Genomic DNA, 245,133 nt, shown 5'->3' on the forward strand with positions numbered 1-245,133 from the left:
TGCCAAGAAGAGGGACCGAGCCAATTACGAAGAAGATGAAAATGGAAATATAAAACCCATTAAAGCAAAGAAGATGTTCTTAAAGCCCCAGGATTAAAATGGATGCCTCCGATACAGCAGATGCCTGTGAGAACAGTGTGGTTTGCAGTCACCCTTGTGGCATCTGTAGTGGTTAATACTCCAGTGTCTACCTGTAAAGAAATGCGTAATTTTGGAGACGTGCTGTTCTTGAGACAGATGTGTACTGGATGTTATACATCCTTTTGATGGCATTCTTCAGGGTCTTCACATGTATGGGCACATGCCACTCCCTAGGTTTTGACCTGATTTTGATTGTGTGTATGTACACACAGACAGGACACATATGAACAGCTCTCTGGCTATTGTCCTGGATTGACTGTTATGAACTAATATCGCATAGTTCCAACTGCCCTTATATTTATAGTTTACTTTTTGAATCATGTCAAGCCAATTCATACATTCACTTTGGACCCAAATATTTGGGAACTTTCCAGAAGTGATTGAGCAGGAGCAGATCTGCCTCTCCAGCTGAAATGTCTGCTGCCAGGTTTTCTCATCTATAGGGCTATAGGTTTTGTTTATTTAAAGCAGTCACTTGGGTCATTTTTCTAATATTCTGTAATAAACATCTGTTTTCTTATACTTTTCTCTTTTTTTTACTCTTTGAAACAATTTTATTCCTACTTAGTGATACAGCCTTAAACAAATAATAACATAAAGACTAGCCATGAATTGAGAATGTACTGATGTAAGATTGAATCACAAAAGGTTTCCTTGTGTCCGTCAAGAGTAATTACCAGTTTCTCAGGAGACAGCGTGGTAGAATTTAGCACTCACTAGAGCCTGTTCTAAGTACATCAGCACATGGAATTGTCTGACTGTCTGCCTGTCTGTCTGCGTGGAGATACATACTGAGGACTTGTCTTTCTCTGGATCTCTGTGGGCTACAGCTGTTGTGTGTCCTCGGCTCTGTGAGTTATGTGTTGACTTTGCTACCCAGTCAAGAATACTCAGGTAGGCCTGTGACCAAAGAGACAAAGTGAGCCTCCTAGGAAATGATCCTGCACCAGCTGGGACTCCGCTTACTTTTGAAGATACTTTTTGTACCACAGACATTTGCAGTTTATTAAGGAGAAATAAAGATGACTTTCTCCTGGCAGTGGTTGCGTTATATTTAGAAGCATTGTTTGTGTGTTGGCTGTGTGATCCAGCGGTGAGCTCCAGCAGATACTGAAGTGTGCCTTCTCAAATTTGAATTTGCCCTCTGTTTGTGGTGGTTCTTAGGAATGGGGGAAGGCTTTGTTTTTAGGAATTCTGGAGGACACCACATCTGAGAATTCATAAGCACCTAATCAGTGATAAAGTATGCACACCACACCCAGATTAGAAACCATGCTGATCCAATACAGATGTAGAATCATCTTTATGCTATGTTGTTTGGGGCATAATGAGAAAGTCAACATTCAACACAGGCCCAACTTTTCATCCCTGAATTGTTTGTTTTCAGACCCAGCCTACTATGTAGACTTGACTGGCCTGGAATGTGCTGTGGAACCCAGGTTGGCTTCAAACTCACATAGATCTGTCTGTCTCTTCCTCCCCAGTGCTGGGATTTAAAGTGGGGCCACCACACTCATCTTCCCTGAATTTTTTTTTTTTTGTTTTGTTTTTTGTTTTAACCTCTGTTGGGTCACAGTTACTGATCCCATGGTTCCCAGGGTTTAGTCATACCTGCCTTTGGCATTTGCTTGAGGCTGAGCAAATCCCATTTCTCCGACGCCAACCAGCTTCTTTCTGAAATACATCAGTAGAGATGAAAGGGAAGGCCGGAGGAGATCAGACAGTTCTTTCACGTGCTTCCTCTTTGTCCCTATTCCTTTGTCCTCCTTTGTCCTCGTGGTTGTTGACACCAGTCCAGAACAGCCCGTGGTCCCACCCCAGTGCACCTAAAAAGAGAAGAAAGGGCAAAAAACAAAAAAGATTGATTCAGTGTGTTCACACTGAGAAGGGAACAGATAAAGGAATCCAGTCCAGTGACTCCCAGTGCCTTTGGGGTACCGATAGGAACTGAACTTAAACAGCAAGAATCAGGACAGGGCAAGCGGTCTGCATAGTTCAGCACTCTGAGTCAAGGTGTTCACTTGGATCCGGTTCTCCAAGGTGGTCCAGAGTTCTTGCTGCTCTCTTGTAAGGGAGCTGCAGTCTGGTTCCTACAACGTGATCACTTCTGCTCCAGGGTGCAGCCTCACCCTCGTGGAGGACTGAACTCACTTTGGGTGGGAACCAGACTGACTGTCTTTGTCCTAAGGAAATCGAAGGTGACTTGCCAGTTTAAGATAATGACCTACCTGTGTGCCCCAAGTAGACAGGGACATAAAGAACAGGAAGGAGATAGATTTAGGGAGACAGACACTGAATCCTCCCAGTGCCTCTTCAGAGTCAAGCAGGAGCCTGAGCCTCAAAGAGACAGGCAGAAACACCACCTTTGTCTTGCTTTTAGTCCCCTTGTGGGCGCAAGTGATTTTTAGCAGCAGTTTCAGGTGCTTGTTACAGCAGCATTAGCAGCATCCAGTGCCCACTCTGATGTCTGCCTGGTACCATGGCCCACAGCCCCCGATTCAACACCAGGGCTCTGGTGTGACTGAACAGCAGCATCACATCCCATGTTCAGCTGCTAAGCATCCAGGCTTCTGCCCTCCTCCTGGGGGTGGCAGGACACCTTCTACTTCAGTGTCCAATTCTTTGTTTTGAATTCCCTATAAATAGTAAGGTGGTGGAGGAACTAGCGCGAAATATGCCAAACTGGTCTATTATTTCAAGCTGAGATTGCTTAAGGACCTGCAACTTGTTGAAAGGGTGTTTGGCCTGTCTTCCCCCACAACAAGCCATAATGTTTGGGCAAGAATATCCTTCACCTGCCAATGGAAATTAATCACCAGAGAATGGGAACCGGAGCTGCAGTGTCCCTTGTAGGGTAAAAGGGGCAGCCAAAGAAACCCACCCTGGCCCTGAAACCAGAACTAGTGAAAGAAACACTTTAGCCCTAAATCTAAGAAACACAGCTTGACTCTGAAACCTGAGCCAAAGAAACACACTTTGACCCTAGAACCAGAGCCAGTGAAAGAGCTATGCCTTAGCCTTGAAAGTAGTCAAAAGGCTAAAAAGGGCCAGTGAAAGAAACAATTTGATATCCTGAAACCAGAGCCAACTCTGCCCCTGACCAACTAAACCAACCAATCCCTGAGCAGGAGAACTAACCAACCAATCCCTGAGCAGAAAAATATCCCTGGAAAAAGTCTGCCCTTAAGAAGCCCTATATAAGCCTCTCTGCCTGTTCACCGGGATGTCTTTTCCCACCCTGGGAGAGGCAGTCACTCTCCTGGACTCCTTCCCAAATAAATCTCTTCCTCAAAAGAGTTGTGGGTGAAGGTCTTTCACTAGCGTGGAGCAGAAGAACCTTTACTGACGTGTTTCCTTTGCCGGGCTGAGCAGAAAAACCAGAAGAAACAGTTACATCTGCTGGGAAACTACCTTAGGGGGTGTAGCAGAAAAAGTCACTTTTTGTCTGAGCTGGAGGAGATCACTACATTTCTGCAGGGATTTCCCCTTTAGCAGAGAAGTAGAAGTAACATCTTGGGCAGGAGCTGAGCAGAGGAGAAATGGATAGCTCGGCTAGGACGTTCCCTTAGGGAAGCTGAGCAGAGCTCAGCTGTAAAGACTCTAGGAGAGGAGCAGGATGGTTGCATCCTGCAGGGAGACCATCCCCACCACACCCCAGCTTCAGGTATAGCCTGACTCCCTGACAAGTCAGGATACCTTTCCCTCCAGAACTGTCCCTTTGCAGCTCCAGCCTCCAGAGCTGTCCCTTTAGACTCCAGGTGTAGCTAACTTCCGAACAAGTCGGGGTACCTTTCCCTCCAGAGCTGTGACACTCGCGTCCCCGATGTAAAACTTTGTCATCCCAGGTCTTGGTGAGGAACACTGACTACCATGGACTCATGAACAGATACAAAATTCAGTTGGAAGCATAGCTCATTTCAATTATGTATACACTCAGTGGCATCCCACGGGCTTCTACCCTCCTCTTTAGGATATCGCTGGAATTTAATTGTCCTGTTGGTCATCCTTTCCCAAGTTCTTAGTCCCAATGGCATATAAACGCCATGCATTGGTCATTTCTCTGAACTCTTCCCTTGTGCAGGTTCCCAGGACAGGCCAACTTAAAGCCATTAAGGAGGGTGATGCTTGTCTTGTAATGTCAGCACTCGGGAAACAGAACCATGAATTCAGTGCCAGTCTTGGTCAAATATAAGTACCAGATCAACCTGGGCTACACAGGGAGGCTCTGTTTAAAAGGGGAAGAAGAAGATTGACTGGAAAAAACATGGGCCGGGGTAGACACTATGAAGATGGACAGATTGGCCATCCAGTCGAAGGGCATTAATATGTTAGGCCAGTATTTGCTGCTGTTACCTAGCAATCCTGCCTTGGCCTCTTAGGTGCTGGGATTACAGGCGTGTGCCACCATACCTGCCATAAATACTAAGTAATGAAGAAATCAATGAACAGCAGTCGGGATGATTTGGAAGCCTAACAACCTACAAAACCTGTGTAAGCCACAGTGCGGTGCAAAAATAAAGACCAACCAAGCAATGAAGCAAAAGCTTCTAAGCCCGAACTTTTATCATCCCCAAACCACCTGCATTTTTGGCAGCGCCTCAAACGCAGGCCAAGGAATGCAAATACATTAGCATGTAAAGGAAGACGAGGTACAGGTGTGCCCTATTTTAACACCGCCTGGCATGAAGAAGCAGAGCTCAATTAAAGCAGCAGTTACAAGAGGACACCCGGTGTGAATGATTCGAAGTGCCTGTTTGACTTTGGGGGCAAGGACAAAGATTAGCGAGCCTACCAAGTTCTGCCTGGCCCGAACGACTTACTGTCGTTCACGCTTCGCTGGTTCTCGTGAAAGTTCTTTTTTTAGTTTATGAGCGACTTCCACGTGGATGTCTATGATAGCTACACCACTTTACACTCCCGCTGGCAGTGAGGAAGGGGTCTCTTTTCCCCGTGCCCTCAGTAGTATTTGTTGCTATTTATTTTCTAGCTCGTCGGTAGGTAGCCATTACAACTGCCGCGAGATGGACCCTCAAGGTTTTAATTTGCATTTTTCTGATGGCTGAGTGTCTTAGTGTGGGTTTTTATTGCTTTGAAGAGACCATGTCCAGGCAACTCTTATAAAGAACACATTTAATAATTACTTCATTACTAAATCAGCTTAACTTCTCACTTACAGTTCAGAGGTTCAGTCCGTCACGGCAGGGAGCACGGCGGCGTGCAGGCAGATGTGGTGCTGGAGCTGAGTGGGCTACATTTTACAGGCAACAGGAAGTCGACTGACACACTGGGTGGCATGGCAAGTATATGAAAACTCAAAGCCCGCCCCCCACAGTGACACACTTCCTCCAACAAGGCCATACCCACTCCAACAAAGTCACACTTCCTAATAGTGCCACTCCCTGTAAGATTATGGGATTCTGGGGGCCTCTATATTCAAACTACCACACTAAGGAAGTGGAACACTTTTTCAAGTATTGGCTATGTGTGTGGATTTGACGATCAGAAGATTTATTCTTGGGGAAGTGTGCTTATGTTTATAGCTGCATATTCACAAAAGCGAAGAAATGGAATCGGCCCAGGTGTTCATCAGCTGAGAAATAAGTAAAGAGAATGTGGCATGCAGAAAGGGTGGGACCTTACTCAGCAGTAAAGAAATGAAGGCATTGTAGCATTTGCAGGAAAATGCATGGAACTGCAAGTAATCGTATGAAAATAAGATTCAGAAAGACATTGCCGCATGTTTTCTCGCATGTAGATTACAGTTCTTTTAGGTGTGTAGGTCATGAAACAGGAAGGGGTAAAAGATTGTGGGGTGAAGGAGTAACAAGAACAGAGGTGTCACTGAAACGTTGAATTATGAGGGAGACCAATAGGATTAGTCGAAATAGGAAGGGCTCGGAACATAGGAAGGGGTCAGAGCATAGGAGGGGGTCAGAGCATAGGAAGGGGTCAGAGCATAGGAGGGGGTCAGAGCATAGGAGGGGGTCAGAGCATAGGAAGGGGTCAGAACATAGGAGGGGGTCAGAACATAGGAGGGGGTCAGAACATAGGAGGGGGTCAGAACATAGGAGGGGGTCAGAGCATAGGAAGGGGTCAGAACATAGGAGGGGGTCAGAACATAGGAGGGGGTCAGAACATAGGAGGGGGTCAGAGCATAGGAAGGGGTCAGAACATAGGAGGGGGTCAGAACATAGGAGGGGGTCAGAGCATAGGAAGAGATCAGTGTGGAGAAGCCCATATAAAACCACCTGTATATGCAAGTATAATGAAACCTATTTGGTATTTTTTTTTTTTTTTTTTTTTTTGGTTTCTCTGTAGCTTTGGAGCCTATCCTGGAACTTGCTTTGTAGACCAAGCTGGCCTCAAACTCACAGAGATCTATCTGCCTGCCTCTGCCTTCTGAATTCTGGAATTAAAGGCATGCGCCGCCACTGCCCAGCTCCTAATGGGTAATTTTTTAAACTAATTTTTTAAAAAAGTGCTTATTGTTTCCCTTCCATGGCTGTCAGCAGAGATGGCAGAATGACTTTCCTGAAGCAAGAGCTGTATAACCAAACGGCTGCCTGATTTGCTTATTGTAAACTCGCTGGTGGTTTCTCGGGCAGGCGGCTGCTTGAATCAAAGGCTTGTGTTTCGTAGTCCATGCTGGCCTTGAGTTCTTCATTCTTCTCGCTCAGTCTTCCTAAGTGCTGGGATTTCAGGTATGTGTCGACACTCGTAGCTTTATACTGTGATCGGGACTTTGTTCTCAGATTCCTCTAGCTCACTCATGCTCACGCCTATTCCTAATTAAAATACAGTCATTTGGTCATGCCTAAGTGAAGGATTCGGGAGAGGGGAGGCCAGGGGATGATGTCAGTGTCTTCCTCAATCACATCCAACGTCATTGACTAAGCAGCTACAGGGTTGCAGCTTCCCAGTGTGCAGACCATCACAGTTGAACCGCCCAGCCCCAAATCATGTAAGCTCATCTAATAAACCCTCTTTTCATATATACTCATCCAATGGTTCTGATCCTCTAGAGAAGCCTGGCTCCAACAGGAGATGTTCTAACCATGGTCCAGATTCTGAAAACATCAAGAGAAAACTCCCCAACTTTTATGAAGGAATGGTATGTAAAGTCACACATGGCTACTGTCTTAGGGTTTCTATCTCTGTGACAAGACACCATGACCAAAAAGAAGTTACGGTGGAATGGGTTCAATTGACTATCAGTCCAGCATTGCTGTTCATCACAGAAGGAAGTCGGGACAGACACCCAAACAGGGTAGGATCTCAGAGGCAGGAGCTGATGCAGAGGCCATGGAGGGGTGCTGTTTACTAGTTCGCTTCCCATGGCTTGCTCAGCCTGTCTTCTTACAGAACCCATCTGGGGATGGCATCACCCATAAATTACTAAAAGAGAAAATGCCTTACAGCTGAACCTCAAAGAGGCATTTCCTCAGCTGAGGCCCCGTCGTTTCTGATGACTCTAGCTTGTGTCAAGTTGACACACAACACCACCCAGTACAGACACCCAAGCACCTTCACATATAACTACAAGGGAGCAGATGATACCCAGGCCTGGATGCTACCTGGAGGGAAATACATCAGGAGGGGAGCAGTCCATTGGAGAGTGTTCCCCAATACCAAGAGCTTAACCAATGCCTGGTCTGAAGCTGAGCCAGGCACTAACTGGAATGTGGGATGGGGAACAAGATATCTCCCTTTGGCCCAGGAGGAACCAGAGGCACAGAAATGGGGTTCACCTGCTCCCACACAACTTTTGAAACAGAGTGTTAGGATTTGAACTCTGACAAGAAAGCCATGCTATATTCATGGCAACACTTCTGGAGAAGAGAAAGAATATTTTGGGGAAACAGGTCAAAAACAGCCTAGCCTTATAAGTCCCTTATTTTTGTACGCATAGTGTATTTCTATAGCTGGTAATTTAAAACATTTCGTTTTTATTTATTTTCTTTTTTTCAGAGATGTATTTTATGTATATGTGCCTGAATGTATATGTACCACATGCATGCACGTACTCACAAGGGCCAGAAGAGGGCATCAGATCCCCTGGAACTGGGGTTATAGGTTATTTTGAGCCACCATGTGGGTGATGGGAACCAACCAGGTCCCCCACACATGCTCTTAGCTATTGAGCCATCTCTCCAGCCCCCATTATTTCCTTTTTATAAATTGACTTCCTGCAGATGACATGATTTCTAGTCACATGAACAACCAGTTTTAGACACACATGCTTATTTTGATGCATACTATGTTCTCAATACCAACAATTCCATAAACACTGCGTGCGTATCTATAGAACACATTCTTTTCCCCCGAAAAGAACTGGGAAAGCAATTATTTAATGAGCGCTCACTTGACATGTAACCGTTTGTCATCACATGTTTTCGTAGGCCATCTTATGTGAAAGATGACCCTGTTTCAAAGCAGGAGTTCTGCCTCATTCTTTATTCCATTCAAGCCCCGAGTTCTTCAAGCAGTCCTTGCAAAAAGTGGGTATTTAACAGATAATAGTGAACAGAATGAGAACTGCCGTCCATTACTCAAGCTATTGTAAGTGGTTTTCCTGACTCTCTTCTGTGAACTCGTTTAGTAAGCATTGGGCTCCAAAAAGCTTCTGCATCCTTCACTGTTTCTATGGTAATTCTGTCTGTGTCTGACGGTGTCTATTCACAGATGCAAAATCTTCACTCATTCAAGGTCCAAGAATAATGGAGAATTAGCAGCATTTACTCCAGGAAACCAGGACACCATTAATTGGGGACATACGGTTTCCTTCTAATTTTTTTTTTTGTGTGTGTGTGTGTGTTTGCACATGTGTTCATGTTGGGGGATAATCTACATGTGCATGGGGGTAGCGAGCAAAGGCGTCGTTCCTCAACGTGCCTTCCATCTTTTGTTTGAAACAGAGTCTCTCACTAGCCTGCAACATGACCAAGGGGGCTAGACTAGCTGGCCTTGAAACTTCCAGAGAGCTGCCCATATCTGCCTCCTAGCTCCCCACGAAGGGACTTACAAGTGCACCCCATCCAACCCAGCTTTTTACATGAGTTCTGGGAGCAAGCTCGGGTCCTCATACAAATGAGTCAATCTTTTTGGTGCCTGAGCCATCTCTTCAGCCTTATTGTTTCTGTCTGGTTGAATGCCCATACTGAATTCATCTCTAAGGCAGAGCAGGGGTGCAAGGCATCTGAGCCTGATTCCCCAAATTCCCAAAAAGCAAACCCAGAGCTCCCTCTGTCTGGTGAGACTGGAACAGAGGAATTTTAAGACAAAAGATTAGAAATAACAGATAGCTTCTTCCCGTTGCTTGAGGGGGAGCTGTTTAACTTCAGAAGGAACTGTTTAATTTTTTAAAAGAAAGATTTAAATAAAGCCCAAGGCCCCCAGGGTGTGGAAAATGCAAACTTGGAGCATCAATATTAATGCTGGTTCGTAGGGTAAATGTTGACATGCATCCTCAAGGCCAGCATGCAGCTGGACGACCTCTTAAACTCAAGTCAGAGAAATGGAAGAGCATGCCCCAAGACCTGCCTCACAGTGCAAGATGGGTTCTAAGCATTTTTAAGGAATCGTTATGAAGTACTGGGGAAGAATTCTGACAGGCAGAAATGATGGGACATTAACTTTAAAAGGTTTCCAGCTGGGTGTAGGGGTGCATGACTGTAACCCCAGCACTTAAGAGGAGGATCCATGGGACGTATGCTCTTGAGGGCAGCCTGGGCTACCCAGCACAGTGAGAGCCTCTCAGATGAGCAGCCGGTTTCGCCATCTTCTTCGATATCTTGTTGCTTTCCGTTGCATTTTTCTGACTTCCTGGGGCTCTTTATGTGTCGCTGGGGAATGTCACCCTCTGTGAGTTGGAAGAAAGAAAGGGCTCCTAGGGAAGGATGGGATGGCCTGTGTAGATTTAACTACTGAGGATTTGAAGGGAAGAAAAGGCTGACATGTCAAATTAGCACCCGGCAAACTCCTCCATATACAGAGCGGTAGGCCTGCAGCTAAGTTTAGCATTGGTCAACAGATAATGGCCTCCATCCCTGGATTCTGGGAAAACTGGCATCTGCATGTTCAGAAATTTCCCTCCCAAATGACCAAGTGGACACCACAAAGGTGATCCTTGTCATCTCTAGCAAAAGTAACAGAAGTGACGGAGGCTGCCCAGCAAGAATCAAAGGAGCAACCGGATCAAAAGTTTCTAAGGAAATTAGGCGTAATCCCAGCAATTGGGGGCAGAAACAGGATTCCGGAGGCTCTGTGGTAGCTAGGCTACCCTCATCAGCCAGTTCCAGGTTCAGTTGGAGACTGTCTCAAGAAGTAGGGAGGGGAAGCAATTAAGGAAAGCACCAACTTTATCTTCTGGCCTCCCCATGGCTGTCTATGTCTGTCTGTCTGTCTGTCTGTCTCTCTCTCTCTCTCTCTCTCTCTCTGTGTGTCTTGCTGTGTCTGTGTGTGTGTGTGTGTGTGTGTGTGTGTGAGAGAGAGAGAGAGAGAGAGAGAGAGACTGTGTGTGTCTCTGTGTGTGTGTCAGAGACAGAGTTTCTGTGTATGTATGTGTGTTAAGAAAGAGAGACCCTGTCTCAAACACAAACCAAAATGAAAAACTCAATGGAAAAAAAAAGTGAGGCTGGTCGTCCAGCCTCATCCTGGGTCGGAGACACCTGAGGGTTGAAACTCAGTGAATGGGACCTGGAAACATCCCAGAGCACCTGCAGATTATTTTGAAGCCAGAGACTGATAATTGCCACGTTTGTGCCCAAGAGAAGTAGAGAAGTGCCTGGTCTCCCTGGGCTGACCTTTCCTCATCAATAAAGATGCTGCATAAACTCAAAAAGCTACTAAATAGATTCAAGTGATCAGAAGGAGTAATTATGAGACTAGGAAAAGTTCACTCTGAAGTATGAATTATGCATGTTGGAAAATTATTGGTTTTAATATGTAACGTGTTGGAATCAGTACTATCTTATTCCAAAAATTCTAATTCATATTAAGTCAACTCAGTATAAAATTTGAATATAAGTTAATTCACTCTTCATTTCTTTGATGAGAATAAATACTTTTTGTAGCCCAGACTAGCCTTGTACTCGTGAGCAAAGACGGCCTTGAAATCCTTACCTCCTGTCTCAGTCTTTCAAGTTCAGGACTTTCATTCTTTGAAAGAAAAGAGAAAGCTCCAGGCCATCCTGGACTTAGAGAATCTGTGTCACAAAAACAACGAGAAAGAGAAAAAGAGGAAGGCTAAGGAAGAAGAGAAATGGGAAGGTTTTTCTTCACTGAGCTCTGAGAAAACAGGCCAAGGAAGAGACTGACTTCAGGTTGAGGGCTTTAGCAAAGTCAAGACCTTTGTAAAATGCCTGGGCCAAATCTTTACCACGTAGGGTCTCTCTTATCTTGTAGCTCTGTCAACTAACCAAAGAGAGTAATCGCTCTAGCTACTCAGCACTGGGTATAATTTGCATGCAATGTAGACATAAACTTTTAGAGACTGTTGTGCCTTATTTAAATATCTGATCAACTGCATTATAAGAAATAGCTTTTCCCAAAGTCATGGAGAAACATTTGGCCTAAACACAGCATACTGGAAGTACCAGGAACAGCTTCCCAGAACAGCATTCAAACAGTAACTGACCATAAGCTGGTATCAGAACAGCCATGACCACCACGTTGAGTTAGTTTTAAGGTGTGCATGTTTAACATGTTTTATTAAACTGCAGCTACCTTTGGTACTGACCTGCTAACTGAGGCCACTTCTCAACTGCCTTTCCTTCCTGCTCCCCCCATGTCTTTCCATCAACCTCAAATAAGCTGCTAATATTTGAATCCTCGTCTCCACACCATCTTTGGGAGTCATGCAAACTAACACAGCAAATCTGGGCCAAATATTGTAATGGCTTTTATTGTTAATTTATGGAGAGATAAGGCAGTCTAGATGAATAATTAGATAAAAGCATACATGGATGGGTAGGTTGAATGGAGAATGGATGATAATCAAATGGATCGGTTGGACAGATGATTAGTGGATGAGACAGATGGGTTATTGGATGAAGGATGGATGGATGGATGGATGGATGGATGGATGGATGGACGGTATATGAAGAACAGATGGGTGGGTGGGTGGTGGGTGTATACATGGATGGGTAGTATCTGCTGGACAGATGAAGACTGGCTGGCTAGTTAACTGGTTGCATGAAGATCAAATGGGTGAGTGAACAGATGAGCAGGTGGAGAGATGCAAATGAACAGGCAAGAGTAGATGGATGGAGGTCAGCTGGGCGAATGCTCGGGTGAATGAAGGGTGTCGCAGTAGATGGCGCATACATGAAATCAAGAAAAGAAAATGTCAAAATGAAACTCATTGCTTTGCATGCTAATGTTAAAAGTTAATTTTAAAAGATAAAAGAAACCTTGGAAAGAAGCAGTATTCTATATATTTTATCTGAATATTCACATTGATTAAATACATATCTTCTTTAAAGGTACCTTAAATTTCTCCCAAGGATTTGATGGTGCTTCATCTCAACTCTCTGAAGAACAGATGCCCTAACATAAGTGCTCACATCCCCGTTTTCTAGTTCGGAAATTACCCACTCACCAGCATCTCGTTACCTCAGTGACCTACTCCCCTCTCCCACTTGTACCGTTTTTGATCAAACCACAAATGTCATACATGTATTTTAGTGTCTCTGCCTGAAAGACGAGAGCTCTTAAAACAGTATTTACGGTAATCACACCTAAAGTCATTACTAATTTCCTCATCTCTTACAATATCCAATCAGTGTCGGATTATCTACTAAATGCCATCATTTCGCGGCATAAAGGCACTTCAGATCTGAAGATTAGGGCTCGGCATTGTGACTGGCTGGTGTTCCGCTTAAGGCTGTTCAACTAGGGGTCTCTACTCTTGTCTATCTTTCTTGCAAATGTGTGCCTTGAATAATCAGTGTGTTTTAACTTAACAAAAGCTAGCAAAAACCTAATGCACATTCTGTTTTTGTTTGCCATGAGTCCTGTAATTTATACCACAGGGTGAAAGCCAGTGCTCTGGGGTGCTTTCTTGTCGTCTGCAGGCTAATAGTGGAAGCTTTTATTTATATTGTGGAAAGCATTTTCTAAATGTCAATGGTTGGAGGTTTCAGGAACAGGCCTACGTATATGAAAGTAAAATAAGGAACTCTAGGAGGCTGGAGAAGCAGAGAACAAGGAAGAGCCAGCAGCAAATGCCAAATCACTTTGTAAGTCTGGGAATCTGTCGTGCCGCTTCTTTGCTGAAAAGCTTTCTATGGATTTCCATGATGTCGATGGTGAACTCCAGATTCCCTGGCCCTGCCCTTGCAATCTCATCTGCAGTCCTGTGAGCATCTCTCCAGAGCTCTCAGCGGTAGGGCCTGGCGCTTGCCAGGTGTTGGACCTGAATGGGGCTCCTCACTCTGGCCTTGCCTGCTCACAGTGGAGAGCTGAGCATGTGCGCAGTTATCCCCGAGTTAAATATGGGCAAATTGGAAAGTAACAGACAAAATGTGCCTGTGGCCAGCAAGAAGACTTGGCTACAGTTGAAAGCAAAAATCAAAGGTGTCTCTGATGAGGTCCAGACATGATAGGTCGCTTAGCAACTGAAGCTTGAGGTAACATTTGGAGAGGGAATCGGTGTTTCTGTTGGCCGGTTGTTTTGTTGATTGGTTGGTTTGTTGCTGTTGTGTTTGTTTCTGGGTGGTGGGGGTGGGTAGTATTTACACAGATTCTCACTGTGTCGACCAAACTGGCCTCAAGATCATCAGCCCCCTGCCTCAGCCTTCTGGGATTACAAACACAGACCAGCAAGTCCATCTTAGAAGTGGGGTCACTAATGAGGACAGGTCCCTCAGATGGAAAAGCTAAACTTAGGTTTCAATTACTTTACCTTAGAGATACACGGCACAAAAATGCTTCTGATCTGCCAGCTCCTTGCCCAAGGACAGACAGTTCCTGAAATGCTAGAGGCTGTTGTTTGTGGGAGACAATGAGACAGGTTTTCACTCCCCTAAACAAGTTTGTTTGACCCATCTGCACAGGATGTACTTGATCACATGTGGGCGGGAGGTTCACAGGCAGGAAATACATCAGGATGTGTATGCTTGCCTCTGATTGGATATAGCCTGGAGAACATCGGGATATATGCTTGCCCCTGATTGGATCTGATCAGAAATACTTACGCTGCTGTAAAACTTGATTGGGGCATTTCCCAGGAGCTTGGATATGGACCTGAGCAGAGCTCATCCACCTGGCCAGTGTTTAATTAAGGCTTGCTTCAAACCTGACTTTAAACTGTGGTAGTGATCTTATTCGCAGTCAGGGGATTCACGGCAGAACTCTGGGCTGAAATTTGTTTCCAGATCACAAAGCAGAGCTGCGCATGCCCTCTGTGTAAGAAATGTGGAAAAGTGAGCTCTGAAAAACAAGGAAGAGCTATGCCACACAGGAAGCACTAGTGAGCAGAGAATTAGCCGATAGCGGTTGGAAAGCTAAATACACATTGATTGGAAACTGGAAAAACCTAAAGATGCATTCATTATAAATAGTATATTGGTTTTAATTTTAAAAAATAATTTGAGTGGAAAAAAATCACATGGAAGGGGCATTGTGGAGAAGTTGAGTTGTTCTGAAGTTTCATCTTATTCCGGAGACTTGTTTTTATGATGGCTACTGTTGTTTTGATCAATATCTCTCTGTGTGTGGCCCAGGCTGGTCTTGAAATTATATTTCTCATGCTTCTGCCTTCAAAAGCAGAGGTTAGACACGTGCACCACCATTCCTGGCAACAAAGAAATACACACTTAAAGTGGTTCTTTTTCTTATTTTGCCATCTTGGGTTGCTTGTTATTTTTGTTGTTATCATTTGAGACATGGTCTCAGGTAGACAAGGCTGGCCTCAAACTCACTATGTAACCCAGAATGATCCAGAACCTTCTGATCTTCCTTCCTTCAGGTCCCAAGTGCTCAGATTAAAAACTGAATATATACATTTCATGTTAAAATTTAAAAAAAATCATGACTGGTGTGGTAGTACATTCCTATAATCCCAGCGCTTGGGAGAAAGAGAGACAGAAGGATCTGACGTTCAAGGCCATTCTTAGCTATGCAGTGAGCTTGAGACTAGTCCAGGGTATGTGAGAGGCTTAAGAAATAGTAAAAAGTAAAAAGAAAACAAAATAAAATAACTTTTGAGCTGTATACTTAAGATGTATATAGCTAATGTGTATAAAATAGTATTCCACTTTTAAGTCTCTGTGAGAAATGGTTGCATTTGACTCCCTCTCAACATCTCTTTAGGTACAAACGTTCTTTCTTCACAGGCCTGGGATCCACTGATAGGTGACAGACACTTCAGAGCTGTCCTTTAGCCTCCCTGCATCCACACCCTTGTCCTCGGAGGAGAATGCACTCTCGTCTCTAGATGTGGGCTCAGCCATGCAGCAGGGGTCACCGACCGACAGTGATGCGATTTGCTAGTTCTTGTCGCTCAGAAGCCTTTAGCAGGAATTATTTTTATTCTCCTCCTACTGTATGTTCTTGATTCAAGCACGGCTTCCTTCCTCTGGGTAACCACGATGCCTTTAGCCTGGCCTCATGAAATGAACTAGGACTGGTCCATTCTAGAGTTTGAAACAAAGGTCCTAGGCTGGACCAGCCTCCAACAGCCAGTCTCCAGATGTCCCAAGGAAGACCTCAGCCTAGCCAAGCAGGGTATAGTCACCCGGCAGAACCAGAATCCCCAGCAACCATGGTCTTACAAACCCATAGAAGCCTAGATCTAATGAAAGCTGAAAATGGGCAGCATGTGTGTCTTTCTTGGAGAATGTTATTTCTAGGTAAATTAAACAGGGATAGTCGAGAAAATGTTAGACAGTCTAGATGTCTAAAATGTTAGAACGAATCAAGATCAGAGACAAGACCAAAGGATCTCCCTCGGGTGAGATCTAAACCTCCTTGAGCCCCTGGATGGGACCTCTGGTAGGACCTTTGGGTATCATTCTCTTGTCTCTACCATTGGCCTTAAACAAATCTTCTAACTCTCTTAATCAGCAGCTGATAATCCCACCAGGTGAGAATGAGACCATTACCACAATGTTTGAGTCGAGTTTGAAGCAATCTTTGTTAAATACTGTCCGGGATGGTGGACACTGGCCAGGTCCATACCCACGATCCCCAGAGTACAGCACCAAATTACCTTAGCCAGAGGTTTATAAAGGCAGAGCCACCAAAGCTCCATACTTCCTGCCTTCGTCCACTCAGGGGCAAGTGTGCTGTACCTCCCACTTGACTGTGATCTGGCACATCCTGTGCAGTTGGGGCAACCGAGCTTGTTTATAGAAGTGAAAACAGGTGGCTCGTTATCTTCCATGAACAACAGCCCCAGCCCTTCAGGAAGTTATCTGTCCTCGGGCAAGTGGGGCTCACACAGTAGAGGCATTTTTGTTTGTAGATCACCTAAGCTCATTAATTTAAGCTTAACCCTGACCATCACAAAACAGGATAGAAGCGGTTAGACTCCAGGTCCTCCACCAGCATCAGTGAATTCCTCTAGCAGGGTCTTAAGAAATCAGGACAAAGAAGAGGAGAGAACATGGTAGATCAGCCCCAAACATGTTGAGCAATGGGAGTTTCCCAGTCCCGAGACAGTTCCATAGCAGCAACGACTGCACCCCGCTTGCAGGATCTCCAGAAACTGGAGGCACTGGGGAGCTGAGGTTTCTGAATTTTAACTTTGCCCAGACACTTGCACACTTTTGTTCTTGTTCTTTCTGCTTGCCTCTGCTCCCCCACCTAGTAAAAGGCCACCGCCATTAGGGAGTCATCCTGGATGCACCCAGCTGGCAGAATAAACTTTTCTCTCCCCACCTATGGCTTGGTGACTTGGTTTCCCAAAAATTCCCACAACAGTTTAAACTGTTAAACTAGGGATGGTGTTCACACAGTATTTTGTGGATGTTAGCTAATAAGACTTTGTTTTCCTTGGAAGTCCTGGGACCAAATCCTCATGGGTAGCGAGGGGTGGTTCTACACCCACAGCTGAAGCTGAGGCTAAATCTTCTGTTTCCTTTTGTGGGGGTCTCTGGAATCTGTCTCCTTCAGTACTTTCCATAGTTCAGACCCTAAGGACTGGTCTGAGGACACAGCTGGCACAGCTCAGTAGTAGAGCACAGACATGCCCTATGCAAAGCCCGAGATTCGAACCTTAAGAAAAACAACTATCTTGGATTGTCTAACTCCCAATTGACTTCCAAGCCTTTCCCCATTTCAGCCTTGCCTATCTCACGCAAGACTCTAATCTCTACTTTGCCTTCCACAGCCTATTCTGCGATTTCAGCCCCACAATGCATCACCAAGCTAAGTAGTCTGAGGCTTTGAATAAGTGATTCCTGCTCTCTTTCCCTTTTCTCTTCTGGTTGGTCTTCACATAGCTGCTGCCTGCCCATGTGCACAGCTCCCTCTAGAGCCTTGATCTGTAGGGATCTGGCTCCTTGCCTTCAAAGCTGCCTTTGCGTAATTCGTGTGTGTTCTGCACTGTAAGCCTGCCGTTGATTTCTCTGTTTTGCTGTAGAGTATTCCTCCGCTTGGATACTTCTCTGTTAACTTTGTCAGGCATTTGAGTAGTCAGAGTGAAGCCACGTCAGTGTCCCTGAAACCACTGTAGACTATCTTAGGCACCCATAGGTGTGCATTCTTCTCGAGCATACACCTAAAAGTGGAACTAGTGTTTGTCAGACATGGTTCTGTCTTTAGCTTGAGTAAACACTTCTTATGGTTTCTTAAGGTGGTGGCTTTGGGCTCATTTGTGCTCCCTATGTGGAATCCCAGCCAGCAGCACCTCCGAATGTGACTGTTTTGATGGCAATGTCTTTGGAGAGGCCGTTCAGGTTAATAGAGTGGGCACCGATCCAGCATGGATGGCGTGACTTTAAAAAGAGAGCATTTGAGCACAGAGGAAAAGCCACATGAGAACAGAAAATGGCCACATAAAAGCCTCAGCTACCAGCGAGATGGGCTGGGGAGGTGGCCCAGTGACAGAGCATCTGCCTATGCATGCAAAGACCTGGGTTCAGTTTCCAGAAGTGAGAAAAACAAACAGGCGGGTCAGCGGGATGGCTCAGTGGGGAAAGTGCTTGCTGCCAAGCCTGACCACCCGTGTTTGGTCCCTGGGACCCACATGGTGGAAAGAGAGACCAGACACCTGAAAGCTGTCCTCTGACCTCTGTACATGCTCCACGACGCACACGCTCCTGCTCATACACACACAATAAGTGCAGGTGAGAAGACTTTTTAAGTGAAGGAGAAAGGTCAAAGGAGAAACCAATCCTACTGACTCCTTCACCTTGGTCTTCCAGCCCCTGAACCCAAGCAAATATATTTCTGCTTACTCTTTCATCTGCTCAGGGTCCTCTGCAGACACTTGGACATCCTAGCAAGCCATCTCCACGGTCAGGCCATCCAGGTTGCCCTGTGCCCTCAATAACACTTGGATCATCCACCTCATTTATTGTACCCACACTGAGCATGGGGAATGACGGTGCCTGGAGGTTTGCATGTGCATTGCCCTGAAACAGCTAATGGGCTACAGCTGTTCCTTTTAGCATTCTGTACTATGCGGCCTTCACCTTTGAAGGGCACAATGCTGATGGGCCGAAGATGCGACTCAACAGTTGGGTGTTTGCTCCTATTGCCCAAGACCTGAGTTCAGTTCCCAGCACCCTCGTGGAGTGACTCACGTGACTCACAATTGCCTGCATCTGCAGCTCCAGGAGATCCAACACCCTCTTCTGGTGCACTCATGTGACATGCACACACACACACACACACACATACACATGTTCACTGTTAGGCAGCCAGGTCCCCTTATCTCCCCTGCCCTATAACCCAGCACCACCCCCACATTCAATCTCTCTTTGCTAGACAGAGAAGAGCCTGAAATCCAGTCTAAACTCTCTTTACCAAGCTAGGCATTCTTACAAATGTGCCCCCAAGTGGACCCCCTTTTATTCATTTCTAATAGGAGTTATGGGGGTCTGGAGCCACACTGGAATTTGGTCTGGAGGAGACAAGAAGGGACTCCAAATTTGACTGGATGTAGAAGCCCTGAGACAGAACCCCAGAGACCTCAATGGCCAGAGCAGAGTCACCCCATAGTAGAGGTGTCTCCTTGTAGGAAAGAAAGGATGAACTGGTGTTCAAGGGTGCCCATTATGTGATACTCGGTGAAATGATGGGAAATCACCCACAACCTCTGCTCCATAATCTCCAACCATCCCTCTGCCTTGGCCAGGCTCACCCTCACTTTCTCTCGGAGGGGGGGGGGGGCTACATGAAACCTGTACTCTGGTGTTTCAAAACCAAATTGCCTTGTAAACTTGATCCTGCTGCCTGTTACCTCAGCCAGGAACAAGGCTCCTCCTTGTGATCAAGAGCTTGCAGCCTGGTGCTGGACTCCTAGCCTGGGTCTGACTTCACAGTCAGGGCCACGTGGAGAAGCGCTTCCTCCACGCATGCCAGGCTGGGGCTGCTGTTACTTCTGAAATGTCTAAGCACAGAGGCTGTCTGAGTCAGAGCCTCCCAGGTAGCCTGAAAGGGCACAGTTATTTGGGAAGACCTGTTAGCTCGCTTGCACCCTCTGGCCCGTGCAAAGGGATTCCTGTATATTTTAGAAGCAACAGTGCTGGCAGGATTGGTGAGTAGCTATCAGAGGACTGGTCCCCACCCCCTTCTTCTTGCTGGTTTGAAATAGATAAAATGATTAACACTAGTTACTGGGCTCTCAGAGTTCCTATTCTCAGTTCACACAAAGGAAAAGCTCAAGAAGAACTTGGGAAATGAAGCGCTAGCTCAACCGTGAAGAGCAGACGCCGATCTCGCAGGAGACCTGATTGTGTCTGGCTGCTCAAGGTGCAACTCAAGGGCCAAGGATCCGCTGCCCTCTTCTGGCCAATGTGGGTATCTGGACTCACATACCTATATGTATACCTACACAATTTAAAATAAAACAACTCACAGGAAGGCAGAACAAAAGAAAGGAAGAGACAGACAGACAGACAGACCGACAGACAGACAGAAATTTGAAGACCTGAAATTACTGGCTGTAATTCCAGCACTCAGGAGAGGCAGGAGAATAAATTTCAAGGCCAGCCAGGGCTACAAAGCAAGACTCTGTCTCAAATCAAACACTTAAGCCAGGTGATGGTGGCACAAGCCTTTCATCCCAGCAGTCAGGAGGCAAGCACAGGTGGATCTGAGTTCAAGGCCAACCTGGTCTACAGAGCGTGTTCCAAGACATCCAGGGCTACACAGGAGGGACCATGTCTCACGGGGGAAAGAAAGAAAGAAAGCACACTTGCGGAAGGAACTGGGAGTGGGGCAAGGGAGAGATAGATGAAAACAGCTTCAGGGAACTGAAAGTGAATTCCTTCCTGTTTCAGGGCCAAATGGGCAAAGGATACAGCCAGGTCCTGGCTTGGCATATACGACTTGGTCAGATTGAAATGGCAGAGCAGCCAGGAGCTGCAGAGCAGACACGTGTCCATTCTGATCAGGTTGCATAGGATAGAAAATTTATGAGCTGGATAAAGAAGTTAGGAAATGTTTCCAGCCTCAGAGCTCCCTCTCTCTGCCTGGTGTTAGCAGAGTTATACCAACTAGATTAGCCATTTTTTCCAGGACTGTGACAAATACCCGAGACAATCAACTTGTAAAAAGGAAATTTTTGTTTGGGCTTATGGTTTGGGGGCTTCTGATCAATAATCAGTTGACTTTATTGCTTTGGACCTGTGATAAGCAACACATGGTGGGAGTGCCTGTCAGGGCAAAACCACCAGCCTCATGACTAAGAAGAGAAAGGGTTGGGATTGTGCCTCCTACAGTTCACACACACACACAGGAGGGCATATTCCTGTTGACCTGAGGCCTACCACTAGAGCAAACTTCTTTTTTAATATAATATTTGTTATATTATATTATAAGAAGTGCATACCTACATGCAATGTATTTTGTTCGTATTTACCCGCCACTCCTCCCACTAACTCCTCCCAGAACTCCCTCCCAATTTTCACGTCCTTTTGTTTTTTATAACCCACTGAGTCCAATTTGTGCTGCCCGTGTATGCAGGAGTGTGAGGCCACTCACTGGAGCACAGGCACAGACTTAAAGGAAACAGGCTGTAAGCTCTCTCTGCAGCCATGAACTATCAATAACTGTTCGGCTGGGGGTTGAGAGCTCATAAGCCCCTCACCCATCTGTGCTGGAATGCTGACTGGCTTGATCTTGTGCGGGTCTTGTGCACTCAACCACAGCGGCAAACGCAGTGTCCACAAATGCAGTGGTCCCGTCACGTCCAGGGGACATTGTTTCTCCCAGGTCCTCCCTGTCCTCTGACTTATTCCCCTGCCACCTCCCTTTCTGTTTTGTTCCCTGAGCTGTGGAGATGTGATTTGTATTCATGAAAGCGCACTTCACAGATTTCCCCCCAATTCTCAATAGCACCAATCTCACAAGCCTTTAGCCCATGAGCTTTTGGGGGATAGCAAAATCCAAACCATGCATCAGCTTCAGCTTTCTCTTGATTGTTGTTTATACAGTACATCTTTTTTTTTTTTTTTTTTTTTTTTTAAGAAAGAAAATCCCTTTACCATCCATCTTGGGCTGTTTTTCCTACTAGTTATTCTCCAGTTTTCACTGTCTTGGCGGTTATTCATTCTTAAGAGCCTACAGTTCCCCCTTCACGTATGGAGCGTGACCACTTCACTAGGGGTCCTTGTCTCCCATAGATAACAATTGTCAATCACCTCATTCAGAAGAGCAATTTTTTTCATGTTCCCTGTACACACTCTCCAATGCACTTCCTGTTGCATCTGGATGAGTTAGAATGCCCCCTGCAGTCAACGCACTACGGAGACAGAAGTTACGCTCTGCCGTTAGGCAGTAGTAACGAGGAAAAGGGTTTACATGTTCAATACAGAAGAAAAAGATTTTGGATACGTTTAGTCACAGGTAGCTGAGCCCACAGATAAAAGGGGCCAATTGTATTTTTTTGTGTCCTGCGTACTTAGCACTTGAGCATCAGGCTTCCTCTTTGGTTTTGGTTCCCTCTCCACCCCCGCAGCTTCTCACTCAGTGCTGTTGCTTCATGATATGGCGATGTGAGGTTGTCTCTCGTCTCTGAACAGCATGGATATTAGAGCCTCGGTTATGAAAAAGGGAACACTGGCCGCCAAGAGACAGAGATGGGTCAAGACGCCCCCACTCCCCTCCCTGAACACATCCCAACGTTATGCATTAGCGGCCCCCACTCCCAGCCCCGTCGCCTCACAATCTCCTTCAGCTCTCTATTCACAGCTGCCCCAAGAAAGGGGAATGTTATGTCCCTTTTCATCATTTCACCGAGGACAAGAATGAAAGGCCCATGATGGCACAGAATTACCGTTCTTTTTAGATTATTTGAAACACTAATGAGCCATCTTTCCCCCAATTTTCCAAAGAAATATAAGTGTCGAGTGTAATTTCCAAACAAGAGATTTTGACAATTTGAACACTGCGTAACTAGGGAGAAAGAACGTCTCAACGAGAGGACATGGGCACACTGGCGCAGTTCATCCCTTCCTGCAGATGACCTTGCTTTCATGGGAAGGGGCAACCTGGGGGAAGGTGTCACAGGGAGTGCCAGGAGGACTTCTTCCTGACAGCTGCCCGCACACTGTAATAAAACCCCGCACATAACGTGTGTCAGGCGGAGGGTGAAGGAAGAGATGCTCTCTTCTCCTCCTGGGTTTCTAGTTTTATTATTATAATTATCTCTTGACTGTGACAGACCACATGACCTCTAGAGGTCGCTAACAGCTGATGTAGCTAAGGTTGCGTCCCCACCCCCTCCCTAGCTCCTCACCCACTTAACACGGAACTGTCGATACCTGCTGAGCTTAACAGCCCATCCCTGTGAGGTAAAGAGCTCCGAGCCCGTGTAGCTTGTTCTCTGGAGCAAGTGGTGTCCATCCATGACGGAAAGGTGGCCCCTTCCTTTAACCTGTCACTTCCTTCACTGAAAGATCGTAACTCTTCAGAGTTTCCTCAGGTCACTTAGCACAAAAGCCATGAGCTACTTGCTGGTCTTCCGGAGATGGTAGCTCAAATTCCCCATTCAGTTACCTCTGCTCTTTGCAATATAATAAGACAGCTGCCTGATGATCCAGGGCAGAGTTCCTACGCACATTAGATAGAATGCAACTTACATTGTTACTCTGCTCGCTCTGATCCCAAAGTCTAGACCCTGAGTGACTGGATGAAATTAGGGGTCTACTGTGGGAATTAGCATTTCTTTCACAATGTTACTGCTTACTGGCTTGTGCCTGGTCGCCATAGAGGCCCATACCATTATGCAAAGAGATTAAATTGTGTTAATGCCAATACACTATCCATCCTGAGGTCCCTGGATCGAGGAGTGTTTCTGATGTTGGAGTCATCGTTTAATAAAAACATTTAGGGAGAAGGGTACCTTGGAGGCTGTGCATAGCCCCAGATACACAGGAGCCTAAGGTAAGGGCATCTCCTGAGCCTTGGAGTTGGAAACCAGCCTGGCTAACACAACAAAACTGCCTCAAAATAAGAATCCATTTCACGAGGCTACAGCTTCTATCAATGGTGGTTCTCTGGAGCTTTCTGGAAAGGATTCACCATTCTAGATCGCCTCAAGAACACTTGAGATCTGAGGGAAGAGGTCAAGGTAGCATTAAGAGGAGCTATGAGACATTAATTCCAAGTCTTGTTGATGATTAGGGAATTTGAGACTCCCTGGGGGAAGTTCCTGAAGTCATGGCAGAATAGTGAGAAGGCTTGATTAGAAGAAGAGCCTGAAGACCCCATGAACTCACCGCCCTTAGACGCTAAGCATTCACACCTGGTAAGAATTTGCTTTCTATGGATAAGCAAAGGAGACAACCTCTCAGCCAGCGTGTCCTCCTGACAAGGGGTCTGTGAACACACTGAAACGGCTGACAGAGACGGGCAGGACAGACTCCAGTTTGGAAAGAGTTTTCCAGTGAGTAAGACGCTGTTGAGAAGCAACGCGTGTTACAGAGAGCTCCGCCATGGAAAGCAGAAGTGAGCGCCGCACACACTCCCCTGTTGTTTTCCTCTTTTAGATGGTGGGCGCTAAAGGGATACCCCTGCGGGTAACAGTGCTTACTGCACAAGTATGAGGATGTGAGTTCAGGTTCTAGCATCCACATAAAAAACTGGCTGCGGCCTCAAGCTCCAGGCTCAGTGAGGGACCTTGTTTCAAGGGAATAAGACAGAAAGCCATGCAGTAAGACACTGGCTATCTTCTTCGGGCCCTCGTGCACCTGTACGCACACAAGCACGCACTCTGTGTCTCTCTCACATACATGCACATGCATAATCTCTCTGTGTGTCTCTCTCTCACACACACACACCCACACACATTTCAAGCAGGGCATCGTGACTGCCTGTGGGAGGCAGAGGCAGGAAGATCAGAAGTTTGAGGCCATCCTTCATTTCTTGACTACATCGTGACTTTTGAGGCCAGCATGGGATACATGAGACCCATCCCAAAGCAAAAATAAATAAAAATAAAACTGCCACAGCAACCTCAACCTTAAGGGGCCACCACCCTGATCTACGGCCATCAGTGTTACGACAAAATTAGCCAGTACCAGAAAGGTTACATATATTCGCTAAGGACTCAGGTAGTTGTTAGCATCTTTGAGGAAGAAGTAACGACCTGTTTGGGTAGGTCCCATTGATTTGTTGAGAAATAACACTAGTGCACACTTAATAGAATTCAGTACAGTATAAACACACTTCCTACATGTGCTGGGAAAGGGAGACCTGCTGTGGGTTTTGGTTTATCGTTATAGTCACTGTCCTGAAGTGGGCTAGAACTGAAGGTCCAGCATCTGGGAGGAAAGCATGCTCTGGGTGGTGCCTGGTGGCAGGAGATCTCAGCAGCACCCTCCACAGTGCTCCCTGTTGCTCTCTAGTCCCTCCTGCCACTACAGCGAAAGGAACCAACAGGTTTCAAACAACGAATTTGAGGTAGAAAATGAGTTTAATAAGAGGTTTCCTTTTTACCCTAAGAACGTGACATTTTCTACCCCACTGGGGCCTTGTTCTTCTAACTCAATGTCCTTAGAGCTCTTGGCTTGTATCTTGAACCAAAACATTTCTGCAAAACATAGTCCAATACGCTGGTTGGGAAGTAGGAGCTAAGGCAGATCCATTGGTAAGTCAGTTTCCCTGGGGTATAAAACGAAGAGGGGTTCTTGGCCGAAATGGCATGCTGGATGTCCCAAAGCACAGGGGTGATGTCTGGGCTGGACCTGGTTTTTATGGTCTGGAGAAAACTCCTCTGTGTATGGATATAGTCCTGGCCATAGTCATCCTGTGTCTCTTGTGAAATGTCATCCAGAATTTCCTTCTCCATCTTATCCCAAGTGTCAGGTGAGCCTGCAACGTCTGGAACACAAGAAGCAAAGGAGGCTCAGATTCTGGGGAGACTCGGATCCAGAATAAACTGGGGAGGCCAGGATGAATTGTGGAGGCAATTCAAGGCCTTATGGACTAGCTCTGCTGGGAAAGATAGGTGCTTGTTAATGCTTGTGTTAAGTTGTTAAATGGTGAGTGTCCCACCTTTGCCTATGTCTATGATATAGTCCTTCATGGAAACAGTAAGGTCAGTTACCCCAGCATGTATGAGAGAAAGCGATGTTGTGCCAGCTAAGAGCAGGTCCCCAGAAATGTCAGCAGCAAGACTTCTCTGAATCCCTTAAGGTATAACCTAATAGCAGCTTGCTCCCTTTTACAAAGGGAGCCTTATGTGGATATGCTAGAATTTTCTTTTGGCCCCTGGGCCTAACCTAACCCTCCGTCCTACTGCCTGGTGTCAAAGTCCAGTTCAGGGACAGCAAGATGGCTCAGTAGGTAATGACACTTGGCACCAAGTCTGACAGACTGAGTCGGATCTCCAGGAATCACATGGTGGGAGAAAAAGGACCAATTCCCAAACCTTGTCCTCTGATCTCCAAGCATATGCCATAGCATGTGGGTGCTTATGCATGCATACATACATACATGCACAAAATAATAAATGTAAAAAAATATAAGCGCAATGTAGCATTTCTTTGGTCCACCAGCTCCCGTTGGCATTCCTCTCTCTAGAACATTCTTCTTTCTCTTCCATTCTGGTCTAGCTTTGCTCCACTCTTCTCTATCGACTTCCCCTGCTGGGGACACTGGACTAGAAACCCTTCCACGGATCATCCTCTCTCCATTTCAAATATGGCTAATATTTCTTTTTATGTTCTTATTGGTTCCTGAGCTTCCTTCACATCCCAGTAAGGTTCTCATCTGTCAGATGCTTCCAGCCCAAGGTTCAGGTTTTCTTCATAGATTTTTATCTTGTGCCCTTGGCCTGACACAGACACTTTTAGGGTTTATTCTTCAGTGGTTAGCAACACCTTCAGTGTGTGATCTTGATTTGACCGTCTTCTCTCACCTTCACTGACATGACCAATTAAATGTTTTATGGTCCAGGAAACAAAAAAAAACAAAACAAAAAAAAAACAAAAAACAAAAACAAAAACAACAACAAAAAAAAAAAAAAAACAGGGATGGACCTTCTGTCTTGGCCCAGAGTTCAGAAATTAAAGAGGGAAGGGACAAGGGCAGCATCTCCCAGGATGGAAGGAGGTAGTTCTGTTCTCTGAAGGAGTGAGAAAGGAAACGCTGTTTTCAAAACACAGAGAAGGAAGCCATCTTGTACAGAGAATGGGGGTTCTGATGTTACCCAGTGCATCTGCTCAGTTTGTTTAGCAACAATCTCCAAGTCTAAATGAACGAGCCCAGCAAGAAGCTGATGGACACCATGTTGGAAATGGGGTGAAGGTGGTTCAGGAAAATCAGGGAGAGTCCATTGGGGTCATTTCTGAGCTGCTGTGCACTCACAGAGAAAATAAATCTTGGGCACGGAAGAAGGGGACTCGGGGAAATTCAAGAGTAGGCGTTCAAGGAGCTAGGTTTGTACTCAATGTGGCTTCTAGTTTGTTTACAGCTTCTGAGCCCTCTCGTTCACTTCCAGGAAAGAAGCCCAGAAAAGAATCATCCAGAGAAGGCTCCTGCTTCTTAAAGGTTAGATGAAGCTCACGGAACTGAGCATGGGGTAACTCTCTCCAAACTCCTACACTAAGAGACTGACTGTACTCTAACCCAGCATTAGCAGAATCAGGCCCTATTTTAGAAATACGTAAGTCCTCCCAAACACCTTCTTGAGAAGGCTCACTGCCAGAGAACTCACTGCTTTCCTAGCGAACACACCCCTGATGGCGGCCCTCGGCCGCTCTTAACTGGAGCATTTACTCCAAAGTTTGCTTAGTTGTATGTTTATGTATGCTCTGCAACTCAAGGCCCTGAGAGCTTGCTCCTTCAAGGAAGCCTCTGGAAGCATCAGGCCAGTCTCCCAGCTTCTGTGGAGGGGTGGAGTCCTAACATGACATCCTCCCCCTCCACACTGGCCAAGCCTTTGTACTTTTGTAATTTCCTGACTTGACTGAGCCTTGCTTTCCCCACACCCTCAGCTCCATTTAAATAGCCAAGTGTTGGCTGGAGAGATGACTCAGCAGTTAAGATTGTTTCCTGCTCTTGCCAAGGGTCAGAGTTCAGCTCCCAGCATTTACATGCGATGGTTCACAATGGCCTATAACTTTAGTTCCAAGGGATCCCACATCCTCTTCAGGCCTCTCCAGGGACCTGCACACATGTGTATGTCCACACAAACAGACAGACATGCACACACATAAATAAAATATTTAAAACACCCAAATGACATCTACACGGTCAGTTTAGAACTTAGTTCCTATTGAGTGAAATAAGTTGTCATGACTAATGCCTAGCTGTGTTCATCTCTGACAACCCTGGAGGGGCTGATGCATGTCATAATTGACCAAGAGGAATGTCAGGGTCCCCCTTATGGTGAACATCACAGAGCTCTTGGTCTCAGGTACCTACTTGTTTGGAAACCTCCAGGTTGGATGATAGCAACTTTGACTCCCCACTTGGAAAGCTCCAGTCTGGCGATTGATGAAAACATGGTCAAAGCTGCCTTCGTGGAGCAGTAAGCAGCCATCCATTTCATCGGAACCTCAGCTGTGGGAAGAATGGGAGCAAAAAAAAAAAAAAATTAGGTTTGATATTTTCAGTCATTCATCCAACAAATATTTAAAGTACCTAACTGTATACTAGGAACTGATATCAACAGTGACTAAGCCAGGCAAAGGTAAACGAGGTTCTCCTGAATCCAAGAGAGCTCATATCCTTGGTCACTCCCATTGCATGGGTGTATTTGTTTCTAAATGGACCGTGGTAGATGTGGGATCGACAGCATCTGCTACCTAGCTCATGGCCTCCAGCTTTAACAGTACCACTTTGGGGGAGTTGGATGGGATCCACCCTTCAGCCCACCTTGGCAATATCCAATAAATTAGACATAATACCAGTTGCAACGAGGAGCCACACAGGCCATAGTGAACGATGGACCACTTCTGTAAAGAGCATGAGGAATATCTTAGTCTGTGGTGGAACACATGTTCACTGCCATGCCTAGATCCCAGTTACCTTAGTACCTGAACCTGAAGCTGGGTTAGGTCACAGACGAGGAGGGGACTTTATTATTTTATTATTATTATTATTTTTTATTTTTGAGACAGGGTTTCTCCGCAGCTTTTGGTTCCTGTCCTGGAACTAGCTCTTGTAGACCAGGCTGGCCTCGAACTGAGGAGGGGACTTTAGAAGGGATACTAAGAGGAGACAAGAAAGTGGGAGTTCTCTGTTGGGAATAACGGGCTCTGCAGGTGTGACTACGTAAGTGTGCTCCAGACTAGCAGGATGAGCCTTCAGTAACTGGAGAGACAGCTCAATTGGTAAAGTGTTCACCGTGCAAACATAGGGACCTGAATTCAGATCCCCAGCACACATGTAAAATCCAAGTGGGGTGGTCCATGTCTGTCACCATAGCACTGGAGAAGTGAAGACAGGCAGGTCCCAAGAGGTCCCTGAGAAAATAGGACCCAAAACATAGCCTCTGGCATTGTGAAGGGTGTCCCTAGCCAAAGAAAATCTGCTTGGTGAATGGCTAAAATGATCCATCCTTCCAGAACAATAAAACTCAGCCACTAAGAGCCATGAACTTAGTATATATGCAGTGAGGTCTCGCGTAATTCCAGTGAGTGAAAGCCAAACAAGATTGAGTGTGTACTCTTTGTTATGACTGCAGTTATGTAAAATTCTAAAACACTCAAACTAATCTATAATGAGAAAAACATGTCCATGGTCACAAGATGAAAGAGCTACCGACTGAGTTGTAGTCCCTAAAATTTAGATATTGATCCTTGGCCTGGAGAGATAGCTCAGCAGTGAAGAGCACATAGTGCTCTTAGAGTCTGAGTTCATTCCCCAGCGCCTCTGCCACCTGTAACTACAGCTCCAGGGAATCCCATGTCCTCTTCCGGCCTCTGTGGGCATGATCCTCACATGCTCACATACTTACACACTGACACAAGCATGCTCACAATTAAAAACCAAAGTAAAATCGTTAACTGAAAGTCTAGACTGTAGGAGTGTCTTCTATCTACCTGTTGCTTTCATTGGTTAATTAATAAAGAAAACTGCTTGGCCTGATAGGTCAGAACATAGGTAGGCGGGGAAGACAAAACAGAATGCTGGGAGAAAAAAAGGCAGTGAGCCAGTCGCCATGCTTCTCCTACCCAAGACGGACAATGGTTAGAATCTTCCCAGTAAGCCACCACCTCATGGTGCTACAAAAATTATTAGAAATGGGTTAACCAAGATGTGAGAGTTAGCCAGTAAGAGGCTAGAGCTAACGGGCCAGGCAGTGTTTAAATGAATACAATTTCTGTGTAATTATTCTGGGGCTAAGCTAGCCATGCGGGATCTGGGTGGGATGAAAAGCAGGCCTGCCCACAGCTCCTTCAACACTAGACCCTAATAGGATTGTGTTGGGAGATAGGGATTTTGGAGCATGATTAAGTCATAACAATGGTGTAATCAGTGGCCCTTTAAAAGGAGACACTAATAGCTTCTTCTTTTATATTCTCTGTCTCTGTTTCTCTCTGTCTGTCTCATGTGTGTGTGTGTGTGTGTGTTTGTGTGTGTCCATAATACAAGAACACAGTGAGAAGGTAGTATCTGCAAATTGGAAGACAGTTCTCATCAGCCCCTGACCCTACCAGCATCTTGACTTCAGATGTCAACCCCCAGAACTGAAAGAAAGAAATTTTTGCTGTTCGAGCCACCGAGTCTGTAGATGAATTCAAGAGATGAGGAGGAGCAAGAGAAAGAGAATCTTCTAAGCAGGTTGGTGGTAGTGCCAGTGCCCTGGGGATGTAAGCATGTCTAAAGTTACCTGATTGCTCACTTTGACTGTAAGCTGTCCAGTGTACATCCATCTCAACTCTTAAAAACAGTTCTTAGAGAGAGGAAACCACAGCACTATGACAGCCTGTGGACGTTTCAGCAAAATCCAGGAAAGGCTTAATGCCTATTTTCTTCTTCCCAAAGCTTCAGGGCATGCCCACAACTTTCCACGAGGAACTCCTGTGTCCCCTGGCTTAGCTTCCTGTGTCCCATGGTTTACCTCTTGTGTCCCCTGGTTTATCTTTCTATGTACCCTGGTTCTAACGAATTTTCCATGCTTCTGCAACCCTCACCAAGCAAACATGACTTTTGCAAGCGTTGTTGGTATTTTGCAACTGACTCCTTTTCCTGGCCAAAGTCTCTCTTCTCCTTCTAGACAGACAGGCTTTACCGTGGGAGGACAGCATTTTAGCTCTGAGCCCCTTTATGAAAATCCTACCTTTCCTCATACTTGAAGCTTTTAGTAAGAGCACTTGAGACCATAATGCATGCCTGAACCTAAGTATATCACAAGACCACTCATTTTTTTAGGTATATACAATGTTTACTACCATTTCTATGAAGCATTACAAGAGAAAATTCAGCTAGTTGGCTTTTTAAAAATGCCTTGATTTTTATCGCTTTATGTTTCCTTCTTTAATTTTTTTAATTTAAATTTTTTTTTCATTTTACATTCTAACCCCAGTTCCCCCTCCCTCCCCTTCTCCTACCCCCCTCATCCTACTCCCATCCACTTCTCAGAGGAGATAAGGGGAGTGGGATAGCAAGTTGAGGCAGAATGAAGCCCCTCCCCCACTGAATCAGGCTGGGCAAGGTATCCCATCATAGGGAATGGGAAAAAAAAAAAAAAAAGGCCAGATCATGCACCGATGCACCGGGACAAGTCCTGGTCCCACTCAGCCACCACCCACCCCTGGCAAACAGATCAAGCCACATAACTGTCACCCATGTGGTCTAGTTCAGTCCCATGCAGGCTCTCCAGGTATCAGTCTGGAGTCTATGAGCTCCCACTAGCTAGGGTCAGCTATCCCTGTGGTTTTCCCCCATCATAATCTTGACCTCCCCTTGTTCATCTGATCTCTCCTCCCTCTCTTCAACTGAGCTCCAGGAGCTCAGCCCAGTGCTTGGCTGTGGGTCTCTGCATCTTCTTCCATCAGTTACAGGATGTAGATTCTATGATGGCAGTTAGGGTGGTCACTAATCTGATTACAGGGGAAGGCCAGTGCAGACATCCTCTCCACTATTGCTAGGGCCTTAGCTAGGGTCATCCTTATGAATGCCTATGTTCATAGCAGCGTTATTTGTAATAGCCAGAACTGGAAACAACCTAGATGCCCCTTAACCAAAGAATGGATAAGGAGAATGTACATTTACACTATGGAGTACTACTCAGTGGTAAAACAAACAAACAAACAAACAAACAACAAACAGTGGCATCTTGAAACTTCCATGCAAATGGATGGCACTAGGAAAAACCATCCCGAGTGAGGTAACTCAGACCCAGAGTAGGCGGAGTCAGAGAGACACCAAGTAGCTGCTGAAGGAGAAAGATGCCGGAACGCCACCCAGAAAGACAAACACAGTATGTACTCACTCACTCATACTGGATATTAGACATAAAGTTAAGGATAACCAGGCTACAATCTGCAGCCTCAGAAAAGCTAGGTAAAAAGGAGGACCCTAAGAGAGACATTCATGGAGGACCCCAGGAAGGAGTAATAGTTGAGATCTCCTGGGTAAACTGGGAGGGGGTAGAAGGGAGTGGGTGGAGGATGGGAACATGAGTAGCCCAGATGGCCAAGTTGGGGGAGGGACAGAGAAAAGGAGCAATAAAAGTGATATCATGATAGAGGGAGCCATTATGGGGTTAGGGAGAAGCCTGGTGCTACGACCACTCTTTAAGGCACTCATAAGTCACTAACTCATCACTACCTTGTGGTCGCTGTGGTAGGCTAGACCATTGTTGCTAGTGGGCTTCCTGGACCTCCACATGAACTGACTTCACCTACGCAAGGAGGCAATGTGGATTCTAAGTAAGGACTAAGGCACATTGCTTGGGACTGGCTTTTTGTTTTTCAGTCTTAAGTAGAGCTAGGATTTGAACACAGGAAGTATTCATTCCAGACTGCATATTGTAGCTTCTATCTGCTAACATGCCTCCTGGCTGGCCAACCTCCATCACCTGGAAGCTTCTCTTGTCTGCTATCCTGGGTAAGTAGGTAATGTGACCTAAGGTCCTACTGGTCAGTTTTAGTGTCCTTTGAGAATACATAAAGCCTCGAACACACCGCCATCATCAATCCCTATATAAAGAGACTGCTTGCCAAAGATTTCATTTTTCTATTTTTAATTACATATGTGAGTCTGTGTGCAAGCATGTGCACATACATGAGTAGGTACGCCATGGAAGCCAGAGGATCACTGATGCTGGGGTTACAGGCAGTTGTGAGCTGCCTGATGTGGGTACTGGGGACCTAACTTGGGTCCTCCACATGAGCAAAAGGAGCTTTTTACTACTGAGCCATCTCCCCAGACCCAGGAGCCCTCTTTTTATGGCCTGAAGCTAAGGTGTGATTACATGGAAATTGAAGAAATGAAACTTTTCAAATAAATTCCCTGGCAAGACAGCAGGGGGCAGAATACAGCAGGCTTTCCCAGAGGCTCCAAGGAAAAGGTTCCAAGGTCACAAAAGCTGGTACCTCTCCTAGCCAGGGTTACCCAGACCTAATTTCAGGAGGACACCACAAGGCCTCTCCCCCAGCTTCTGATGCTTCTGAGACAGACTGAAGCTGACACTGATAACAAGGTCCTCTCCTCTGGCCTGCTTTCTCAAGCTGAACTCCAAACCCCACCCATGAGCTCAGGAGAAACAGGCTTGCTCATTCCTCCAAGGAAGCTCACAGAAACTTCAAGCAGCATTTGATGGTCTCCTTGTCATTTGGAGGTCTCTGGGACTGTGACAAGCCTCTAGGTACCCCACCAAAATCAAGGCCTGGAACATTGTTCCGAAAAGAATGAATAGCAGTGAAAAGCAGCATCGGGGAAACGCAGAGCTGCAAATTCTCAGCTCCCGCTCTAGAATTAGTAAGTCAAAAATAGGAGAGTGAGACCCCCCCAAAAACTGTTATTGGGGCAAAATAAAACATAAACTAACATTGCATCACACAAAATTGACTAGAGTGGTTATTTTAAGGTATATGATTCTGTAGCCTTATACTCCACTTCTTAGTTGAGTGACACCCCTGGAATCCCCAAAGCCAGATCTAATTTTCTCCTACAGAGCACATTTGTCTTCGTGCTGAAGGAGAAGGGTCTGCATTCACACATACTGCTGTGCTTGCTTTGGGTGATGTTTCAACCAAGAGGTCTTCCCGATTCCTGGCTCAGAAGAAATACAGGGCACAAATCCTCCCCACCCCACAGAGAGAAGACAATACGAAGAAAAGCAGTTTTTCCCTCGAGCCACATGGCCACCACATGGACAAGCGGCAGAACCTGAGGCTTTGATTTGTCACCAAGAGGAGGCAGTGCTGCTACTTTCTAGGGAGTCAAGGACGTGGGTGTTTCCAGTCTCTCCGCAATGTACAGGACAGCCTCCTGCTCCAAATGTCAAGGAGTCAGAGGTAGAGAATAACTTCCCCACATGTCCTAACATCCCCGAGACTGTCCAGGTTCTTCATCATCTCCATGTGACAGCTGACACCAGAGGCGGACAAATGAGTGTCCTGCCCCATGTCACCAGCCGATAACAGAAGATCAAGATTCAGATTCCGCCTGACTCGAAACCCTTGCGGGCCCAGTCACGTTCAAGAAGAGCTTGCTTCCAGCTGTTCTTACTCAGGGACACGGTGAGGCCGCATACAAATATTTACTTTGATTTCTTAAGAAGGAAACTGTCCAGGAACAGCTTTTAGATCGCTCTTTCCCAACTCTTTAAATACTTGGTTAAATATTTATCCAACTGCCTTGCTGGGATTGGAGTCGGAGCGCTAAACTTGCGCTATGCTACTACAGGGAAGCGTTCCCAGAATGGCTATGCACTCCATCCTCCCACTCCCTTTATTCTATCGGGAGAAAACTAGGCCTGGCTTCGGGGATTCCAGGAGTGTCACTCATCTAAGAAGTAGAGTGTACCCCCCCCCCAACTTTCTAACTTCCAGCTATTGACAGAGAGAAAATGATTGATTATTTGCTAGAAAGCCATCCATGGATCAAGGTCCTAGGGCAGAACGGGGCACCCAAGGAGAGGGAAGGAATTAGAGAAGAAAATGATGAAGAAAAGGGTGAGTGGAGAAAGGAAAGACGGGAAGTTAGAGAAGCTGACTGCTTCTTCCATCTGTAAGAGCTCCAGACAGGAAATAAATACCGCCAATAATATGTACCGTTAGTTTTTCCTCTTCTGCCTCTGCTTACTCGTGACTCAAGAAAGGCAGACCCTACCAAGGTCCTCAGACCACTGAACAGCTAAAAATCCAGAGGATGTGAAAGGAATGTGCTGGACAGGAGAGCATAGGAAGCAGAGGAGGGAAGAGTCACGACTGGGAAGGCAGAGAAGACAGAAGGAAGTGGACCAAAGATGAAGGGACAGCAACTGAGGATGCTTGGAAAATAGTGGGGTATCGGAAGGGGATTTGAACTAAGGGGTGTTTGTATGAGAGTTACCCTCACCTCCATCTTCCAACTAAAAGTTCAGTAAAACATGTTTTCAGAAGTTGACTTAGACTTTGTGGGATGATTAAAGAGCTAGTCGTTCATTCAGCAATGGGAAAAGATTGGGTAGTGGGGTTGGAAAGATCATGTCACTTGCCCCCAAGCCTGGGGACCTTAGTTCAATCCCTGGGACCCACATGGTAGAAGGACAGAATTGATTTCCAAAGTTGTCTTTTGACTGAAAGTTTACCATTACACATGTTCTACACACAGACCACACACACACACAAAATAAATGTGATTGAAAATAAAAATGAGGAGATTCAATAATGTTTAAAGAATAAACTGATATTTTCATGCATACCCAGGTTACATAAAAGAGGGAGGACTGAACTTCAGATGTGGAGGGAAGGAAAATATTTGGAATTGGCAGGGCATTAATATAAATCACAGGTAATAAAGATTTCCCCACAAAGAAAGGGCTAAATCAAGACCTCAAAACCCACATTTGTTACTGCAGAAAGAACGTCTTGTTAGCTATCTAGCTGAGAGGTAAAACTAACAGAAGATGCCATCCATGACACCTGCTCAGACAGCTTGAGGAACAGGGAGCTTTGACTAGCAACCTGAATGGAGTACTGGAGAGGGAAGTCGGCCCAGCATTTTGATAGGAAATGTAGAAGTTCCTTTCTTATAATAAAACTGTGACAAGCCTAGAGGCATTTGATCTGCTATCTACGTCAAACCAGTTATATTAGCTTCCTGTTGCTGCTGTAACGAATTACCTCAATGTCTGTTCATCAGACCAGCCGCTCCCCGGCAGCAGCTCTGGTGTTGCTGGGGTTATTAGCCCTGTAGCCACAAACGATTTGAGAAGACTTTTACATTCCAGCTCAACTCTTCCTGGCTTTAGAGATTTCAGACTCCAGTCTGATAGGTCAGATAGCCAGGATTCCTGTCCAGAGCAGACACTATTAACTAGTTCCCTGTTTCTACCTGCTTCTAAACAAGAAGCCAGTAGCAATGACTTTAGAGATTTCAGACTCCAGTCTGATAGGTCCAGATAGCCAGGATTCCTGTCCAGAGCAGACACTATTAACTAGTTCCCTGTTTCTACCTGCTTCTAAACAAGAAGCCAGTAGCAAAGCCACTTTTGTCTCAGTTTTGCCAGAGCTGCATCGTCAAGAAGCTAACCACACTAAATGGTGACTCCTGTGTGTGTGTAGATTATGAGTTACCTTTTTATGTATCTTTTATTTATTTGCCCATGTGTTTGTGCCTGGGCAAATTTCTCTGCACCCTGTATACACAGAAGCCTGCAAAGGTAGGCAAAGGGTGTCTTAGATCACCTGGAGCTGGAGTCACAGAGGGCTGTGACTCACTGTGTGGGATCTGGAAAACAAACTCTGGTCTTGTACAAGAGCAGAAAGTGCTCTAACCACTGAACCATCTCCCTAGCCCCGTGGGTTATCCCTTTATACCTTCCATAGGTTCTTTAGCTTCCCTGATTCTTGTGTAAACCTAATTGTGTTCTCTCTCTCTCTCTCTCTCTCTCTCTCTCTCTCTCTCTCTCTCTGTGTGTGTGTGTGTGTTGTGTATGTATGTATTATGTGGTAATTAAACACATGAATGGAAATACGGCCACACTACACACAAGTGTGTATGTGTGTGTGTATGTGTGTATGCATGTAGAAGCCAAAGGTCGACACTGGGGGGTCTCCCTCAGTTTCTCTCCACCTTATTTTTTGAGACAAGGTCTTCTTGAATCTGGAGCTCACCCATTCATCTAGTCTGGCCAGCAGATGAGCTTCAGGTATCTGCCCATTCTGTCTGCCTGGTGGTAGGATTATGGGAAATTGCTGCCACAGCTAGCTTCTCACACTGGTTTCAGGAATCCAAACTGATCCCTAAACTTACACAGCACAGATTCTACAGACAAGGCTATTTCCTTTGCCCTAATCTAGCTCTTTTCTTTTTCCTCAAAGTAATTCTTATTACATCACAAAATTCTCCATGATGTTCTAAGACACTCATCTTTGGGTTTCTGCTGAATTCCATCAATGCATTAAAGCTGGAATGTTGAACCCTTTTCCAGAAAACTTCATGGGTTGAACCCCTCGCTCTCAGTGTCATGGGCATTTTCAGTGACCCTCTAGGTTGAAATAGGCCCCTAACTCCTATGGCATCCTCATAGGAGGAGACCCTGGGACTGCAGGCACTCAGATAGGAACAAATAAAATGAGCACATGACGACAGAAGGTCCTTGAAGGCCCACACGACAGACCCAATGAGAAAGCAACATTACGGACCTCTTTATCTCGACTTCCAGTCTCCAGAATGGTAAGAAAAAAACACCGATGTCTAAGCTACCACCCTTGGTCTTCAGCCATGCTTTTGTTCCACATCCTTAGCAAATTAATACAGAAGGAGAGAAGGGTAATATCACTGCACCTGGCTTTTTATATAGACTCTAGGGCTCTAACTCAGGACTTCATGACTATGAGACAAACATTTTCTAGACTGAGCCCACCTCCCGAAGACCTTATTTTGATTTTGAACCATCATGGTACCAAGCTGACTACAGAGGTGAGTAAGTTCAATGAGAACTCACCATCCTCCTGCCTCTGCCTCCCTGGTACTGGGGTTACAGGCAGGCACTGCAAGGCCCAACTGCATGGGTTCACCTCTTCATTGATGCTATTTCCTGCTAGATACCAGGTGTGCAGCCCACACTCTGTGTTAGAGACCACTGAAGTAAACCGTCACCAATGAAGGGATGGCCCAAAGTAAGAACAAAGACAACAAAGAGAATGGCAGCCTGGTCAAGGAGCCAGGAAAAGGCAACCATCAATCACTTCAGTAAACATTTACAGAATGGATGAGTCGAGGACCGTGAGAGGCCCTGCCAAAGGCACCAGAGGCTACCATGTCAGTAGGAGAGGGGAGGTTTCCAAAGAGTGTGAAGGCATAAAGGCCAAGTTCAGAACAAAGACAAAGGTAAAGCAGTGCGTGTTGGTTGGGGCCCGGGGAAATGGCTTAGCTGATAAAATGCTTACTGTGCAGGCATGAGGACCCAGGTTCAAACCCAGTCCCTTCCATTTAAAAAAAAAAAAAAGAGAGGAGGGATGATGATAATGATGTCAAATCCCTCCGTGCTAGGAAGGCAGAGACGAAAAGATCCTTAAAGTTTGCTGACCGGCCAGTCCAGCTAAGTCAGTTAGCTCCAGGGTCAGTGAAAGATACTGTTAAAAGCTAAGGTAGAAACCGCCTCCAGCCTCCATCACACATGTGCAAGTATATGCACATAGGCATGAATGCGCACACACACCATACAAAGATGTTACAAGCGGGATTCCTTTAGATTCATTAGTGTGTGAGAAGTAGCAAACATCTGGAAATAAATCCGGTTTTCTCACAGAAGGTAAACAATAATTGCTCCTAATCATGAATCGGGTTTTTTTCTTCCCCCATAATCCTTTCAGCCTTCTCTCTTTCCCTTGCTTATACCTCGAGCCAATCAAAGACTCCAATCAAAGGCACACAGCAGTTAATTTTAAGGAAGTGACTGAATTAAAGCCAGGAAAGGAATGTGATAAACAGCAACAAGGGTCTAGGAAATAAAAATAAATAAATACCTTTCCCCCACCAAAAAGAAATTCTAGAATTGTTCACATTGCAACACATGTGCGCACGCAAATACCAGAAACCTAGTTGGACCGTCCATTTTTACAAACTTTACCTAGAACCAACTAATCTAATAGGGAGATTAGAAGGCAGGAGCTGAGTGTCCAGAGCCCAGACCCGTTTGACGTCCATGAGGAAACCTGAGAAAGACTCCAGACAGTCTCCCATAGCTGAGGAAGGCCTACGGAACTCCTGTGTGCAAATATCTATGGGAGAAGGCGAGGAGTGGCAACCCAGGCAGAGGCCGTTGTTGAGGGAATAGGAGACCACCAGGTTGTTGAAACACCCTGCACCCAACCCACAAAGGTGAGGACAGCATCAGGGCCAACCCCAGGGGATGGACCCAGGGAGCCCCAGGTGCACACAAAGCAGACCTCCTCTCTTTTTCAGCTTACAGGAAATAGCAGTGAGCTGTGTTCAGAGAAGGCCGAAGACAAGCTTCCCGAGGCAGCAGTCACCTGGACCCCATGAGCTGTGCTGTCCCGCAATGCTTACGTGTCAGCAGTCACAGTATGAAGACACCTAAGAGTCTCCAAATCCCCAGCAACGAACATAGTAATTAGCAGAAAGTCGAAAAGTGCTTTCGCATGAGAGAATTTGAAAGGAAAGAAAGGTCAACCGTGAAGACACAGACTGACTCATTGTGACCCAGCCGGCTTTTGTGAGCCCTTGCTCTCTTGTGTAGCTTACAAAGAGTGAAAAGCTCCACATCGGGTGACAGGCACCACGTGACCACATGCCACCAGGCTGACTCACCTCCCATGCTACATATGTTCACCAGCCTCCCCTTGGATCTCCTGAGGAGAGGCAGGAACACCTTGGTGACCTCCACGGCTCCAAAGAAGTTCACGGCCATGCACTTTCTGTACTGGGCCATGGGGATGATCTCCGCATCTATTGGATACTGGAAGATCCCAGCGTTGTTGACCACAGCCCACAGGCCTGGGAACAAAAGCAAACAGCTGTGAGGACAGGAGAGGCTGGAGCAAGTGGGAAGTTCCACACAACAAGTTCTGGAACCACCAAACCCCTTTGAAATGGAGGCTCCAGTCAGATGACACACTTCCTAACCTTGGTCTCTTCCCATATTCCCAAACCTCCCCGTGATGGGGCACTGTGAGGGGCGGAATGTGTATGCTCTTAAACAATGCTTTTGGAGATCCTCTCCTCTTAAAGTTTCTTGGGGGCGGTTCCACGCTCGCTAGGATGTGGATGTAGAGGTCAGAAGACAACTTGTAGGGGTTGGTTCTCGCCTATCACCACGTGGATCATAAGGACTGAACTCAGATCTTTAGGCTGGGCTGCAGGCACACCGGGATGTCCTGCCAGCTCTGTTCCTCTTTTGCCTGGTAGCCCTTTCCTACATCCAGGAAGTTGGATATTCACCATTTATGGAAACAACTGGCACAACAAGAGGTGAATTCCCAGTATTGAAGTATACCTGGTCTTAAAGCAATGGTTCTCAACCTGTGGGTCGCGCCCCCCCATGGGCATTTTCTCTTAGATACCCTGCATATCAACTATTTACATTATTCATAACAGGATTTGTAACAGAGTCATAACAGTAGCAAAGTTACTGTTATGGCTGGGGTTGCCACAGCATGAGGAACTGCATCAAAGAGTCACAGTATCAGGAACATTAAGAACCCCTGGCCTAAAGTTTCAAAGTCTGCTTCCTCCTCCCAGGAGTACGGAAAGACTCTGTTAACACATTGCAGAATGAGACACTTGGCAGTCCTCCCCCTCTCTAAACTAAAAACCTAGGAACAAGAAGGGAAGTACCAGCAGTAGGGGTGACTGCGATGTCCCTAACATCATGTGCCCTACTTCCTGGTCCAGATAATGTGTCTCCTTGAGGAGCATCAGATTCTCAGCACAGCCGGTTCAGACATACTCCTGGTCCCACCACCAGAAATCCTGAGTGCACATGAGGTAGGGTCTGAGCATCTTTTTCTGCTCAGTCTCACGGGATTCTGATGCTGGAGTTCTGGACCATCCTCGGAAAACCTCTGCCTCCAGCAGTGCTGTTGAACCCTCCTGGTACGTTAGGATACTGTCTCTTCAGATAACCCCAAGGCTCAAGCTACGCTCTCTCGCCCCCAGCCTACTAGATCAGCCTGTGGGGATGGGAAAGAGAGTGGGGATGAGTAGCATTTAAACCTTGCTGAGGTTCTTGGGATCCACCCCTGAGAGAAAGGGAAAGAATGATTACAATAACTGTAAGCTAAGTTGAGGCATAGTCGAAGTCAGCACTGTGGTACGGGCGGCGCAGCCCCATCAGCTTCTATCTGGTGGCAGAGGCAAAGGGGAAGCCGCCAAGCTATACATGAGGACCTGATCCAGCCCTGTGCACTTTAGCAAGGACCGACATGAAACACTGACCACCAAGACCATCAGATGCTCCGTCCCCAGCAATATCGATACTGCCCAGAGAGAAATGAGAGCAGGCTCAAAATCCTGGCATCTCTTTACCTCATCGCTGAAAGACGGTTCTAAGCCCAAACCAAGTTGTATCCCAGAAAGTAAAACTACATTTCTTGTGAGCCAGAGTTTGTGATCTGAATTCACAGGCACTGGGTGAGCATTTAACCGGGAGGAAGTTTACCACGCAGAGAGGGCAGCAGCTGCTAAGTTGGGGATGAGTGCAGAGGATGTCTCTTGCGTAACCACTCTGCCTGATGTGCACCGTGGACTAGTCAACATAAGGCCTGAACATGTTCTAGAACAGGTATCATCCACCTCCTTCTGTAAAAAGCTCTATGGTTTAGATATGGATGACCCTCCACCCCCAGTGGACTCGTGGTTCCCCGGTACAGTGTCTGGATCATGAGAAGGGTCTGGCTTAATCAACTAAAATCAACCAAAGGGTTCATAGCCATATGGACTTGGTAGAAACTGTGGAAGGTAGGGCCTTGTTGGAAGAAGTGGATTCTCTCTCTCTCTCTCTCTCTCTCTCTCTCTCTCTCTCTCTCTCTCTCTCTCTCTCTCTCTCTCTTTCCCTCTCTCTCTCTCTTTCCCTCTCTCTCTCTCTCTCTCTCTCTCTCTCTCTCTCTCTCTCTCTCTCTCTCTCTCTTTCCCTTTCTCCCTGTCCACCATAATGATAATGTGAGCAGCTTTGGCCCACTTCAGGCTCCCCACCGGGATGCCCAGCCTCACCATGGTCCAGAAGCAGTGAAACCATAAACCCTAGAAATCTTTCTTATTTAAACTGATCCTCCCTGGTGTTTGCTGCAATGACAACATGCAGATTACAAAGGCCAAATACTTACTCCTGCAGGCCTGCTAACTTCACCTCTTCCACTAGGGCACAAAGGAATACAGAGATGCATGCAAATGGGGGAGGCTGTGTTCATATAAACTCCTATTTATGAACCTTGACATCTGAATGACATGTAAGTTTCATGTAAAAAAAAATTGTTCCGATTTAAGCACTTCAAAGTATAAAGACCATTTTCTCGGTTCGTGGGCCAATGGGCCAACCAGAGCACGTGGCAGAGGATGATGTAACCTCTTCGTGTCTGGAGGATCTGTCTTCTAGATCTTCATAAAATGTGTAATAAATGACTGTGGGCTATGTGGACTATTGTGCCATCAACAGAACTTACTGCTAACACCTAACCATATTCTGGTACTGGTTAACTACCATAGAACCCTAACTGGCCAATAAACCCATCACGCTTGTGAGACCCAGTAACGGCTTGGTAATAATTAACATCAGCTAGCAATGATCGATATGCTAACACTAAATCAACAATCTGCTTTTCAGGAGTATGATGTAATCACGAGTCCTCCGGGAGACCTGCTGCTTTAGCCTCAGATTCTAAATGATTTTTTCTTGGTAATCCTGTGGCTCCAGATTCTCTTTAAGAAGACTGAAGTTAGAGAGACCTGGAGTGAGCAGGCTGGTGGGCCACCCATTCTGGCCCAGGGGATAGCTGTCTTTCTCGATGCTAACTGCAGAATGACAGGAGTTCATGCCATAAAAATCGAGTTCCCACATCCCTTCATGCCTGGGTACCACCATGGCATTTCTGTGTCTAGAACTCATCACTGCTTCACTACAGATACTCAGTGGTGCCCTCCTGAACCTCACAAAAGGATTCTGCATCCAGTGTCATAAGACATTATTAAGTCAAACTCTTGAGTGATGAGTACAGTCCTATTGGATGGTCAAAGATAAGGCTAGGAAATCTCTAGAAAAGGCTAACTTGGGGGCTGGAGGGATAACACAGGGGTTAAGAGAGCTTACACTTGCATAGGACTAGAATTGGGTTCTGAGAACCCAGATCAGGATTCACAGTTGCTCTCTCTGCCTCTGTCTCTCTCTCTCTCTTTCTCTCTCTCTGCCTCTGTCTCTGTCTCTCTGTTTCTCTCTCTGTGTCTGTGTGTGTGTCTCTCATACACACAGTCTTTTTTGATTTATTTATTATGTGTACAGCATTCCTTCCATGTGTGCCCACATGCCAGAAGGGGGCACCAGGTCTCATTATAGATGGCTATGAGCCACTATGAGGTTGCTGGGAATTGAACTCAGGACCTCTAGAAGAGCAGTCAGTGCTCTTAACCACTGAGCCATCTCTCCATCCCCCCTCACAGTCTTTTTTAAAAATAAAAGAAAATGATGGTGCCATGCTAATCTTGCTGAGAAATAATTCCCAATAACTAACAATCTTCCTTTCTCTCTTCGTATCCCATTTATGAGTAAGTACTTAATGTTCTAAATGTTGAGCTGGGAGACACGGGGGCCTTTACTGAGTCTGGCTTGCCTTGTTCCAGACTCTTCTATTTTCTTTTCTATAATCGTCCTTCAGCTACAAAACAAGACGGGTCCTTTGTTCTGTGAAAGTCAGCTGTGAGCAAGAAGAAAGCTGGAGTGTCCAAGGCTTCCACATACATTCTCCAACCGGTGAAGGCTAACCCTGGTGAAACAGAACTCGAAAGCAGAAACCAAACCCCGGTGGCCTTACGGAGTGCCTGGATCCAGTTATGTCTGGAACCGCTAGGCCTATAAGCAAACAGGCTCTTTCTTCATGGTCAGCACATTTGCACTAGGTTGAATTGAGTCACTTCCTCTGAGTGAGTCTGAGATGCCCATGGGTCTTATTCTCACAGAAACTGATAAGGAGTGGGAGAGGAGCAGGCCTTACAGTAGTGAGCAAGGCATCATGGAGAGCCTGGGAAAGGAAGTAGCACAGCTCAGCTCACCAGGAAGTTAGGAAGGAATGGCATGGGCGAGCGGTCCCTATGGGAGTAGGGAGTGGAGAGACTTTGCTGGCAGAGACAATAGTCATAGGAAGAGGAAGAAGAGATGGAAAAGCCAAGGAGGTAGAAGCTGTACTGCAGCAGTGGAGAACGCCACTCTGTTCTAGAACGTCCCAGAGGGTACCAAGTGGACTGTCCCGCAAAGAAATGGTTTGCAAGGCCATTGAAGTCTCCCATGAGACTTCAACCTGTGTTAAGATGTTTGGATTGTGCGTGGGCAGAAGGGGAAGCATGGGGCCAGACAATGAGCTGCGTGCAAAGCAAATCACAACCGGAGTTCCTTGCCCCAGAGAGTCCACATTCCAACGGCTCTAGAGAACAGGTGGCACTGGAAGAGATGTGCGTCATGAAGATTAAGCTCCGTCGGAGAGTGATGGAGAAGTACAGGTGGAAGGAGACCACCGGGGTACCCAACAAGGAGGCCATGCAGGTACCTGGACAAGCAGCAGGGAGGCCAATGGGATACCTAGAGCGGGGTCACTAGGGTACCTACACAGGAAGTAGGGAGGCCATTAGGGTACCACAGAGGAAGTAGGGAGGCCATTGGAGTACCTAGAGAGGGGTCACTAGGGTACCCACACAGGAAATAGGAAGGCCATTGGGGTACCCACACAGGAAACAGCAAAACCATTGGGGTACCCACACAGAACCTGGTGAAGGCCTACAATGAACCACTACTTTTTGGAGGTGTTGAGAAGAGGCTGGATGACAAATATCTAGGGGGCGGAACTGGCAGAACTCCAGGTCAATAGGGCAGAGAGATCAGTGGCCCACCAGGCCACTGACTCCAATCATTGATTGGGTGTGCAGGCAAGCAAGTCGATTTTCAAGCTGGCATTAGGGAAAAGATAACAAGGTCAACTCTGAAGACAGTGAGGTTGTGGAAATACTAGGGAGATCATTCTGTGTGCTTGGGGCTAGATGTGAGGAGGCACAGCCAGGTGGGCTGCATAGCTTTGGAAGGCATTAGTGGAAATTACTTTTCCAACCCTGACCAAACATTAACATCACCTAGGGAGCTTTCAAAAGTAAAAACTGCTGAAGGGGCTGGGAGATGGCGTGTTGGGTAAGATGCACAGCGCAGAAGCAAATGGACCTCCAGCCCCCACACAAAGCTGTGTGTAACGCCAGCACCAGGGAGTAGGGTGGGGAGAGAGGTGGATCCCAGGGACTTGCCAAAATAGCAAACTCCATGTCTAAAACACAAGATGAAGAGAAGACACCTGACATGGACCTCTAGCGTGTGCATGCTCACACAAACATGCACAAATTCTCTCTCTCTTCCTCCCTTTCTTCCTCCCTCCCTCTCTCTCATTGTTGGTTTCTGAGTCTCTCCTTGAGCAAGCTGCAGCAATTGAACTTTGGGCCGGAGGCACTCAGACAGCCCCAAGCCATGGGATTGGGAGTTCAGAAGGGACTCATATATGTTTAATGCCCCGACGCCACCATCTTACATTTCTGAATCAGTTCATCAGTGAGGGGGCTCTCACGTTCACCTCACATTGGGTTCCACAGGGTATGTACCCCACCCTGGGGACAAACATGGGTATTTTTTAGTCCCCCCCCCCAATATACAGAGGACAGAGAGCCCTGGACATAAGAATGGAGTGGTTGAACCCAGGAGTGGGGAGTGGAAAGCCACAGGTGGATCCAAATAGGAAGATTCGTATTTAATAGAGGGATAGAGGAAGAGATATATCAAGAAAGCAGAGAAAACAACCAGCAAACAACAGGAGAGCAAAGGGAAGGCTGGGAAACCCAAATCTGAGCAGAGAATGTCCCCTTAGAACAGAGAAGATAAGGCCTTTGGTCTTCAAAAAGATAGTGGTAACTCTGGCCAGAGCAGGTAAGGAGGTGTAGTGAGAGCCACCATTCATGTGATCAGGCATGAAGCCATGAAACCAAACGGAGACTTGGCCGCAAATGAAAGAGAGAAAAGGCAGAGCCTCCAGGAGGCACACGGTCCTGCGGCTGTTTGTCAAGCTGGGGAAGACCAATTCATGCTGATTTTTCTGGAAAAAAGCAAAGAGCCCAGGGTAGGAGAGCAACCAGAGGGACCAAGAAGACACGGGAGGGAGATGATATTGAACACTGAAGGAGGGAGTGGGGCATAGCTCAGTTGGTAAAGTGCTTGCTTAGCAAGCAAAGAGGGCAGAAGTTCAATGCCCCAAAATTCACATCTTAAAAACCTGTCACAGTAACAGGCACTTGTAATCCCAGCAGTGGGGAGGCAGAGACAGGTGGATCCTTCGGGTCCACTGGTGAGCCAGCCAACTTTGCCTAACTGCTGAGCTCCAGACTACCGAGAAACTCTGCCTCAAAAGACAAGATGGGTGGTACATCCGAAACAATAGCCAAGGTTGTCTTCTGCCCCCACCCCCCGCCATGCACACACGCATGCACGCATGCACATGCGTGCGTACACACTCCCACACATGAATTCTGCACATTCTATGAAGAGAGAATCTGTATCGGAGTCACTCCTGACATCTTTGTGTCTAAGAGGCTCTGGCACATGGCACGGGTCCACCACAAGGGTCCTGGATCAGCAGCCACGGTCATCAGAGGTGGTGACAAGAGATGGGCATTGGTGAGTAGGGTGAGGAGGAATCGAGGAAGTCAGTACCTTTGTCTTTGGTCTTCTCTGTGACTTTGCTGTGAGCATCTTTTATCTGCTCGAGCTTGGTGACATCCATCTGGAGCACCAAGAGGCGCTCAGAGCAAGTTTTTCTCAATTCCTCCGCTCCCGAGCCTTTCGCGTCTAGCACTCCGGCAAACACTCTGAAGCCCAGCTTGTCCAGGTGCTTGGCCAAGGCATGACCGAAACCAGAATCAGCACCTGCAAGAGTCAAGACAACACAATCTGAGCTCAAAGCAACACAATAGGAGAACATCACAAATTGGAGTTCATTCACGAATTGAACATCACATCCCATGATGTTTGTGATGGTCTCTGCTTCCTGGAGAGAGAGAGAGAGCTGAGGAAATTTCTTTGGTAGCTAAGTTAGAAAACAGCTGGGGAAGTCAAGACAGACAACTTACTCTACGTAAAGAAAGGGATGCTGGCAAGCTTTCAGTGAGCATGTGCGGCAAGGGAAGGTTGAAGTTCAGGGATTACTGACAAAAAAAAAAAAATGAGGCCAGGCGGTGGTGGCACACGCCTTTAATCCCAGCACTTGGGAGGCAGAGGCAGGCGAATCTCTGGAAGTTCGAGACCAGCCTGGTCTACAAGAGCTAGTTCCAGGACAGGCTCCAAAACCACAGAGAAACCCTGTCTCGAAAAACAAAAACAAAAACAAACAAAAAAAAAATGTAACACAGGACAAACAATACCAGCATATGATAAGTCTGTGTATGTGTCTGTCTGTCTGTCTCTGTGTGTATTTGTCTTCTCTCTATCTCCCTCTCTGTGTGTGTGTGTCTCTGTCTCTGTCTCTCTCTCTCATTGTTTCATACAAAGTCTCAACATGTAACCCAAGCTGGCCTTGAATTCCTTCTGGAGCCCAGACTAGTCTTGAGCTCATGGCAATCCTCCTGCCTCAGCCCCCCACATGCTGAGGTTAAGAGAATGAATCACTGCACCTGTCTTGTACAGTTTTCCATCTTTGTATGATTTCTTTATCTAATGGCTTTGCAGGTTTGCATGGAGATCAGCTGGTTTGAGAGTAAGGAAGGATGCAAAGAGAAAGGGCAGCATGCCCAATGTCTGTGAACACTGCCCAGAGACAACAGGAAACCGCGCAGGAAGCTGAGCACATTCTCTCCGGTTCTCATGTCTAGGCATAAAACGTCACTCCTCTCAGGATTTCACGCGAGAGTTCACACAACTCAGTTTCGGAGAATGTTAATGGACTCTCAGAAAAATGGCCCTGTACCCACAAGTGTAAGACAAAAATATCTAGAATTTTAAAGTTGAAGACTACACGATCATAACATCAGTCTCAGGGCCACGGTCATAGGACATGTCAAGCAGTTGATGTGTTTATCCGTTGAGGACGTAAGACTCATTTGCCTCTAGCTGTGTCATGTGACCTTCCTGCAAGCCTTGAGGGTGCCTCTTGGCAGTGGCTCAGGGCTCTCTGGTCAGACAACCACTCAGACAGATTCTACACTTGTGCCCCACAAAGAAGGATATGAATTACCCTGAGAATAACTACGTTAGAAGCTGGCCGCAGGGAAAGCCAAGTGTTTGATTGGGCGGAAGTGGGTGTGTGGGGGGGAGTACATCATCTCATTTTATGCTGTTGCTGCCATTAGCACAGCGGGATACTTGGGGGCTTCGGAACTTAAAGGCCTGGATTTCTCTCAAAGGCTTGCATTCATATTGGGCCACCAGCATGGTCCCCCTTCCGAAACCTTACCATTCCGCTCTCAGAGCTTCAGGCACGGCTGGTTGTGAGTGGTACCAGCCCTCACCAAGCCAAGGTGCCTGGTGTTGCCTGTACCGCAGAGACAAGTGAAAAAGACATTTTTTGATCCTTTTTTTATCTTTAATTTACTTTTTTAGACAGATTCAGTCTCACACTGTAGCTCGGGTGAGTCAGAATGACTGGCCTCAAATTCATGACAATCCTCCTGCCTCAGCCTCCTTAGTGCTGAGATCACAGGTATGATGGTCAGTTTCACTCCCAGATATAGACCCAAGAAAAATGAACGCCTAGAGTACACATGGACGTCCATGGCTGCATTGTTCACAGTAGCCAAAAAAAGGGAAATGGACCAAATGCCCATCACCTAAGGAATGGATAAACAGAGGTAACCTCTACATACAAAAGAATATTGTTGATCAGTAAAAAAATGGAATGTAGTAATGAAACAAATTCACAACATGGCTGAACCTTGACCACAGTTGCTGGGTGACAGGAGCCAGGTAAAGGCATGTGAACAAGGAGTGTGAGGTGCTGGCTTTGACCACACTTTCTCAGGGTAGAGAATGTCCTTGAAGGCATCTTCATAGGCAGGACTTTGGAACATAGACTTAGGATCTACCTAGTTCAGAAAAGGTCCCAGGGAGAGCCTAGCACTGAGTAGGAGTGAGTTACAAAATGAGAAGAGGCCATGATGAACTCTGCTTAAGGGCTGGGACTCTGGAAACTAGCCAGGGTGAAGAAATCCCCCTGCCCCGTTCTGTTCTGGGAATCGGCTCACTATGGTGATCCCCTCTTCTAGCCAGCATAGTGGCACAAACCTGTTATTCTTGTTCCTTGGAAGGCTGAGACAGAAGGATTGCAAATTCAAGGCCTGCCTTGGTAACTCAGTGAGACCCTACCTCAAAATAAAATATTGAAAAGCAGGCTGGGGAGAAGGCTTAATGGGAGAGTGCCTGTCTGGAAAGTGGAGACTAGGAAGAGTGAATCTCAACTCGGAAATGGCTTCCATCAGACTGGCCCATGGGCATATCTGTGGGAGAGTCCAAACCACCATAGGGCGTGTCACTCCTGAGCAGCTCATCCTGGGTTGGATAGGAAAGCTGGCTGCAAGCAAGCAGGGGAGCGAGTCAACAATCAGCACCCTCCATGGCCTCTGCATCAGCTCCCACTTCCAGGCTTGTGCCTTGGGTTCTTGCCCTGACTTCCCTTCGTGGTGGCTGTGACCTGGAAGGATAAGCCAATTAAACCCTTTCCTCTCCATGTTGCTTTTGTCAGTGTTTCATCAAGGCGACAAAAAGCAAGCAATGACACCCCAGTAGCCCCCTCCAAACATAAGGAACCCCCTTCCTCATCGGAATCAAAGGAGACTCATAAATACTTCCTTTGCTGGACTAGGATAAAGTCAGACCAGAATTTCTAGATCCCTTTTTCTGCTTCAGGATTGATTAGCCCACCTGCTTGTACCACTGATACACTGTGGTAAAAATATACCCAATTTTGGTAAAGGTTCTGTCCTTTCCCTGGATCCTGGTGCACCCTCTTTCTGAGCCACCAGATCACCTCTTCTTCACAGCCCCTTCTCAGGCTGGGCTGTCCCATCAGCCTGATCCAGATGTTCCTGGTCTTCCCACACCCAAATACCCAGGTCTTTCTGGCCTTCTTGGTTTCCCCCTAGAGTAGCAGAATCCTCATGGCCCATCCTTGAGACACACATAGGCCATTAGAACAGAGCATAGTCCCTTCTCCTGTTGCCCCGGACTAATCTGGGAATCCCTGCAATGATCCTGCAGAACGGTCTTCCCCAGTTAAAAAGGCTCCTTTGGATTGATTATTGACTGATTTTTTTTGTTTTATTATTTCTGTGTATGTGTGTTTGCATACATGTGTGGTCATGTGTGCCACGGCAGGCATGTGAAGGTCAGGGGACCACTTTGTAGAGTCAGTTCTCCCTTCTCCCTTTACACGGGTTGTTGGGATTAAATTCAGGTTACCAGGCTTGCACGGCAAGCCATCCTGCTGGCCCAATTGGCCAAAACATTATAAAGCCACAGTATGTAAAAGAGGCCATCCACTATGTGCAATTGTAACATTGAGAGCAGGTACTAACCTGCCTTTCCCTCCTGCCTCTGTGTGTTTTTGTGTGTATGGGGGGGAGGGTGGCTTCTCTGTGGAAACTTCCAGACCCACAGAATGGGCTTAAGAAAGGGGTTGAATAGGCTAATGTCTGTGAAGTGTTTGCACAGTGCTGAGTCTAGGCAACAGTTCTGGAAGTCTGTTTTAAAAACTAGTTGGACATGGTGGCATAAGCTATGACCTGAGCTGAGGCAGGAGGATTGCTATGAGTTCCAAGCCACATAATGAGTCCCAGACTGGCTTGAGCTTCAAAGAAAGACACTGTTTCAAAAACAAAATCCAACTATTATGAAGAACTATAGACAGCTATGGGATGCTCAGAGCAGGAGAAATATCCTTTCCTGGAGAAGAACATAGGAAGTGGTGATCCAGTACCGAAGCTTAGCCCTGAGAACAGATACACACACATGACATTCACAGACTGAGAAGGTTGCATGTATGTATTTAAGAATATACATACATATGTTTAATGGCAAAAAAAAGCAAAATAGGTCAAAAACTTGAAAGAGAACAAAGAAGGACGTGAAAGGGGTTGGAGGGAGGAAAAGGAAGGGGGAATGTAATTATATTAAAATCTCAGAAAACTAGGAAAAGATTTTAAAACACAAATGTTATGAACCAGCTGAAGAACAAATAAATATGCAAAAGGCATTTTTAATCCAAAAATAAAATAAAAGTGACACCCACCATGCTCTCTTTTGGATTTTCAAGTCTTTGCGGGAAGTCTTAGCCAGTGGAAACGTCATCACTAGTGCCAAGCCGCTGAGCATTGTGGGTAAGAATCATTGCCTGACTATCCTCCGCCATGCCCCTCAGGGAAAGCGTTCTGAACCATTTGGAGCCTCCACCTCCTCATGGGAAAAGTAAGGTTCTAGTCAGTCCATCTCCTAGGCTGACCTGATCAGTAAAAACCAAGGGCTGCTCAGAGAACCTAACATGTCATAAGTGACTACAGTCAGCAGGTTCTGGCCTTCATGTTGGAGATCTGGCTGGCTATGCCGGCCCTCACAGGGGTGGAAACATGACTGTGCTGTCCCTCACAAGGATGGAGACCTGACTGTCTCTGCTGGCCCTCACAGTGGAGGAGACCTGGCTTTCTCTGCTGGCCCTCACAGTGGAGGAGACCTGGCTGTCTCTGCTGGCCCTCACAGTGGAGGAGACCTGACTCAGCTGGCCCTCACAGTGGAGGAGACCTGGCTGTCTCTGCTGGCCCTCACAGTGGAGGAGACCTGACTCTGCTGGCCCTCACAGTGGAGGAGACCTGACTCTGCTGGCCCTCACAGTAGAGGAGTGCTGCTAGTCATTTGTGTGATGGTCCAGAGGCCATGCCGAGGTCAGTGGACCTTAGGAGAACCAGAGGCCAGGGAGCTGAGATAAGATAACCTCTGAGTGCTCCTGAAGCCTGGAGCCTAGAGTCAAGCCAGGCCAGGATGAGTAAAGGTTTCCTCAGAGTTCTTCCGTGAGGCAGCTGCTCAGAACACTCTTCCCTAAGCTAGATTAGAGCATGATGACCCACCGCAAGTGGGCATCACTGACAGCCATGCTGGACATGGAGAGCAGGCAACCTTACGATTACCAGGTGACAGAGGAGGAAACAGGAATGGCAGGTTCATTCACTCTGTCAGCTAGGGCTGGCAAAGATAGCCTAGATGCAAACAGGGCTTTGGGCATAAGCCCTGCAGAATGACATTCTCGTACCCTTCACTGCAAAGACCTGAGCACAGACCATGAGTATTGCATGGGCATTTAGGAGGCTTTGAAATACAGGTGCCTGGAGAGTAAGGATAGGGCCTTTTTTATTTTAATTTTTTGTTTGTTACACTGAATATGAGGGCCTTTGAGCAGAACCCTCCGATTCTCCATTCCCGGCTCTCCTCTTCCCTTCTAGAGTCTCATTGGTCCCCTTGATTCCCTGGATAATTCCACTTTCAGGTCATCTGTACATACATTATCTTTCAAAACCTAGGATGCACAAATGAGAAAAAGCATGTGATCTCTCTCTCCGTGTGTGTGTGTATTGTGTGTGCACGTGCACGCGTGGGTGAACATGTGTGTGTATATGTGCACAGAGGTCTGAGTTCAGTGTCTGGTGTTTTTCTCAATCACTCTCCTCCTTGTTCATCTTCTGAGACAGTCTCTCACTGAACCTAAAGCTCCCCAAGTTGAACAGACTGGCTGGCCAGCAAGTCCCAGGATCCTTCTATCTTGGTCTCCCCAGTGCTGACAGCGATATCCAGCTTCTGTATAGGAGTGCTGGGAATCGAACTTGGGTCCTCACACTTGTGCAATAAGCACTTTACTGACTCGGTCACCACTGCAGTCCCAATATTTGTCTTTCTGGGTCTGACTTAATTTATTCCATACGAGCATCTCTAGTCGGATCCATTTTCCAGCTAATGAAATTATGTCATTGTTCTTTGAGGCTGAAAAAGCTTCCATTGTTTGTATACACCGCATCTTCCTTGTCCACTCCTCTGCTGTTGGACACCTAGATTGTTTCCGTAACTTAGCTCCTGTAAATAGTGGAATCTTTGTTGTCAGCATTGAGCATGCCTGACACATCATGACTGAAGACCGGCAGACCATGTGGAATGAGGACCTCAGCAGTGGGCCAGGAGATACTTAGGTCTGGTGATATCCTTTGCAACCCTTCTGTCACTAGTAAACATAGACACCCATCACCTGGGAACAAGCACTAAGTGCTAGAGTCCCACTGGGCAAGAGTTGAGTAAATTCTACACAGCACTTAAATGTAAAACTTACCATGAATAACCATAGCTAGGTGTGGTGGTACACAGCTATAATCCTAGCACTCAGAAGGCAAGTTACAGACTATTCAGTGTGATTTCTTTCTTAAGAAAGAAAGAGAAAGGAAGAAAGGAGAAAGGAAGGAGGGGAGAGAGAGAATGAACAGAAAGAAAGAAAGAAAGAAAGAAAGAAAGAAAGAAAGGAAGGAAGGAAGGAAGGAAGGAAGGAAGGAAGGAAGGAAGGAAGAAAGGAAGAAAGAAAGGAAGGAAGAAGAAAGAAAGTTAGTTTACAAGCATAAAGTGTTAATCAAACCTAAGATGAATGTGACTTCTCAACCTTCGGGTGTTTTCCTTTTTAGACTTTTCAGTTCTCTGCTGTTTTTACCATAATTGCTTCATTTAAATTTCATACATGACCAAAATCTACTCTGAGCATGTATGATATCACCTATGAATTAATGAAAATATTATAGTAATAAAGTTATCCTACAGTCTAGTTCCATTAGTGCCATTGAAATAAAATTGCTGTATGTGTTTCTTGTTTATGACATCAAAGGACCTATTAACTATAAACTAAGTTGCAGTGGGTACAAAATAAACGCCTCAGAAAGCCACTATGTGCCGTTCTCTCAATATCACTGCTCTTCAAAAAGCTTGTAAGAATCAGAAGCATACACGCATACACACAGTGTATAATCTATTCCTTTCATCTTGATATGACTGTCCTGTGTTCCTTATTTGTCATACATTCTCTCCACGTGCCTTAACATGGAGCCATTGTAGTCAAGATGGTGAAAAGAGATGGAGCCCAATTTTGTTCTGCAACCTACATACTTAGCTCATTCACGCAGCCCAAGGTTTCCTTTATATGGCTTGCAAATCAAAGAATGTTGCCAAGTAACATTTTTATTAGATCTTTGAGAACTTTATATGATTTGGATCATCTTCATTCCCACCCACTCCTCCCAGATCCACTCTCCCTTCCCTACCCTACCCATCCCATTTCATGTCCTCTTTTTTCTTTTTTTTTCTTTCAAAGCACCAAGTCCTATTTGTACCACCCATGCACTCCTGGGTGTGGGGCCACCCGCTGGCGTAGTTGACCTACTCTGGGCCACACCCTCAAAGAAATCTGACTCTCCCTCTCTTCGAGTCTATAATTGGTAATAACTCCTCATCCAGGTGTGGAACTTCGTCTCCACCTGCCCCCCTGCACGCTGGAATTGTGCCCTTTCTAGCATATACATTTATTCTACAGGTTAAACTGTAACTTGTAAAACGACAAAATGGCCAAACAGAACAGTTCAATCCCACAGCTTCCTACTGCTTGCTCAGGGTCACATTGTTCTTCATCTTTAATTCAATCTCTCAGCTGTCTGGGGTACCCTAATTTTTTTTCCTAAAAAGTTACGTAAGAGGGAACTGTATGAAGCTCCATTCTGTGTCAGGCTGCACCCTTCTCTAACGGACCCCTTCATCTGTGACTTTTCTTTCAGCATCTGACTTGCTACTTTCTCCCGATTGTGCCCCCTCGAACCTTATTTGTGTTTTTGAATTTAATTTATGATAATTTACATATATATACATATATATATCAAACAATAAGAATTGAAGAAGAGGTCATGAGTTTGAGAGAGGGTGTGTCAGGGACACAGGAGGAGTTGGGTAGGGCTGGAAATTACATGAATATAGTATAGACCTAGGAATTCTCAAGTAGTATTTTTTTAAGACCAAAAAAAAATGTATCTAGCTTCAAAGTGTGTTCGTACTACGGACACATGGGAGTGCTGTAGCAGACATAAACGCCAGCCTGGGTTGAACCAAGTAGTCAAGGGGTACGGGCCTGGATTGGGAGTTCTTGGGACCGCCAGGTTGCCCGAATGAAATGCACACACCTTATGGATGTGGGGCTGTGGGTAAGATGTATGCTTGTAGGGTCCCTTGGGAATCCGCTCCAAAGTGAAGAATTTGGACGCTTCACTTTCTAAATGGCCTCTCATCATGAAAACACATAAATAATAAAACCTCCTGAGTAATAGTGAGAGCAATTAGAAGCATCAGCACCTTGCTGATTCAGCATAATTTGTCCCTCTCCTGGCTCACCCTTGCCTGTGTGTCCTTGTATAACACTGTGAGCTGGCAACTACTTTCCACACTACCATCATATAAAGCAGCTCTACAAAGTTCCATGTCATCCTCAGTGATTGCTAGACAAAATTCTCACAGCTAACATGTGGCTGCAGGGCTGGGCGTGGAGTTCAGTGGTAGAGCACGCTGCCTAGCTTGTGTGAAATCCAGAGTTCCATCACCAGTGCTAGAGTCAGGGAAACTACGCACAATGGTAAAAGTTTGGTTTCTGGAACCAGAATGCTAATGCTTAGATTTCAATCTCAACTATGCCACATACCTGCAGTGTTACCTATACAAGCCAATTAATCGCTCTGTGTCTTTGTTTCTTCATCTATAAATCAGAGCAATACTAGGGCTTGCATAAGAGGACAGTAAAAAAAAATTAAATGGTTTAATATATTAAATCTGCTAGAATGGGGCCCAACATATAACAATTGCTGACTATATTGTGTGGAGAATTATTAAATAAAAAGGGATATTTTTCCCAGGCTGAGCTTTCGTTGGCTATTTCTAGCTTCTGGAACAACATTGGTTTATGTTTTGATTGTCAGATTGTCACAGTGAGCTGGGGTGATAATTCAGTTGGTAGATGGGTACTGTGCTTGTAAGAGGACCTGAGTTCAATCCCCAGAACCCACAGGAAAGTGCTTAGATTTACAGACAAGCATGGTGACTCCCATCAGTGCTTGGAAAGACTGTGGTCAATTTGGACTAAATAGTGACTTCTAGGCCAGCTTTCAATTCAGGATGAGATCCTTCCTCAAAAAAAAAAAAAGAACAAACAGGTGTGGTTGTGCACACTTACAATCTTAACACTAGGAAGGATGAGCTAGGCAAGTCCCTGGGGCTTGATGGCCAGTTGGCCTACCCTAGCTCAGGCCAGTGAGAAACCCTAACAAAAACAACATAACAAAAAACAGAGTCAGACAGATAGATGGCTCCTCTGGTCTTTAGACACACACACAGGCACAAGATTGTCACAAAAGTTCTAACCATAGTGATGAAGCATCCAGGGACATGGCTCTGTCCCTGAAGTCCCTCTGATCCTTTTTGTAACCAGAGTCATCTGCACCCAGCAACAATGTCAAGCAGAGCCTACGGGCAGCAGCTTCAGGGACACCAAGACCCTTTTTGTTATGGATTTCTGTCTACGGGAGGCATGGAAGTTTAGAAACTGAAGATCCCCTGTGTGTCCGCAAGAGGCTGTGCTCTGAATACAGTTCATTCAATTCACAAGATAGTTTGTAAAAGTTTCAAAGACTCTGAGTCAGAAAATATCATACACACACACACACACACACACACACACACACAATGTATATCAAAGATTTGCCTTAATTCATCACAAAAGGGCCAATCTTTAGCTGACCTGAAAAGTCCCTGTGGCTGCCCCTCAGCTGGGAGCAAAGCTCATAACTCAGAAGTGAGCACTCGTGTTTCTAAACACCAGCATTTCTCTGTAGTGTGACCTGCCCTATGCATGAGTACTTTTGAATTGAGGGCCCTGAAAAGCATTGTCTCCTTTACTAAAGACATCCATTGGGAGTTGTTTATCTGGTTGCAAGTCTATGGGAAATGGATGGAGAAAGAACTTTCCCCTCCCTTTAGCTTAAGACTTAGGCAACCTGCGTGATTGCCACCCTCATGTTGACACTGCCTGTTTCCCATAATGTAGGTTAAGCCATTCTAAGATGATAGATAAAATAAGACTAAAACACTAGTGAGACTCCCCTAAGGCCAGACTGGACTCAGCTTGTGGTAAAGGAGGAGCAGATTCCAACCACCCACCTCCCTTGTTTGTAACAGTGTGGAGAGATGTTAACTGCTGGGTTGACCAGATGGCTCCATGCTTGTGCCTTTATTACCAAACTTGATAACCTGAACTCTATTCCTGGGACCCACAAGTTGGAAGGAGAGAACCAACCCCTACCAGCTGTCCTCTGATCTCCACACAGCACAGTGACACAACCACCCCCTGCCCACCACAAACACACCACCAACTGTAGCTTAGCGAGCACCCCTTGAAAACAGCTACGGCTTCATGTTGACTTCGTAATGAAAATAGATGATCCTTTTCCTGTGGTACAATCTTTCAGAATAACTCTCCCATAACCTTTTTGTTCCTACATGAACATGAACAACTGAGACACTGAGAGAAGGTGTAGCAATTTACTGTGCGCACAGTGGGGATGGGCTAGAGTCAACGCTCAAGCCCGACTGTCTCTTTCTGAGCACCCAGGCAGGGCAGGAGGAACATGTGTGCAAAGTGGCATCAACAACGCCAGCTCCCTTCACAAAGGGCTGACTCTGGATTGTATGCCCTGACACCCGTCATGTCTGCAATGTCGTCTTGAACCAACTCCCCATGGCTGCTTTTCGGAAGGAATGCGGTAGCTTTGTGCTCGTTTGTGTGTGAGGAAGCAGCCTCCAGCCCTACCACAAAAACAAGCAGCAGAAAGGACCCGGCTAGATCCTGGTTTTTAGGCAAGGTCTCCTATATCCCAGGCAAGTCTCAAACTATCTATGTAGTTGAGGATGACCTTGAACTTCTGATCGTTCTGCCTCCATCTGTTGGGATTGCAGACAGACACCAGTAGGCTTTGTTTTGTGCAGTGTTAGAGATGGAACCTAGCTAGGTAAACCCTCTACTGACTGAACCACATCCCTTGCCTGGCTGGATTTGAACAAAGGAATGGTCCTGTATTTTGTATCTGGAATGTTCCGCAATGGCTGTATTAAAGACAATCTACCTTCATAGCACTCCCATCCAGAGGTAGATGAACCTAGGGGAAGGTCTTCAGGTCATCGGGGGTCATGCCCTAGGAGGGATGTATATGACACCTTCCCCTTCCTTTCTCCCTTTCATGCATGCCGCGAGGCTGAAAATTTGCTCTACCGTGCACTTCCTTCTCAGTGGGATACCTCACACCCAAAGCAGTGAGACTAATCTGCTATGATCGAAACTTACAAAACATTTCTAGGTGTTCAAAAGCAAGGGGCACCAGGTTGCTTATGGACCTTAAAGTCCCAGAGTATCCGTGTCTGTCACAGACGTTATACTTACATACATCCCAGGCACAACCCCCTTGTATTCTAACCCATCTCTGTAGAGAGCTGCGTGGAGTCACACCTGATGGCTATGTGTAGAGAGATGCGTGGAGCCGCACCTGATGGTGCTGGCTTCTGCCCTCCGCGATCCCAAAAGCGAGTGCTCTCTGAGATAATCAACTCCTTATGGCTAAGGCCTGACTCATGCTATTATCACGCAATGATTGTCAGCTGCTTGCGTATGCATGGACCTATGGGCAGTGCCCACCTGGAAATCTGGGGTTGGCAGCCTGTGCCTTTTTAAGGGCTGGGAGAGGTTTTCCCTGGGGAGAGAAAGAGAAGAAGGAGAAAGATTGCTGTGAATAAAGTCCTGAATAAAACTGCTGCAAGAAGAGCTCCGGTGTTGCGTCTTCCTTGCTGGATGAGGTGGGCGCGACACATCTCTTTATTTATAGCCTCCAGGGAATGCAAACGCTTTGTAAATGGTTGCTCCGCCATATTGTCTAAAGAACAGCAGCAAGAGGAAAGGCCTGAAGGAGATACAACCAATCTCTTTCCAGCATTTTCCATCTGGAGCCAGTCCATGATAGAGGTAATCAGCTGCCCTGTGTCACTGTGAAACTCTGCAGTGTCCCTAGAGGACCTGTGAAGCAACACATAGCTAACGAGTGTGGGAATGGTCAAGTCGCCAGGAACTGAGGCTACTCAGTCGGCCACAGCCAACAAGCCAAACGAGCTCTTTCACACCTGAGATGCCAGGGTGAGACAGGTCTTTGTTTCAAAACATAGGTTTCCAGGCAGGAAATAAAATAAAGATGCTTGCAGCCAAACCTGACTACCTGAATTCTCTCCCTGGGATTCATATGGCAGAAGGAGAAAACTGACTCTCCCAAGTTGTCCTCTGACCTCCACATGCATTCTATGGCATGCATGTGCATTATAACATACACACACACACACACACAATTTAAAACTTTCAAAAATAGATTTCATTACTTAGAAGAATTTTAGATTGGGAAGGCCATGCAGGGCCCCATAAATGCCACATACAATTTCCCATCGCTAACATCTTGCTGAAAACAAGCACAAAGCAATTCATCTAGGTCATGACAAATTTTAAAAACAAGGACTACGCATGAATGCTCAGGACACAAATTTGGTTGGAAAGGAAAAGGCTTTCTGGAAAGGAAATCTTCAGGGATTGTGGGAAATTCAGGTCACCCTCTGTCAGAGAAAAGAGGCAGGCTGTTAGCATCTGACAGGTGTCTGGGGTATGTTGTTCGTGAGGATGGCAGCCTTCCCCTCCACACACACTAATCTTGTCCACATGGTTAAAGGGGATTTTTCCATGTACGATGTATATCAGTGTCCAGTCTGTCCGTGGACATCTCCGGACACCCTTAGGGAATTTGTCTTGCCATAAAGGAATACAAGACAGGCACATTTACTGTGCTACTTGCACGGAGGGAGACTAATAGGATTTAAGGGTTTTTCTATTGCTATCTTATCACATCCAAATAGCACACAGTCTGCAGGTAAGAGGAAAATATTGTAACTAAATCCCTTGCTTCCCTCAGCCCCCACACCCAATGTGTGTGTTCCTGTGTGCGCATATGTTGAGGGCGGGGGCAGGGGCGTGTGAAAGTAGAGACCAGAGGCCAGTGTCGTATCTTCCTCAATCTTTCTAATCACTCTCCACCTTAATGTTTGTGACAGGGTCTCTCCCTGAACCTGGAGTCCACCGACTTGGCTAGACTGGCTGTCCAGCATCCCCGGGACCCTCCTGTCTCTACCTCCCCAGCACTGGGGTTCTAGGTATGCACCACAACATCCGGCTTTCTCATATGTGTTCTGGGAATCCAAAAGTGGGTTTCCATGCTGTTACAGCAGGCACTTGGTCAATTATGCCGGCTCTCCAGCCTCAGGCTTTCTTACTTCTTGCCTGGAGTCCTTTCTCTGCTCCAGGATCCCAGGACATGCCACGCTCAGACGCAGTGACTCCTTGGGTGCCTCCTGGCTATGGCAGTTTCTCAGACTTTTTGTTTTTCATACACTGGATGCTTTGAAGGATGGCTATCCAGGTGTTCTGGGGAATGTTCATTTATCAAAACCATTTGATGTTTTTTTTTTCCTTATGATTAGAATGGGGCTCTGGGTTGGGAGGAAAAGGAAGGGGGAAAGCTCACTAACGTCAGATAGTCATCTCATCAAACTGTATTATAAAGCAGCCAGGGAGATGAGTTCTATATCAAAGAGTTGGGTGTGGCGGTACATGCGGATAATCCCAACATGGGGGGCGGGCAGGCTCCCTGGCCAGCCTGTCTAGCCTTCCTAAGCTGTTGAGAGGCCCTATCTCAAAAGTCAAGGCAAACAGTCCCTGAGGAATAACAGCAGAGGACCTCTGGTGTTCACACGCATGCATGCTTAGGCATGTGCACTTGCGCACTTGCAACCTGCCCACACAAACTGTAGCATTAATGTGATTGTGGCCACTGATTAACTTTTTGTATGTAGTATGTTCATGTCCATGCACATGCATATACACATGAGTTAGCCCGTGTGTGCCTGTGTGGAAGGCTGAGGTAGATCCCAGGCCTCCTCCTCTGCGTTCTCTACCTTACCTTTTGAGACAGGGTCTCTCACTGAACTGGAAGCTTTCTATTTTGGTTACAGTGGCTGGCTACTGATCTCCCATGATCCCCCTGTGTCCATCCTGACTCCTAACTCTGGGCCATAGCTGTTCAGCACCATGCCCAAGTGTGTGCTGGGGATTTAAACTCAGTTCTTTGTGTTTATGAAGCATGTACTTTACCCACTAGGCTGTCTTCTCAGCCCCTATTGGTTGGATCTTGGTGGCCAGAATGAAGCAATATGCACCCAGGCTCCCCTGCGCAGTTGAGACAGGGACCTCTTGGTGCACCAGAGTGCCAGGGCACCTTCTTCACAGTGTCCCCAAAAATGAACTAGCAGTGGGAAAGAGGCCGGGGGTGGGGGTTCTACAAAAGAACAGAAGATAAACATCAGGGCTCTCAGAGGTGTTGTACATTGAAAGCTTGCTGTGAGCTTTCTCCACTGCCCCCCCCCCCACCTCACCTGTGTTCTCTTAGCAGTTCTGAGGCAAGGCTGTATGTTTCTGGATAATGGGATTACCAGAGGGATGCAACAACCCCTGGATAAACCGGTTCTGCAAGGCCAGGATGTGGACACAGAAGGAAAAGATACTTCGAAGCTGTTTGGTCCTTGAGTCTGCCTTCCATTGTAACTCAAGCTGCCCTATTCAAATTTGCATAACCTGGCTCCTCTGATCCAAGGTCAATGAGAGTGAGGACCTGGCTGTAGAATCCAGCTTTCCGGGACCCTGCTCAATATACCCCGGGGAACCCTGTATTCTGTTGAATGATTACCTGGCTCCCAGAGCCAATCCCCACTTCAGACAGGAGAACTCAGTCTTGCTTCTAAAGCCCAGGAGTGAGCAAACCCTTGTTTGATGGCTCGTCCCCAGGAAGTTCTCAATGGATAAGATCAAGAGGCGGTGTCAGAGCAATCATTGCTACACCTACATCTGAGCTTCCCTTGACCTCTGCTCATAGACATTTATTCACCCATGTCTGTTGAGCCCTGGATGCCAGATATCATGCTAGATACCGGGATTGTACACATCAGGGAGGTGTAACCTCTACAAGTTTTCATTGTCTCCACCTGCAATAAAAATAATACCATTCATCGGGTGCTTGAACAGCAGACACCCATTCTTGCATAGTTCCAGAGAACAGAAGTCTGTGTCAAGGGTGCCATAGGGTTAAGTTTTAGAGTGAGATCTCTTCCTAGCCTGGAGAGGACAATTTCAAATGGAAGGAGGAAACAGACAAAGAGAGAGAAAGAGACAGAGACAATGCCTGTCTTCTTAAAAGGGGCACTCATATGCCTTCCTTTTGAGAGTGGCAGCAAGCAAAGATAGATCACCATGAAGGCCTCAGGCACACTTTATGAGTAAAAGGTGGGGGCACTTCTTGCCTTCCCCGAAGAGCCAAACGCCACCTGTGTACCAAATGTGCATCTTTGTACCCAACCATGTGGTGGCCAAGTCCCACTTCCGGTGTTTGGTGTCGAATCTGAAGAAGACGTCATCAGGGGAGATAGTGCACCGTGGACAGGTGTTTGAGAAGCCACCCCTGGGTGAAGAACTTAGGCGTCTGACTACACCCTGACTTCCGCAGTGACACACACATGTACCGAGAGAATTGGGACCTGACCACCTCTGATGCCATCACAGTGCTACTGAGACATGGGTGCCCAGCACCATGCCCGTGCACATTCCTGAAGATCATGAGGGTGGAAGAGACTGAAGAGGGTAAGTGCTGCTGGCCAGCTGTCAAACAGCTCCGTGACTCCAAGTTCAAGTTCCTGTTATGCGGCACCAACTTTGCCACCAAGAGACCCAACTGAGTAAAACTTCAGAGGGTCAGAAAAGGAGGGGGCACTAATACCATCATGGGGCCTCACCACGATCTCATCTAAAGTTAATCCCCTCCCAGAACTCTGTCTTCGTGGGTCATCTAACTGGTTCTCTGGCTTCAGCAGGGAATTTCCAAGCGCTGGGATCACAGGGGTGTTCCCCCACTCCTGCCTGCTGTTGTGGCTTGAACACAAAGCGTCTCCCATTTGCTGATGAGGCTGAACACTTGGTTGCCAACTAGTGGCACTGTTTTAGGATGCAGAGACTTGCTGGGGAGAAGGGGTCAGCAGGGGTGGGTTCTGAGATGTTAGAGTCTGGCTCTCCTTCCTGTCTTCCTGATGAAGGATACAGGGTGACCGGCTGACTGTAGCTTCTCCTGTTGTGCCGTCTTCTCTTGCTGATCCATTCTTCTTCATTGTCGATCTCTGTTCAGCTTCACTCACGATGATAAAAAATGATTAATATCTTCTGTCATTAGTATCTCCTGTCATTAATATCATCTGTCATTAATATCTTCTGCAAATTACACAAGAGGTGATCAGCTTTCACCTGTTTGGATCCCAGCATCCTCCAGTTCCTTCCCAGCCTTGAGTATTTAAGGTTCTGGCTCTTTCCCATGAAGTGCAAGTCCCTCTTATCTTGACCTCGTTATGGCCCAGACTTTGCAAGTTTCCTGCATTGACTTCAGTGCCTTTCACAGAGCCAAAGCCTGTGTGTCTAAGAGAAGAATTTCTTAGAAAGCAGGTTAGATTAATGAGTGAAACCTGATTCAGCACAGTGAGAATTGGAAGCCGAGGCCGTGGTCCACTGCCCTGGCAACAGCAAGACACATATGCAGTTAAGGAATACCAAGAGAACCAACCTTCCCTGAAGTACACGGGGTGATGGTTGTTCGGGCTGCTCTGCTGGTGAGAGTCTTTGTAGTAAATAGAATCAAGATGGATGAATTGAGGGAAGTGTAATGAAGAACACAGGAGGATAGAGACAGGAGAAGAAGGAAGAGATGAAAGAGAAGAAAGGAGAGGAAGAAGAGGGAGGAAGAAGAGGAGGAGAAGGAGGGGCAGTGAGACGCAGGAGTCAGGGTGTGGCACCCTTGGCAGAGTGCTTGCCTCCCATGAGATGAAGCCCTAGGTTTGACCTCAAGCATGGTGTAATCCAGGTGTGTTAATACACAGTTATAATCCAAACGCTTGAGAGGCTGAGGTTAAGGAATCAGCAGTTTGATTATCTTCAACTCCATAGCAAGTTTGAGGCCAGTCTGGGCTGCATGAGACCTGCCTCAGTAGCAACAGCAAAGGCAGGAGAGGTCAAAGGACAGCAGACCCTTGCAGGGAAGTAAGTGCAGTCAGGCAGGTTCTCTTCTAAACCCTGCAGCTGCCACAGGAGGAATCCAGAGAAGTTACAGTATGACTCCAGGGAAGAGACCTTTTAAGATGGTGGAGCAGAGGAGTAAATACTCTTAGTTTCTTGGTCCTCCTTGTTTATGGTCTCCAGCCAAATGTTCCCCATGTGCCCAGTTGGCAGAGGCCAACCTCAAATATAGAGAGAATGAGAGAGATGGCAGGGATGCAGAATGCAGAATGGTTTATGCCCATAGCCAACACATCTCCCAGAATCTGCCCCTTAATCCAAGAACACACACACTTTCTGGTAACAGAACCCTATTATTTCCTGGAGGGAGGTACTACAAGCTTAACCACATCTTTCAATATCTCAGAATATGACCTTACGTGGAAACAGGTCACTGCTGACATGATGAGAGGAGAGGAGGGTTTATTTGGTTTACACTTCTAGATCACAGTTCTTCACTGAGGAAAATCTTAGTCTAATATGCCTGGTGTCTCTATAAAGGAAAAAAATACAGGGTCTGAAGATGTGTCTCAGTTGGTAGGTCCCTTGTCTGGCAGTCACAAAGCCCTGGTTTCATTCTGAATACCAAATAAATCATGTGGTAGCAGGCTCCTGCAATACTAGTACTCAGAGGGGTAGACAAGAGGACGGAAAAATTCAAGGTCATTCTTGGCCACAGAGCACATTCAAGGCCTAGCCCTAGCCTAGTCAACATGAAACCTTGTCTCCATAAAAGGAAAAGGGAAATAGAAAGCTGGACTTAGAGCTGTGGGGAAGATGGCGGGGGTTGGGGGTCGGGGAGCAGAGGTAGAGACTGAGCAGCGGCAGATGTAAGGGAGAGGTCATGAGGACTAGCCGAAACTGGCACCGCCAAGGGAAGACGCTTTCAGCCTGCAGCCTTCGGAGGGCATGCGGCCCTGCCAATAACTTAGCTTCTGGTCTCCTGCCTCCGGGACTCTGAGACTTCCTGTTGTCTTAAGCCAGCTCTTTGGGGTACAGGTTGAGCAGTTCCCATCTCAAAGGAAGAGAATCCAAATTACTCTAACCTCCAAAACGACATGAACATCAACATAAAGTCACAAGTAGAAAACACCAGAGATGACTCCGTGGGACAGGTGGCAGCCTGGACCCGGGCATACAATGCCTCGTTGTATAAAACTGCCTTCAGGCTATGTGTGTGTGTGTCTAGCAAATATAAAAAATAGATGAATTTCTTATTTTGACTTTGGTCCCACCCCAATGATATCTCATTGTGTATATATAAATATTCTGAAATCGCCTTTTGGTCAGGGAAACCCATTGTACATCGTATTACAGAATCAGCCCTAGGGGATGAGTAGACCTTAACCTCCTTACCACATGGAATCCTGGTGGACTACAAAGTCCATGAAAGCTAAGGGGGTGGGGTGATTTTTGAGGCATTATGAACTTGAAGCGTAAACATGAGAGAGAAAATGAGGGCCTCAATTCAGTCCCCAGCTCTGCCACTTACTGGCCAAGAGGGAGTTGGATGAACCCATCTAGGGGGGAAGCATGTCTGAGGCATGGGGCTCCTTGGCTGGGTTTCTGAACACGCAGAAGAACTCAAAGGAGATGAAGGACACCCGGGAGAGTTATACCCTGAGCAAGTTGGAAACCCCTCGTAGCTCTTCTTACTTTCGTCCCTCATCAGAAATTTAGATTCCTGAATTTCTCTTTATCCTGTCCCAAGGAGGAAGGTTACTCTCCATACGCAATTCCCTGCATCTAAGAGGTGGGAAGATGGGAAATTCGCTAAAGTTACCATTTGCACAAAGCTGATGTAGAAGAAGACAACAGCCAGCCAGAAAGATGCTGCCCTGACTTCCCAGTGTTCCGCAAGAATCCCAAGTGTCCACGTGGGAGAACCTAAATCTACGTGACCTCTCCAGACTCAGGCTCCTCACAGGGGGACTTGACGCTGGTCTCTTTTCCCAGGACCAGTCTTGTGAGAATTGCCTCACCAGATAGCTGCATGATGCCATTAACTTACAAATATGACTGGATCCCTGCTCATGGTGCACCAAGGGCATTTCCTGAGATCTGTTCTAAGCGTGGCCCTGTGTGTACCCAGCACTGAGGGGACAGTGTGATCCTGCCCCTGGCACTGGCAAGCCAAGGCGAAGAGCTGAAGGAGGCTCAGCCAAACCACCTGAGGTCCGGGAGCCAGCAGAGAAGATTAAGCAGCTAGGCATACTCTCAAGGGCACCATCTCCACACTGCAGATGAATGGAGACTCCACACTGTTATTTAAGTGGTGCCAGGCCACGCCCCTGGTGTAGGTGGCAGAACTATGAAACTGGAACTCCTTGACTCCAAAGTACTTGCTCTTCGTGCTGTAGTAGGACACCATTATCACCTGGTAGATGTACCTGACCACTCCAATGCCTCTGTGTGCCAGGTCAGTCATTTATGTGTGTCCGTGTTAACTCAGTGCCCAGTTCTGAGTACCCACTGTGTGTCAGGAAGTGTCTTAATTAGCATTACCAGCCAGCTTGACACAGTCTCAAAGCATTTCCCTGAACAGGCTCTGTTGAGCAATTGTCCTCATCGGGTGGGTCGGTGAGCATGTCTGTTGGGGATTGTCTTGCCGGTTAAATGACGTAAGGGCACCCAGCCCACTGTGAGCAGCGTCAGTCCCTGAGCAGGGAGTTCTGAGTTCTCTAAGGAAGCCAGCTGAATGGAAGCCTGAGTGAACCAGAAGGTCAACAAGGAATGCTCCTCCATGGTTTCTGCTTCAAGTTGCTGTTTTGAATTCCTGCCTTGACTCTCCTCCGGGACGGACAGTGGTGACCTCAGCGACTGTGACCTGAAGTTTAATGCAAATAAAGCCTTTTCCTCCCCCACGTTTCTTTTGTTTTACCATAGCAACAGAAATGTTTTACCACAGCAACCGAAATGAAACTAGAACAGGAGGTGTGTTCAATGTTGTCCTTAGAGGACAGAAGGAGTCACGGTAGTCACGTGGCGTGGGCCACTGGCACTTCCTAGCCGTCCATTATGTTATTTCAAAGTCGAGCAAAGTCCTGCAGCCATAATCAACAGGGTGTGGATGGAAAGAGAGAAAACAAGAGGCTTGACACCTGGAGATCAAAGGATGCTTGTTCAAGGAGGTGACCCGTAAGCCATTAGGTCTCCACCGGCACTAATCTAAAACCACTGCGCATCGTCTGGAGACTCTTTGACAGTCTCCACCAGGGAGGAGGGTACTGCTGTGCCCCCAGAGAACCCAAGGGAAGGATGCTGTGAGCAACGCCCAGAACGAAGCATTTTCCAGCTCAAGAGGTCCACACTGCCAAGGTTGAGAAACCCTGATTCTGAAGACGATAGACAGGTAGGGAAGTCAGTGCTTTAAGGGATGAGGAAACACTGGAGGTGAAAGGGGCAGCACACACTGGCTTTAGTGCCAGAGCCTCAAGACAGCAAAGGCAAACCCCAATGGAAGACACGAAGGAAAGGCAAGGTAAGGGGGGGCTTCTGATCGTAGACACTTCTTGACAGAAGACATTGTTGGTGCTCTACACCCAACCTGTGAAAGAGGCCACTACAGGATTCTAAGGACCAGCAGGGAGCATGGGGGAAGGGCAGAGTAAACCAAAAGCCATGAAGGTAGAAAGCAAAAGTGACCCCAGATGCATTCTGGGGAGTGATGGTTACAACTCAGGCATGAACACTCTGTAGGGAGCCCTAATCAAAAGCCGATTGAGGGAATGTCTTAGTTTCTTTCCCTGTTGCTCTTTGTGGCCATTTGAATTCAAAACGTCCCTCATAGGCTCTGGTCTTTGAATACTTGGTCCCCAATTGCTGGTGCTGTCTGGAGAGGTTTGGGAAGTTATGGCCTTGCTGGGGGAAGTATGTCATGGACAGCAAGCTTCGTGAGTTCAAAGTCTCCCCCTCCTGCCTGTCTGCACTCGGCTTCCTGCTTGCCGTTGAGGTATGAGCGCTCAGCTTCTTGCTCCAGCCCTCACGCCTGCCACCCACTGCTACACCTCCCCACCGGGATGGACTCTAACCTTCTGGAACTGTAAGTCCAAATAAACGCTTCTAGAAGTTGCTTTCAGTCAGGATGTTTTATTATAGCAACAGAAAAGCCACCAATATGCTGTGACAAAAGACCTCAGCCAAAGCAAGTTAGAGGAGGAAGGGTTGACCTTGGCTCTAGATTCCAGTGCAGGTCTACGGTGAGGATGTTAAAGCAGCGGGAGCTTGAAGCCTTTGGCCACATTACATCCGCAGACAAGAAACGGGAAGTAATGAATGTGCCCAAGCACTCAGTCTGAGTTCTCCTTTTAATACAGTCCAAGATGACCTGCCGGAGGCCCATCTGCCAGGTAATTCTAGATTTATCAAGGTGACAGTTAACACCAGCCATGAGAGGGAGGACTTCAATCAAGACCTCAGCCTCACAGATAAATAGCTGGACCTATCCAGTAAAATTGGGGGTGCGTGGTGTTATGAAGAAGCGTGGCTCATACAGGACTTTAAGCACCTCTGAGTTCTCAGTGCAAATCTAATGTTCTCTTTAATTCCTACCAGGGTTTTGAAGAAAAAAAAAAACAGCAATGTTCAGACACACACCTGACCAGGTAAGTTGGATTTCTAAGAGTGGGTACCCAAGCACAAGAAAACTTAAACACCAACCTTCACGCAGTGAGTCTAACACAGTGGTCCTCAGTCTTCCTAACGCTTTGACCCTTTAAAACCCTACCATAAAGTTATTCCGTTGCTACTTCAGACTGCAATATTGCTACTGTTACGAGTCATAATGTAAATATCTGATATGCAGGGTATCTGACACGCCACCCGCAGAGAGGTTGTGACCCATAGGTTGAGAACTGCTGGACTAACACTGGGTGAGGTTCCACATCCAACCCGCTTGAGCCGTTCATGACCACAATATGCTCAGGGGCCCCCCTCCTGGGCTGAGATGCTTGTCTTTGTGATTCCAGAGGAGGCATTCCTGTTTCCTGGCTGTTTAATTCTGTGTTCTGCTTCAGCTCTTGGCTGAATTCTGTCACCTGAGGTCCAGACCATCCATTCTCAGATTCTCAGACGGTCTTGTTTGCAGCAATGCTCATCTCCAGCGAAGCCTCACGGCTTCAACCTGCCTTCCATCTTCTGATTATCTTTCTTTCTTTTCTTCTTTCTTTCTTCCTTTCTTTTCATTTCTTTCCCTTTCTCCCTCCCTCTCAGTCTCCTTTTCTCTTTCTTTTTCCTTCTTTCTACAGAATCTCACTCAGCATCCCAGACTGCCTTGAACTACCCTAATTCAGGTTGACCTCAGACCACAAGCAATTCTCCTGCCTCATCCTCTGGGATGATGGGCGTGGGCCACCACACTCAACTTGTGAACTTCCTTTCCAAACATCCCAGGACCCTGCGCCATAGAGCACTCAAAGCCGAAGCTGCTCAGAGTCTGTTCTTTGAGGTCAGTTGGGTACCATTTTCCTTGTTACGTTTGGGTGCCCATCACAGCATTGCTTTATTCTTGGCTCCTCAGGATCCCACGATCCATGTTCATACCGTGGCTCCTGGGACAAGGCTCATAGACTGTAGGTCAAAATGTCTCAACCTCAGAGCTGTTGATAACAGTGTCACATTGTTCCTTATCATGAGTACCACTCCTTGCCTCTGTCAGAGGTTCCGGCAGTGGTCCAGCCTTATCACTAGATGTGGCAGGTCCCCGAGTTTCTCAGTTCTAATCGCACATTACCAAATATTCCCTTGGGAAGCAAATGTCCCCCAAGTTCATAGCAGGTGTTCGATAGGAAAGATAAGGACAAGCAAGTACTCTGAGAATGTTGAAACAGGTGGAGAGCGAGCAAACCAGGAATGCCCTAACTGCCCTTGGCAGAAAGAGCATGATAAGAGCAAGAGGCTACCTCTCTTAGCCCAGAAAATAGCTGGTTCTCTCTGTTCTCTCTGTCTCTCTGTTTCTACGGCTCTTCTCTCTGTGTCTCTGTCTCTCAGCACCTTACCATCCTTTGTCTAGTCTGATTTCCTATGATAGCGTTCTCTGAGCACATGTGGTGGGACCAGGCTCTGTCCCATTCAGGTGGGACACGCTACTTCACTTCGTGATGTGGGAGTGATTTTTTTTAATCTGTTGCTTTTATTGGTTAATTAATAAAGAAACTGCCTAGGCCCATTTAATAGGCCAACCCTTAGGTGGGTGGAGTAAACAGAACAGAATGCTGGGAGAAAAAAGCTGAATCAGTGAGTCGCCATGATTCTCCCACTCCAGACAGATGCAGGTTAAGATCTTTCCTGGTAAGCCAGCTCGTGGTGCTACACAAAATATTAAAAATGGGTTAGATCAATATGTAAAAGCTAGCCAATAAGAGGCTAAAACTAATGGGCCAGACAGGTTTAAAAGAATACAGTTTCTGTGTAATTATTTCAGGTATAAAGCTAGCTGGGTGGTGGAACATAGCAGAACAGCAGTGTCCTGGTGTGGAGACTGATTGATGGAAACTACACATTGATCCTGGGTAGTTTCATCTCATTTTGTTTTTATGGTTCATAACAAGAGGGCACATACTTAGAATTCTGAATTGACATTTCAAAGGAATGGGCTGGAGGAGACAAAGGAACAGAATGGAGGAGATTCTGGAAACTGTAGAGAGTTGATATAAAGGAAAAGAAAGACTTCCTGCAAAGAAATGTTGCTGCTAGGACCTTGGGTTTAGAGGGTGGTCACAGAGGCGTAATTAGGTCATGCAACTTCCAAAGACACAACATCGTATTCACGGAGCTGTAGCTTGACCAGGCCACGCATTGAGGACACAGCCTGCCTGATAAGGCTTCGCTCTGTGATAGAGAACCAGGAAAATTAAAGGACAAAGGACAGAGCCAACAAGATGACCTCAGAGGAAGTTGGAAGAACCTCAAAGAGTCAAGGGGGCAGAGGAGTAGGAAACACATAAAAATGCAGGGTCCAGGTGGGCAGAGGCCACCACTCCTGGAAGGGAAATATGACTGGCAGAGCTAGAGCAGAAATGGAACTCGGGTAATTAGGAAAGCCCCATCAACCATGCAGGGCATCTTCAGAGCCCGGTGGGGGACAAAGGAGCTTCTACCCCTGTCACAACCCGGCTAAGTGAGAGTACGCTTATGACCAAGCCCACACAAAGTCTTGTCTGGAACAGACCAACAGTGAAGTCACCACAGAACAATGGGCCTCCAAGAGCTAGGCTGTGTCACACTGCCCTTTCTGTGCAGGTGACCCCAGCAGAAAGAGTCAGCGTATAAGTACCTAAGCAAGTGGTCAAACTGGGCAATACTTTCACAAAATGGAGGGGGACATTTCTCCAGTGTGGGGCCATTCATTCACACTCTTCCCTCATTGTCGAGTCGGGTCTAATGGGCTCAACCGTAGAAGGGATCTTCATCCTGCCTTCAGCAAGTAAAGGTGCTTGTCAATGAGCCTAAAAACCTGAGTTCGAGCCCCTGAACCTACATGGTGGGAAGAGATAGATGACTCCCAAAGCTGCTTGCTGATCTCAACATGTGCACTGTGGTACACACACACACACACACACACACAAACACACACATGTAATTTTAAAAATTAGGGCTGCAGAGATGGTTCAAAATTTAAAGTACTTGATGCTCTGCCAGAGGACTGGAGATCAGTTCCCACAACCCACATCAGGTCACAACCACGCACAACTCCAGACTCGGGGGATCTGACAAGCCCTCTGGTGTTCTAGGGCAACTACACTCAAGCACACGGACCCCCAACATGCACATATAGTTTGCTGACTCAAACTCGTTTTAACTTTGTCCATTTTATTTTGAAGCTTCTGGGTAATTTTTTTTTGGTGGGGGGTTGTTTTTTGGTTGGGTGGTTGGTTGTTTTTTGTTGTTGCTGTAGTTTTGGTTTGGTTCGCTTTTTTTGATCGCTTGGTTTCATTTGTGGTGCTGAGGATTGAACTCTGACCTTAGCACAAGCAAGGCAAGTTAGTTCCTCTAACCCTGAACTCCAACCCCGGGGCCCAAATGTTTCCGTTTAGTAAAGATCTTGAAACTATCCAGGAACAGCACCAAACATGTGCATCCACTGTGCAAATGACAGAAAATGACATTTTCATGCCTCTCAAATGTCCTTAGCACTGTTCTAACAATCCCAAAGAACTTCTTAGGAGTTCGTCACAGGGCTGTGCTCCTCACTTAATTTACTGTTGAGAGGACAAACGGGAGTAGATTTCTGTTTTCTTCTCTACCTTGGGTTTTGTGGTAGGTCCCCTCTCCCAGGTCAACCCCAGAAGGATTAAACACTGAATTGATCTCCTGGAGTGTCTGTACTTCCAGGAGATCCTTTGACTGGCAGGATGCTGTAACTATTTTTGCTGAGGCTGGGGATAACTCAGTAGGTAAAGGACTTGTTTAAGCATGAGAACCTGAGTTCAGATCTCTAGCACCCCTGTGAAAAGCTAGTCATAGTAGGAAATGCTGTCATCCACTCACGGAGGGAGCCAAAGGCGAGAGGATCTCTGGGGCTTGCTCGCAAGTCAGTCTAGCTAACCGGTAAAACAGAGAGAAACTGACGAAGACACCCAAGATCAACCTCTGATCGTCCCAGAGAGACAGAGTCAGGCAGGCAGAGACAGAAATATTTCCAGTGTACTTAAAGGTTCTTGTATTCTTTCATGCAACTGGGAAATACAACAGTTAAGTTTGACCTAGAATGATTCCGGAAGCACTGGGCGGTTGCTGCTATACAAACTCAAACCATGATTCCCTGCGCTGCTTCTCCCCAGCCATCAGCCACCTGAAATTCAAGTGAGCCCCAGGACCTCAGCTGCATGCTTCCAGGTGACACTAGTTATCCATCAGATGAATATCTCACTGATTGGCAGCATTGTTTGCTTTTAAATTCTCGGGCGGGAGCACATCTCTTGCACCCCCACATCCCAGCAAGAACCGAACTGTGCTAAAGTGAAGACAGAATTTTGCTACTGGGTTTAAGGTAAAAGGTAAAAACAGAAGAAGAGATGGAAACGTTAGAGCCTGTGTCTCAGTGAATCGCCAGACCTGTGGTTTTCTCCGAACCACACCCAGAGGCCACAGCTGGAGGTGATGATCAACGTCACACAGGGCTGACCACCTCCTCACAAGATTCCTTTACTAATAACCTTTCCTCTTCTTTTCAGGCCTTTCTGGGTTAGGATGGACTTTGGGGAAATCTAATTACAGTCCTTTCCGAGCTCCAACTTCACCACCCAACAAACCCGTTTTACAACTCAAAGGAATCTAATTTGGCCTCACGCTTACGTTGGAATAACACACCAAAGAAGCAAAAAGCTGGCAGCTCAACTAATGAGCCTAGATTTGGGCACACACTGCCAACTCGGTCTAATTAAGCACCAGCAAGCTAATGACACTTGGAGGGGAAAGGTTCGTGCAGGACACGGGGTTCGCGATTCATGAGAGCAGTGGTGCAGAGCGCAGCCATGTCCCGAGAGACATTCAGCCCAGCCACCTTCCTTCCACACGTAGGGAGGTGAGCCATCCTGGAGCCGGGATGAATTGAAGGTTCCGAATATTTAGAACCCAATCCCAGCTAAGCCTGAAGAAGTCTGCCGTGTCCCGGTACAGCAACACACATGAAATGATGCCATTTTTAATTATTAGTATTTATTTCTAGAAGACTAACAGACTCATTGTATAGATAGATGCCCCTGACCAACTGTCGACTTCTGTTTTACTACCAGTTTCTTCCAAGACATTTCCAAATAAAAGGACACTAAAATAAAAAATAAAAAAAGCGCAGTGAAAACCACTTGGGTGTGAGCTGTCTGTCACTCACTCTAAGTGTTTTACATTCTGCCAAATCTAACAACATCCCACCGAGGCAGAGTGTTGGGTCCTGCTCCAAGTGACAATCACAGCAATGCCAACCACTCACCTGTCACCAGCACGGCCTTTTGATCCACAGGTAACAATTCTTGATCGGTTGACCACATACCCAGGAAGAAGCAGGACAGCAACAAGAGGAACAGGCTGCAGAGGAGGGACAGGTGGAGCAGACAAGCACCTCCCCAGAGGGCAGCAAGGCACAGTACCTTGCTGCGCCGCTGCCCCGGGCTCTTGGCTCTGCAGAGAAGCATGCCCCCCAGCACTGCAATAGCAGCCAAGGAGAGCCATGCTGACTCAGAGAAAAACAGGCTCATTCTCCACCGGCCTTCGTTTGCTCTGGGCCACTGAGGAGTGTGTGTGTGCAAAAGCTAGCTGGAGGCAGTCCGGCTTATAAGGAGGGAGAAACGCGAGGGGAGGGGGGGCAACAGCCCCCGCACCTTTTGCGTGGAACGTGTTAAATGTGGTGATAGGAAAAGCTACTCCCAGGAGGTCATCTAAACTGTCAGCTGTGATATAAATACCAGACACACCCCACCCGCTCATTCCCCTAACACACTCAACACTCACACAATCGCTCAGAAGCAAACACACACATTTAAGGCTTTTAGGACCTTCCCACCTGAGAGATGATTATTCGGGTAATGATTGACAGAATTGGAATTACAAGCAGGTAATCTCCTTTGGATGTGCCTGTGTTTATTGAGTCCTTCTGCGAACACGGTCTGTGTGTGTGTTTATCCAGGTAATCAATGAAGCTTAGAAGGTGTAGTCTAATAAGATAGCATGTCTGATTTGGTCCATGTCTAGAGAATTACTGCCAACTGAGACAGGCTAAGGGCTCAATGGACCAAAAGGAAGAGACTCCTTAGTGGGAGATGAAAAGTGCCTATATCTTGCCAGAGGGAAGTTGTACGAGGGAGACATCATAACAATGGCGACAGAACTGGGAACAGTTGCTGTCAGCGCTTTCTGGACACTCATGCTCAATACTGATTCATTCCACTGTGTGAGGTTCTGTTCTGAATAGCAGGACTCAGTGTCAAATTACGTTATCCTGTGATGTTTCTACTTATGTAGCAATAGCAAGAGAGGCAATCCAACCAAGAAAAGAGAGCTTCGGGAGCGAGTCCAGCAGGCTGATCCCTGAGCACCATTTGAGCCACAGTCATTGTCTGCTACAGGAAAACAAAGACAAAGCAGACCCTCCTTTTGCTCAGCTTGCCTCTTACACAATCCTTTGTTAGACTCAGCCAGTAAACAAGAACATTCGGGCTGGGAGAGGCTGCACGTATTCAGAGCAGGGAATCTGGATCCGTATGCCAGTGACTCACCAGCTCAAGCGTCATCCTGGGAAGACTGGGAAGCGATCTCAGTCCCTATGCGTATGCATCCACGTATAATATACCATGTGCACACGCACCTGCACACCTGTGGGCTCTCTCTCTCTTGCACACGCAGACGAACCACCAGTCCCGATACTAATACCCAAGGGGAGCTCCCACTGGGTTTGATGGGCCTGGCGCTTGCTGGCATCTCCTAGAAGTGATGAGGGATCCCGATAAAGGACAGACGTTGGGGACATTGAGGAAAGAAGAGATCTCACTTTAGGTTCAGATGCTCATAGTTAAAACCCATTCCAGGGCCCACGGTTGCTAAGGATGAGGTCATCTTGGCTGGACAACTTCCATTCCCGTCACTCTCTCTCTCCAGATACCAAATAACAGCGCCCTCTCCTGGAACCTAGACAGGGTCTCAGAAAGGATACGGAATTGCATGATTAGATAGAAAGAGAAAAGGAGAAAGGTGTAGTAGAACACAGTGCCCTGCTGGATACGGAATTGCATGATTAGATAGAAAGAGAAAAGGAGAAAGGTGTAGTAGAACACAGTGCCCTGCTGGATACGGACTTCTCCTAGAATTGGTTCTCGAGCAAAGGGTGCACAGAAGAGCAGGGCTGATGGGAAGAGCCTAGCAATATGGGTAGAGAGGGAGGCAGGATTTGCTCAGGACTGACAGGCAGCAAGGGCTGTAAGAAGATGCATGGGGCCTTAGGCGGGGAGTCAGAGAAACCAGCTTCTGGCTCAGATGCACCTCAGGAGAGTTTCCCTAGGGCCAGTGTAGCTATAAAAGGAGGATGAGGTATAGGACACAGGCTAGTTCAAGACCCAAGGGAGGCAGGCTAGGAAGCAGGAATGTGTGAGCTACACTGCGCGGTGGGACCATGGTGGAAGTCAAAAGAGCCTATCTGATGTTGATGGAGCGGCGGCGGGCTGCATCCCGCCCCACGGCTAGCTTTACCCAAAATAATTACATGGAAACTGTATTTTTTTAAACACTGTTTGGTCCATTAGTTTTAACCTCTTATTGGCTAGCTTTTACATTTTGATCTAACCCATTTTTAGTATTCGGTGTAGCACCACAAGCTGGCTTACCAGAAAAGATCTTAACCTGTGTCTGTTTGAAGTGAAAAAATCATGGCGACTGACTGACTCGGCTTTTTTTTTTTTCAACATTTTGTTCTGTCTACTCCATCTACCTAATTTTTTGTCCTATCAGGGCCAGTTTTTTTTTTATTAATTAACCAATAAAAACAACAGATAAATATAAAACCCACCTCCATCAATCTGAGAGACCAGTGTGGTGTGGTAGGAAGTTATCGCCACCGACCAGCCTCACAGACAGCTGCGGTAGAGAGCTACCGCAGACTCCAGGCCAGGAAGGTTAGGGTGGTGAGGCCGTGGGATTGTTGACTGACCCCAACAACGTTTCATCTGTCCTTCCACAGACCCCATTCCATCCTGGTGCTGATTGTACAGTCATCTAGTGGACTGAGAACCTCTCACAGGAACAGGAAGTTTCTGCTACCAACCAGTAGATAAACAGTTTCCCGGGGCTGGAGAGATGGCTTAGCGGTTAAGAGCATTGCCTGCTCTTCCAAAGGTCCTGAGTTCAATTCCCAGCAACCACAAGGTGGCTCATAACCATCTGTAATGGGGTCTGGTGCTCTCTTCTGTTCTTCAGGCATACACGCAGAAAGAATATTGTATACATAATAAATAAATATTTAATAAATAAATAAACAAACAGTTTCCCATGTGGGCATATAGGACTAGCTTTGACTCTTTCCTGGGGACCTTGGCACTATCATTTCTGGATTGGGGCTGAACCAAATATGTTTGTGTGGTTCTCCCGACAAAGTCTCGCTCGTCTGAGACCAGACAGTTCTTCTACAGGCAGCCCACACGGTTGCAGGGGAAGCTGCCTCTGTGAAACACAGGAAAACTGAAGTGTAGGTACTCCCCATCCTAAGATGGAAAGGGCACTACGCAACGGCCCCCCACCTACTGTCTGAGACTTTAGGCAAAATGCCTTTTGTTCTAGACCCTGTTTCCTACTCAGTAAAATCGGGGTTGGGGCTTGTCCTCCTCCATGGGGCTGTTTTGAAAAGTGAAGGACCGGGTCCCTGCACCATGCCAGATGCTGGTGTCCAGTCGTGAAGAGAAGCCTCTTGGCTCACTGCTCCAGGCTGGCCCTCGCCTCCTCTCAACACTTTCCACAGCAGCAGGGACGCCCTGATCAGCTTTTTTCTCAACCCTTTGTTTTCCTAGTCAATTTGTCACCTGGCTCTTCCCTTGTCACCCTTCCCGTGATATGGCATCAGCTCGGGGGTCATCTGCTCACGCTCCACCCAGATCCATTTCCTCTGTCACACATATCTCAGTTCACAGTTCCGAATCTGTTTGTGTATTCTCACAAATGTTTTCCTGCTTCTTCCGCTAGATGTGATTCCCGAGGTCAAGGACAAGCCCTGCCTGTCGGCTGGGATCCTTTGCGGTTCACATACCGCCTAGCCCTAATTGTGGGGGGGGGGGGTAGAAAGGAAGGCCTTTAGTCAACCCAGCAACTGGTGCAATTGCGGTTTCCAGACGAACACCTACCTCAGGCCACTCTGATCCCGGAATTCCTTCGGTTAGGAACTTTAGGGTCTTTGCCTAAATCACTCAACCTCTCAGCAACGACTTCTAGTCTCAGCTGTGACATTGCGTCTTCTAGTTTGCCAACGACATTTTGAACTAGAACTGTCCTTAAGGCCATCCTTGGGAGGTTAGTAGTATCCTGTATCTGGCAGACTCTTGTAGACTCTTGTCCAGATTCCGAAGACGGGACAGTTGCATCAAGTCATTCTTGTTGATGACGTCCCTGGGTCAGCGTGCTGTGGCCTTCGGCGGTTGGAGAAGCCTTTTAGAAGATACTTTCTACAGATGACAGCTTACTGTATTAGCTGCTTTTATTATTGTTTGTCAAAAGAACTGACAAGAAACAGCTGAATGAAGGAAAAGATTTTTTTTTTTTTTTTTTTTTTTTTTGGTTTTTTCGAGACAGGGTTTCTTCTGTGGTTTTGGAGCCTGTCCTGGAACTAGCTCTTGGAGACCAGCCTGGTCTCGAACTCACAGTGATCCGCCTGTCTCTGCCTCCCAAGTGCTGGGATTAAAGGCGTGCGCCACCACCGCCCGGCTGGGAAAAGATTATTTTGGCACAGAGTCCGAGGGTGCAGTCCACCATGGCATGGTGTGCAGCATGGAGCTTGAGGCTGTAGCGCATCACGCCCATCTGCGCTCTATGTGAGGCCATACAGTTTGTGAACCAGGCAAGGGGATGGAGATTGAAACACACAAAGACTCACAGACAGAGACATGGGTCATCCTTGAAACAGGAATGCCCCCTTTATTGTGTCCAGGGGCAGCTTATATAGGGATCCTTAACTGATAGCCACGCCCCATCCAAACCCACCAGAAACCACTCCCCTGCCATCAGGAACTCCCGAGGGTCTCGTGCTCAGAGCAGCTGCAGGCTGTCTCAGAGCAGAGGAAAACAAGTTGTTTACAAGAAATTCAGGATCTGGGGGTTCACAGCTCCCAACATGAGGCAGCTGGTCGCATGGCATACACAGTCAGGAGGCAGAGAGATGAATATCGGTTCTCAGCTGGCCTTCTTTTTATTCAGTCCAGGACCCCAGCCCAGGGACAATACCACTCCCGTTCAGGTTGGGCCTTCCCACCTCAATTTAACCTTTCTGAAAACACCTTCATAGACACAGCTAGAGGTGTGCTCCCACCGGAAGGTGTGTATCCACGGTTGTCAGGGTTGACATCACATTTACCAAAGGAGAGGATTTCCCAAACTGGGCAATAGTCATCATCCCCCAGGTACTCAAAAAGCACGCCCCCATCTCTGAGATTATGTTATGTCCTGTGCCAGTCTGTCTGTATGTTGACCTTGAGTCAAGGTCACACTAATACATGATCACTCTGTGCTCAGTACATCACCAGGTACCATTTACTATATTAAAAGGCTAAGAAGCTGCGAATGTACACTCTGTTAATATCCTTGACTCTTGAGTGTAGATGGTTGTATGGTTGTGTAGAGGCGACTTCCCTTCTAGAGCGGGGATTCCCTTTGAAACATCGCCACCCAGTGGGCATTTTCATTACTGCCAGGACACCTCCAAGAACACGCTTTTGGACAAGACAAGGATTCTCTCTGGTTCGGGTGCACCAGATCTTGGCACTTGTCTTCCTTTCCCAGTGGGAGCCACATGAAGACATCTTCCAGATGCCTGAACAAGGCAGCTCTTCCAAGTAGGTGACCCCTTTGTCCTCTCAGATGATCCTGAGACACGGTGGAATATGTTTGATCTGGTGTTGCCATCCTCAACGAGCCACATGCCCAAGAGTTCCAACAGCACTGAAATGAGGGTCTTGCAGGTGCTAGGTAACATTTTAATATAGTAAATGGTACCTGGTGATGTACTGAGCACAGAGTGATCATGTATTAGTGTGACCTTGACTCAAGGTCAACATACAGACAGACTGGCACAGGACATAACATAATCTCAGAGATGGGGGCGTGCTTTTTGAGTACCTGGGGGATGATGACTATTTTGTGTATTCAGCTGTAATTGCACAAACCTTGTATCTTATGCAATTCTTCATTTCACACAGTGAGAACTAGAACACCTGGAGCTGGATGCTCCAATATAGTACCTGCCTCACAAACATGCATTCACATCCCAGAACCCACCTAAAAACCTAGGCATCGTGGTGTGTGTTTCCAGCACTGGGGAGGTAGACACAGGTGTATCCCTGCCGCTCACTGGCCAGTCAGTCCAGACAAATTAATGAGCTCCGCGTTCGGTGAGAGACATTGTCATAAAAAGTAGCGTGAAGAGCCATCAAAGAAGATCCTAAACATCAATCTCTTGCATCCGCATTTGTGCATACATACATGCACATAACACACAGCACACACATACACACACACAAACATACATACATACACACACAATGCCAATAAAATAAATCTTTTTGCAAATAATAACGGTCTTCACACTAAATTGATTCATTTACACTTAATATAAATACCCGTGTATTTAACTTAAATCCATTATCTGACTGTTTGAACATTCTACATGACCTTTCAACTTTCCTGTCTTCTCTTGAATGCCCCTCCCTCCGTGCTCCACTCTCACCTCTCACTATGTTGACATTTCTGAGTTATTTGCATTTCTTTCAGCGACTGTGGAGAAACTTGTCAAAGTTCATCATGACCTGGTGTGTTTGCTACATTCCCAGATAAGTCAGGACATTTGACCTCTTAGAAGCCATGGCAGTGTTAGCCAGCAGCACAGTGATACTGGCCCAGTGGGTGCCAAGCATTAACGCTCTCTCACACACACACACCACACACACACACACACACACCACACCCCCGGCACCACCAAAAGTTCTTTCTTCTTGCATATTGATGATGAGGGATATTTAACAAAGACATACAACAGCGGAGAAAATAGATTCATTCTGAGTTGTTGTTCTGGAGTAGGAATGGAGTCCAGAACCTTGCTCACTCTGGACATGCCCTTCCACTGACCCCTGGTTCCTCATTGGGGGATTCTAGACAGGCACACTACAGCCGAGCCACTCCAACACGCCTCTGTGTCATATATTCTAATTATCCAGATATGTCAGAGCTGTTTGGCTCTGTTGTATTTCTTTCCCGTGGAATAAGCCTCTTGTACGCTGTAAAGATTTATCACACAAATTGGTTTAATAAAATGCTGATTGACTAGTAGCCAGGAAAGAAGTGTAGGTGGGGTGACCAAACAAGAGATGATGAGAAGAAGGGCAGAGTGGCAGGTAAACACAGAGAAGCAAGATGAAAATGCTGTACTGTGAAAAGGAAGAAAGCCACGTGGCAAAGTATAGATAGAAATAATTAAGTGTAAGAGTTAGCTAGTAACAAGCCTGAGCTATTGGCTGAGCAGTTATCATTTATATTAAGCATCTGAGTCAATCAATTATTTGGGAAGCAGCTGCTAAGAATTTGGAAACAGGAAGGCAGGAAATAAACATCCAATTAAGTTTCTTCATATATAGTCAACAATCATTAGATTTTTCTAGCAAATTATTACCTACCTCTTGTTGCTTTTCGTTCTCTTGCTTGTCTCAAAGTTCACTGCTGAAATCACTTTCCCTTTGTATTTCCTTAAAGTTGGGAGTTGGGGATGACATTGCTCAGGCTTTGTTTTGCTGAAAACGTCAATTCATCTTTTCCTTTGAGGGATATTTTCAGTGGGTATAAAATTCCCAGTTAGCAACTGTCTCTTTCAGTGTTTTGGTGCTTTTGAGGGAAATTTTAAAATCTTTAAGCTGATTTATTTATAAAACTCTTTTGAAAAAAACTGTGTGTGTATAGTGCATGTGTTTGTGTGTGTGCACCTGTGCATGTATGCATTACATGCTTGTATGTATATATGCATGCACATGTATATATTTATGTATGTGTGTATGTGTGGGAATGAAGGCACGTGTGTACGTGTGTATATGTGCATGGTGCATTGTGTTCATGTATGTAAGTGTTGGCAGGTATAAGCTACAGCATAAAAATAAGAGTCAGAGGACAACTTCTAGTGTCGGTTCCTGCCTTCACCTTGTCTGAAACACCATCTATTTGTCATTCATCTGATGTGTACTGCAGGCAAATTGGCTCATGAACTTCCAGGAATCTCCACTTCCTGTCTCTTAGCAGAAGAACTGGGCTTCTGGTTGTGAGACACCACATCTGGCTTCATGTGGCTCCTGGGGACCCAAATTCAGGCTCTCAGGATTGAACTGTGTTGTGATTATTTCTGGTCAGCCTGACACAAACCTAGGGAATGCTTGGGAAGAGAGACGCTCAGTGAGGAACTCCCTCTATCAGATTGGCCTGTGGGCTCCTCAGTGGGGACATTTTCTCCACCGGCGATTTGTGTGGGAGGACCCAGACCACTATGGGCAGTGCTGCCCCTGGGCAGGTGAGCTTGGGCTGCACAGTAAAGAAAGCTACCTGAGTAAGCCACAGGAAGCAAGACAGTAAGTGGCGTTCCTCCACGGTCTCTGCTTCAGTTTCTGCCTCCAGGTGACCGCCTTGAATTCCTGGCATGGCTTCCCTCAGATTGCGGCCTGTAACCTGTAAATCAGATAAATCCTTTCCCCCTAACGTTTCTTTTGGTCAGAATGTTCGTCACAGCAACCAAAAAGCAAACTAGAACCTTCCCGCCAACACTTTACCTACTGAGCTACCTCCCTGTCCTTGTTTAACAAACTACAAGAGGCTCAATCCTAATGACTTTGTCTTTTTCAGAATGAACATCTTTAAGTGTTTTTAAAGCCCCTTGTGATAAAATTCACTTCATGTCCTTGTAAGGTATTTTGTTTGTGTTAAAATGAAAGCTTTGAAATCATAGTATAATAGGATTAGTCCCGGCTCTCCCTTTCAGCACCAGGTCTTGGAAGAACACGAAGATACGTATCTTCCAAAGATTTTGTTTGCTTTGATTTCTTATGGCACCTGAAGTGGACCAGGGGCCCTGAGCCGACCACCAAGTTAGACCCTCAGCCCCTTCCACGGGCTTTTCTAAGTGTTTAAGTAGAACATGCATGAAGCCAGCATTCGCTGACAGTGTGCATGCCCCATGCCATCTCTCAGCCCCAAGGACTGAATTAAGAATGTAAGGGAAGTAAAAGAAATATGCTCTCTGCTCCCAGGGAACCTACAGTCCATCCAGGAGGGAAGGCCAATAAATAAGCTCTTACCAAACAAGCATGGCCGATATGGGAAGTGTTCGCAAGCTGGTGTTAGTCATATAATATGACTTTGCTTTGCCAGGTGAGGGTCTCAAGTCCCTGACTGGAGCACAGAGTCATGGCATTTACAGTTTCTGGTTACCAGGGTAGTCAGTGCATCAGAATATCTATTCATTGGATTATTGTATTAATTCCTGGTGAATTCTCTCTCTCTCTCTCTCTCTCTCTCTCTCTCTCTCTCTCTCTCCCTCTCTCTCTCTTTCTCTCTCTCTTTCTCTCTCTCTCCTCTGTTTCTGCTTCTCTAAGGGCTAGGGGGCCAGTCTGTGGGTCACAGCATGGGGTATTCTTGCCTGTGTCTCCAAAAGGTAGATGAAACCTGGCATGAGATGATTCGAGATAAGACATTTCAAAATCTGGGAGCACCACTAAATATCAAAACTGTATCAGACCATAAGCCAGATGTTCCCAGAACTTTTCATTCCTATTTTCCCCTCTGCTTGAAGGAGAAGTTTTCATTCCTAAAGAAAACAGTGAGTGGAAATTGCTATGACAAAACGTCGATTCATGGTTCATGATTATTTAAAATGAGCTCATTTGAAAATAGCCAAAGACATGCATGATGATTTATAACAAATGTCATTCATTTCAGTGGTATTTATCATGTGTATAATGTAGAAGCAGTCCCAGTGGATTACCATAAAGGTTTTCTACATAAACAACGGTGCTTTTATTTGATGGACTGCTATGTGGCCATTAAAAATCCCATTCTTGAAAAATACTTAATGACTTGAGAAATGTTCACCATATTTTTAAAGCAAAAAAAACATATTCCAAGATAGAATGTGTGGTGCGATTCTATTTTACCTCTTCATAATTCATATTATCAGATGAAGCCTCCTCTGCTTTGGGATCCAAGATTGGCTCAAATTCCCAATGCCAGGACTCTCTGGTTCAAGTCCCAAGATGTCTGGTGCCTTTTTACATTTCCACCTGCCACTGTCTCCTCTACACCCTGGGTTCAGTATGAAATTCAACCTCCCTCATCTGTCTGAAAAACAGAATTTGTAGGCGCTAAGTCAAGGATGCCGCTGTTTCTCCTACCTTTGTTTCTTAGGCATTGGAATGGAGCTCGTGAGGGAGATGAACGTGGCATTGACAGATTGGTGTAACGTAAATGAAAAAGTTACACCCGTCCCCTTGGCCAGGAGCCATGACTACAGCCTTCCTAGATAAAGAGGACCATGCAGATATAATTAGGGGTCTGGAGGGTTTCTTTTTGGATTAGTGTGGCTCCAACCCAATGACATGTCTCTTCATAAGAGTCTAAAGAGCATCAGAAGAGATGGTTCAGATATTAAGAACATGCATTGCTCTTGCAGAGGACCGAGGTTCGGTTCCCAAAACCTGCATGGTGACTTACAAGCATCTCTAACTCTAGTTCCAGGGAATCTGATTTCTAATTCCTTCTTCTGGCCTCTATGGGTACTGCCTGTGTATAGCACACATGCATGCAAGTAGGCAAAACACTCATGCACATAAAATAAAAATAGTAATAAAGAATCTAAAGAAAAGACCTAGATAGACACAGAGCCAAGGCCACTTAGAGGTAGAGGCAGAGATGAGACATGCTGCCACAGTCTGAATCCTGGAGCCACCAGAAGCTCGGAAACGCTGGCTAGTAGCTCCTTCTAGAGCACTTCCCCACACGCTCTACCTTCCTCGCCCTGAATCCATGACCTGAGCTTACTTCGCCCACACCTTCCCCATCTCAGCCCCAGCTTCCTCCTTCCAGCAGCCCAGCACGGGGGCAGAGTCATGAATGCCAAGACAGTGGAACAAGAGAATTAAGCTTATTGGCTTCTACCCTCTTTCCCACATTGATTTTAGCACCTTTGATGTACTTCCGTGGGTGGGCGTGGTCAAGGTGATAGGCCATCCCGACTCTCTTCCACTCAATCAGCCTTGAAATTAGAATGAGATCAGCGTAATATTTTTATGACAGTGTTATTGATGTATAATTCGCGTATTACACAATCTATTCACTCCGTGTGTTCAATCCAATGACTCATAGTCACAAAATTATGTAACCACAATTACAGCTCATCACTCCAGAAAGAAACACTATACTCACCAGCAGTTACTCCCTCATCACTCCAGAAAGAAACGCTGTACTCACCAGCAGTCACTCCCCCTCCAAAAAAAAAAAAAAAACCAGCTTCTAGACACCACCCATGTGCCTTCTATCTCAATGGATTTGTCTATTCTGGCAAATTCTACAAGTGAAATCATGCAGAAGGTAAGTAGTTTTTGTGTCTGGCCTCTTAAACTAACTAACAAGTGTTGTGTTTTTATGGCCCATCCATGCTGTAGCATGCATTGCTATTTCATTGCCTCTTGTGGCGGGAATGTATCCCATTAACTGAACATGACATGTTCGGGTATTCACTTGTCAATCACTAAACATGCTGGTTAGTTCCAGTTTGGAGCTGCTAAGAACCATGCTGCTATAAACATTCCTGTGAACGGTTTAAGCATTTAATCTTTTGTTTTGTAACAGAATCAAGTCTCAGACTCTCTCTTCCTGCCTCAGCCTCCCAAGTTCTGGGTTTGCAGGCCTAGGCCACTATACCCAGCTTTACACATCTAAGTTCTGTGGGGAGGCAGGCACTGCCTCGTCTCAGCCAGGATCCAGGTCTCCTCAGCCCTGGCTACAAAGCCCATGCTTCTAATCTGGATTTATTTCCTTTCTGCCAAGAAGTTTAAAAATGTAAGCATGAAGGCCTGAGCCCAGATCCTGAGCAGCCTCGTAAAGAGATCAGGAGGGCTGTACACACTGCAAGAGGAGGTGGGAGGCGATGGAGTCCAGAGATCCCTGGGACTTACTGGCTGCCGGCATGATTCCCAGTCCAATGCAAGACCCTGCCTAAAAGAAATAAGGTGGAAGTATATAGAGCGGAAACCTCAGTGTCCACCTATGGCCCCTGTGCTCATGTGCATGCGCCTGTGTGTGTGGGTGTGCAAACACCACAACATGCATACATGCATGCATGCTCATTACTTCAAGTGGCCTCTTCTGTGTAAGTAAGACTGACTGTGACAACTCTCAGCTAGTCACAGAAGTCTATTTGAAAACTGCCGTCTCCAAACAGACGCATGGCCCCTGGGAGAGAATATCTGTAAAGGGCTGATTCTGTCAGGAAAATGTTGGTAGGTGTTGCCCTGAAGAACATCTGGAAGCAATCAGGCTTATTCTGAGAAAGAGGCAGTGATCTGAATACTTGGGATCCACCCCCAAAATCATACACCAGAACCCCCACCCAAAGCAATGGTATTAAAGTCAGAGTCTCTGGGGCGATTCAGTCATCAACCAATATAATGTCCCTTAATGAGCCTATAGTCCATGACCCTAGAGAAGCTAAGTAACAAGGCGAACCCGAAGAAAAACATACGTGGATCCACCTGGAAAGGGGAACTAGACTGGATCTCCTTACAAAATTGGGAGCATGGGGTGGGGGGAGAAGGAAGGGTGGAAGGGGAAGATGAGGGGAGAAGGAAAGGGGGAAGGAGAACGTGAGGGAATGAGATAGTCAAGACGGAGGAAGGACAGAGATGAGAGCAAGGAAAGAGATATTTTGATTGAGGGAGCTACTATGTACACACTACGGTGACGCCTGAGAAGTACAGTTTTTTATTAACAATGACCACATAGGTCAGTAAAACACTGTCACCATGGAAGAAAGAAAAGACATACTGTGGGTAACAACCAACAATGTTCCATGGTTGCCTTAGTTGATACAGCATTTTTGATGTGTTCCCAAACCATCTTCTTTTGGGTAGAATATCTAACATGTCCTATAAATATTTTCTGTCCTGACATTGAATGGGACCAAATTCCCCCTGTGTTCAACCAAATAATGTCCTCAAGGACATATTGTCCCCCGTCCCATTTTCCTTCTAGTGAACTGAAATTCAGTGGTCACTGGATAGTCTCATGTGTTAACTTGTCCCAACCTAGAGTCACCCAGGAAGAGAAAGCCTCAACTGAGGCCTTGCCCCAATCAGAATAGCCTATGTCCATGTCTGTGAGAGACTGCTTTAGTCACGACTAAAGTGGGAGAGTCCAGCCAACTGTGGGTGGCACACCCTCGTGTTCCACACCCTAGTGTCTGGAACCCAGGAATGTAATTTAACATGGCAAAGACAGCTTCGAAGGCAAGGTTACAGATATGGAACAAGTGACTATTGAGGGTTAGCAACATGGTCCCTAAATGTACTCCCAAATATAAATAAAAGAGCAAACAAAGGAGATTAAACTTAGAAGAGAGAAAGGGCCATGCCATGGGATAATAGAAAAATCCCAGCTTCTTTGTTGATTTGAGGTGAAAGGGCTGTGAGTCAAGAGATAAGAATAAGTTCTAGGGTTGACAAGACAGCAGCTGGTAAGCATGCTTCCCACTAAACCTGACGGCCTGAGTTATATCCCCAAGACCTATATGATGAGAGAATAAACCCTAAAGGTTATATTCTTATCTATACACACATGCTAAATATAATTTTAAAAAGTTAAAGAGCCCAGCTCTCAAAATTGGAACAGATAAGAAAGCCAACTCTCCTTCAGCTCCTCCACTCAGGCATAGCAACACCTTGACTTTAGTTGATGGCTTCCAACCGCTCTCTCTGGACCTTTAAGAGAGTAGAGTTAGGGCTTAAAGCTGCAAATGCCTGTTAATTTGTAACAGCAGACATAGATAGGACTAATAATCCACTTCCTACTAATCAGAAGATATCTTCCCGCTATACTGATTAAGAGGCTGTCACAAGATCCATGGCTAGCCAACCAGAGTCTTCTCCAAGACTTTCAGTAGAACAGAAAACTTCCCGACTAGGGAGGAGTCTAGGAAAGAGAGAAGTTATTGGCTTTGGTTGTCAACAAGTTCTATCTTTTAGCCAGAGTAAAGAGGCCAGCCCAACATTAGCAAAGTGAGCCAAGAGATCGCTGAATTCACCTCTGAGTTTCTAGCTACAGGAATTCAAAATGTTTGCTGTTGATTTGCCGGTAATAAGATGAATTTGTAAGATTCAAAAACGACTAATATAGCTTGTACCTGTGCCTCTCAGTTCCTGAAAGAACTCAAGAGTGAAGTGACAGGCATAATCATAGGTCATGTGACCATCTCAGCCACTCACTGAAGGTAGGACAATGAGGCATCTGTCTCTTGGGCAGGAAACTCAGGATAACATGAACTTTCCTGTTTTCCTTTTGATTTTCATGCACGAATATAATGAAATTTAGTCCTCACCCCATTATCCTGTCTCAATCCTCACCCTTCTCCCAGTAAAACCCTTCTTCTCAACAACTCGTTCCCTCCCTTTCTTCTCTCTCTCTCTCTCTCTCTCTCTCTCTCTCTCTCTCTCTCTCTCTCTCTCTCTCTCCACTTGGTTTAAATAAGCTGTTTGCATGAACATTGGTGGGCGGTTATTTACTGGAACATAGGCAACTTGTCGGTGGTCCACTGGCAAAAGAGACATCTCTTCCCCCAGCCACCAGTAACTATCCGTAGTCCATCAAGGAGGGGTGGGTCTTCAAAAGTCCCTCCCCTTTCTACACTGCCGTGTTGATGGTCCTGGTCATGGGTAGGTCTTCTGCAGGTAACCATGGCTGCAGTGAGTTCGTGAGTCACATCCAGAAGACACTGTTTTCCTACAGTCCTTCCCAACCCCTGGCTTTTACCATATTTCTGGCCCCGCCCCTTATGTGATGTTCCCTGTCTCTCGGGTAGGGGCATGATATAGCTGTCCTCATTTAGGGCCAAGCACTCCACAGCTACTGATTCTCTGTGCTTTGATCATTTGTGAGTCTCTGTATTAACTGTCATCCGCTGCAAAAAGAAACTTCTCTGGTGGGGTATTGAGAACTGAGCTAATCTTACAACATGAAGTTTTAATCAGCACTATTTAAACACGTCATTTAATTTGTACTGAGAAAGGCAACCATTCCAATAAGATATTGCAAAGTTTTTTAAAGGAAAAAGAAAAACCATTGACCCAGATAGGATGCTTGATAATTCTTAATAAGTGCTATAAATGCTCATAAAAGAATGTGAAGATGCTTAATTGCTGAATAAATGAAATATAAACACTCATTAAGTCACTTGGGGAGCTCTTTAATATGTACTGGGGAAATCATTTTATCAAATGCACTGTAAGTAATAAATGCTTATTCCTTTTCCTAAAACAAATTAATTCTCGAAATTGTTAACCACCATTTAAATGTTGCTTGACTTTTGTCTATTTGTTTCCCTTCTTTTAATTTTTTCTTTTTGGTGTGAGCAAACACATTCATCCAAGAGAGAAAGAGAGAAGCAGAGAGCACAGGATGCTGAGCCCAGAGAGTCGGAGCCTGAGACTGTGACTTTTGATTCCAGCCCTGCCCTTCATGATTTCTATGTCTGGCCAAGTTACTTGATTGATTTCCAAGGGGTGGGGGGTGTGTGACTATTTTTAAGGTTTATTTTTTATTTGTGTGTGAGTGCACATGGACGTGCATGCATGTGTTCCTACAAGCTTGTGTGTATAGTGCATGCACATGAGTGTGTGGATACACGCTTGCTGACTTGAGACAGGGTCTCTCACTGAACCAGAAGCTCCACCTTTTGGCTCAGCAGTCTGTCCAGCTAGCTCTTGGGATCCCCATGTCTCTGTCCCCCCAATGCTGGGGTTACAACAAGCACAGTGATGTTCAACCTTTTAACAGGTCTTCTGGGGACTCACACTTAGATTTGCATAGTAAATGATCTTACCCGCCAAACCATCTTCACAACCCCTGTGTGACTATTGCATAGACCTCGCTCCCCAGCTCCAAGAGTCCTTGTGGTACAAGGTCACAGCACTTCCAGGCAGAGCTTCCCAACCTGAATTGTGTCTAGGAGTTTTTTGGGGGGGAATTTTGCTAAGGTCTAGAGTCGGTCACAGCTCAGGCCCAACATTTCTAACAAGGTTCTGCATGATGCTGATAATATTGCTCCAAACTTTGAGAAGTGAGATCTTGGGGTGTTGATTAAGCCTACAATGATCAAAAAAACATTTCACCCACTTGGGGATTTGAACACTGACAACTAAAAGCATGACATTTGTTGTTCATTTCACAAATTTTAATGAGCTAAAAGCAGGGAAGGGATTGAAGAATTCTGAGATTTTTTAAAGTAGGATTACTGGGGAAAGTCACGCTTGTACTTCCCCTTCTACGATGACTTTGGAGGCTACGTGCTGAGAAGGATAGCATAGCAGGTGAAGAAAGCTTGGCTCCGTGAATATGGGTCACAAGAGCACTCTCTCCTTCCACACAGGCTGAATTTGATGGTGATGAGAGGAAGAAATACATTTTTATTGCACAAAGCCACTAAGGTTTGGGGGATATTACGGAAGCTGGCGAGGCCTACTGGACACCTACAGTTGTTCAGCCCTCTCTGGAAAATTGCCCTAGTTAGACTTAAGATGTTCCCTTGGAATTACCTTCTTCTATTCCCCACCCCAGAGCTTGACTATGAGAGGTTGTGAGAATCTGATGAGCTAATAAGTGTGAACATGATTCTCAGCATATTAAATAATATAAAGCTCTAAGGAAGCCTGCCAAAAACGGGGTCTTTCTGAAAGGCGCCATGATCTAGATGTATTAACAGGGCAAGCAAAACAAAATGAAGATTGGCATGGAAGCTCAAATGAGGTCGGTTTCTTTCTCTGGTTATTTCTGGCTCAGATTTCCTGTTCAGGCTAAAAATCTACTAACGAGCGGTGAGAACTCAGGGAGTAATTATAAAAGTTCATAATTTTCCTTTCAGATGTAAATGTTTATATTTTTAAGAGTCCTCGGGGACAGAAGAATATTAACATTTAATATAACATTTTTTTCATGTTTATCCACACAGGAAATGTGGGCATCCCCTGGAGCATCCTGGGATTTCACATAGGAAAACAATCTTCTATGCTACACTCCCAGGGGGGCCTCTCTTCCATGGCTGCTGGTCTCGAGAGTACATAGCTGGGCTCCCAGCCCTTAGCATCTTTCATCTTCTATTTTGTACATCCCAAGGAGTCACAGAAAAGTTGTTCCTCTGGACCACCGAGTACAACCCTGTCTCCATCTCGTGAGGCCCATAGTCAGATCGCAGCTGAGACCAGCCATCCAGGAAGGCCAGGGTCACATCAGCATCTTGGCTTTCTTCACCAGGCCTCCATGCATTTTTGCATCCTGGGGCTCGAGTTTACCTCGTGTCTTCATGCATTACTCTTAAGGAAAACTAAGAAGTGATGGCGTAATTCATGCGAGCCCCTTTGAGCCGAAATGTGGGACCAGTTCTGTTGATGAGAAAAGCACTTGAGCTTTTCCCGTCTCTTTCCCGAAGAGGCGGCTTCTGCCTCTGTCCCTTCTCCCCACTTCTCCCCCGCCCCCGTTTCTCTCTCTCTCTGCCCCTCTCTCTCTCTCTCTGCTCTTCTCTTCCCCCTTTCCCTTTCCACAACTCACTATATAAAAATCCAACCCCAAGAAAGAAAAAAAGAAAGAAAGAAAGAAAGAAAGAAAGAAAGAAAGAAAGAAAGAAAGACACTTGAAGTCAAAATTTCCATCCTTCCAGTTACCAAAATGAAACCCTGTGGCCCAGGGTCCCATAGAAGGCACAAGTCTCTGTGGGATAAGTGCACAGACTTGCTGCTTTCCATAAGCCCACAGCCCTAATGAGAAGGCATAAGGTGTTCCTAACAGGGAGAAAACTTTCTCTCCATGCGGCCTCTAAGTCCTTCAGGAGCGAAGATTTGTCCTGCCTCGTTAAACCATCAAAGGCCATAGTATGTGGCGCTGGAAAACTAGAAGATCAGGGACACAGCCAAACATATGCACATATAGATACCAAAGCCCATAAAAAAACAGATTTTAAAAGGGTGTGAGAAGGGGCTGGAGAGATGGCTTGGTGGTGAAAAATACTTCTTGCTCTTGCAGAGGACCCAGGGTCTGTTTCCAGCACTGACATAGTGGCCCACAACTGCCTGTAACTTCAGTTCTAGGAGATCTGAGGTCTTCTTTTGACTTCCTGGGGCACCAGGCAGGCATGTGGTGCACAAACAGAAAGGGCAAAACAGTTGTGCACATAAAATATTTTTAAAGATACTTGCAGAGTGAATGATCGGTTGCTTACAGACCTTCATCCATCGCCCATTCATTTCCTACACAGGTGTCCATCAACCCATCCACCCACACATCCATCCACGCGTTTACTCACCCATCTATCCATACACGCACCTTTCCGCCAACCCGCCCACTCAGCCATGCACCTGTTTACCTCCCCATTCATCCGCCCACCTATCTTTCTGTCCACCCACGTACCCGAACACCCATTCATATATCCACCCATCTACACACCCAATTATCCACCGACCCACCCCCCTGTCCATTCCCACATTTATCCATGCATTCACATCTATCTAGTCACCTTTCCACCCATCTTTTCATTCCCCCCCCCCAAGGAAACAGACTGACTGAGCCGAACCCCATCTTTCATCAGTCTACACTCGTTAGTGGGGGTACACAAAGAGGTGAAAGCCTGGAAGCACAAGCTGAAAGTAGGGAGAGGAGTTTAGATGACCCTCTTGAAGGACTCTGGAGCACACTGGCTAGGAAATCAGGAAGATTTGCAGAGCGAGCTGCTGCTGCTGCTGCTGCTGCTGCTGCTGCTGCTGCTGCTGCTGCTGCTGCTGCTGCTGCTGCTGCTGCTGCTGCTGCTGCACAGATAAGGATCAGCAGGCTCATCATAGAGAAGCCTGGACCTCCGGGTTGCCTAGATAAACCCGGAAGTGTCTTCAGGAGCCAGTTTGACAGCTTTTGCCCCGGAGCCAGGGACAAAAAGGCACCAGAGGCTGAGTTGGCTCTCTCGTCCGTCCTGCATCTACAGCTCACACTGTCGTCTGTCTCTGTGAGTGAACCGGGGGTCGCAAGGGCTGTGGTCACCCTTTTCTGGTGTGGCAGGGCAGTCCTAAATGGACTTTGACTGGGCTCGTGACAGGAGACTTCTGGGTAACAGGTGGCAGCCAGCCGAGGGTGACTGAAGCTGAAAGTGACAGTTGAGGGTGACAGGTGGCATTTGAGAGTTACAAGCAGTACTTGCAGGTGATAGCTGGTGGCTGAGGGTGACAAGTGGCAGCTGAGGATGACCGGTGCCTGCTGAAGGTGACAAGTGGCTGTTGAGGGTGACAAGTGACATCTCTGGGATATGGTTGTGAGTAGCACCAACCTAGATGGCAGGGACATGATCTTCTGTTTCTCAGGTGCTCGTGCAGCTGAGCCATGTAGAATGTCAAGTTCTTAGACACCAAGTCCCCTCCTCGGCTTTTTGATCTAACTTTACAGACGGCAGGCCCCATGCAGAGAGCCTCCCGTGGGTACCGAGCCAGAATCAAGTCAAGGCTTTCTTTCACATCACTTGGATGGGGGAGACACTAGCTCTTTGTGACAAGTGATTTGGATTTCCCAGTTACAGTGGCAAACTGAGGTTCCAATTACAAAGATTTATTGTTATAAGAAGAGACGTATTAGGTGTATGCTAAGCCAGGCGTGTGAGTCATATGCAGAAGGGACCACTGGAATGATGAAGTGGGCAGGGCTTGTCCCAGCACCAACGCTGGGCCCTATGCATTAAGGTCAGAGTCGGCAGAACTGATTCAAGCTCTGGATTTGTGAGTATGGTATCAGAACTGGTTTCCTCATCTCTGGGAATCAGATGAGTCTAATTGCGGCCTCAGGACTGCGCCGGAGCATCAGTGGTATGCCTTTTAAAGCCCTGGCCTATACTAAACAACGCGTGTAGCCATAGTTGCTGTGATTTGCATTGTAGGGAGGAGGAGGCTAGGATTCAGGGTCCCACAAGCAGCTGATGGTAGATCTAAATCCAGGACCTATGATTCCCAGAATCAGAACTTTAATGCTGTGTGTCGCGCATCCCACTGCCTGGGAGGAGATGAGACAGCTTCTCCTTTGGCCTCCTGAACCATTGCAGAAGGTGCTGGTTGTGAAATCACACACTGTTCAGATTAACATGAACTCTGTACCTATTGCTCCAGGTCATGGACTCTGCCCAGCCCCCTGGGGCTGCTGTGGTTGAGTCATGAGTGATGGAGTCAGACGGTCCTTGGGCCCAGTGGATACACCTGTATCCACGCACCACCTATGGAACTTGGAGTTGATCCTTCTGTCTCAGGGCCTCAGTTTACTCATCTGCAAAATGGTGCCTGCTAATTAGTACTGTCTCTTTAGGGCAGTGATGGGCGCTCAGTAACAAAATTTATAAGCAAGTTGTAATACAGTGCCTGGCATGATAAGGGCTCATGAAATGGCAGGAAACACCACTGTGGAGGAAGAGTAGCAGCCATGCTGACTTCGGGATGGAAAGAGGCACGAGAGTAGCAGAGAAGGCTATTTGAAAAGCTGTGGTGTGCTCACTCCATCTAGATTACTGATCTCCAGTCTTCCAGATTCTCCTCATCCCTGAAGATGGTTCTAGAGAAGGAGTCTACATTCACATAGGGTTTCCACGGTAATTTGAAAAGCAGATCGGTAATAGCAATTATAAAATGGTTTGGGGGGATGGGAAGATGGATCAATCAGTAAGGCACTTGCCAAAAAATGCTTGTCATACAAGCATAAAGACCTGAATTTGATCCTTCAGACAGATGCTAGCCATGGTGGCGTGTGTGTGAATTCCTAGTCCTGGAAGATGGAGACAGATGGATTCTTGGGGCTCGTTGGGTACCCAGCCAAGCAAAATCACTAAGTCCAGCCCATGAGAGATCCTGTCTAAAAAACAGTAGCGGGAGGACTGGGGCTGGAGATGGCTCAGAAGTTAAGGGCACATAGTCCTCTTCCAGAGGACCTGGGTTCAGTGTCCAGAACCTACATCTGGTGGTTCGCAACCCCTGTAACTCCAGATGCAGGAGGTCCATGGGCACCTACACATAGGTGGCAGAAACCCACAGGCATGCACCATCGTGTCCCTTTTTTAAAAAATAATAAAAAGTAAAGAAGCAGAGGAGGAGGGTAGAGGGATGGCTCCTGAGAAACAACAGGTAAGGGTGCGCTCAGACCTCCACACGCAGAAACACGTCCAAAGAAAAGACACTCCATTTCATTCCTTTAGGTCAGCAATGGAAAGAATTGTGAGGGCCTTTTGTGTAACAGATAGCTAGGTAAGGGGAGTGTGGGTGGGCGGCTGGACGAGAAGACCTGACCCACATCAGGTGATGCCCACCTGCCCGCCAGCCCAACAGCCTCCACTACATGCGGTGCCATCTGTCCTGACCTTTAGAGTCTACCCCTCGCCTCTCTTTCACTGACAGCTACATCTTCATCCGTATTACATTAGAGTAACCACAAATACATCTTTTCGCACCTCATGGGACACAAACAGCACCAGCTCATAAGCCCTGTCATCTCACATGTTTCCCAGGACCCAGGACCATAAGGACATTTGCTTCTGATGAGTACTTTTTCAATAATCAAAGACACCTAATTATAAGGTCGCACCCCCTGGAAGTGTTTTAATTTCCCTTATAATGAATTGCGGCGGTGTTACATTTTTTGAGGCACAGTCTCTTGAGCCCAGGAATTTTTTGAGACACAGTCTCTATAGCCAGGGACGAACCTGAAGTGGTGATCCCCCTGCCTCTGGCTCTCCAGTGCTGGGATAACAGGTGGGTGCTTTAGCTCTATGAAAACAGTTTTGGGGGTTTGTTTGTTTGTTTGTTTGTTTTTAACAGACTGGCTTTAAACTCTTTTGCCTGAGTCTCCTGGCTCTACCGCCAGAGAACTGGGATTACAGGTTTGCACTACCGTGCCCTCTTTATACAGTACCGTAGTGGGAGTGGGGGGGAGGGAACCCAGATAACCTTGCTAGGTAAGCCTCCACCTACTTACTGAGTCATGGCTCCAAAACAGCTGCTGTTAACTAAGTTCCTTAGGGAATTTGGTTTAGTGGTTGAGTATTTGCCTGGCATACAAGGCCCTGTGTCTCCTCCCCAGCACCACAAAAACAAAAGGCCACCTCTAGCATGAGGGCATCTTAAACTCTTGCCGCTTTAGAGCCCTTGGCCAAATGCTAATTGCGCCTGCATTGAGTCGTGATGCCAGGGGTTGAGCGGCATGCCGGCTTTGAACCACAGGGCTGGAGGAGCGGTGTGCATAATCTTAGGTTTTTATTACTGATCCTTAGACTTAATTAGGTCTTTGTGAATCTAAAGCACTCCCGGTCATATTTCATTACTCTCTGCCTCGAACTCCCTTGTGAGATGTCCAACTGTTACCCCGGCTTCACCTTAGCATTATCAAGAGGTCAGGCAGATTTGAAACTTCTTTCTTTCTCCTCCTTGCAATTAAGATTCCTTTTTCTCCCCTTAATCATGTGCTTAACTTTAACCTGTTTCTGAGAAAATGACAGCTCGGGTCAGATGCTGCCTCCCCCATCCCAACAGAAAAGCAATTACTGAGCAAAGCTCCGTTTTGGAAGAGCCTCCAAGCAGGTGCAATCATCCAGTGTGACCCCAAGAGGAGTCAGAGGGAAACTAAATAATAAAACAGAAGCTCTAGTATCTGAAAATTGGCAAACGGATGGAGAGATACTGCATAGGCTTCCTCCTCCTGCCGTAGCCCTCAGGAGAATTTCCTGGGGCTTCTATAGACTGATTTGGCTGATTTTTTTCCTCTCCCTTTCCCCCTCCCTCTTCCCCCTCCCCCCTCTCTCTGTAATGTGAGGTAAATGTGTATTGTGGCAGATGCATGCATGTTTTGGTGTATTGCACGTGTGTGTGTGTGTGTGTGTGTTCACTCCTGTGCATGTGGACACCTAGAGTCCACTACTCTCCACGCTGCTATTTTGGGGCAGAGTCTCCTACTGAATGTGGGGTTCCATTTCCAGCTAGACAAATTGGCCACTGTCTAGATCCGCCTGTCTCTTGCCTTCCATCACGGGGCTTGCAGACGCGCTCAACTGTGCCTGGCTTTTGTGTGGGTGTTGGGGTTCTCATGATCCCCACACTTAGGTAGCAAAGCTCACATTTCCAACCTCTTTTTTTTTAATGGTCTTATTGTTGTTATGTGTGAGGTCGCTCACTAAGGTGCCCCTTGTGGCTCCTGGCGTCAGAAGATTTTCTCGACCTGGAGGGCAAGCTTTATTTCTGTGGTTGTTTGTCTTGCTAAATTAGGAATTTCATTAACCTTTCTCTTTCGGTCCTCCCATAGGTCAGTTCAGCAGATTCTTGCTTCAGAGCTCTCTGAAACTCGCTGAAAGATAATGAGGGGTAGCCATCAATAGGCCTGGCAAGTTTCCGAGGCACTCATGACTGGACATTCCTGACCCCTGGGCTTCTGACTGAACTGGAATATGTGGTTATAAAAGCAAAGAACAATTCCAGATATTTCTGTCACAAGTTTTTAATTGGACTCTTAGAGGCCTTATCCGTGTTTGGGATTCCTCACAATGGTATTCTGTGGGGATATTTAAAACAGTTCAAACTCTGTGATCAGGTGTCTTGTTAGTAGTCATTGTGTGTGTGTGTGAGAGAGAGAGTGAGAGAGAGAGAGAGAGAGAGAGAGAGAGAGAGAGAGAGATGCCCACTTGCCTGCCTACTTGCCTGCCTGCCATCTGTCTGTCTGTCTGGAGACCCTTGGCTGTCATCCTTCAGGTACCATTCACACTGACGTTTAAGGCAGACTCTCTTGCCAGGATCTAGAGCTCTTCGGTTAGGCTAGGCAGGCTGACTGGAGAGCCCCAAGATCGGCTTCAGTCCACCTCCCAGCCCTGGCATCTCAATGCTATGATGCTGAGCCAACTGGCCACAGCGTTACACTCCTACGGCAGCTATGAGGCAGAATACAGCTTTCCTGAAAAGTCTCCTGAGCACGTTCTTTGGATGTTAGCAGGTCTATGTTCCCATTGTAAGTGCCACAATGTCAGGGCCCGATGTCCGTGAGCCTGGCATCTGTCTCCTTCTGAACTCAGCATGTTTTAGGAAGTTAAAAGAAGCATTTAACAGCATGGACAACAATAGCTACTCGACACCTCGGAGCCCTGCTCATTTGAGTCTGTCACAGTTTTGCTAAACTGGTTGTTTTGTGTTGTTAAGAATCATTCAGAAGTTGAATGAATATTTATCGAGAATCTGCCCATTTCTGGGTTAAGTGAAGGAATGCCCCAGTGGAAAGGAAGGACCTGATTCTCGTAGAATTTTCATCCTAGGAGAAGTGGGACAGTTTAAAGGCACACAGTTATCTGTGAGACATGCCATGAAAAAGGCACTGTACAGAGCAACTCTAGAGCAAGGTGAGCCGAGACGAGTGAGCAGAAGTCTCTCTGAGGAAGGTCTTACTGCTGATGAAGCTACACCTGCCCGGGACCTGCAAGAGCCATGCATCACACTGTGCTGAGAACAGGGCGCACCTGAGAGCCTGTCATGTTGCCGGGAAGAGATGATCCATGTGACTCAAGCGCAAGGTCTATGGGAGAAGAGTGGGCCGTTGACACAGGTGATGGAGGTGAAGGTCGAAAGTCTGGACACACCAGTCAGTCGTCCCCAGCAGGAGGGCTAAAGTCATGGAATGGTGTTCCACAGCAGAATTGGTGACACTTGCTGTCGTGGGCACTGCCAAGCGTGAGCATTCTGTTCTCAGAAAACAAGACGGGGCTGTGGCTTGGTGGTAGAGCACGCGCCTTGCCTGTGTGAGAGCTGGGCTCCGACCCAAGCGTTGCAAAAGATAAAATGGCTTTGTGGTTAAGGGCGCTGACTGCTCTTCCAAAGGACTACCCAGATTTCAATGCTAGCACCCACATGGCTGCTTACAACGGTCTTCACTCCTGTTCAAGGGCGTTTGATACCTTCTTCTAGCCCCCACAGTTACTTCGTGCACATGATACACATGAATACATACAGGCAAAACTCTCATACACAAAATATAGAAATAAACAAATACATATATGTGTGTGTGCACACACATACAGACACATATTTTTTAAAAATAAACTTTTTGTTTTATTTTTATCTTTTTTATTTTTTTAAAAAAATTGTTTTTATTGAGCTATTATTCTTAGCTCCCCTCCTTTCTCTCCCCTCCACTTCTACCCTCTCCCATGATCCCCATGCTCCCAATTTACTCAGGAGATCTTGTCTTTCTCTACTTCCCATGTCGATTAGATCCATGTATGTCTCTCTTAGGGTCCTCTTTGTTGTTTAGGTTCTCTAGGATTGTGAATTGTAGGCTTTTTTTGGCTTTATGTCTAAAAGTCACTTATAAGTGGGTACATATTGTAATTGTCTTTCTGGATTTTTCTGGATTCGGGTTATCTCACTCAGTATGATGTTTTCTAGATCCATCCATTTGCCCGCAAACTTCAAGATGTCATTCTTTTTCCACTGTATAATACTCCATTGTGTAAATGTACCACATTTTCCTTATCCATTCTTTGGTTGAGGGGCATTTAGGTTGTTTCCAGGTTCTGGCTATGACAAACAAAGCTGCTATGAACATAGTTGAGCACATGTCCTTGTGGTATGATTGAGCATCCTTTGTGTATATACCCAAAAGTGGTATTACTGGGTCTTGAGGTAGGTTGTTTCCCAATTTTTCTGAGAAATCGCCATACTGACATCCAAAGGGGCTGTACCAGTTTGCATTCCCACCAACAATGCAGGAGTGTTCCCTTTCCCCCACATTCTCTCCAGCACAAGTTGTTATCAGTGCTTTTGATCTTGGCCAATCTTACAGGTGTAAGATGGAATCTCAGAGTTGTTTTGATTTGCATTTCTCTGTTGGCTAAGGATGTTGAGCATTTCCTTAAGTGTCTTTCAGTCATTTTAGATTCCTCTGTTGAGAGTTTTCTACCCCATTTTTTATTGGATTATCTGGTCTTTTGGTGACCAATTTCTTGAGTTCTTTGTGTATTTTTTTGGAGATCAGTCCTTTGTCCGATGTGGGGTTAGTGAAGATCTTTTGCCATTCTGTAGAATGTTGTTTTGTCTCGTTGGCCATGTCCTTTGCTTTACAGAAGTATCTCAGTTTCAGGAGATCCCATTTATTAATTGTTTCTCTTGGTATCTGTACTACTGGGGTTATATTTAGGAAGTGGTCTCCTGTACCAATGTATTCAAGTGTACTTCCCACTTTCTCTTCTATGAGGTTCAGTGTGGTCAGCTTTCTGTTAAGGTCTTTGATCCAAATGGACTTGAGTTTTGTGCATGGCAATAGATGTGGATCTGTTTTTGTTCTTCTACATGTTGATATCCAGTTATGCCAGCACCATTTGTTGAATATGCTTTCTTTTTTCCATTTTATATTTTTTGCTTCTTTGTCAAAATTCAGGTGTTCAAAGATGTGTGGATTGATATCCCTGTCTTTGATTTGGTTCCATTGGTCCTCCTGTCTCTTTTTACGCTAATACCAGGCTGTTTTCAGTACTGTAGCTTTGTAGTAGAGTTTGAAGTCAGGAATTGTGATGCCTCCAGAAGTTCATTTATTGTACAGGATTGTTTTGGCTATCCTAAGTTTTTTGCTTTTCCATATGAAGTTGAATATTGTTCTTTTGAGGTCTGTGAAGAATTTTGCAGGAATTTTGATGGGCATTGCATTGAATCTGTAAATTGTTTTTGGGTAATATTGCCATTTTTTTACTATGTTAATTCTACCTACCCAAGAGCATAAGAGATCTTTCCATTTTCTGGCATCTTCTTCAATTTTTTTCTTCAAAGATTTAAAGTTCTTAGGCACATACTGTTATAAGGTCACCTTTGATATATTAAAGAGGTGCTCACTCATGTATGGTCTTCACGAATTTTCTTGTAGCATAATGGTAGCACTTGCTTCTTGGAACCCAGCAGCCGTCCTCCATAATGTTTTACCCAGATCTCTGGATGGTTCTTGCCTCACACCTCTGACACGGTTGGGGAGCCTTATCTATAATTGTGATCGCTTTCCATGAATGATCCTGTTAGCCTCACTGGCTAGAGACACGAGCACAGATTTCTAGGACATGTTGCCCTCTATAACCCCGTGTCTTGAGAGCTCTAATCATGACTGGACAGAAATACTGCATGGACACACATCAGAGCTAAGAAGAAAGGAAACAAGAAACAACATCTATGGGGTGACCATGCCTCATGTGGTATATTTGGGGTATTCTGTCTGCATTATCCCATCTTGTCTTTATAAACTTGTGAGCTTGTCCTCAGTTCAACTTTTTAGATGAAGGCACAGGCTCAGAGCAATTTACTGATCTAAAGTCATATAACTAAAGATAACCTAGACACCATTCTCTTCCTTCAAAGTTCGTGTTTCAGGGGTTAAGATTAAGAGTATGGGCTCACGGTGTCAACTATCCATTGGGTGTGCATGGGAGAGTTATTTACTCTCGACTGGCACACAGGGTGATAATGTTGGTTTTTTTTAGTAGCTCATGTCCTCAGAAAGTGCCCAGTGAACTGTATGACACTAGTGGTGAGTGCCACAGCCTGTCTCTCTTTGTCCTCATTCTCTCTGCTATATGCTGTTGCTCTTCTAGAACCATGAAGACATCCTGAAATACAACAGCACACAGCTTACAGGAAAGTAAGGTTTAGAGAAAGCAAAGCATCTCAGCCAAGCTCACAAAACCATCTCAAGGCCAAGGCGCCTGCCCGGTATCCCCAGCTGCTACCTACAACCTTGTGTCGTTAGTATTATTATTTTGACCTGTGTGCGCATGCTGATGTCACACAGCTCTTTGCGCATGTGCCCTTCTTCCTGTGTCAGCCCAGTCCACACTGTTCTACTAACATCTGGATCATGTTCTTTGTTGTTCAAAACCATCTGCATTTACAGTGGTCAACGTCACGAATGGGCACCTGGCTGGGAAGGGGCGGTGGTTGAACTCTTGGTTACTTGTAGACCACCTGTCTAACCATACCCAAATATCTCCCCACTGAGAGAGGGAGGGAAGGAGGGGAAGAAAATGGGGAAAGAAGACTGTGTTGTTCCCATGCCTTAGGAGACATGTGCACCCCTGGGTCCATTTCTCGCCTATGTGGAATGAGACGTCTAGCCCATTTCTGTTGTTACGTTCTAGAAAAGAAGTAGTCCTGGGCCTTGAGATAAATCTGCGGGAGAGTAAACAGATAAGGAGGGAGACAGAAGCAAGTTTCCCACCCTGTCAAATGCACTGAGTGCTCGCCCTTGAAGCGTCTGAAAGACGGCCAGGGTGGAGGGGTGATTAGATACAGGAAGGAATTTTTCTCTCTGTTTTTAAGTACGGAGTTAATAAACCAACCTCAAGCAGAGCATACTGAAGATGCCGGAGATTTCTGCAGAGCTCTATCTTGGGTTTTCTGGTGCCAGGAAGAAATCCTTTTCTTAACCAGTTTTAAGTGAATTCTTTCCAAAGGCCCTGATCAGTTCCAGAAATCAAGAGCAATGCCTTTTGTTCGAAAGGGGTTCGTGGTTTTGAAAGCACCCACACTCTGTTTAACACTCACTTTGTCAAGTAGGCAAGGAAGACATCTATGTTTATATTACATAGGGAGGAATTGGAAGCCAGGAAGCAAAGGGGCGGGGGGTAGCTAAAGTAGCGCAGGTGTGACTGGAGCCACGCGTCTCAAAGTGTACCCTGCATGGGCGTATTCTGTCATTTGGCTTGGGTTTCTCGGTGCTGGCCATGTCACCAGAGATTACCACACGCTGGGTACATGTGATACCACTGAGGTTAGTCACCTTTCTCTTCTGTTAGCTCAGAACAAAGGAGAAACGTGTTTAAACAGGGTCAGAACGTTGTGGCATCTTCCTGCAGGTCCCGTTGTCCCTTTGCCGTCTGGTATGGACTCCCTAAGGTACCCAAAGGAAACCGTACTCATAACGGGAGGAGGCGGATATTTTGGCTTCCGGTAAGTTCATCTACAAAATATCATCGTGGAACTATTTGACTGGATAGTTTTCCATTCTCGTGGCCTTTGACATGTTGGTATAGTGCTAAACCAAAGGTTAACTCCGGTGCTCCCTGCTCAGACTTGAAACTTGAAAAGCACAGGTTTATTCCACCTCAAGAAAAATCATTTTTAAAACCTGTAAACTGGGACCTGATGATTATTCATTTCTCCAAAGATAATTTTTTTATAAAGCCATCTACACTCCTTTCCTTATCACTGTGACCAGATACCTAACAAGAAGCAGTTTAAGGGAGGAAAGTTTAGCGCAACTTTTGTTGTTTAATGGGGTACAGCCCCATGTGGGGAAGACACGACAGAGGAATGTGAGACAGTGCCCCTGAAACCCAAAAGCAGAAAGTCAACAGGGAGCTGGCTCTGTCTGGAGGGCTGGACCTGCCCTCTGGGGGCCCCCTTCCTCCAGCAAGGCTCCAACTTCCAAAACAGCATCACTGCCACTAGCTGGGGACTAAAGACTCCGTGGGAGATGGTTCACTTCTACACCACAGCAGGCATTCTGTCACCTGTACATTGTCATTGTCAATGCCATCATTGTCATTTAGGTCATTGAGAGGATCCTGCTTTGTTTTGTTTTGTTTTCAAAATTTAAATGAGGCCTATAGCAATGAATACACAAGGTAAGTGACTCTGGATAAGTTAACAAGACTCAGGTGAGCCCTACCTTACTGGCAAGTTATTTTGTACCCTTTCCCTAGACACAGCTGGAGGGTGGCCTGACCTAACCCTGATCTTTCTCGCCTCAGCCTCGGCTGTGCTCTGAACCAGAGTGGACTCCGTGTGGTTCTGTTTGACATCAGCCAACCTGCCCAGAACCTTCCAGAGGGGATCACATTCGTCCGTGGAGACATCCGCTGCCTCTTGGATGTGGAGGCAGCCTTCCAGGACAATGACATTGCGTGTGTGTTTCACATCGCCTCTTATGGGATGTCTGGGAGGGAGCAACTGAACAGAACCCTAATTGAAGAGGTCAATGTGGGTGGTACCAACAACATCCTCCAGACCTGCCTGGAGAGAGGAGTGCCCAGGTTAGTTTACACAAGCACGTTCAATGTCATCTTCGGAGGTCAAGTCATCAGAAACGGGGATGAATCTCTGCCCTACCTGCCTCTTCACCTGCACCCAGATCACTACTCTCGAACAAAATCCATTGCAGAGAAGAAGGTGCTGGAAGCCAATGGCTCGGCCTTCAAGCAAGGCAATGGTGTCCTCAGAACCTGTGCACTAAGGCCAGCCGGCATCTATGGAATGGGAGAGCAAAGGCACCTTCCCAGGGTAGTGAGTTACATTGAGAGGGGCCTGTTCAGATTTGTGTACGGGGATCCAGATAGCCTGGTTGAGTTTGTTCACGTGGATAACCTGGTGCAAGCTCACATCCTGGCCTCTGAGGCTCTGAGAGCTGATAAGGGCCATGTTGCCTCTGGGCAGCCCTACTTCATCTCAGATGGTAGACCTGTGAACAGCTTTGAATTTTTCCGTCCCCTGGTTGAGGGCCTAGGCTACACATTCCCGTCCACCCGCCTGCCCCTCACCCTCATCTACGGCCTTGCTTTCCTAATAGAGATAGTCCACTTCGTTCTGGGCAGGTTCTACAACTTTCAGCCTTTCCTCACCCGCACAGAGGTTTATAAAACGGGTGTCACACATTACTTCAGCTTAGAGAAAGCCAAGAAAGAGCTAGGCTATGAGCCTCAGGCATTTGACCTGCAGGAGGTGGTAGAGTGGTTTAAAGACCGCGGTCACGGTAAAAGGTCTGGAGGTCAAGACTCGGAGTTTATTCTGTGGGATGGAATTCTGGTCCTACTATTGGCACTATCTCTTCTTACCTGGCTCCCTCCTTCCACGGCTCTGTCAGTGTGAAGAGAAAACTACACGCAGGAGGTGAGCCTACTCTCTGAGGTGGTTTTCAAGGATGCAGGCTTGTAAAGATGTTTCGCATTATTTGGTACCACTCCTGGGTCTTCAAATTACTCCTTAACAATGAATCTTTAAACCCCGTGGCCAGGGATGGGATACCTCCTTATGAACTGTTGGTCAGGGATGCCCCTAATGTTTCCAAAACAATGTTGGCTGTTGCCAATGCTCCCAGTTGACCACCAGGACTAGACGGTAAGGCCCTATTGCAGAAGGCATCATACACTTTAACTGCAGCACAAGCTGGAACTGCTTGCTAAATCTCATAGTGCCAGAAGGTTCTGTGCAGACTGCTGGAGGAGAACAGTAGCTCGGCTATAGACCGTGCCTACTGCAATACCAATGACAGGCAGCGTGTAACCTTTGGTACAATAGTGGCATTTCATTAGGGGATTAACCAACTACTTCCTAATTGGATTGGAGACCTGCTCCATGGAAGGGGGGTTGCTCCTGGTGCTGTAAACCTGTCCAGAAACTCATAAAAAGGTCATAGCTAAGTGGGGCCTACTACTGTTATTCTGCTAGGTAGAGAAGTTGTGCCCATAAAACTGATTTCTATATGTTCATGCTTATACCCATAGGTTAGGGCTGCTCTTAGCTGGGATCAGAGAAGTTTCTCTCTGTAGTGATCAGCAGTTCATACCCGGTCAAAGTGCCTAGGAGAAGTGAGTGTTGAATGCTCATCCATAGACAGGACATCTGTATCACCCCCTCCAAGTCTCAGGGGACTCAGTCACAAGAGCAGTGGAAAGAATACAAAATCTGGAAGAAGGGGAGGAGCGTTGGAGTCTGTCTTCCGAGAGTGATACGACCTCTGTCCTCAAAACTAACGGTAGCTATGACTGCCTTTTCTAGACTGCACAAAATAGGGCCTGTCACCATTTTTCCATGGGAGGGAGAAGAGCTGAGTGCCACTGGCAGTTTCTGGGGAGGGGGGGAGAGAGAGAGAGAGAGAGAGAGAGAGAGAGAGAGAGAGAGAGAGAGAGAGAGACTTTCTCTAGTGGTATAGTCGTGGCTAAGTTGCCCTGTGCTCCTGTGAGCAGTCCTAATAAAACTCTTTGGACCACACACACACACACACACACACACAGAGACAGAGAGAAACAGACACAGAGAGAGACAGAGACACAGACATACAGAGACAGACAGAGACAGAGAGATGTGGTTTATAATGGAATCTAGGAGGGAAGAGGGAAGAAATCAATGGGAGTGGGACCACAGAGGGTATGGGGAGGGGTGAAGATGATCAAGCTACACTTTATACATGTGTGAGACTGTCATAATGAAACTGTCATATATAATACATGCTAATAAAAAAGGGAACAGGTGGATTCTTGGATTAACTATTCATTACTTTCCTCTGCCCCAACTGACCCTGTTGGGAGACAAGAAGACACAAAGTTTGAAGTTTGGTCTCTGTGCCCTTGAACCCTAGCTGCGTGCAGCAGGAAGTCACTCTGGAGCCAGGGAAGGGCGTTAGTTGGATTAGAAATTCTAACTTGGATATCTCAAAGAGGAACCCGTGTTCACCTCATACATTGCATGTGCATAAAACAGTAAAATCAGACTGATATGGAATGACCCAAACTGACGTTTGGCTTGGATCCCTAACAGACCAACCTCAGGGGGCAGTGGCTACTTCCAGGGAAGATCTGACTGTGCACAACATAGGTTTTAGGGTCCTCTAAAATCCCTGCCCTTTATAGTACAAGACCATCCCTCGCTGTGTGACCATGGGTCATATTTGTGTTGAAGCAGAGAGATCGACAGACAGCCTGCTGCATAGGACCCCTCTGAAGGTTAAATTAGACATTTGCAGCACACGCAGGCCACCACTTCCCAGCACTGTCAATGTACGGTCCTTCCGAAGGAGTTTTTCCTAGGAGTGTCCTCTTTCGAGGGCCTATTGTTACTGAACTCTCTGAAATGTCTGGAGTGTTCTCTAGGAGCCGGCAGCCGTGTGTGTTCAGTGTCTGTAACATTCTGGCGTGAGGGAACGGACTGATGTTGAGGGCAAAGCTCAGATCTGACGGGTAAGGGCAGCGCTCAAGCTCTCTGCGCTTTGAAATCTGAAATCACTCCACTGCAGTGCTGCCTAATGGGGAGGGTGTGGGCTCTGAAGGCAGCTTCCAATGGGGAACAATGGCAGCATTGTCTGGCCGCCCCACGAACTGCTGAGGAAGATGTTTGTATCGCACAGTTGCCCAGGATCAGAGCGGGAAGAAGAAAGTCTTTACTATGCCAAGGTTTCGTCTCCAGGAAGGCAGTAGTGAAGTGGGTTGCTGCAGCGGATAGCACACACAGTTATTCTGGGAGGATTTGAGAAGATTCAAGGGGGCTGCACGGGTCCCCTTGAATAGAGCCTGGATTCTTCAGGGAATGCCCTGAACTTGATGCTATGAGACCCACATCATCAATGTTAATTTGTCCTTAGCATGCATCTGTAGCCTCTGGAGAACTTGGTTGTCTATGTCCGAAAAATAGGACTGACCACCCTGGCCTGTAGTAGGACGCCACTTGTTTGTTCCCAGCTGCTCAGCCCCGAAATAATCACACAGAAACCATATTATTTGCAATACTGTTTGGCCAATAGCTTACGCGTATTTCTGGTTAACTTATATCTTAAATTAACCCATCTCCATTAATCTGTGTATTGCCATGAAGCTGTAGCTTTACTGGGTAAAGTTCCAGCATCTGTCTCCCGCAAGGCTACTTGGCTTCTACCTGACTCTACCTTCTTTCTCCCAGCAGTCAGTTTAGATTTCCCCACCTACCTCTATTCCACCCTGCACAGACCTAAGACAGTTTCTTTATTAACCAATGGTATTCACAGCATACAGAGGGGAATCCCACATCACTGGCCCTTTCTTCAAAGTAGTCCATCTCACAGTGTTGGCTGAGAACCCAAAGGAGGAAATGTTGGAAGTGCCTTTATCATAGGAATTTCCCCATAAATGGTAGGAGGATGCCTTTGCTTTTAGGACAGTGCTTTGTATTCTGTCTCTGGGCTCTCTGGGAAAAGTGGCTCTGCTATCCATAGACTTTCAGACTGGAAGTGCCACAGGATGTCCATGGGAGAGGCTCCTGATACACAAGGCAAGTACTCCGTCATTGAGAGCTACCATGGGCCCTTCAGAATGTGTTCTAAATGACATCACGTCTGGAGCTTCCTGAATGGCTCATTACATGACATTGCAGGTCTCACTTCCATGTCACAGGTGCATCTCTATATGACTGCTGAACATTGTCTTGATGTAGTTATTGGTGTCCTCTAAAACAGGTAATTCAGAAGGCTAAGGTGGGTCTTGGGTGTCACATGCTATCTCCCCACAGTACTGTTAGCAAAGATGAGTCCTATTCCACGTGGGAGGGAAGTTGACTGGAGGCCTTGGGGACCATCCCAGAGCCTGGGCTCTGGTCTCACCGCATCACTGATGTCCCGGGATTGGTAGCCTGTATGTGAAGCACCATTTCTAAGCCTGCTTCCTGCCTGCTCCAGATGCCTCCTCCTGTTTCATGTTCCTTCAATAGGACCTAACGGCGATTATAACTAGAGCAATTATTTTGAACACTCTGTGTTTCTCATTAGTCTTATTGCCCTTCATCCCATCAACAAAAGTGTCTCCCACAGACCTCTTTGAGATGAATCCTCTACTGGAGCATCTGCCCAAACCACTGAGGGACAGTGTCCTGAATTTCCTACAAAGCCTCTTGTCCGAAAGACCCCCTAGGATTCACCAGAGGCCCGAGTTCTTAAGAGACTTTGCGACCATAAACAAAATCACACACTACCATTTCCGCAACTGTGTGTTTCTAAACTAGTTAGTGCTATCCAGTGGAAGAGGTCACACGAGGTCACAGAGGTCATCAGAAGCCAGGGGTAGCCTAGCACACACCTGGTGAGTACCCTTGGAGAGGTAAATATAGCTTCTGGTGCATAATTTACTGCCTGCAGCCTTCATCAACGGCCCACCATGATAGGACAGTATGTCAGCTAAATGGAGAGCAGGAGGGACCTGGAAGGCAACCTGGAAGGTGGAGAGTGAAGGTCCTGTGGAATGTTCAGGAAAGTGGAAGGGACATGGGCAGTGTAGACAGTGATAGATACTCTCCCCACATATAGGCTGAAGGCTCACCTTCTTTTTTGAATGTGTGTATATGTGTGTGAGTGTGTGTGTGTATATGTGTGTGAGTGTGTATGTATATATGTGTGCTTTGTTTTTTATTTTGATTTTTGTTTTTCTGACTTTTGTTTTGAGAGAGAAAGAGAGCGTGAAGTTGAGTGGGTAAGGAAGTGGGGAAGATCAGGGAAGAGCTAGGAAGATGAAACATTTGATTAAAATATATTCTATGAAAATAATTAGGGGCTAAAGAGATGGTTCAGCTGTTGAGGGTGCTGGCTGCTCTTCCAGAGGACCCGGGTTCAATTCCCAGCATCCACATGGCAGCTCACAGCTGTCTGTAGCTCCACTTCCAGGGGACTTGACACTCTCACACAGGCATGTGTGCAAGCAAAACACCAATGCACATGAAGCACAAATGAATGAATTTTTTTAAAAATTAAGGCGAAAGATTTATACACTCTAAAGAGAAACCAGAGGATCCAGCCTGAAAGGTGCTTGCCAAGTGATGCACGCCTTTAATCACAGGACTCGGGAGGCAGAGGCAGGGAGACTGTGAGTTCAAAGCCAGCCTGATCTACAGAACAAGCTTCAGGAGAGTCAGGGCTATTATACAGAGAAACCCTGTCTTGAAATGGAAAGAAAGGAAGGAAAGAAGGAGGAAGGGAGGAAGGAAAAAGGAAGAAAGGGAGGAAGGGAAGGAAATCTTAAATAAAAGAAATTTTAAAAATTAAAAATGGGCTCAACCAGTTCACAGCATCTCCAGACTTTGCAGCTCTGTCACCGTCCAGTGTTTCAGCAACCCTGGGTGGCTGCTGCATCTGAATTGGACAAAGACCACAGCAGTTGATTCTTCAGGAGCGGGTTTTTAAGGAGAACGGGGAAGTCTATGCTAGGGTGATTTGGTAAATCCTTCTTGTAGTTAATGTAGCCAAAAGATGGATTTTGATTGCTGGACCTTGGAATTTTGATAGCTGGACCCTGGCGTTTTAGTCAGGCATAAGGAAGTAGCCAAATAAGGGAATAGACCTTAGGGACCAGCTTTAGGAATATAACCTAACACTTTAGCAAGGGAGAAGGAAGGAAAATGGTGTCATGTTTGCTGTGCTTCGGCCTGTTAGAGAGTCCATCACCGGAAACCAGGAAATATACTTTGTCATTAAAACACAAAATTGTGACTGAAGCCAAACCCAACTCATTACAAAATTACAACAGCAAAGTGATCTAACAAGAGATCTATCTGTAGATATTTACAACATTTATTGTTCAGAAGCATGCAAGTAATTAAAATGTTCATTTCTAACATCTAGAATTTTAATCATGGCAAATAGTTTCAATATCTTCCTCTCCTGCCTTCCAATGGAACCTCCCAATAAAAACTTCTATTCTACATCCATGTGTTGTTGTTGTTGTAAGTATGTGTCGTTTGTGTTCCTTGCAGCTCCGAGGAATTCACATCTGAGATAGATAACACGGCTTTTTTTGGGGGGGGGGGGCAAATACTGCCCAGCTTTTACAAGGAATTACTTGCTGTGTTTCAGGGGTGATCACAGTCTGTCCCCCCACACTTGCACTGTACTTTGCTCAACGTGTTCGATGTGAAGATAGTGACAGATGTCAAGCCATCATCTTTGTTCACTTAACTGCTCGGCTTTACATTCTCAATGGGCAATTGCCCCCATTTGGTGGAAGCTAATAGTGTACAACATTCTCTGTGTTTTGGGGGCTCACTGGGTTTTCTCCGTACCGTAACAACCAGTACATTATTGCCACCTGTTTCCAGGGGAGGAGACTCAGGCTTGGGGAGACAGTGTGCTTTGCCTAATGTCACCCAGCTAAGAGGCCAAAGCTTACATTTGGGTCAGGCATGCTTGAATTTCAGAAACCTAACACCACCATCCCACCCCACCATTCTTTCTTCGTGTGGTCTTATGTAGTCCAGACTAGCCTTTAACTCACTATGTGGCTAAAGATGACCTCGAACTTCTGATCCTTTGGCTTCCATCTCCTGAGTGCTAGGAGGACATGGCCCACCAAGATGGTTTATGCAGCTAAGGATGGAGCTCAGGGCTTCTTCATACGTGCTAAGGGATGGAGTTCAGGGCTTCTGCATACGTGCTAAATGAGTACTCTACTAACTGAACTATACCCACTCCATCCCCAAAACTCTTAACCGCCATCTTCAAAGTGGCTTGATTATTCCAGCAGGGCACAATTCAAAGCCAAATGTCACACAAACTGCACTGGCAGCAAAGATAAACAAACTTACTTCAAATGATGGGCGTCTGTATCAAGAACTCCTACTCCCACAAATTCCTAAGATACGTGACAATCAAGCTATAGTACTAGGGCAGAGACAGGGAAGATGTACATGAACCTGAAGAAGTGTTTATTCTGGAGGGAGTGTGGCATGCTGGAGTCTAGTCTGACCATCTTTGGGCATGCTCTGAGACTTCCGTTGGCACCCAACCATGTGGTGGCACAGGTCATGCTGCCTGTGCCCTAACCTCCCCTTTGAATTGCTGTTTGGGGGAGCAGAGCCCGGGTATTGCTCACTGCTGGTCGACATTGCCTTCCCTGCAGTCTTGCACCTTGCTGAAGGTGGGACACAGACACGAGAGAACCTTGCAAGGATTGGTGACATGGCATCCAGCTAGCATCGCTTCCCCTAGACACTGATGCTGTGCAGAAATGTGACGTTCTTTCGTGTAACATGGAGGGCCGGCTTGTTGGGGTTTCTGTCCCACCTGGTACCCCACAGCCGGAAAGTCCCAGAGAAAATCACACAGAGATCTCCATAAGTTATAAAACTGATTGGCCCATTAGCTCAGGCTTCTTGCTAACTCTTATAACTTATATCAACCCATTATTCTTATCTATGTTAGCCACATGGCTCAGTACCTTTCTTAGCTGGACAGGTTACATCTTGCTTCCCGGTGGTCTGGGCAGGAATGGAAGGAATGGGCTTCCTCCTTCCTAGCACTCTCCTGTTCACATCACCCAACCTCTACTTCCTGTATGGTTGACCCGCCTATACTTCCTGCCTGGCCAATCAGCGTTTATTCAAACTATGATTGACAGAATACAGACAATTCTCCCGCACCACTTTTGGAGCTCCAGGAATTCCGGAGACTTTCTTTGTTGTGGCTTTCCTTGTGTGTGGAAAAGAATTCTGTGGCAGTGAGGGTTGGTCATTTGCTAGCACTTACGGACCTCTTCTGTGTGTGTGCATGTGTGTACATGTGAAAACCAGGGGACGATCTCAAATGTCATTCCCCAGGAATCTTGCTTTTCGTGAAAGGACCTCTCAGTGACCTAGAGGTCAACCAGCAGGCTAGGCTGGTCAGCCAGTAGACCCCAGGATCCTCTGTCTTCAGCGCCCCGGCACTGGGATCAATAGCACATGTGGCTCCTCCTGTTGTTTTCAGTTTGGTTTGTGTAGGCGCTGAGCACTGACCTCGTGGCCTCATCTTTGCACAGCAAGAACTTTCCTGACTGAGCAGTCGTCACAGTCCCTAGGATCCACCTCCTGCGTTCGGTGTGACTTACCATAGTTATCTGTAAAGTGGAGATAATGCATTCCTGCTCTGTCCCCGGGGGACGTATACGGATTAAATGACAAGCAAGCCTTCTATATCCTGCACATGGGTCCTTAATTAAGAACGGCTCCTCCGAGAGCAGTAGAAGGGTTTGGATAAGAGAGCTGGTGGAATGTGGGAAAGCTTCAAGGCAGGCACAGATGCTCAGCACACAATTAGGGATGCTGGGTTGGAGCCTGGATGGGAAGAGCTGAGCACACAGGTATGACGGAAGCATCCCATCGATTCTCTGCAGCAAGACATTGCTAATTCATTTGTTCTGGCTCTGACTGCCTCCATCCAACGTTGCTTTGAGCTACACTGAGAGTGGAAACTTATCTTGAAGTTGGAGAGACCAATCCAGAGGTAATTGAGAGTTTTCTGTTCCAAGTTCTGAAAACTAGAGATGCCCCTATTGTTTCTTCCCTGACTTGAACTCACACAGGGCTCAGAAATCAATCCGAAATGATGCATTGGCCCAGGTCTTGTTTCTGTGTATTAAGAATACTTTGCTTTAAAATATGTTTATTGGCACACTAATTACTTATATTCTGGGTTGTGGGATATTTTGTTACATGCTTACTATATTTAAGGCGTAGATGACAGTTGTTGGCATAGTGACTATTTCTTTGTATTGGGAACAAAATCCTTTGAAGTGTGCAGGGGAGTGTTGCTGACTGCGGACCCCCTGCTGTGCTGCAGAACAGTAATTCTGTTCTTCTCCATTGTGCTCCTAAACACATTAACCATCCTCTCTGTACCACCACCACCAGCACACCCACCCCCGTGCCTTCCCCATCCTCTAGTTACCACTACTCAAACGTTTCCCTCTCCCGTCCACATCCTTAGCTTCTGCATGAGACAGGAGACTCGGATGCATTTCTGGGTCTGACTTACTTCACTGCACACAGTGTCATTAAGTTCCACTCACAGGGCCATAAATAATGAGTTTCACTATTTGGGGGGAGGGGCAGAGTCTCACTATGTAACTTGCTCTGTAGACCAAGCTGGCCTTGAACGCACAGAGGTCCACCTGTCTCTGCCTCTGGAGTGCTGGAATTATTAAAGGTGTGTACCACCACGTTTAGTAGGGTTTCACTTTTTTCTATCTAAGTAATATTCCCCTGGTTTCTATACCACATCCTGCTCATCTATTAGCCCATTAAAGAACATATAGAGGATATTTTTTTTGATTTTTAAAAGGTTTTTATTATATTTTGTTTTTATTTTATTTTAGTTATTTCCTTTATGTGTTTGTATTTATTGTAGCTAGAATTTATTATGATTATTAACACATAATAATAACACAGATTATATTACTGTATGTCCATACATAAATACACAATTCATTGAACATATCATCCATCCTGCCTGTCTCCCAATCCTGTTTCCTCCTTTCCTGAGGGCACAGCCCCTAATGACCTCTTGACCTTGAGAGTCAGCTTTGCTTTCCCCCCAAGACAGGACACCGAAACTTGGTCTTTTGCCTAGCTTACTTCATTTAACACACTTATCTCCAACTCCATCCATCTTCCTTCAAATGACCAGATCTCATCCTCGCTTATGGCTGAACAAGGATTCACAGTGTATATGCCACATCTCTTTAGTCATTTGTCCCTTGACAGGCAACCAGGCTGAGTCCGCTCCTGGCTCTTGTCCACAACAAGAACAACACGAACATGTTCAGTGTGTTGTTATCTACCTATGCATGTGTACCTGGTGTGGCGTTTGAAGAAGAATGGCCCCCAGAGGCTCATATATCTGAATGCTTAGTCACCAGGGATTGGAACTCTTTGCTAGGATTAAAAGGGTTAGGAGGCATGGCCTTGTTGGAGGAAGAGTGTCACTGGAGCCCATGTCACTGGAGACTCAGTGACTAGGACAATAAGGGGCAGGGCCTCTGGGTCCTGACGGTTCTGTTCTGGGCTAACTTCATGCCGACTGGTGGTGCTTAAGGACCGGTATTTGGAGGTGGTTTTGTTTTGTTTGTTTGTTTTATAATTCTGTTGTGAGATATACACATTATAATTCTTTAACCAGTCCATGCATGTGTATAATGAACTTTCGTCATTTTCATTCTCCATACCCTCATATTCCTCTCCCACTGAAACCCCTATTCTTCCCAACAAACCCCTCCTGCTTTCCTGTCTTGGGGGGGGGGAGGGAAAGAAGGAGGGAGGGAAAGAAAGAAACTGAGTTTCGTTAGTACTGGTTGCATGAGCATGGGTGAAAGGTTATTTCCTGGAGCAAGAACAACTTAACAGTGGCCTCACCAGTGAAGAAACCAACTCCCCCTTCCCCAGCAACCATCAGCTCCAACAGTCCCTCAAGGAGAGCTGCAGCCCCGTGAGCCACGCCCTCTGCACGGTTGGAGGGTTATCCAGGGCTCCCGTGGGTCCCCAGATGCCCCTAAAGGAAGAGATAAGAAGACAAAGGAATCCAAAATTGCCTTCTGTGAGAGAACATGGGGATCCAATGATCTGTCTCCTGGTGTCCTCAGTCCTGGAATGCTCATAGAAACACACAGAACTTTCCATCCCTGGTCTCCAAAGGCTGATTCTGGAGAGCGACACTCCCACTGCCTCCCATGTCACAGCCTGCACCTCTCGGGTATTTCAGAGTCACCCCAAGATTGCCTCATGAGGCACACATGCTGAGGCAATACTGTAAAATATTCATGAGCCTTAGCCTGGGAAGATGTGGGCTGCTGTGACCCAGGAGCCATCCGAGCTCAGTTCATAACACCCACCTCCAGATGGCCCCTATGGGAGTCTATGGGAGGCGCAGACAGATACCCTGGGTCTTTTACCTGTTTTGCATGTATGTCTGTAAGACACTGTCTTCACCAGGACAACTTTCTGACACTCTCTTCCTCCTTGACCCCATGCCTGGAGCTCTAGGGCAAAAGACCAAGCTCCTGGAGTCCCGTGGACTGGGCTCAGCCAGCCATCCCCATCCGTCAATAGAAGTCAACTAACTAGAGAGCGGAAGGAGGAGACTTAACCCATGTGGCTATGAGAACGGGGCCCTGGGACTCCCAAGTCCATCTTCGGGGACCTGACCTGAACTTTAGATGTGAATAGTTGACAAACTGAGGCAGGGATCAAGAGCTTAGCGTTACTAATCATTGCTGGTAGAGGAGGGACCTGACCTGCTCTGTCACCCAATTCCGCTTCTGCGAGGTCACTGAAGGAGTGATAACTGTCCTCACTTGAGGGGAGCAATTCAGCTACCACAAAGCGGCAGCCCCGCTCCAGGGCACAGCCTCCTCATCGCAGATAGTCGCCCTCATTGGGGGGGGGGTGACCTATCCTTTAAGGCCCTGCTGTTGCTGTGAGCCAGGGTGACTGCTGGCTCAAGACCTTTAGGTCAGAGTGGGATGATCCAGACTCAATAGGAGTCTTGGTACCTCCGGCCTGGCAGAGGGATAAGATGAGCTAGCTCCTACCAGTTGTGGCGCAGGTGCGGCCGCCACTCCAAGTGATAAAGCTGTCTGTACACAGAGTTCGTCACGCGACTAGCCCCACACAATGGTGGGATATGAAATGAAGGTGGTGGTGCCAGGCTTTCAACCTGCTGTGAGCTACACTGCCGGCCCAAGTGAGGAGTGGATGCTTTGTAGCAATCATAGCGTCAGGGCCTGGAGAGATTGCTCAGTGGTTAAGAGCAAGGAGAGCTTTTGCAAAGGTCCCAGGTTCAGTTCTCAGCACCTACATAGCAGCTCACAGCTATCTGTAACTGTAGTTCTGGGGATCTGGTGCCCTCTTTGGGCTTCTACGACATATGGCGCTCAGACAGACATGCACACAAAACTCTCTCACACATATAAGAATTAAAATTTAAAAATTAATAATTATAAACCAGATTGGAGGGGGGAAGCATATCTTGTACATGTATAGTGGAATGTACAAATAAACCCTAAATTTTTCATGCAGAAGTATTCAACCAACACTGAAATGTCAGTGTAGAATTCCCTAGTTAAAGAAAATGTTAATGATTCTCTGATGTAGCCAACAACTACAGATTGGCCAGTAGGAGAGTCCTCTGATGTGTGATAATCTAAACAGATGCACGAGGCCATAGTTCATCAAATGCAGATAAATACAAGGAAAGACACAAGGTGAAACCCTGCCCAGTTCCTGGCAGTATAGGCCATAGTTCATCAAACACAAATAAATACAAGGCAAGACACAAGGTGAAACCCAGCTCTGCCCAGTTCCTGTAAGTATCTACAACAAACAGCTAACCATAGACATATATCAGACTGTAACCGTTTGGAGAAAGTCCTCCCACAAGCAGCCATTCTGCAGAAAAATAAATACTCATACAAATTGTGTCGCACAATGATACATTGATAAAACTCCCAGTACCAACCTTGAGGTCACAGCAAAAATGGCTCTCGGATGCTGTAGTGTGCTGCCAGCAACCTGGAGACCATTTCCATGGTTTTCAGTCATTTTCAATGAATAAAGTGGAAGTTGGTATTTCAGTACAGTAGGCACACCTAAGCCCCAAAGCATTTGGGGGTTTTGGTTTTTAATGGTAAATATTTTGCACGTTTTCTTGAAGTTGGATCTGAATGCTCCTCTGGGTAGTTTTCTCTTAACAGTGGCTGTCCCTGGGTTTGTAGCATCAATACGGCAGCTCCAGGCAACACACTGGGCTTCACATCATGCCTATTGCTCTTGTTATTCAGCTTGTTCGGGAAGCACAGTGCCACCCAAGGCCAGCTCTACTGAGAAAGAGGACATGCTTCTTAGAAGTCCTGTCCCCAGCAGGTCTCCCTCCACAGGCTCCAGGATGATGATGTGTGACCTAATATATGGTCTATTTTAGAGAAAGTTCCATGTACTACTTGAAAGAATGTGCATTCTGCAGCTGCTGGACAGAATGTCCTGCCAATGTATGTTGAGTGTATTTGATCTGTAGTATAGTTTAACTCTGATGCATCATTTACGGGAGCTTACATCTCTCTTTATGTTTACTGGTGATATATGAATAATATATAAATAAGCTTATATATGAATTACCTGGGGCTGGAGTGATGGCTCAGCAGCTAAGAGCACATAATCCTCTTGCAGATGATTGTTCAGTTCCCAGCACCCACACTGGGCAATTCACAACCACTGTAACTCCAGATCCAGGGATCCAATGCCCTCTTCTGGCCTCTGGGGGGCACTGCATACATACACATACACACACACACACACACACACACACACTTCAAAATAAAATCTTTTGACATTGACATTACTGGCTCTCATAATGTTTCTCTTTTTTCACCTCTGCATGGAGGAATCCCCCAGGCACAGTTTTTAATGTATGTCTGGAGTCTTGAGTCTCCTCAGTTCTTGGAAGGTCTCCATTTCTTTATCAGTTCTGAAGAGCATCTTTCCAAAGGTTGGTCTTCAATTCCTTCAGTATCTCCCTTCCTTGAACAGACTGCATTTCCCCTCCAGTTCTTGGGATAAATTTCCTGATTATATTAACCTTGATTGGCATTTGCTTTTAATTTTTCTTAAAATGTAAAAATAGCATCCCATGGTTTTTTTTTTTTTTTCCCATCAGGTTCCTGTTGAGAAATCTGCTGGTAGTCTAACAAGGGTGCTGGGATTAAAGGCGTGTGCCATCACCGCCTGGCCCTCTGTAAGTTTCTTTGGGACTGAAAGGGCTATAGGACTGGGAGGGACAGAAACCTCTGTCAACAAGACTGGACCCACGCACCATGGTAAGCAGAGGATCCTGGTATCACCTTGGGAAATGCAAGGCTCTATAGCCTGTTTAATTACCAAACACCCAAACCTCACAGCACACAAATGTACAACTTTATCTACTGAAGTCTCCCATACCCAGTGACCTTGCCACCCCAGCTTTGTATTTTCTCAATGTCCCAAATCATACACCAAGGACAGTGAGCAAACCAGTGTCACCTAACAGTGTGCATGGTTGGTGTCACCAGCACTGATGTCACTCAAGATGCCTGTGGTCTGCTGTCTAGACAGTTAGGACACATGGCATCAGGACAGACTCACCTCACCTGACCCTTCCCTAAGAAAGCCCACTCGGACTCTGACACCAACGACCAAGAGTCAAACCAATACTTGACCCAATCCAGCTCAGGATAGATGAGCCCCACCAAACAGTCTCTATCAATGGACAAAGAGGAGGATGTTCTTACCAGTTCCCTGGTACTGCTGTCCCTGCCTGCCCCTGCCCTGCAGGGTGTGGCTCTCCATGGACGTCATGCCTCCACGGTCAAAGAGATCCTTCTTGTTGCCTTCTCCCTGCCCTCTCTCACTTTCTTTGATACAGCAGCAAAAATATCCATTTTAAGCAAATAAAGACTCCAGCCTTAGCAATTCGATTTTAAAACAGTAAGGTGGCAAGGGGAGCAGAGGGAGGGTGGCAGCAGCCCAGGCTCTGCTGTGTAGAGGTGGCAATGTGACAGAAAGGAGTCAGGATGTTGCCACATGGGAGAAATAAGTTCTAGCCACTACCTGGTCCCAGCCAGCGGGAAACTGCTACCGAGCGTGGCATGTCCTTCCCCGCAGCCTTCTCCCAACCTTTCATCAAAGTTACTTTCTACTCCGCTATAATGAGGACTCCTTTCCTTCCTTGTCAATTATCAAATGAAATACAAAGTCAGGTTCAGAGGAGTCACAAGGGAACACTCCTCCTCAGGCTGCCATTAACTCGGTCCTGGCTTTGCGGGAGGTCTTTCTCTTCAGGAGCTCAAGGCTGGATGTAGTCCCTGAACCCAGTAACAGCTGCTTTCCTCCGAGGGCTCCTGACCTTGGCTTGGAAGTCGGTAATGAAGGAGTCCTGCTCAGGAAATTTTTGGAAAATGAAGAGACAGGGTCCTTTGGTAAGAAAGAACTAACTTTTCATCTTTTTCCCCCAGCAACACGCACGCACACGCGCGCACGCACGCACGTGTGCGCATTAAGCCCGGCATCCTGGATATCACCCAGGGGAGGAGAGAGCCCCGTGGGTTTCTGACCCCAGGTTCCACTCTGCCAGGAAGCAGCTTGCGGTTGGCTCCCTCCTCCAGCCCCCGGCTTCCAGCTGTTAACGGCTACACCTGTTCTCCCAAGTGGATTCTCCACTCACTGAGAAGCTGTTTACTGCCTGCCTAGGTTCTCATTTGAGGGTTTTATAAAGCTGGGGACTTACAGGATAGCACATGAGCCTGAGTTCTACCCCAGCAAAACGCACACATGCACAGACACACATACACAAACACATACACACGCATGCACACATACACAGCCTTGTTAATTCCTGAAAGTACCGAAATGATGTCATCCAGGTGACCATGCACGGGGTGTGCCTGCCTCTCTGGAGTGACCATCGGCTTCCTGTACTATCCTGACTTCACTGCCATCAAAACTTAGCTTGATGCACCAGCAAGTTCATTAACTCAGAGAAATGTTCCTATAAACCAGCCTGTCAGCTTCCTCTTTTGACTAGCGGTGATGCTGTTGGCTGTGGCCCCAGGACCTTTGTAGCAGCCTCCCACCAGACTCAGGGGGTCCTGGGTATGATGATGGGGGCAGGCTACAGCAGGATGTGCAAGAAGCTGGCATTCCAACACTCTAGTACCACCAGCCATGAGACAGAAACTGTCCTAAGAGCAGATTCCATGCTGATCTCTCCAGCCAACCTCCAAGCTGATGATAGTTAACACACATTGAGCTGAGCCCCTGATCAGGCACCTTTGGGGTCCTATGGAATCCAATGGCCTTAATTATCGTCATTTGCCTCTTAGCTAAAATCCTTTTCAGATCTAATGAATCAGTTCCCCGTGTCTCAGCTCATCCTCTGAGGAAGTCAATTACCTGGGTCATCGGCAGAATCCTGTTCACCACAGAGAAATTCCTGCTCACTGTACAGATGTAGAGGAAGCTTAACGGCTTGAAACGGTTGTCTTTATTCAATGAGGCCGGGGACAGGGGAGGGCAAACATGAGGAACACAGTTTTGGGATCCTCTATCAGGAGTATAAGTTAAGAAAGTTGTCCAAGGTGGAAAAAAAAAAAAAAAACAGCAGGAAATGTGCCAACTCCTTCTGCCCATAGGGGTGTCTTCAGCAATGTCATCTCAAAAGTGGCTCGGAGAGAGGACCATGGCTGTCACAGATGAGACTCTTCCTGGGGGCTGATTATAAAGCTCCCCCAAACCCAGACATACTTGTGCGTGTGCGCACTCGCACACACATACATGCTCACACACACCCATACATACACACCCATACACACACACACACAGACTCTACACACGGCTTCTAGGAGTAGAACCTGCTGTTGCTGACTCTCTTCTCTCTCAACCTGAAAAGAAACAGATTGAATCCCATCAGTGGGTATGATCCACCCTACCTAACAGGTCACTTGTGGCTGAGTGGAGGAGGCTCTGAGCTCCTCGCACACCCTGAGACTCGGGAAATCTCCACTTCCTCCTTGGTAAACAAGGTGACAACAGCTTTTCCAAGGATCCAGTGGGAACAGACCTTGGGTGGGTAGCTCGTGACGTGTTCTCTGAAGATGAGTTTATCTGATGCTTGGTCTAAGAACACGCAGCGCCACTGGCTGCCTCTCCCACCCACCCCATGTCCGGGACACAACCAGAAGCCTCCCCTGGGGAGAATTCTGCTCCGATCTGAACCACCTGGCCTACAGCTGACCACTCAGTAAGGACAACTCAGAAGTTAGTAGTCGCTGTGGCTTAATAGAAGAGTGCTTGCCTGGCTGTTTATGAGGCTCCGGGTTTCCCCAGAACAGCCAAAGGAAACAACCCGGGCTTACCATAGACTGTGATTATTAGACTGAAATTAGATTGCCATTATTAGACTGAAATATCTGTGGGGAAAACAGGTTCTACAGAAGGGAGGCATTATAAAAAAGAAGCCCCTGGTGCTGAGGTCATTGCTAGAAACTCCAAGACCACACACATGGGGGCACGGGGGTGACGATACCCACTGACACCTACCTCCGGTTACACTTCTCCTGGTACAGCTGCAGCTGGTTCTCGTTAACATTGAACTCCTTCACCAGGGCATCGCGGCTGGCTGCGCGCAGGTTCTGGTGCGTGTCATACAGGAAGAGCTGGTTATTGAGCTCTTCTTGCCGCCGCCTCAGTTGACGACAGGAGGAGTAGAGTTCCTCTTCGCTCTCCTGGTGGGGGGAGGAGGAGAACAACCCCGTGAGGGGCATCGTCCAAGCCAGCATGGGAAACACACCTGGGCTCTCACAGAGTGTGGGGGAGGGGGGGTTGAACGGGACCGCTCCTGGAGTCCAGGGCCTAATTTAACCAAACGTGACTGTGGCGATGCCAAAACTGGAGTCTCTCCTGTCGGCTCCAGACTCTGCACCACCATCAGGTCCTCCAGCAGAAGCAAGCAGTGGCTAAAGCCCTTGGTCTTCCGAACGCCACTTTTCTATGAAACCCTGAAACACAAGGGTACTGTACCCCTTTCTGAGTTGAACCACTTGTCACTTGGTCAGATCACCTTCTGGCTTCTTACCTAACTCCGTGGCTGTCAGTTCAGGAATACGTTCCCAGGGAAGAAAAGGTGCCACAAGTGAGGGCAGAGGTGGCAGAAAGCAGACGATTTCATACTATGCAAGGGACTTAAAAAGGCAAAGTAGACCCCGGGAGATGCTTGCTCAATAAAGTGTTTGGGTTGTAAGCGTGAAGATGACCCCCAGAACCCACGTGAAAACCCTGAGCAGATCAGGGCAAACTTATTATCAGTTCTGGGGAGGCAGAGACAGGTAGATTCAAGGGGCTCACTGGTCAGCCAGCGTCCCCTAATTAGCAAGCTTGGTGGCATTGAGAGACTACCTCAAAACCAAGGTGGAAGCTGGAGAGAAGACCCAGTCATTAAGAGTTCTTGCTGATCCTGTAGTGACCAGAGTTCAGTTCTAAACACCCACATTGGACAATTTACAGTCACCCCTAACTCAGGCCCTGGGGAATCCAACACCCTCTTCTAGCCCCACAAGCACACAGACACACACTCATGACGCTGGCTGTCTTGTGTTGCACTTCTATAAACAGCTAGAAGTGGGGAGCAGCTGAGGAGCAGGCGCTTTGATACACAGCGGCACTTCCTGTGAACCCCGCCTCTGGGTCACTGATGCATCTCCAGCCATTTGCTGCCCTCTCTGTGGTGGCGTGAATGAATGCAGACAGATTATATAGATATATACAGCTTTAATAAGGAAATAGACTTACAGGACCACAGGTTCCCGCGGCGGAGCAAAAGAAAAAAGGGCTGCTGGGCTCACGCCCGGCAGATTTATCCGTAAACATTAGCCCGAGGCAAACACGCCCCCAATGGGTGGGGCTATGTCCCTACACCTCTCACTGACTGGACACAGCATCTCCGCCAGAGCTGCTCTTTCTTGGCTCATTCACACACAACTCCTCCATCCCAATGTTATCACATGACTGTAGCGTGGCGGTTCCATGGGTCCGCGACCCCTTTGGGAGTTAACGACCCTCTCACGGGGGTCACCTAAGACCCTCAGGAAGCACAGATATTTACAGTATGCTTCATAACAGTGCAAAATCAGTTTATGAAGCAGCAATGAGAGTAATTTTATGGTTGGGGGTCACCCCCACGTAAGGAACTGGATTAAAGGGTCGCACACTAGGAAGGCTGAGGACCACTGCTGTAGTGGTTTGTTGAGGACGGGTCTTCTGGCTGTACTTCCCACAAAGGCTCACCTACAGTTGCTTCTACCAGTTATCCATGGGAATAGCCATCTAATTGTTGCACACTGCCTTTCTGACCTGCCAAGAACTACCAGCATTCTAAGTGGCTTCTAGAAAGGCAAATCCTTTCTAGAAAGTTCTCCATGTGAAGCATACCTTGAGCCGCCACAGCTTAGGAAATGAATTACCTAAATAATAAGCCTCAGAAGTCAAAATCACTCCTTGATATGTGGGCTGCGAAAGCGTGTTGCATCCGCAGGCATGAGAACATTAATCTTGTCCTCCATCTCCGCTGGGCCCTTGGGTGACCAGCACACCGTCAACGCACAGCAATACTTGGAAAGGGAATTTCTCTTTGGAGGTCTCAATGGCAGGCTTAAATGCTTCAGTAAATCATGTCATAAATGGATGTGCTGTCACCCAGGCTTCGGAGCGCAGAGTAGATTTAGGATAATCCTCAGGGCTTTTAGAACGGTAAACTACCGCTTCACATATAGCCGCCAGCTACGTTAGCCCCTAGCCAAAGGCAGACTGTCTTTTGAAGCTTGGCATTGACATCTCTCTGTAGCTACAGAAGCCATCATCGCTTCCAAAGGAAGATTATTTCATCTACACGGAGACTACACCACACAGCCTCCTTCATCCGTCGTCGGGGACTCTGATTGGCTCTCCTGAATAAATTGCTGCAAGCCCTGCATCAGCACCCTCTGCTTCGTCTCCCACTGTGATGCCATGGAGCTGGCTTCTTCCCTTAAAGGCTATGAACCTCCCTGCTGACTCTGTCATTTTTTTTCCTGCAGCTTTCTCACCTCCCTCTTCCTTCACAGAACTGCAGAGAGTCGGAGAGTCGGGGCTTTGGTTAAGTGAATGCTATGACTGCCTTGATCTTCTAACCAGACCACTGGAGCTTCCTCCATACTGAAATAAGGTGTCTCATCTGCACTTACGGGAGTAGCTTTTTCCCCCAAGAGCCTTTCCCTTGCGTTCACAGCTTAACTGATATGCTAGCCCTAGCTTCTGCCCTGTCTCCGCTCTCAACACGTCTTCCTCACTAAGCAGAGCCATTCCTAGCTTTTGATTTTAAGTGACAGATGTGTGGCTCTTCCTGCCACTGGGATATTTTATTAACTGATGCTCTTAATTGTGTCTCGGGGGATGAGGAGACCAGAGGAGAAGCAGGGAAGGACATTGGCCAGTCCAAGAACAGACAGAACACAGACAATTATCAGTCCAGAGTCTCACCGGGGAGCAGCCTGTGGCACCCCCCAAAACACCACAACAGCAAGATCAAAGATCACAGATCTTCACCGTGACCTTAATAACCCACCACATGCTGGAACACTGAAATATATTCAGATGGGACAGGGACGCACAAAGCAATCATGAGCTGAGACTGCATAAAGGGCATATGCAGGATCGCCTCAAGCCTTCACTTCCCCAAATCCTCAACATATACAATATTTGAGAAAATAAGGTTTGCCTGCATAGGGTGTGACATATATTTCATTCGCAATTTTCAAGTAATTTTTGCTTCTTATTTAGGATATTCTTTTTATTGATTTTACTGAGCTCTACATTTTTCTCTGCTCCCCTCCCTGCCTCTCCCCCCCCTTCAGCCCTCCCCCAAAGTCCCCATGCTCCCAATTTACTCAGGAGATCTTGTCTTTTTCTACTTTCTACTTCCCATGTAGATTAGATCTATGTAAGTCTCTCTTAGTGTCCGCATTGTTGTCTAGGTTCTCTGGGATTGTGGTTTGTAGGCTGGCTTTCTTTACTTTACGTTAAAAAACCACCTATGAGTGAGTTTATGTGATAATTGTCTTTCTGTGGGATTTATTTTTATCGTATGTGTGTGAATATTTTGCCTGCATGTATGCATGTACACCATGTGCATGTCTGGTGCCTGTGAAGAGGATCTTGGATTCCCTAGATCTGGAGTTTCAGGCAGTTGGGATCTGTCCTGTGAGTGCTGGGGACCAAACCCAGGTCCCCTGCAAGTGCAGTCAGTAACCTCCGAGCCATCTCTCCAGCCCTGGGAGTTCTTGTTTTCAAATACCAAGTATTATCAACGTCAATCTAACTTGATGTTGTCACCGGCAATTTAAATAAAGTCATCGTATTTAAAGGTACAGGAAGGTTTGCTTTGACCCAGGACACAGTCAAGTTCACAAAATTCCCAAGTAAAGAGATTTTTATCCATTTGCAGAATGCAGAGGTTTGTATCTGAAGTCAAATGACAGTGGGCTTACTGTTGTGGGCACAGGATCACCCAGACTATGAAAACATATTCTTATGTTTTTACATTAATTTTCTTAGGGGCAGATGTGCCAGAGGGCAAGCAAGAAAGTCGAGTCAGGTCTCTTCTTCCAGCCTGTATGTCCGGGGGCTTGAATTCAGTCCTCAGCTTCGAAACAAGCAGTTTTACCCACTGAGGACCTCAGCAGGCTCAAAGACGTATCCTGAATCTGAATTAGCTTGACTTCACAAACGTCTTCCTGCCATGTCTTTTGGAAACTCATTCCTGATCATTCCAAATTGTTCTTCTTGATGCTTTATAGGATTTTGTACTTTGTAGAGTCTCAGCGGGTGATTGAGGCTGGGTGACAAGCTCGCGCAATCCTGCCCGCAGCCCACATCCTAGCTGGGACTACAGGCACGTGCCATTGTGCCTGGAAGCCTTTAGTACTTAATTTTACAGTACTGCTTTTCTCTGTATTCTTCCATCCATTTCCAATGCTCCAATTTCTGCCATTCGTTATTTGTGATTAGGCTTCTTGAAAACTCCGCATTACTGGTTTCCTGCCCTAATAAGAATCCAGCCCAGTTGCCCAGTTAAACGGAAGTCCTTACCCATGTCACTGCGGTTACTATACATTCTGATTCCTGTTCTGACGCAACCCTTTGTTTGTTTACTCTCCTGGTTAAGTTTCTGTATGTTCTTTCCTCTTTGCAGCCCCCAGGGGCCTCATGTATTTCCATAGATCTGGGTTTTCAACCCATCTCATTTAAAATGTCATTTCTCTTTTACATCAAAATATCAGAATGATACTTCCCTCTTCAGGGCACCGTCAGCTCAGTCCCCAGCCATCAGGGGTGAGGCCTTTTGACCTGGTTTTTGTGCTGGTCATTTCTAGTTTCCGATTAGAGATTCTTTTCATTATAGCATACTTGTTTCGTGTACACTTACTTGATAGCCTCACAAGGCCTTCACCAGCGTTCTCACGCCCATAAGACGCAACCACACACAGATTTCCCTCTTTTCTCCACCGCCGCACTTTACGGTCTAGAAGTATCTTTTTGTATGGGGGCCACCTAGGGGTGGTCTTCAGGTGAAAGTATTGTAAACTCAGACACGCGTTTGTGGAGGGTGGGGTGTGCACAGAAGCCAACGGTCAACGTCAGGTGTCTCTCTCCATCCTTCTCCACCTTAGTCCAATCTCGAATTCACACAGCTCTATCCAGCCAATGAGCTCCAAGGACCTGCCTGTCCTACTTTTCCCAGAATGCATTGGGGTTACAGATGTATTCCACATAGCCTGGCTTTTATATGGGTACTGGAGTCCAAATGCAGACACCTTATCAACGGAGCCATCCCCCCAGCCCCACACAAGCATTTTCACTGTCCTGACAGGTAGGCAGCTGGGCACTGCGTTAACTCCTCCTGCAAGCCTGCAGGGGGCATGTTCCTGTCCTTCAATTTTCAGTGCTAATGAGGACAAGTTGGATACTAGACTCTACCTTATACATACTCCAGTGTGTTTGGGTGCCTGGTTCTTCATCCTCAAAGTTCAATATACTTTGGCTCTGCCTGCCATTTTCTATTCATCCCATTGAATCAAGTGACCCTAGAGAGACTTGCCCTCTGCCAACTGCCTGATGAATGCCCAGCCTGTCATTCCCCATACAGTTTCCATATCTAGCGGTGATGTTCTGGATTCTGAAGGATTTCAGTCACCCTTGTCTTAAACATAGACCTCTTTCTTGACACTGATATTTTCATTAGATAAGTACTCAGAGCTCCTTTTTTATTTCCAGTTCCAGAATCCTTCTCCAGGGCTCCACTAAGAGCTCCCTACAGTGTGCCTGTGCCCTCTGTCTCGGAGCTCACTGCCCACTGCTCACTCCAACTGCACAGTGGGTCTTCCTTCCTCTTGGTGTGGGTGCCAGTTTTGTCCAATGCAGCTTAAGACTTTGTCCCATCAGTATCTGTGTTATGTTATCAGATCTGTGGAGGCAGGCACAGCAGTATCTCTCTCTCTGGAGCTGCCATGATCAGTCTCTAGCTGGTACAGCACATGGAGGGTCTTAATCTATGTCTTCAGATCCCTCCCCAGTGTGGGCGGGGGGAATAATTCTCAACTTCAAAAACTCCCAGACCAGCTCGGCTCTTAGTTCTCCAGAATTCTGGATTTATAAGCATGCCCTTTCCCAGCCCCACTGGAGGCTTTTAGCATTTTTATTCCTCTGTTGTTTTACATGATTTTCAAAGCCACCAATGCATCATAGTTTTGCTCCAAAGAATCCACACTTCGGCTGGACTATATCATCAGCTGTGATAAGCTGGCCTTCCTGGGGATCTCACTACCTCTGTCCCTCGCTCCCACCAGCCCAGAGCAACCCAAACCAGGCTCCTGGGGAAACTGGTTTTCTCAAAGATCCCTGCCAGGTACCAGCAGCTTGCTTGCTCCCTGGTGGTCAGGTGTGTGTTCAGCATCTCTCAAACGCAGGGCACCTGGGCAGAGAGCCCTTCCACTAAGTGTCAAGGCTGGCTCTAACATGCTGACCTAAAGATACTGCTGACTTTCAGAAGATACTCCCCCCTAAAGCAACGGTTCTCAACCTTCCTAAAGCTGGGGCCCTTCGGGCAGTTCCTCATGTTGTGGTGGCCCCCCAACCATAAAATTATTTTCACTGCTACTGTGTAACTATAATTTGGCTACTCTCATGAATCGTTACATAAATATCTGATACGCGGTATACCTGCTACACAGCTCCTAGTTCAATTCCCAAAGGGGTCACGACCCACAGGTTGAGAACCACTGCCACAAAGAAAAAGGTGTGAGCCTTTCTTGTTCTTTGCTCCACCGTCCCACTGCCAAATATCTAGCCATCGGGAATATTTTTAATCAAAAAGAAGTTATGTGATGACCTTCATTACTTACAGAGTCAACAAAGACTAAAACCCTACCAACAACTAAAGCACCCGGCAGCAAGAGAGGGCCCGAGTAACTCGGGGACTACGGCTGACAAAACAAAGCATTGAGAGCTTTGAAAACCACACACCAGATAAGAGCTGCTTCAAGCCATCTGAGGAGGGGAAAAGGGCACGTGTGTGAAATCAACTTCACAAATATCACGTGCAGGGGAAAAAAAAGAAAAAGACAGGGCAAAGGGAACAGCGAGCTACTAACAGGCTGTTTGTGGGGATGTTCTCCCTCCCTCTTTTTTTTTTTTACCCTGCTCCCCAAATTAAATATAGCAAGGAATAAAACAGTACCAAAATACCCCTTGAAAACGTATCTGGCAAACACGGTATGGGACTGAGGACTGTTAAAGCGATTGTGGCGTGTAAAGGGCCTCTATGGAAGAGAGTTGAAGTATTTATTGACAGATTTCTGACGCTTTAAGCTCTCTTTCAACAAATACTTCATGGGAAAATTACACCGGGGCTCTCAATGGATCCATCCCTTGCTCAGAAAAGGCTTGCTGGCTCTTGCACCCAGAGTTAGAGCGACACACCCAGCAAGGTTGGACCCTAAACGTCAAGGAGGAAGCCTAGCCGGCTGCGCGTGTGGCCTGTACCGCCTCTGAGAGAGGCCTTCATCCTGGCATGGATGAAAATGCCAACTGGCAGCTGGGGGTTGTACAGAACCAGGTGACAGACGCGCAATTAAACAAAGGCTCAGGAGGCAGCAGCTGAGATGAAAAGTGCACGCGCTCAGGCACATCTCTGAAGGAGCAGACCTGGAAGAGAGGACCTTTCCATTCAGAATCTCCTACCCAACCCTAATCCCCCGCACTCAACAGTGGGGTCCCCCACACACCAGGCATCCCTCATCAAGGAAACCAAGGCTAGCTAAGCACAATTTTCTTTCAAATCTACTCATTCTCTCTGTTGTCGGTGATCCCTAATAATTTATTTATAACAGTTCCGGGGTGTTTACAACAGCTTTGCAAAGTGCTAGCCTCCTGCCTTCTGCAGCCGTGTTTACTGCCTGGTTTCTCGATGAAACTGCCTGCAGATGGGCTTTATGTACACAGAGGGGCCCTGCACAGCTTCTGCTCCCCCAGGCAAAGGAGGGAAGAAGCCCCCACACCTGGCAGTGGGCGGTGGGGCAGGGCGCCTGACAGCAAAGCCTCCTCTGGCTTCCTTGTTTTCAAGGCTTCGGTTTGCAGCTCTACCACCCTGCGAAATTATCCAGTCCCACTCATTCCATATCTGGGAATGGAGCCTAAGCGAATAATTCAGACTTAAGTGACGGGAAACCTAGAAGGAGACGGGCCTGAGAGCCTGAGGGGTAAATGGGTTCCATCTAAACGTCTGACTCAGTATTGGAGGAATACTGAGTTTATGGCCAATCTACTTAATGGCAAAATCTAATATAGAAAGGTGCTTAGAATCTCATTTTCAAGCGGCAGTTTCTCAGAGAAGGACATGGTCACCTGAGAAACGGGGACAATGCCTGGAAGGAGTTTGTGCTATTGTATGAGGTAGGTGCTGCTGGCATCTAGTGGACAAAAAGCGCGGATACTACCTAACATCCTACAAAGATTTATCCTGGTGCCAAATCTGAAGAATGCCAAAGTCTGGTGTGTGCATGTGCGTATGTGTGTGTTTATACTGGTTTGAACAAACACACACACACCTAGGAAATAAAGAAAGCAAATGAACTCTATACTGATTTTTTCTTTTCCCTTCAAATATAATCTGTATGGAGGGTTTTGTGTGTGTGTGTGTGTGTGTGTGTGTGTGTATTATGTGTGCGTGTGTATGCACGTGTGTGTGTATGTATGTGTGCACATATGCACATGGCTGTGTAAGTATGCACATACGTGTGGAGGCCAGAGGTCAATGTTACGTGTCTTCTTCAGTTTCCCTCCATTTTACTGTTTGAGACAGGGTCTCTCACAGACCTGGGTTTCACTGATTGGCTAGCCTGGCCACCAAGCCCCAGGAGTCCTCTCCTCTCCAGTCCCTGCCCTGGCATTACAGATTAGCCCTGCTATGTCTGGTGTTTGGGTGAGTGTCAAGGATCAGAACTCAGGTCTCTGCACCTGTGGCCACTTTACCAGATCCTCCATCTCCCCAGCCCCTTGGGGGTTTTGGTAATCATGTGAAAAAAGTTGTATCTTAATAGATTTATTAAGCATCTTGGTCCTATTTATAATAAACTGGCTTGTGCCTAATTCATTCTGAAGAGGAGAGCTTTAAAACCCTGGGGGTCTTTTTCTAGTTCCATCCATGTGCATGCAAGTTTCAAGGTGTGATTGTTTTTTACTTCTGAGTAGTACTCCAGAGTTGTGAGGCTTAGGCAGTCTGGGACCACGGGCAGTGGGACCAGGATTTATCCCTAGTGCTTGAAATGACATCTTGGAGCACATTCTCTTTGGAGGGATACCTTGCTCAGCCTAGATGGGGGGGGGGCTTGGTCTTGCCTTGAAGTGAAGTGTCAGACTTTGTTGACTCCCCATGGGAAGCCTCACCCTTTCTGAGGAGTGGATGGGCAGGAGGAGGGGAGTGGGAACGGGGATAGCTATCTAAAATGAGAAAAGATGTATTTTTAAAAAATCTTAATTAAAAAAAAAAAAGACCCATGAAGTCTGAAGCATTTTGCTCACTCAGCCACAGTAAGGAAGGAACTTACACACAAATGCTCTAGCTTGGGCCTTTCTACCACAGCATGAACACAGAACTGGCTGGAAAGGGGTCGTACAGCTGGACACTGTGCAGAGGGTGGGAAATCTTGGAAGACTCAGTCCGAAATGGGAGGCCTTCACCAAATCTCTCCCTTCGGGGATCAGGAAACCCCATGAAAGGGGAGACAGATTGTTAGAGTCAGTAAGGATGGTGGACACCAAGGAAAACAAGACCTTCTAAATGCAATAGGACCCAGGCACAAATGAACTCAGGGATACTGTGGCAACATGCACAGGGCCTGCACGGGTCTGCACCAGATAGGGTCCCAGAGCTGAGAGAAGTGGACGCAAGTCCCCAGCACCTATCTCCAACTGATAACTACTCACAAATGAAAAATGGCTTCTCTCCAATAGAGTCTCACTGGGGAGACCCAAAGCCCTGCAGTAGATGGCTGTCACGAAACGGATTCAGTGGCATCTTGGGAGTTTCTTTGTCTCGTTAAGTTTTGACAGGATATTTTTTTAACCTTACAGGTCCTTTTCATTCACAGAAGGCCCCTCTGTGTTTTCAATCACAGTTTTGTGTTTTAGGGGATTCTTCTGCCTATGTTCACGTGTGTCTCTGAGTCTATATGTGTGTATGTCATGCTCTTTCTTTGACATTTTTTCTTGTTTCTTTGTTTTGTCCTATTCTGGTTTGGTCCTGTTTTATCCTATTTTATAATTATTCTTAAATGCTTGTTTGTTTTTTAACGAAGGAAAGGGTGTGAATTCCAATGGGAGAGAAGGTAGGGGAAAATCTTCAGAGGAGTTGGGAGAAGGGAAACCATGATCAGAATATATTGTATAAAAAAATCTATTTTCAATAAAAGAAAGAAAAAAGAAACAAAAATCCTTGCTACATGGGTTAGCATCTATCAGAGCCTGGTACAAACTCATTGTGTTCTTCAGTAATATTCAGTGAGGTCACGATCTTTCTGCCACATCTACATATTATGATTTGAATGCAAAATGACCCACACAGACTCACATGTTTAAACATGTGGTCCCCAGCTGGTGCTGGGAAGCCGTGGAGGAAGTGGGTCATTGATGTCGGGCCTGGACATTTTTAACTCAGTCCCACTCCCTATCTGGTCTCTGTTCCCCGATTCCTGAGCAAGTAGCTGTACAAACTCTCCCCACCACACAGTCACTGTGCCTTCCCCACCACAGAGGACTGGATCACTTCCAACTATGAGCCAAACAAACTCTCCTCCCTCAGGATGTTCTTTGTCAGGACTTGGTCATTGTGCTAAAAAGTGACCACAACATACAAACCAAGCTGGTTAGTCAGAGGAGAAGCTAAGACTCTTCAAGACTCTGGCAAACAAAAGAACCAGAATGAAGGCCCCTCTAGTGCAGAGTTATGGAGTCACCACACCCATGGAAGTCAGAGATCCATTCCCTCCCTACACACAGACCAGGATGACTTCATGGAATGTTCTTTTGGGTCCATTGAAGCCGTGGCCCAAGGCCAACAGGTGGGCAACACACCCAAGAAAGCATGAACTCTTCTGGAAGAGCATCATCTGCCCAGGTTGTTGGTGACAAGTAACCAGGAGGAACTTCTTCCAAGGACCTCCCCCTGTAGAATCCTACAGCACTCCTCAAGAAAGGATGCTGAGGGGGAAGCTCAGGACCTTGACTGGTCCAGGAAGGGTTTCATCTCATCAGTTCACAGCACTTCTATTCTCTTCCCACCCATGCCCAACTTGTCAGCGTCCCCCACTCACCAGGACTGGCCGCATCTCACAGAAAACCAGAAGGGAAGCCAACTCGATGTCTTCACTGTATCCATTCTTCAGAGGGACTGATCTAAACCCTGCAGTGGAAACACAAAGAGAAGAGCCAACGGCAGGTCATTAACATCAGCTCTTGGCTTTCTTGTGATAGCCTGAAGACGGCATATCCATCCAGAGGGTAGAGAGGTCAGTGCGCCATGCTGGGATCTGCGATCCAGATGCATAAGTTCCCATTCTAAGGTCAAAGAGAGGGACTAGCATTCTTAACAAATCCACACAGGGCTATTAGTAAAGTTTAAAAAACACCTGCCAACTAGAAATGATTAGTTCAGAAGAAATCAAAACCGGGCCGACAAGATGGCTCAGTAGGTAGGTAAAGGTACCCACTGCACGCCTGACAAACAGAGAGTAAAACAACCCCCACTCGTGCTTTATTATTTAAATTTTATAATTTAAGTTTAAATCTAAATACAGACACACAATCAATGTAATTTTAGAAAGAAGTAAGAATCTACATACTGTCACTAAAATTAGGGTGGTTGATACTACTGTGAATTAATTCCTTAAATACTCATGAAGTCGAAAGACTCAGGACTATAATGAATCCTCAACCCACTGCCTCCACTCGGGTCTTTACAAAGCACAGGAGGGGGTGGGCTTATCTTCAGTGATCTCCTATTTTACTATCACTTGGCAGCCGTAGCTACATTGATCACCCGCTCTGGAACGCACTTCCTATTTACAACCAGGACCCACGTGTGGCAGACCTTGACATGTGTCTTCTAATTGAGGATTGACCAGGGCGAACTGGAGCCGACTTCCCTTACCCCCACTAAATACATTTATGGCCATTCATCTCGACAACAGCTGGTTGACTGTCTTGTGTGAAAGTCCACAAAAAACACAGACCGCTCGCTCCCTAGCCTACAGCACACTGCCGAGAATGGCCTTTCCTCTCTAAGCAGGTGCTTGTGTGCCTTTTAAAAAGCACAGATCCAGTGAACAGCCCCTCGCAGCTTAAATTTAACCTTTTGTCTCAGTCACCCATTCTACTTACTCCTTGCTCCCCCAAAGCTTTTTATTTACATAGTATCGGCTGAGCCTCCAGGACAAGCAAAACACACATTAGAGACACCTCCGTTTCCTTCCTCCATCCTGTGTCGGCCTCCTTCTCTCAGGGAAGATCCACACCACCCAGTATTTTATCACGCGCATGTGCAAAGGCGAGGACAGTGTGCGGGAGCCAGTTCTCTCCTCCACCGTATACTTCCTGAGGGCTGATCCTACGTCGTCAGGCTCGGCACTGAGCACCCTTTCCCTGGGGAGCCACCTCACCAGTCCATCCTAACACCTTGAAACAGCATCTATTGACTCTCCTCTTCTGCTGCTAGGAGGAGGCAGGGGCATGACCACCCAACCTTGTGCTTTCCCTTTTTTCCTCCTGGTTTTATATTTTTCTAAAGATGTTATTGCTTCTACACCAACGTGGTAGGGAACCTTTGCATCCTGTTGACTTCTTTTAGAGCAAGCAAGCGAAGTAAGAACTCCCTGCGGCAGGGAGGAAGTCTTGAAAACAAGCTGCCCTATGCCCTGTTTAACAACCATGATTATCCTACAAAGAAAGGCTTGGGGATGCTTTTCTGACATTTTATAATTTAAATTTTTTTTTTTTTTTTTTTTTTTTTGGTTTTTCGAGACAGGGTTTCTCTGTAGCTTTGGTGCCTCTCCCGGAACTAGCTCTTGTAGACCAGGCTGGCCTCAAACTCCCAGAGATCCGCCTGCCTCTGCCTCCTGAGTGCTGGGATTAAAGGTGTGCGCCACCACCGCCCGGCTTAAATTTTTTTACAAAACCAGAAGACCATGGTGAGGGACGATTATAGGCCAATACCTCTATCCTATTGTTAATCCTTTACTGTATACTTTTATTTTTATTGACTTATTTGGGGAGCGAGCATTGCAGCCGTAGTGTACGGGTGGATGTCAGAAGACAATCTGTAGGAATGATTCCTCCCCTTCCACCATGTGGGTCCCAGGGGTTGAACTCAGGTCATCAGACTTGGTGGCACACATCTTTAGCCACTGAGCCAGCTTTTTAGCCCCTTTTATTATATTTTATCACATCCATCTTCTTTGTAGCTCCAAGCAAGACAAAGATGCCTGTATAGCAACATGCATCTCACTAACCAGAACGCAGTATTACTTTGGTCCTTTTTTTTTTTTTCAAGACAGGGTTTCTTTATGTAACAGCATTCACCATCTGGAGCTTACTCTGTAGACCAGGCTGGCCTCAAACTCACAGACATCCACCTGCCTCTGCCTCACGAGCACTGGGATTAAAGGTACGTGCCACCACCACCCGGCTGGTCTTGGATTAAAAAAATCCATATGCAGTAAGTGTTCAAACATGGTGTTAAGTTGCGCAATTCCCCTTGTCGTTCTGACTGAACTTCTTTGTGAATGTTTTAGTTTACTTTGTTCTCTTGTGTTCATGTGACAAAGAATCACTAATTGTGCATTTTAAATGGAGCTGTCCTTTGAGTTTCTAGATGTCTGCTAGTTGGGGGTGGGTATAAAAACTCCTGGGCTACATGTTCCCCACTGTAGCATTTGGGGGACATTCTGAGTTCATTAAATACTGTTGCACTGAAATTGTCTGCCCCATTTCCACCTGACGAGGGATGAGATTTTAGGCGGTGGTTAGTTCATTGGTTGCTCTGGTTTCTGTCTGGGTTGATAATCACAGAATGCCTGCAGTTTGGCCAAGCTTAATGGAGTTTATGACTCCTGTTAAGATGTGGGTGCGGGAGCAGATTCTGTAGCTCTCATCCCTTACGAGCCCTGCTAAGGCACAGCTCCTGCGCATCTCATGGGTTGACCTGGAGACAGGTTAGTGTCAATAGATTGTGAGAATAAAAAGGACCTCAGGCTCCTCTGGGGTGGCCCAGGACATTGCCAGGTAGCTGTGGACTCCAGCCATAGGGCAGGACTGGCTGACAGTGGAGGCATGGGCTCTGCCCTTGGCTCCCCACACCTCGTCCTCCTTCCCAACTCTAAGAAGCTCTCATGTGACCTAGAGTCAAGGTGTTTCTCAGTTTCACCAACAATACAAAAACTGTATCGTTTTTAGTTGTGTTTATTTCTCATGGAGAAGGGAAATGAAGAAAAGTCCATGTTGGAGGTGCTTTAAGTACCCACTTGAAATAAGAGGCCCCTCAAGGACAGCCTACAGAGAAGGAAAAACAACAGGGCAAGTACCAGCTTGTGACCTTGAATGAGTTAGTTCAAGTCTCTAGGCTTTGAAGTGCTCAGATTTTAAAAGCAAAAATGATTTAATAAAAAAGAAAGAGAGAAAGAAAAAGATAAGCAAGCCCTCACGGGCTTCCTGTGAGGATTAAATAAAAAGAAATGAAGGTAGCTGAGTGTTGTCTCCCTCCTGGGCAGGGCCCAGCCAATTTGAAAGCTTAAATGCAGCCATCCTAACAATGGGCAAAGTTTATTTTCGCGTTTAGAAGGCCCTGGAAGCCATGTGCACAAAAGGACTATTCATTTTATTTCCTGTCTCTCATGAATATAGATATGCTAGGAGCTGGCGAAGAAAGGGAGACTGTCCCGGCTGTGGTTCTCTGGTTAGAATGGGGCAGAAGCTCCCAGTATTAATCTTCCTTGATGCTTTCTTGTTGGTTTTCTCAATCTCTGGGCTAAATCATCTTAAGGGAACTGATTCCCTAGCAAGAAGGAAAGACCATGTGCCGTGAACTCTGACTTAATCCCAAGGGTGACCTCCCCCATCTTTCAAAGGATGGTAAGGTTAGGGGGAAGAGCAAGATGGTCAGGACCCAGCTGGTCTAGCTCCTTAATGCCATGAGGGCATTGAGACCAGAACTGCAAAGATTCTCCCAACGCTACTCTTCTTGTCAAGAAGAGGAGGGAGCATCATTTTTGAACCCTGTTTACTGGGCTAGTCTGAAAAAGCACATAGCCAATAGAGTCCACTAGCTCTGATGCCGGCTGTAACATCATCTGTACTGCATGCTAACCACCAAGGGGTGTTGGCTATTATTATTGTCGTAATGTATTCAAATGCTCTTTCTAAGCTGCCAAGTAGGAATGAGTGGTGTAGGAGGTCCTTCTGTTGATACGTTGCTTTCACTGGTTAATGAATAAAGAAAACTGCCTTGGCCTTTTGATAGGGCAGAGCTTAGGTAGGTGGAGAAAACTACTGAATGCTGGGAGGAAGAAAGCAGAGTCGAGAGAGACACCGTGGAGCCACCAGAATCAGACATGCTGAATCTTTCCTGGTAAGCCACTGCCATGTAGCGATACAAAGATTAATAGAAATGGGCTTAAATCAAGATGTAAGAGTTAGCCAATAAGATGTTAGAACTAATAGGCCAAGCAGTGATTTAATGAACACAGTTTCTGCGTGGTTATTTCAGGAATAAGCTAGCCGGGCGGCCAGGACGAATAAGCAGCCCCTCCCTACAACAAATGAGGTTTTACATATCTATCTCCCCAGACTCACTCGGGTGCTGGGGTCCTCTGCAGGCAGATGGGCAGCTGGGGCCCAGCCCCCTTTGTTCAGCACTGCCCAGGTCTTCCCGGGTTCGGGTTGATGCCAGAGCTCCACACTGGGCGGAATGGGAGCATCCCCTGGTGTACCCAGCAATCAGCATCCTCTAGCAGGAGGGGCTCACAAGGAGTGAGGGAAATGACCGGAGAAGCTGAGAGAATTTATGAGAGAAGAGGCGGCATGGTCCAAGTTTTCAAAAGGCCCAGTTCAGCACGGAATAGAGCCCAGGCTTCCAAACATCAAAAGACAGTAATTTGATAGAAATGACAAAAATGATAGTAATTTCTTTCTCTTGAAAAATGACTGCTCTGGGAACCCAGGAAACAGTGGCTTCCTGGGGAATCCGGAAGGATCTGTGAGGTCTGTCTCGTGAATCAGCAATGCTGGGGATAAAGAAGGAAGACATTCACCATGTAGCTGGCCGGTGTGTTAGATCATATGTGAAATCCAGGGAGGAAGGAACAGAGAGAAACCATATCACTCAAGGATGGCTACCTTCCGAGAACTGCCAGGTCTGGGAAGACACTGTCTTAGCCGCACTTGCAAAAATTCAATATAGCAAGTTTTGGTTGTTTTTCTTTCTTTTTTTTTTTTCATACTTTCGAATTGTTTGAGAATGTCATATATGTATATAGCGTGCTTTGATCAAATCCTCCCTAGTTCCTCCCGACCACCCCCCCTCAACTTCATGAGCTCTTTTTTAAAACCTGTGGGTGCACTCAGGCACAGTATGGGACCATCTACTGGAGCTGGGCTGGGTAACCTCTCAGGGGCCAAGTCCTTGAAGAAGATGGGGCTCTTCCTCTCCCAGCAGCCACCAGTTGCTAACAACTCCTCAGCGAGGAGAGGGATTTCATGAGCCCTGACCTCATCTGTGCTGTGATTTCTGTTGGCTTGATCTTGTACCCATCTTTTCTGGAACTGTGATAATCTCTCTCCTCTTCCTCAATGATCCCTGAGCTTTTGAGGAGGGGTGACATATAGAACCAAGCACCCCACAGTCTCTTATTCTCTGCATTTATAACCATCTACCTCAAAAGGAAGCTTCTCTGATGAGGGCTGAGAGATGCCCAGATATATGTTTTTTTGTTGTTTTTTTTTTAATGTGATTTGCTTTGACTGGGCCTTCGTAGGGCAGGAGGGGGTTTTGTATTGTGTTCGGCATGAAAATAAATCCAAGAACTAGGTCAACCTCCAAGTCTAGTAGAAGATGGTAAATTCAGAATGCTTAAGAGAGCCGGAGCCTGTGTTTGCTCGGGGCCTCATCCTTAGGATGCTGGCCAGCGTCACGCATGGCTTGTGGAAGAACATATTTCTTCACCTGCTAATGAAGACAAACTGCCTGAGGCATCTCACAATGAAATCAAACAGTGTCCGGTTGAAGACGGAGTAATTGATGCTTTGCTCACTGATAACTGAAGGACTCAGCCTTTCTCCACGTTCTCCCCACCCTTGTGCTTACTGCCCACCTTACTGGCCTTGCTTTGGTTTAACCTGAGCCGGGAAAGATGCTGGCGTGTTCTTTTTACAGCCTGCAGCACAGACCAAAGAACTTGGCTCCCCACATGGAACATCTTTGCTAATGGTCCTTACCTGACTTGATCCCTTTAATGGGGTACGTAGCATGAGCCAGGAAGTTGGGGTCACTGAACATGTCCTCCTCGTATACCACAAAGCGGAGGAACGCAAGGTTTGGATCATAAATTTCAAATGTCACCTTCTCCTGTGTCGGAGCCCAGACAGGGCTGAGGCCATTGTCGTCTGGAAAAAGACCAAAACTTGTTACTGATTCACGTGCCCTGCCTCCTCAGGGTAAGCCAGCCTCTGCAGCCTCAGCTTCAAATCCCTCCACAGTCTGGTAAATCAATTCGCATCCACACCCTAGTCCAAGAAGCCCTGAAGGGTTATATTTGTTATTTCCTTCTCAACAAGCAATCCTGCTGCAGGCCAGCCTTCCGTGAGTGGAGGAACACAATGCCGCTTCACCCAACTCACCTTGTGGGATAGGAGAAAGGAAGGGAAGTGGGGCAGGCATAGAACAGAATTCAGTGTGGGAGTACCAAGAAAGGAAGTGAGCAGAGCCCCTGTGAGCCGCAACCCCTTGGCCCGAAGAAGAAAGTGAGTTGGGGGTCTCAGAAGTGTGCTGGGCATTCTCATGGATGACCAGCCTTATAAGGCAAGACCCACAGCAAACCTGCCACCCTATCAAAAGGCCAGTTTAATTGCTGTGCACCAGAGTTGTTCCCAGAGGGAGTCTAGCAGGCAGGTGGCTCTGACTCCTCAATGTGAGGTTGGGGAGGTTGGGGAGCTGGATAACAGCAAAAGTACATCATCAAATCCCCAAGGAACAGTAACCCACTTAGGAGTCTCCTCTCTTAACCTTCAAGCGGAAGGACTAGCGGGGCTGGAGAGATGCTTCAGCCCGGTGCCAGCTGTAAGCAGGATGACCCAGGTTCAGAGCCCAGCATTCATGTCCGAGCCAAGCACAAGTCTATAAAGCAGTGCTGGGGGAGACACAGGCAGACCCCTGGAGCCTAGCGGCCAGCCAATGTGCCTAGCGACCAGCCAATGTGCTACCGACCAGCCAATGTGGCTGAATTCATGAGCTCCAGGTTCACAGAGAGATCCTGGCTCGAAAACTAGGGTGGAAAATGATCTAGGAAGTCATGTGATTGCTGACCTCTGACCTCCGCAAGTACCTGGGCACACCCACACAAACAGAAAGGGCCAGCTACTTACTCACAACCGTGGTCTTGAACTTGTTGCTGTCGTACTCAGCCCCGCAGATTTCCACCTCCACAAAGGGACAGGCGATACTCCGCCCTAGTTTGGGGAGGTGGCGTGCACCAAGGACCTAGGACACGGAAGGCAAGGACTGGAACTCTCCTGGATCCACACAGCAGTACATCATGAATTCTTTTAGGATTCTGAAGTCAGACTGCACAAGTTCACAGCCAGCCTCATCCCGTGGAGAAGTCACCACGGCACCCAGAAGCGTGGATGCTGGTCCACCCAGAAGCATGGATGCTGATCCGCCCAGAAGCGTGGATGCTGATCCGCCCAGAAGCTTAGATACTGATCCACCCACCATCACTGTCTGATGACAGGGAGTGGCAGTAGCTTCCCAGACCTTGACCAGAGCCGAGGCCATGTGACTCAGCTGGAAAGACTCGCCTGAGCACAGGTACATGGCTACCTTGACAGTACATTTCCCAGACAAGGAAAAGTGGGGTGATCTGTTTATAACGAACCCTTATTTAAGGGTCCTAAGAAAGCCTTTGCTTTTTGCATTTCTAAAATGAGGTCTCATTTATCCCAAGCTAGCTTCAAGCCTGTTATGTAGACAAGGTTGGCCACACCTCACCTTCATGACAATCCTCCTGCCTCTGTTTCCCTGGTGCTCCCAGAGCTTCATGCATGTTGGACAAACACTCCTAAAAACAAAGCTACATCCCCAGCCCATCTCACCTAAACTTCCTGGGTCTTCCAAACTCTCTCTCATATCTTCCCCAAGGACTGGATTATAAGAGACCTCTGGCCTCTCCAAGCAAAGGGGAGATGAACACCCCTCTTGGCCAGAGGCTGACCTCACAGGCACTTCAAATGCACATCTCACACCCAGACAAGGAAAAGTGACTGGAAGGGTTTACAGAGAGTCAGCCCAGAATGATCCTGGTGAACCACATGAGCCTGAAGTACTGTCGAGACGGCAATGGCTTAACAGAGCCAAGAGTGTCACCAGTGTCCAAGGAGACCCGCCCAGCTGCCCACTCTACCTTGACAGTGAGCGTCATCAGGATCTTCCTCTGGGACTCGGGTGGCATCGGGTCGTACTTCTCCGACCGCATGCTCTCAGGCTGCAGGACGTAACCCGTCCGCCCATTGAGTGAAAACAGTGCATGGTTCATCTGCATGTACCTGTCTGAGAAGAGAGAGCAGGGATGCTACGGGGCAGCCATGGAACACCAGCTTCCAGGCACTCATGGGCATGGGTTACACGGCCTCCCTATGATGATTTCAACTGTTCGAAAAGAACATCTGACTCCAAGGAAACATGGAGAGCATTTAAAAAAACAACCCTGCATCAGAAAAAAAAAAATCTTGTAAACTTTACTAAATCAGAATCTACTATAAAGGGGTGTCTATCGGGGTAGAACACCTGCTTGGCACGTGCAAGCCCCAAGCTCCAACCCCAGCACTTAGGAACACTGCCAGGTAAACCGTTAGAATCCAAGGTGGCTCAGAAAGCAGCCATGCAAGCCTGATGACCTGGGTGAGGTCCCCAGAACCCACAAAGAGATGGAAGGAGAGATTCTACAAAGATGTCCTCCAACTATCACATTGTGCCATGGCATACACGCCCACACATACACACACAATAGTAGATTTGTTTTAACGGTCAGTGGTCTCAGTTCAAATAACAGGCAGATATTTAAACACATATAAGAAGCTAGCTTGGTGGGCAAGAAGACCCATCACTTTGCAGGAAAACCAAGGCAGACATCCCTTGAGTTGGTGAAGGGGAAAAGGCTAATGTTACTCAGCACCTTGACTCAGAGTACAATTTAACGTCCATTTTCAGCAGATGGGCAAAGATCGGAAGAGCCTCATAAAACTACAGGCGTGAAATCACACCAGAGGGCAGTGCCTATGCTTCCACTCAGTCTAGAGGAGGGCCTGGGACAAGCACCAGGAGACGGGTGCTCAGTGGACCTCCCCAGGGCAGCTCATCAAAGTGAGAGCTTCTTGGGAGTCTCCCCATGAGTAAAGGATGTCTGTCCCACAGCTGGGCACTAAGACCTGGAACAAGGTTCACAGAAGCCCCAGGAGGCAGTGGCATCTATGGTAGACAGGGATGGGACCTGACCTTCAGATGCCTAGAGCTGGGTTGGGGCAGCTGTTAAATGAACTTCAGCTCCCTTCTGTGGAATCCAAGTAGCTATAAGAGAATCCACAGGATGCAAAGAGCAGAGTCCAAGAATTTGTGTGCATGGGTTTTCCCTACTATGGAAATTGAGAGAGAGAGAGAGAGAGAGAGAGAGAGAGAGAGAGAGAGAGAGAGAGAGAGAGAGGGAGAGAGAGAAGAGAGAACCTGAAGCCCTCAGAAAGGAAACACCACACAAAGAGGAGGGATAAGGCAGTCATAGAACTCCTGGGTTCAGCCAAGCCTCAGGCTGCAAGCTTACTAGTTAAAGAAGTTATTGTGTTTCCTTCCTAAGCCACAATGATAACACTTCTGTCACTCATGAGCTCAGAGCCGGCTTCAGTCAGGTTTCCACTCAGCTCAGGCGCTTTGCACTAACCCACCTTCAAGTTCAGTTTTGCTGGGCCAGCCCAATCACTTATTCAGAAACACCACACCCACCAGCCACCCAGCTGACTTGACCAGCTGTGACAGGGCCACTGCCTGGCCTGGACAGGCTGGCCACCTTAGTCCCTTACCTGCCGTCTGGAAATTGAGCGCCACCATCTGGGAGCCACACAGCCAAAGGCGGAAGGGGTCGTAGTTTGAAGAGTCAACTCTCTGTCCCTTCGGGTAGACACGCGTCAGGCCCTTCTGATTGTACCGCAATAGATCAATGGGCTTCTGCCGGACAATGCTGTCCGCCTTTGTCTCCACGAAGGAGCGGATTTCTCGGAAGTCCGGGTTTTCTGCAGAGAGGAGGTGGTGGTTTAAGTAAGTATGGCCTCCACAGGCTCATAGATCTGAATGCTTGGTCACCAGAAGGGAGGCACTATTTGGAGGTGTGGCCTCATTGGAGTAGGTGTGGCCTTGTTGGAGGAAGTGTGTCATCCGGAGTGGGCTCAAGACTGGCCCAGTGGCTCTCTCTCTTCTAGCTGCCTAAGGATCCAGATGCAGAATCCTCAGCTACCTCTCCAGCACCATGTCCGCCTGCATGCCACCATGCTTCCCTCCATGATCACAATGGACTAAACCTCTGAATCTGGAAGTCAGCCCTAGTTAAATGTTTTCCATTATAAGAGTTGTCACGGCCATGGCATCTCTTCGCAGCAGTAGAACATTGACCAAGACAGAGAAGGTCAACCTTGCTTCTGGGCACAATGGCAAAGGCCCAGATACTCTCTTGAAAAGACACTGAAGGGATAGGAAGATTACCCCTCAGCAAAGTGCCAAGTATGCAACCAGGTCTTGAGTTTGAGCCCACATGTTATGGGGAAAGGCTAGGCATGGCAGTGTATACTTGCAACCCCAGTATGTAGGACTGGCAGAAGGCAGATCCGCAGAGCTCGCTGGCCAGCCAGTCTACCAGCTTGCTGATTCCAAGCCCAGTGACAGAGCCCATCTCAAAAAAGAAAGAAAGAGAGAGAGAGGGAGGGAGGGAGGGAAGGAAAGGGGGGAAAGGAGGGAGGAAGGAAGGAAGAGAAAACAAGATGGATAGATGAGGGACAACAGCCAAGACTGACCTCTGGCCTCCACAGATACACACACAAACACCCACCATGATGGGTTGTTTTAATTGTCAGTCTGACACAAACTGGAATGACCTGGGCAGAGAATCTCAGTGAGGGACTGTCTAGATCAGGTTAGCCTGTTGGCACATCTGTAGGGATGGTCTTGACTGCCGTATCTGATGTGGGTAGCCCCAAGCTGAAAGTGGGCAGCACCGTTCCCTACTTGGGGCTCTGGACTGTGTGAGCACTGAGAAAGCTAGATACATACTAGGTATGGATTAGCTTATTCTCTCTCTATGCTCATCGCGAGTGTGACGAGTGTGACTGTGATGTGACCAGGTATTTTATCACAGCAACGGGAATGAGACTAGGGGACATAAGTGAGAACGGCCCCCGTGTATTTGAACACTTAGTCCCCAGTCGGTGGCACTGTTAGGGGAAGTTTAGGAAGTGTGGAGTGTGGTCTTGCTGGAGGACAAGTTTGAGGTTTCAAAGCCTCATGCCTTTCCTGGTTCTCTCTCTCTCTCTCATTCCTCTAGAACCTAGAACCCTAAGCCCAAATAATTCTTTGTTCTATGATAAGTTGGCTCAGTTGTCATGTTTTTCCAGAAAAGTTATGAACACACACACAGAGATACTTAAAGGCAGTGACAATCACATCTTAGCTGGTACCACTTGCCCTTAGCAACGTCTGGCACAACAAAGAGAGTCTCAGGCAATCAAAAGAGACCTGAATGTCCGGCAGCCTTTCCTTCCAAGCAGATTATAATTTGTTTCGAACTGCCAATGCCCTAGCTGTGGGGATAACCAGAAGGGGTTTCGTTAGGAAACAAAGCAAATGCTTGCCGTGCTGTACCAGCCACACCAGCCTCACAGCAAACGCCAGCTCACCTCACCCCCGCTGGGTCTCGAGAGACTTACCCAAATGGTCCTTGGTTTTGCTGGTTGGCTTGCAGTAGACAACCAAGTCAGAGAGTTCGATGGCGATGGACTGGTTCCTCTCCCAGTACTTCATGTTATTCTCCTGTGGAAACGGACACCAGGACAGCGCTGAGCCAGCACCTGCACCATGCCGTGCTCCTGGCTCACCCAGGCAGCGCTCCCACCCACCCCTTAAACACCCAGAGTTGGGTGCTTTCCTGTCCTGAAGACAAATCCCCCTCCATCTATCCTCTGAAGATTCTCCACCATGTTGTTCCCATTCAGGGCACATTGCAGTCTAGAACAGCCCTGCCAGTGCTCTCAAAAGTGCATAGGCATTGGCTAGAGAGATTACCCAGTGGTTAGCACAGCTCAATCTGCAACCACATCAACCTAAGAAGCCAGGTGTGGCCTTTCACAACTGCAACCTCAACACTGTGGTGGGGAAGAGGCAGGAGGATTGCTAGGGCTTTCTGTTGCCAGTCTGACCGCCCCCCCAACACAAAAAAACCTAAGTTCCAGGTTAAGCACGAAAGCCTGTCTCAAAGGACTACGTGAAGGAGAAACAGAGGATGGTACCCAACACCCTTCTCTAGCTTCCACGCCCATACATGGGCTCGCCTAGCCCAACTCAGTGCAGAAGGCAGTCTCCTCAGGCCCAGAGCCCAGCACACGGACTAGCAGAGGGGGGAGCCCCTTCCACACACCCACTGTACCCCTATACAATGCCATCAGGCTCCTACACAGAGCTACCTTCTCACACAGCTCCGGACTCCAGCAGCCTCCTGAGAGAATGCTTTTCAGAAGTGCATCAGCATCTGGGAGGTTGCTGGCTTCCAGCCTTATACACTGAGTGCTTTAGGGACATTTGTCTAGGTTGGTCCATACATCCCAAGAGACAGAATTACCTCCAACTCTGAACTACACAGCCAATGTCAAGACCAGATTTGTAAGCTGCTGGCCTAACTCTAAGTTCCCGCTTTTACCCTGACGAACTCTGTCATCACTGGCCCCTCAACTAGAGATGGTGCCACTAAGTGCCTCCTATAGCCAACACCAGAGTTTAGAATCCAGGGTCCCTCTGAAATATAACGATGGCCTCTGAACCTGTGCCTGGCCTCAGCAGAGCAGCATAGACTGGGACAGGCAGGCACCCTGCTGCCCAGCGTGCTTAGACTCACCTTGGTGTCAATCTTCCACGTGATCTCCCGGATGCTCTGAAACCACTCAAACAGCTCCTCCACGCGATCAGTCGCAAACTCCACAGGAGGGTCCCCCTGCTTCTTAGGTTCCAGGACGAAGACGAATGCTTTCTGGTTCTTACCCTGGGGGATTTTCACTGTAGACAGAGTGTAAGGAAAGTCCTGATGGGCCCAACAGCTGACCACAGAGACCGTATCTCACACTGTCCTCTTCTCTAGGGACCTCACCAGAATTGCCACGACTACCATCACAGTCCACACTGATGGGGATCCCTGCCTTCCAGCAGGCAGTATCTGAACCTTTTGTACGCGTTAGTGCTAAAGGTGAGCATTGGGCTGAGTTGTGGCCTCCAAAAAGATATGTCAGACCTCCGTCCCTACGAATGTAAACTTATTCAGAAATGGAATTTCCGCCGATGTACCAACTATCTCAAGGTAAGATTGCTGCACCTAGGATAAATCTTAAATCCAAGGAAAAACGTCCCTAGAAGAGAAAGGAGGGGGGAAGAGTGGAGACCCAGACAGAGAGACAGCCATGGGAGGATGGAGAAAGGTTGGGAACCATGTCCACTAGGTGGTGCATACCAAGGTGGCCGGCAGGTGACAAGAAGGTGACTTTAGGGAGGAGCACTATGGTTACCCTGATCTGCCCAGCATTGGTGGCTGCACTTTCTGAGGTGACATCCCCAGCAGATGACTACACTGTGTGTTTTCTTTAGCAAACCTCCGGGGGACCCGGGGACACTAGACCTGTTACACTCATCTTACAGTGAGCTTGAGAAACTGAGGTGCAAGAGACAGCAACATTTGGGAAGTCACACTGGCAGAGCTGAAAGGCAGATCCAGGCTGATGACAAGCCCCCCACTTCTGAGTGATAGTGTCATGTTTCCTAACAGGACAATACAGGGAAGGGGGCAACACAGGGCATCAGCTACAAAGGTGAGAACAGAGTCCCGGCGCATCTGGGAAGTTGCCAGGGACTTACCCATTTTCTCATCTGGAGTAAAACCCCTCCACCTTCCTTACCAGAGTCCCAGGATGGGAAAAGGGGGAAGAAAATAAAGGCAGAAATAAAGTGTTGGCCACACTGGGAAGGAGATCTCAGGATTGCTATCATGGAAATCTGAGGGGACCATGCTCGGGCCTCCTCAAGAAAGGGGCGACAGAGTTCAAGAATCAGTGTGCTGTGAGAACTCGGAGCTCAGCCGAGAAAGGAGCTTGGCCTTTATGCCTGAACCTATCTTCCTTGCATACTTGCAGCTGCAGCCTTGGAAGCTGCAATGCACCCATTTAAATGTGTGCAGGCCCTGAACACGGGGAGCTGCAGCGAGCAAATCATGGCTTCTCTCCCCACAGACCACAGTATCACTTCCCTGGCGGCACACACACTGAGGGCGGGACCAGAGAAGAGACGGGCACTCAGCCTTAGGAGCTTAGAGGCCAAGACTTCCAACCCCACAGCCTGACCAACAAACAGCTGAGCTCTCTGAAAAGCATGCAGACACAGGCAGATGTTGACAGGATGACAAGAGCTGAGTCACCGGTACTCTTAGGGGCCAGACAGGCCTGTGTGAGCAGATGGGAGTAGCGGGCTCAGGGCCCCATCGGTTCCCATGCATTTGACTTTAGGCATCACGCCCCCTCAGTTTGGAGGCACAGGACTAGTGCCAGCCACCTCCCTGCATGGGCTATCCTGAAGTCAGGCTTGGCAGAGTGGAGTGGGTGGATCTGGAATGGCATCAGGCTAAAAAAACGTGTACATACCAACATTGTAGGTATTAAGGTCCAATATGCCTCTGCAGAGAGACCCAAGGGGATTGTCTTCAATAATCTGTGAAGAAACAAAACCCAATTCTCAGTAGTCATAAACAGAATAATAAAACGACAACCGGTTTCCGGAGCAGGCCATTTAGCGCCACCACGACCCGTGGCGTTGCTGAAAATGCATATTCATTACAGCGTCCGCAGGGAGGACACTAATACCAAAGCAGAGAGGACGGGGACCCAGCAGCGCAGAGGTGCCCACGGTCCCTGTGTCGCATTTTCCAATCCACAGAAACACACCTTGTGAATTCTTGGACAAATTTCAAACCCCAGCACAGAGCCCTTATCTGATACGCATTTGAAACGAGACCATTTGGCCCACTGTTCCTCCAGTTCAAGAGCCTTCTGTGGCTCCCCGTGTCCTCTGGAAAACAGCAGCTGGGGTCCGCCATCTGGTTTCCGAGGCTCTCCAAGCCTTGGCCAACTCCCTGTTGCACCCTGGAAACATCCTGAGGTCCAGCTGAGATGGAGAAGCTGTTGCCACTGTTGTACTATCCCAGCCTCCTCCGCCAGCCTTGTGATGACACAGAGCTGCAGGGAGGGGTCCTGGCCCTGGCCCTGGCCCAGTCCTGGCATCCTGGATACAACTGGCTTCCCATCACCACATTCTGGTTTAGGTTGTGCCTCCCTATGCCCACCGCTTGTGAATGAACCCCAGCTTCACTTTTAAAGCTCCAATGTTCCTTCCTCCAGGAAGTCCTTCCCGATTGCCTTGCCACCCTTAGGGAATAAACACCATGGGCTCCAAAGGATTGTATGTCCACGTCACATACAGATGTGGCAGGCTGGTGGAGTCAAGGGGTCACCTCCTTCTACTAAGAGCATCCTGATCACAGGTGGCTAGGTACCGAAGCCTGGCTTATAAATTCACCAGAAGGCCCATCTCACCTTCCAGCAAGGCACAGTTTCTTCCTCATGCCAAGCACGTTCTGCATGTCTGGCTTCCTAAACCGAACGTGTTTCATTTGCACATTGCTTTGAGCAGAGGACAAATTCCCCGTCTGGCTACTTCCACTCCCGTGGGAATTCTCCTGTGCTTTTCAGCCCAGGACCGCCTGATTAAAACACAACCGGCTCGTCATGGAGACTTTCACCCACTGCACCTTGGGGCCAGTCCCAATTTCTGCATCACTCTGCCTGTTCCACTGCCAAACTCTGCAGAGACACCCCTCGAGAGAGCTCAAGGGACTCCTCCAGAGGCCTCGGCAACAGATGATGGAGACATACCTGCTTCTCCATCTCCTCAGCATCACCTGCTGAGATATCCTCAACGTAGTTGGATGGGAAGTACTGCTGGATCCGGGTCCCGTAGTCCCCTTTCCACCTGTGGAGAAGCACCGACACCGAGGGCTTAGCCGGCTCACCTCTGGAGTGGCCAAGTGACCAGAGAGGGCTGTCATGATCTGTGTACGACAACAGCATGTCCAAGGGAGTCTGTGCCTTTTAAAAACACTTATGGTCTGATGACTGAAAACTCCTGACTGGACTCTGGTATTGGCAACACTACGTGAAGTCGAAGCTTTCAGAGATTTAACAGGGGCCAAGGCCCTCCCAGAGATCAGCTGCCCCATCTGTGGGAAGGTTCTGAGGAAGTTCTGGGGCCAAATGGCCTGCAATGAAACCCTTGTTGCTTGGGGCTGGAGAGATGGTTCAGCACCCATAACAGGTAGCTATAACTCCATCTCCATGGGATCTTCTGCCCTCTTCTGGCCTCCATGGGCACTGCACTCTCAGGCACATACCTCACAGAGACACATATATTTACTCATATGTAAAAAGTAATAAAAATAAATACTTTTGTAAAAGAAATCCCAGTTTCTTTGGTTACTACACAGTGTTCTGTATTGCAGGCTCCTCATCTGTAAAACGGGACAATGCTGGAGCTGCTTAGATTTTATTAGAACTGTCTTTGGTCTCTGTATGCCAAATGCTTTGAACAGTGTCCAGCACACAGCAGCACTATGACAGTGTTCATTCTTAGGCTCAGCTCACATTTCAATATTAAACAGACACTTAGCCAGAATCTGCCAATGAGAAGCTGGGGGTGGCACTAAGCGTTAGGCTGGCACTGGGTCCCATGCCCAGCAAGATAAACCGTGTTCTTATTATCACTCAGCTAAGATGGCACACTCACACCCGGTGCCAGCAGCATGAGATGTGATCCATCTGTGAAAGTGCTGTGACCTTACCACACTGGGTACCCCCACGCTCCCCCACCAAGTCCATTCCTGAGAGCAAGGCCTCCTATCAAACAGGCCACCCACTGGGCTGCTTTCTGCAGCCAGAGGCTCTTATCAAAAGTACTTCTAGCCACACCACATAACAGCTCTCCATCCAAAGTCCAGCCTCCATAGCCTGGCACCACATCCTAGCTGGGTCTGAGACCAGGGACTATCTGTGACTCAAACTTGACATGTACTCCAGAAGGCTCAGCTCCCGGGCCCGATAAGAGGCTACTAACCTGACAACCAAGCCTACTAACTTCCTAGGACTCGTCAGTATCTCCTCTACGGACCCTCTGCGACTGCCCCTGTCTTCTCTGGCCCCTATGCCGGCCACTGTTTGAGCAGACACACCTTAACCTAACGTGGAACCATACATCTCTGCCCTCTTCCTCACGGAAACCAGATCTATACACTGCAGCAGTGGGAAGTACTTAATTGACCTCTCCAGCCTGAACAAGCCAGGCAAGGCCACGTGGCACCATCCACACAGTGGCTGCCAAGTGCTAGCCATTTCTGCGCCCCCATTACCCCCTTCCTTTCTGCAGACCATCTTCGGCTTGGGCTGCCTGGATTCTAGGACCAAGAACTTAATAACTGTTATCCACAGATAATTTTTAATATTCACACTGCTTTTACTCTCAAAAATATCTTTGCCTAAACAAAAATTATTTGTTCCCCCCAGTTGGTTTGGTTGATCGATCCCCAACTGATCTGATACAAACAGACAACTAGGTGGCCCTCTTTACATCCAAGAAAGAATTAAGTGGCAGCTGGCATTTACCCACAGCCCCTTGCCAGATGAATTTGTGCTGTCTTTTAATATATCCCAGACAAAAGCCTTGGCGTTTTAGGAAAATTCACATCGGAGCTGAGGGAAGGCACGGGACATGACAAAGCCTCCCACATGCTGAAGGACAGTGCAATTTGGGAGTTCTCACCAAGGTTTACCCATACTCCCTCCCCTGGGCACCAACTGTGCCTGGGGACTCCCCAGATCCAGGGACAAAAGAATGGTGGAGGAGCACCTAGAGTTGAGAGTCTGATTTCTGGCTGTTCCACCCAGAGGGGAGAGTCTTGGGTGCTGCCAAGCTCCTGCATGGGGACAGGAGGTCAGAGGGCACCACTGTGGACAAGCTGGTTCTGTGGGGGACAGAGGCATCAGCAGAGAGACCTAGGGAGGCAGCTCCTTGCCCGCTGGTCTGTCTTTGATGTCGGGAGCCAGGTAAGAACTGGTTGGGAATTAAGAGGGTCTTGCTGCAGGGAATTTGCCTACACTGCCTGAAGATGTGTCTATGTTTTGTTCCACCTGCCTAAGGCACCTGTGTTTAATAACGATCTGAAAGGCAACTAGCTAGGCAGGAGGGAAGAGGTGGGGCTCCGAGCAGAGAGAGGAACTCAGGGGGATGAATCTAGGCACTCACATAGAGGACCCAGGCTCAATTCCTAGCACCCACACGGTGGTTCTGAACCATCTGTAATTCCATTTGCAGGGGTTTCGACGCCCTGGGCTGGACTGAGTATCTGCATAGTGCACATACGGACAAATAGACACACACAGAGACATAAGCATTTTAGGTTTCTTTTCTTTTTCAATCACATACAGGCTGTGTAATCACTGGAGCCTGCACAGTGACTACACTGCCTTGGGAAGCCTCGATGCCTGTGTCGGCCAAGTGGGACCCAAAGCAGTCTTCACTTCACAGGACTGTCAGGAAGATTGGATTAGGCAACATAGCAATTAGCAGAGTGCTTGGCATACAAAATACCTCAACAAAGAGCAGGTGCCATTGCAACAATACAGTGAGTTTATGGTGATATGGACTGTATTATATGATGCGCTGGCCACTGTATTATATGCAGCTGGCTGCTGCAACAGTGTTCTTTATCTATTTTTCCAAAGGGCCCATGCACAAAAACACCATCTCAGGGACTTAGCACAACAGGTCAAAGCCATTTGGAATGTGAGAAAAGAGAGCTCATAGCTCCGCCCAGCTCCTTAGAGTCACCACAAGAGACCAGCCAAGTTAGCCTCCAAGATTCCCATCCCCACCCAGACTTACCATCCCCCTGGTTCCTTGGAGACATTGTGGATAAGGGCACCACGGCAGAAGGTCAACTCATCGCTGCGCTTGGCTTTGTAGTCATAGAGCGCTTTCACAGTCCTCTGAGGCTTTGGGGGGAAAACAGGAAGAAAAAGGGCAGTTGGGAGACAGGAGTAGACACGGGGAAGCAGAACCTGTGCCATTATATCCTCATTAGGAAGCGAAAGATGTTGGCGGCCAAGGTTACAGAGCCATCTGCTGGCAAGAGTTGGTATTGCACAGGAGCCAAAGTCACGCAAAGTTACCAGGAAGTGGGAGAGAGACTGGTAACCTAACAAGGAGAAAGTGTCCGTGGACAAGGTGCAACACTGCTAATTTCTCAACACAACCTCTTAGATTCAGCCACAACCACCACCTCAGAAGTCGCCAAAGAGCTACTGTACTCAATGACCCTCACAGAGGATCATACACTGTTTCTTAGACATGCTAGGAACCCGATCACTATTTCTCTTTCGGCGAATGGTTCCCCAGTTAACCATCTACATGGCATGGACAGTTGTCAGGAGTAGCTGAGATGCCAGGTGTAGTGGTGCTACCCATAGCTCCAGTATCTGAAAGGCTGAGGCAGGAGGATCACAAGTTCAAGACCTGCCTGAACTAAATAATGAGACTCTGTCTCAACATACTCCACCCTTCCCCCCAACAAAACAACAAAAGCTGGGATCAGTACGGGCAGCAAGAAAGACAGGATTTATGTGGGGCAACGTTTTCAAGGACTTTTCTGGATGCCTGCTGCTTGACACTAGTAAACACATGAAAAGAATGAACGCCCACACAGCATGGATATACTAATGGGGAACGCTCTAAAATTGTCAAGTACGTTTAGATCCTCAGCTTCCCTCTCCTCCCTGCTAAAGGAAACAGGACTCAGGAAAACTACTTCCGGGAGACTAGATGCTGATCAGACCCGGAAGCTGGCACCGTTGCTCTGCCCATTCCAGTCTGTGCAAGCTGGAACCCGCTAAGCCGCCATTTCCCCATTTGAAACGGCAATCAAAGTTTTATATATTCCACAGGGTCCCTGAGAAAATTCAATGAAATAGTTCATGTGATGGTTAAAAAAAAAAAAAAAAGGCTACACCCTGCATTTCCTAGGCATCCGCCATTATGGAGTGTCGTCGTGAACCGTTTACCCTCCACTGGCTCCGATAATTATCACAGCCACCTCAACCGGGAGCTGCTGCTACGGTGCCCTTTTTACAGATGAGAAAGCTGGGGCTCAGAGAGATGCAGAGCCTGTCGAAGGCCAAGCAACTAACGAATAGCTGAGCCTAGGTCAAGGACTTTGGGCTATTGCCATCCTCTACCAAATTCCATAAACGGCCATGCAGCTTCTAGAAGCTCTGTCACGGAGAACTCCAACCAGACGCTGGCCAGACTAGTCTTGCTCTCCTGCCCCAGGGCATTCTGGGTGTGAGGGCCAGAGCCGGGCTCATGGTGACAGGGTGGCACAGTCGTGGCAGAGAGAGGTGCTACTGAATGGCATTAGAGAGAGGGCTGCTTTTCTGAGACAGCAAGAAAGGACCTCGGACTATAGAGAAATGAGTTAGCCACTACGTGGCCATTTAGGAACATAGCCAAGAGAGCTGGCTTCCAATCCAGCCGCCTGCAATGAACTCAGCAATAACTGAATAACCTCAATGCCCTCACCTATAAAACAGGTACCAAAGAAGCACCTGCTTTGTGGAGTTGGCATGAGGACCTAACCAAGGCTAAGTGCTTAGAACCACGCTGGACACTCGTCTTCAACACACCTTACATGTTACCACATGCTATCTTGCATGTTATCCTTCTAGTTCTGAGAACGTACCCAGGTCAGCCAGGACAACTCATCTAGACCTTCTTGTCAGGAGGAGGGGGTGCCACTGGAAACGTATCTGGGTGATAAGTCACCTGCCTCGCTAGCATACAGGAGGCCTCGGGTTCCATCTCCAGCTCAGGGTTGGGAAGTGGGGACTGCGACATCATTCTTACGGCCCCTGCTCTCCCCTATCATCTGCCTGAAGTTCCTTTGAGCCAGTAGCCCCTGATTTGTGAAGCAATGTTTAAAAGGAAAGAAACGCAAGCACTTCAGCATAAACGGAGTCCATCACCCTGTAAGGAAGATGGAGGTCAGATCAACGTTCCTCTGCGTGCGCTGGATAAATGTCCAAAGCCTACACAGATAGGCAAGCATGTCTCGCCATAGTGCAGCCTTCCCTCAGAGAAGCTGTTGCTAACCTCTGCACATCCCTGCTGATGCCTTCAGTTCCACGAGGGACTGGGAATTTCTTTTATAAAAAGAAAAGGAACTGCAGTCTTGGATCTCAACAGAACCCACCAGCGAGAGCTGCACCCTAATCGTGTACCAGACAAAAAAATCCACTATAGTTTTCTCCTCCGCCCCAGCCCGCCCCACTAAATTTGAGACAGAACCAAAACGAGGAGGAGCTGGGGGCAAAAAGCAAAATCTGCCTTTACCTACATGAATCTATGAGACAGAGGCAGGGTGGGAATCCGAGATAGCATTTGCCTTGCAAGGAGGTCAGCGAAGCAGACATAATTCATAAACACCTCAGGCTCAGTCAGTAAGCAGGAAAAAAAATTATGGAAGATTTTTAATTAGAAGCTGTTTGGCCCAAAGGTGGTTCACGGAAACTCGGGATTCTAGCAAGGCACGGCTGCATGTGGATGAGATTCTATTAACCTCAACGGAACCACATGGCAGGCTGCCCATCATCATGTGTCAAGAGAAATTTTAGTTACGGTCAGATGTTCCAGAAGCTCCCTGCTATAGCTGCTATGGAGACCAGTGGTGGGGCAGGGACTCTCTCTCAGTCTAACGGGTGGGACTGGTGCTCTACCATGGAAGGGTTGATTTCACTTGGGTCCACATACATCCTGCTGACGTCATAGAGAGAGTTGATGTCTCTTTCCTGAAAGACAAAAAAAGAGCAAAGAAAAGTCAATGGATATGGCTCAGGGAATGTAGCTCAGCGGAAGAAGCCCTTGCCTGGCATATGCAAGGCCCTGGGTTCAGTTCCCAGGACCACCCAAACAGGAAATGTGGCATCCTAGGTTCCTGAAACGGCCCATGTCCATAGCCAGGCTACAGGCTTCCTCGGGACATCCTGTTCTTTGGAAAGAAGAGTTGAAACCTCATAGAATTTTCTTTGGCTCAGAGGTAGAAAAAGCAAGAAGCTTCAAAGAAGTTCCCCCAAATTTGGAAACAAGCTTGAAGTTGTAGACACCCTTCCATGTCCCACAGGGTGCTAGGAACTCCTCATGACACCCTGCCCAAGGACAGCACATCTGAGGCTTGAGAGACTTACACCAGGGGAGTTGACAAACAGACCAGTGAGGCCTTTTTCCTGGAGTGGTATGCTAATGCTTGCAGCAGCAGCCGCCAAGGCCCCTTTCCTGCCCCGGCCCCTCCCCCCGCCTTCCGGTCCCCTACCCAGGGCCACAGCTGCCACCCTTTGACAGTTTTGTCCTGTTAGAGCGCCTCCCCTGACCGCTCTGCTGTCCACCATCGTGTTTTCTCCTCTTGCTATCAAGGTCTGGACTCTCCAGGGGAGCCCATGCTAACCAAAACGCCTCACTCTGGCACAATGTGTTCTCTCCTCTAGAACCCACTTTTTCTCAAAGCAGACTTTATACACACACCCTGGCCCATGGCAGGGACACAGGGTCTTAGGGCCTATGTCCTAGACTGATTTCTGCTGCTGTGATAAAAATATCCTGACCAAAACCACCTTAGAGAAGAAAGGATTTCCTTGTAACTCTAGGTGGACAGTCCATCATCATGGGGACGTCAGGGACTCAAATCATCTCATCCACAGTCAAGAGCGTAGAGAAAATAAACACCTACATCCTTGCTTTTTCAGCCAGTTTTCTCCTCTCTTATACCTGTTCTGGATTCACTACCTAGGGAATGGTGCCGCCCACAACGGGCTGGACCCTCCTACATCAATTAACATTCAAGACAGTCCCCCACATACATGTCCTCAGGCCAACCCGACCTAGAAAGTTTCTCACTTAAGACTTTCCTCCCGCTGATTGTAGGCTGCGTCAAGTTGACAGTTGGTACTAATCAACCCTCAGAGTCAATCTCTTCTCAAGAAATCAAGAGAACCTTCTGACAAGAAGAGAGATGATACAGCAACCGTATGGGGTCTCTCCTGCACTCAGAATGCTACAACAAGCAGGAGAAGGGACATACAATGGCCTGTCAGACTCATTTCATGCCCACATCCCTACCCCTCAAGGCTTTTGCCCCTGCAGTCCTTCCTCCTCCAGATGTCCGCATAGCTCACTCCTCATTAAGATCTTCTCCTCAGAACCTCTGAAAACGGCAGCCATTGCCCATCTCTTTATACACTCCTGTGCCCTCCCAGCCTTTCCTCTTTAGCATGTAATCCCATCTGACATTGGCCGTGTGACTGTGGGTAGCATGAGGGCAGGGTCTTGGTATGCTGTGGCCGATTCGGCATCCCCAGGACATCTCGTACCAGACACAAGGTACATATATGAAAGTGTGCATAATGCATATATACTATTTAGTCTGTGCAATAACTAACTCAGTTCCCAAGGGAGTCAACCTACCATATTATATCGCTCCAGGAGCTCAGGGGTCACGGGATAGCGCAGCCTCATCTTGCGATAGAGCGCATGCTTCTCATAGTAGCCGACAAGCTCCACCAGGCTCTCAAAGTAGGCGGAGGTCCCCAGCACAAAGTGCCGGCCATCCCGGTTGATGCGACAGTGTTTCACCTTGCCCTTGGCCCTTAAGAGGGAGGACCACAAAGGATTAGCAACCAAGGATGCTAGCAGCTACACAATCACCACGTAAGAAGCACCTATTGGCCACAACCTTGTTATTCACCCTTACGGGACTGAAATAGACAGAATTCAGTCCTCCTATGGAACACAAAACAGGGATGTTTTCAGTTCAGATCTGGAAGAATCCATATGTGATGATCAGCACCCAGCTCTTCTTCAATCTTGATTGAGGTGCCCTACAAGCTAAACATGGCTTCCCTTGTCTTTTTTTAATAAAGTTTTATTGAACCATGTTCACTGCTCATTTCAGTCTATGCTGTGGTCATCTTGTCTTATATAGCTGCAGCAGGGTCCATGCAGCCTGTGAACCCTAAACTGTTTGCTTCATGGTCCTTCCACAAACTGCTTTCTGAACCTGGCTCTAAAACCTCCATCAGTTCCCAAGTCCTTGAATCTTGCCCCCAGTAGCCCAGAGTTACAAAGACTCTATTTCCGAAAGGAGTTAAGGGTTTTTTTTCCCATCTGTTTGAAACATGAGGCAGAAAAGATTCAAAATAGAACAGGCAAACAGATTCCTCAGTCTTAGAAGAGTAAGAAAAACTGAGCTCAATCCTAATTTCACAGCAAAGAATGTGCAGACTGGGGAGGTCCTGCTCTTCCAGAGGACCTGGGTTCGATTCCCAGCTCCTACATGGCAGCTCACAACTGTCTATTAACACCAGTTCCAGGGGATCTGACTCCCTCTTTCTGACCTCCATGGGCACCAGGTACACATGTGATACACAGATATACATGCAGGCAAAATACACTCAGAAATAAAGAAACAAGCAAACAAACAGAAATAGATTTAAAGAATAAGAACCTTCCCCATGTATATACCATAAAGAAATGACAGAACTCTAAGGCAATGGACACACTAATTACCCCAAGGTTGTCATGACTCGTGCATACAAATATGGACAGATGTGGCGCACACACCTTTGATCCCCACATTCACAGGGAGAGAGAGACAGGCAGGCCTCTGTGAGTTCCAGGTTAGAAAGAGCTACATAGTGAGACCCTATCTCAACAGGCAGACAGACAGACAGACAGACAGACAGACTGTGCCTAGTACTTGGGATATACATCCTTCTTGTTGCTGTCCTCACCATTAGCAATTGGGTCAAGGACACGGAGCGGCATCTCTGCCTCCACCCGAAACTCTCTTCCTTGGGTCCCATACCTATCCTTCTCACACGTCCTCTGGGGAGCACTAACCCCCACATGCACAACAGTGTCGGCCTACCTAAAAAGATGACACCTACCTGAAGGTGATAGCATAGGAATCGGTCCCCTCCCGCTTCCGGATGAGGAAGGCTCCATCTCGGGGAATCCGCATCAGCATGTCCTCTGCTTCACCCCTGCTCAGCCTGTCGTAGTACCACCTGTGCCCAGAACAGGACAACAAGCTGGTGAGAACCCTCCTAGCTGAGAGCCAGCAGGAGACAAAATACCAACAGGCAGGGACACCTAGGGCCTGACCAAGGAAACATACATAGAAATTATGCTGGGACTTCCCCAACCATATGCACCTCCAAAGACAGCGATTCCTATTCGATTTTCCTGTTTTATTTTATTGCAGCACTGGGGAATAATCTAAGGTCACATGCATGCCAGGCAAGCATTCTCCCACTGACTACACCCTCAGCTTTATGCCCTTTCATTTCATTTGAGGCAGGATCTTGTTAAGCTCTCTTCAGACACTGCTATATAACCCTAGCTGGCCTTGAACTTGCGATCTGCCTACAGCTCAGCCTCCCAACAAGCTGAGATTACGGGACTGACCCAACATGACTGGAGGGAAGTCAGACTGCCCCCCCCCAAGAATATGAGGAGGTCTATGCAAAACTTAGGAGAGTAAGTCTTCTCATCTGTGCCCACCTGCCCAGCCCCAAAGGCTGGCAGAGCTACAACAGTGTGTCTCGGGTCATCCGGGGCACGGAACACAGGGAAGGTTCAGAAAGACTTTGGTTACGAAAGCTACTAAATGACAGGTTTTGAAAGGCAACTGGTATGAATAGGAAATAACAATAATATAAATTATCCAGCTTCATCCAAAACAAAACACCTGCCTAAAGATTTTCCTCGCATTTCTGGACTGTGTTGACCTCTTTGCCAGGCATGGCCTGCAAGGCTCCTTAGTGGATAAAGAAACAAGCACAGGCCCTCGTGATTGCTCTTCGGTTCCCTTTGACCACAAGAAGGAGCCCTGACAAGCACAGACACAGAAGGCTCAATCCAGCCTCTGAAATCAGAGCTCCAGACCTAGGGGTGCTGAAAGAGAGGGAAGGGAGAGGAAGCCATGGGGAGGAGAACAAAAATGAGAAAGTGGGGGCTGGAGAAAAAAAAAAAAAAACAGGCACTGGTGGCGTACACCTTTAATCCCAGCACTCAGGAGACAGAGGAAGTGGATCTCCTTGAGTTCAAGACCAGCCTGATCTACAGAGTGAGTTCTGGGAGTCGGGGCTACACAGAGAAGCACTATCTTGAAAAACAACAGCGACAAAAGGGGGCCTGGGGAGATGGCTCAGCAATTAAGAGCACTAATGGCTCTTGCAGAGGACCCAGGTATATTCCCACCACCCACACAGTGGCTGGTAACTGTGATTCTAGGTCTACAGGATCTGACACCTTCTCCTGGCCTCTGTGGGCATCGTACACACAACACACATAAATACACGCAGGCAAAACTAGTCATAACTTTTTAACTTAAAAAAAAAAGTCATACTACTCTTGCAAGAGGACCTGAGTTCAATACCCAGGATCCATGTCAGAATGTCAGACAGCTCACAACCTCGTATAACTCTAGCTCCAGGGGCTCCAGCTCCCTCTGCTGGCCTCCATGAGCACTGCACATGCAAATACCCACACATAGACCCCCACACACATACATATAAATAAAATAAATATTTTAAAGAGCGAGCAAGTGAGAGAAGAAAGAGAATGGGACAAAAGTCTGACTGGCAGGAAGAGGACTCATGGTGGTCCTCAGGAATCCTAATGTCCCCAAAGGGCCAAACTGAATGGGCTCCTGGGAATGAAAACCCCATACAGGCACCTGGTGGGTGTGACCCATGTGGGTGGGGTACCTCCCACCCAATCCCAGAACCTACGGCTTGGACTCGTGTGGGTTGGGGTTGGGCACTGGGTCGGTAAGCCGCAGCTCGAACTCTGCACAGCGTAGGTGTGCCTCACGGTAGTGCTGGATGAGGGCGTAGATGCTGTTGAACGTGAGGTTGTCTGTCAGGTAGTACTTCATGACGCCACCCTCCATGGTGGACCGGATTCGACAGTGCTGCACCCGACCAGACCGCCTGTCGCGAACAGGACAGGGACCTCATCAGAGTCAGGCAGGAGAGCAAGCCTGACCACACCACCTCTTGCCCACCAGTCTTGGAGGAAGGGGGCATTACCAGAAGGAGAGGGTGTAGTCATTGGGGAAGGTCTCACTCTCCCGCACCAGGAAGGTGCCGTCCTTGGCCCCTGTCTCGGCACAATATTCTTGCAGCAGCTTCTCTGCGCTGGTCCTCCTCTCCACTTTCTTGTGGAACCATTTCTCCCCAAAATGCAGCTCCGTGGGAGGAGTGTCCTGAACCACAAGGAGTCATTATAGCTTGTGACAGCACCCACTGCCCTCTCCTGACAACCAGAAGCCTGAGCTCACACTGGGCTGGACTCGAGAAAACCCCAAAGATGGGCGGGCCCATCACCTTCCCCAGGGAACGCTGGTCCTAGATCTTTGGCCAGTCAGGCCCTTTAGGGAGCAGGAAAGAACCTTGAATCCTATTGGTTAAGCCCTAGGGCCAGCTAGCCAATCAGGAAGAGCTAGTTAAGTATGGCTACTCAAAGCAGTCACTCCTTCAGGATGAGGATGCTTGGCCAACCGAGATATGATAAGACATACACTAAGTCTCCAGGTGGGGATTCTCCACCTACCTGGACCAGCTCCTCCTCCACAGTCTGTTCAATGTCGTCACTGAAGGACAGCTTGGCGTCAGCAATGGCACAGTAGTGGCGAGTCCATTTCTAGAGAGCCAGGCTGCCATTAGTCTCCCCCAAGGTTTCAGCCCTATTGACTCTAGGGACCTGCGGGACAGCACCCCAGCATTCACTGGGGACTGCCCTGCCCCAGTTTTCACACTGATGATGATTTTACGAGATCTGCTCTTTAAAACACCTACTTCTGGATTCTAGGGATTTCTCAGGACTTTTTAAAAAAGCATCTAGGAGCAGGAGTCTCTGCTGCACTGCCAGTTTGCAGGGAAGAGGAGACTATGCCACCTTGTGAATAGCTTTCCCCAATTCACCTAACTTTCCCCAGTCCTGGGGATCGAACCCAGGACCTTGTACATGTTAGGCAAGGGCTCTGCCACTGAGCTGTGTCCACAGCCTGCTCTGTAAGCCTTTCTGGATCATTTCAGCCAACTGACCTAACAACATGTTTACATTTCACCAATTGTTTTAAATTATTGTATAGAATAATGGGTTTTGCTGGACACAGTGGTGTACATCTTTAATCCCAGCACACAGGGGCAGGTGAATCTCTGTGAGTTAGAGACCAGCCTGGTCTACATAGCAAGTTTCAAATAGGATCTCGTCTACTTCTACATCACTCCCGCACAGGAAACACTTATGAAATCTGGATATATTTATATTTACATGAAGTTATATGTAATAAATACATAATAAATAAATATATTTCGAAAGGGTTTTTTGTTGGTTGGTTGGTTGGGGTGTGTGTGTGCCACATGAATGCAGTGCCCATGGAGGCCAGAAGAGGGCAGCAGATCCCCTGGAGCTGGAACTACAGATGGTTGTGAGCCACCCAACATGGATGTTGGGCACCAAACTCATGTACTCTGGAAGAGCAGCAAATGCTATTAACCACCCAAGTCATCTCTCCAGCTGCCAGATATATAAGTATTTTTAAAACTCTCGAGTTTAAAAATAAATGAGATAAAGCATCGATATTCTTATTTATCTCTTAAAATCCCAATCTCCAGATGTAAATGCTACAATTTCATTCTTAGAGGCTGAATTAGACTCCACTGTGTGTGTGTATGTGACATTTAATTCTGATTTACTTAAATTTTATCTATTTCATATTTATTTTCTATTTCGTTTCATTTATAGGATACTAGAATGGACATGGGATAAATTCAAGTTAATCTGGGTGCCAGGCGGTGTGGGAGAAGCATTAAAGCTTGAAAATTTTACTCCACCACAAATAATAATAACAATAATAATAATAATAAAGATGATGATGATCTACAGTGAGACAATTTCAGATCAGAAGGCAACTGCAAGTTAAGATTGCTATATATATATGCAGGGAAAAGGACATTATTAGTGAATGTTATAGTTCAAACCAAAGCCTGTTCCTACAAGGACTTTGTAATAAAGGGTTGCTTATAAGTGAGAGGGTTTGGGGAGGACTGGGCCTTTGGGCACCCACTTCATGAAAGGGTTAATCAAGTCATTGATAAGCTCATAACTGAATAGACAGTTGGAAGCTTGGGCTGGCTGAAGGAGGAGCCACTGAGGCCGTGCCTCTAAAGGGCTGACCTCTTATCCCTTACAGCTCCCATCCACCACGAGGCGAGCCACTTGGCTCCTCCACACATTCCCCATCGGAATGCTCTGCCTCACAATGAACCAACACGGAAGTGACACAGAAGCAAGTGGCCCGGACTAAAGTGCCCAAGATCAAGAGCCAAAAGAACCCCTCTTTTCCCCAAGCGGCTTTCTCAGAGGGGCACTTGGTCACTGTGACGAACACAGTGGGCAAGGGGTGAAGCAGAAATACGGTCCACAGCAAGCTGACAGCGCCACAGCACTGCGGATGTTCTGGTTGCTGTGGTTACAGCAGATGCTCCTGTTTGGGAAAGGTCCCTACAAGACCAAGGCAGAACAAGGGGTAAAGGACACTCAGTAGTGATGAGTCCTGAGAGTCATGAGTCTAGGATGTATGGCAGTCTTCTTTGTTGGTCTGTGTTTAAGCACATATTAAATTGAATAAGAAGTTATTTGAAGGCATTATAATGCAGGAAAAAGACAAGGCACACAGCTCCACACAGGGAAAAGGCAGGGATAGTGCCAGACTTTATGACGAGAGCCTAGGACACCTGAGACTTAGCACCCACAGCTCTGTGTGAGGGGGACCCAGCAGCTGAAAATCAGCACCCACCGCTCTGGGGAGGACCCCCCAGGCAGCTGAGAGTCGGCACCCACAGCTCTGGGGGATACCCCCAGACAGCTGAGAGTCAGCACCCACAGCTCTGGGGGACGGGGAGGACCCAGGCCCACCTGGTCGATGGAGTCCCACATGTACAGCTCTCCCTGGGTCTTGTGCTCATCTTTTTTGTCCTCCACATTGACATCGACATCACCTCGGGGGCCCAGCTTCTTATGCTGAAAGGGAGAAAGTTCACAGAGCCCTCCTTGCTAAAGACCCAAGTTCAGAGTCTTTGAGCCGCAAGAATTCACCCACCCTCAGCCACCCAGCATGCACCTTCTCTCCGCTACCTCAGATCCGTTGATGGCTCAGCATTCCCTGTAATCTCAGCTCCATTATTGGAGACCTCTCCTCCCTCAGGGGTACCCTGCTTGCCACTCAGTCTAAAATTAGCCCATCCTTCTCCCTTCCCATCCCTGCCTCTTTTCCAGCAGGAGTCACGCTTCTGTTTTCTTATGCTTTAGAGTGGGCTTGAAGGGAGGGTGGGGACTGAGTGAAAGGGGAAAAAAATGTTACTGACACTTGTAGGTCAATTGTAGTAGGAGCTGCGGGCTGTGTTCCTGCCGCCCCAGCTCCTGGTCGCCTGGCTAGCTTATGCCCCGAAATAACAACACACAAACTGTATTCTTTTAAACACTGCTTGTCCCATTATATCTAGCCTCTTCTTGGCTAATTCTCACGTATTAATTTAGCCCATTTCTAATCATCTGTGTAGCACCCCAAGGTGCTCTTACGGGAAAGATTCTAGCCTACGTCCATCCTGGGTTGGAGCTTCATCGCGTCTGCCCTGGGGAAGAGCGGCATCGCGTCTAAGTTCACTTCCTCTTCCTCCCCGCATTCTGTTCTGTTTACTTCACCCACCTATGTTCTAACCTATAAGGGCCAAGCAGTTTATTTTTTAACCAATGACCTTCCTCCATCAGTCAATAAGATGCAGTATTTCCCCATCCAGACTCCCATGTCTCTTCCCCCTCGCTAAATTCTAACTCTCACTTCTTAGGGGGGTCTATGGAAGCCCCACTGAAAACCTCTGCCCTGTAGAGACAGGAGGATGTTAGTTAGCATCCTTGGTACCCAAAGCCTTTTGGGAACCAAGCCCCAAGCTCCTAGAATATTCTACTTCTTAATGAGGAATATAACGCTTTATTGCACTATTTATCTGGTCTCTTTACACGAACACACATATGCAAAGGCTGAAATTCCCGAGGGCAGATAAAATCACGCATCCCCTCCACAGAACAGAAACGCCAGCCTCAGCATCCCACTGCCACTCACACGCTTTTTAAGCAGCTATCCATACCCCACATAGTCTGAGAGTTCCCAAGGGCAGGAATGGGACCTGGGCCACTGGAACCCCTCCAACACTCACACAAGACTGGCTCACATCAGGCCTGGTGAGGTTTACCCAAGAACGGATGAGTTCCATTTGTTTTGTTCTAAGGTTGGGTCTCACTAGGTAGCCCAGGCTGGCTGGAACCCACCCCCGCCCCCCCCCCCCCGGGTTAGAATTGAGAGGATGAACGTGGTGCCAAGCGTGCTGCACATACCCGCTCACAGCTGTTCCTTGTTACCGAGGTAACAAGGTAATTAGGTTCAATATCACACACACACACACACACACACACACACACACATCATTACCAGAAGGGCACAGGAGCACCGAGAGGTTACATGATCAAGGTTTGGCCCAAGATCAGAGACAAGGTAAAGAAGGCGAGACCTGAGTCTGGCACTGGGTCCTTGTGGATACCCCCCCCCCAGTAGACAGCAGCCCCCACACGCATACCTACCTTGATGATGATCTTCTCGCGAAGCTGGCTGGGGGAGGGCAGCTGGTCAGCACTGGCCTCTGTGGGCTTCGTCAGCAGCAGGTCTCCTAACACTTCCTTGAACACCTTGGCCATGTAACGCTGCTGTTCCACACTGCAGTGCTCCTCAATGGACAAGATCACGGGGAAGCTGCAAGGGGCAGAGGACAGAGTCGGCCAGGAGACAGGAAGCAGGAACCTTGTAATTGCCCACACCGGTGAGCAAATGCCCATGTCTCAGGCACTGGGGCAGGATGGGTAATAGGTCAGTAATTAGGACCTCCAAAACATGGTTCCCAAATGAGCCCCCCTCTTTATAAATCCATGACAGTGGCATCTTTTCATCATGACAGGAAGCTGACAGAGTTGGAGTAGATGCTATACCATCTCTGTGAACACAGGGTCCCTCGGGGCTTCAGTGGCTGATGGAGGGAGGGACGCCCAAGAAAGTGCTGTGTGGAGAAGGGAACATGAGAGCCCTGCAGACTAACTAAAAGGCATCCTGGTGCAGGAAAAGATGTTCACAGAAGCCCTGCCCCAGTCCAGGCCCACCCCTACCCAACTCAAGGAACGCCGGCAGGAATTGCCTCAAAAACATCCGAGCCTGTTTACTGAATGCTGACCACGCGCAACACTAAACACGTAGCATGCCTCACGCCATTTTAGTCTTACGGCCCTGTGAGGTCCATGTAGTCATCACCATGACTGGTACGATGTGGTAATCATGGCAAAGAACCACAAAGGCGAGCCATTCACAGACTCAAACTGGGAAAAAAGCATCTAGAACTCAGTCTCATGGGGTCTAAAGAGACGGCTCAGGGGTGGAGAGTTCATAATACTCTCCCAGAGAACCCCAGTTCAGCTCCCAGAACCCACATCTGGCCACTCACAGCCACCTGTGACTCCAGCTGTGAGGATCCAGGGCCTTTGGCCTACTCTAGCATCTGAGCTCACACACACATACCCATACAAACACACATACACACACTCACGCACACATATAATTAAAATAATAAGCATAATTTTTAAGACCACTATCATTTCATAAAGTTACAAAGGCCACCTGCCAATAACTAGTCAAATGGAACCCAGGCTCCCCAGGGTTTAGGAGAACTGGGCAGTGTGTATATGCATGTGAGTATGTGTGTATCTGTGTCTGTCTGTCTGTCCAGTGTCCAGCCCTATCAGCTTTCCCCTTACAGACACGCCTCTGGAAAATCAGCCACTGACCTGGAGGTAACAAAGGCATGGTCTCGGATGGCCTGAACAACATCATCGAACTTGATCTTGGTGGTCCGTGTCCAGCCGTGGTAGATGATGGGCTTCCCGTCAGGCCCGTCCCAGCAATCCACTGGGGAGAAAACACAGGTGGCTCAGCACCAGCCAGCACAGCCACCAAGAGGGAGCAGGCAGACAGGACATGTGGCTGGGCTGAGAACATGAGGCTAGACCCAGGTGCCCACACCAGCTCCATTCCCAGGGCTGACCCAGGCTTATCCGCACACACGTGGTCATATCTACCAGCTCACAGAACACAACATGCTTCCCTACAACACTCCTTCCCATGCATCTTTCTTTGTAAGATGTTCCCAACAGGTTCTAGTTTCTCTTATCAGCTGTTCGAGGCTCCCCTCTCACCAGTAGAAACAGCATAGAGCAATGAGCCAGTTTCTTAAAGGTTTGTAGTAAATTATACAAATGGAATAAGACTGTGGGGGCTTGAACATCCCCCAGGACAGAGGAGCTGGGGGCTTGTGACTTCATTTTCTCACAGTTTTTTTCCCAGAGATAAAAACTGAAACCCAGGAGGCCCATATGTAACTGCCACGCCACTTTGGCACAAGATAAGTAGGTTTGGAAACACTGGAGGCATGGTCTGTGGTCTGGATCGTTTTCTCAGCCACATACATGGTTATGACTGAGGAAAATGTTACCAGGGTTGGTTCCTGAAGGAGCACTCAATACGGCCGAGGAGGAGGTCCTTGGGTCACTGAGGGGGATACCCTTGACAGGGGTGGTGAGAGCCCAGCTTATTCTTCTTCCTCTCCTAGTTTGGTGGAAGCATTGGCCCTACCACATTTTCCTGTCATGGCCTGTCGTCAGAAGCCCCAAACAATGCTCTGAACCCAAGATACAAAACCAGAAGAAAACAATAAACCTTCCACCATCACTAAGTTCATATTGCAGGGGTTTTTGTTGCAGTGATAGGATACTAACCAAGCTGGGAAAGAAAGCCCCAAAGATGGGCTGAACAGATAGTTCAAGGATAAAAGCATTTGCTGTACAGCATGAGGACCAGAGTTCAATTCCCCAGAACCCATGTAGATGCTCGACAAGTGGAGGCAAGGGAACCATGGGGCAAGCTGGTTAGCTAGACTAGAGCTACAGGTTCACTGAGAGACCCTTTCTTCTGAACAGCGATTGTCAGCTTCTGATGTTTAAGCACTTGGTGATACACACACATGCTTGTGTATACACACACACACACACATACAAAAGAGCCATAGAGGTAATAAGAAAGGCAGACAGAAACAAGGGTCTGCTACCTGCCTGGCTCTCTCTCTCTCTCTCTCTCTCTGATTTTTTTGAGACAAGGTTTCTCTGTAGCTTTGGAGCCTGTCCTGAACTAGCTCTTGTAGACCAGGCTGGCCTCGAACTCACAGAGAGCTACCTGCCTCTGCCTCCCGAGTGCTGGGATTAAAGGCGTGCGCCACCACAGCCTGGCGACAGCCCCTTTCATGGTGGTTCTCAAGGCCTCACCTGTAGACATGTGGCTGCTGGGTGTGTCATGCTAACAGGGATGTATATCTGTGTTCCTCTTAGCAGAGAGTGACCCCCGCTGCTGGCCCCCAGCTGCCCAGTGTATCAGGACACTTTCTAGATGTCCCAACCTCCTTCCCAGATAGACGTCACTTCTTGCTTCGGGACAACTATCATCTAGGGGAAAAACCTCATCATCTTCTTCCCTAGAACTGCTCTGCACGAGGACCCCTCAGCCTGTCTCCCTCCCCCACTCTCCCACCAATATTAAAGTCTTTAACACTGAAAAACAAATGCTGGGCTTTGTGGTTCTGTTCATCACGCCATCTTGGCCAGGACAGAATACTCACACTCTATGCAGCGACAGCCAGCACGCAGGCAGCGGATATATGCTTCTGTGGAGGACTCACTACGCAGCTGGTCCCCGGTGAGGTACCTGAAGGACGGAATGAGCCATGTCAGGGAGGCAGTACTGAACACAGTTCACGCTTGGAAACTGTGGTCGTTTAAACAAAAATCCCCCCCCCCAAGCAATTAGGGAGTGGTGCTATTAGGCTATGTGGCCTTGTTGGAGTGGGTGTGGGTTTGTTGGAGGAAGTGTGTCATAGGGGGCGGGCTTTGAAGTCTTAGATGCTCAAGCCAGGCCCAGTGTCTCATTCTTCCTTCCTGCTGCCTGAGGGTGCAGATGTGGAACTCTCAGCTCCTCTCCAGCACCAAGTCTGCCTGCATTCTACCATACTTCCCGCCATGATGATGATGGACTAAACCTCTGAACTGTAAGCCAGCCCCAAATAAATGTTTTCCTTTATAAGAGTTGCTGTAGCCATGATGTCTCTTTGCAGCAATAGAAACTCTTAAGACACAGACCATCTGAACCCAAGCCCCATGGGCCTGAGATCTTCTGATCTGGAAACACACAGGGTAAGGTCTGAACCACGTACATGCCATCCTGAGGCCTTGGGTTTGGGAACACCAATAAGATGTGCACAATGACTTCCTAAGCGATCCATACACAATGAAGACGCTGTGTTCCTTCTTGGAGACCTGGGCTGAGCATGACATGAGCAATGGGGAAGCAGAGAGTAAACTGTGGCCCCGTTGCTGCCCACTGGGCTCTGGGTGCCAAAGAAATGAACCCTAGCTCCATCTATCTCTGAGGCTCAAGGCCAGTACGGGCAGGAGGCTCAACAACTCCTGGTAGAATGTATGGTGCCATGAACCTAGTCAACAAAAACTGCCATAAAATAGGGTTGTTGTTGTTATTGTTAAACAAACAGTAGTCAATGTTTCTGAGTCTGATTTCATTCAACATAATGATTTATAGTTCCATCCATTTTTTCACAAACGTAATAAATGATTCCATTTCCTTTACAGCTTCATAAAATTCTATTGGATATACATGGTACACACACACACACACACAACATACATTTTCTTATCCAGTCTTTTGTTAGCCCATTTATTGCTTAGGTTATTTAGGATTGTTTTTGAGGTTTTGACAGATACAAATTGTTGTATCCTTGCCTTCTCTCCATGCCGCCCTCCCTCTCAGGATGTTCCTTAGCTCTCTCTAGGCTTGGAGAATTCGCTGTCCTAAGATAAACTCAAGACGTACCACTACCCATTCCCCTGGAAAAGAGTTCCCCTTCCCAAATACCTAGGGGATGGCACACTACGGGTCTGGCTCATGCCCGTCTGCCCCCTGACAAGATACTTAGGGAGGTGCCCGTCAATAGCGCTTTCTAACCTAAAGTCAAAGACTCCACCCTCATACGGAAATGACGTCAGAAGGCAATGTCCCTTCACTCTCTCGATTCACCTTCCTCTTTTCCAATCAGCAGAATTATCCGAAGAAGTGAATGAGAACGTGTCACTGTCTGGCTGAAGTGGCCGGAGGGCCCCTGCTGCCCTGTGACTTACAAGCTTCTGCTCAGGCTGGCCGTCTATCCGGCCACTCTCCTCCCAGCCTCTCCACTCCAGCCTCAGAAACGCCTCCCCTCTGCTCCTGCTCCAGGACCTCAGCCCATGCAGCTCTCAGGATAAAACTCTCCTTCTCACCAGGACCTCTGTCCAGCCACCAGCCTGTGCTCAAAGCTGACACTCGGTGAATGCCTTCCTCCCTGTACACCTGAGAATGTGACTGTCCCTGCCTCCTCCACTGAGGAATTCTCACTCCTGGTAAGCAGAGAGCCTGGCCCAGGGTAGATGTTCTACAAACACTGGCTCCCTGGCTGAATGAACACTTCCATGGCAGGATGATCGAATCATAGAAAGCCAGCTTTGCGAACTTGCTTCAGAAGGCCATAGAGGACGCATAATCATCCCAATACTGCTGGAAAGAGAGCTGTGTTCTCCCACTCCTCTCCTGCCCCCTCTGAACAATGTGGTCCTCCCTCCCCATCCCTTCACAGCCAGCTCTGTTGGGGCTGTGCACGGGGTACCAGCTGACTGGATCACTCTCAGTGCTACGGGACCAGCCTGGGCTCACCCAGAAACTCACGTGTTGTGGGAAGAGGAGATCCAGTAATGCGACAAGGGGTTGTTCATGTCTTGCATGTCCACCACGTCATACTTCTCATCCCAGATGCTGTTCTCCCGTGAAAACAGGTATGTGAGGAACTGAAAGAGACATCAGAGTGGAGGTGTGGTGGGACAGGAGACTCAGAGTCTACCTGCTTCTGGCTAGTGTGCATGCATCGGTCAACTTGGACATATGTGACCAATAGCTGGTCCACAGACCTCAGGTTCCCATGGTTTCAGTACAGATGGCTCAGGCTGCATCCCTCCTTCTCAACATAAACCCTTCACAGACCTACACATCATTTCCCTTTTTCGTGTGTATCCCAAAACGTCCACTGCTGCCAAAACACCAGCTGCCCACAAGGGAGGGTCATGTCATATCAGCGACTAACCATGGGTGAGTCTGACACTGGACATCAGAGACACAGCATCACAGACATGAGAATGTCAAGGGGTGGAAAGATGCCAGGCCTAGGGGCTCAAGTCTGTTGGTCCAGATACTCAGAAGGATGAAGCAGGAGGATCACAGAGTCAAGGCTTCTCTGGGATACCATGAGTTCAAATCCAGCCTGAACAACTTACTGAGAATCTGCCTCAAAATGAAAAGTAGAAGGGGACCTGGGGGATGAGTTGGTGGCAGACTGCTTGGCTAATGACTCTGAAGCCTTGGGTTCAAAAATGAGGGCTACTGAACAGAGAAGAGGGGACTGAATTTCCTATCCCAACTCTTAGCGCCTTAGAAAGAAAGAGAAAGAGAGAGAGAGGGAGAGAGAGAGAGAGAAGGAGGGAGGGAGAGGGAGGGGCTGGCTAGATGACTTCTTGAGTAAACCATGGGTCAAGAATGTTTCATGGGTTTGAACTCCAGAACCCACATGAAAGCTGGCTGTGGCAGTACATGCTGTAACCTCCATGTTCCTCCACTGAGGTGTGAACTGGAAACAAGAGACCCCCCCAGAAGCTCCAGGGCCAGTGAACCTGACATATGCCACAACCATAGAGACCCTGCTTCAAACAAGGTAGGAGACAAAAACCAACGCCTACACACACATAAGGTGGGGGGGGGGCGGGAACGGGACAAAATGAACAGGTCCTGGGGCATAGGTCTGCGGTAGAGCACCTGCCAGCATGCCAAAGGCCCTGGGTCCTACTGCTGCCAACACAAAGAGGCGGAGAAGGGGCCCAGGAACTTCCCATCTACCCACTCCTAACATTTAAAAAAGAAACCTCAGAAACACTGACTGACTCAGAAGTACATTTCACTGCTATAAATCAGACTGCCCCACTGGGCAGGTGTCCCTTCTGTCCCTCCTCTGCCACCTGTACAAGATCAACTGCTGTTTAGAAATGACTTCCAGGCCCAGCCAGGTAAGCATTTGGGCTCTTTGGTTGTTTTCTCCCTGGTGGCGAACGCCCTCTAGCGGTGAAATCAATAAATTCCCCCAGGAGAGACTCAAGAAAGAGAAAGGTGGGCATAGTCCCCACCCTGTGAAAACCACTCCCCAGAAGTCTGTCTCAGAGCACCTGACAATGACACCTTCTGAGGGGACACAGAAAGACACAGAGGTACTGCTCACGTGACTAGCCCCAGCCCACTCACCTCGTCCACGAACAAGAAGGGCTCTGCGGTTTCCCTCATGGTGTCATCAATGAACTTGGTCATCCGCTCCCGGACTTTGTTCAGATCCTGAGCCCATAGCTCCTTAAAGATGACAGAAACAACACAATGTGAATGGAAGACCATTGTCTGCCAAGAACTTTCTGGGCTAGGTCACTCCCTCTGGGTGTCAGCGTGAAGTAGCCCAGGGAGCATGGTGAGTTAGGCCCATGTCGTGGTTTGATTGCAAATGTCCCCTACAGGCTCATAGGCACAGGCATGGCTTGTGTTCAGGTGGCGGTGCTCTCTTGAAAAGGTCACAGAACCTTCTGGATATGGGAGTCTTGATAGAGGAGGTAGGTCACTGGGGGTGGGCCTTGGGGTTTTATAGTCCAGCCCCACTTCCTGTTCTCTATTTGCCGGCTTCTGAGGCAATGTGACCCACACCCTGCACCCACTGATATGCTGTTCCCACCTGCTGCCATCTCTTCCCAACTACGGTGGACTAGAGTCCTCTAACTCGAAGCCAGAACGAATCCTGTCCCCCCTGAAATTGCTTCTTCTCGTCATACAGGCAGCCCATTGGGGTGTGTCCCCTGGCTCAGTCAAGATGACAAGTTGCTTGTCTTCATTGTGCCTCCTCATCCACGAAAGGAGGGTACAATAGTCATGGCGTGCACAGGTTTGGGGCTGGGACCATATGGAGTCAGTGTGTGCTCTTTACTGTGGGAAACCTCCAGTTCATGATAGTTTATCCAAACAGTCCCATCCCTGTACAGTCCTCTCGTCTGCACCATCCTGCAAGTCACATGTGACTGTCACATAGAGGAGAGGGTACACGGTCTCAAGACAACCTCAAGAGGATCCCAGATCCCGAGAACTCTTATAAGTAGCAAGATCAAGTTCCAAATCACTCTGCTAGTCCCTTGGGCAAAGGGACCTAGATGGACACCACACATCCCGTCCTCCTGGGGCCAGCCATGTAGTACTACCCAGATCGACAAATACAGTTCCACTAGCAGATTCTGCATAATGCTGGACATTCCAGAAGCATTTTCTTTTAAATAAATAAGAGCCCGTAGCATCTGGTGGTTTGTTTTCCTCTCCACTCTCTGAAACTCCAAATATCCACAAGCAACAAGATGAAAGATGCCACACAGACCCAATACTTGCTGATGCCCTCTGGGTTTCAGATATTCTACACCGCGTCTCCTTGTGAATGAGAGGAGTGTGCGGTTGGGTAGAAAGGGTTGGGGGCGGGGGGCAGGGAGGAATGTCAGAAAAAAACAGAAGCCCAATGATAGGGGTGATGAGGTCATACTTCACCAGCACAGGATGGAGAGACCACAGCCAGCCCCGTGGTGAACTAACACATCTCTCTGAATCGCACACACCAAAACAACCAGCAGGCCGTGAGTTCCCCCGATAGAGAGGTGTTAAAAGCATGAACTGTGGAGTTGGGGGTTCAGCTCAGTGGTAGAGCATTAGCCCTGGTTCGATCCTCAGCTTCTGGACTGCGGCAAGGAACTCAAAGTGCAGGATATTTGATGCAAACACTTTGGCTGACCCAGGTGCCTCAAAGAGGCTGGATGGCCCTTCTCTCCTTTCCCTGCACGCCACACACTTTTATCCAAAGGCACAGGCACTCGCTAACAGAACTTGGGGCTATTGTGGCTGGACAGTCCAGCCACCTGCTCAATGCCACACAGGGCAATCCAGCTCAAGGCCACACAGCTGGCCACTGCATGTTTTCTCTTCCCTGTCACAGCCTCTCCCCCTCATTGTTGCTGGTGGGAAGTGTGGGCCTTCTGGATGGGCTCACAGGGTCATCCTGTGTATCACAGGGGAACATCTAGCAGCATCTGTCTACCAGGCACCAGCCTGGCAGCCAAGAATGTCCACACACACGGGGGTGACCACACGTCATCAGATTATTACATCCCAACAGGAAACTCCTGTGACTGCCTCGACGCTGGGAGCCAGCGTGTCATAGACGGCATCCTCTGTGGAGACTTCCATCTCATCCCTAGAGGACCCGAGGCTTGGTCAGTCTAGTTACGTCCTCCCACCCAGGAGAGATGGCCTCCCTGAAAGATGCTCCTGAGGTGGCTTCAGGGGAAGAGCTGACACCAGTCAGGTGAAGGATGTCTTGTTCAAGCCCTCAAGCCCCTGTCCTGCTCTGGCAGAGTCCCCTTGGCACTGCTCGGCCACTGAAAGTGGCCATAGGAGATGGTGAACTTGATGGGGCCCCACCCCATCTCAGGGAGGCCACCGCTATGCTGTGACAGCAAGTGTCTGGAGAGCACTGTGTCCCTGACGCCACATCTTGCAACCCTCTCACCTGTTGTTCATGTAAAAGAAACCTCTGGAAGTCCTGCAGGTAGACAGCAGAGGCATCAGGACGGTCTGTGTTCCTGCCCTCGGAGAAAGTGACAGGCTGGTTAGAGAGAAGCACATTTGCGAGAAAAGGTCGACCTCCATCCTGAGGCCCCGCCCCATGCTCTGAGCATACCACTAATCTAGAAACAGAGACAGAGAAGGCTCAAAAAGAGACCCCAACAGGACATTCTTAGAGATCATGGACAGCATTCAAGAGCTATAGAAGGTCTGAGGAGCCCTCTGATGGATAGAACCCGAAGACCAGAGCAGCAAGAGCCAAGGAAGTGACACACTGGAAAGAGATAGGAAGGGAGGGGAGGGGAGGAGAGGGGAGAGAAGGAAAGGGAGGGAAGAAGAGAGGAAACACAGTAGAGAGGAGGGGAGCAGAGGGGAGAGAAGGAAAGGGAGGGGAGGGGAGGGGAGCAGAGGAGAGGGCAAGGGGAAAGGAGAACGCTATTGACTTGTCACATTCCCTGAAGCTTCAGGAAGGAAGCCTGAGGCTCACAGTTCTTTCTTCAGAAACTCGTAGACCTTCCTCACAACACTCCACATCCCACGGATGCTGTTCACTCACCCACACTGTGCTACAAACCCAGGGTCAGTAACCGCACACGGCACCCACCCACCACCACCACCACCAGAGGCCAGCTTGGCACACGGACACAGCCCTGGGCAGCAAAGCGTCAGAGGAATCTCACCCAAGGATGAACACGGAGGAGTCCTTTTTGAATTCATCAAGTATCTGAAATGAGAAACAGAGAAAACAAGAGTATCACACCGAGCTCCGCATGGTATCAAGACTACTGTTCCAAAGATATCAACGGGCTGGAGAGATGGCTCAGCAGTTTGGAGCATTTGTTGTTCCTGCAGAGGATCTGGGTTCAGTTCCCAGCACCCACATGGCAGCTCACAGCCATCTGTAACTCCGGTTCCAAAAGATCCAACACCTTCTTCTGAACACCACAGGCACCAGGCACACACATGCAGACAAAGGACTCAAACATATAAAATTCAATAAGTCTAAATAATAATAAAGAAAAAGTTACATTTTTAAAAAATTACAAGAAGGAAATGAGTGGCGGGGGTGGAGCATGTGTCTGGGGAGGATGAGACAGAGGATCTTGACTTTAAGGCCAGCCTGGGCTACATCGTAAGACTACACCTCAAAAGACGAAGAGAAAGAGGAAGTGGGAAGGAGGGAGGAGAAGAAGAATGAAGATGGAGGGAAAGAAAGGACACAAATGAAGTAACAAAGCCATGGTGCACACGTGTGGAGGTCAGAGGACATCGAGCAGGACTCAGCTCACGCCTTCTACCGTGTGGGTCCCAGGAATCAAACTCAGGTCGTCAGGCTTGGCAGCAAGCCCCTCTACCCACGGAGCCCTCTCAGTGAAGCCGTTTTCACCACTGATTTTTTTTTTTTTTTTTTTTTTTTTTTTTTTTTTTTTTTTTTTTTTGGTTTTTCGAGACAGGGTTTCTCTGTGGTTTTGGAGCCTGTCCTGGAACTAGTTCTTGTAGACCAGGCTGGTCTCGAACTCACAGAGATCCGCCTGCCTCTGCCTCCCAAGTGCTGGGATTAAAGGCGTGCGCCACCACCGCCCGGCTTCACCACTGATGTTTTAAGAATTAACAGGAAGCATCTGTGGCTGGGCATCAGAGTCAGTGGGGAAATGTGCCAGGGGCACACGTCCTCCAGCAAAGAACCGCTCTGAGCTTTGGTCCCCACATCTAACCTTCCACAGCGCCCCGAGAAGGATGAAAACGTAACGGGCTCGGCACTGTGCTGTCATGTGACCCACCTAAGAAACTGTCAGCTGCCAGCTCTGCTCACATTACTAACACCTAGCTATATGAGTGTATCTTCCTGCTGCTGCCCAACCTTCCCACATTGAGCCCTAAGAGCTGTAATGCAGGCAGGTGGCTAGACACAAGGAAAAACAGGCAACTAAAAGCTAAAAACCATTTGGCTACAGATGATCAAGTACCTGCTCCCTAGATACAGATGTGAGGATCATAGGTCTCCATAACAACTCCAGGAAATCCAACTCCCCCACCCCATCCCCGGAGCTCAGGAGCCAGAACAATCTGCTAGCAGTTGGAGGAGGCACTGACTGTACAGAAGCAGGATGGTTCGGCAAGTCAGTGAAAACTGCCAGTGTAGGTTGAGCTGGCATCATTCAAATTCTAAAGCCACGGAGTTACAAAATGCAGCAGCTGGACTGTGGTCTATCAGCCTACCGATGGGGGTGATTACAGCTGTCCGTGAACATAAATTGAGAAAGACCGCTGGGCCAGCCTGGGAAGGAGATGACAGCCATCCATTCCCTTCCATGGGATGCTACAGGGAACTGTGGACCCAAGAATGGACAGATCCCGATATGGACGGGTGGGTGGTTCTAAAAAGCCAAAACTCTGCAGGGCAATGGTGGTGCACACCTTTAATCCCAACACCTGGGAGGCAGAGGCAGGCGGATCTCTGACTGGAGGCCAACCTGGTCTATAGAATGAGTTCTAGGACAGCCTGGGCTACACAGAGAAATCCTGGCTTGAAAAAACAAAAATGAAGGAGGAGGAGGAGGAGAAGCCAAAACTCTGGGTTTTAAATGAAGGCTGTTAATTTTCAAATGCTTAAACCCTGGCAGACTCAGGATCAGTGTGGTATTCTGAACACCAGAGGGCAGCCTTCGACCCGGGTGTTTCCACAGGGTTCCACTTAGCACATCCCAGGGAGAGAGGGAGCAAAACACTCAGCGCAAACAGTATCTCCTTCCCCCTTCCTCCCCCACACCTTTCTCTCTTCCTCCCTCCCTCCATCCCTCCCTCCGTCCCTCCCTCCCTTCCTCCCAGTCCTCTCCCTCTGTCTCTCTCTCTCCCCCCTTCTCTCCTCTCACACACTTTAAATTAAAAGAATTATAATAAAAAAAAATTCAGGCTATGGCCAAGTGTAGTGGCATTGAGGAAGCTAAAGTAGGAGAACAGTTCATTTGAGGACAACCTGGGCCACATAGCAAGTTCTAAGACAGCCTGGGCTACATAGTGAGGTCATTTCAACATGAAAAAGTCTAAAATTGAAATAAACCTTGGGCTGGGAATAAGACCAAGATTGCCTTGGCCATGGTGTCTCTTCACAGCAATAGAACAATAACTAAGACAGAAAAGACCTTAAGTGTCCTTAATGGGACATCCTAGTAGGAACATGGGAGGCAGTGGCAAAGGGCATGTGTTACGTACATGTGGTCCTGGGTTTGGTCCCAGCACCAATGAGAGAGAAAATAAATAAATATAGCTCATGTGTAATTCGATTCCACCCACTCCCACCCCCACTGGCAGGTGAAGCAGCTGTGGGGCAGACCTTATTCTCAGGTTTTGCCTCCATATGCCCAACAGACAGCATTCTGAAGTTTCTAGAAACACTATGGTAAAACTTACAACTAGTTATTTGTTCATTTTTCTTTCTATTCATGTGTGTTTGTCTGTGTGTGGGTATATGTACATGAGTGCAGGTGTCATTGGCGGCCAGGAGAGGGCACTGTAGCCCTCAGAGCTGGAGTTCCAGGTGGTTGCACACCACCCCTCTGTGGGTGCTGGAAACTGAACTCCTCTCCAAGTGCCCCAGGCGTTCATAACCACCCCCACAGCTTGAACGAATGGAGCTTTGCATAGTCCAGGCCAATTAGCTAGGACAGCAGCTGTCAGCATCAACGCTCACACACACACACTGTCATTGTATGATGAAATGGCTGCATGCCTATGGTGGCCAGGGAGTGGAATGTGCTGGTTTGAATAAAAATGCCCCTAGAGATTCATGTTTTTGCATGTTGGTCCCCAGTTGGATAACTGACCGTAAGGACTAGGAGGTGTGGCCTTGTGAGAACAGGTGTGGCTTCATTGGAGGAAGTGTGTCACTGGCCATGGGCTTTGCCAGTCCCCCATTCCTTCCTGCTGCCATGCTCCCCACCATACTATAATGGACTAATAGTCTGAAACTCTAAGCAAGACCCCAATGAAAGGCTTGTTTTTAAAATAAGTATTGTCAAGCCGGTTGGTGATGGCGCACGCCTTTAATCCCAGAACTCAGGAGGCAGAGGCAGGTGAATCTCTGTGAGTTTGAGACCAGCCTGGTCTACAAGAGCTAGTTCCAGGGCAGACTCCAAAGCTACAGAGAAACCCTGTCTTGAAAAACAAAATAAATAAATAAGTGTTGTTGTCTTGCCTATGGAGTCTCTTCACAGCAACAGAACAGTGACTAAGACTCTAGTTGATGTTGGAGTGCCCAATCCACCATGCCAGGTGCCATGGAGAGCTGAACATGGGGAATTAGCCAGTAAGCAGCTGTCCTCCAAGGTTCCTGCCCTGACTTCTCTCAGTGATCCATCACAGTTGGGATGGGTAAGCTAAATAAACCCAATGAAGAGCCAAACTAGCAAGCCATGCAAGCCTCTAGACCGAGTTCAGTCCCCAGAAGCCACACAAAGATGGAAAGAGAACTGACTGACACAACATGCAAACATGCAAACTTAATCCTGTGTTTCGCCCAAAGAACACCACTAACAACCTCCTAAACGAGGAGAGACGAATGTGGCTTTCATGTCTCAAAGACACAAAGCTCACCTAGGTGGAGCCTCCATGCAGGTCACTCAGCAGGGCCCTAGAATTTAGCCAGTGTTAGTTAGGTCTAATAAACAATCTGGTGGCTTCAGCCAAACTGAGTTGCCAAATGCCATCTTCGGATCAAAATGAAAGGGCATCTTAATTCTAAAACAGCCTGATGCATCTACATAAGAAAAGGAGAAGTCGGAGGCCGGCTCTGGGGCTAGACTGCCTGCCTACCATGTACAAAGCCCTGGGTACCACTCTGATTCTATAACCTGACCACGGCAACTCACTCTATAATCCCAACACTCATGGGCTGGAGGCGGGAGGATTGGAAATTCAAAGCCAACTTTGCAGGGCAAGTTTGAGGCCAGCCTGGACTATAAGTGATCCTGTCTCAAAAATAGCTAAAGTAATGAAAATATAAACCCAGAGATGGTTATGAATAACTTGCTGGATTCCCTTCCAGAATGGCTTGATGGTGTTGTCTCAGTTATACTGTTTTATTTTCATGCACTTCAAAGTTCTGATCAAATTTATGACCATAGAATTCCCTCCAGGAAGGTCAGCAAGCCCCACCCACCCCCATACCGTCCCCACAGCTCTGCACGGTTAAGACAATTTGCCAGGCTCCTAAAGTCATCTACCGTCACGCTCATCTGTGCTTCTTTGACTCAGTGGGAAGCGGAACCCTTCCTGTGGGCTTCTCAGCTCTGCACCCGACTCAGAAACACAAGACGAGAGTCCTCTTACCGATTTTTGCTGGTCAAACATGAGCTTTTTATAGAAGAGATGGAACTGTTCAAAACTGAGCTCATCTTTCTGCGCACCAATTTCCTGTAAGTATAAAAGGCAAAAGTGATTGCATACAGCTAGGTGTCCACCATCACACCTCTGCCCTCTGCCCTCCGCCCTCCACCCTCTACACACAAACAGAACAGCTGGAGTCAACCCACAATCCTCTGAACCCCAAATGCCAGTGACTCCCCAGTCTCCTGCCTGTGAGAATACAGAGGGTGCCTACCCTTGAGTCGCAGGGAACCCCCGGAGAGAAGAGTCTTAGCCAGTTTTTCAAGAGCCACAGGGGATGACTCCCTTTTTTTTGGGGGGGGAGGAGATACTTTCTTTTAGATTGCCAAATTCAGATATACTGATCAAGTACACATTTCTGACTAACGTGTACATGTTAAGGAAGAAAATGTGTGTGTGTGTGTGTGTGTGTGTGTGTGTGTGTGTGTGTGTGTGTGTGTGTGTTGGAGTGGAAGTGTATGTGTGTGCCTGTGTATGGACATGTGTATGTGTGTGTATGTGTGTATCTGTGCATGTGGCTGTCTATGTGTGTGTGTCTGTGTTGGAGTGGAAATGCATGCGTGTGCCTGTGTGTGGACATGTGTATGCATGTGCATGTGCGTATCTGTGCATGTAGCTCTGTGTGTGTGTGTGTGTGTGTGTGTGTGTGTGTGAAGCCTAAAGGAAAACTTCAGTTGTCATTCCTCAACCAGCATCTACCATTTTGTGGCTTTGGTTGGGGGGGGGGGGGTGTTGTTGTTTAGTTTGGCTTTTTGTATCTAAAAAAAAAAAAAAAAAACCAAGGCTTCTCACTGGCCTGAAACACACCAAGAATGACAGGCCACCCGGCCAGCAGGTTCCAGAGATCCATCTTTCTCAGTCCCTCCAGCATAGGAATGACAAGAACATGCCAACCATGCCTGTTCTGTGCGTGCACACATGTATGGTACGGGCAGGATGCCACAGTGTGTGTAGAGGTCAGAGGACAATGTTACAGAATCAGCTCTCTCCTTCCCCCTTTACAGGGGCTCTAGGGATTGAACTCAGGCTGCCAAGCTTACAAGGTGGGCACTTTGATTCTCTGGGCCATATCGCCCCCCCCCCAAAACCTAGCTCCTTTGACATGAGTTCTGAGACTTGAACTCAGGTCCTCAAGGAACTGACTGGCTGAGCCATCATCTTCTCCCTAAGAAAAATGTATTCAAAAAACCTAACTCACTCAGTCAAGAGTCAGAGGTCAACCTTAATCAGCTGTTTTACGGCTTTAATCAACTCACTGGACTCTTTTAGACTCTTGGTTTCTTTATTTGTAAAACGGCAGCACTATCGCTGCCCTCATAGGATGTCTCGGAAACCAAGACAGTATCTTCAAAATGCCTGGCTCTTCAACTGCTTGAGAAAGCAAGACCGCATGGACGAGGTTTCTGCTCAGTGGTTAACAGCATGAATTGTTCTTGCAAAGGACCCAGTACAGTTCCCAGCACCCACATCAAGTGGTTTTCACAACTACTGCAACTGCACCTCCAAGGGACCCCAAAGCCTCTGCCTCCACATGCACCCACACACGTACATACCCACACATACATAGAATTTAAAATTGGATTTAAAAGAAAGCAAGATTGAGAATCGTATAGGGATTAACGACATTTATCTCTTCTCCCTCTCGATATCTCAGATCTGCTTTCTGCTGTAATGAGTGGAGAACGGGGTGAAAGAGCAGGTCCGAGGATGGCACAGTCCACATCAACAAGGTTTGCTGTGCTGGGAGCTCACTGGTACCCAAAGGAATGCAGTTGTCCTGTAAGGGGAATCCCATGGATGGCAGCTGACACAAACACAGCTAAGTGAGACTCCTGAGGGGGCTCCTGGGATCCAGTGTGCATTCCCTGACAGCATCTGTCTGTGGTGAGAAAGATGCACCAGCTCCATCCAGCCCTGCCCCACTGCACCCAACATTCAAGGGGCAGAGAGACTCCGCCGGCTGCCCCACCCACAGCTCCAGTGCAGAAGAACACAGCAAACTTCAGGGATGGGGGAAGGAAGGACAGAAAGTTAGAAGAACGAGTGGTCAGAGAAAGAGGACAAAAACAAGAGTCAGGCCTAATGAGTATACAAAACACGATGGCAGATACCTCTGGTACCCGCTAGAAGGCATCTGTCACAGCATTTTACAATGGGCCTGTATGTTTCTGTTGCTAAGGTAAGAGACTGTGGGAAGGTCCTGGGAATGGTGACAGACAGAGTAGTGGGGACAGAAACACACAGATGTTCCAAGTCCCACAGTCCAGCAAGCTAGGCTCCGCTCGCTCCGTCCTCGGCAAGTCCTCAGAAGGGCCCTCCGACAGCCACGGGGCTCCACGGGCTGGGCCGGGGTTGATGAGCTCCAGAGGCACTGGACTTGGTTGGGTGCCAATCCACAGAGCCCCAGGCCAGCATGGATCTCTGAATGAGGCACTAATCGGGTCTGAGTTCGAGTTCCCCGGCTGAGCTTCTTTGTGACTTACCACCAGCTTGTCCTTGAGGAACTTGACGTTGCTCACTTTGAAGTTGACCAGGGGCAAGATGGCTTTCAGCTCTCGGAGGCTGATGCTGCAAAGAGAAGACCTCGGGTTCATCAGCCTCGGGGTTGGGTGGGAAGGGTGGCACAACCCCATCAACACCCACCTTGATACCCCTCCATGAGAATTAAATAAGATACTATGCCGGGTAGTGGTGGCGCACGCCTTTAATCCCAGCACTTGGGAGGCAGAGGCAGGAGGATCTCTGAGTTCGAGGTCAGCCTGGTCTACAAGAGCTAGTTCCAGGACAGGCTCCAAAGCTACAGAGAAACCCTGCCACGAAAAACCAAAAAGAAAAAGGAAAAGAAATAAGATACAAGGGGGCCGGAAGGAAGGGACAGCCTGGTGAGGCTGCTCCCTACCCCTTGGCGAAGGTGGTAGACAAGAGTCACGTGGTAGAAGACATCTCTGGACGCAAGTCCTGGAGGAGACCCAATATGGGCACAACACTATGAGCATCAGGCACCCGAAGAAGCTCAGAAACAAAGCTCATGGGGTTTCAAAGTAAAGTAAACCAGAAAGGGGCGACGGAAAGACAGACAGTACTGCTATGTGCCGGGAAGTTCGTCATTGTCCTCACCCAAGCCGTGGCTCCTCCCTACCCTACTCACCTCTTCCTAGACACACAAACAAAACACCAAATTCTGGACCCAGGCTTCAGAGTAGGTGGGGGCCGTGGCTCAAAAGGATAGAGGGGGATGGGGGTAGACAGTGCCAGCCTAAATCCAAACCAAATTCTACAACAGTCATCAAGCCAGAACACCTGAGAGTGGAATCTCCAGGAGATGCTCCTGAGCTTCTGGAAGTTTCTAGTAAAGAGGAGAGCAAGGGTTAAAGAGGAAGTGGGAACGATGAAGTTGATGCTAATGGGGCCCTTGGGGGTGGGGCTCTGCTTCCTGAGGTTCAGCTATGTATTCTCCAGCTTCTAAGGCCTCATGAGGCAGCCTTAGGGCCATCTCCACAGGGGAAACTGAAGCTCAGAGAGGCCTGCTGTCTGAGTAGTATCAGACCAGAGTCATTGCAACCCAGGACAGCCACAGTCAGTGACCTTCTGGACACCAGAGATGAGGGTGACAGACGGGTCCTTCTGGCCAGAGACCCAAGCATCCAGCAGATCTAGAGAGGGCTGCACTCTCAAAGAAGGACCCTGCCACCTGTGTCCCCATACTGTCAGCTTGGCCTTTGTCCTAATATTCCAAAGAGAGCCACGTGTGTGATTTCACTTTACTGCTGCAGCCTCTGCCCGACTTCTTCCCACCACTTCAGTCAGGCCCTGCCTGCACGGTGCTGCCCTCCCCTCCAGCACAAACAGCGCTCAAGGCTCTTGTGGCACGGAGAAGCACACGGGGATCCAAGAATGTTAACACATAGGGCTGTCTCTTCAAGGGAAGAGATGCATAACCTGTTTTCTGCCCAGAAGGCTGGGAGTGGCTAACAGCCTGGTGACCTCTGCACCACCTGTACCACAGGCCACACCTGGCTCCCCAGACCCAGATGTTTATCTCAGTCACCTCCTCAGACCCTTATCTTAAGCATTGTTCCTCAATTTATGAAATCCATCTCTCTGGAAGGGGTCACATGTACTTTACAAAGAAGTTTCAATGTGGCCATGCCTTAAGCTGTATCGTACACACGGGATTGAGTTATTTATCACAAGGAATCTTTTTCCAAATTGTGTTGTATGTAAATATGCCTAAAATAAACTGCCTGGTGTTAGACTCTCAACGTCTGAACAGACACCAGCTACTGACTCCTGCAGAACTAGACTTCCTTCTTGCCTCACGTGGATCAACGCTGCTGCCCATGCTGTTTGCAGAGACCCCCGCAGGCTCCCATCACTGGACACCCCCAGTGGGCCAAGAAGGCTGACTGCATAGAAGCCAGTGGACTACAGAAGATGTCTCGCAGGGTAAGTGACACACCCTTTGGCCAGGGCAGGACGAAGACGGGGAAGCAGCAGGTGACAGACGTACGGCAAGACACAGGAAAGACTGAGACTATGCAGGTGAAAGAGGAAGAAGTCAGACGTCCCCAGGAGGAGCCCAGGAAAGGAAATGCCCACATCTGGAAGCTAAGAATAAGGAGGGGACCCAAGAGTCAAGGCAGCCGCTTAGGGTCTGACTCATAGAGCAGGTGCAGGGGCCGTGAATACCCGGGACATTGAACCCAAACACTCCAACCCGACACCTGTCCAAAGACACCACTTCAGACAACAGAGGCACTGGCTAAAGGGCTCCTTCAGATTCTTCATGCTAGGAACAACTGAGGCCCCTTCCAGAACTCCCCCCCCCCACCTCCAACAACACACATCCAGTCCAAGCACTTCCCAGCAGCTAGAAGGAGGGAAGGCAGCAGCTCTTAGCTGCATCCACCTCTGTCACTCCCAAGAGATGGAGAGAGTATCTTCCTCACAGGCCCATCCCATGCCAGGGGCCCCCAGGATGCAGTGACAGGTCCAAGCATACAAAGGAGAGAGCTGGTGGGCAGTACCTGCCTTCCCCTGGAGGGTGAGCCAGCCTGCTGCCTGCACTCCCTACAGCTATCAGTTTTTTCTCAGTCCCCAGCATCCGCTTCCTGGACACAAACCTAGTGAAACCCTATGTCAAAAGGAGGCGCTGGAACTGGAGAAGTTACAAATAGCTGCTCTTTGAGAGGACCTGGGTTCTGCTCCCTGCACCCACATGGCAGTTCACAACCATCTGTAACTCCTGTCCCAGTGGACTCTACCTTGACTGCTTGGGCACCAGATAGACACACACTGCACATGCATGCATACATGCAAACAAAACACTCATACACATAAAATAACCTCTTTTTCTAAAACAAAAAAAAAAAAACAATCCCATACCCAAAACGCTGGCCAGGGCAATGGAATGGGCACAGGTGTGGCCTCCCCACTATTAACCACACGAAACCTATTTGCATCCAGGAGCTCCCACCTGCAGTGCTCCGCCTCCCCCACATCCCTGCAGACCAACAGTCTTCCCTCAGTCCCAACAGAGCTGAAGAAGGAAGTCTGTTCTGCTTATGCAAATTCAATGGTATCAGGGGGGAGGGGGAGGCAAAGATGGAGGGAGAGAGAGAGTTGGCAAGGATGAGGAAGAGACAGACGTGTGTGAGGGACTGTGTGAGGACACCACCATCATGGAAAATGGCTCAGGAAGGAGTTTCTCAGAATGTTAACCAGCAGGAAGAGTGGGTACCCCAGCAGGTGTTCCCCATGTGTGCACCACGAGTCACTACGGCAGAGAAAGCCCAAGAGTGAACAAGCTTCAGGATAGTATTCAGTCTCAAAAAAAGAAGGCAATTCTGCTCCTCCAGAGACTGAGGCAGGAGGATCACAAGTTTAAGACAAGACCTGCTGCCTGGACAGCCATGCGAGACCTCGTCTCAAAGAAAAAGTAAGAAGGCCGCAGATATAGGGGTACAGCTCAACGGGAGAGGGCTTTGCCCACAGTGTGGATAAACCCTGAAGACCTTATTCCAAGTGAACTCAAATCAGCAAGAGCGCAAGGGGCAATGGATTACAACTGCATTTATAGGAGGCACCGAAAGGGATGAATCGTACAGAGCAATGACTCCCAGGAGTCCGGGAGGGAGGGGCTGGGAGTAGGAGTTTAAGGAGAACTGTGACAATGGGATGGAACTCACAGCCAGCACTGGATACGCAATGTGGCAACAGTTGCACAACACAATTAACCCCACAGAACTGTGCACTTAAACCCCACTTAAAAGGTAAGCATGCGTGATGCGGCTACAAACAGGCCGTCATCCTCAACACACTGGGCTGCCTTAGGCAAGTGACTTGACATCTCTAGGCCTCCGTGTCTTCATTGTAAGATGGGGGCCTAGCTCAAGAATAGGCTGGGAGCATTTGCTCCGCACAGTGGCTGTTGGCGAGCGAGTTCTCCCCGAAAGCCAGCTGCTACCTTTTTACTCGGGGAGAAACCGAGAAGCTGGACAGGGCCTGGGCCAAGGAAAACACCTGGAGTTCGAGCTAGGCCAGTCCATTCTTGCCCTTGGCAGCTCCTGGGTTTTCAGCCGGGAAACCAGGCTTAGTCAGCGACTGTAGGCGACAGGAAAGGGAGGGAAACTGGCCAGACTGCCCTTTCTGCTCTTCCTGAAGCGCTTCGGTCAACGTTCCTTTTGAAATATCCCTGGAGCCTCCTGGAGAGGGTGGGGCTTTCCAATTCTCAGTGTTGACAAGCAGCAGGGACTGCTGGAATGGAGCTGGGGGAGAAAACCGGGGGGGGGGGGGGGAGGGAGGCACAGCCAGGGACCACTGCCAGAAACAGGTCCCCTCTTGGCTGATGGGAAGATGGGGTTCTAGACAGGATTTAGAGAATCCAACCTCCACAAGAGACAGGCGTCCATCTCTGGCCCCAAAGAAGAGACAGAAGGAGACAACTCCATCACCATGGAGATAGTGGTGTTCAGAGCAGCACAATCTCAGAGAAGACAACATCCTAAGGCCTCAGTATGGAATAGTTCATAGTACCCGCTAGCTCCACCCTAGGACCACCAGAGGGCAGTCAGGTGCAGGTGGACATGAGATGATGGATGGGAGGAAGATGCAGAAGAAAGAACACATGGACATCGGGGTTACAGGTCACAGATGCCCCAGCTGGGTACACTAAACAAGAGAGAGAAGTGGACAGGAGATGATGGCAATGCCCAACGAGAGCAAGCCACCTTCACGACACAGGGACAAAACGGGAGAGCTGGTGTCCTTTTAGTTCTGCCTCAAATACGAAACCAAAAATAAAAGAGAAGGAACTTGTTTGTTTGTTTGAAACAGGGCCTCACGTGACCCAAGCTGGCTTCACACTTTATGCAGCAGGTGATGACCGTGACCTTCTGACCCTCCTGCTTCATTCGGTCCCCTGAGCGCTAGAATGACAGGCACTATACACTCTTCACGTCCACTCACATTGGGATGGAAGCTCGGGTTGCATGCACGCTAGGCAAGCATTACACCAACTAAGCCACATTCCAGTCTGAAAATAAGCTTTTTAAATTTAAAACAAAAGATCAAATGAGACAAGGATTATAGAGTTAACATTGTCTGGCTGCTATGTTCTCCACAGCTCTGTGAAGGGTGTTTTGGGGTTGTGTTTTGTTTTGTTGCTTTGTTTCGGGGGTTCGGTTATTTTATTTTATGTGTGTGAGTGTTCTGCCTGTGTGTATGTATGTGTACCACATGTGTGCCTGGTGCCTAGGAAGGTCAGAAGAGGGTGTTGAATCCCTTAGAACTGCAGTTATGAATGGTCATGAGGCACCATGTTGTGCTGAGAATCAAACCCTGGTCCTCTGCAAGAGCGAAGATTGATCTTTACTGTTCAGCCATCTCTCCAGCCCCTGAGTGGCTTTTATCGCTTCATCGTTAATCAGAACCAGGAAATAAACAGAAAGATGGTCAGTCACCAGCACAGAAAGAAATGCAAATGTATGCAAAAGATCCCATGGCTATCCATCCTTCAGACTAACAAAGAACAAAGACAGAGCAGCGGAGGGAGTGGAGCAAGGAGACCACACCAGACCACAACTGGAACTCAACCCGAGGTTTTCCTAGCAGCCTCTTTCCTGAAATTCACACGAAATCAGGAGCTACTACACATCCGCCAATAGGGAAATAGTTCCTAGGTTAGCACTGCCTTCATCTAAGGAAAAACCCAAGCTGAAATCTGTTTAAAAAAAAATCCAGGCCTGCAGGTGTAGGTCTCTCAGACCAGCTACTCAGGGCACTGAGGCAGGAAGACTGAAAGTTCAAAGCCAGCCAGGGCTACAGAGTTAGAAGCCAGCCTGGACAATACAGTAAGATTCTGTCTCAAAAGAAAAAGGAAGAAGAAGGCTGCTAGAGACATTGCCTTGTGGTAGAGCGCCTGCCTAGAATCCATCAGTGAGGGGCTGGGGTCATGGCTCAGAGGTAGATGACAGCCTGGCATACAGTAGGCCTTAGGTTCAATACCAGGTACAGAAAGAGGGGGCAAAAAGAGGGAAGGGGGAAAGGTAGAGACAGAGGACTGGAGGGAGGGAGAAAATGAGGAAGGGAGGAGAGGAGGGAGGGAGAAAAGAAGGGAAGAAGAGAGGGAGAAAGTAGGGGAGGGAGAGAGGGAGGGAAGAAGGAAGAAAGGGAGACAGTGAGGGAGGGAAGGAGATGGAGGGAAGAGGAAGAGAAGAAGGAGAAAGAGAGGGAAGGGACAGAAGAAATGAAACCCAGTCTCTGACACAGAGCCCTGTGTGCTGACACAGTTCTATCTGCCAGGGTCTGTGAGATGCACTGAAGGGCATGTCATAACATCTCTTTCCCCTCAGCCTAGCCCAGCATCACTGAACAAAGCTCGCTGCCCTAGGACCAGTCTCTCTCAGGCACACGATGTTTCATGGACTGGGGCTCTCCATCACGCAGATGATTTGCTCACCATAGATCCCAGGATCTGAGACCCTTTCCACCACAGGACATGTACCATACGTGCTCCCCTAAAACAAGCAAGTATCGGAGTTCAAAGAAAACTGCCGAACTGTGAATCGTCCTTACCTGTTTCTTCTGGTTTGATCTACTGAATAAATCTGCTTTCTCAGCCAACTGCAAAGAGATTTGGGGTCAAAAGGAGAAAAACGTCAGAAAACACAGCAAGTCCAAAGAGAACCAAAGAACAAAGTCACCAAAATGAGAAGAGGGTCCCAACCCCGTCCACAAGGCAGTTTGGGAGCCAGCCTCCCCTATGGCTTGAGACCTCTCTCTGAAACCAGAGGGCCCGTTCACGCATGAGATAAAGTGGGGTGTCCACACAGAACAACTCCCTGCCACTAATTCCCAAAAGCAAAGAAGAAAGTGACCCAGCCCAGAACCCTGTGCACACATGTCACTCTAAAGAGTGAAGTAGAACGTGACCCAGCCCGGAATCCTGTGCACACATGTCATGCTGAACTTGCCACCATGGGGTGGCTGTCCCCAGACTCAGCTTCGGTCCACTTCATCCATCATTAAATCCTTGCAGGAGAAAGACCTACCCTTCACACATACATGTATGCACAGACCCACACACAGATGCCTACATACCTATATACATGAGCACACATGTATATGTATCTCTGCGTTGTATGTGTATGTGTGTATATGTATACACGCATACACTGTGAACACATGCAGATATACAACTATCTATGCATATGCAAATATGCTCACACATACACGCACATGCACATAAAAGGCATATAGAAACACAGACATGAACAGATATTTAAATGCATGCAGATATACACAGAAAGATTCATACGCACATACACCAATGGGTGTTTCCACTTGGCTGAGGTACCCTGCTCACACCAAAGGCCAGGGCTAAACACTAGGGGGAGAGAGACTCTCATCTGGAACATTGGAGAGTCCTCAGTCACTAACCAGTACTGCCATACAGGGTGTGATGAGCGTGAAGCCTGAATGTCCATCCCATTTGCTCCCTTTGGTCTACATTCCCAAAGGCCCCAGAAGAAAGGAGGAAGAGAACAAGGAAGGTGTGTACCTTTCAATCATGGTGGGAGTAGATGCGCTCATCGCTTCCTGATGAAGGATCTTCAAGCCAGAGAGCCACTTCATTGCATCCTCCTTTGAGTCAGCTGTAGACAGAATGGGAGAGAGAGAGGACTGTAGTGGCATTTCATTTGTATTTTAATAAATAGAGCTTGCCTGAAGATCAGAAAAGTAAAACAGCCACACTGGCCAGACTTACAGACCAGGCAGCAAGGACACACACCTTTAATCCCGGTAGCCATAATGACACACACCTTTAATCCCAAGTATCTTGCCACAGAAACCAGGCAGTAGCGGTACACACCCTTAATTCCAGAACTAGAGAGGATGTTAAGACAGGAGGAGGCAGCTCTCAGGCTCAGTCTCATTCAGAGGTTTCCTGGAGGCAGGATCACCATTTTCAGACTGAGGCAAAGAGTGAGTGGCTGGCTGTTTTGTTTTTCTGACCTTCAGGTTGAACCCCAATATCTGTCTCTGAGTTTTTATTAATCATGCTTGAGAGGGTGTGTGAACCCCTGGGTGACTTCTGTTTCCACTAGAGGCTGGAATCTGGGACCTTGTGAATGGTATCTCTACCACTGGGCTATAAGCCCAGCTCACTCTTCAGCTTTCTGATGGACACACCACAGGATGGCCAGAAATCTCATCTCCACATATGTGAGTTTATATGTTCTCAAACATGTGTTATATGTACATATTGCTGTGTGCATATTGTGTTACATCATGTATACAAGCATTGTGTAGTATGTGTATGCTGTATGCATGTGAATGCAGTGCATGCATGTGTGTGCTGTGTGTGTATTTCCATGTGTGTTATGTGCATACATCAAAGTGTGTGCTACACATAGGCATCTGTGATATGAACATGCATGTATATGTGCTTATATGCTATGTGGAATCAGGTGTGTGTGTTTGTACACGTGCGGTGTGTACATGCACGTGTGTATTGTGTATGTGTCATGCGCATGTATTGTGTATATTTGTTGTGTTCACAAGTATGTGCTGTAAACATGCGTATGTGTTGTGTTCATGCATACACGCACATATACATGTGTATGCATACATAGCTGTGCAATGCACATGCATGTATATGTATGCTAAGTATGATTATGCACATGCATGTGTGTAGTTTTGTGTTCTGTGTGTATAAGTGTGCTGTGTGCATACATATGTGCACTGTGTGCCTGAATGTATATGCATGCTATGTACATGTCTGCACATGCATATATGTGTGTACTATGTGTATGCATGTTCTGTATGTATGCATGCATGCATGCATACTCTATTCTATAAGGCATGTGTACGTGCTGCATAAATGTGTGTGCTCTGTGCATGCATCCGTGTGTGCTGTGTACATGTGTGCACATGCATATATGTAGGTTCTCTGTGCCTGAATATGCACCCAAGGTCTCAAGACACTCCATCCAGATCAGTCTTTGCTGTGCAGCAGCTGCTACAGGAAAGCAAGTGACATTTTTGTCCAGCAGAGCCTAGCCTGCAGTGACCACACTAACCACCTTATTCAACCTCAGCTTGAGCCAGGCCAGCACACAGCATACTTCTCACAACGTCCCAAGCAAAAAGCCACGTCATTCCCCCCAGTTCACAGCCAAGCAAACTGCTGCTCGGAAAGGTTAAATGCTGTGCCCAAGACACAACTCAAGACGAAGTGTCGAGAACACGTACTAGTGGGCATACAGATACGAATATCCTCTCCCAGAGACCTCTCAGAAGGAAAAGGAGGCCCAGGGAGGGAGCTGAGCAGACAAATCTGCACCCACTTGCCAAACTGAGCGTGCTGAGGACGAACTGGGTGCCATAGAAGATGGTGAAGCAGCACTCTCCCTTGTGGCGGGAGACCGAGGCCTTGGCTCGCTCAAAATCCTTGGAGTTCTTCCCCGGACGGATTTCCTTTATCTCCATGATGTCCACTGAAAGGAAGCAAACACAAGCCCATCACCATCCCCATATCACAGCAGAAGAGGGTCCAGACACATCCTGCCACCCAAGCACCTCTGTCCTAGAAGACAGCTGTGAGTCCATCTCTGCACCTGAGTCCCATCTGAGCTCTGGGCCCAATCCTCTGGAGTGTGAACAGGAAACTGAAAGCCACCAGGTATCTGCCACCCCCAACAAGCCCAGGGGGAGGAAGGGTGCTGTGCTGTGCTGGTCTGAATAGGAATGGCCCTCTTAGACTCAAGTGTTTGAATGTGTGACCCACACGGAGTGGCACTACTAGGAAGGGTGGCTTTGTTGGAGTAGGTATGACCTTATTGGAGGAAGTGTGACACTGTGGGGGCAGCCTTTGAGGTCTCACATGCTCAAGCTACCGCCCAGTGTGGCACACAGTCTCCTTCTGCTGCCTGCAGATCAAGATGTAGAAACTCTCAGCTCCTTCTCCAGCACTATGTCTGCCCGTGTGCCACCCTGTCCCACCATGGTGAAAATGGACTGAACCTCTGAAACTGTCAATCAGCCCCAATTAAATGTTTTCCTTTGTAAGAGTTGCTGCGGTCATGGTGTCTCTTCACAGCAATAAAAACCATGACTAAGACAGGTGCTACAATGTGAACATTAAGTGTACCCCACACTCGTGTGTCAGAGCTTGGACCTGACACAGGAAATAGTGATCAGAAGCGGGGCCATGGAGGTGACAACTAGTCCATTGACAGGTGTGAACCTAGTAGTCTATTGGGGGTGCTAGATAGGAGGTAGGGCCTAGCTGGAGGAAGTAAGTCATTCCCCCACCCTCTTCCTGGTCACCATGAGACGAGCATCACTGCTTCCCACCATGACAAAAACAGACTAAAGCTCTGAAACTGTAAGCCAGCCCCAATGAAATGTTTTTCTTCATAAGAGTTGTCGTAATTATGTGTCTCTTCACAACAGCAGAAATCCTAACTAAGATATTTCCCTTGACCCCCCAGTTGGTGCAGCGTCCTCACAGATATGCACAGCCATCCACACAGTCAATCTCAGGACGTTTTGTGACACAGAGGGAAACTTGGTCCCCTCCACCGTCTTTCATGTCCACACTAGCCCTAATAGTAGCAATCACTAATCTACATATGATCGCCAGAGAGCCACCAGTCTGGGCATTTCATGGAAATGGAATCAAGGACAGGGTCTCTAGTACGACCTTCTCAAAGTCCACCTTTTCAAAGTCTGCTTGTGCCAGAGCATGAGTTGGTACTGCAGTCGTGAGTATGGGTGATACTCCTGGCACACTTGTACACCTCATTTTCTCTTCCCACTCAGTAGCCACTGATGAACACTTGTTTCTGGTGACGGGGATGCCTTGAACAGTCTTGGGCAATTGATCAGCGGGACACCTGTGTTTGTTTTATTGCGTGGGGGGAGGGGGGATTGTAAGCTAGAAACCAGTTCCCCATCTATCACCTCTTAGGGATACTGGGATAACAAAGGGCTTCAAGCCCAGACCAAGTCCAGCACCCAGAGGTTGGAGGTCACCTCCCAGGCCTCAGTGATGGCTATACATCACCAAACTCTTCACATCCATAGCTGACTCTTCCCAGGCCTATAGATAATCAGCAGATGAAGTCTGTGAGTAGCTGAGGGGTTTCTCCTGCCTGGTCACCCACTTTCAGGGACCCAGAACCCCCAGGAAGATGGAAGACCCCCCCACATCAACTGTGGGGTGTGCTGTTAAGACATGTTCATCTACAAAGCTGAGAAACTGGTGTGACATCTTTAGTGGCATGCCCAGCAGGAACCCTGCAGCAGGCAGGCAGGCACATCTCACAGAGTGACCCTGCCACCTCAGGCCACCTCAGACACAGAGCAACACAGAAACCAATTTGACCTAAGACTGGGATAAGAGCCTAAGGTCGGGGAGACAGACCCCACATTCCTGGGGCCATCCAATTCACAAGACATGACACAGCTGACACTCAGGCTGAGATACTCTGAGCCAGCCAGCCTGAGATTGTCACACAACCTCCCCATCAGAGCAGTGGCTTCAGGCAGTGATGTCGCTTTGCCAGCCTCTGTTTCTGTCAAGTACGGGCACAACAACATTACTCGGACACAGGACTTTACTGAGGATGGAATGAATGTGTCTGTATGTGTGTGTTCCCAACTAAGACAGCACCCAACCATCGCCAGGGGGATGGCTAGGGGAGTTCAGATAGGATCTCAATATGTAACCCAGACCGGCCTCAAGTTCACAAACCTCCTGCCTCAGCTTCCCAAATACTGAGATTACAGGTATATGTCTATACCTAACAGCACCTAATAAATTTGACGAAAGTGTAGAAACTTGTATGTGTGTGTTACCTACTCATTCTTAAATCATTAAGACAATTGAGCAAGGATGGACAGGAGTCATTAAATGAATGAATGATTGTATGACTAAATAAATAAATATAATAGAGTGTAGGGCCAGCAAGACGGCTCAGCAGGTAAAGGCTAACGACCCGAGCTCAGTCCGAGAACCTACACAATGGCAGGGGAGAAGTGACTCCTGCGAGTTGTCCTCTGACCTCCAAACTGACACTCTCACTTCTCACTACCTAGGTATCAGCATTGCCATCCGCCCAAAAATGCATCCCCCAGACCTCAGATGTTCAGCAGGAGGTTCAAGTGCAGGCACCAATGCAAACAGTGAGGGCTTACATCTGCAGGCAGCAAGGGAGGCACGCCCCCACCGCTCTGCTTGTTAAAGATGATCCTGCGGCAAAGCTGGTGCCCACTCTCTGGGTCCCTTCTGACTCTTCATGCTCGCATCTAATAGCCTGGTATTACAGTAACAGAGCTGAAATTCAGCTGGTGTTTTGACAGATTGTCTCATTACTGTCTCCATGACAACACAAAATAGAGAAAGCACAGAAGAAAACGGTAACTCAGAACCACTACTGTATGTACTGTGTGTGTGTGTGTGTGTGTGTGTGTGTGTGTGTGTGTGTGAGAAAGAGAGAGAGAGAGAAAGAGAGAGAGAGAGAGAGAGTGTGTGTTACATGGATATGTACATGATCCTGTGTACACATAGTGGGGGGGTGCCCGTGTGTGTGCACATGGTGCACATAAAGGTCAGAGGTCAACATAAGGCATCTTTCTCTATTGATCTCCATCTTCTTAAACATACATTTGTTTGTTTGTTTAAGTGTGTCACAGCAAATGGACCACTTCTAAGAGCCAGTTCTCTCCTTCTACCATGTGAGTCCCAGGCATAGAATTCAGGGTGTCAGGCTTAGGGGCAAACATCTTTACCCTCTAAGCCATCTCTCTAGCCCTCCACTTCATTTTCAAAATTTATTTTTATTTTACACGCATGTCTGCTCACCACATGTGTGCAATGCCTGTAGAGGCCGGAAGAGGGTGTTGGATGTCCCGAAACTGTAGTTACAGGTGGTTGGGGGTGACCTTGTGGGTTCTAGGAGCCCAACTCAGGTCCTCTTCCAGAACAGCCAGTGTTCTTAACCACGGAGCCATCTCTCCTGAATCTGGAGCTCACCAGTCCAGCTAGATGGTGGGACAGGGAGCCCCGTGGATCAGTCTCTGATCTCCCAGCATTGGAATTCCAGATATGCATCCTGTGCCCAGATCCCACATGAAACTCGGGGCCTCATGCTTACACAGCAAACACCTCCCGAACGAGCCATCTCTCAGCCCTTCCGACATTGTGTCTGCACGTGCGAAGTTGGGTGGTGGTAGTCGGTATAAAACACCTCACATAAACAGCCTAGGACAGAATGGGTTATTTCGGCTTCCAGTCATGTCGGCTTCCAGTCTCGGGTTTTACTCCCTCATGATGGGAATGTCATGTCAGAGCAGAGTGGGGATGGGAGGGACACACGATGGACAGACAGACAGACAGACAAGAACCCAGGCAAGATAAAATTCTCAAGGGTACACCCCAGTAACATTCTGGCTAGGATCCACCTCCTAAAGTTTCTAGAGCCTTCCAAAAGAATACCACCAACTGGGAAAGCAAGCCCTCAGTACAGAACCTATGGGAAAGGGCACTCACTATCCAAATCTTAACACATGCCCAGTAAAAAGGTCACTACAGCATCAAATCATTTGGAATTCTTTTGAGTAGACACTCTCTAACTGTGGAGAGGAAGTGGAGCATCTTAGATCATCTACTCTGAGCACTAATCGATGCTGAGGAAACGAGTCGGGTGCTCAAACTGAGAGACAGTCCTGCTCCCTTTGTATTATGAATATGATGGGATATGTTGCTAACCCCCACAAAGTTGCCATTCTTCATGTTCTCAGAAATGTAATAGATTTAGGGGTTGGGGAGATGACTCCGTGGGCCATGCGCTTGTTATGCAAGCATCAGGACCTGAGTTCAAATTCCCAGCACCCACATAAAAGCTGGGTGTGGCTACATGCATCTGTAACATTGGCCCTGGGGGTTAGAGACGGGCAGGTCCCTGGGGCTCGCCAGCCAACCAGCTTAGACAAAATGGGAGGCTCTGGGCTTAGTGAGAAACTGTCTCAAAGAGAATAAAGACGGAGAGCAAACAGAGGCAAACAACTGATGTTGATCTCTGGCCTCACACAGGCATGCTCGCACAGATACACATGCATGCGCACGCACACACACATACACACACACACCACAAAGAAATATATTCAGTCCAGCCAAGGAGAAACAGCCATATTTGCACATGTGTCTCCAACAGCACAAGAAGGCACAGCAGGTGACCCCCCCCCCCGCCCCGTTTCCTGACAACAGTTACCAATAATGGGAAGGATATGGGGCAGGATGGTCAGGGGTCACTGTCTGTGCTGGTGGGGATTTCTGCCTAGGGCACAGTTAGCAAAACCACCACCTGCCTTTGCGAAGCAGGCTAAGGGCAGCTGAGCTCGGACTGTGTGTTCTTGTGTGGTCTGGCTCCGTGGCTGAGCTTCCTGCTTGAAGAAATGAGATAACAGCCACAAGCGAGGCCTGGTCTTTGCATGTCCCGCCCCTTCCTGGCATCATCTCGGGTCTTCCCCAGGTCCAGATACCCTCCCAACCCTGGTTCCTAGAGTTAACCAGCCTCCCACTTCCTGCCCTCCCCACCTTTGTGGGGGGGTCCCCACTACCACTCTTCTTTTCGGTCCCTTGCCTTATATCATCCACCTCTGGCTGCCCTGTCTGAGATGTGACACTCTGTTCTCATACATCAGCCTCCTCACCAGCATGGTGGCTCACATCTATTAGCATGAGGCTCAGGAAGCTGAGACACGAGGATCAGGAGTTCAAGACCAGCCTGTGCTCCCTGAGAGCCTGCCTCATAAACAAGACAACAAAAAGCCTTCTTGTCTCCTTGCTCCTCCCATTCCTGATCTCCAGCCTCCTGGAGGGTACCCTTGGGGTATCATCCAAACCCTCACACCCAGAAGGTGGCCCTCTTTCCAATGCCTGACCTTAAATGGCACTGTCTGCCAACAGACAGAATCTTCAGAGTCTCAAGACACAGTCGAGGGGGAAGACAGAGGGAGAGCCAGACAGCTGCACACACGTGCTGTGACTCTTCATTGCCAACTCGTCATTTGCCCGCCCATGTGGTCCCAGCTCTACAACGAGCCAGCACAAGGGACATCAGGATGAAGTGATGGACGAGGCTCTGCCCCGGAAGCCTGTTGGGTGTACATGTGTTTGTCTGGCCCAAGCCTTGAAGATGGTCTCAGGCTGGGAAGAGAGGACAGAGCCCGTGAGGGAGTCCAAAGACCCCAGTTCAAACCCCAGCTCCGCTTTCCACCGTTCTGTGGGGCTAGGGACCCAGCTTAGCCATCTCCCTATCTCAGTTCTCCACAGATGGTGACTTTGTTCCACTACTCTGTGAACCAAAGGAAACAAGCCATGGCCCCAGGAGACGTCTGTCAAAGTTTCTTCAGCTACTGGGCAGACGCTCCGTACCATCTCTCAACAGCTCGCTCCACTGGCTTCACTTTGTATAAGGAGACCCAGGGCTGTGACATGGCAGTCAGGGACCTGCTTAAAGAAACCAAAGGTGCCGGGCGGTGGTGGCGCACGCCTTTAATCCCAGCACTCGGGAGGCAGAGGCAGGCGGATCTCTGTGAGTTCGAGACCAGCCTGGTCTACAAGAGCTAGTTCCAGGACAGGCTCCAAAACCACAGAGAAACCCTGTCTCGAAAAACCAAAAAAAAAAAAAAAAGAAACCAAAGGTGCCAGGCTGATCCACACATAGTTGTGTCTTGCCATGCACTGGAGACCGATCTAGCCCACAGCAGTCAGAGTAGCCTAGAAATTTGGAAGCATCTAGAAGACCTAGGTTTAAAGCTCAGCTCTTTCTCTCCTGGTTGTGTGGCCCAGGGTAGGTCACTTTCTTCTGGTTTGGCTGCCACTGCTCCATGAGTAAATGTAGAGCTAGATGTAGCCTTCTGAATGAAGTCTTAGATATTAAAAATTACTTGGAAACTGGGGCTATAGCTCCAGTATACAAGCATGAGGACTCGAGTTCAATCCCCCAGAATCCACATTTAAAAAGTTCAATGTAGTGATGCATGCTTATAATTCCAGAACTGAGGAGATGGAGACACATAAGTACACACATACACACACACGCACGCATGCACACATGCACACACACACACAATCTCAAGCACTAAGGATGGAGAGAAAAGGCAGTTCTTAGTTAAAAACAGCGACACCTGTTTCAGAAACTGTGCAAAGAGCCCAGGTGAGAGATCACCCAGGCCTCCTGCTTCTATGTAGAGATTGCTGGTAACCACGCCCACAGGAACCTCGTCCACATAGCGGTGAATGCTTATGTTCACAGAGGTGTCAGTCCCAGGGTGAGTCCGAGGTGACAGAAGCTTCCCACCACCCCACCCTCTGCCCCAATCACACCCTGTCTAGGCAGAGGCAGGGATACTTTCTGATGGTGAACCTGTGCTAAGTCTAGCCATGCTGAGCCTCCTGTCCTTTTCTGGTTCTACCGACCCCTCCACAGCCACCTGCCTTGCTCTGCTTTCTGCCGCTCGGGGAGGGCAGGCTACAGGCCACCTGGGAGCACCCAAGAGTGCTGGGGACAGAGGAGAAGGAAGCCAAAGTCCCTGCACAAGACCCATCAATAGAAATAGAGGTCAGAGCAAGGTCATCTGGAGAAGGGGCTGGGTTAGGAGACTCAGAGAGCAGTCTAGGTCCAGGCTGGGAGGTACCACAGAGACGGGATTATATCCTCTCCATTTGTGTTGTCCACACAGCAGAAGAGGTCTTTAAAAGAATCAGCCAGCATTTCAGAAGTTGAGGCTATATATATATATATATATATATATATATATATATATATATATAGTTCCTTAAGTCTCTTCCTGTGGATACAAACTTCTACGCATGCCGCATGCTTTAAAACTAAACCATCACTGGGACATGAGTTCCATTCCTGGTGACCATGTAAAAGCCCGGCACGGTGGTGTGGATCTGTAGCCGTGGCACTTGGCATACAGAGACGGGTGCAGCCTGCCAGCCAGGCAAGCTAAGTCAGGTGCACCAGATCCAGTAGGGGACCCAGGCTCAGAAACTAAGGTACAGGAAATGGAGACATTGCTGAGAGGTTGAAAGCATTTGTTACTCCTGTAGAGGACCAGGGTCTGGTGCCTAGCACCCAGAAGGTGGTTCCCAGCTATCTATAACTCTGGTTCCCGGGGGACTCCAGTGCCCTCTACTGGCCTCCATAGGTACTACATGCACATAGCACTTCCAAATGCAGGCAGGCAAAATACCCATATACATGTATAATAATAAATCTTTAAAAGAAAACAAGATAGAGAGTGCTATATAAAGACAACTGCCTGACATTGACCTCTGACCTACAACAGACACACACACACACCTGGCTATGACACCTGCCCCTGAGTTGCTCCTCTAGGCACAGAGGATTAAGTCCTCATCCCTTCACCGGCTACTTCTCTGTTCCTGAAGTTGACTCCGCCCTCCACCCTTTAAGGACCACACTATTTCCAGCAAGGCCAGAAATAGATGCTCTTGTGGTCTCCTGATAAGGAGGATGCTGGAACCCAGAGGAAGTGCCTGCAGGAGGGCCAGAGTTGGCCTGGCACTTGGGTGGTCTTTGGGAAAGGGCATGGTTTCGGAAATTAGCTGGGAACAGGGTCGTGATGAGCACCAGGATGGCCAGGCATGCTGAGCTATCACAGACGTGGGAAGTTGGGGTCCCGTCTCAAAGGCACCCTCCACTGACCTCGGTCAGCCAGTGGCCCCATGTACCACATGCACGCACGCACGCACGCACGCACGCACACAGTCTTTGAGGCTCTGTGGTCTTTACAGGAAAAGGAAGGTTCTTAGAACACTGACCGTTATCTCTGTTTCTACCAACAGATACAGAGAACTTTCTACTGCTTTGTCTCCCACGGACTGCGTTGCTCCTCATCTTCCTTCCCAGGACCTGCCTCTTGGTACCAGAGAAAACCAAAGAGGAGAAAGGGGAAAAACCCTCATCAAGTCTGAGCAACACAAGCCGGGCGGTGGTGGCGCACGCCTTTAATCCCAGCACTCGGGAGGCAGAGGCAGGCGGATCTCTGTGAGTTCGAGGCCAGCCTGGTCTACAAGAGCTAGTTCCAGGACAGGAACCAAAAGCTACGGAGAAACCCTGTCTCGAAAATCCAAAAAAGAAAAAAAAAAAAGTCTGGGCAGCACAGCGTGTTTCTGTGTAACTTGTGTCCATGTGTAAGGCTACGTTATCTTCAGTGCATCACACGCGGGGAAACTAAGGCAGACAGGAAAGGACCCACTCTAGGTCACATTGATCAAGCCAGAATTTGAACCTGCGTGACCTAACTCCAAATCATATTACTTTTGTTTTTCCAATACTAGGAGTTGAACTCGGGGTTTCACACAGGCGAGGTAGGTCAGTGCTCTACCACTGACTCACATCCCCAGCCCCCCCAAGTCAGGACTCTTCCTTAACTGCTAGCCATGGAAAGAGGGCGTTAGAAGACAAGACCCAAAATCCTCTCCCCTGAAGCTTCTCACGGCTGCTCACATCCAGAAAGTCTTAGCACCAGAAATGAAACAGGCCTGTGGTTGCTACAGACACACACATATAGGTGCACGCATGCACGTGCGCACACACACACACACACACACACACACACACACGCATGCACTCGCGCACACATGCCAACACAGGGAAAATGGTTCAGCAGGATAGGGGTGGCTCTAGGACCTGGGGACCCAGGGTCCAGTCCCACCTCCACTTGCTCACTATGTAACTTTGAAGAAGCGGCACTAACTCTCTGCCCACATCCTGAGAGGACAGTGGGAGATCCAGCAACTGAAAGTCCCCAGGGCATGAAAACCCTGAATACCACGGATTCGGAGTAAAGACGGCTCTAGCTTTGACCTTTGTGGCCCAGGAGACAAAGTATAAATGGCTAATACTAAAGCTTGTATTGCACTTCCCCACCAAAAAAGAAAAAACTGCATTATGTCCTAACCCCCCGGGACCTATCAATACAACTTTCTTTGGAAATAGGGCCCTTGAGGATGTAGCCAAGTTAAGACTTAATCATGTTAATGTAGGCAGAATGAGAATTAATGCCTAGCACCTTTGTGAGGAGAAAGAAGACAGGTGTGGTGACACATGACTGTCATCCCAGCACTCAGGAGGGCTGATCAGGAAGATCAATAGTTTCAAGCCAGCTTGGGCTACAAAGTAAGTGGTAAGTTCCAAACCAGACTAGGATATAGAGGGAGACATAGCAAGAGGCCATATCTCAAAGAAGCAAGGGCTGGGGTGTAGTTCCGGAACAGAATGCTTGCCTAAATCATGCCAAGCCCTCCCTGGCTTCAATTGCCAATATTAAAGGGACCAAAAACAAGGGGGAGGGGGGATTTGAACCAAGTCACACACAGCTGGAAGAGGACCATCGACTGACAGAAGCAGAGAAGGGAGAGAATGTGTCATACCAAGATCTGCCAGCCATCACCAGAGGTGAGCAAGCTTCCCCAGGTCTTCAGGGGACCACAGCCCTGCCAGCACCTCCGGGCCAGCCACCTACCCTCCAGAGTGAGAGAATGAGCCTCCGCCATATTAAACCAGCCAGCGGCACGTGTGGACACCACCTTGGTCCCACAGAACGCTCTAGATACTTCTGCCATTGACAACTGTGACTCAGTTCTCTGGGGGTGGCCCTAACCAAAGCATCCCGCTCCGTGCTCTCAGAAGCCCTATGACAGAGTCATTAGGACGCTCGTTTGCAGATGTGAAAACTAAACTTCAGAGCAGGTGAGAAGTTTACCCAAGGTCACACACTCCAAGACAGAGCCAACACCCAAAACAAGGAGGCGGCGCCACGGGGCCGGGCTTCCTCTACCTTTCTCTGCCAAGAACCGCAGTGTCCTGGAGACCAGGGGAGCAAGGCTCTTTCTCTCTGTACCCACAGGGTCAAATCCAGGCTCTAGAGAGCAAAGGGATGCAAAGACTCCATGAGAAGAATCATCCAAGTCCTAAGCAAAGACTTCCTCCTCGCTACCCAATAGAAATCAGAGTAAGCAACAACCAAATCAACCAAAACACACCACAGCTCACCACCTAGGAGGCTATGGGCTGTCGGGGGCTGTAAAAGGACAGCCTCCTTCAAAGCATACCTGTCCAATCACCTTGCAAACAATTACATGTACACCCACAGATTAGCACTGACTACTTAGGTCATTGCTTCCTTGTGTGCTGGGCAGTGGTCACTGCAAAGACTCTTAGCTGCAGGTCAAGGGACTGAGAAAAAGTCGCTGCGGAGTGCCTAACCTTACATGAGACATCCACATCATTCTCTCCAAGGCTCAGGCAGATCATGGGAGAGGGGGCAGGCAGGAAGAGCCAGAGGAGGGGGAGAAGCGTTGCTGTCTTTCAGTCTAAGACGGCCATTGTATAAGAGTTGTGAATCCCTACACAAGACTTGCACAAGATTGCGCCCAACATTCTATCATGGAGGGGGCGGACTGACATTGTCACACGCCTCCCCGAGGGTTTATAGGCAGCTAATGGTTGCTGGGGAAAGAGAGACCTTTTCTTTTTTCTTTATCTTTTTCCCAAGATAGGGTTTCACTGTGTAGTCCTGGCTGTCCTGGAACTCACTCTGTAGACCAGGCTGGTCTTGAACTCAGAGATTCACCAGCCTCTATTTCCTGAGTGCTGGATTATAAGCATGTGCCACCAAGCACAGTGGGGAGACATTTTCTTTACTGGTGTGGCTGTTGGTCAGGCAGGTTCTTATGCTTCTGGGTGCAACCTCTGACCTCTATAAGTTACCCTAATTAAACTGACTAGGTCACACACACATACACACACACACACACACACACACACACAAGACATGAATACAGGAGGGAGCAGGTGAGCACAGGACCAGTATGGGGGACGAGAGAAGATATGGGAGTGAATGTAAGGGGGAAAAAAAGAAAAGAAAACACTAAATTCATGTATGAAAATGCATAACTAATACTGACCAATAAAAATAAAAAATTTATTAAAAAAATATAAAAAGGAAGGTTCTTGGAGAGGACAGGTGGACCTTGAACCCCAAGAGCTCCCCCTCCAAGAAAGACTCCCTGCCATCCTCAGACTTCACACAAGACTGCTTACTCAGGGTTCAGGGTCCCTCAGTCCCAGGAAAAGGCCTTTCCAGAGTCCCTCCGCCCCTCTGAGATGTGAAACTTTTCACTTCTTCCATTTTGCAGAAGAGGAAACAGGCTTGAGCAGGTTGGACAAGCTCTGCCTGATCCCCGCTGGTCTAGAGAGAGCTCAGCTCCTGAGCCACGACACGCACACCCACGGACAGATGGATGGTCATTCCGTCAGCAGCCTGGAGAATGCGGAGCGCTGCCAAGGTCAAGTGCCAGCCAGAAACGTCTGACTTGGACAGAGAATAGACAGGGCTTCTTCGAGGTAGATGCCAGCTCCAGCCTCCCCAGCCCCTTCATCTTCCCACCAGCCCCTGAGAAGAAAGTCCCTTTATCTAGAGCCACCCTCAGAAGGTGCAGCCATGAAGTCCAGGCCACCTGGTTGGGTTTGGATGCCAAAGTAATCAAGGTGAGAGGTTCGAAGACAGGATGAGCAAGGCCATTTCCTCAGCCTTCCTGTTTTCAAAGGGACCCCCACAAGGCCTCTCCAAACACCTTGGGGTGAGCGTGTTAGAAGACAGCCAGGCCCTTTCCTTAAAGCCAAGGAAATCTCTACTCTACGTGTGAGTAGGAACTCCAAAGGCCAAAGTCAGTCATCTCATAAGTCAAGCGGGATGTCTCTCTCCCCGCTGCTTCAGAAGTCTCCAGCTCACTGGGAAAGGCCACGCTGGCTCAGGAACCTTAGGCCGAGATACATCCACAAGAAAAGGGCGCCAATGAGGTGTGGGAAGAGTATAGAAGAAGGCGTGATCTCTGGGGGATTGGCTGGAGTCCTCGTGACCCGATCCCCCACCCAAGTCACTGCATACCATGTAGCTCCCTGGGACTGGGAAACCTTGTGGGGCACGGGGCATGGATCTTACTAGTTTTATCTTTTGGAGTGGTGTGTATGTGTGTGTGTTGCGTGCATTAGTTAGTGTGGGTATGTGCAAATGTGTGCTGTATGTACTACTGGGTGCAGGTGTATGCGCATGTATGTCTTGTATGCACTAGCTAGTGTGGCCGTGTGTGTGTGTGTGTGTGTGTGTGTGTGTGTGCAGGTGCAGGTGCATTTGCACACGTGTGGAGGCCCAAGGTTGACATCAAGTATCTTCCTCTATTGCCCGTTTTGAGGCAGGGTCGCTCACTAACCCTGAAACTCTTCAGTTTGGCTTGGCTGGCTGGTCCGTGAACTTCAGGATCCGAGGTCTCTGCCCCTTCAGCACTGGAGTAAACCACAATGACCAGCTTTTTAAATGGGTACAGGGGAGCCGAACTTAGGTTTTGGTGATTGTATGGCAGGCACTTTATCCACTGAGCCATCTCCTCAGTCCTCTCCTTCTTTAAAAGACTGGTTTTTTCCTCAGTCCATGAGCCCTTCTGGAAGCGCAGAGCCCTTGTGTTGGGAGCACTCCCTTAAGACGGAGATGAGGGAAGGAGACCGCTCTGAAGGCAGCAGCTCGGCAAGGCAGCTCAATCAGGACCGAGTGCACCACATGCAGGCCTGGCTCTGAGAGCCGCCTCTCTGAACCTCCCCTTCCTCTCCCCAGACTTCCTCTTTCATGCTTCTTGCCACAATTTACAATAACCACTCAAGGTCCTTGGGTGACCATTGGGACCCCGCGTCAGGCTGCACACACGAGGGGCAGTCAAGTAGCCACTTCTGGCACGTATCTTGTTGTCTCCAGCTGACTATCACCCACATGGACCAAGTGGCCTCTGCCTCATCCTTAGCTTTGCAGAAAGAAGGTCTTGTCAAGACGAGGCATGGGGTCAGCTTTCTATCAGACTCCCAGAAGTTTAACTAAAGTTAGGGCCAGGCCTGTAGCTTAGCTGGGAGCATGTTTGCCTAGCGTGCACAAGGTCCTAGGTATGGTGTCCCAGATCTGTCATCCAGGCACTCGGGGGTGGGAGCAGAAAGATCTGAAGTTCAAAACCATCCTCAAGTAGATAGCAGGTCCTAGAACAGCTTGGGCTATATCAGACCCTGTCTCAGAAATAAATAAATGAATTTAAATTATGTTCAAAAAGAAATGTAGAAGATACGCTGCTACTGAATCTGAGGATTATTCCTGAAAAGTAGAAGCCATGTGAGGGAGGGGCTGGAAGGTCTCTGAAAATGTCCACCAACTCCACACCGTAACAGTAGCGATACCTGGGCAAGTACTCATGGCGAGTGAAGGGTTCTGAAATACCCCCTCCTTTGCATCTCATGTTTTGATGATCAGCCCATTCCTCAGAGGAGAGGCCTGAGGCTAGAGCCTGACTTCTTCCAAGCTCCCTCACTCAGAACTGGGGACCCAGTGGGGTTCCTACAGGGAAGCTGCCTGCAGAAAGGGCTCCCTTGTGATAGGGGGAGGGCAGGGCCCAGCCCCAGCCTGACTCTTGCAAATGAGTCCCCACTGTGGTTAGCAGGCCAACCCTTCATTTCCCCACCAGGTTCAGCATTTTGCAAACCAAGACTAGGCAGGCCAGGGTGGCCTCCCGGCAGTTCCGGCTGCAGCCAGTGGGGAGGTGAGCAGTCTCTTCCCTCTCAGAGAGGCAGGACCAGGGCAAGGGGAGGAGCCTGGGTGTCCGGACCACGAGCTGCACGAATACAATGACTTTAATTTGCTGCATGACCTGATCCACAACCTGTCTTCCCTCTTCCTAGCGATGGCCAGGGTCCCTAACAACCCTGCTGTGTCATGCATGCCACTTGTCACCCCTCCGGTCTCCACTTCCTGTTGGTAAGATGAAAACCATACACAACAGGGACATGAGGGCTTAAAGCCATGAGTTCAGGTCCAAAAGATCAGGGAGTGCCTGACACAAGCGGTCAATGCTGTCTGTCATTCAAGGGTTCTCCAGGTCAATGATGGTGCCAGACCCAGCTGCCAGGCATTGTTCTGGAAGGCAGGGGACAAAGCAGATTGGTAAATCAGTATATATAGCATCTGACAGTGATAAATACTGCAAAATTTAACCAAAGCAGGGTGAGGCATGATGGGAAGGGGGGAGGGCTCTCTGAGTGATCAGGGAGGTCACCCTTAGAAGGTGACATCTAAGCTGACATCTAAGAAAGATTATTCTAGAAGTTACAGATCTCCTTCATAGGCAGGTGAAAAAGACAAGATCTCCTGAGTAAACTGGGAGCGTGGGGATCATGGGAGAGGGGAGAAGGGGAGAGGGGAAGAAGAGAGGGGAGTGGAGAAAAAATGTATAGTTCAATAAAAGCAATAAAAAGTAAATAAAAATAAAATAGATCAGTCAGGCAAAAAGAAAAAAGTTGCAGCTCTCAACTCGGTCGGCAAAGCACTGGCTGCGCAAGCCTAAAGGCCTGAGTGTGCATCCTCAGCACCCGGGTCAAGGATGTGTGCAGTGTCTGCATACAGCTCGGGGGGAGAAAAGGGAAATGGGATTTGCAGACCAGCCAGCCTCGCCGGAACAGCAAACTCCAGGATTACTGAGAAACTCTATCTTGGAAAACAAGGTATGGATTCAGGTGAGACAGACAAATGTCAACCCTCTGACATCTACAAGCACATGCATGGGCAAGCAAACATGCATTACACTGCCACACACACACACACACACACACACAATAGGGGCTTGAGAGGTGGCTCAGTGGTTAAGAGCGTTTACTGCGCTTGTTGAGGACTTGGGTTCAGTTCCCAGCACCTACATCAGGTGGCTCAGAATCCAGCTCCAGGAGATCGCATGCCCTCCTTTGGTGTCTAAGGAAGCCTGCACAGCATGGTACTCATAAATTCACATAGGCACACACATATACACATTTACAAAACAAATTTAAAATAAGAATTCTTCTAGGCTGAGCAACAGTAGGAGCAAAGGTGTTAAGCCGGAGGAAAGGAAGGTGTCTTCTAGGGAAAACAATGCCATCCCCTGCTGGGATACACTGCAACTGTTTCCTGGAGCCTTCGGGTCACCCTCTGCCTGAACATATCCTCTGCAGCCTGGACATCTGCTCACACCAGCTCCATACCTCCCCCCATACACTGGTAGCTTCTTGCACCCAGAAACTAGCCCCTCCCTTTCTCAGGACTTCTCAGTGTGGTCCATTATCCCCATAGGGTCCCCTGGAGCTTTCTCTGACCATCAGCAGGTGGCTTTGCCAATTACAAATTGGCTATTCCCTCCGTGACACTGGAAGGAAGACTTGCCAGCTTTTAGTCTGTAACCAAGATATTCACGAACGTGCCAGATTTCCACCAAGTAGGGACTTGGTGGAAAAGCAGAGCAAGCCCCCTCCCTGACTTAGTTACTTTTTCATGTCTGTAATAGAACATCATGGACCCAGGCAACTTATAAAAGAAGGTGTTCAATTTGGCTTACAGTTCCAGAGGGTTAGAGCCCATGATAGTGGGGCAAAACAATAGCTGGGAGTTCACATCTTTATCCACAACCACAAGGCAGAGTGAGAGCCCTGGGAACTGCAGAAATCTTTTGAAACCTCAAAGCCCACCCTCCTACCCCTCCCACCCCTGGTGATGCACCTCCTCCAACAAGGCCAAGCCTCCTTATCCCTCCGGATAAGTTGCACCAACTGGAGACCAAGCATTCAAATATATGAGCCAATGGGAACCATTCTCATTCCAACCACCACACCTACCTGGATTGGGCACATGTTGGTGGGGCTAGACATGCATTGCCTTGCCTCTAGGACCCTGTGCTGGCTGTGGCCTACAACCTTGGCAAATGACATGCTTGCTCACAGGGAAGCAACGGGCTCAAACACAGACCTGGTTCTCAGACAGTGAGTGATCCGGCCCTCAGGAGGGCACCACAGCCAAGTACAACAGAACAGACCTGGGCACTGAGCACTGAGGTGTAAGTGCCCAGCAGGAGTCTGGAACAGAAGTACATAAACAGAGAGAGGTGCAAAGCTGGGGTGCAACTGGGAGCAATGTGCTCCTTTCTATAAGTTCTGATGATGTAGCCCAGGCTGGACCCAAACTCATGGTGATCCTCCTGCCTCAGCCTCTCATACAGGTATGAGCTGCACACCATCCATAGATCATTTTTATTGAGTGTTACTTTATTGCCCTACTGTGTACAAGACCCTGAGTTTGGTCCTGGCACAAAAAACAAACAAATAAACCAAAAAGAACCCAAGGTAAGAGGGAGGGAAGTAGATAGGCAGACAGATCTAATATATATATATATGAGATAAAAATACCAAGATATGGCCAAACTAGGTAAATGCATGACACTATTTATAGTGTTTTCTGTTTGTTGGTATTTACATTTAAAATATTTCATAATGGCAAAAGATGAACATGTATTAATTAAAATAAACACCCGGGTAGTGTTGGCACATGACTTTAATTCCAGCACTCAGGAGGCAAAGACAGGTGGATCTACAGAGTCGAGTTCCAGGACAGCCAAGGCTATACAGGGAAAGTCTGTCTCCAAAACAAAACAAAATAAAATACTAGCCATCTCCATAACAGAATGAAAGCCACAGAAGCAGAAGAAGACAAAGTAGGCCAGGCAGTGGTGTCACACGCCCTTTAATCCAGCACTCAGGGAGATCTCCGTAAGTTCAAGGACAGCCTGGTCTACAGAGTGAGTTCTAGGGCAGCCAGGGCTACAGAGAGAAACCCTGATAAGATAAATTTAAAAAGACAAGGGTGAAGGGGCAGCAGGCAGACCCAGGCACACCCGTTATCATTAAAACTCAGACTTCCTTGCTGTTTCTCATTCTATAGGTGTCTACATAACACTGTCTGTGATAGAATTCAGCAGAGAAGTGGTGTCCCAGACACACTGGGCAGCCATGGAGGAAGGGTGAACTGACCATTTAGACTAACAACAGCCAAGCGATCACAAAGAAGTAGCAGAAAGCAATCCCGGCACTTGGGAGTGAGGCTGAGGCAGGAGGATCATGAGTTTGAGACCAGCCTGGACTACGTATCAAGTTCAAAGCAAGCCCAGGCTACACAACAAAACTGTGACTCAAAAAAACAAAATAAGGGTCAGTGGAAGACCTCGCCACATAGGCTGACAACCTGAGTTTAATATCGGGATCCCACGGTGGAAAGACAACTAGCTCCCAAAAGTTGCCCTCTGACCTCCAGATGTGCTGTGGAATGCGTGATCACACACACATACACACACACACACACACCAGTACTAGCACCAACACCACCACCAATAATAATAATAATAATATTTTAAATATGAGTAAATAAAACTACCACCACCATCACCCCCTTAAAAAATCCTGTTTAAGTATGTGAGTGTGTTGGAGCTGGAGAGATGGCTCATGGTTAGAACACTGGCTGCTATTCAGTTCCCAGCAACCACATGGCAGCTTGCAACCATCTGTCACTCCAATTCCAGAGGATCTGATACCCTCACAGAGACATGCATGCACACAAAACATCAATCAATGCTCATGGAACAAAAATAAGTACATTATTTTAAAAAGGAAAGTATATGAGTGTGTGTGTGTGTGTGTGTGTGTGTAATCCTAGGAGAGAAACTGCACTGTTTTCAAACCCACTCTAAACAGTAAATACTTCTTACCTCTAGGATTTGGAGAGAGAACACTCCTCCCACTGATACTGGACGTGATAGGAAGCAGTAATAGAGCAAAAACAGGACCCTTGGCTCCGATGTGTCGGAGGCTAAATAAACAAAAGCTGTAGAGTGGTAGAGAGGAGTCCCCACCAACGGGGCATTCTGCAGTGGCCCAAGGGGACACATTAAATTACCTGCATTGATTAGCAGGATTGGGAAAATGCCCCAAACAGCATGTAAGCAAAGGCGAAGCCTTGTATGCTAAGAGGGCAGGGGTTGCAGATGATGCTCAGCTATCAGCGTGCTTTGCCCAGTGTCCACAGAGCCCTGAATTTGATTCCCAGAACTCATAGGACTGGGTCTGCTGGCCCATGCCTGTCATCCCAGCACTCAGGAGGGTCAGAAGTTCAGGATCCTTGGTGGTGTTAACAAGTTCAAAGCCACTGTAGGGTATGTGAGAGGACCCTAACTCAATGAGGGGAGAAGGAAGGGAGGGGAAGGAGGGAAAAGAAGAGAGGGAAGAGGAGAAGATGGGACCAGCTAGGGAGAGAGGGTCCTAAGAGCAGAAGCCATCTGGCCAGGGCCCAGCCTAGATCTGACTGATGGCCCTGAGGTGGTTTGTTTTATAATTAATCATTATACTGCACACTTAAATACGATGCTTCAAATATTCTTATGGATTAAGATGGACAGGAAGATGAACACAGCCTTTTGCCCACGCTGATGAAATACTCCCAGCTTCCCCACCACATCTTCCTCCACTCTTCCCGCTGCTCTTTCTACCTTTATTGTCTTGTTTTGTTTTAGAAAAAGCCAGTGAACACTCTCTGACCATAGGGCCTTGCCACCTTCTAGGACACACAAGCTATTCTCTTAGGTCCCCTCTACACCTGTCAAAGTGCATCTCCTGACTGAAGCCAGGTGGCCAGGTGTGCCTAAACAAAGCAAACACACAGGGGCCCAAAACAGTGGGATAGATGTCAGGATGCTTGCCTAGCTTGCAATGCCACCCTACAAACAGGTCTCTGGTGATGAGCCCGGAGCTTCTGTCTGTCTGTCTGTCTGTCTGTCTGTCTGTCTCTCTCTCTCTCTCTCCCCCTTCTGCACCCTTTTTCATTTTCTGAAGTTGAACAACTCATAAAAAGAAATAATGCATGCTAAGAGGAGTGACTTCAGCATTCTAGAATGTTCACCAGGCACTCTGAAGCCGCTGGTCAACCTCCACAGCTGAACTCTACAAGGCTCCTTTGGAAGGAAAGTGAGTTTTGTAACTTCTGATGTCTTCCGAGGACCCCGCTGCAGCCGCCGCTGCACCAAACCAGGCCACATGCCAATCAGCACTGTGGTTGATGACAGCAGAGGAAGAGTCCTTGCCCAGCTGCTTAGAGCTGTGAACGTGCTCAGCTGCCTGGAGCAGCCTGCAGCTTGTGAGTCACAGCGGCTGCCAGGGTGTCCCTTAGGTCAAGACAGAGGTGTTCGTCTATTTGTTTAACTAAGTTGACACTTTAAGTGTGAGATCTCACCGTAACAACCTGGCACCCCAGCCACGGACCTGTGGAGCCTGCACCTGCAGGGGGAGGAATGACGTCCACCCTCTAGCAGGCATGCCATGGCTCAGCAGGTCCCTCCTGGAAGGTTATTTGAACTCACCTGTCCCCTGGCTACAATCTACTCTCCTCAGGACAGCTGGGAGGAGATCCAGTCAGGTTCAGGACCAAGTGCCCTGTGGACAATAGTCTGATCTGGCAGGAGAATGGCAATACTTGAATAGAAGGTAGGAGATGAACTCGGGAAAACCCCAGTTGCTCCAAATTGTTTCTGGTTGCCCCCATAGTTACACGAAAGAATCACGGCCAAGGCCCAGCTCACTGAGTGACTTCAGGAAGCACCTACTACCTTTTGACACTCGATTCCACCTGTGAAATGGGTAGATGCCTCAAGAATATCAGGATTCTTCAAGGACCAAGGACATGGTTAATACGCAATTTCACCTATCATGGTGTTTGGTACTGAACAGGACACAGCATGTCTTACCCCAATTCCTGCCCCATGCCACCTAGGTTAACAGTTGTACCTTCTTCCAACCACTTCTTATGTGGTAATGCATGTGTTCTAAAACCCCCCTAAAAGCCGGACCGTGGTGGCACATGTCTTTAATCCCAGCACTCGGGAGGCAGAGGCAGGTGGATCTCTGTGAGTTCGAGGCCAGCTTGGTCTACAAGAGCTAGTTCCAGGATAGCCAGGACTAGACAGAGAAATCCTGTCTCGAAAAGCTAAAAAAAAAACAAACAAAAAAACAAAACAAAAAAAAAAACACAAAACAAAACAAAACCCACCTAAAAGATAAATGCTGTCATGATTCCCACCATGCCCAAGGAAACAAGACCTCAAACACAGGTAAGCAGAGCTGGGAGTAGATAGAAAGAAGTCTGCCGCTGAGATGTCCCTCCTTTTCACTGTACAGCTGGGGTGGGGGCGGCTTTGAGCTCGAAAGGCAAAAGCTCTACCACTGAGCACCACTCCAGCCCCAGAATGGAGCCTGAAAGATGAGCGGGTGGGGGGGGGGTGTCTACAAGGCTGCCCTGGGGCTGTATCTCAGTTGGTAGTGTGCCTACTTAGCATGCCCCACCCCAGCCCTGCACACAGCAGGTGTAGTGGCTTACACCTGTGATCCCGGCAGTCTGGAGGTAGAGGCAGGCAGATCAGAAGTTCAAGGTCATCGTAGACTGCCTTAGTGAGTCTGAGGTCAGGCTAGGCTAGAGTTGAACACAGAGCTCGCAAGTACAGCTAGTCTAGCTAGCAGCTCACTCTAAGGACCCCGCCCCACCTTCTGAGCACTGGAATGACAGGCAGGCCACCATGCCCATCCCTCCCATATATGCGGAGGTGCTAGGGATTCGAACACAGGTCCTGATGCTTGCATGGCAAGCACTTTGCCCACTGAGCCATCTCCCCAGCCCCAAACCCTTCTTTTACAAACCAGATCTCATTCTGTAGCCCTGACTAGCCTGAACTCACTGTGGGGCCCAGACTGACCTCAGAGTCCCCAGTGTTGGGATTACAGGCATTTGCCGCCACACCCCACAGGAGCTTTACAACTTGAAGTCCATGCCACAGGGCAAAGGAAGGGAGGTACTGCCATAAGAGCGCCCTGTTCCCACCCCAACCCTCAGCTGACCCTGGCAGGCAGAACAGTGCAGAGCCTGGCCAGATGGGGAGGTGGCTGCCACCAGCTGAAAGAGACAGTTCTTCAGCAGATACTAGCTTAACCCGTATGGCCATAAAAGCCCGTCTAGGAGGTCACCCTCAGAACACCAGACGCCTTGGCCTTAGAGGTCACGTCTGAGGAAGCTGGGGACAGAAACACCAAGAAGTGACCAGCCATCAAGCTACCTAGCAAGCACTGGACAAGCTTAAGATCCTGCCTCTGCCTCTGCTTCTGCCTCTGCCTCTGCCTCTGCTTCTGCCTCAACACACTAACCAGTTGCCATGTGGAAGTCAGTCTCATTGGGCTAAAATCGAGGTGCTCTGAGTCCTGCTATTCCCTGAGGGTCCAGGTTCCTTCTTCATGCATGTTCTTCATGTATGTGAGACAAACATCCTGATAATTGAGCCGCAAAACCCCAGCCCCATCCAGATACCTTAGCACACAACCCCGTCCTCACCCATGCAACACTTCAGCATTTTAACCTCTGCTCCTGTCTCCAGCCACGGCCCTGTGCTCACCTGATCTGCTTGTCACCAGACCTCTTGAACACACCGGATCTACCTGGATACCCCAGGACCCTCCCCTGGCTCAGCCTGCCCCACTTGACTGCACCCATACTCTCCCATGCCAAAGAGCATCCCAGGTCCACCGGTTTCTGGGCTTTGAGAGGAGGTGGTTATGGAAGTCACTGCCCATGCCTGCACTCTCCTTCCCAGTGACCCGCAGGGGAGGGGGAGGCTTTGGATGTATCTTCTCAGAAAAATGTAGGACTTAGTCCCATCCCCTCCCTGCTGACCACACTGATGAAGCTCCTTGGAACAGATACAAGTTGGGGATCAAGAAGAGAGGAGGAAAGAAAAACAGAAGAGAGACAGAGATGCACCAAGGCGGTGTCTCTGCCACGTGTCCAGTACAGTGTAGGCTGCGCTTCATACGTGCCGGAAGGTCTACTCTCATCTTCCTCATCATTGTGGCTCAGAGAAGCTAAGGAGCCTGACCCAAGTCACACAGCTTGCAAAATGGCAGGTCAGGGATTCGAACCTGAGCCTCTCTGGTTCTCATTTTGTGATGCTCTGAACCAAACACTTGAATCCTTACAAGTCTCTTGGTTTTTTTTTTTCTCCAAAAACTTATTTTCAGAAGAACCTTTCCTTCTGGGTAGGAAATTATGCAAAGCATTTGCCTCTGCCCCCACTGGCTTGGTAACTTAGAAAATGATCTATTTTGGGGTTTTGTGCACCAGTGACCCAAAGCTCCCCACCCTCTGCCATGCCTTTTTCTACACAGCCACTTCCTGAGGCCCAGAGGAGAGGCTGGAGGGCCAGCCCAGCAAGGGCAGGGTGCAGAGCAACTAGTGAAGCCTCATGGAGTCCGTCAGGAGCCAAGGACCCAGCTCCAAACAAAAGGCAGCCATCTGAGAAGGGGCGGAAGCTGCCCACGAACCTGTGACCGAGAGGAAGGGCAGCTGAGCCCTCCCCAAAGGCTGCGTACCTCCAAGTTCACAACGTCGTTCTGCTCAGCTACACTGCCCTCTAACATCCTCCTGTTGGGTTTTAGGGAAGGAGAAAAAGGGGGTTCAAGACCAAGAGGGGTTGAGTTGGGTTCAAACACCCCTCAGGCAAGAGATTTCAGGTGTCTACAACAGTCAATAAGGAGAACTGGAGAGGAGAATCTCTGCCTCTCGGGGCAGAGTAGGGCGCCTACTTGGAAAGGTCTCTGAGTGGAGGGGAGGTCTTGCACCACCAGGAAGCAGGCTTAGCTAACATATGCTACATGATCAAGGTAGGAGAGTGGAGCTATGTAACAGGGTAGGGAATGGGGCCCGGTTAAAGAACACGTAACCCATACAATATGACAGTAGTCAGACAGTCTCGAACCCCTAGCGATGGAAGTGAGCAAGCTGTTCCCCTGTTTGTAGCCTTTGCTGATTACCTGAAAGGACCAGCTACCTTCTCGAACACCTGCATTACGGTTTGGAGCGGTTTGCTACACAGCAATAGATAACCATAGAGGCCACTCATTTCGCATGTGCACCATGCGTGGCTGTGCACAGCCTGGTTCCTCAGTTCTTAACTCACTTCATCCACACGGCAATGTGGTAAAGAGGTTGACACCGTCCCTTGTTTTATAGAAGGGGATGGTGGCACGCCCAGGGTTACCCATCAGGAGTGTGTATTCAGGCAGTGGAGCGGTGTTCTGCACTGGAGAAACCCACCTCAATTCTATTAACTGGTCTGTATCTGAGAGTTCAAGAACAAGTGGCTGAGGTTGATTCTCAGCATAAGCTTCGGACCTCCACATGAACTGACACACGTACACATGCCTACACACATGCAAACTCACATATCCTCACATACAACACAGGCAAGAAAACAGAAAAAAAAATAACTGTCTCACAAACAAAAGCCACTTACACACTAACTCCCATGATGTTCCTTCCTCTCCTCCTCATCCTGAGTCAGAGAGATGGGTTGGGCAGCCCATAGTTTCCATGGAAACTCAAGACAAGGGGCATCCTCACACAACCTATTAGAGACATTTCCTCTACCCACAGCACCAACCAAGCCTGCCACATCTGAGGAAGGGTGTTCCCGGATAGTTGGCTCTGGCCTGGCTCTTGTCCAGGCCACAGAAGGTTCTGGAAACATAGCCCTTGCTGAACACATAGAACTCCACTTCACTTTAGCAGATAGGTGACCCTGAGGCATGGGTCGGGGGGTGGCAAGGAATATGGCATCCACCTACTCAGTGTATAATATGTGCCTGGACTGTGCTGGTCTTCACGTCAGGCCTTGGAATAACAGCAGCAACAAACAGCCCTTCCCAGGGCTGACTGAAGGAGGGAAACCCTAACTACCCTTACAGATTATAATTATAGCATGACCAAATCCCAAAAAGAAGGAGAAAAACGGGGAAGCCAGGCCTGGAAGGAAGGAGCAACTGAGCCTTGAGCCCTCCCAAGCAGAATGGGCCTCCCTGATGGGGAGCCCTGAGGCTCAGAGGACTGTGGCAACAGCTGAGCAGAGAAACCCCTCAGTCCCCACAACAGCCCTAAGAAGCAGGTGTTGCAACCCTCAATGAACAGACCAGGCATGCCAGCCGCAGAGAGGAAGTGTTGGAGCCTAGGTCCCAAGAGAGGAAGGACCAGAGATGAGATGACAGCCAGCTCCATCTTGCTCCTTCGCTCCCTGCATGGGACTTCCCTTTCCCCTCAGCTTCTAGGGCTCATGTTGGCCCCCTCTCCCCCAAAGTCACAGAGTCACAAGATGAACTATCAAACAGGGCTGACCTGCCTTGGCAAGACACACAGTGTGTTCTCAGTCAACATGCGAAGGGGCTGTGGATATGGTTCAGTAGGCAGAGGGGCTTGTGTAGCATGCACACAGTCCAGGATTCGAACCCCAGTACCACATAAATGGGACATAGTAGTGCATGCCTGCAATCCCAGCACTAGGGAGGAAGAGGCGAGAGAATCAGAAATCCAACATGATCTTCACTGCAGGCTGTTTTCAAAGCTTACCTGGGACCGGGCAGTGGTCGAGGCTCGGAAGGCAGAGACAGGCGGATCTCTGTGACTTCGAGGCTAACCTGGTCTACAAGAGCTAGTTCCAGGATAAGCACCAAAGCTACAGAGAAACTCTGTTCCCCCCAAAAAAAATCAAAATAAAAAAAAGTGTAGGGATATAGCCCCACCCATTGGGGGCGTGTTCGCCTCAGGCTAATGTTTACAGATAAATCTGCCGGGCGTGATCCCAGCAGCCCTTTTTCTTTTGCTCGGCCGCGGGAACCTGTGGTCCTGTAAGTCTATTTCCTTATTAAAGCTGTATATATCTATATAATCTGTCTGCATTCATTCACGCCACCACAAAAAAGCATTTTGATCTTTTTGTTTCAAAGAGAGAGAAAAGGTTGGGTAGGTAGGGGGTGAGAAGGATTTGCGAGAAATTTGGGGAAGGAGAAATATGATCCAAATATATTATATAAAAACATAAAAATAAAAAAGTAACAGCAAACTAGTTGTGAAACAAAAGAATCACGCCGCCTTCTTTGATGCACCACATACGCCATCCGCGTCTTGAAGGACAGGTGAGGCCTGGAAATGTCTATTACCAGCTTGTTTCCTGGGGCTCTGCAGCAACAAACCTGACGTGGGACCCAGGACCACTTCAAAGCCCCACAAGAAGTGGGTAGACAGCCCCTCCCGGGTCAGCGGTGGTCAAGGAGGCCACCACAAGACAATGAAACCCAAGAGGAAGGCTGGTACCTCCCTAGGTCCTTCCACTGAAACCACTCTACTGTGCTCCTCGGTCTAGTGACCCACTTTGGACATCAAAAGGACAAGACAAAAGTGAAACCATGTACATCAGAGCCCAGACCTCAAGAAACCTTGGGGACCTCTCGCTACTCCCTAAGAGCCTAGCATGGGGAAAGCTCACTGGATTGCCCCAGAGGGAGAGGCCACATAAAGAACAAGACGCCGGTGACACATCCCAAAGAGCCCTAGACAGCCCAATACTCCGAGGTCAAGGCCTGGTGAGCTGCTCCTGACTACCCTGGCTACCACGGGTCTACACTGTGAGAACCAGCCTTGAGGTTTGCTTTGGCTGAGAAGACATGCAGAATGACCCCTACCTTCTATTGCCACGTATCATCCACCCCAGCCTTCAGCAGACTGTGTCTTTGATCAACACCAGTTGGGGCACAGACACACCTGTCCATCAAGCCCTCCTAAAATCCCCGCCCACAGAGGGGGTTTTCTGAGCCTGTTACTTGGTGGGTTTTGCCACATTACCAAAAAAAATTGACGCCATCCCAATTTGTTTTTTTGTTTTGTTTTGTTTTTCGAGACAGGGTTTCTCTGTGGCTTTGGAGCCTGTCCTGGAACTAGCTCTGTAGACCAGGCTGGTCTTGAACTCACAGAGATCCACTTGCCTCTGCCTCCCGAGTGCTGGGATTAAAGGCGTGCGCCTGGCTCGCCATCCCAATTTGTTCCCAGACAAGAATACATTCTCTTCCGGGGTGACTAACATGGATTCTGGCCTTGCCCTAGCTTCCAGAGAAGCAAAACCATCCCCTAACAACGATCCCAACAATGGAAGCGAACAGTTGAAGTGCTGAGCCCAGTGGTTCACACACCAGGCCTCTGGTTTTCCTACCGACACACGGGGTAGGTACCACTCTTTGCCAGCCCTTTGCTGATGCTTCCCTGAGAAAGGTACAGAACTTCCCAGGATCCCCCTAAAGCAGCAGAAATCACCCTCATTTTCACTATGATGCACTTGACTGAGTGGTAGCCAGCGTCTGCTTGCTCATCACCAATGAAGGGCAAGATGCAATATCAACACCGTGTCTCCTTCCGGCCATTCAAACAGTTCCTAGCTCCTGGGTGCTGAAGCAATGGCTATTCAGTGGGTGACTGAGTAACATAAAGAAGAATTGACAGAGGAAGGCACTGTGCTTGGAGCCATTTTGACCGGAAAAGCCGTCCCTCCCTCTCTCTATCTGCCCTACCCTCTATGTGTAGACGTCAGAGGACAACAGTAAGCCACAGGCCAAGGTCTCGGTTTAGGAACATGAGGCCCTCCTGGCACTGGATCCAGTACCCTCCCCACCTCTTTCTTCTGCAAGTTCTAACCTCAAAGCAGCATGGGGTCCACCCCTGCAAGGTTAAGGTAACCCTGCACAGGTGTCACAACCTCCAGACAGACGCATGTTCCTCTTCCCCCAGAGAAGAAGCTAGTGGTCACGTGTATCCACATCTGACCTTGTGGAGTCCAGAGTGTAATCACCATAGCAACTACCTTACATAGACCACCGCACAGCGTGACGAACAAGGAGACAGGCGACGGCAAACAAGAATGGGACCACCTGCTAGGCCTGTGCCACCCACTCTGGATCTCACCCACCACAGGAGGCTGCAGAGAATTGGTCTGAATTGAGACAACCGATATGTGATAGGTATAACACACTCACCGGGGTCTGGGGAGATGCCTGGGAGATGGCTCACTGGGTAAAGTGCTTGCTAAACGAGTATGCAGCCCAGAGTTCAGATCCCTAGGACAATAAAGAAGCCCAGTGGGTTTGGCAGCCCCCCTATAATCCCAGAGTGGAGTAAGCTGGCTACTCAGACTAGTCAAAATAGTGAGCTCCGGGTTCAGGGAGAGATCCTGCCTACACACACACACACACACACACACACACACACACCAGTGGAGGCTGACTGATACCTGACAGTCCCGAGTCTCCACACACCCACACACGCGCACACCATGAGAGAAGGCTCAGTTAGTAAAATACTAGCTACACAAGCATGAGAACCTAAGCGTGGTTCTCAGAATGCACATACAAAGGCGTGGTGTAAGCTGGCGAGATGGCTCTGCAGTGAAGAACACTGGTTGCCCTTTCGCAGGACCCGAGTTCAACTCCCAGCAACCACATGGTGGCTCACAGTCATCTGTAATGAGATTTCGCACCTTCTTCTGGTGTACAAGCATACATGCAGACCGAATACTGTACATGTAATAAATAAAACAAAACCAGGCATGGTGGCAAGTGCTTGTAATCCCAGTGCTGGGGAGGCAGACACAGGAGGGTCTTTGAGCATTGCTGGCTGGCCAGCCTAGCTAATCAAGTGAGCTCCACATTCAGTGAGAGACCCTGTCTCAGGACAAAGGAAAAAAAAATAAGTAGAAACATTTCTAATTGGGAGATTTGACTGAAAATTACAATTAACTTATTTTTATGTGTTCAGAGAAATAAGTCAAACCTTTTAAAGCTAACTTTAAAAAAAAACATTGTGGTTAATTTTACTTATTTAGCCCACTAGTTATTATTCTGTAACAATTTGTATAAATGGTAAGCTTTGAAAGTGTCATCATTTTACTTAGATATAAAATTCCACATGTAATAAAATGCAAAAAGGTTTTGCTAATAAAATTTATTTATATTTATTTTAAAAAATAAATAAGGTGGTGTGGGGTGGTGATGACACATTTTTTAATCCCAGCACTCAGGAGGCAGAGGCAGGTGGATCTCTGAGTTCAGGATCCTAAGTTTAAGCCTGGTCTACAGAATGAGTCCCAGGACAGCCACGGCTAACAGAGAAACCCTGTCTTGAAAACCCAAACAAATATTTTTTTAAAAAAAATTAAGGTGGAGAGCAACTGAGGAAGTCTCCTGACTTGGCTCCTGGGACACACACACATACATACACACACACACACATACACACACTCGGGCTAAGTGTGATAACATCTGTAATCCCAGCACTATGAAGACAAAAGAAGGATACTGGGTTTCATGCATCATGGGTTAAAAAATTAGACCCTTGTCTCAAAAACAAACAAAAATCAGTGGATTTTGAAGAGTCAGACCAGACCAAAAACAATAATGTAAAATGTCTCGTTAACGGAGCTGGAGAGATGGCTCAGCGGTTAAGAGCACTTGCTACTCTTGCAGAGGACCCAGGCTTGGTTCCCAGCACCCACATGGTGGTTCCCAACCATTTATAACTCTAGTTCCAGGAGATCTGACACCTTCTTCTGACCTCCATGGACGCCAGGCATGCATGTGGTACACAGGCACACAGGCAGACAAAACTTTTAAATGTCTCAGGGCTGAAGAGTTGGCACAATGATTAATAACTTGTTGCTCTCGCAGAGTCACGGGTTCAATTCCCAGCACCCACATAATGACTCATAACCATCTGTAACTACAGTCTCGGGGTATTTGATGTCCTCTTCTGACCTCAGCAGGCACCAGGCATACAGGCAGGAGAAACATACATACAAAACAATAAAATAATTTTTATTAAATGCCTCATTAATTATAGTATCTATGTTAAAACAGCACCAGCTATACTGAATTCAATATAACAATGTTTAGTTTCATCCATCACTTCTTACCCTTTTTTAACGTGTTAGCTAGCAAACTTTAAACTGCACACATAGTCTGCACTGAGGTCATCTGAATATGGCTGGTCCAGAAGCAGCTGCATGTGGCTTCAACAGGATGGAAGACAGGGAGGTGGGTGGAGGCAGGGAAGGGGTTCAGATCTTTGGCCCACTTTTAACTGGGTTGCCTGTCCTCTGTTGAGTTCTGAAACTTCTTGTTTTGGATACAGGTCCTTTGTCAGCCCTGTTTTGCCAACATCCTCTCCCAGCCTGGAGCTTATCTTCTCTATCTCTTAATCTAAAGGTTTGGGGCACAAGGTGACTGGGGACAACTGTCTGATGCAGCTCCCCAAAGAGCCTGGTGACGTGGTCTGGCCCCTCAAGAGTCACAAGCTGGTAGTAATGCCTAAATACTATTGAGACTGTCCAAATGCACCACCTGGTCACAGGTCCCCAGAGGGAGGCTGACACGTAGTGGTCACTCCAGCAACTCCTTCAACACGCCCCAGGGCTGGTGTGAGTTGACACAGCCCTTCCATGTTCTTCTCACAGACCGCTGGTCAAATGGCAGACAGAGGAGCTTGGGGCGCAGTTAGAAAATGGGGAGACATCTTTGGTCATATAGATATGAGGTGCCTATGGTCACTAAACACAGACACCCTGGGCTGAAGCATCAAATGTGACATGAGGAGGGTCTATGCCACACCTCCCCTGAGACATCCAAAGTTGAACAAGTACCAAGCAAACAGTGGTAAGCCGCTGCCTGTGAACACGGCACCTTTGGGGCTGAGGGTATAGCTCAACAGTAAAGCAGCCGCCAACCAAAAGACCCCCAGTTCCATCCCTAGTGACACACACACACACACACAGAGACAGAGAGACAGAGAGAGACACAGAGAGAGAGAGATAATAAGTAAATGTTAAAAAAAATAAAATTTCAGTTGGGAGGTGTCACACGCCTTTAATCCCAGCACTCAAGAGGCAGACACAAGTGGATCTCTGTGAGTTCAAGGCCAGCCTGGTCTACAGAGCAAGTTCCAGGACAGGCTCCAAAGCTACACAGAGAAACCCTGTCTCAAAAAATAACAATAAATAAACAAATAGAATTTCCGTGGTAGTTTGAGGAACAGAGAGGACACTGAGCCTGAGTAGGAGGCAGGAAGGGGCAGGTCCAACAGCATACAGCTATTAAACTTCTCCTGGGAGCCACTGAAGCCAAAGCTATAAGAAACAACAAGCCACCATCCACTCTAGTCAGCTCTGCTTGGCAACTCTTATAGGCCCTAATATTGCAACCACATTCCCATCTGAAAGTCACGCTAGCCTCACTCTGTGTGTGTGCTCACACCTATGGTATCCTCACTGTGTGTGTGCTCACACCTATGGTATCCTCACTCTGTGTGTGTGCTCACATCTATGGTATTCTCTGTGTGAGTGCTCACACCTATGGTATTCTCTGTGTGTGTGCTCACACCTATAATCCTGTCACAGTCTCCGTTTTGCTGCTGGGGTGAAAGGCACCTCACGGGAGGACAGGTTTATTTTAGCTCAAAGATCCCGGTCACAGCCCCTCCATGTGACCCCTCCACGTGAGGACATCTCAGTGGCAGGTGCTCCAGACAGATGGTCACATTGCACTCAGCTCACTCCCCTATTCATTCAATGCTGGGCCCAGCCTATGAATCCACCTTCAATTAAGAGGACCTTTCCCCTTAATTAGCCCAATTAAGAAACCACCTCAGGCCAGCCTACTACAACCCCACTCCTCATGGAGAACCCTTCCCAGGTAGTCCTAGATTAGTCAGGTTGACAACTGAAACTACTGCCAGGGGCCAGTGATATGGCTCAGCAGGTAAGGGTGCCTGCCACCAAGCCTGAGGACCCAAGTTTGACCCCAGTGGAAGGAGAAAACAGATTCCCAAGTCATCCTCTGACCTCTTCACAAGTGCCATGCATGTTTGCACGTACACACACACAAATTTACAAAAGTGTACTAAAAAAAGGATCTTGTGAAACTAGCCATCACACATGTCCATGTATGTACAGTTACGCATGCGAAGGTGTGCATGTAGAAACCAGATGTGAAACTCAGGTCTCAAGAGCCAGCCACCTGGTTTCTTTAAGCCATGCTCTCTCACCTGGAGAGATAGGAGGCTGGTCAGGAAGCCCCAGGAATGCATTCCTGCTCCACTCCCCGACCACAGGATTACAAACATGTACGAACTACATCCAGCTGGGGACTGAAATCCGGTCTGCCTGCCTGCACCCACCCAGGACTGCCTGACTTCCCTCCACATCAGATCTCTCATGGTGAGGAGACTGGAAAACGGCATCTACTTCCCATGTGGATTAAAAGAAAGAGTGGGTTGACCGCCTCAGCCACAAGAAAGGCTCCAGAGCTTCCCCACCCTCATACCATCAAGCCGATACTGAGGCAGGCTCCACACACAACCCTCCAGCCAAGAGGAGCTTGCCGGCTCAGTCCAGAGGTTTGGAGGCCTGGGCCAGAACAAACACCCCGAGGGCGGGAAGGAATCGCCTCCGCAACACTGCCACACTTGACTGAAGCACACCCGGTTTCTCCTGTTCGACTTTCAGTCTCTAAAAGTTGAAGTCTGCCCTGGCGAGGGTGGGTGACGGGTAGAGAAGGTACAAGCCTCCTGGGGAAAACTGACCACACTGTGCCCAAGCCCACCACACAGCTGTGTTTAGAAATCTATCCTATGAAAAACAGAAAGTTTGCCTAAGTTTAGCTATTTTAAAAAAAAGTTCCAGAATCAACATTTGGCACAAGAAAACACAAGACTACGTAATATCCTAAAAGTAGGGCACTGGTTTAAAAAACAAACCTAAACACTAGACTCATTTCAAACAACATGGAAGAGAGACGGGCGCGGAGCAGATTTTCACCACCGGACACTGAAAGGCCCATCTAGCACACGAATTTGTTGAGTGAAATATGTTTAAATAAAGGACTGGGGAACTGGGATGGATGGATGGATGGATGGATGGATGGATGATGGATGGATGATGGATGGATGGATGGATGGATGGATGGATGGATGGATGGATGGATGATGGATGGATGGATGGATGGATGGATGGATGGATGATGGATGGATGGTGGATGGATGATGGATGGATGGAAGGAAGGAAGGATGGATGGATGGATGGATGGATGGATGGATGGATGGATGGATGGATGGAGAGGTGGTTTGGAGGGCACACCTGTAATACTCCCTGCCAGGGAGATGGAGACCTGAGGATCCCTTGGGCTCACAGGAAGCCAGTCTAGCTGAGTTAGAAAGATTCAGTGAGAGACCCTCTCTCAAAAAACAAAGGAGAGGGTAATTAGAGAAGCCACCTGGAGTCCTCGGACCTCCACGCCTGTGCACACACAGAATAGAAAAGATTTACTACAAAAGTTTCTAAAATCAACAAAAATGGTCATCAGACACAGGACAAAATGCAAGTTGTTTGAGAGCTACATATTATCCAGGGGGTTTGTGGGTTTTGTTTTTGTCTTTTGTAGCAAGACAAACAAAATATATGTCTATTGTGGATTAAATCTTTGTTTTGTTGAGACAGGATGCTACCATGTAGCACTGGCTGAGCTGATACTATGTAGACCAGGCTGGCCTGGTACTTCATATGCCAACCAGGCTGACCTTAAACTTATAGTGATCCTCTTGCCTCTGCTGCCCAAGAGCTGGGATTACAGATGTGCAAAATGACCACTACTCAATGCCATAATAATTTCTCTAAGGAGGGAGGGGTGTGCACAAGACTTAGCTGTATTTTTATAAAAATAAACTTTATAAAGATAGAAAAGACTCGGCGAACATATTAGTTTCCATTCTGCTGTAACACATAGCTTAAGATAACTCTAATTCATCATCTCCAGATCTGAGCAGGACCTGTTCTTTGTGAAGGCTTCAAAACTAGCTCCCTTGACAGTTTGTTTCTAGAAACTGCCTGCATCCCTCGGCCTATGGCTCCTTTCTTCAAAGCCAACAAAATACCATCTGCTTCTCTCTGTCGAACTTTGACCTTCACACCTGTGAGAATCTCTGTGATTACATTAGACCTAGCTCCATCATCCAGGATCATTGTAGCATCTCAAGACCTCTGCCAAGAGCCTTTCGACAGATAGGGCGGCACACTCAAAGATTCCGGGGCTTAACACATGAATGTCTTCTGGGAGAGGGCATAACAGATTCACGGCTATGAACTGAACAGCATCTTATTCACTTTGCGTGCCTGGGGTCACACATCTAGCACAACCCCGTAATGTGGGACATGGCTAACTCCCCTTAGACTCCTGACATTCTGCAGGTGGGCACCCTAACAGCCTATTCTGCAGATGGGAAACAAACCTCCTAAACTGAAAAGCTGAGCTTTAAAGGCAGGCCATCCGATCCTGACAATCTCTCCGTTTCTTCCTGCACACTAGGGATTAGATCTAGGACCCCACGTGTGCACAGCAAATGCTCGACCAGTGACCTCTCTCTATCCCAGCCACTCTCTGCCCCCACCCCTTTCATTTATTTTGTGGGTATGCCATGGCACACAAGGGGAGGTCAGAAGGCAGCCTGAGGAAGCTTGCTCTCTCCTCCCACCATGTGGGTCCCAGGAATCGAACTCATGCAGTCAGGCCCTTTATTCACTGAGCCATCTTGCCAGCCCCAGCTGTGCCTCTGCTCCATCACACACTCTTTTAAACTTTTTATTTTGAGATATGGCCCTGCTATGCTGCCCAGGCTGGCCTTGCATTTATTGTGTCTTTCCTTTTTTCTTGTTTTGTTTTGAAGGGAGAGACAGAAGGGTCTCATGTAGCCCAGGCTGTCTCAAGAGCTCCCTATGTAACCAACTGATCAGGAACTCCTGGTTCTCCTGTCCCCATCTCCCAAGTGCTAGAATTACAGGTATGTGCTACCCCACCCAACTCTGAGCTCACTTTGTAGTTCAGGCAGGCCTAGAACCTGGTATCCTCCTGCCTCTGGCTCCTGAACAGTTGGGGCAACGGACTAGAGAGAGAGGCCTGTGCCCTGAGACCCAGCCAAGTCCTTGTTCTACAGCATGGAACACCTGCCACACGATCTTCGATCTCAGCCTCGGTATTTAAATCAGTTTATCACTATGTAACTGTCATCAAATGGCAAGGATGAAAACAGGCAAATTCAAGTATAATATAAAGGACAGCGTTTTACAAAAACACTAGATCTCACATTATTAAAAAAGAAGAGTTTAGGCATCTCGACACACTTCCTCCCGGGTGGAAGGACTAAGTGGATGTTCTCACCCTGTTGTAGTTTTAAATGCTTCTACTGATGAGTTCATAAAACTTGTCTACAGTGGGGGTGGGGAGCTCGTGGTGGGGGGTGAAGGAGGGTTCACTTAGGGATGACTCTGAGCTCACTTCCACAGCAAACTCTCAGGACACATAGCCGGTACTTCTTGCTACCTTAGGGACAGGAATCCCCTCCACTGCATCTGCATGACTCTACAGGGGATAAGGCTGGCAGAAGGACAGGCTGCGGATGCTGCTGAGACCAGAGAAACCTCAGCTCCTGAGGCTAGAGAAAAGACACCCACCCCGCCTCCCCCACCTTGTAGTTGGAGTGTATGCTAGCCCCTCCTCCTGCTGCTAAGGTAACGTTGCTACTTTCTTTTCTACAGATTACTAAGCTTCATTTTCTTTGGTCTCTGCACAGAATCCCTCATATGAGCCTGTCACCCCCCCAATGTACACCCACCCGTGACCACTAGAACAACTTAGAGGTGCAAGCTGCAGCTTCTTCTCACCACTGCAGAGCCACGTGCGGAACCGACAGCACTGGAGCTGCTTGCAGAACCATACACCACAGGTGCGTGCCACTTCTGCAAGCCCACAACAGTCCAGGCCTCCTCAGCCTGTGAAAGGAAGAAGGCAAGGAGCCAGGCTGCCCAGCACACAGCCTCACATCCTGGGTCTACTCTGGCAGGACCCCCAACTTGGCCACAGAACAGCAGGAGGCATGCCCCACCAATGAGCGCAGGCTACACCTGAGGTTCCCTCCACATCTCTTGCACTGGCACCTGCTGGTGACCTGGTGTTTCAGCCACCATCTGAGAGGTGCCCTGTTAAGAACCTTCCATCTCCTCTTACAGGCATTCACAAGTTCAGTCCCCTGTGACACCTTAGGGACGAATATGCTCTACTGTCCCTCTGTCTTACCCATGAGAAAACTGAAGTCCCAGTTTTACAGATGACAGGTGGTGCACGCCTGTAATCCCAGCATCGGGGAGGTGGAAGCAGGAGACTCTCTACAAGTTTAAGGACACCATGAACTGGAGAACAAGACCCTAGAACAAGGAAAGGAGAAAAGGGAAAAGGAAAAAAGGAGGGAGAGAAGACAGGCAAAAAAGGACACAACACAATCACATTGTGTGGATGAAGAGTGGGATAGCTCAGAGGTGCCGTCTCTGAGACCCGGACACTGACATAATCAGGGTCAAACCTGGAGAACCAAGGGTACATGTAGGTCCCTTTCCTGATTAGTCTATCGAGCAGATAACTAGTGGGGGTTGGACTCTCCCCTCTAAGCAGCCAGTCTCCTTCTTCCCAAGCCCACAGTCCAGGGTGAGGTCTAGTCCTGATGCCCAGGACTGCCCACAAACAGGGCAGTTGGCACCAGAGCATCTACCTTTGTCCACAGTGACACAGTGCTCTGTTGTTTCTGGGCTGCAGTCTGTAGTTACATCCAAGATAGACAGGTGGTGGGGACAAATTCTCTCCAAAAGGTTTCACCAAAGGACACCCTTTGGAGCTGGGGAGATGGCTCTGTAATAACATGCTCGTTGCATAAGCATGAGGGCCCAAACTCAATCCCTGGTATCTACATAAAAATGCCTCATGTGCTGGTGTGCACTTGCAATCCCAGCACTGGGGGGAGAAGTCAATGAAGATCCCCTGGAGCTCACTGACCAGTCAGCCTGGCCTATTTGGCAAGCCCAAGCCCTGTTGAGAGTTCTTTGGGTCTGTAGGGATCATTACTGTCCTGTTTCTTCTGTACCTCTATGTACAAACAAGCAGCAGGCGGTATGACCTAGATTAGGTCCTCTGAGTGTTGGCTGAACAATAGCAGAGACCGGGATAGGACAGTTATAGGATAACAAGGCAAACCAAGTTCCCAGCGCCAGCACGATGCGGGGCAGCACCACCAAGAACCAAGTACCAATGGCCTCTAGTGCAGCTGCTCCAGCCAGAAGAGGTATGCCAGAGGGGGACCAGCAGGTGCAAAATAAATAAATAAATAAATAAATAAATAAATAAATAAATAAATAGGGATTCTTCTAGAGCCAGAGCTTCTGATAATGCCTCCCAGGTCCTCTCTGCAGGGCTGTCCGCCTGAAACAATAGCAAAGGAAAGCAACCTGGGGTGGAAAGGGTTTATTTGGTTTCCATATCCTGAATCACAGTCTATTGAGGAAAACCAAAGCAGAAACTCAAACAGGGCAGGAAGCTGGACGCAGGAATTGATGCTGGGGCCATGGAGGAGTGCTTCTGCCTGGCTTGCTCCTTGTGGCTTTCCTCAGCCTGCTTTTTTACAGTACCAGGGTCCACCAGCCCATGGGGCGGCCCCACCCATAATGGACTGGGCCCTCCCACAACAATCACTGACGAAGAAAGTGTTTGCTTTTAGCCTGTGGTGGTTTCAAAGAAAATGGCCCCCAAAGGGAGTGGCACTATTAGGAGGTGTGGCCTTGTTGGAGGAAGTGTGTCACTGTGAGGGTGGGCTTTGAGTTCTCTTTTGCTCAAGCTTCCCTCAGTGTAACAGTTGACTTCCTGCTGCCTTCTGGTCAAGATGTAGAGCTCTCAGCTCCAGCATCACATCTGCCTCCACGCCTCCATGCTCCCCACCGTGATGATATCAGACTAACCCAGATTAAATGTTTTCTTTGTAAGGATTGCCACAGCCATGGTGTCTCTTCACAGAAAAAAAAAAAAATCTGATCTTTTAAAATATATATATATATATATAATTTATTTTTTATTTTATATTCACTGGTATTTTGCCTGCATGGATGAGTGTGTGAAGTTATCAGAAGCCCTGGAACTGGAGATCTAGACAGTTGTGAGCTCCCTTGTGGAAGCTGGGAATTGAACCTGGGTCCTTTGGAAGAAACCAGTGCTCCTAACCACTGAACCATCTCTCCAGTCCCTGATATTTTATTTTTTTTCAATTTTATTAGCTTTTTTAAATTGAAAATTTATTTGAAAAATATATTATTGAAAAGTTATTTGAAAAATAAGCTGAAAATACATTATTTTCCATATAATACATTCTGATTGCAGTTTTCCCTCCCCTAACTCCTCCCAGATCCTATCCACCCACCGCAATTCACACTTCCTTTCATTAGAAAACAAACAGGCATCTTTTTTTAAGTAATTAATTAGCATAAAATAAAAACAAACAAACCAGAATAGGGCAAAACAAACAAAAACCCACAATACCGATTAGTTCATTTTGTGTTAACCATCTTCTGACGGGTATGGGGCCCGCCCTGACCTGTGGTTTTTATACCCAGTGAGATTCTGTTAAAAAAAAAAAAAACTAATTTTTCCTTTATGAGTGTTTACCAATTGGAGGTAGCTTCTCGGTTAGGGATGAGGGTTTGCGTGCACTTCCCCTCTCAGCCCTGGAACCCCCTATGACTTAGACCTATGCAGGCCCTGTGCATGCTGCCAGTCTCTGTGAGTTTGTGTGCATGTCAGTTCTTTTGCATCTAGAAGGCCTTGGTTCCTTGGTATCCTCCATCCCCTATGACTCTTAACAATCTCCCTCCTCTTCCACAGAGTTGCCTGAGCCCCTAGGGGAGACATCTGATGGAGACATCCCTTTTAGGACTGAGTGTTCCAAGGTCCTCACTCTTTGCACACTGCCCAGCTGTGGGTCTGTATTTGTTCCCATCCATTGCAGGAGGCAGGGGGAAGATTCTCTGATGATGAATGAGCGAGACACTTATCTCTGAGTAAGCAGAATGTTATTGGGAGTCTTTTTGGCTACATTCCTTTAGCAGAACAGTATTTTTGTTTCATCCTAGGCCTGTGGCCTGTCTAGTCTCAGGTTCTTAGCCACCCAAGCAGTATCAAGCAAGGATTCCATCTGATGGAGTGAACCCTAAATCCAATCAGATGATGGTTGGTTACTCCTACAACTTTGGTGCCACGATTGCACCGGTGTATCTTGTAGGAAGGTCACCACTGTATATAAAAGGATTTGTAGCTGGGTTGATGTTTGTCTTCCCTCACTGATAGCATGCAGAGTACCTTCCAGTAATGGGAGCATGGACTAGTCGGGAGGGGTTCAATTTCTTGATGTTCAGTGGGTTATATAGGTGTTGTCTTTAGCAACTGGGACTAGCCATCAGTTTGTAGGAAACAATCCATTGCTTTGTTACAACCAATCTAATGGAAGTATTTTCTCAATGGGGGTTCCCTCCTTCAACGACCCTAGGTTTTGTCAAATTGACATAAAACTAGCCAGTACAACATCCAAGGATGGCCTTCAGAGAGAAGCAGGAGACACGAAAACCTTCCTTTCTTCCCTCGTCCAGCAATCAATCTGTACGCTTCATCCAGGTTCCCCCTCAGCCATTCAGTCTCCCCACACACCCAGAGGACAGTCTGGAGTCTCCTCCCACTTGGAGCATCCAGCACTCCACAGAATGTGACCTTTGCACATGGGGATTGTGGCTTTTCCCTTTTGCTGTAGTGCGTTGTGATTGAGGTCTCCATACTGGAGCCAAGCTGAGAACTCTTGAGCCGCATACAGAGTGAAAGCACCGTGAGGGGACAGTGGCAAATTTGATCCAGAAGATTTGAGACCACCAGTCACCCTTGCACTGGTCCCCAGGACTTAATCTCCCCATACATAAAATGAGTGTAATCCCTACCATTTAGTCACCATGACGACTGAAAAATTTGTGTGCAGGGTATGTTTACTCGGGGGCCAGCACACAACGAACATTATTAGAATGCTCTCACCAACATCATCACCATCATCATTGTCACCAACACGGTCACAACTGACACAATCATCCTTATTACCATAACACAGTCTCTTCCACCACCTCCCCCCACCACCATCAGCACCAGCAGCATCACTGTCACCATAATCCTCATCACCAGACCCAGAAACACACCAGCTAAGGACCACCACCAGCGCCTCGGGCCGGGCCACAAGGAGAAGGCCGACTGAGTCCTCTCTAGATCTGCCCCACCAGCTGCTCATTTGTATTTATGGCTCCCACAGTTCCTGCTTCGATATGCCATCCTTGTCGGCCAGCTGCAAATCCTGCCCCTCACGCTCCACAGGGGTAGCTCTTCTGCCATAGCTCAAGGCCTTCCCTTGTCACCACTGGATTCCCACTGGGTCCCCACACTCAGGTAGACAGTACCTTTTCTGCTGTCATCAAATACAAATGGTGTGGGAGGTCCTTCTATCTATGTGTTGCTTTTATTGGTTAATGGATAAAGAACTGCTTTGAGCCTATGGCAAGGGCAGAACAGAACTAGGTAGGAAAAGCTAGGCTGAATGCTGGGAGAAAGAGGGCAGAGTCAGAGAGAAGCCATGGAGCTGCAGGAGACTGACGCTGGGAACTTTACCCAGTAAACCACAGTCACGTGGAGATATACAGATTAATAGAAATGGGTTAGTCAATAAGAAGCTAGAGCTAATGGGCCAAGCAGTGATTTAAACAATGTGGTTTCTATGTGATTATTACGAGTCTAAGCTAACCAGGTAGCCAGGAAGAACAAGCGACCTCCTCCAACATACAAAACACAGCAATGACGCTAACCACACAGTCTTGACACGTCAGTCTCTGCCTCACCTTCTCGCGTGGGCAGGTACTCCATCTCTCCTCTTTCTCACCCCCCCATTCCCCTCCTCTCCTCTCTTCTTCCCCTTTCTCTTCAGCAGAATCTATACTCAATCTGATGTCAAATAGGAACAGGAGATAACTCCCACAGACGTTTCCAGAGAAAACTGCTGATACCCACGACACTCCACAGCTCGAAGTAAAGCCATCATGTATTTAGACAGCTGGTCATTGAAGCCCCACTAACACACTGTACCAGACAGTTCTTTGTGGAGAGGCTATCCTGTACCCTGATATCGATGCATGGGATGTCAGTGGTACCCCGATTTCAGCTGTGCCAAACAAGCATGGCTCTAGACATTGTCACATGCTCTTGGGGTGAAGGGGTGGCAAACCACTGTGACTGTAATGCAGTCTCTGCCCTAGGTGGCAGGACTCGGTACCTCAGCAGGCCTACAAGCGGGCATCTACTGCAATGGTTAATCTTCACTGTTAACTTGACAAGATTCGAATCACTCCGGAAAGAGACCTCCTGACCTATCTGTGAGGGGGTTTCTAGACCGAGTTAACTTAGTGGGAAGACGCATGGGAACTGTGGGCGGCACCATCCCATGCTCTAGGGTCCCAGACTAAATACAAAGGAGAAGACTGAGAACTGAGCGCCAGCTCTCATCTCTCTCCACTTCCCGATTCAGGATGCAGCGTGACCCGCTGCCTCAGAGTCCTGCTGCCATTCTTTCTCCATCACTGTCTGTGCCAGGATGAATACTCTCTTTTTAAAATTGCTTCTTGTCAAGTATTTTGTCTCAGTAATAAGAATAACAACAGGTGATCTGAATAAGACTGGCCCCTGTAGGGTGGGGAGGGAGGGATGGGGCACCCGCCTTTAATCTTAGCACTGGGGAGGCAGAGGCAAGTGGATCTGAGCATTCCAGATTAGCCTGGTCCACAAAGTGAGTTCCTGGACAACCAGGGCTACACAGAAAAACTGGAATACACCCCCATCCCGCACCCCCACAAAAGAATGGCCCCCATAGGATGATATAGCTGAATGCTTAGTCACCAGGGAGTAGCAATCTTTAGTAGATTAGCAGAATTAGAAGGTGTGGCCTTGTTGGAGAAAGTATGTCACTGGGGTGGGCCTTAAGGTTTTCAAAATCCCATACCCAGCCCACTATTTCCACTATTTCTAACTCTCTCTCTCTCTCTCTCTCTCTCTCTCTCTCTCTCTCTCTCTCTCTCTCGATAAAGTTCCCAATACTTCCCCAGTATCATGACTGCCATGAAACCTCTAAAACTTTGAGCAAGTCCCCAATTAAGTGTGTGAGTTGCCTTGGTCATGGCGTCTCTTCACAGCAATAGAACAGCGACTAAGACAATAACTAATACATTTATCCAAAAGTCACACCGCACTTGCTAGGGACCCAAAAATTGCATGCCCATATAACCCTCACATATGCCCATTCTCTCCAGATCCCACAGTGGTCAGCAGATCCCTGATGCCTAGGAGCCCTTAAATGAACCCTGTCCTCACTCTTTGCAGCAGGAGACCAGAAGGGGCACTGACTGTCCCCAGTCAGTCCTAAGGCCTGCTCCTTCCAAAGGGTCCAGTGGAGCTTCTCGTCAAAGCTCTTCTTCTCGATGGCTTTTCTGCCTCTCCACAGATACCCTGACCCCCAGGAACACCTATCACAGCCTGCTCAAAGTCGCAATGCCAGTTTCTCTTTTAGATCTGGCTCCTCTGTCCACCAGAGAACGCAGGCAAGGAGGGTAGATACTTCAAATGCATAGGGAAGCAGAAGCAGCAATAACGGCTGCAGAAATCAAAGGAGTATAACGTAGGGGTTCTCAAGTGCTGTAGAGCAGGGGAGACCCCTCTGACGAGGCGCCTCATCGCTCACTCCCAGCCACAGTGTGTGTAGTGGCAACACTGTCCTATCTACAGAGAAAGAAATGCAAACACAGAAAGGTCAAGCCAGCAAACAGGAAGTCAAGACACCTACCGGTTCCCAGCAGGACACTGTGGGCTCCTGAGCATTTGCATCTAATTTAGCAACTGCCTCAGCCCTACCAGGTACCTGGCAGAGCTATCTCCCAACTAGGGTAGGTTGGGAGGGAAAGAGGCATGCATGTTGTCACACACACACACAAACATAATAAATTGTGTCTTTAAAAATCTTATTAAGAGCCGGGTAGTGGTGGCGCACGCCTTTAATCCCAGCACTTGGGAGGCAGAGGCAGGCGGATCTCTGTGAGTTCGAGACCAGCCTGGTCTACAAGAGCTAGTTCCAGGACAAGCTCCAAAACCACAGAGAAACCCTATCTCGAAAAACAAAAACAAAAACAAAAAAAAAAAACTTATTAAGAAATTACTCAACTCTGGTAGCGAATGGACAGGTATAGAAATCTATGGCAGTGTAGGTGAAGATGTGGGGACAAACCTCAGGGCTCAAGTGCAAAGGAAGCTGCTGCTTTTGTGGCGCGATACCAAACTGCCCTAGAAGGTTAAGATACACTGTACCCTTGACCTCAGGCACCCACACCTGTGCACGCGGAAACGAAGCAAGGGCTGCATCTCCTCCCTCTGTACGTGACCCATGAATTTCACACCAAGGATATGAGGTCCACATAAAAACCTCTACACCCAGCAGAGAGAGAAGACTCCATGGCTAAGAGCACTCACTGCTCTGGTAGAGAACCTGGGTTTAGTTCCCAGCACCCACATCAGAGGACCGTCTGATGTCCATAGACACCTGCACACACGTGCACATAAACTCACGCAGGTACACACCTATACAGATGAATTTAAATTTAAAAATCAATAAATAAATTTTTAAAAATAAAAAACCTGATTTTAAATCTTTAAATATATATATATATATATATATATATATATATATATATATTCTAAATCTTTAAAAATATGGTTGGGCGGTGGTGGCACACGCCTTTCTTCCCGCATTCGGGAGGCAGAGGCAGGAGGATTCCTGTGCTTTTGAGGCCAGCCTGGTCTACAGAGAAACTCTGTCTCAAAAAAACTCCAAAACAAACAAAACAAATAAAAAGAAAAGGTGCATGCCACTTTACTTGACCCAGCATTCTCTTGAACCCATAATCCTCCTGCCTCTAAAGGGCTGGGATTACTGGTTTGAGCCACCACACCTGGGCTTGCATTTGTCTCTTTAAATCATGAACTGTAAGTACATTAAGTTGATTTTTGCTTCAATAAAATAAGGACTTTTTAAGAAGACTGCAAAAAAGAAAAAAACTTTGTTTCGGCTAGTGAACTACACAACAGGTCCTACCGGGGTTAAACTATTACAAAGCAAAGCGGTCCCAGAAAGCAAGAGACAGATCTGTGTGCTGATAAGGAGCCAGCCCCAGGCGAAAAGAAACCAAGGAGCAGAAGGCAGCAGTTGCCATTTGAGATAAATAGTTAAATACCCATTCCATGAATGTAGAACATTAGCAGAAGACAGAATACGCTGCTTGTGAGACATCATTAGCCTCATTTGTCAACCTTCCTCCAACAGAGTCACCTTGAAAAAGTAACCACCTCCATCAGATTGTCCTGTGGCCCTGTCTGCAGGGCATTTTCTCCATTGCAATGGATGTAGGAGGACCCAGCCCACTGTGGGAGGTGGCATCCCTAGGGTAGCTGGCTGACAAGCCAGAGATGGTAAGAGATGGTTAATGAGCTGTGTTCTTCCAATGCATCTCTTCATTTCTGCTTTGAGTTCCTGGTCTGGCTTTCCTCAGTGATGAGCTGTACCAGTAAGCTGAAATTGATCTTTTCCTACCCTACTTACTATTGTTCACAGTGTGTATGACAACAGAGCTTATATAGGGTATGGGTGAAGGGTCAGAGGTGAAACAAGATCTCACTTACAATCCTCCTGTCTCAGCCTTCTGGGAGCTACTATTTGAAAGGTACATTTATAGTTTTTCAATGAAAAGCTACTCAGGGGGCTGCTAAGATGGTTCTGTGGATAAAGACTCTTGCCACCAAGCCTGATGACTTAAATTTGATCCCTGGGACCCACGTGGTAAAAAGAGAGGATCAAGTCCTATGTAAGTTGTCCTCTGGCCTTCACATGCATGCCAAAACACACATATATGCAAAGAGATTACTATAAAAAAATCTTGGTAACTGTTCTGCTTGCCTCATGTGTATAAAGCCCTGGGTTCCATCCTTGGCACTGAATTTAAAAAAACAAAAAACAAAAAACAACAGCAGAACAGCATTGTGGTACACACCTCTTATCCCAGCCCTGAGAGCTAATGGCAGGAAGATCATAAACTGAAAGTCATCCTTAGCTACGTTCCGGGCTAGCTTGGGCTACATGAGGTCCTTCTAAAGCAAGCATGACTGGCAGGATCACCCAGTGGCAAAAGGTATTTGCCCCCAAACCTGCTAACCTGAGTTCTGTCCCCAGAACCGACACGTAGGAGAGAATGACTCCCACATGTGGTCCTTCGACATCTCTACAAATGCTGTGAGCACAGACACATCCACGCATGCAGACCAGAAATAAACAAAACACATCTTAATAAATAAAATTAAAGCACACGTCTGCAACTGAAAACTGCTTAAGTGCCATGACTCTGTTTGCTACAGGAAATCTCCTCAGAGAGCCCAGGAACTGAGCCAACAGCCCAGTGTAAGGGGACGGGCATGAAGGAGGACACAGCCAGGACCAGAGCATCATCTGAAAGCCGCAAAACATTCAATAATTTTCCCCCTGTGCCTTTAAACACCAGAGTAAAAACCTCTTGCTGCTGCAGTTTGCAATAAAATAAATAAATAAATCATTAGCCTTTTGGCTACCAAGCTCCCAGCCTCCCCTGTGAGGCCTTCGGAAGCCAGACAGCCAGACAGCTATGGGAACCACATGAACCCTGCTGCTGTTTCGATACCATGGCCGAGTTGACCAACTAGGGTTGCTGTCATTTCACAAGAACTTCCCTGGATCAACTTCCCCCACCGGCTCTCAACCCTACCCCACCCCCACCCACATAAAGTAGAAACACATTTGTCTTTAAAAGTAGGGACCAAACCAGCATTCATCCTGACAAAATGAGGCAGATAAAGGCCAGAGGATACACAGGCGCTTCTCTGGAGGGCAGGGCCGATGGCCCTCACCTCCCGGTCCAGCAAGTACTCACAGAAGCCCTCGATCTTGTCCGCCGTCTTGCTCCATGCCACCTGCCGAGTCTCCATGATCACCTGCACCGTCCTACGCTCTGAGGTGCACTTGCGGGCGCTGAATACAGTCATCACCGTCCCGAGCTCCAGGGCTCGCTTGATCTGACTCTTCTCATATTCTGGGAGGGTGTCCACGTTGATCATGGTGGTCATTGTCAGCCACTCCAGAGAGAGAGAAGCAGCAGATGAAATACAGAGGCTGCGAGGGAAAGAAGCAGGAGAAAAAAAAAAAAAAAAAAAAGGACTGAGTTTAATTAACTGAGGTGGGTGAGTGAATGAGGTGTCAGTATCAGGAGGCAAGAGCCTGTCTCATTCCCATCGAACTGAGTGGCGGTTGAAGGTTCTAGTGCTGAGAGCCCTTAGTCACTCAGAGAGTGGAGCCGGAAGGCAGAGGTTTAAGTGAAGTCTGGCAAAGAGCAGGTCCCTGGCTAGCCTCAGCGACCCACCGACCCCACCACTGCTAGACAAACTTTGAATAACCAAATCACCACAGCTTCACAGGTGACCCTCCTCTCTTCTTGTCCAAATTTGAATAACCAAAGCAGTTCAGTTAGGTAACCTCCGCTCTCCAACGGTGCATCTCACCTGCAAGAAGACTCCTCGCTATCCATTTACAACAAAATTAGAGAAACTGGTTCCTCTGTATAACAATGAAGCCGAAAGGGCAGAAAATGCCCAGGCCTGGCACCCCCCAACAAACTCAGGGGTAGAGTCCTGTTTCTCCACTCCTCCAGTCCCATTCCATCCCTTCTTGTTTTTATTCACGGTTTTTCAATCGTTGTTGTGGTCATTGCTCTTTTGAGACAGGGTTTCTCTAGGTAGTCCCAGAACTCACTATGTAGACCAGGCTGGTTTTAAACTCAGAGATCCGCCTGCCTCTGCCTCCTGAGTGCTGGGATTAAAGGTGCATGCCACCACCAGCTCGTCCCATCCCTTCTTTAGGGTAAAGTTATGGCCATTTCTAAGTCCCAAGGGGAACCTGCTGCCTCCAACAACACATCTTATCCAGAGGTCTTGGGAGCAGGGCAGTCCAGCAGGTAGCTGGTACTTAAGAGAGTGCTCTGATCATTATCCGGACTTTCTCATTCTCCCAAAGCCACTACAGGCGTAATATCATAGTACGGACGGTACACTTACCTTCTCCAGGGAGCTCTCTACTGGACCCTGAGCCCTGCTTCTTGCCCTGGGTCTCTGAGATTCTCAGCCCAGTGGCTGGCGATATTTTAGAATACAAATCCAGTTCCATCACTCCTCAGCCCAAAGCCCTACAGCCCTTGAGCTTGCTAGATGGGGCATTGTACCTGTACCAGGGGCACCACGCCCTTTGGGCCTCATTTCCAGCCATGCAAAGGAAGGTAACATTACCTCCCTCATGGAGCTGTGAGCACTCAACAAGATTACCTGTCACCTCAGGCCCTCAACACAAGGACAAAAGACACTTGTGATGATGCATGCCCTAGCACTTGGAAGCAGGGAGCAGGAGTATCAACTCAGGGTCAACCTCAGCTACACAGTGAGTTAGAGGTTACCCTAGGCTTCACAAGACAGTATCTCAAAACAGTGGGGAGAAAGAGTTGGATGGAGAGAGGGCTCAGCAGTTAAGAACACCTGCTGCTCTTGCAGAGGACCCTGGGTTCAGTTCCCAGCATCCATGTCAGGCACCTCACAACCACCCATAACCCCAGCTCCAGAGGGGGCCTGATGCCCTCTTCTGACCTCCACAGGCACCAGGCACTCATATGACACATAAACAGACATGCATGAAAATACTCAAATACATTCTAAAAAAAAAAATCAACTTAGAGGGTGCACTATGGGTCTGTAACCTCAGCTCCTCCTGCCAGGTCCTACGGCTGCTACTCCGTATCCACCGAGGTTACCAAGCAGCACTAAAGAGCTCTTCCAAGCCAAAGAACTGGAAGTGAGAGGCAGGCACTGGACTAGGGCTGTTAGGGCCTCTAACCTGATCAATCACTAGACAACCTGCTCTGAGTCTTAATCTTCTCACGTGCAAAATGGAGCTGAATTACTCTGGGGTATGGACCACTGGTGTGGTTTTAGGGACTGAGAGCTGACGGATGAGTGTTTAGGCGCGGCAGGGCATGTTGATAGACTCCACAGTGTACAGGCCAGGTAGCCAGTACTCTCGGTATCGACTCCACTTGGCCTGGGAACTAGGATGCAAATGCCAGGGAGCAGGGAGAGGCCCAGGCCTTGCTCTTTGCCCCTTCATCTACACTTCACATACATATCTGTTTATGTGGGAGTGCTAGGCATGGGAAGTCATTCTTGCCACTGTTCCCTGTCTATTGCCTAAACACACCAAGGCAGAGTCCAGCACAGTACCACCCCTTAGGCACAGTAAGATGAGCCCAGATTTAGTCCTTAGCATCACATAAATAGGGCATGGTGAGGTCTGTAAGCCCGTCGCTAGGGAGGTGGGAGCAAGATCAGAAGGTCAAGGTCAGCCACAGTTAAGGCCAGCTTGACCTATACCAGACCCTTATCAAAATAAAACTGGGCGTGGTGGCACACACCTGTAACCCCAGAACTTGGGAGGCAGAAGCAGGAGGGTTGTTATGAGTTCAAGCCCAGCCTGGGCTACAGAGTGAGAGAGACCCTGTTGGAGGAACAGCCTTTTAATCCAAGGGAACAGGCTCTGATACAGGCCAGGATACAAGCTCAGAAAGGACACCCTGAGCTCTCCTGTCCCTTCAGGAGCTACCTCACACGCTGCTACGCTGACACGATCAGGTTAGCCACTGGGGATGTTAAAGGAGGATTCCCGGGCTATTTCGTTGTTTTGGAAAGAAAAGCCAGAAGCAACATGGAAGCTGCTAGGCTCCCTGGAAAAGAGCTGTTAATCCATGCTCCCCCAGACATCACACCGGGTCACCCTGGGTACTTCACTGACAAATGTCTGGGGAACAGGGCTGAGGATATGGCTCAGGGGTAGAGCACTTGCCCACCAAGAGCAAAGCCCTGAGTTCAACTCCCACCGCCACTGAGGGAAGGGAAGGAAAGCCTGAGGTTTGAAAACTCAAAAAGTTCATCCAGAGAGGAGAAAATCACACTAATGAGGTCACACATGCAGGTTGACACAAAACATGAAGACAGTCGTTTGAGGCTAATCCTTCAATGCCTGCTTTCTGGAACTCAGCATTCTGGCAGAATTTAACCAAATCCTAACAAAACTGGCTACCCCTTTAAAGAGTGGGTCGGGAACTGGTTTGTCCAAGGTCACACAACTTACAAGTGAAGAACCAGGCCTTGAAGCTGGTCCCCAAAACACAGCTCGGAACTGTACAGAATGTTCCAGACATCTTCTCAGGTTCCCAGTGCCAGGAACCCAGGAAAGGTTCCACAGTGAGACAAAAGCCTGGCTCTCAAACCCTGAAGCAACACCACACTGCGAACAGATTCTGGATGGAGCACGAGGTTGTGTCCAGCTCAGGTAGAATTCCAAGCCTTAGCACCCAAGGCAAGAAGGTCTCCAGGCCACTGTGACCCCAGAGCAGGACCCCAGCCATAGGACAACTCCCTCTTTGCTTCTGTTCTAATGAAATAGCCTGGAGATCCACCATCCCCTCAGTGGGTAACCTGGTCAACACAAGCATGGCCAGCAGGAAGGGATAAGAAGAGACTTCATTTTCACACTTCCATGGCCTTCACACTTTGAAACCAACTTCTCATACACAAGAACCCCAAAACAGGAAACAGGGAGCGTCCTTCTCTTGAACACTCTCTGCACATTTGGGTCAGTGCTGGTTTTCAGTCAAAACCCCAAAAAGAATTCTCCTAGACTTTGGCTCAGATGAACCCTTGCATATTGCCTGTCCCTCCTACTGCAGGAGGATGGCTGGAGTTCATCTCCATTCATTCATCCTAAAGCATCCAAGGAAGCCAAGTTCCAACCCAAGAACCAAACAATGTCCACCACTAAAGGTGGAAGTGAAAACAGGTTTGACATTTTTAAGGGCACCTGTAAGCATCTTCTAAAGTATAACTATGCAAATTTTTGATTCAGCAAGCACGCATGTGCAGAGAGAAATCCGTGAAGATGCTCAACGCATGTGCATAAAGACATCCGTGAAGAAGCTCATAGGACCATAAAACCAGGAAACACTGACTCCTCATCTCTGGGGGTGAGAGGGAGAAAGAACCCTTGTATAAATAATGGAAATGCTCAGGCCAAGGGTATTGGTACACATCAGTTGTCCCAGCGCTTGGGAGGTGGAGGCAAGAAGATCAGAAAGTTCAAGGCCAAAATAAACTATACAATGAGACCCTGTCTTAAAAATAATAAAAATCTTAAAATGTATAGGAGCTATAGAAAAGAATGAACTTCTAGCCGGGTGGTGGTGATTCACCCTTTAATCCCAGCATTTGGGAGGCGGAGGCAGGCAGATCTCTGTAAGGTTGAGGCCAGTCTGGTCTATAGAGCTAGTTCCAGGACAGCCAGGGCGATGATTACACAGAGAAACCCTGTCTTGAAAGACCAAAAGAAAACAAAAGAATTTATAAGCAATTTGATCTCGGGAGATTTGTAAATTATTTTGATAAAAAGAAACTTACAAGCCAGTGAGTTATAAATGTTGTTATTGCAATACATTAAAAAATTAAAAATTTCACAAAGGTTGATTGTAAATCCACAGGAAGGATCACTGGGAACGACTGGAAGGAACCATGTGGATCCGTCCACTTTATGTTAATTGATATGTTTGCAGAAATTTTCCTACCAGTAACTTCCCACCAACTCCACCCAGGAGGCGCGAAGGGGTGCTCCACTGGTCACTCCCGCTCAGGCTCCTCCAAAGGACCTCACACACCCCGCCTCGCCTGAGAGGCTGCAGCACCCAGCAATTTTAAGCATCAGTAAGATCCACAACCAAAATCCCCTGGGGCTGCTAGGCTGAGGCTCACAACCGTGCAAAATGGCTAACAGCCTAGGGGCAGCCCGGACCCTAACATCCTGTAAGTGTCCCGCAGAAGCAAAAGCAGAGGCCATGCATGACCTGCGCCCACCAGAAAGGACCTTTTGCCGCCAAGGTCAGGAACTCCAGGGCGCCTTTTTCAATGCCCCAGCAAACAAACTCTGGGCCAGTACAGCGCCAGGAGAGAAAACTGGACTCGGAGGGGCTCCGCGCTGTCTGCTGTGTCACAAAAATGGAACTGAAAGTCAAATGTAGGTCTCAGAGAGGAGGCCACCTGTTTTTCGGGAGTGTCGCCCCCACACCCTTACAGCCTCTCTCTAATTTGAGATCAGGGTACCGAAAGGGCCCGCCCCAGCCTCTACAGACATCAACCTCCGGGGTCCATATGCAACCCACCTTTCCCTCGAATTCTGGTTCCCTGCGGGGCAAACGACCCCTTGGAGATCCCCAAACCGAACAGAAAAGCGCATTTCTGAGTACAGGTGCGGGAGGGGCGGGTCTTGGGAATCGCGTGTGGAGAAAGGGTTGCTCCGCCCAGACCCTTGAACCACCTGTGTACTACTAGGAAGTACTGTCCCGAGTTCAAAATTAAGGGTCCGGGCTGTCCCACAAGCAGGGACGTGCCTCCAGAGCAGGACCCTCAGCCGCAGGAGCCTTGAAGGCCAACGCTCCAGTCACCCCAGCACCCGGAGCCGCGTCTCTCATTCAAACCCTGGTTGGCCACCATACGTCTTGGAGAGGTGGCGCCAGCCCGGGGGAGGAAGTGGCCGGCGGCTGGGCCGAGTTGTCCCCAAGCAGGGTTCCCCAGGGCACACCCGGCCACCTGCTTGGATCGCGCACCCGAGCCCTGCCCTCGCCCTCTGCCTCGCGCTCTGTCGCAGTCCCCACCCGATGCGCGGTGCCAGCTCGCGGGTCCCTCCCGAGCGCACGCAGGTACCCGGGTGCCCAGTCCCTCAAGACCACTCACCTGGTCGTGCCACCGGAGCACAGCCACCCGCCCGATCCCTGGGCCTGCCAGCCACGGGTGGGGGCGGGGGGCGCACAGGGGTCCCCGCGTGCAGCAGCCGCCTGGGGCCGGGACTGTCCGGTAGCACACGTCTTGTTCAGCCGGGCTTCTACTTCTGCTTTGGCAGCGGTCGCGCCACGTGACTCCTCGGGGCCGCCCCCCTCAACGCGCCGCCCCGTCCCAAGGCGGGTCCCGACCCGCCAGAGCACCCCAAGAACCCAAGCCTCTTCCCGCCTAGGGGGAAACTGAGGCAGCCCCGGGGATAACCTACCTAGCTGCAATCACTTAGCCAAATGAACAAAAATTTTCCAGGAACATCAGCGTGTTGGGGACACCTCTGCATACAGATATCCTACATGCATTTACTATCTTCCTCCACTCGGAGCTGACAGAGTTGAAGTCAATGCATTTCTTCCCACCTTAGACGCCATAAGTAAACCAGCCTCAGTTTCCCTCTCAGCAAAACAGATAAAAACAATGCCAGGCCCAATATTTGTTACAAAGAGTAACTGGACACTAGAGAATTGGACCTTGGTTTGGGGTTTTTTGTTGTTCTTGTTTGTTTGTTTGGGGAGGGTTGTTTGGTTTTGTTGGTTTTTTTTTTTTTTCGGTTTTTGGTTTTTTTGGTTTGGTTTGGTTTGGTTTGGTTTGGTTTTTCTAGACAGGATTTCTCAGTGTAACAGAGCCCTGGCTGTCCCAGAACTCACTCTGTAGATCAGGCTGGCCTCAAACTCATAGAAATCCTCTTGCCTCTGTCTCCCTAGTACTGGGATTAAAGACCTGTGCCACCGCCATCTGTCTTACATTTTTAAATCTTCTTTTTTCTTGTCTTACTCTTTTATTTCTTTCTTTTTAATTTATTGTTTGTTTGTTTGTTTAGATATGGTCTCTCTGTGTAGTCCTGGCTATCTTAGTCCTGATACCTAGACCAGACTGGCCTCGAACTCACAGAGATCTACCTGCTTCTGCCTTCCGAGTATTGGCATGAAAGGCGTGTGCTACCACTGCCCGGCTCACACTAAATCTCTCATCAAAGAGACCATGATAACATCAACCACCTGACTCATGGGCCCATCCTCAGAAATAATGACTAAACTTGGAGGGGGGGGGCACTTTAGTATGTTTTTAAAGAACTTCAACTTGTATTATCATTAGGGGATTTTATTTCGTTTGAGACAAAGTCTCACTATGTATCCCTGACCAGCCTGAAACTTGCCATGTAGCCCAGGCTGTCCTCAAATTCACAGTTACCTTCCATCTTCTGCCTCCTAAATATTGGAATTACAGGTGTGAGCTACCATACCTAGTTTTGTTTTGTTTTGGGGGTTTTGTTATTGTTGTTGTTATTGATAGTGGTGATGGATTTTTGTTTTGGTGTGTGTGTATGTGTGTGTGGTTTGGGGAGCCTTGCTCTCTCACGCTACCCTACACTTGGACTTGACTGGCTAGTGCCGGACAGACAACCTTATGAACATCACGAGCAAGCATGGCTACAGCTTCACCACAGTGGCTTCCTGGGAAATCGTGAATGCCAAAGAGACGCCATGCTGTGCCATCCTGGACTTCAAGGAGTAGATGGCCACTGGGGCCTCTTCCACTTGCCTTTGAAATGGGACAGAAGCTTCCTAATGGCGTGTTTCCAGCCTTGATTCCGGGTCACTCGCCTTCCATC

At 47.9% G+C, this 245,133-nt stretch overlaps 4 protein-coding genes across 4 annotated transcripts in view; 2 read left to right on the forward strand and 2 right to left on the reverse strand.

Moving 5' to 3' along the window:
• Positions 1–663, forward strand: part of Mphosph6 (M-phase phosphoprotein 6) — a 9,034-nt gene extending 8,371 nt beyond the window's left edge. The window contains exon 5 of the mRNA XM_057753839.1: positions 1–663. This exon is cut by the window's left edge and continues 36 nt beyond it. Within this exon, the coding sequence (XP_057609822.1) occupies positions 1–97 (97 nt within the window). The 3' untranslated portion in view covers positions 98–663.
• A 24,595-nt stretch (positions 664–25,258) lies between these two features.
• On the reverse strand, positions 25,259–74,665 carry Hsd17b2 (hydroxysteroid 17-beta dehydrogenase 2). The gene is made up of 5 exons (XM_057754242.1): positions 74,365–74,665; positions 46,829–47,041; positions 39,697–39,882; positions 28,183–28,320; positions 25,259–25,635 (listed from the first exon to the last, which is right to left on the reverse strand). Exons 1-5 carry the CDS (start codon positions 74,627–74,629, stop codon positions 25,295–25,297), a joined length of 1,143 nt encoding a protein of 380 aa, XP_057610225.1. The 5' UTR covers positions 74,630–74,665; the 3' UTR covers positions 25,259–25,294.
• An 18,658-nt stretch (positions 74,666–93,323) lies between these two features.
• On the forward strand, positions 93,324–106,563 carry Sdr42e1 (short chain dehydrogenase/reductase family 42E, member 1). The gene is made up of 3 exons (XM_057753964.1): positions 93,324–93,399; positions 103,282–103,375; positions 104,179–106,563. Exons 2-3 carry the CDS (start codon positions 103,308–103,310, stop codon positions 105,290–105,292), a joined length of 1,182 nt encoding a protein of 393 aa, XP_057609947.1. The 5' UTR covers positions 93,324–93,399; positions 103,282–103,307; the 3' UTR covers positions 105,293–106,563.
• Positions 106,564–121,096: 14,533 nt separating this feature from the next.
• Plcg2 (phospholipase C gamma 2) lies at positions 121,097–243,561 on the reverse strand. Its single transcript, XM_057753631.1, has 33 exons — positions 243,423–243,561; positions 237,482–237,720; positions 192,006–192,155; positions 190,217–190,310; positions 189,232–189,279; positions 182,640–182,724; positions 180,100–180,183; positions 175,452–175,495; positions 174,716–174,788; positions 172,378–172,479; positions 170,761–170,879; positions 168,611–168,696; positions 166,731–166,851; positions 165,483–165,651; positions 163,764–163,868; positions 161,394–161,483; positions 160,871–161,046; positions 160,571–160,771; positions 158,723–158,842; positions 157,242–157,422; positions 155,501–155,572; positions 152,616–152,725; positions 149,558–149,654; positions 148,271–148,337; positions 146,485–146,642; positions 145,304–145,406; positions 143,411–143,620; positions 141,745–141,890; positions 140,708–140,822; positions 139,562–139,729; positions 133,390–133,478; positions 122,030–122,214; positions 121,097–121,371 (listed from the first exon to the last, which is right to left on the reverse strand). Exons 2-33 carry the CDS (start codon positions 237,672–237,674, stop codon positions 121,329–121,331), a joined length of 3,804 nt encoding a protein of 1,267 aa, XP_057609614.1. The 5' UTR covers positions 237,675–237,720; positions 243,423–243,561; the 3' UTR covers positions 121,097–121,328.
• Between the last annotated feature and the right edge of the window lie 1,572 nt (positions 243,562–245,133).

Source organism: Chionomys nivalis, chromosome 21 (genome assembly GCF_950005125.1).
Source record: "Chionomys nivalis chromosome 21, mChiNiv1.1, whole genome shotgun sequence".
Classification (NCBI taxonomy): Eukaryota; Metazoa; Chordata; class Mammalia; order Rodentia; family Cricetidae; genus Chionomys; species Chionomys nivalis.

Excerpts from the sequence above, each read along its gene's own strand:
- Sdr42e1 (XM_057753964.1), top strand. The coding sequence starts at position 103,308 with ATGGACTCCCTAAGGTACCCAAAGGAAACCGTACTCATAACGGGAGGA. Across the intron at positions 103,376-104,178 it reads GGCGGATATTTTGGCTTCCG|CCTCGGCTGTGCTCTGAACC; the intron begins GTAAGTTCATCT and ends TTCTCGCCTCAG.
- Plcg2 (XM_057753631.1), bottom strand. The coding sequence starts at position 237,674 with ATGACCACCATGATCAACGTGGACACCCTCCCAGAATATGAGAAGAGT. Across the intron at positions 160,772-160,870 it reads GACTACACCCTCTCCTTCTG|GCGGTCTGGTCGGGTGCAGC; the intron begins GTAATGCCCCCT and ends TGTTCGCGACAG. Across the intron at positions 143,621-145,303 it reads CAAAACCAAGGACCATTTGG|AAAACCCGGACTTCCGAGAA; the intron begins GTAAGTCTCTCG and ends TCCTCTCTGCAG.
- Hsd17b2 (XM_057754242.1), bottom strand. The coding sequence starts at position 74,629 with ATGAGCCTGTTTTTCTCTGAGTCAGCATGGCTCTCCTTGGCTGCTATT. Across the intron at positions 47,042-74,364 it reads AAAGGCCGTGCTGGTGACAG|GTGCTGATTCTGGTTTCGGT; the intron begins GTGAGTGGTTGG and ends TGACTCTTGCAG. Across the intron at positions 39,883-46,828 it reads AGAGAAGACCAAAGACAAAG|GCCTGTGGGCTGTGGTCAAC; the intron begins GTACTGACTTCC and ends TTTTGTTCCCAG.